This window comes from Camelus dromedarius, chromosome 27, assembly GCF_036321535.1.
Source record: "Camelus dromedarius isolate mCamDro1 chromosome 27, mCamDro1.pat, whole genome shotgun sequence".
Classification (NCBI taxonomy): Eukaryota; Metazoa; Chordata; class Mammalia; order Artiodactyla; family Camelidae; genus Camelus; species Camelus dromedarius.
The window spans coordinates 10,080,656-10,357,150 of NC_087462.1; the positions used below are offsets into that span (position 1 = coordinate 10,080,656).

The window sequence follows — 276,495 nt, forward strand, 5'->3', positions numbered from 1 at the left end:
AGCAAGGTGATCACTCCCATACTGGGGAGAGTCTTGGGAGGTGTATTTACTCAAATTAAGATAAGGTCATACTGGATTAAGATAAGCCCTGCATCTGATGACTGTGTCCTTATAAGATGAGAAGAAGCACAGACATACAGGGGGAAAGCCATGTGGACATGGAGGCAGAGATTAGAGGGATGCCTCTGCAAGCCAAAAGATGCCGAGAATTGCTGGAGCCACCGGAAGCCAGGTGAAAGTCATGGGAGAGTTCTCTCAGAGCCTTCAGAAGAAGCCTGGCCCTAGGCGGGGGTCCATGTAGCTCAGCAATAGTGTGTGCTTAGTATGCACAAGGTCCTTGGTTCAATCCCTCATACCTCCATGAAAAAAAGAAGAAAAGAAGAAGCATAGCCATGCCAACATCTTGACTTCGACTTTGGGCCTCCAGAACTGTGAAAAAATGAATTTCCATTGTTTTAAGCTATAGCATCCTCGGGAAGCTAAAACACCCCTCCAGATCTGGCTTCATTCCCATTCAGAGACCTGGCCCTCTGTGCAGGCTGTTTTGTGGAGACCTTTAGATTTGGACTTAAATGCGGCCATCACAAATTTTAAATCAATTACTGAGGGAAGTGGGAAACAGACCTTCCACTGATGGGTGGTCCTCAGAGCAGAGTCCAAGTTGGAAGTGTGGAGGGGAGACGGGGGCGTGGGCGGGGCTAAAGCCCCACAGTGCAGGCAGAACAAACTGGTTTGGCTGCCCTTTTAGGGACCCAGTCATGTTTTCATGTGTATCAGTGGCTCATCACTTACTCTTGCTGAGTACTATTGCACTGTATAGGGGGACCACAGTTTGTTCATCCATTCACTAACATTCATGTTATTTCCAGCTTTTGGCTATTGCAAATAAAGTTGCTTATGCACATTAGTGTACAAGTGTTTGTGTGAGACACTTTAATTTCCCTTGGGTAAATTCCTAGAAGTGAAATGGCTGGATCCAATGGTAGGTGTATGTTTATTTCAGAAACTGTCAAACCATTTTCCAAGGTGGTCGATTCCCTTTACAGTGTCACGAACAATGTATAAGAGTTCTAATTGCTCCACATCCTTGCAGCGCTTAGTATGGCCTGTCCTTTTAATTTTGGCCACACTAGGGTGTATGTGGTAGGATCTCACTGTGGTATTGATTTATATTTCTCTGATAACTTATGATGTTGAACATCTTTTCTTGTGCTTATTGTCCATCCATGTATTTTTAGCCAAGTGTTTGCTCAAATCTTTTGTCCAAAATTTTAAAAAATTGAAGTATTGTTGATTTACAATGTGTTAGGTTCTGATTGCTTCAAATTTTAATTGGGATATCTTCTTATTATTGTAAGAATCCTTTCTATATTCTGGATGCAAGTTCTTCATTGGTTACAGGCATTGCCAATATTTTCTCCCATGTCTTGCCTCCTCAGTTGCTTAAGACTGCCTTTGAAAGAGCAGAATTGTAGTTCTGTTCTATCAAAAAGTATTCCTTTTTTCCTTTTTCTCTTTTTTGTGGCAAAATATACATAACGTAAAATTTATGATTTTAGCCAATTTCAAGTGTATAGTTCAGTGTCATTAAGTACATTCACATTGTTGTACAATTACCACCATCTAGCTTCAGAACTTTTTAATCATCTGAAACTGAAACTCTATACCCATAAATACTAATTTCCCATTCTCCTCTCCCCTCAGCCCCTAGTAACCACCATTCTACTTTCTTTATCTATGAGTCTGACTATTCTAGGAATCTCATGTAAGTGGAATGATAAATTATTTGTCCTTCTGTGTCTGGCTTATTTCATTTAACATAATATCTTCAAGATTCATTCGTGCTGTAGCAGGAGTCAGAATTTCTTTCCATTAAAAGGCTAATATTCCATTGTATCTATATACACATTTTGTTTATCATTCATCCATCAATCGACATTTGGATTGTTTCAACCTTTTGCCTACTGTGAATAATACTGCTGTGAACACTGGGGTCAAAATATCTGTTCAATATTTGATTTCAATTCATTTGGGTTTATACCTGGATGTGGAAAACTGGATTGTGTGATCATTCTATTTAATTTTTAAATACAGTTTTACATTCCTGTTTTAAATACTGCTTAAGTTTTAAATACTGTTTTACATTCCCACCAAATATTAACACACATAAAGGGAGAGATTAGCAGTAACACGAAAATAGTAGGGGATTTTAACACCCTACTTATATCATTGGACAGGTTATCCAGACAGAAAGTTAATAAGGAAACACTGGCCTTAAATGACACACTAGACTAAATAGACTGGATAGATGTTAGGTAGACAGATAGATAGATAGGACATTCCATCTAAAAGCAGCAGAAGGGGGCATAGCTCAGTAGTAGAGTGCTTGTGTAGCATTTAGGAGGTCCTGGGTTCAATCTCCAGTACATCCATTTAAAAAAAATTAAAAGCAGTAGAATACACATTCTTTCCAAGTGCACATGTAACATTCTCCAGGATAGATCACATGCTAGTCCACAAAGCAAGTTCCAATAAATTTATGAAAATTGAAATCATATCAAGCATCTTTTCTGACCACAATGCTATGAGACTAGAAAGCAATCACAAGGGAAAAAGACTGCAAAAGCCAGAAACGTGGGGGCTAAAAAATATGCTACCAAACAACTAATGGATCACGGAAGAAATCAAAGAAGAAATTTAAAAATACCTGAAGACAAGTGAAACAAAAACACGACAAAAAAATCTATGGGGTCCAGCAAAGGCAGTTCTAAGAAGGAATTTCATAGAGATACAAGTGTACCTCAAGAAACAAGAAAAATCTCAAATAAACAATCTAATCTTATACCTAAAGGAACTAGGAAACAAAAGAACAAACAAAACCTGAAGTTACTAAAGGAAATAAATTGTAAATTCAGAGCAAATATAAGTGAAATAGAGACTTAAAAAAAGAAAGAAAAGATCAATGAAATTAAGAGCTAGTTCTTTGCAAAGATAAGCAAAATTGATAAAACTTTAGCCAGACTCACCAAGAAAAACAGAGAGAGGGCTCAAATCAATAAAATCAGAAACGAAAAAGGAGAAATTACAACCAACACCACAGAAATACAAAGGATGTTAAGATTACTACAAACAACTATACATCAATAAAATGAACAACCTAGAATAAATGGACAAATTCCTAGAAATATACAATCTCCCAAGACTGAACCAGGAAGAAATAGAAAACATCAATAGATCAGTAATGAAACTGCATCAGTAATAATAACAATAACAATAATAATAATAATAAACAAAAGTCCAGTACCAGATGGCTTCATAGGTGAATTCTATCAAACATTTAGAGATGGGTTAACAACTATCCTTCTCAATCTATTCCCAAAAATTGCAGAGGAAAGAACACTCAAACTCACTCCACAAGGCCAGTATCACCTTCATACCAAAAACAGAAAAATAAAATTATAGGCCATCATCACTGATAAACATAGAAGCAAAAATCCTCGACAAAATAATAGCAAACCAAATTCAACAATAAATTTAAAAGATCATACACCATGATTAAGTGGGATTTATCCCAGGGATTCAAGGATGGTTCAACATCCACTAATCAAGCAATGTGATATACCACCTTACCAAATTGAACAATAAAAATCATATTATCATCTCCATAGATGCAGGAAAAGCTTTTGAAAAAATTCAACATCAATTTATGATTTAAAAAAAACACTCTCCACTAAGTGGGTTTAGAGGGAACATACCTCAACATAATAAAAGCCTTATATGATAAACCCACAGCTAACATCATATTCCATGGTGAAAAGCAGAAAGCATTTCCTCTAAGATCAGGAACACAAGGATACCAACCCTTGCCACTTTTACTCAACATAATACTGGAAGTCCTAGCCACAGCAATCACACAAGAGAAAGAAATAAAAGGAATCCAATTTGGAAAGGAAGAAGTAAAAACTGTCACTGTTTGCTGATGACATGATACTTTACATAGGAAATTCTAAATACGCCACCAAAAAATTTCTAGAGCACGTCAATGAATTTGGTAACATTGTAGGATACAAAATTGATATACAGAAATATGTTGCATTTCTATGCACTAATAACAAATTATCTGAAAGAGAAATTAAGAAAACAACCACATTTACCATTACATCAAACAGAATAAAATTCCTAGTAATAAATTTAACTAAGGTGCTAAAATATCTGTACTTGGGAAACTATAAGACACTGATGAAAGACACTGAAGATGACAGTAATAGATGGAAAGATACACCATGTTCATGGAATAAAAGATACTATATTGTTAAAATGACCACACTGCCAAGGCAATCTACAGATTCAGTATAATCCCTATCAAAATGCCAACGGCATTTTTCACAGAACTAAAACAAATACTTCTAAAATTTGCATAAAAACACACAAATCTTCAAATAGCCAAAGCAACCTTGAGAAAGAAGGAGAGAGCTGGAGGTATCCATGCTCCCTGACTTCAGACTGCACTATGAAGCTACAGTAATCAAAACAGTAAAGTACTGGCACAAAAACAGACACATAGGTCAGCTGAGGAGAATAAAGGGCCCAGAAATAAACCCACACATTTATGGTCAATTAATCCAAAAAGGAGGCAAGAATATACAATGGGGGAAATGCAGTCTCTTCAATAAGTGGTGCTGGGAAAACTGGACAGCTACATGTGAAAGTATGAAATTAGAACATTTTCTCGTGCAAAAGTAAATTAAATCAATTAATCAACATACATTAAAGATATAAATGTAAGAGCAGAACCCATAAAACTCCTAGAAGAAAACATAGGCAGAACACTCTTTGACACAAATCATAGCAATTTTTAAAATCTGGCTCCTAAGGCAAAGGGAACAAAAGCAAAAATAAGCAAATGGAGCATAACTGAAGCTTTTGCACAACAAAGGAAAACACTGACAAAACAAAAAGACAACCTACTACATGGGGAGAAATATTTTCAAATGATATGACTGATAAGGGGTTAGCATCCAAAATATATAAACAGCTTATAAAACTCAATATTAAAAAAAAATCAAAAAATGGGCAGAAGACCTGAATAGACATTTTTCCAAAGAAGACATAAGATGGCCCCAAAAGGCACACAAAAAGATGCACAACATAGCTAATCATCAGAGAAACGCAAATCAAAACCACAAGGTATCATCACGTATTTGTCAGAACGGCTATCATCAAAAAGACCACAAATAACAAAAGCTAGTGAGGATGTGGGGAAAAGGGAACCCTTGTACACTGTTGGTAGGAGTGTAAATTGGTGCAGCCACTATGTAAAACAATGTGGAGGTTTCTCAAAAAACTGAAAACAGAATTACCGTTTGATCCAGGAATTCCACTCCTGGATATATATCCTAAGAAAACATAAGCACTAATTCAAAAAGATACATGCACCACGATGGTCATAACAGCATTATTTACAATAGCAAAGATCTGGATGCAACCTAAGTGTCCATCAACAGATGAATGGATAAAGAAGATGTGTGTGTACACACACACACACACACACACACACACACACACACACACACTGGAATATTACTCAGCCATAAAAAAGAATAAAATTTTGCCATTTGCAACAACATGGATAGTCTTGGAAGGTGTTATGTTCAGTGAAATAAGTCAGAAAGAAAAAGGCAAATACTATATGTTATTACTTAAGTGTGGAAACTAAAAAATTAAATGAATGAATATAACAAAACAGCAACAGACTCACAGTTATAGAGAACAAACTATTGGTTACCAGTGGGGAGATGGAATGGGGAGGAGCAAGATAGGGGTAGCGGATTAAGAGGTATAAACTAGTTTGTATAAAATAAATAAGCTGCAAGGACATATTGTACAGCACAGGGAATATAGTCAATATTTTGTAACAACTTTAAATGGAGTATAATCTACAAAAATTTTGAATCACCATGTTGTACACTTAAAAATCAGTATAATATTGTAAATCAACTATACCTCAAAAATGCAATTGATTTTTGAGTGTGATTTGTGTCCCACAAAGTTGTATCCTGCAACTTTGCTGAATTGATTTATTTATTCTAATGGATTTTTATGGAATTTTCAAGGTTTTCTACATATGAGATCATGTCATCTGCCAAAGAGATAATCTTATTTCTTCCTTTCCAATTTGAATGCCTATAATTTCTTCTTCATGCCTTATTGCTTTGGCTAGGTCTTCCAATACTATGTCAAGATAAGTGGCAAAAGCAGACATCCTTGTCTTATCCCTGATCTTAGAGGAGAAGCTTTAAGTCTGACTATTGAGTATGATGTGAGCTATGGGTTTTTCATATATGGCCTTCATTATATCAAGGTAGTTTTCTTCTATTCTTGGTTTGGTGAGTGTTTTTTAACAAAAGTGTGTTAAATTTTGTCAAATGCTATTTTTCTGCATCAACTGAGATAATACTATTTTTTTCCCTTCAGTTTGTTAATGTGGTATATTACATTGATATTTTCATGTTGAACTTTCCTTGTATTCCAGGAATAAATCCTGCTTGATCATGATGTTTAATACTTGTAATGTGTTGCTTAAATCAGTTTGCTAGTATTCTGTTGAGAATTTTTTGCATCAATGTTTGTAAGAGATATTGGTCCGTAGTATTCATTTTTCTATTATGTCTTTGATTGGCTTTGGTATCAGGGTATAGCAATTTGGTGGGGGGTGATGCTTTTTGTGTTCAATCTAAGAAATCTTTGCCTAACCTAAAATCACTAAGGCATTTGCATTTGTTTCCTTCTAGGAGCTATATTGTTTTAAGAGTTAAACTTTTTGTATGAAAAGTGTTCTTTTTATTTCTAATCCCAAGTGAACTACCTTGACATCTTTATCAAAAATCAAGTGGCCAGTACATATGTGGGTTTATTTCCAGACTATTTTGGCCCACTGGTCTGTTTCTCCATCCCAGGGTGTTGCATCTTCAGCATTACTGACATTTAGGGCTGGATCATTCTTTGTGACAAAGACTGTCCTGAGCATTGTACTGGATATTTAGCAGCATCCCTGGCCTTGACTCAGTAGATGCCATGAACACATCCTTCACCCTAGTCTTGACAGCCAGAAATGTCTCCAGACATTGCCCAATATCCCTGAGGGCAAAAATGTTCCTGGATGAGAACCTTTGGTGTATGCTCTATCAGTACCACCCTGTCTTGATTACCACAGCTTTATAGTAAGACCTCCCAACATCAGCAGAGTTCAGGAACTCTGAACCTTTGAATGACGCTGCTCAACCCATGTCCAAGGAAATGGGTCAGTGTGTATGGGGAACACATCGTGGTTCAGAAAAACCATTGAGATTAAAGAAAAAAAATCCAGGTATCCATCTTGAGAACCTAGAATCTAGGATATAATACTTTCAGGAGACAGAAAACTAGGCAGATTTTCTACAGATGATTGTATGGTCTGGTCTCAACTCTTTTTCTTTTCTTATTGCATTGACCAGCACTTCTGCATCAGTATTAAATATAAGCCATGATTGTGAGCAGTGATGTCTCATTCTGGAATATGTTACCTCTTCTATTTCACTATCCAACACAATGCAGATGGTTCCTTTCTAATTCCAATCTTTGATCAGATTAATTCCTTCCTATTTCCCTTTTACTAAGAACTTTTTAAAAGATTGGAAGTAGTTGCTGAATGTTATCTGATGTTTTTTCTCATGGTGAGATGATCATTTGGTATTTTTCTTCTTTCATCTCTTCATTGAGTAAATGAGGCTTTCTGAGGCTGAATTTTTCTTGCCTCCTTGGAATTAAAACTCTGCATGCCCCTGGTATGTTGTCCTTTAAAGTGCAGCTGAATTCAATTTGCTAATATTTTATTTAGCATTTTTGCATGCACCCGGGCTCCTGACCCCTTCCTGGCATCTCCATAGCCTGCAGCTGAGCTGATTCCCACAGTGTACAGGGGAGGGTCTGCTCAGAACATCTGCATGAGTTCAACCGGGTGACTTCCAGCCAGCAGCTCCCCAGATGCCCTCCAAGAACTGCTCCTCCTCCCAATGACGCTGATGCCCACCCTGGCACTCTAGGAAGCGTTCTCACCTTCTGCTCCTCCTCACCCTCTACACACCACACCCATCCTATTGACTTATTCTCCTAAATGGGGGAAGGGGTGGGCCATACAGCTCCCTGCCCCCACTACCCACACACACCCCAGGACCCAAGGCATGTCTCAGTCTCTCTTGCTGATCTTGGCATCTGCAGCTGAGGCCAAGACAGAGGCCCCAGATTCTTGTTTGTTCTGGTGCAGTGGGAGAGTTGTCAAGAAGCCAGACTGGGAAGAAGACAGGACCTGGGACAGGAAGCAGGTAAGTTTCCACTGGCATGGCCCCACCTATCTCTTCCCCAGGTCTACTACTTCTGTTAGCTTCAGGCTCAGCTGGCTCCAGGTTTACCTAAGGCACAGCAGGGCAAGAATGGAGGATCTACCCTTAACCCTGTCCTTTCCAAGGCCAGGTCTCAGACTGAGACTGGGATCTGGGATGCCCGTAAAGCAGTAGCTCCTCAGGAGGCAGCTCACCTGACACCATACTGTCCACCAGTATAGAAACCTGATGAAATTGCTGTGCAGTCTGCTGCCCCTCTCTGGGTCACCCACATCGCTTTCTCCAAATCCTGATCTGACAATGAATCACTCAAAGAACAGGTCAAACTCACAGTAGCCCCAGCAATGCAGAGCCCCCACATCATAAAAAAAAAGAAAAAGAAAAAAGAAAATCTAGAGAGGGAAAGATTTTCTTTCCCTTTTTAAAAAACTGAATACTGGATCACTTTATTGACATTACTCTGAAATTTACTTTTTATCTTCAAGAGTATCACAGAAATGTTTCACAAGCAGTAATGATAAATTTTATTCATCTTTTGATTTTTTTTAAAATTGGCTTCTTTGGTCACCTTTTAACACACAATATTAAGTTTAAAGAGCCAGATTGTTCTGGAAGACTTGTTATGACAATCTGCAACCCCTCACAGCGCTCATGTTTGATGAAATCAAGAAAACAGCACAATCAGGGGAGAAATATGACCCTCTCTCTCACCCACTCCCAGCACCCATTGGCCCCCAGATTCCTTTCATTCAGATTCTGAATCAGCCCCTCTGACTCCCTTCCCAGCACTCCTGACCCCACCACACTCGAGGGATCTAGGATCCACCTCCCACCCTAGCTAACACACCCTCCATAGCTCCCTATTGCCTTGGAACAAAATCCATCTGGCAACATAAAGCCAATCCTGACTCTTTGCTCTTTCTCCTCCTTCCCATCCTCATCCCCACCCTTAGGGGGATGATGAGAACTCTGGGTGTAGAGTCAGGTAGAGTAGGGTTCAAATTCTGACTTTTCTGTTTACTAGCTAAAGTGACTGGGTGGCTCAGTCTCTTGAAGCTTCAGTTTTCCAGTCCATAAAAATGGGTGCATGTTCCAAAGGCAGTGTAAAAGCACTGCCCTTGACAGAAGGCATTGCCAGGCTGGCCACAGGGTCTGAGAGAACCCCAGCCTAGGGTTGCTGGTGGAGGCCCATGTTTGATGTAGGGAAGGAGGCACCAGATTAGCTCCTATCTGGGCAAAGTGAAAACACACTCGAGGTGCGCAAGGACAGCAGAGAGCCCACAGATTGCATCTACTGGGGAGAAGGGTCAACCCCAGAAAGCAAACAGTGACTTTGCGTCTCTAAGGGGGCTGGTCACATGTTAACGCCTGGTCCCCACCCCAGCCCATTTGGTTGCCGACATCCACACGAAGGTGCAGCGAGAGTGTTTGCTGAATTCAGTCGTTGTTCAAACATTTCTTTTCAAGACAAGACGCCTGCAGAGGCTCCTGCCCTTTAGCCGGGGTCAGAGCCCACAGCTGGGGTGGAGGAGGACAGAGGCACACAGCCCGGGCTGCACGTGGCTGGACCCATGGGCTTCTCTCCAGGCCTGTGTCTTGGGGCCAAGAGTCCTGCCGTGAACACAAACCTCCCAGAGCACAGGCATGGACTCAAAATCTCCAAGCCCTCCTCCTAGAAAGGAATGAAGTACCGATAGACACTACAACTTAGATGAACCTTTTTTTTTTTTTTTAATGGAGGTACTGGGAATTGAACCCAGGACCTCACACATGCTAAGCATATACTCTACCACTGAACTATACCCCCACCCCCTCCATGAACCTTTAAACATCATGTTCAGTGAAAGAAGCCAGTCACAAAAGACCACAGAGTGTATGATTCCATTCATATGAATCGTCCAGAACAGGCACATCCATAGAGACAGAAAGTAGATTGGTGGTTGCCAGGGGCTGCAGAAAAGGATACAGGGAGTGACTGCTAATGAGGACCAAGTTTCTTTCGGGGTGATAGAAAGGTTCTAGAATTAGATAGAGGTGGTGGTTGCACTACATTATGACTGTAACATCACTAAATTTTACATTTTAAATGGTAAATTTGATGTCATGTGCATTTCATCTCAAGAAATAAAGGTAAATAAAACAAATTGATTTAAAAAAGAATCACAGCCAGTATTGGAGAACAAATTAGGAGTTCCTCAAAAAATTTAACAGAATCAAAAAATTTTTTCAGTTATTAAAAATAAAGTGACCACCCCTTAAAAAAAGTAAAGTGAAAACCACCTCTTAAAAAATAAAGTGAAAAAGCAAGCAAGCAAGCAAGAAAGCAAGCAAGCAAGCAAGCAAACCCCACCCCTTAAAAAAATTTAACAGAATTATATGATCCAGCAACACATTTCTGGGTTCACGCCCCAAAGAATTGAAAGAAAATATCAAACAGATTTTTGCACATTCATGTTCAAAGCCGCATTATTCAAATAGTCAAAAGATGGAAGCAACCCAACTGTCCACTGACAGATGAATGGATGAAGAAAATGCAATATATATATACAGTGGAATATTATTCACCTTTAAGAAAGGAAGGAGATTCTGACATGATCAAATACCATATGATATCACCTATGTGTGGAATCTAAAAAAAAAAAAAGGAAATAAAGGAGATAAACAAGATGGATGAACTTTGAGTTCTTTATGCTAATTATAATAAGCCAATACCAAAGGACAAATACTGTATGATTCCACTAATATGAGGTCCCTAGAGTATTCAGATTCATAAAGACAAAGTAAAATGGGGTTTGCCAGGGGATGTGGGGAGAAAATGAGGAGTCACTGTTTAATGGGGACAATTTTCAGTTTGAGATGATTAAAAGTATCTGTGGATCGAGGGTGGTGATGGTTTTGCACAACAATGTGAATATACTTAACGTGCCACTGAACTGAACATTGAAAACTAGTTAAAATGATTAATTTTATTTCATGTATATTTTACCCCAACTTAAGATTAAAAGAATCTAGAGTTTTTCAAGTATCAAATTCCTAGAATTTGGGAATTTTAGGGGCAGAAAACTTTCCCTCTGACCACAATCCAGGCTCTGACCATGGCAGACAGCACCAGTTGTCTGCAGCACTCTCTTCCAGTGGCCTGGCCAGAAATGCCAGGAGCTCTGAACAATGCTGGATGTGTCAGGTTATTGGCTCCTTGTAACAAGGGAGACACACACCATGGGAACCTGTGAGCATCTTAGCTAGAGTTTGAGAAGAGGCTTGTTTTTATACTTGGGTTCAAGAGGTGCAGTTTTGCTCTGGACTGGGCACAAAGAGGATGTGGGACAATTCTCTATTTGAGTATCTTGATTTTTATCTAGGAGACAGGAGGAGTGGCTCGAGGCTACATCTAGTAACTGTGAGAAGCGATGGTTGCTCCTGGTAGCCAAGGGGTGTGACTTTTGGCCATATTTTTGGTTTGTACAGTTTTCTTGTTTTGGTCTGTTCAAACATGATTATAAAGATGATAAATATTTTTCTTTTTTAAAACAATTTTTAAATGATTATAGATCACAAGATGTTGCAAAAATAGTAGAGGTTCCATGTACCTACCACCCAGCTACCTCCCATAGTAACATCTTAGGTAATTTTAGTACATTATCCAAACCAGGATTGATGTTGACACAGCACAATTAAGTAGACTTCACCGTGAAATTAACTAGACTTCACACGGTGGTATTCGATTTCAGGCCTCTTGCTTCTTTCTATCTTGTTGCTCACTGAGTGTCCTTGCTTGAAGTTCTGTGACATTGTTGAATAACCAAGCTGGTAGAACCAGATAAACTTCCAGCTGATAGCACTCAGATTGTGTTTTTTCCTCAATCCTTCCTTTTGGCTAAGAACACATGAAGTCAAGTTGTCAGGGCACTAATTTATGATATCTGGCATTTTACCACTGCCAGGATCTTGCTGATCAGGAGGTTGTCCAGAATACATTGTCAGATGGAGTTAACCTCTTCTGCTCTTTTGGTTGCCAGTTGTCTCATTTTGCCAATTACCAGTTGTTGGATCATCTGATGAGACAATTGGCTCCACACTAGAGTTTAAGACTCTGGCCTCTGGATCATCTACAGTGACTAACTGCACCATAGCAACTCCCAGAAAAAAACTATTAGTCCTTATAATAGGCCCTATATTAGCTATCTACTGCTGTGTAACAAATGACCCCAAAGCTTAGCAGTTGAACACTCATCTCATGGTTTCTGTGGGTCAGGAATCTGGGAGTGGCTTAGTAGCTTAGCTGGCACTGACCTTAAAAATAAAACAGCCAGTTATTTTGCCAGCAAAATGGGTTTATTTGGGAATAGCAGAGAACTGCAATTTGGGACAAGCACACTACAGCAAAAACATAGCCAAGTCTGGCAAACAAAGGGGAGGAATGTTACTTTTAGAGAAAAGGAGGAAGTTGCGAGGGGTGGCTTTGAAGGAAAGTCCATTGGAGGAAAGCAAAAGTTCAGGGCAAGGATGGCTTCTGATTGGCTGAGTTATGATGGTTCCCATTGGCTGGACCTATTGCTGGGCAAAAAGAAATCTTCGTTTCTCCTGCTGTGGTAGTAAAGTAGAGAAACTCTCCTGCTGGGAATGCAAGGTAGGTCTTTTCCTGTTGGGGTCTGTAATTGACATCAATTGGTAGCGTATGAGAGCTCCCCCTTTTGGCCTCCATTTTAAATTAAGTTTCCATTATTCAGGGTACTTGTGGCTTATAGTCTCTTTCAAGGCTGCAGCTGAGGTGTTAGCCAGGGCTAGAGTCAGCTCAAGACTCCACTGGGGTTGAAGGATCACTTGCATGCTCATTCACTCCTCATGGCTGCCTCATGACACAGCAGCTATCTTCCACCAGCCCTAGTGATCCAAGAGAACATCCAAGATGGAAGATAGAGTCTTTTTTTTTTTTTTTTTTTTTTGGCTTAAACACATGGATGTATTTTTCTTATGTAACAAAAAGTCCAGAATCCAGAACTAGGAAGCTACAAGTGTCCCTTCACATGCTCCACAATACTATAGACTTTTTCTTTTTTGGCTCCACCATGTTTAGCATGTCCTCTATCCCCAGGCTTTTTGCCTTCTGGTCACAAAATGGGTGCTGTACATCCAGGTATCACATCCACATTCAAGACAAAAAGAATAGAGAAAGGGATGCCAGCTGCATCTCCCTTTTATGGGGATAGAAGCTTTCCTAGAAATCCCTACAGCATAATTCCATACACGGCCACCCTTAACTGCAAAGGAGGCTAGGCATTTGGGGAATAGGAACACATTAAGTTTCATAATCTTTGAAATCTAATCTTGAAAGTGACATCTCATCACTTGTGTTGCATGATATTCATTAAAAGCAAATCAGTAAGTCCAGCCTGCTCCAAAGGGAGGGGATTACACAAAGACATGAATACTGGGGGGTGGGGGATTGCTGGGAACCATCTTGAAAGCTTCCCCTCAGGGGCCCCAAAGCCAGGAGCCTAGATGACCAAATCCAGGCAAAGAAAATATGCCCTAAATTCAGCTGGGGATCAGTTTTAGAGATTCAAGGAGCTTTTTCTTTTTTCTTTCTTTCTTTTTTTTTTTTTTCTGGTCACAGATTGTTCTGCTTGACTTGCAGTTTTATCTTGTGCAGCAGGAAGTGTTTACCAGACTCCCCTGGGCTGGATACAAGGAAATCAACACTGGCAAATGAATTTCAGCAGGTTTGTGGGACTTTCAGAGCAGAAGCTGGACCCCTTAAGAAGCAGTAACATAGAAAAGGAGAGCCTTGGATGGGAACACAAGTATTATTTACAACAGCAGGCATGAGCCAAACATGGCTCTCGTCAGGGGAGAGCTTTTCTGAGCAGGCTGGGTGTCTCTAAGGGGAAAAGACTGATTATTATAGGGAACATAACCCCAACATTTGTTTCCACTGTTGATGGGCTGGGTTTGCTGATAGGGTTGCAATGACCTCAGCAGAAGCCTCTGTTGACCTGAGATTAAGATCTAGTTTTCACAGAATTTGGGATTAAGTAGGTGAGAAAAGTGTACACAGCAGGAGGGGCCTACAGAAGGAAATCTACTGTGTTAATTTCCTGAGCCTGCCGCAACATAATTCCACAACTTTGGTAGCTTAAACCAATAGATATTTATTTGGACTTTCTCAGTTTGAAGTCAAGGTGTTTGTAGGTTGGATTCTTCTGGAGACTCCGAGACAGAAAACTGTTCATGCCTCTTACTTAGCTTCTTGTGGCTACCTGCAATCCTTGGAGTTCTTTGGCTTATAACTGCATCACACCAATCTCTGCCTCAGTCTTCACATGACCTTCTCCCTCTGTGCATCTGTGTCCAAGTTTTCTTTGTCTCTTAAGGACACTGTCATTTCATTAGGGCCCACCTTAATCAAATATGACCTCATTGTAACTTGATTATATCTGCAAAGAGCCTATTTCCAAATAAGGTTGCATTCCCAGGTACCAGGGGTTAGGATTTGAACAGCTAGTTTGGGGAGACGCAATTCAAGCCTCAACATCTACCTTCTAAATTGTTTAAACAAACAGCTATTACATTTTTGTCAGCAGGATCAAGTGGAGAATGAAGATGTACAATCCACTATTATCCAGAGGAGCAGCTCTGGTCTGTGAAACACTCACATTAGAGTTTTATTCTTGCTTAAATGGCAGAAGAAAACTGTAGGAGGTCTCTAGTGCAGGATAAAGATAAGGAAGGGCATATTGAGAAAAATTGTAGCCATTTAATGGAGGCTGTCAACATGCGATAACAGGCAATATGAGTAGGGTGAAAGCAAAGTGAAAAAGGACTGCAATCAGAAAATTAATCCTGTCTTCTTGGGCGGAAGCTGTCTGCAGTGGAAGTCTTCAGCTTGATCCGATGGTTATGGGGGTGGGGAGGGGGGATGGAGGTCAACCTTGAAAATAAAACAGCCACTTAGTTTACTAGCAAAATGAGTTTATGCGGGAATGGCAGAGGAATTGCAGTTCGGTACACGCGAGCTATGGCAAACCACAGGCAAGCCCAGAGAACTAAGAAGAGGAACGTTACTTTATAGAGAAAAATGTGAAGTTGGGAGAGGCTGCTTTGAGGGAAAGTCCATTGGAGGAAAGAGGAGAGTTCAAGGTGGTGACAGTTTCTCATGGGCTGAGTGGTGGTAGTTTCTCATTTGCTGGGCTACTGCTGGGCAAGGAAAAATCTTCCCCCTGCTGGGGTAGTAATCTTCCTGTCCATGTGTGTAAAGGTAAGCTGCAACAGAAGGTATGTGCATGAGAGCTCAGGGCTTCCCAACTCCATTTTAAAGGAGATTTCCCTTTAGTAATTTCCACAGGAACTTGGTCTACCTACTGCAGCTGTAGGTTTCTAGAGTTTTCCAAGAATCCTCAATTTAAGGTCTCCTGATAGAATCCAGTGGTCAGGATGACATAAGTGCTTTTAATTGGGAAACAGATCCTACCGTCAGCACCATAGAGTCTTACTTTTGTGCTAGTTATTCACAAAGCCTGATGAAACCCTTTCCATCCAGACTCAAGGGCAGATTTCCTCCAACGACTTCTTCAGAACACCATCTCTTGAGGTTTCAGATGATGCTGGGATCGCTTATGCGGGCGATGTGGAAAAGCAAGTTGCACGTGACAGCGGTACTGTGTGGGCCTCCTGTGAGTCTCCTGCAGTATTTAGCTACATTAGCCTGTGACAGAGTAGACTTCAAAATTTGGAATGAAAGCATCAAATACATGACAGCCTACTATTTACTCACAATAACTTGCGAGTTCCAGAAGGGTTTGATTTTTACTGTCGGAAAGGCTATCAGGAAGTTTAAACCTTGGAAGATGGAAGGTTCCTGAGACCTTTGCTACTGTGATTGAGTCCAAACTCATTCCACTTGCCACAGGATATGCCAATAAATCAGGAGATGAGTTGTTGGGGGCAAGGAATAATGACTTTATTTGAAAAAACAGCAGACCAAGAAGGTGGGGGACTAATGTCCTAGAGAATCATCTTACCCATGTCAGAATTCAGGCTCCTTTTATACTAAAAAGGGCAGGGGATGTGGTTGGTTGCTGCAAACTTCTTGGTGTTTGAAATCCTTTGGTCTTGCAGCTGTCCACATAGGTCAAGTCATGATGTTCCCAGTAAACGTGCAACAAGACAAATGTTATTGTCTGTTCTGCAATTTTTTCTCTCTATATGAATGGAAAACTGTAATATCCTTAAAGGTCAGAGCCTTGAGGAGGGCTTTTATATTTCAGGCTATAGGCCACATTCTTTTACAAAAGGTGCAGAACCAGCATGACTAAGCACAGGAAACAGAGCACAGGGTTAAAGCTAAAGGAACAGATCTAATATGGAGTCAGATTTGTTCCTCCCTACTACACTATGTTTTGTTTTAGAATTCCATTAGTTGTTGAAGTGACAATATTCCAGGTCCATTGGGCTAAGTGAAATTTATCATGAAATAGATTCCACCTATTTCTTTTTACTTTTCTTAATTTTATTTTTTATTTTTGGGGGGGGAAGAAGTAATTAGGTTTATTTTTTTAATGGAGGTATTGGGGATTGAACCCAGGACCTTGTGCATGCTAGGCATGCACTCTACCACTGAGCTATACCCTCTCTCATCTTTTACTTTTTTAATGTGGTGCCTAGAAAGTTTTAAACTGGATGAGTGGCCCACCATAGTTACTTCTAATGGACAACACAGCTCTGTAAGATCTTCCCAGACTCTGGATAATTCTTTAACAGAGGGAGGCAATTTTGGACTCTCCTTCTTTGGGGAAGGAAGGCGGGTGGCTGGGTTGAGAGTGTCGTGGTGATGGAGAGTGACATGTGAAGGCAGAAGCAGGAATATGTCACAGGAGCTAAGTGCTGAGGGTTTTCTGTCTGAAGCACAGTCTGAAGGCGTGGGGTCCAATAAGTTGAGTGGAGACCCCAGAACCCAATCGCTGAAGTTCCCACAAGTTCTGCTACTGCTGCTTTATTTCTTGTACAAAGTGACAGGCCCTGGCTACCAAATTCAATAAAAGACTGAAATAAACAATGGTGCTGGACTATTCCCATGTGAGAGTCAAGACCCCTAGTGCCTGTGAGAAAGCTCACCTAATGGTTTGGAATTAATTAAAATATGGAGAATTCTAGACAAAGTTTATCAGTCCTTTTGTTCTTGCTTCTATAGGTGAAGGAACAAATATCTGCATTACCTAATGACAATTTCAGGATGGCCAACGGGAGTTGAGGCACAAAAGACATCTTCAGAGTTGCATTATTCTGAATTAGGAGCCTGAATTTGGGAAAGGTAAAACCATGATGGTTGCTGAAGAAAAGATTTATCATACAGACAAGAAGTATTTTCACAGCATAAACAATGGTTATTAGGGACTTAATTTGTTTTCCAAACTAAGAGATCTTTTCCAAAAACAACTTAAGAACGTTTCAAAAAGGATGAGCATTAACAGTTCTGCGAGACAAAAAGCAACATATGCTCACCTTAACATGAAGTAATAGCCATTTTTTCAGAGAAAAAAACACCCAAATTTGAATTTTCCTCATTGTGTACATTATTCATGCAAGAATTTGCAGTGTGGGATTTCATAATATATCTCTATGTGTGTGTATGTCAGCATATGGGGACATATGAAAATACAAATAGATAATAGGGAAGTAGAATTTATCATTGTATCAAGTAAAACTGTGTATGTCACAAAATCTGCCTGCCAGCTTCCATAGCCCACTCTCAATGGGGGCACATCTTCTGGTCATAAATTTTTGTATGACTTCCGGACTGTGAGCCCCAAGAGACCAGAGACTCCATCTATCTTGTTTGCTGCTGTGTTCTCAGCATAGGCACACAGTAGACCCTCAGTACTTATCTGCAAGTGTGAGCATCTAAGAGCTATAGACTATCAGAACGATAGAAGTCAAGAGTCCTCACCGCCCTGTAGCCGGAAGGCGGCAGAAATCACCTTGCAGAAGACTTAGCTTGTTCTGGAACGGTTGACTTGATTTGCTCCTCTCAGTTACGTCAATAGACATAAGAGGCTCCCTGCCCTCAGAAAGGTGTGACAAGCCTGGCTCTTTACCAGTAGAGGCTTAACTAGGTATTGCCTTTGGCACCTCTACACCCCACCCCAACCCCAAAGAATACCAATAAATGTTGGCTGAGATCCTTCCTCTTGGTGACAAATACCATTCCAGGTGCACAGGTTCCATCCTCCAGACATCACAGCCATGGGGTAAACTGAACATAAATAGCTAAACCAGTAAAGCAAGTTGACGCTATGAAGGAAATAAAAAGAGGGGTGGGGGTGGGGCATCAACTACTTGAGGAGGTCAGGGAGGTCTTTCTCAAGAAGGGATATTTGAGCCAAGGCCTGAAGCAAGTGAAGGAGTGGTCCGTGGGAAAAGCTGGGGGTAGAGGAAACACCACCGGCGAATTCTCAGAGGCAGAACTGTGCCTCGCAATAAGGAGAAAGGTCTCTGGTGGGCTGGACCTGAGGGAGAATGGGGAAGAGAAGGGAGATGGGGAGACGGAGAGTCCTGCAGGGCAGTGGGGTGACCCACTTGAGGCTTGAGCAGGGGAGGCACACGATATGACTTGGGCCTTTTGGGAGAATGGACTCAGTGGTCAACTCGTCCCCTCTAATTGCTGCCAAATCCATGACCTGCTTCTCTCCCTATAGCCAGGTCCAGTGGAATCCTTCTCAGAGCCCTAGTACTACCATTTTTACTGATACTGATACTGATAGTGAAGCTCAGTAAATGCAGGAAATCATGTACTGGGAGGGGGGAGGGTGGGTAGCAATCCAGGAGGAGGGGTCGGCGAGGAATTTGAGTCCCTCGATTACACTTTGGTCAAATCCAATTCCTGGTCTCCTTGAGCCTGTTTCCTGACCTGGACAGTGCAGACTGTTTCAATTTCTCTGTCCCTTTCTTCTATTCTATCCCTCTCCAGCTTCGCAGGAGGGAGGCGAAGAATGTGGACTAGGAGAGCGTCTTCAAAGCACAAAGTGATAGTGAAGGGCCTAAGAGGTTTCCTCCAGCAAAGCAGGTCTACAGACCACGCGTGGTTCACGGGTTCTGGCGCGCCCTGGCGGCCAAGCAACTCCTAGCTGACACCGCCAGACCCATGTGTGAAGTCGAGGACGCTGTTTTTCATCCGGACCGTGGCAATCGTGGTAAAGGCAATGGTCTAGCTTGTAGTTTCTACCCTCCTCTCCTGACTCGCTAATATTTGAAGTGAGCGCAGGGATGAAGCTTTATAAAAAATCTGGTTCTTGAAGCGAAAAAAAAAAAGGCTAACACCCTTGCCTGGGATTGGAGGTCAAAGCAGCATTTCCTTTACCAAGATGGCGACGGCGACGAAACGCAATCAGCGCGCGCCGCCGGGGTGCTCAGCGCGCAAGCCCCGCGGTGACGTCACGGATGCGCGACTGGGCCGGCGCTGAAGAAAGGAGGTAGGAGCTGCCGCGGCGCGGGCGGAGCCGGGGGGCGGGGTGCAGGTGGGCTCCGTGGGGCGGCTGGACTTGGGGCCACCCCCCCGGAAGGGCTGGCGATAGGGTTCTCAGAGATGGGGGCACATCAGGCCCCCAGTCTCCAGGGCTTCCCCGAGGACTATGCCCATTTCCCGGATCGGGCGATTGAGACCCAGAGGGACAGAGTAGTGTTTGAGGCTACCTAGCTCTGGCTGTGCCCCTGTACAGCTTACAGGCTTCGGGGTGACAGAACTGGGTCTGGACGTTCCCCGCCTCGTGCAATGAGATCAGGTCTGGGGAGAGGAACGTCGGGGGGGGGGAGCCCATAAGGGATCGCGGGAGGGCTTCCTGGGGGAGGCAGCGTTGAGTTTCATCTTTTATTCTCTTACTTCACATTCAGTCAACCACGTGGATCTTGATTCCCTCTGAAGTAGACCCCCTGCTTAGTCAGAGCTGCTCCTTAGACCCTTGTTTGAGCTTCCTGCTTATGTCTCACCCCTCCAATTCACCTCACCAACCCCAGAGACCTCTGCACCTTCCCATCACCCTGGAATACAAACCCCGTTTTCCCAGCCTGCCTCCCCAGCACTCCTGAGGGTTTGGTCCCACTCCCTTAGACGTCTTTTTTAGATGTCTGCTCCAGGAAGCCCTTTGACAACCTCTCCCCACTCCTCCCAAGATTGGGTCAGAAGCCCCCCTCTGCGCTTTCTCAGTATCTGCATGTTCCCATTACAGTTCTGATCTCTAGTTACCACTCTGTCTCCCAGTCAACCTGGGAATCCCATTCAATCAGCAAGCCCATCAGCACTGCCTTTTCCCCTAGCATCCCACACATACTAGGTGTTCAGCGCATGTTTACTGAATGACAAAGTGTGTGTGTGTGTATGTGTGTGTGTGTGTTTATCAAACAGAGAAGAAGAGCTGCCTGTATTAGTTAGCCTGGGCTGCCTTAACAAAATCTCACAGATTGAGTGGCTTAGACAACAGAAGTTTATTTGTTCACAGTGGTGGAGGCTGGGAAGTCTAAGATCAAGGTGCGAACCAATTTGGTTCCTGGGGCAGGCTCCCTTCCTGACTTATGGATGGTCACCTTCTCACTGTGTCTTCATAGGGTGGAGAGAGAGCAAACTCTGGTATCTTTTTCTCTTCTTATAGGGGCACCAGCTCTACTAGATTAGGGTCCCAACCTTACAACCTCATTTAACCTCCTCACTCGCCCTGTCTCTAAGTACAGTCATATTGAAAGTTAGGGCTTCAACATATAAATTTTGGAGGGATATAAATATTCAGTCCCAGCCTGGAGAGGGGGTCCAAAAAGCCTTGTCAGGCTTTGGGATGGAATTGGGGGATCTTAAGCAACAGGAGGAGGGGATGCTGGGGCAGAGTCCCTGTGACTGGGCAGGGTTTTCACAGGAGGAAGTGACAGGAAAGGGTGTATCAGCTGAGGGCATAGCAAGAGCAAAGACTCAGAGGCTGGAGAGGGAGGTGAGTGGGAAAAGAAGTGAGAAGCTGAGTTTGGACACAGAGTGGGAAGTAAATACTGAGGGAATGCTGGAAATAGATGCTTCTTCATCCATTTGCTCAATACATTTTTTAAGCCCCCTTACTGTGCAGGGCACTGACCAAAGCAATCCCAGCCCTGCCCTCACAGAGCTCCCAGCCTGGTGGGGAAGGTGGACATTTGTCAAATAATCATATAAATTAACATAAGCTAGCAGTCCAAACAAATACCCCCAAAGAAAAGTTTGTGGCCTGAGAGTCAGGGGGTGTTTCATGGAAGGCTTCCTGGAGGGGCAACACCTGAGCCGGGCCCTGAAGATTAGATAGGAATTAACTGGGTAAAAAGAGGAGCAAAGGTGGCAGGCACAGCAACTGCAAAGGCCCTATGGTGGGAAACTGGTTGGTAGGTTTGAAAAAAGGCAAGGAGGCTGGTGTGGCTGCTGTCGAATGAGTGAGGGGGAGATGGAGGGAGATGGGGTGGGGAGTTTCCTTACCTGAAACTTCAACCCCCACCCATTTCTTGGTGCTCTCCTGGGGAATTCTGAAGAGGTTTTCTGTTAGGTACATTGCAGATGCTCAGTAATGAATGTTTGGGGGCAGGGTTAGCTGGAAGCTCAGGATCAGCTGGCATATCTGGTTCTCCTGTGGCATCTCTTCCATCCTGTGTGGGGAGGAACTGAAATCAACCCCACATCTTAGATTAGGAAACTGAGGCTCAGGGGAGCATTTCAGCCATGATTGTGGAGCCAGAACCCAACCCTGAGTCTTCTGGGTCTACTGATCTCCCCTCCTTTGCCTTGCACTGCCCCTTGGGACTCACTCCCCCATGTCAGCCTGGAGGGACTGCTTCTCTGTGCCGAGTGAGGTTCCCCATGGGCCTCTCAAAGTCCTGATCTGCATTGTTGTTCCTTGAGGGGCCCACTGGGACCCTGGGTGGGGCAATGGTTAAGAGGACGAAGTTGGGACTGAGGGTTGTGCCTGTGTGGGAATCTGGGCCCTTCCACTAACACACGGTGTGGCCCCGAGCATGTCACTTACCATCTAAAAGCCTCAGGCTCTTCATCTGTAAAAGTGGGGAGAAAAGTACCTGGCTTTGCTGCTGCTGGGGGATGACATGGTTTAGATTACAACATCAGTCCATCAGCGCTTCAGTTTTTTTTTATTGCCCAGCTCTGAATGACTCCAAACCTCTGGCTCTGCCCACTGCACCATTGTAACTCCTCAGCGTTTGGCTCCCACCCTTGGCCCTCACCAACCCACATGCCAGCCAGATGAAGCTTTGGAACAACCTAAATCCAAATGTGTTCATACCCTGCTCAGAGCTGCCTAACAGTTCCCTGGGGCCCAGAGAATAAAATCCTTGCCCTTCCTCAGCCCATAAGACCCCATCCTATCAGCCTCTTGCCCTCCCACCCTCTTCCCCTCTACTCCCCTCAGCTCACCCACTCTGGCCCCAGTGGCCTCCATGTTTCCCGTAGCCATGGCCTCATTCCTGTCACAGAGTCTTTGCACATCCTATGTCCTCTGCCGAAAAGTCTCAGCACTTCATCCTCACAGGGCGGCTTCCCACCCACCCTTCAGATCATAGCTTGGCTACCACCTGCCAAGGTTGTGAGAATTCATTAAGACACTATGTGTAAAGCTCTTAGCCCAGTGCACACAACCACTGGAAACAAGCTAGTTTGAGAGTTTCCGATGGGGCTCAGAGAGGGGAGCCCCCTTCCCAAAAGTCACACAGCTAGGAAGTTGGGGGGTGTTGCCTAGTTGAGTCAGGATAGCCCCCAGAGCCTCTCCCCTTCATTCCTGGATGCTGGGCCTATTTCTCCAAGGTTCATCAAGGGACTGAACTGAAGATTTTCAGTGGAGGGTGAATGACCCAGGAATGAGGCACATCAGCCCATTTCCCAAATAAGGAAAACTGAGGCCCAGAGAGCTGAAGGCTTGAGCCCTGGACCACACAGTGCTGGTGTCCTCAGTCAGCACTCTGGAGGGGGCACACTTATTAATTTCTTTTCTTCCTTTCCTCACCTGAAAGGCAGGCTTTGGAGGTAAGACTCCCGGCTCAGCCTTATGCAGTTTGGCCAGGTACCTTGACTTCCCCACCTTAGAAAGGGGATAAGGACAGTCCCCGCATTTAAGGCTTTGGGAGCATTCAATTAAGTTGGGCCATATTAAACAGGAGGGTGGCACCTCCCATGTGAGTATATCATTTCCCCAGCGCCTCGGGGGGACTCATGTAGACTAGGTGCCCACTGGACAGCACTTTATGATTGTTGTAACATCTGGTTGTGCCAGCCTGGGCAGGGACCTACTGCAACATGACTTGTAAGAGCCGAAAAGTAGAAACAACCCAAAAGTCTGCCACGACGGACAGAAACAAAATGTGGTCCATCCATACAATGGAATATTATTCAGGCATAAAAAGGAATGAAGCACTGACACATGCGAAAACATGAATGGACCTCGAAAACATGATGCTGAGGGAAAGAAGTCCAGAACAGGCTAATCCACAGAGTCAGAGAGGAGATCAGTGGTTGCCAGGGCTGGGGGAGGGGGCATGGGGAGTGACCACTAATGGGGCTGGTTCTTCTTTTGAGGTGATGGAAATGTTCTGGAACTAGATAGAGGAGATGGTTGCATAGCATTGTGAATGTACTAAGTGCCACTGAAATGTGTGCTTGAAAATGGTTCATTTTGTATTATATGAAATTCATCTCAGTATTTTTTTTTTTGAGAGATTAATAAATCAGAAGTCCTTGTTTTATAGACAGAGCCATTGAGGGCCCAGACAGGTCATGGCTGCACAGATGTAAGTCTAGGGGTGCCAAGGCTGAGTGCCCCCCACTCACTGGTCCCTGCCACCCCTGCCCCTGCAGCTTGCTGAGGGATGCCCAAGAAGTTCCAGGGCGAGAACACCAAGTCGGCAGCGGCCCGGGCACGGAGGGCTGAGGCCAAGGCAGCAGCTGATGCCAAGAAGCAGAAGGAGCTAGAGGATGCCTACTGGAAGGATGAGGACAAACACGTCATGAGGAAGGAACAGCGCAAGGTGGGTGGGCGGGCCCTGGGCTTCCACGCCAGTGGGTGGGGCAGGCAGTCAACAGAGTCGAAGGTGGCGGGAGGCCCCTGGGGCTTTGGCCTGAAGAATGAGTAGCCATTGCCCCTCCCAAGCAGTCCCCACTCCCGTGTGTTTTACATGGAGCTGCAGATGGTTCTTCCCCATTGGGTGGTTTTCTGGGTTCTGTTTAGCCCTCTTTTTGCTGATGGGTGAGTGGGGCCCATAGTCTACACAGCATGCCTGCCCTCTCTGTCTTTCCTTATGTGACAGCTGCTTTAAAAAGATAGTCTCTAGGGAAAAAGCAAATCTGTGTTTATTCAAAACACTAAGAAACAACACACCTCCCCGCCACGTGACACCAAAGGCTTTTCTCATCTGATTCCACAGCTTGAAGGCCACCTCCTTAGTAAATGGGCTCCTGCAGCCAGATTCTTCCTAGCTGCCAGACGTCAGCCTCAGGTGGGGCCGGAATTCATGGCCTCACCCGGAGGTTGGCATTTTTTGTTCCCATTTGTTCCATATTATGCAACTCGGGGACAAGCTCCGGACTCTCTGGCTTCCATTTCAGTTATTTATGAGACTCATTTTTGATGGCTCCAGAATGTTCCACCAGTGTCCTCACCCTTCATCCATCACCAGATGCTGCCAATGGCTAATTGCCCTTTTAAAAAAACCATGAGTGACTTTTTCAAAAAATGTCGCTGAATGTCAAAGTGTAAATAACACTCCTTCCTCAGTCCCGTGTCCTTAGAGACTAATGGCCACATGCTGCATGTCCTTCCTGAGTTACTGGAGCCTTCTGGAATTCATTCATTCATTCCTTCAGCACACTTCTACTAAGCACCTACTGTGTGCTGGGCCAGGGCCTGCCTCCTGCCGCTGAGATAAAGCAGATAATCGGAAAACTAGAAAATAGGGGTTTGTGGAACACAGGAAAGAGCTATGTGGTAGGGAGCAGAGGAATAGGAAGCCAGGAGCTCAGGATGAGCCAGAGTTAACCAAGGAAGGAGGCCGGCAGTGGTGCTCCAGGAGGAGAGAACAGCTAGTGCAAAGGCCCTGAGGCAGGGCCATGTTGAGGGGAGAGTGAGCATGGGCTGTACGTGTACCACGCAGTGGTCAGGGAGCCTCAAGAAGACGTTACTTCTGACCTATGGGGAAACTGAAGCTCAGAGCACAGTGGCCCTACCTGAGGTGCCTGACAATAGAACTGGGAGCCCAGCATCTGTGCCCAAACACCCTTGACCTTTAACACCCCTCCTTTCTTGTCATGCAGGCAGGTTGGAGGTCAGAGGCCCAGTGGGTGTCCTCAGGAACTCCTCTTCTGGGGGCACTCAGTCCTATGAGAGTGTCACACAGAGCAGTTCAGGCAAAGGGACTACCCCTGAGGCATGGAAGGCAAATGGCAAAGTTGCAGGCGGTAGGGGTGGGTGGGTGGGGGTGCCTGTGGTGCAGGGCCTTGTGGGGGTGCTGGGTGGGAGGCAGCAGAATATTCCACGCCTACAGTTGCACTGCCACACTGCACTACAAATGAACCAGAACCTTGCTCTGCTCCTGGAGCAGTGGAGGGACAGTGGCCAAGGGCAAGTCCTACAGGCAAGGTGTCCCCTCATCCAGCTGGCATCAGGACCTTCCTGGGGAGCTAAGGTGGGATCAGTCCCAGCCCCTGTGACACTTGGCTGGGAACACTCCGTGCCTCCCCAAGGTCTCCTGGCCCATAAAGGCAAAATCCCTGCCCCAGCTGGCAAATGGGTCCACCCTCCAGTGACTCCTGTTTCCTTTGGAATCTAGTACAAACCCCTCCCCATGCCCTTGAGGCTCCCCAAGGTCCCACTTCCACCCTCTCCTCCCTCCACTCTTCCCCTCCCCATTCCAAGCACACCAACCTCTGTCATGTTAGGTGATTTCTGCCTCAGGGCCTTTGCACCTGCCACTAAGGACTCTTCTCCCCCAGCTCTCTTTCCAGTTGGCTTCTCCTCTGTCCCAGGTGTCACTTTTCCTTCAAGAGCCATCCACTTGCCTTGGCCAAACTTCCCTGTTGTTCCCATAATCACATAGGATGGGAGCCCCTAGGTAGGCCTATTGTGCTCCCAGCCGTGTTCCCTACGCCCAGCACAGGGTCTGGCACACAGCAGGGCCTCAGTCCACATTGGTTGAGATGAGAACCCAGACCCCATGCTGGTGGAGTGGGGTCCACTCCTGACTCCCTATCCCCCAGGAGGAGAAGGAGAAGCGGCGCCTGGAGCAGCTGGAGCGCAAGAAGGAGACGCAGCGCCTGCTGGAGGAGGAGGATTCAAAGCTCAAGGGCGGCAAGGCCCCCCGGGTGACCGCACCCAACAAGGTCACTCGCGCCCAGATTGAGGAGACTCTCCGCCGAGAACATCAGCACAAGGAAACCCCTGAGCCAGGTGGGGTCTCCACCCAGTCCAGAGTTCCCCTTTTACCTGATAAAGGATAGGCAGTGGGACTGCCGCTGAGCTGAGTCCAGAGCCCCGCCTCCACCCCCCTAGAGAAGCTGCCTGGGCTCTGCAAGGCAAAGGGTGGGTGGGTGGGTGGTGTCCCAGCTGGCCTCACTCTGAGCACAGGTGGCATGGGCACACACGTGTGTACTACTCTGATCTCACCCTGGCTTGTGCTCCCCGGGGTCCCCGCAGCTGATGGGGCCCCATCTTGAGGACAGGAGCCCATGTGAGGCGCCTCCTGTGTGCCGGGCTGCAAGAAAGTTAGAATGCTGGGTGCTGGGTGGGCAGGACTGGCATACCCACAAGGTAGGTCTTGGGAGAGCTTCCCAGCTCAAGTCGTGTTTCTCTCCGCCCCTATCATTCTCTGCCTGCCTGCCTCCCTCTCTCCTCTGCTTCTTCTCCGCGGTGTCTCTCTCATCTCCTTGGAGCTCTGCATCTCTGCTTCTCTCTCTGTTTCTGTGTACGTTTCTGTCACCTGGCCGCCCCGCACTCCAGCCGAGAAACCCAAGAGCCACTTGGAGGTGCCGTTGGAGGAGAACGTGAACCGCCGCCTGCTGGAGGAGGGCAGTTTGGAGGCGCGCACAATCGAGGATGCCATCGCAGTGCTCAGGTAGGTACTAGAGGGCCTAGAGCTTTGGGGTGGGGCTTGGGACCCGGGGCGGGGCTTGAGCCTCTGGGTGGGGCTAGGTCTCTCGGGGCGGGGCGGGCCGCCAGCCAGCCCCACCAACGCCTTTGTCCTCCACCAGCGTGGCGGAGGAGGCGGCTGACCGGCATCCTGAGCGCCGCATGCGGGCGGCCTTCACCGCCTTCGAGGAGGCGCAGCTGCCGCGGCTCAAGCAAGAAAACCCCAACATGCGGCTTTCGCAGCTGAAGCAGCTGCTCAAGAAGGAGTGGCTGCGTTCTCCGGACAACCCCATGAACCAGCGGGCCGTGCCCTTCAACACCCCCAAGTGAGCCTAGAACTGGGGGAGCCGCCCCGCCGGCGGTCAGGGTCACGACCCCGCACGCCCTCCCGCTGGGCCGGCTCTGAGGGTTACAGAGATGTCCGAGGCCGTGGCGCGTGTCCTGGGGGCTAGGTGGGATTATCGGCCACACCTTGCGCTGGAGGGTCCCTGCTCCAGTAACACCCCCATCCCCTTCCGGTGCGCGCCAGAGCCCTGGGACTGAGTGCCCAATAAAGGCGGTCGGTGAGGCAGAGTGTGCACTTGATGTCTATGTGGGAGGGTGGATGGGTGGTGGAGAGAGGAGGTTTGGAATGAGGGGGAATGCATAGGCCACAGCCAGAGAAGGCAAGGGGCCCCAACAGCGCCCTTGTCCTAGCAAGCTAGCCGAGAACTGCGCTGGCTCCTACAGTGCCCACTCCTTGCTGGGCCAGCTGTCCAGCAGGAGACCTGTACTATTATCCTCTGGAAATCTTGCTGGGCTGCTGCAAGGGGGTGGCTCAGAGAGGTTGAGGCACTGGCTGCGGGTCACACAGCACTTCAGAAGTAGAACCAGAGCTGGAAGCGAGTTGCTGGCATCCTGAGATTCTGGTTCAGAGTCAGCAGCCAGGTCACGTACTGTGCTTGGTGTCAGGAAGTGCTGGCTGCTCTGCTGTTATTCCAACATGGGAGGTATCTGGGTCGAGTCCTGGGCAGGCTTCCCGGGGGAGGATTTCTTTAGAGCAGGCAGGCCTTAGTGGGAGATGAGTCAGGTTCCATCGCAGAGGCAGGGCACTGGGCAGGCAAGGGCCTGGATGCTAGGATGGGCAGGTGGATTCAGGCAGGAATGAGTGTCCCATTGAAGGCCACATGTCTGGAAATTGCTGGGTGAGATCTGGACTTGGTTCTGGCTTCCTTGAACTTAGTTGGCTTCAGGGAGTCTGTAGAGAGGAAGGGTAGCTGGGAGGTGGACCCACGTGTCAGGGGCGGGGTCCAAGAATTTACCTGTTCACTGCTATGGCTCCCACCCAAGTGATACCCTCCCTGCACTCATAATGCTGCCCCTGCGCCTCTGGCCCAGATTCTGCCCACTCTCCATGCCCCCTCAGCTCCAGCCCCACCTGTCTCCTTGTTCTCAACTTCTCCAATGCAGCAAGCTTGTTCCTCCTCAGAGCCTATGCCCTGTTGGTTCTTCCTGCCAAGTATGCTATTCTCCCAGGTGTCAAGTCTCAGATGCAGATCCTTACAGATGTCTCCAACTGTGTGGGGTCAGGGCTGGGCCAAAATGGGCCAGGCTCTGTCCAGAGGTAGGGAGGTAAGAGGCTTCATGGAGGGAGGGCCTTGAAGGATGTATAGGAGTTCTCTACACAGCCAAAGGACAGAAGGCTGAAGGAACCACACATGCAAAGGCCTGTTCAAGGGAGGAGGATGCCATTAATAATTGGGTGCAACTGAAGTGCAGCATAGTGGGAGCCTGAAACTGGTAGATGGCATAGGAACTAACCAATGTATATTGAGCACTGGCTTAGCTTGGGGATTCACAGACAAGGACTAGGAAGGACCCCAGGAAGACCCCTTGGAAGTTAAGGAAGTGAGACAGAGGGGAAGGAGCTCTGTATGGGGTGCCAATGAGCAGAGTCCTCACCAGGGAGTCAGGTGACTGGACCAGCTGTGAGAAGCATCCACTGGATGCTAATCCCTGGCATATTACATGCTAGTGTCATTTAACGGAGCCCTGGGGACAGCCCCGTGGTATACTGATCCTCTTTCTAGATGGAAAACTAAGTCACCTGCCTGTGTCACATAGCCAGGAAGCACCCAGAGCTATTGGTGAGCCAGCAGGGGTGGTGGTGGGGCCCAGAATTAGGGGTGGAGGTGTCGGCCAAATAACAGGTGGAGGAGCCCAGATGGCTCCTGACAAATAAGAGGCCTCTGCCTCTTCTGGGAGCCTTAGGCCAGGGCCTTAATAGTTTTGAGCCTGTTTTTTTCCTAAATAAAATAGGACTAAAAACAGTATCTAACTCTAGGCTGTCTTGAGAATCAACGGCATGGTCCCTAGGAAGAGCATATCCTAAAGAAGGGCTTGGCAAAGGAGCCTCCTGCATGGCCACGTTGGGGTATCTATGGCCGGGGATTAGGGAAGGTCGGGGACCAATCGTGATTAACCCGAAGGAAGAAGCCGGCTGAGAGTGCAGAGGCTCAGACGCGAAGCTGAGGAATGGGGCTTGACCCCAGGGCGATGGGGAGCCACAGCGGGTGTGTGAGCAGTGGATAGGAAAAGTATCAGAGGAGCGCGTTGCAAGCTCTGCTGGGGACTTGTATGGGGATGGCTGGTAAACCAGAGAGTGAAGGTAAAACTCAGGACAAGGGCTGAGAGGACCGCCTTCATTTCTCAGACAGAAAGATGACGGTAACAACGATTTTTCGATGGTTTCGTACCAAAGAAAAGCCTCTCCTTTCTTGGCCCCGCCTTCGCGGAATCCCAGGACCGCGCGTGCGCGCAGGCAGTAGGGAATCCCCGGCCTCGCCGCAGTGCGCGGGAGGGGGCGTGAGACGGGAGTTCCGTGAGCTCCTAGCCGTCCCTGCCCGCGTTGCCAGGACGACCAGGCGGGGCCGCGGGGACGCCGGGCGCTCACTGCGCCTGCGCCGGGATCGTCTCGCCGCGCCAGGGCTTTCCCGTCGCGCGCGAATCGGGGAGGGAAAAGCCGCGACCGGCGCGCTTGCGTCGACCCGGCCGGACTCCCCGCCCGGTGGGCCAGGGAATCCTCACCTGCCGCAGTGCGCACTGGGGGCGGGGAGGGGAAACCGGCTCAAACTGGAGTGGGGTTCACTGAGGAGGCGGCGAGGGAGGGAGCGAGTGCAGGGTCTTCCCGAGGTTCCCGCTCCGGTCCTCGCCGTCACCGTGGCAACCGGGCGCGCGAGCCCGCAGTGCGGGGGCGATGGCAATCTCGGGAAAGCCGGGCGTCTCTGCGCCTGCGTGGGGCTCCGCGCCTGCGGCCGGGGTTCCCCTTCGTGCGCCCGGGGGATCCATGGCGAGGGACGGCGTAGGAAGGACTGGAGAGGGTGGGCGCCGGGGAAAGGGGGAGTGAACGCGGAGAGAGGGGCTGTGGGGCAAACGAGGATGGTGGTGAAGAGGGGTGGATGCAGGAGAAGGTAGCGGGAAACGCGAAGGGTGGGGAGGATGGGGAGAGGAATACAAGAGGAGGAGGGGTCGGAGAAGGGGGTAATGAGGAAAAGCATAGAGGGAGGGGGACAACAGAGGAAGGAAAGGAGGAGGAACTTGGGGAGCAGTTAAAGGACATGGACAATATGAAGGGGACAAAGAAGGTTATGAAGGGGACTCGATGGGTTGTAGGGATGCCTGAGGGAGAGGACGGATACCTTTAGGACACCCCTCAACCAGGAAACCGCAGGGCCGGGAAATCCAGGTCTAGGGTTTTCAGATTTAGGAGAGGAATTAAAAAAAAAAAGGACACCCAGTTAACGAATAATTTTTATTGTAAGTATGTCACATCCCGTGCCCTGTGTTTTGCTGGCAGCCCTAATCTTGGGCATCTCCCTTTCCTTGCCCCCCCCCCCCAGCCTGTCCCTGAGCCTTTCTGAAAGCCACTGGGACCTCTCAGATGATGCCTTTGTCTCTCACCTCCCTGGTTCCCCCACAGTCCTACACATGCCATCCCCCTGGGGGTGCCCTCCCATACTATCTTCTGTCCTCCTGGCCTTGAGTGCCACCGTGAGGTGGAGTCCTGGCCAGGCAGTGAAATGGGCAAAGGCGCATACCCACTCCCACCTTCAGGGCACCTCCCCCTCACCTCTCAACCCCTACATCTCCAAATCCTCTGCCATGGACCTGGCCCTGCCCATCATGTCCCTGCTCATCGCAGTCGCCCTCACCTCCTCCCAGAACCTCCAGGGCTCCCTGCTCTCAGCTTGCGACCCAGGGAACTCCTACACTGGATTCCCCCTTAATCTCTGGGTACATAAGCATATAGTAGATGCTCAAAAACATTGAAGGGTAATTTTATGGGGGCAAGCATTAAGGGGGGCGTTTGCTTTTTCAACACAGCTGCATTTTCTATCCCTTAGGGACACACACCCTTTCTGAGACTTTGTACTCTCCAACTAAGCAGTTTTCCTTTTTTCCTCCACTTTGGTTTCAAAAAATATAAGGTAATAAAACATTTAGAGAAAGCTAATAATCTGAAAGGTCAGCCCTTAAGGGCCCCTGGCCCTAGGCTGCCCCCCAGTTTTTCCCTTCTCACTTCTCATGTTTGCTCTTCATATTTATTTGCTGTTGGAACACTCAAACCGTTGGACCTCCAGCCTGGCTTCTGCTCAACAGACTGGAAACTCAGCCCCAAGGATCATTTTTTTCATCAATATGTGTCCTCAGGTGGGGAACATCTGGGCCCTTGGCTGTGTATTTAGATCACTGTCCTAGGCAATGCCCCCGCAGAATCGGATCCTGGATCTTTTATGCCATGTCCTAGTGGTGGCTTCTGGCGCAGCTCACTGGGCAGAGTGTGACGCCATCCCTTTATCTGGAAGTGGGTAGCTCATGGGGAGGTGCTGGGTCAGAGTTGGCCCCCCTCCTCTCTAGGCCCAAGCTGTACCAGGCCCCTCATTTCCCTGGGGAAAGCAGAAGGTGCATAAGTGAACAGACCACTTTCACCAGGGATTGAGGACAGTAAACTACGGTGATGTGCCCAGAGAAGGAAGGACTCTAGGCAGGAGGTGACATTGGACTGGGCTCTGAAAAACAGCAGGAGGTCAAGAGAGGCCGGGAAGGGTGATCCTTGCAGAAGGAACAGCAGCTGCAAAGGCCGTGAGGCTGAACAGGGAGACAGCTGAAAGGCTGTGACAAAGGGACGTAGGGGCCAGACCATGTGGGCCTTTGTTGGGGGAGGGGGCGGCATGAGTCGGTCATCCTCCTGATTCAAGGAGGAAGGTGCCGGTAATGTGGGGCAAGGACATGACTAGTCACATGGGTGAGGACAGAGTTCTGTGGCTGCATCACAGAGAAGGGACTGTGGGGAGATGCTGGGGATACGGTGAACTGCGGGACTGGGAGGGGGCATTCTGGGGGCTCCACAGGGCAACTGTGGGAATTCAAGGTGGGAGACATCCCCCAATGATCCGTGCCCTGTCATCCTTGGCTCTCGACTCGCCCTCGCTCGGCCTTCAGCCTCCCCTCACGGTGGGTTAGGGGGTGGAGTCCCCCCAACGGAGGTGCTGGGTGAGGCCCCTCCTCTGTCTAGTCCTCGCGGTTCCCGCATCCCTCCCCCTCTCTGCCTCCACAATGCAGACCCCGGAGGCCCCCCGCCGCTTTGTTCGCTTTCCCTCCACACATGGTCACGGTCACGCTGGCGGCTCCCTCTGAGTACGGCTTACACACATAATGGAAGTGGGGGAAAGCGGTCCCAGCCGCCCCCTCATCCATCCCCGCGGTCTGCGTCCCCCCGCCCCGCCCGCACCCCGGAATCCCCGCCTCGGGCCCCCGCCCGGGAGCGCATTACCTTTCACGAGATGCTCCCGGCCCGGTTGAGGGGGGAGCAGGTTGGAGGGGGAGGGCTATTTTTAGAATGAATGGAAGAAAAGGGGAAAAAAACAACAAAAAAAAAAGGATGGAGGCTCGTAGCCTTCTAGCTCCCAAGAGGAAACCCCCTTCACTTCAGGCGGAGGCAGAAGGTGGGTGGGGGTTCAGAGACGGGGCGGGCAGGGCAGCGGGGACAGGGGGCGAAGAGGTCGAAGACAGAGGTCTGGGAGGGCGCCACGCTTCCTGGAGGTGAGGAGGAGACAGCAGAACGTAGCCTGCAACCCTACAGACTCCCGAGAGCTGGAGGGACCCGAGAGGTGGGCGCTGTCCAGTCCAGAAACAAGCTCGGAGAGGTGCCTGGGCAAAGCCAAGGTTAGCGGAGGGGCTGAGCCCTAGGCTCAATCCCCCCATCCCCTCGTGACCCAGACCTCGGGAGCCGCATTGTTCTAATTTGGCAGAGTGACCTTCACAAACCTTGCCATCCAGGCCTCTGCCACTCACATTCAGCGGGGTCCCCCAGTCGTGCGGGAAGAGGGCAAATATCACGGCCCAACAATAGCAGAGAAGTTTTCTGTGGTTTGTTTTCTGGCCACCGCAGATCCCCCTCCCTACTGGGACCTTCCAGCAGGGGCAACGTCACCAGCTTCCCCAAACCTCCGGGTTCTCTCTGGATCCCTCAGGCCCTACTCAGGGTATGTGTTGAGAGGAGCTTAATTGCCTTCCTCTGGCTCCCTGGCTTTGCTGCTTCCCCAGATCCTGGAGATCGGCCCCCAGAGTGAGGGGTGCAGCCGTATTCTGTGCTGCTGGGGCCCTGGGCCTGGCCAGGGGCTCCCCCTCTCCGGGTCTCAGTTTCCCCATCTGTAAAATGAGCTCTGGCAAAGGGTCCTCCCGGCTCTTTGAGCATCCTCGAAGATTTGCTGGCACGCCCCTGCGGGGAGGGGGCTTGCGCGAGACCAGTACAGGGATTCCCGCCCCCTCACTTCTAGAGAAGCGTGGCGGGGGAGGGGGTCGTGCTGTGGCTGCCGCCTGCCGCCTCTCCCTCCGCGCAGTCGGCGCCCCCTCCCCGGGCGGCGGGGCGGGGCCCAGAACGACGGGGAGGGGGTCAGCTCTGCGGCGGCGCGCGCACACCCTCCCGGCTCACACGCCCTTGCCCGGCAGTGCACTTGTCTTCGCGCTCGGGCCAGGCGCTGGGCTCCAGCTGCTGCGGCCGACTCTGGCTGGTGAGTAGGCAGTTGAGGGGTGGGTTACCGGGTGGAGGTCTCAGCGGTGTTCCCCTTCTCCTCGGTGGGGGAGTATCGGTCAGGGTTTGCCCGACTCTGGGCATTCAAAGGGGGAGCTGCGGAAGGAAAGGAAACCCCTTCCATCCCTCCTCAACACCAAACCCCGAGTCAGCTTCAGGCACCCCCTCAACCCCTGGAGAAGGGGGCTCCCGCTCCCAGAATTTGAGATGCAGAGATATCCTCCCACCGAGGTGAGGGTGGAGACGTGGAGACCCTCCCGCGCGGCCCTCAGTGTGTAGAGGGGGGAAGCGGACTGGTCCCACTGCCCCCTCCCCTTTATCTCCCCCTCCCCCTCCCAGGCCTTTCTCTCCCAGTGTGTGGCAGGGATTCCCCCGGCTAGCCTTGCTGCTGAGTGGAAGGGAACCCTCCGCCTGCCAGCCTACTGTGCGTTTGAGCTCATGCTCTTTGGAGCTCACGCTCTTCTCTGTTCCCTAGGCATCTTCTCTTACCCCTACCCCCATGACAGGGAGAGAGGCCCAGAGAGGGTTAGCACTTAGCCAAGGTCACCCAGCTGGGCAGGGACCGAACTGGGTTGGTGGCCCACTCACTGGCCCCAGAATCCAGCGGGTGGTGTCAGCTCTAGGGCCCTCTGTTCCCTGCGTTTAACCACAGGTGTGAGGGCCCTTTCAGGGGTCCTGGAACTGGAGGAAGGTTTCTCTCACTCTCCCTAAGTCTCTCTGCCCTGCTAGAGGCCCAGGCAGGACTGAGTGGAGAAGCCCCCCACCTGGCTTGCTCCTCAGCTCCCAGATCTCTCTTGGCCCATAATTCCCCCTCCCAAAGCCTGCCCAAGACCTGGAAGGAAATCCCCAGGGGAGGGGGGAGTGATTCCAGATGGGCAAGCCGAACTCCAGTAGAATAATCTCCACTCTGATTCACCCACCCACTGGTTGACCTTCGACAGTCCTCTTGCCCTCCCAGGACCAGAGTCAGCTCCCAAAGTCTCCCTGGCTGGAACAGGCAGCCCCTGAGCTAGGCAGGTGGCCATAGGCCTCCACCCCAGACCCCTGGTGAAAGAAAGGACAGCTGTGATGTTCACGGCCTGCTGTGTTTTCCCTTTCATCCCATTCTGGGGTCTGGCCATGCTCCCCCACCCCTCTGCACCGTGGGGCTGCCCTGCATCCCCTTTTGCCCTCTCCTCCAGGGCAGGACCTGGGTTCTGTGCTCATATGGGGATTCTGGACAGAGACAGCCCTGTATAGACAGCGAATACCATGAGGGAGCTACAGTCCCCAGGGCAGCTGCAGACAGAGGGAGGATTTGGGGGCAGCCAAGAACAGAGCTGGTCAAGGCAGGGACTCCCGACTCCTATATCCTCATACCAGCCCAGCCCAGCCCACCCAGACCTTCCTGGGGTAAAGGGATTGGTGGGGACCTGGTAGAGGGTGGGGAGGAAGATGGAGAATAGCATGGGGAAAGGCAGATAGAGTCTTCACTATCCAGTGGAAGGAAGGAGACCTCTAGGGAGGGGGCCTGATATGGGGGAAGCTATCAGTGAGGGTTTCCTTAAAAGTTACAAGGTAACCCAGCTTGTCAGAGCTCAGATCACTAAAGACCACTGTAGTCTACAGCTGTCCACACCTCACCCTCTTGGGGCCCTGCCTCCAACCCTACACTCTATCTCTGGTCCTTACAGATTGAGGGGGAAAGAAAGGTGGCCACAGCCCCTGTCAGCCAAGTGGTAACCCAGCAGAACCAAAGGGGACAGGCCCTTTGGTGGTGGCTCATCGAGAAGATCCCTGCACCCCAGGGTGAGTGAATCCCAGCGTCAGGTCACCTTTGGGGATAGGGGTGCCCAAGAGTTGGATAGAAAAACTGGTGACTTAAGAAAAAGGTGCCAACCTTTGAAATAATACTAATAATATAATAATTATTGTTATAATGCTTGTCTATGCTTTCTAGAACCCCCTAGAGAGTCACTATACACTTTCTCTGATCACTGGTGGTGGGGAAACTGCTGAGAGAGACTCAGTGATCCATCCAGGGTCACACAGCCAGAAGAGAGAAGTTGAACCAGATTGGAAGGGCCCTAAGACCCACAGTATCCACCACCTAGATTCCATGGTCTCACTTCCTGGAGATAATCCCTCGGCAGGGGACAGATTTTGCTGCTTCTTTTCTCTTGACCTTCTGGGTGCCGGCAGTGAGCTGCCAGTGCGGGTAGGGAGAGGACAGAGGTGCCAGTCCCAGATGTGTGGGGTCATTTAGTCAATCAACAAAGACTAAGCAGTTACTGTGTGCTAGGCCCTGGGCTGGGCACTGGGAACACAGTGAGGACTGAGGCAGCCCCTGATCCCCCCTTGTGATATGTGATGGGAGGAAAATAAAACAGTGAAGTATTAGAGAATGGGGGGTAGGGGAGGCTCTGTAGTTGGGCAGAGGGGCCTCTCTAGGGAGCTGACCATGAGCTGAGACCTGATGAAGGAGTAGCCAGCCAGGCAAGAGCTGGGAGAACAGCATACCAGGCAGCAGGAACAACATGTGCAAAGGTCCTGGGGCAGAAATGAGCTTGGCATGTGTGAGGAGGCTGGTGTGGCTGAAAAAGAATGAACAAGGGGGAGAGAGGCAGAAGTAAAGGTAGCGAGGTCTGCAGGCAGAGGCTGAGGTGAAGAAGTGGACTGCAGAACAATGGGGAGCCATGGAGGGTGTATGAGCAGTGCAAAGACATAGTCTGATTTGTGATTTTCAAAAACCCCTATTGCTGCCATGGAGAGCTGGGATCATCAGGGTAGGAGCAGAAGTGATAAAAGGCCAGAGGGGAGGCCAAGGAGGCATCTGAGTACTTGGCTGGGCTGGGACCAAGGTAGAGCCTCAGAGATGGAGAAAAGTGGGCAAATTCTGGGACTGAGCTGGGCACAGAGGATGAACTGTTTATGGCCAGGTTTCTGCCTGATGCTAAGGGACCATGGGGAGGAAAGGAGGGATTCACTGTGCCCGGGGAAATCTCAGAAGGCATCCTGGAGTAGGGGTTCTTGCTCTTTGAGCTGGGTCTGGAAGGGTGCATAGGAGTTTGCCAGTGGCCAACTGGAGCCATGCCTAGGATCTAATTATACAGATGCTGTGAGGGCCATGGGGAGCCACTGGGCACTTGTAATTAAGAGCAACATGATCATATTTCAGCAAGGAAAGATTCCTCTGGGGGGCCTGGCAGAGACTGGACTGGATCCTGAGAGTCCAGGAAGCAGCTTTTGAAATGTTCCAGGTTATGATCAGGCCAGTAGCAACTAAGAGTATCCAGTGAGCGATCACAGTATGCCTGGCACGTTTAATGCGGAGTAGCTCCCTGGCCCCTGCCACTGCCTTCCGAGGGCCCTCATTGCCCTGCAGAGGAAACTGAGGCTCAGAGAAGGTTGATGTTTTGTCCATGACCACTGTTTGAGTTTCTGGGGGCGGCCGTAACAAATGACCACAGCCTAAGTGGCTTAAAACAGGAGAAATTTATTGTCACGTTTCTGAGGCCAGCAATCTGAAATCGAGGTGTTGGTGGGGCCATGCTTCCTCTGGAGGCTCTAGGAGAGGTCTTTTCCCCTCTCTGGAAGCTCCAGATGTTCCTTGGCTTGTGGCTGTGGGACTCCAGTCTCTGCCTCTGTCTTCACGTGGCCTTCTGCCCACTCGTGTCTTCACAGTAGTCTGCTTATAAGAACACCAGTCGTTGGATTAGGGCCCACCCTAATCCAGTATGACCTCATCTTAATTTAACTACACCTGCAAAGACCAATAATGTGATCAAATAAGGTTACATGCTCAGGTCCTGGATGGACTCGAATTTGGGGAGGATACTGTTCCAGCTATACCACCATGCAGCAGAGCGCTGTCAAGCCTTTGACCCCAGGGCTTGTGCCAAGGCAGGGGCTACAGGGATGGGGGAAGAGGGTAGCCTGGAGCGAATTTAGAGGTGTGAGGGTCTCTGGGGAGGAAGAGTTAGTCTGGAGCCTTCCAACCTCAGCTTGGGGAGGGAGGGGAAGGGAGGGGAGGGTCTGAAACAGGAATGCCGTTGCCGGCTGAATGAACAAGACAGCCCCAGGGCATGTACCCTGGTGGATGAGGGTGGGGCTTCCAGACCTCGGCTGCTTGTGGGAGCTCCGTGCTTACTCTTATGACAGAGCCGATTCCCTGCCAGTGTGTCAACACCAGTTTCCCACCTCTTCCAGAGTAGAGACTGAGGGCTCAGTGGGCTGCTTATGGGGAGGACCAGAGGTGGGGTGGGGGGGCTGCCACTCGCAGTGGCCTCCTTTCATCTGTGAACCATCTATAAGAGCTAGATGTATCTATTCATTGGTTCAAGGTCTTATCTTGCCTGCTGGCCTGAAATGGTGAGTTTGGGGGATTTTATCTGTCTTCATCACCACAGTCTCTCTGCCTCAGGGTACAAGCCCTGCATACAGGAGGTACTCAATAAATGCTGATAGAATGAATGAAGCTTCTCCAGGTCTCTCAATCCTGGAGAGCCCAGGAACAAGCCCAGCTCCCCCTGGGCCTTCCTGTCAGCTTCCTGCCTGCTAGGGGGCTTAACCCGTCACGGCTTCCACTCTGCTCAGAGTCCACCGGCACACAGCCCTGCCGGTGGGCCCCTGTCCACCTCTGTGACTCACCCTATCTCATTTCCTCCTTCCCTCTAGCCCCCCTGGTCTCTCTTCTCTTCCTCCAACACACCCTTCTCAGTGCCTTTGCCTTCCGTTGGGTGCACCCTTCTGCCCCATGCAGGCCATTGCCTCTGGGTCCTTCAGTTCCTGTGAGGTTCTCCCAGGTCGTCTGCACCCGGATGTACCGCCACTGCCCTGGACTTGGGACCCCACCCTCGGGCCCCTGGGGGAGGGGCTTTGTGTTTAGCTGCCAGCCTCTCCCACACGCAGTCTGTAGGCCATTTCCTGGGGCTTGAGTCCAGAGGGCATCCTAGCTTTTGTTCGTTTGCATGTCCTCAGGTCCCTTCCAAGCAGCTGCGGGCCGATGAGGCTCTGTCTGGAGTGGAGACTCAGGTATTCCCCACCTAGAGCCCCACCTTCATCCACTCCCGATCCCTGTCTGCCACTGCCAGCCTTGTCTGAGCGGAGAGCAGGATCAACTTGGGCAGGAGGCGATCAGCCACCAGACTGACTATCCTAAGTTTGTTTCCTTGAAGAAGGTCCCTGATCCCTCAGGGCAAGTGAGCCCAAAGGGGAAAGAGGGATCTTTCCAGAGGGAGAAGGTAGGTGCGGAGTCTGCAGTGCCTGGTAGGGTGGAGAAGCTAGAAAGGCCTCTGGGGGCTGTGGCTGATGCTTTTGTGAATTTCTGGATGTTTACATGTTGGACTTGAATTTAGAAAGCGTCAGACGCTGCAGGAACCCTGCAGCAGTCTGTGAAGACTGGGGTCAGCCCATAGGTATGGTGAGAATGCTTCTTGTGGGTCAGGGACCCATCCGGGGGCTGGCTCAGGCTGTCAGGGGCCAGGGCATTGAATGCAGTGCAGGGATGTGTGCCAGACCCTGAGGGAGATGATGTGGGTGGCTCCTTCACTGTTGTGCTTTAGAAAGTCCGCAGTGACCCAGGCAATGGAACAGCAAGTGCAAAGGCCCAGAGGTGGGAATGAGCTGAGAAGAGTCAGAGGAGCCCTGGGGAGGGGGACTGGTAACTGGATGGGGGGAAGGAGGAGGGATAGAGCGTGGTTGAGAATGCATCCCTTTTGGGCCCCCACAACCCCACTCGAGTCCCTGTGGACACAGCAGGGCATGGATGGTCCCCAGGCCTCCACTTCCCAACCATCACAGACCTGCACACTGTCACTGCCGCTAGGCCCTCCTCACAATGTCCCCAACAGGCTGAGATAAAGAACAGACTCTCCAGAGGAGGAAACAGGAATCCCACCTGCTGACCTCTGGCCATCACCTAGCTCTGCTCAGCCTCACCACTGTCACTGGCCCACAGGACCACCCCCTGCCCAAGTAGCTGTCCACTCATTCATTCATTCGGTCCAGCTATTTCCTGGACACCACAGAAGAAACAAAACAGATAGCTGCCCTTAGGCCATGATGAGCAATCAGATGTTCCTGACCTGCTCCAAAGCTCAGAGCCAGGAAGAAAACAGATGGGAGGCTGGGAGAGAGATGGGGAGAGCTGCTGCCCCCAGGAGCCCCCAGGCTGGGGAGGACAGAACCAGATTCAGTCACCCGGGTGACAGGGGGACAGGGTGGGGAAAGGGTGAGGCTGAGGTAATGAGGCTGCCTGGGAAAGGAGGAGGTAAGGGTTCCCCACTCCCCCAGTCCCCAAGGCTTCTCTGAGCTGCCGTTAACATTGAATGAATGTTGATCAAGGCTACCCTCAGTGCCAGGGGAAAGGGGTACCATTTGGGCACCCCCCCCCATAGTCTCCTGCTGTCCTGTCATCTTGGCATTGATTTTGGGAGTTAGGACTGGGGGAGGGGCCTAATCTAGGTGGGCTCTTTCCTTCCAAAGAAGGCAGCCTTGCCCCAGGAGGCATCTCCTCTACCCCTGGAAGCCCCCATGCCCAGATCCTAGGCACCTCCACTTGCCAACATCCTGCTCCTCCACTTCAACGGTTCCCCACATGGAACAGACGTTTGATGAGGTGATTTCAAAAGGGAAGTGTCCAGTCACTGCAAAGTTGTCCCCTCAGCAAGTGCGTGGTTTGATCAGACCCCAGGCACGCAAAGGTTGAGAGATGGTTGGAGTTTGGGAAACTGATTTTGGAAAAGGGGTGGTCAGGAGTTCCCAAAGGCTTTCGAGGTCCGGAGTATTCGGTTCTCCAAGGTCCTCTCCATCGAGCGGGGCAAGAGGGCGAGTTTGACAACCAGCCGCACGCTGGGGGGCGAAGGGGGCACCAGAGAATGAGGGATCTTTAAATGGAGGCGGGGCTTGCGGGGTCGCCGGGGGCGGTGCCACCCTGGGCTCGGCCAATCGGCGAGCCGCCGGCGTCGCACCGCCCCCTCCTCTCCCAGCCCGGGCGGGCGCTCGCCCCCCGGCCGGGCCCGTGGACAGGGCGGCCGGGGATGCGCCCGCTGTCGCCGCCCCCGGCCCCAAAGCCCCGGGGCCCCGTGCCCACCTGCTGCCGGCCGCCCCGCCCGCGACCCCGGCTCCGGCCCCCGCCCGGGGGTCCGCGGCCGCTCAGGACCTTCTCTCCTCCAGCCTCGTCCGCCCACCCGAGCCGAGTCCAGCAGGTACGGAATGGGATGGGCAGAGGCACCCAGGGAGGGAGGCGCATCCCAGAGGGAGATGCGGTTTGGGGCAAGAGCCAGAAGGGAGGATTTTCGTGGGGTCTGCAACCTAGGGTACACGGGAATGGGGGAAATGTGTATATGCTCTGCCCGAGTGAGTAAAGGTTCACAGACCCCCATCTCGGAGGGAGTGGGTAGCGGGTTCACTTTGGCAGGCGCAGGGCAGTGAGTCTCCAAACTCCATAGATACAGTGAGGGGAGCTCTCCCGGTGGAGGCAGTGACCCAGGACTGACTTGGGAACGGGAGGAAGGAGACCCTCACCACTGGCCCTGGTATCCAGTCATTACGGGCAGCATGGCAGGGGTTGGAAAACCGGGTCCCCCAGCTCTCCCTGGACAGAGGTTGGGTACCAAGCACAATGCACTGTCCGGACTGTCCTGAAGGGTGGAGCTGCAAATATGAGTGCTGGAGGCTGGGGGTGAGCCAGAGATACTGATGAAGATGGATCACAGTGGAGGGCACTGGTGGAGGCAGCCATGGGGAGGTGGGGAGGGCAGGCTAATTGCCCCCTGCTGGCTACTGGCAGGTTCCTGATCGGTGGTGATGAGGGGAATGCCTAGGGGATCCAGCAGTCAACCAGCGACTCATTGCACCCACTCTGGCAGCCCATGGAGTGGGAGGGCAAATAGATCCTGTCTGCCCTGCAAAGCTAGGGCCCCATGAGTACTGGGGGGTGGGGTGTCTTGGGGTCTTTCTCCACGCTCCACAGGGACACACAACCCACAGCTCACCCACACATCCTGGAAGATTCTGCCATGTGCTGCTCTGGCCATGATTCCTGGGAGGGGTAGGATGAGCATGTCACCCCGAGGGGGCTGTGCCTTGGAGACAGGGGGCACCTGCTCCTGGTCCAGCTCTAAAGAACGGAGCTTGGTGTGGGGTAGTAGCTGGGCTGCGTGCTAAGCATTTTCCATGTGAGATCTCACTCCCTTCTGGCTATGACTCTGCTGGGTGGGCACTGAGACACACTGTTACTGAAGAGGCAGCTGAGGGGGGGAAGTGACCATCCTGTCTGGGATGCCCAAAGGTGCCTCTTAGAAAGCCACTGCAATCAACCCACCATTTGTAAGAGGGCTCACTCTTCGGGGTCTGGCCAATTTCTTTCTCTTCCTGTTGAAAGGGAGAGTTTGGAGGAGCCGACCTCCTTGCTCCCTGCTGCCTGCACACCTTCCTCGGTTCCTCAAGCGCCCTCCTGGGTACCCCCTGCCCCGCTTGGCCCACAGGTTTCTGACAGTATCTCTTAGGATGGTGCAGAAGGCAGGGTTCTACTCACCCCCTACCCCAGCATTCAGGGAACAGAAGTCTTGTGTCTCAAACATGTTAGACAATTTGGACAATTCCAGGGACTCTCAAAACCAAATGCAGGGTGTTTCTTACCTTTTAGGGGAACTCCTTGGAGAACCCAGGGCCCTGACCTAGAAAAACACACCCTTTCATGGACATCTAAACCTTGGCTGGGTTTTCATAGGGGCTCCTGGTTCTTTAGGAATCTCTGAGGGTCCCTGACACCCCAGCTTTAGGCCCAAATTGCAGTAAGCAGGGGAAGGTCTCTTGTCCCCAGGGCCCTCTGGTCCCACCCAGCCTTTAGAAATGGGTTGTCCCATTCTCCTGTGGAATCTGTCTGCACTCTTCTGCAGACCACTCTGTCCTTCCCTTTCCTATGATGTCGTGGGAGGGGTCAGACACACATCATGCCTGTGTCCTGAGCTTTGTGATCCCTCAAGGGCAGGGCCAGGCTGGCTCCCTTTCCAAATGGCTGCTCGTCAAGAGGGACCTGGCCAGATCTGACTACCACCTTCCCCCCCCAGACTACACTTAGTCCCTGCCCTTCCTGGCTGCGTGACTTTGGGCAACTTGCTGAATCTCTCTGAACCTTGTCTCCCATCTGTAAAGTGGGAGTAAGAATGCCGCCTACCTCGCTGAGTGGCGGTAGGGATTAAATGTGACAATTCTGATAAAGGGCTTGGCCTGCAATAAGTGCTAGGTACACATTAACATTATGGGTTCTAGGAAGGCCCTCCACATCTCTGCCTTCCTGGAAGCCACCTGCCGCCGCCTGTCTATGTGTCCGTCCCCTCTGCCTCCTCCCTGCCCGGGCACCTTAGGACGCGGCTGCCAGGCAAGGAGGAGCATGGCAGACATGCGTCCGAATCTGGCCTGTGTGTTGGGCGGCTGAGTCACATCCCCAAATTGCATCTTCATCCGTGCATTTCAGAAGGTCGTTTGCAGCACCCCCACCCCCTCCCAGTCCTGTCTGCCGGGCCACCGCCTCTCCTGCCCATGCTCCCCAAGCCCTGGGCGGGGACCTTCTGCACTTTCCAGAGGGAAGGCAGGAGAGGTGCCTGGGGTGTCCTTGTCTCTTGGGCAAGGGCAGGGTCTGGGGCTGCTGTGTGTGTCCTGGGGGTCAGCTCTCAGCCCCGCCTAGCGCTGACAGCCCTTTAAAGGGGCAGGCAGGGGCTCTAGCCCAGGAGGAGAGTGGCACCTGAGTGTTTGTGAGGATGAAGAGAGAGATCAGGGCCAAGGTCAGCCTTATCAACTGCGATGTACTGGGCCTGCAGGGGACCAGCCATGTAAACTGAAGTGCTGGGCCTACAGGGGACCAGCCCATGTAAATTGTGATGTACTGGGCCTGCAGGAGACCAGCCCATATAAACTGAAGCTCTGGGCCTGCGTAAGGCCAGCTCTTATAAACTGTAAAGTTTTCGGTCACAGGTAGCCACGGCTTGGTTGGTGTGATGGATGGGAGTGGGACATGTTCTAAGACTCATGTTTCTTGTGTTCCTACTGTGTGCTGGCACCAGCATCTGGGGACATATAGTGAGTAGGACAGATCCTGTCTGGGGGGGCGCCAGACCAGGGCACAGGTGGTCCTGCAATGCATGCAAGTGGTGCCCTGGCCAAGGGCACCCATGTCCCGCCTGGCAACATGGCTCATCTTGACTTGTCCTGAATTGACATTTTCTGAGTCTGTCACCCCCAGGAATATGGCTTCAGGGCCAGGGAGGTGTCCTGTCTGTGCACACAGCCACCATTCCTGGGCCTCCAGTACTTTCCTGCCTGGCCTCTTCAAAGGGGACAACACTTGGCCCAAAGCCCACCGCCACCTGGCTTGTTGAGAGAATGTAACAAGGTAGCCTGGTCCAGAAGCTATCTTGTAAGGAGACGGCCCCTTCACCGCATGGTGCCTCAGTTTCCCCATTGGCAAAACTGCCCAAATCCTAGGACCCCCTTCTTGGGAGTATTGTGAGGATTAAAGAGAAAATCTGTGTGAAGAGGATACATGCAAAGGGGGAGGAGAGGTAGTGGGCTGGGGTGGAGTAGGGGGTCTGGCAACTGGGGACCCAGGAGATTGAACTCCAGGCAGCATGTGCATGTCACTGTCTTCAAAGTCCTTGCTTTTGCATGTGATGCCACAGGACATTGCCCTGTGCAGGGGCAGAATCTGAGGATGCAGATCACAGTCTGTTCCTCAGTAGCCGGTTTCCTCTGTGGGATAACTTGAATCTGGCCTGATATTACAGGACCGGGCTGAGCATGTCTCCCAAGGCCCTGTAGAATCAATTCTGAGATCTTAGAGTACAATCCTGGATTGCTGCTTTGGTCCTAGAATCTGTTTGGAGATCACTGAGGGAGCTGAGGGTCTCATACCACAGCCACGGCCCCTAATATGCCCCTCGCTACACTCTGTGACTGTGTAAGTGTGTTCAGGCCTCTGGACAACTCTATGGGAGGAACTGGAGGTTCAGTAGAGTGAAATTAACTTGTCCAAGAGCCTGAAGGTCAGAAGGAGACAAGCCTGGATCAGAACCACCTCCTGACTGCTCACTTACATGGTCTCTAGTCTTCCCAGGCAAATCAGCCAGCAGATTCCATCTTGAGGCATTCAGAAGTGTTTACTGTGTGTCACCTGTGTGCTCAGCATTGTTCTGGGTATTTGGAGACGCAGAAAGTCAGTGGGCACAGGTCTGGCAGGAGAGTGTTCCAGACAGAGGGCTCAGCAGGTGCAAAGGCCCTGAGGCAGGACCAAGCTTGTCGCGGTCTGGTAACGGAGAGGCCAGTGTGGCTGAAAGGGAGTAACTCTGGGGAAAGTGAGAAGGATAAGGAGGCTGGGAGCCAGATCACAGAGGCTTCCAGCCACAATGAAGAGTTGAGTTTCTGTGCAGTGGCAGTGGAGAGGCCTGGGAAGGTTTTGAGCAGGGGAGGGGAACATAGGCCAACTTGACTGTTTCTAGGATGGCCAAGCCACATATTAGCTGCAGTGGGATCATGGCCTCTCCAGCCTCAGAATGTTTTTGGTGGGGGGTGTCCCTAGCCCTCTGGTTAGTTGGCAAGGCCCTGACATGACTGTGTTCCCCATGTACCTGCAGGTCAGCGAGGGAGCCCAGTCGCTGAGCCATGCCGGGCCCCAGGCGGCCGGCAGCAAGCCCAACCCCAGCGCCCACATAGTCATGAACAGCCACAACCACCGTGGCTGCGGGGGACGGCCGCTGGGTGGCGGGCTGGGTGCCCTGGGCCGAGACCCTCTGGACCCTGAGGCCAGCCACCCCCCGCAGCCTCCGAATGGCCCAGGCATCCAGGTGGTGGTGGCCAAGAGTGAGCCAATCCAGCCCTCACCCAGCAGCCCCCAGGGGCAGCCCCAGGACCAGGAGGAGGAGGAAGATGAAGAGGAAGACGAGGCGGGCAGGCAGAGGGCCTCAAGGAAGCCCCCAAGTGTAGGTCACCGCCTGGGCCACCGGCGGGCACTCTTCGAGAAGCGGAAGCGCCTCAGCGACTACGCCCTCATCTTTGGCATGTTCGGCATCGTTGTCATGGTGACGGAGACAGAGCTGTCCTGGGGGGTCTACACCAAGGTATGCATGGCCCTTCCCTGGTCACCCAGGGGAGGCCCTGCTGGGCCCACCTGGCTCCCCGCAGCCCCTTGGGCATGGGGTTGGGGCTACGTTGGCCCTGAGAGGTGGGTAGGGGATGCTGGGGGGACCCTGAAGGTGGGAATACGGGGAGCCTTGAGCCTCCTGCTGTGTCCACACCCTGGGTATGGCAGGGAGGCTGAAGGTGGGGGCAGACGGCTCCAGCCCATTCCCTCTGCCCTGCACCAAGGGGCTGCGTCTTGGCTGAAGGCAGGGAGGGGGCTGCCTCCCAGGTCAGGCCCAGGACAAGGGACCCCCAGAGAAAGGCTGTGCTGAGGAGCGGGAAAGAGCTTTCCCCCTTTAGAGAGCTGGACTACAAGCCTAGAGTGAGATCAGAACCATATTAGCCTGTAAACTGTGAAGTGTCAAGGCCGGAGGAGGCCAGGCCTTATAAACTGTGCAGTGCTGTGCCCACGTGAGGCCAGCCCTTATAAATTGTGGCATGCTGGGCCTTCAAGAGGCCAGGACTTATAAACTGTGAAGTGCTATACCCAGGTGAGGCCAGGCCTTATAAACTGAAGGGCTGGGCCCACCTTACCGTCAGCCCGGGCCAAAGGAGTAAGGACAGGAGCATCACTTCCTTCGTGAAACAACCAGGTAGGGGGTCTGGAGGGCTGCCCGCCCCCCACCCCCAGCGTCTGTCCTGCCCTCTGTTCTCTCTGCCCAGGAGTCCCTATACTCCTTTGCACTCAAATGCCTCATCAGCCTCTCCACCGTCATCCTGCTGGGCCTGGTCGTCCTCTACCATGCCCGGGAGATCCAGGTCAGTGCCAGGTGGGATTGGGGCAGCTCTCCTCCCCACGCCTCAGAGCCCCTCACACCAGCCATCTGAGACCCCAGCCCTTGAAAACTAAGAGGACCAGTAGCCTCTTTATAGGAAAAAAAAAAGATCTCCACAGAGACACACTGTTTAGATGACTCTAAATTTCCTTGTAACGCAAGTCTTTATTTTAATTTTCATTTGATTGTTTGGTAAAGAAGACAGTGAGGGAGCAGGAGGTGGGGGCTAGTTCTGGTGCACATGGGTCGTTTTTGCAGCCGTGGAGTCCAGTGTTTGTAACACCGGGCTCCTTCTCCTATTCCATCCCACCCTGCGTTTGAATGATTGATCACGTGCCAGGGAGTTTGTTCTCCTATTTCAGGGGTTAATAAAGACCAGCTCAGGGCTTGTCAGACAGACGTTACCACAGCAGACTGGCACCAGGACCTGGGAACACCAGAAGGTGTCAGATCTGGCTCCTGACTCTGGCCTTTGAGCCTTGATCTCTGTAATCTGGCAGAAGACAGGTGTACGAAAATCCTACCTGTGTTGCACTGTGTGTGGGCTTACAAGGAGACACCCAAGGTCTGGCACACTGGAGGGGTCCTCAATCTGGCTGGGAGTGGGGGGAGGACAGTGACCCCTGAACTAGAAGGAAGCAGTTCTGAGGTACAGATGGGGACAACATTCTGGCAGTTCCTCTAACAGTTAAACATGAGTTACCATCTGACCCAGCGATCCACTCCTAGTTACACATCCCAGGGAAGCCAAAACCTACATCCACGTAAAAACTTATACACGTATGTTCATAGCAGCATTATTCACAATCGCCAAAAAGTGGAAATAACCCAAACATCCATCAACTGATGATAACTAAAACTTGGTCCATCCATTATTATTATTCAGCCAAACAAAAAAAAAAATGAAGTACTGTGTCATACCACAACTGAGTGACTTAAACAACAGAAATGTATTCTTTCCCAATTCTCCTGGATGTCCAAGATAAGAGGCTGGCAGGGTTGGTTTCTCCTGAGGGCTCTCTTCTTGGCTTACAGATGGCCGTGTTCTCCCTAAGTCCTGACATGGCCTTTGGTGTGTGCACACGCATCCCTAGTGTCTCTTCCTCTTCTTATAAGAACACTGGTCCCCATTCTTATGACCTCATGTAACCTTAATTACCACTTTAAAGGCCCTGTGTCCACATACAGTCATATTAGGGGCTAGGGCTTCAACAGATGAATTTTGAGAGGACACAGTTCAGTCCATAACACTCCGCCTCCTGGCACACTTCCTCAATCCATGTCCTTCTCCCATGCAAAATGCATTCATCCCATCCCAACAGCCCCCAAAGTCTTAACCTATGCCAGCATCAACTCTAAGTCCAGGTCATTTAAATTTCATCTAAATCATTGGATAAAGAAGCTGTGGTAGAGGGGAGGGTATAGCTCAAATGGCAGAGCACATGCTTAGCATACATGAGGTCCTGGGTTCAATCCCCAGTACCTTCTCTTGAATAAATAAATAAATAAACCTAATTATCTCCCCCCCCCAATTTTTTTTTAATTTTTAAATTAAAACAAAACAAAAAAGAAAGAAATGAAAAATAAGTTGTGGCATGTGTGTGTATACACACACACACACTCACACATATATGTACATACATACATATGCATACAATGGGCTATTACTCAGCCATGAAAAAGAATGAAATTTTGTCATTTGCAGCAACATGGATGGACCTAGAGATAATCATACTAGGTGAAGTCAGAGAAAGACAAATATCATATGATATTACTTACATCTGCAATCTAAAAAAATGACACTAATGAACTTACAAAATAGAAAGAAACTCACAGACACAGAAAAAAAACTTATGGTTACCAAAGGGAAAGGGAGTGGGGAGGGATAAATTAGGAGTTGAGATTAGCAGATACACACTACTATATATAAAACAGGTAAACAACAAGGTCTTATTATATAGCACAGGGAACTATATCCAATAGCTTGTAAAAACCTATAATGAAAAAGAATATGGAAAAAGATATATATATATATATATATATAACTGAATCACTATGCTGTGTTCCAGAAACTAACACAACATTGTAAATCCAATATGTCCATAAAATCAATCAAGCAATCAATATTATCTAAATCAGATATGGGTGAGATTCGAGGTATGATTCCTCCTGAGACAAAATTCCCCTCCAGCTGTGAACCAGACAAGTTGTGTGCTTCCAAAAAAACATGGTAGGACAAGCATAGGATAACATTCCTGTTCCAAAAGGGAGAAAGATGAAAGAAGTAAGGGGTGACAGGTCCTAAGCATGTCTCAGGCCCGGCCAGGCAAGTTCCATTAGATTTGAGGGCGGGAGAATGACCCCCCTTGGCTCAGCACTCCTCCACCTTCCAGGCCCTCTGGGGTGGCAGCGTTGGTCCCTTGACCCTGGCCGGTGGCCTCTGTCTTCTTTCACTCAGCATAATGTTTTCAAGGTTCATCCCCGCTGTAGCATGTGTCAGAACTCCTGTTTATGGCTGAGTAATGTTCCATTGTATAGAAGGACCACATTTTATTCATCCATTTATCCATTGATGGACATTTGGGTTCTTTCCACTTTGGGCGACTGTGAACAGTGCTGCTGGGATGATGTGGGTATAAGGATGTGCTTGAACAACTGTTTTCATCCCTTGTGCCTATAATCATAGGAATGGGATGGTTATGTCATTGGCAACTCTGTGACTTTTGGGGAAACACCTGTGCCACGTTTAGTTTGAATTGTGGCTGATGCTGAGAACTAGGGAGTTTTACCTCTGAGGCCATGTGTCTTGAAAAAACGGATGGGGTTTGGGGCGGGGGTCTCACTCCCGGGCCTAACCACGTGTCTGAGACCCATGCCACCCGCCTGCCTGACCTCTGCAGCTGTTCATGGTGGATAACGGGGCAGATGACTGGCGCATTGCAATGACCTGCGAGCGCGTTTTCCTCATCTCCTTGGAACTGGCCGTGTGCGCCATCCACCCGGTGCCCGGCCACTACCGCTTCACGTGGACGGCGCGGCTGGCCTTCACCTACGCGCCGTCGGCGGCTGAGGCCGATGTGGACGTGCTGCTGTCCGTGCCCATGTTCCTGCGTCTCTACCTGCTGGGCCGCGTCATGCTGCTGCACAGCAAGATCTTCACCGACGCCTCTAGCCGCAGCATCGGTGCCCTCAACAAGATTACCTTCAACACACGCTTCGTCATGAAGACACTCATGACCATCTGCCCGGGCACCGTGCTCCTTGTCTTCAGCATCTCCTCCTGGATCATCGCCGCCTGGACCGTGCGGGTCTGCGAGAGGTGCGCCCCTGACCCCCTGACCCCTGACCCCCATGACCCTCATACCCACCCATGACTTTAGTGACCCTGGGACTCCCTCAGCCATCACTCTGTCCTCACATCCCCTGACCCTAGTGACTGCCCCTCTGCCAAGTTCCCGGCCTCAGTGACTCTCATGTGCAACTCCCTCCTCCCTAGGACTCTAGCCCTGTGTCCCCAGTTACCCCCAGCCCCTACCCCGACCCACACCCTCTAGGACCCCATCCGTATCTCCCCTCCCTTTCCCCCAGGGGGGCCCCTCCATGGGCTGGACCTCTAACCTCTGGCCCAGGGTGGTGGAGGCAGCAGGAACAGGGACCCCCCCACCAACCACCTGTTTCCCCCACAATTTAACCTGCTCTCCTTCTCCCCTCTGCCCGCCCCACTGGACTGTAGGGAAAACATGTGAGTCCTACTCTCAGCCGAGCTGTGTGCACAGAGCTGCCAGCTGTCCTGCCCGCCAGGAATTTAAGATCAGCTGCCACCAGGGGAGGGAGCGGGGAAGTGAGGCGGGGGGCCGGGACCAGCCGAGAGCCCACGGGGCTGTGGGGAGAGCCTGTCCCTGTGCAGCCAGGCAGGTGGGTCTTGGGTTGAGCCCGGGCCAGCAGGGAGGCAGGCCACTCTCAGGCCAAATCCCCATGGCATCCCTGGGGTCCTTGTCTCCAAAGTGGGGAGGGGGAGGAAAAGAGCTTAGCTCTGGTGCCTTGTTGGGGCACCTGGCCCCAGGAGGCTTGAACAGCTCCTCCTGAGAGTTAAGTGGGTCTAGGGTGAATGAAAACTGGCCCAGCTTTTAAGACCCCCGTACAGGGCTTGTTCTGAATAGCCCTGGAAGGTGGAGGGCCATCAACCCAACTTATAGATGAGGAAACTGAGGCTTTGGGAGCAGAAAGGCATCCCTGAGGGCCCAATCTCAGTTCCAGGAGAGGGAGGAGTCCCACTGGACTGCTTGTCTGGGAGGGAGGTCTCTCCTGCCTCGTGCCTAGCTGGGGAAGGCCCTAGAGGGGCTGTGGTAGGTGGTGCTGGGACTGGGCTTCCTGGGAGGTCCCTGGGCTGGACTCGCCCCCAGAACCCCAGTCCTCACCCCTTCAAACTCCCCCTCCACGGCCGCTGCCTCAGACTGATGTGGGGCTCATGGGGGTGAGGGAGATCTGTTACCAGGGCTTACTGTCTGAGGATCATGCAGGGGCTCCTCAGACCCCTGATGTGCCCCCTTGCCAACTCCCACAGATCTCAGGACTGGAGCTTGGGAACTGGGAGAGGGTGCCCTTTGTCAAGGCACCCCTGAGGTCCAGGCCAGGTTGTTGCAGGGGTGCCAGGTGAGGGTGGGGAACGGGGCAGGGCCGAGGGGGGGCAGCCAATCCTAAATTCTGAGCCCTGTGACACTGCTTGATGCCCCCTCGCCTTCCTCCTCTGCCCCTGTGGCTCTGTCCCACCCCACCTCCTGCATGTCCCCCACTCCCTGGTTATGGGTGGTCCTGCAGCACCCACCATAGCTCCAGCCAGGCCTGAAGCCTCCCAGCCCGTGGCTGGTGGGTTCCCCTCTCCTCCTGCCTCCTGGGTGGGGGGCCCTGATCCCCTGAGAGGTGGAGGCTGGTGCAGCTTGGGGCTCAGGTGCCTCAATGAAAGATAGGGTTCAGTCCCTGGTCCCCCTCATCCAGCAGACAGCCTGGAATGACACCTGACCTCCTGGTAGGGAAGGAATGCCCAAATCCCAAACCTGCTGGGAAGGCCTCCATCCCTCCTTCTCATGTTTTGGGTTTCCATCTCTTTCCCATCTTGAGCCCCTGATCCCAGCGCTGTCTGCCTGAAACAGCCCTCCCTCCCAGCTCCCCTGCCCTGCCCCTGCAGCCTAGGAGGGAGGGGATTAGCTGGAAAAGGCTCCCTGACCTCCCTGAGCTGGAGGGGCTTTGCGGAAGGAAGGGGCTGGGCTGGAGCAGAACATCAAGCCACCCCCAGACTCAGAAAAGTAATCCCTCAGCCCCCCAGCCTGGGCTGACCATAGGTAGAACCAGCTGTGATCGGGACAAAATCACATCCTTTGCAAGGCCTTGGAGATCTGTCCCCTTGAATAACACAAGTTGAGTCCCAGGCCTCTCCCCAGGGTCAAGCAAGCTGCCCCATCCCGCATGACCCCCAGAAGAACTCCAGGCCTGAGGTTGGGGCCACTGGTACTGCCCTCCAGGTATTGACTTCCCTTCTACTCCCAAGTCCCAGGGTGTGGTCCCCCAGTCTCCTGTCTCCCTGTTGAATCCTCCTCCCTCCTCTCAGCCTTGCTGGCTGGGGAAGTTCTTTCTGGTATCTGACCTGAATCCTCACCTCTACTTCCTGCTGCTTCTGGTGCCCCTGGCCACCCATGTTCGCATCTGTCTGTGTGTCTGTCTTTGGGAGGGGGATCGTGTGCACATGTGTGGACACATGTGGACGCACCCTCACCTGGACCCCTCTCTGCCCCATAACCAGCAGCTTGGGGGTCAGGCGAAAGTAGAAGGTTGAAAGGGATGCTGGGGAGGAGGGTGTGGGTATCTTCAGGAGGACCATGGGGCTGCCCCAGGCGCTAACCATTCATCCACCCCGCCCTACAGCAGCGCCTTGGACACTGAGCCCCCAGAATGAGCAACTTCCTGCAAGGCCCTTCATGCAGCTAAGGGGACCCAGGGCCCTGTCTTCCTGGCGCTGCCCTAGGGGGTATGATGAAGGAAGAGGGACCAGAGTGGACTGACTTGGCCCTCCCTGGCTCCCCCCAGGTACCACGACAAGCAGGAAGTGACCAGCAACTTCCTGGGGGCCATGTGGCTCATCTCCATCACCTTCCTCTCCATCGGTTACGGCGACATGGTGCCCCACACCTACTGCGGGAAGGGCGTGTGCCTGCTCACTGGCATTATGGTAAGAGCAAGGGCCCTTGCACACTCCCCACTGACGAGGAGCTCACCCCGTCTCGAGCTACACCTGCTCAAAGTTCCTCCCTGTGTCAGCCCACCCCTCTGCCACCCTGTTCTTTCCCTCAGATGTGACATGGAATCCACACCTTCAGGTTTCCTGGGGCATCTCCTCTAGGGCTCTTCCAGCCTGAGATACGCAGCGCCTGCTGTGCCTGCCGGGCCAGGTGCTGTGGTCCACTCTGAACCAAGTGGCGTCTTTGCCCCTTTATGCTCCGCAGCCTGCTTAGTTCACAGCCCTTGGATGTGAATGTGCCTTGATGCTTCTGTGCCTCAGTTTCCCCGGCTATAACCAGTGCCCACTTCTGTGCTCGTTGCAAGGACTGAGTCTGTTCATTTATAAGTGCCTAGAACCATGAATGCCTCAGGTACCCCGTCAATAGCCTCTGAGCTAGCCATCATGGGCCAATTCTGCATCCTTGCCTGACTGCCAGGGTGTCTTTAGCACCCCCACGGAGCCCCTTGCATGTGAAGTTTATCTCGTGTGACTCCTTGGGCCCAGGCAGCAACTCATCTTCACTAAAGCCTTCTCAAGTCCATCTGCTTGTGTGAGCAAACTTTGACCTCTGGTGCCTTCTCTTTACCCTGATTTGATCATTAGGTTCCCTGCCCATCCCTTTCTTCTGGAACCTTCTTCCTCTTTAAGCTTCTTTTATCTCCTCCACAAATGCTTTTCTGTGTTTTGGATTGCTATGAATTGTTTGATGCATAGTAGGGAACTCCTCTCCCCAACCCCCAAGTAACACGTTCATTTGTGAAAAACATCAGTGAACACCCACAGGCCTAAAGAAACCAACCTGATTTCCCCAACAGGGTCCACCCCAGACCACTTCCTGAAGTGGGTCCTTCCTTCTCTTGGCAGAGAGATGTTTGTTCTTGAAAAGTACGATGCCGTGCCCACCATGGTTTCCCTTCTGCAGAGGGAGGGACTATCTTTCCGGGGCTCAGCCCAGCCCCCTTCACTGCAGGTAGACCATCCTCCATTGTCACCATCTCCTGAGGTCTATGGCTCTCTCCCTTCTTCACCTCTTGTCCCCTCCTATTTGGATACCACCTGGGGGTGCATGACCGTCTCCTGGCCAAGCTGTCACAGCCCCTCTTTGTTAAAAGGCATTCTGCATATTTGCTTATGTTATTTTGCGAGAATAGAAGGGGAAAAAACTAAAGATTGGCCACAGTCCACTCCCCCTGTCCCCACCCCCATGAATAAAGAAAAACACTCAGATAAGATGATGGCTTTAAACCCAGAAAACCCACAGCAAAACAGAAAAGCCAAGTTCTCTTCTCCTGGATAAACCTCCTTCAGAAAACTGCTTCTGTGGTTAGCCTGCAGCTCATTCCCTGCCCTCAACCCTGGGACGTGCAGGAGTGTTTGCACCCAGGGATGTGTCTTGCTTTTTGCTGTCACCACACAGCCTGGTATCACATGAAGTCATACCTTGGTCTTTTTTAGCGACTCTCTGTTTTTTGTTGTGTTTTTTTCTTCTTTTGAAATAATGTTTTTATTTAAAAAATTTTTTTCCAGCTTTGTTGAGGTATAATTGACAGTTAAAAATTACTCATATTTAAGGTGTGCAACTTGATGATGTGATGTACGTAAACATTGTGAAACAATCACCGCAATCAGGGTAATTAACGTATCCATCAGCCCAGCTAGTTACCGCTTCCTTTCTGTTGTGATAACACTTAAAATCTACCCTCTTAGCAAAATTCAACACACAAGTATTAACTGTAGTCCCACTTTCCGTTTCTAATTCTTTTGTTGTCCCATCCCTCTTCTATCCTTGCCCAAGTGTGTCCCCACCCAGTCACTGCCCATGGACTCACCCCCTTCCAGACACTTATAAAGCACATGTTTGCTCATTCTTGAACTTCAAGGCATCCCAGCATGGCCTCCTCTGAATTTCATGTCTTTTGCTGGACGTGGCATCTGTGCTATTGTGCAGAGTCACTGGCCGATCCTTTTCCAGGCTGCATAGTATTCCACACTGAGGTAGTCTGTTTCTTGGCCCTGGTTGACAGGGTTTTTTTGAATATGGACTTTCAAGTCCTCCCAAGACCCTCATCCTGGCCAGGAATACATGATGGGGTTTCCTCAGGGGGCAACTTTGCATCCACCCCACCCCAGCTGGTCCAACAGTGTCCCCAGCCCTTGCCCACCCTTCCCATAAATGTTTCCTTCCATCAATAAGAAAAACTAGCTACTACCTTGGCCCCCAGGGGCCAAGCCTGGATCTCTTCCTTCCTTCCATCCTACAGGCAGCAGCCGCAGGAGGAACCAGCGGACAGGAGAGTTGCCAGAGAGAGCCTTACAGCCCCCCTCACTGGCCCCCGCCACCTGCTTCCCAGCCACTCCTGCAGCTGATGACACCAGGATGTCCTGGGGTCCCTGGCTCCTAATTCTCATTGACAGAACCTCCCTCTCCCCTCCCTCCTCCTGCGTCACTTTTCGCTGCCCGCTCCCCCCATCCCTATCTCTCAGCCTTGCCCTCCACCTTGGGTCCTCACTCCTGCCCTTCTGTCTTTCAGGCAGCCTCCATGTGGACAAGCAAGTCCTCTCTGGCCTCCTTCCCTAGCCAGTGGAATGGCTGTCACTCAGGGCATACTGGGGAGGGCAGTTGCTAAGAGCAGGGATCCCATCATTAGGGAGACGTCCCTGCCCCTTACTCCCCCACATCCTGGGACCTATACTTTGCCTCTTCCTTCCTGCAAGTGCCCTACCGCAGGCAGCTGGCCTGACCCTTCTTTCTTGCCACCCTTCTGACCCTACCAGCTGAATCCTCCTTACTGGTCAGCAACATGTCAGCTAGGTCTCTGCCCTCATTATCCAGACCCCAAAACCTTGATGGAAATGCTTCCAAATCCTCCCACCTCCGTGGGCATCAGCCCCACATGTTCATGCAGATCCCACATGTTTCTTGTCCCCTTTCCTATCCCCGAGCCTCACTTTCCCCCTCTGCCCAATGGGGATGAGTGGTCCTACCTCCTGGGGATGTTGGGGATCAAATGAACTAATCTGTGGCACAGGCTCCCTGGATGTTTGATGTATATTAAGCAAGTGGGGTTGGCAGTCAATGAACTCAGCAGGTAGGATCTGCCCACCCTATGGGCATGGAGGGTAAACGTTAGGAAGCAATCAGTCAGGCTTCCTGGAGGAGGGAGGGTGTCCTACTTACAACCCAGGACCCGTAGGAGGTGGACCCTGATGTGACCCCTTGCCCTCTAATGCAGGGGGCCGGCTGCACAGCACTCGTGGTCGCCGTGGTGGCCCGGAAATTGGAACTCACCAAGGCAGAGAAACACGTGCACAATTTCATGATGGACACTCAGCTCACCAAGCGGGTAAGGACACCAGCCCGCATCACAGCCACCTCGCTTCCTGATCATCAAAGGCAGACCCTCCCCACCTGACTTCTGCCCATGTCAGGATGCTCATGTGCCCGTGGGCCACCGTGCTGACTGTGCGTGCCCATACTGCGCTGGGCTATGCCACCATGTGGACGTTCATGAGCCATGCAGAAGACATGGCGATGGCCACAGGCGTCCACTTCTGTACTGAGTGGCAGCCCAGCCATGAGCCATTCAGCAAGAGGCAGGGGTTCTGTGACCAGGCAGCCAGGTGCAACTTACAAGCTGTGTGACCTCAGCAGGTCAGCCTCTCTGTGCCTCTGTTTCCCCATGTCTAAAATAAGAGAAATACCAGTGTGTGTCGAGTTCCTGAGTTAACATTTGCAAGGTATATAGAAAGGGTCTGGCCCATGGTGAGTGATGTGTATTAGGCAGAAACACATTTACACACACAGCACAGATGTGGACATGTAAAAATGGCCCTGCCTTACAGTCCCAGGACCCCAGGGGGAATATTCAGGAGTTTCTGGAGGTTTCCAGAAGTGTTCAGAGCCTTCTGTGGTTTTGTGCCCACCCTAAGGAACTGTTCTTTCTCTGGCCTCAGGTAAAAAACGCCGCTGCTAACGTTCTCAGGGAGACGTGGCTCATCTACAAACATACCAGGCTGGTGAAGAAGCCAGACCACGCCCGGGTTCGGAAACACCAGCGTAAGTTCCTCCAAGCCATCCATCAGTAAGTCCAGCACCTTTCCCGCTCGCGTTTCTGTGTCCGCCTGGCGTGGAGGCAGCCATGGCCCCTGCTGGGAGGAGGCCACAGACCAGGCCAGGCATCTCATCATGGCCTCTTCATGGCCATTCCCATGCTGGGTGGTCAGTTGGTGGTGGCTTGCAGCTTCTGTGCTGAGTGGAATGGTGGGGTGGACAGAGGGAGGCAGGTGATGGGCCCAGCACTTGTCCAAGACAATCACCTCTGACAAATCATGCAAACCACCCAACATAAGTGGCAAGGAGCATATTTTATTCTCTGGAATAGCCAAAATGAGTTTCCCCTTGGACATTGAAGTAATGTTCCCTTTTTGCATTGGCTTCCAGGAAGCTCAAAATTAAATTTGTGGCCTGATTCATGTGATCATGTTGGGTAATTAGAAGTGACTTAATTTCCCCTGTTGTCCTTTTGTCCTGAGAATTATTAAATCAAGTGGTCCTCATCCTTGGCTGCTCATTGAGGTCACTGGGGGTGGGGGTAGGGGGGCTGCACTTTTTAAAACCCCATGGGCCATGCCCAGCACCAGTTACAGTAGAGTCTAGGATGCAGCCTGAGTTCAAGCTTAAGTTCCTCAGGTAAGTCCAGTGTGCAGCCAGAGTTGGCAAAGTTTTTCTGTAAAGGACCAGATATTAATTATTTCAGGCTTTGTGGGCCAAAAAGTGTCTGTCACTCTCTACTGAACTCTGCTGTTAAAGCAGGAAGACAGCAAAGATGAATAGGTGTAACTGTGCTCTAATATCATTTTTCAAAAGAAGCAGCTGTCCAGATGTGGCCTATAGACCATAATGCCAATCACTGTCCACTAGAAGTATCATGTGAGCCACGTATAAAATTAAAATTTTCCTAGTAGTCACATTAAAAAAAGTGAAAAGAAATAAGTGAAATTAATTTTAATATATTAATTTACTCTAATATATCAAAATATTATTTTAATATGTGATTAATATAAAATAATTAACAGGATATCTTAGAAAACTTTTTGTACCAAATCTTTGAAGCCTGGCGTGTATTTTACAATTACAGCCTGTTTTTATTCAGACCATCCACATTTCAATGCTTAGTGGCCCCATATAGGATGAATGGGACAGTGCCCAGTCTAGAATTTAAACAGCTCTGAATCCTGTGGGATCAAGCACTCAAATATAAATTACAGCTGAGCCAGATGGTACCTGATTTAAAATAGAAAAAAATATGTTTTTAGGCATTTTTCAGAATGAGCCAATACATTCCCATCTCTTACATCCTGGAAAACCCCATTCTCAATTTGGCTGCCCTAGGTGAGCCAGATAGATCCCTGCCCCAAGACCTCCCAGGCCAGACTCACGGGCTGATGAATCGGGAAGTGAGGTAAACAATGTTAGGATCTGAACTAGTACAACAGGAAGACAACGAAGTCAGCCCTAGGAAACAGAGCTAGAGGCAGCACAGAGGACCCCGGTATGATCCACAGAGCAGGGCAGCTGTTCAGGGGAGATCCCAGCATGTGGCTGGGGTGGCCCAACTCCTGGGGCACCAGAGGGTAAAGGAGTGTGGACATGGAGAGACCAGCCATGGGAGAGAAAGCTCAGCCAGCTGGACTTTAATTTTTTAATTCTGTTTAATCACTTTTGCTTCTTTTTAAAGAACAGATTTATTAAGGTATAATTGGCATACAGTCAAAAGCAGCTCTTTAGTGGGTACAATTTGATCAGTGTTAACATAGATATACACCCACAAAACTATCACTGCAGTTAAGATAATGAACAGATCCATCACCCCAAAAGTCTCCTTGAGCCCCTTGTCATCCTTGTCTTTTAGCTAGAGAGTTTAGTCCATTTGCGTTTATTATGTTTACTGTTATAATTGGGTTACTTTTTCATGATTACAGTCCCTGCTTCACAGGACTGTGGGGTGATCTAAATGGAATCATGTGTGGAAATGCCTGGCATAGTCCCTGGCACGGAGCAAGCACTCAGGCACACATGGCACCCCAAACCTCTGCTTCTTGCCTCTGCTTCCATATTACCTAAAAAGCAGGGCAGGGAACTGGCACCCCACTTACTTGACTTCACTGTGCCGAGGTGTTAGTCTTGTCTCCTCACATGACCCCAAGGCCTTCCTTTTTGACCCTTCAACAGATGTTTACTGACCACTGGGTCCCAATCTGGTCTCTGTCACCTAACTGTGGGGCCTGAGCAAGCAACTCCACTACTCCAAGCTTCATTTTCTTATTTGTAAAGTGGAGACAATAGTAACTTGCCTCTTCTCCACGAGAAGAGCGTGGATTACACACAGCTGGGGTGACCGGACCCTGCCTGCCACACAATATTTTCTGAAAATGAGAACTGGCATTGTTGTTGATAATACCACCCTCTATATGTTCATTTGGTCACTCCACAAACATTTCCGGCACCAGCTTCTGTGTCAGGCATGGGGCACACAGGCATGGCCCTGCACTGGATCTTGCCCCAAGGGATGTCCCAGAAGGTTCTTTGGGGGAAGTGGGAGGGTAGGAGTTGAGGAGAGCCAGGTCTGTGGAGAAAGTATCTGCTTTGGGAGTCACCTGTGTCCCTTTGTTCTGGGGCAACACTGTCTCACTCACCCTCAGGTCCGCCTGTACCCCCTCACCAAAAAGTGACCTTACGAGTACAGCTTATGAAATCAAGCAAGTTTGCGCCAGGGCTTGAAGGGTAGATGAGATTTGGACGAGAAACTGAGAGGTAGGTAGGCATACCAAGGAGTGTCCACAGTTTGGGCAAAGGTAGGGAGGTGGGAATGAGCACAGTGCCAGGGAGACCGGAAGTACCATCTACAGGTATGCGGGAGCCACGGCATCTTCTTGAGCTAGAGAGGCCCCACGATGGGAGCGCTGTATGAACAGCCAATGAAAAGGAAGAAATGGTCTCAGAGAGGACGGATTGAGGGCACACAGCATGGGTTTGAGCAGTGTATGAATTTCTACTGGCCACTTTAACGAAGTACCACAAACTGGGTGGTTTAAAACAGAATTTATGATCTCACTGTTCTGGTGGCCAGAAGTCTGAAATCAGGGTGTCAGCAGGGCCATTCTCCCTCTAAGGCATTAGATCTGTTCAGGCCTCTCTCCTAGCTTTTGGCAGACTCAGGAGCTCCCTGGCTTATAGGAGCATCGCTCCAATCCATCTTCATACGGTGTTCTCCTTATGTGTGTCTGCATCCAAATTTCCCTTTTTTTAAAAAAATAAGGACATCAGTTATCTTAACCTGGTTAAATCTGCAAAGGCCCTATTTCCAAATAAAGCCATGTTCTGAGGTACTAGGGATTAGGACTTCAATGTATCTTTTAGGGGAAGGGGGACACCATTCAACCCATAACAGGAAGGTTCCAGAGATGCCAAGAATGACTTCCACGGGGAAGGTATGTCAATGGCTCCTTGGCAAGCCTCTGCTTCCTCTCCAGGGCACCCCCAGACTTCTGGGACTGGAGGTGTCTGTATCCACCTCCACTTCTCCAGACTGAGGGCCAGGTCCTCCCAGGCATCCTGGCAGCACCCAGCATGGGTGGGCCCCAAGAGGCCTCTCCGAGCATCTATCACATGTGGGCGTGCAGGGGTTCAGTTTGGACCAGTGAGGAGGAGAGTCCTACCTGGAATGGCCTCCCTGGGCTGGTTGAGCTACAGAAGGGATGGAGAGAAGGGGTGAGGACACACACTGGCCAACTCCCCCCACACCCCATAGGCTGCTGTCCAGGGGGCCGAGGCGGCAGAAGCTGAGTGGCAGGTGCTGGTTCAGATCCTGCTGGGATGCCAGTGAGCACTAGCTTTGCCCCTGTGAGCCTTGGTTTCCTCCTTGGGAAATGGTGTAGGCATAGTTTTCTGGACTAAATGCCACCTCCGGGGCCAGGAACTTGGCACAGGGTGGCATACAGTGGAGCTGCCAGGCTGAAGGCAGCTGCAGTTGCTGGGTGGGCGCTGCTGGAGGGAGAGTGCATCCCTGAGGGGTGACCCCACCCCCTCAGAGGCTAGACCTCCTCAAGCAAGGGCAGCAGCCCTTCCGCTGTCCAGGGTCCCAGCCTGGCCCTGGGGTGGTGCATATGGGAAGCGGGAAGGTTTGGGCACATGCCACCCAGCTGTGCTGAGATTAAAATTGCCTTGTGATTTCTCTCTGCTCCGCCGGGTCCTGCCAGAGCTCAGAAGTAAGTCTCTTCCTGGGGGGGGGGGGGGTGAGTGCATGTGGGCACTGTGGGTGGTGGCTGAACCGCCCCCCAGGCCCCACTGCCCCCTGCATGCTAGGAGGGAAGGGGGCTGCAAGGGGGCTGACCTCCAACTTGCCCCTCATCCCCCACTGCATATCTCATTGGGTGCCTCTGGTTGGGGTGGTTGGAGGAAGGACCCATGGCCCCACTGCAGCCTCCATTCAACCCCGTCCACCATCTGTCCCCCAGGCTCCGGAGTGTGAAGATTGAGCAAGGGAAGCTGAATGACCAGACCAATACGCTTGCAGATCTGGCTAAGGTGAGCAGGGCTGGGTGCGGTTGGGGCAGCAGCCTGGGCCAGAAGGGGTTGGTCTGGCCCTCAGAGGAGGATGGTGGGTATTCAGGAAAGGACAGAGCCCATCTCCTGCCACAGAGGGAGGGACAGTGCTGGTGCCCATAGTACAGACAGGTGACACAGGCAAGGGATGCAGGGTGGGCAGGGACCAGCCACCAGGGGATGTTGGCCCTGTCTGTAGAGGTCCACTGCGACCAGAGGCTTTGATGGTTAGAGAGATGCTAGAAATCTACATCTGAGTGTAAAATCTTTACTTTTTAATGTTGGCATCTATTTTATTTTTTAATGAATAGCTAATAAAATCACTTTAATAAGAAGAAGTAATTAGTGGGCTAAATTGATGAAGTGGTATTTTTACATTTAGGAATGTCATCAACACACAAGCTCTAAAATTTAAGAGAAAAACAAACGGCTTTTGCTGTGGATATACATTCAAATTACAGCATCAGGAGAAAGCTTATTTGTATAGCAATTAAACATCTTTCAGGAGATTAAAGTTGATTGCAAAGAGTTCTGTAAGATCAGTTTGTGTTATAAATGGATCTGTTTGTTGGTTCTAATGCCAAGTCCCATCCTATTCCCTGCGTTTTATTCATCTGTTAGAAGGTGTCAACTGACCCAACTCCAGTTAGGCAAGCTCTCAGAATATTTGTCAGACTATCCTAAACTCCCTTCTGACCTTTCATAAATAGTTTATGTGTGAACTTTGCTAATCGGCTCCATCCCTAATCAATTAATCAATCTGAGCCAAATTTAATATTACCTTCAGAAAATGTGAATTCTTCTATTTTACTGCTTAAACTCATCACATTTTGGACTCACCCCCTTATAACTAGCAAGAGAATGCAATGTAATTTGATATTAACCCACATAAACTTAATTTGGAAGAGAACACTACAGAGGAAAAAAAATACTCTAGAACCCCAAAGGAATCATTCAATTGGGAGTAGGAGGAGCATAATCTTAAGAGCATATAGAAATCCTTGGCCAACTAATTTGATGTCAGATGAGATTTACAGCTATGAATACATATAAAATACCCTTGAAAAACTGAGGTACTAGACATTATAGTTTGGATTCTCCATATCACACTTCCTTCATTAATATACGTAATTCAAATTTGAATTTCTAAGTTATTGAAACCTTGTAATCACAGCAGTGTACTCTCAAAAGACATTTAACAAAGGCTTCTTTGAAGTAAGTCTTTCACTGGATTGGATTATAGGGTTTCTAATTTTTTTTAACTTAACGAGGTTAAAATGTTTTTAGGTATTAAATTTTAATGCTTTCCAAGGTTGCTGATTTAATTGGTCTCTCTCCAACAAAAATTAAATGTATATTCTAATGTAAAAAAATTAAACCTCAGAGAGGTCCACAAAGACCCGTCCAAGGGCTGGATGCTACCAGACGTTACTCTCTAGCCCTGGGGACTGAGTGGCCCTGTGAGGCAGGCTGAGGTGAGGATCTGTGGTCCTAGGAGGTGCCCAGAGGCATGTGTTCATCCCCAATGGGGTTGGCCTACCAGTAGCAGGTGGAAGGCACGCCCAGGTGAAGGCGTGGAGGCTGGAAGGGAGAAGCTGAGTGTACAGTGTAGTAAGGAGCTGTGGTATGGAAGGATGACCTGTCTCCCACAGAGCAAGAGGTTGGGGTGCGAGGCCGGGGTGGGGTACCACCCCTTCAGTCCTCCCATCTGGGTTGACGGGCGGTGAGCTGCGGTCGTCTAGGGGTCTGATCTGTGCGGAGCTGGGCCCAGATACGGAACGATGTTCTAGCGCCACCTGGTGGCTAGAGCGGCGTCTGCACCGAGGGCTGTCCCTTCGTGGCGGGCTGCCCCAGCAACTCCCGGCCCCATCTGGACAGTGGCAGAACCAGTCTTTGCTTGCTGGGTTGTGGGGAGCAGTCGAGATGGCAGGGATGCCCCACCACCTGCTGTCACAGTAATTGTGCCTGTCGTGTTCCCCAGTCTGTGACCAGGTCAGATCCTTGGGGTGGTAACCTCTCCCCCCAGGCCCCTATCCCCTCCCTAGTCTAATGCGGGAAGTACAACTGAGCCTCCTCCCCCTCGAGTGTGCCCTGGGGCAGCATTGTCCCAGAATCACGCAAGACCACCCTCTGGCTTAAACGGGCCATGTGGCTGGTTCATCCCCTCATGGGAGTTCTGATCACATCCACTCAGCCTCAGGACCTCCCTTGACCTTCCCTTGGCCTGCTGGCCCTGAGCCTGGCATTCAAGACCTTTCTCTTCTCTCGCCTATTCTCCCACCATTCCCTTCAGCTGCGCTGGGGGATGCCCTCACAGTTGCCCCCCACTTGGGTCTCCTTAGTGAGCCCCCACCCAACCGGAGCTGGTCAGCTGTCTCTCTGTGTGTCCATTGCTCCCTGTCTCTCACTTGGCCTCTCCTCTCTCTCCCACCCTCTCTGTCTGTGGCAGACCCAGAATGTCATGTACGACCTCATGTCCGAGCTGCACGCCCAGCACGAGGAGCTCGAGGCCCGCCTGGCTGCCCTTGAAAGCCGCCTGGATGCGTTGGGCACCTCTCTGCAGGCCTTGCCTGGCCTCATCGCCCAAGCCATACACCCGCCCCCACCAACCCTGCCTCCCCAGCCTGGCCCTGGCCCCCTGGACCAGGTGGCCTGGAGTCCCCCACGCTGGTGGCCACCCGTGGCCCCTTCAGACTGCGGGTGACAGCCCTACCTGCCACCAGACCCCTCAATCTTGGCCATCGTGTGGCCACCACCTCCATGCCACCCAGGAAGCCCTGTACAGTGGCGCCTCTTGGAGTTCAAGGAGCCGAAGCTGAGTTGGGCTGAGTGGACTGGAGCCCGCCCCACCCAGCCCATCTGGGCAGAGGGCACGGGGCAGGGCCAGACGACCAGTTAGGGCAGGGGTGGGCCATTGCCCGCTTCCTCCTTGATTGGAGCTGGGGGAGCCTGGAGCTTCCACTGGCCCCCTGGCCCCCAGTGGGTGCGGAGCAGCCAGGAGAGGGGTCCTTGCCAGTTCCGAATAAAGCAGGACCCCACCCAGTTGCTGCCTGTTATACGTGGCTGGGGGGCACTCAAAATCATAACATGGGTGGTGGACACCTGGCCCAAGATCTCAGACTGGATGTAGAGGGTCCAGTGAGCCCATCCCCATTCTAGCCTGGTAGGCTTCCAGGCCTGAGCTTAGTCAGGGACACCTCCTGGAGGACATCTGCGCCAGTCTTACCTGATACCCATAGAGGGACCGTGCATGGCCCAGCCTGGGCCTGTGGGAGGCAGCAGGTCATCAGGACATCCTTCCAGCTGGCTTTGCTGGAATACCGACTATGGGCCAGGCTCCAGCAGGGCCATGGGTCATTTTCTAGCAGGGGAGGTGACATGATTGAGGAGGGCCATTCAGTCTTCATTGGACACAGGCTGAGCACCCACTGCATACAGACAATGTAATGTAAACAATCATACTGACTCTTCACCAGAACCTGACCAGGGTAGGATGGGGAGACTCAGAGAAGTGAAGCCACCTGCCTGGAGCTACAGAGTGAGGAGGGGTGAGCCAGGATTTAAATGTGGGGGTCCACAGGCCAAAGGGACGAATGGACTGGGTGGAGGGCAGTCCATGGGGAGGGGAGTGATGTGATCCTGGGGTTAGAGAGACCCCTCTAGGGCAGGATGGAGGGGAGGGTTCCAGACATAAGTAGAATCAGAAAGGTCCCTCTAGGCCTTGGGCTTGTGGTGCTTGGCAGATGCTGGGCCCTGGCTAATCTGGATCCCGCTGAGAGCCCAGGCCTTGGCAGCCTGTGATAAGGCCGTGGGCCACCTGGCTGGGGGTGATAGGTTGGGCACAAGAACAAGAAGGGTCTGGGCAGGTGTGGGTGGGCTGTGGTCAGACCTGGGTTCGAGACCCAACTCTGCCACCTCCAGGGGCTCTAGGCTGCCCCTCTGGAATCTTAGTTTCCTCTAATGTAAGATCAAATTCGAGGAACAGGGCACAGTGCTCACCCTTGGGAACACCCAGTCTGATGGAGAGCCACAGTAAACACACAGCAGTCACAAACATAGCGACCAGAGCCCTAAAGAAATAAACAAGTCCAAAGCATGACTCTGAGGAGGTGACATTTGGGCGTGGGGGTGGGGGCTGGAAAAGTAGATCTGGGGAAGGAAGTTTCCAGCCCGAGAACAGCCAGTGCAAAGGCCGAGAAGCAAGACCCGAGCTTTGTGTGTTTCGGAAACAACCAGTTGGTGGCAGGGAGACCAGGGAGGAGGCTAGGGAGGTGCCTGGTCCAAAAGTGCCGGGTAGGGGACAAATGAGACCACAAGACACAGTCGGGTAGGTGGCTGCCTCTGCTCCAGGCCAGCCACATCCGCCCCGGTCCGCCTCTGACTCAACAGAGCCTACCCCAAAAAAGCAAGGCGCGCCCCGCTTTGACGGGTAGCAAAGTCAACCGCGCGGGTACGTCCCTGGAGGCCAGGGCGCGTCACGGGGGCGGAGGCAGAGGACCAGGAAGTCAGCCAACGACGCCCCGGCCCGGGGCCGGCGGCGCCGGCACAAGTTCGCAGAAGCAGGAGAAAGTTCGGCGAGTGCGCCGGGCGCTGCGAGGACGAGGGAGATCTGCAGACGCGCCCCCAGTTGTGCGCCTGGTCGCGCGTGCCGGGCGGACTCGAGCCGGGCGCGTCCTCCACGCCACGCGTCCCGGCCCGCGCCATGCGCCCGGGGGCCGTGCGCAGCTTCGCGCTGGAGCTGGCGCGGGGCCCGGGCGGCGCGTACCGCGGCGGGGAGCGGCTGTGCGGCCGGGTGCTGCTGGAGGCGGCGGCGCCGCTGCGGGTGCGAGCGCTCGAAGTGGCGGCGCGCGGCGGGGCGGCCACGCACTGGCTCGAGGGCCGAAGCGTGGGTGTGAACGCGGTGTCCAGCGACTTCGCAGCCGCGGAGACGTATCTGCGGCGGCGGCAGCTGCTGCTCCGAGGTAAGCCGCTCAGCCCCTACCCCCGAGCCAGGATTCCCAGGGACCATCTGCCCAAGTCTGGGCGCTCCTCTCCAGAGCCAGCGTTTCGACTTAGAGGCTGTGCTGTCGGGTGACCCATCTCAAGAAGTGGGGACCTCCTCCCTAGGGTGTGGACCCTCCTACTGGGACACTCACCCACTTACCCGCTTCCAAAATCCTTTTTGCCAGGAACCACTCCCAGGACCTGGGTGCCCCTCCCTGCAGAGCCGGAACGCCATTGATCTAGAAGCTGTGGGGTGGGGGCCCCCTATGGATTCTGGGGGAATCCCTGGGTGGAGCTGGGAGATCCTCTTCTCTGGACCCAGGATCCCTCGTTAAACCAAGGCCTGGGGTTCCTGATTCCCAAAGAAGGCCCCTGTCAAACGTTCCGCCAGTACCCCTCCCCAGTGTTCACGGAACCAGTTCTTCCCTGGGTTAGGGGTTCTGGTGGTGTTTGCAGATGAAGGGGTGTGAATGCATCCCAGGAAGGAGAAGACTTGGGGTGGGGTCAGGTTGGGAATCTTAGGTCTTAGGCATGTCCCTACCTTGCTCTAAACCTCAGTCCCCTGCCCTCAGGCCATATAGTCAGTCAGGAGCAAAACAGGGGCAAGAGAGAGCAAGTCTATGCCCCAGCACTGTGCAATGTGGCTGAGGAGGATGTTGGCCTCTCTGGCTGCCCTAGCCACCTCCTCTGGGGGAAGGCAGACCCTACTATACCTGTCTGCAAAATGGGCAGAGGGAGGAAGCAGCTCAGACCTGGCTCCCCACCCACAGCCCCCTCTTTTCCAGCACTGCACACACTAGATGCTTTGCTTACAGACTTGCAGCCTTGTCCCAGCAGCCCCCAGGTGTGGGAGCTGTGGCCTGACCAGCTGTGGAAACCAAGGCGTATTGGGCATGGGGTGGGGCAGGAAGGGGCCCTGTAGACACTTCCCTTTCCCTGTGACTCAAGGGAAATTGGGTCTGGTCTCACCCTACTCTCCCTGGTCCCGTTCACTGGTGGGTTCCTTAAGATACTGGCAGCGTGAAGCTTGTGGAGCTGCTTTGTGACCTCCAGTGAGGCCCTGCCCCTCTCTGAGCCTCTGGGGACCCATCTGTGAAATGGACTGAGGGCACTGGCTCAGTATGAGACTCCCTATCCCCCCAGGGTCACTTTATTCTCCACCTCCTCCTGGGATTATGGCCTCCTGTCCTCTTTCTAGGCTCCACTTGGCCCTGGGAGAAGGTCCCAACCCCTCATTTCAGACCCATAGACCCCTCCTCCAGGCAGCCCCCCAGGCTGATCACTCAGTGAACAGCCTCTACCCATCTCTTTAGACCTTCTCTGACCCTTATCACTGGTTGACCGTGTCTGGTTATGGCCGCCGACACGGGGTGTGCTGAGGCCTCTGGGAGGTTCCTGCGTGGCCTGAGCCAGACTCAAAAGGGGTTGGCCAAGTTAGGGAGTGGGTTCGAGCAGCAGTGCATACTGCTGCCACCAGAGGGCGCAGGCGTCCCACAGATCATGAGCAGGCAGCTCCCAACTGTAAGGAAACTAAGGCCCAGAGAGGGGCCATAGCCCCAAAGGCACACCGTAGCACTGGACCCTGGGATGCCATTAGCTTCTCCGGTACTCGGCCCAGTCTGTGAGGGGACGAGCTAGGCCTATAGGGCAAGTAGGAGTTGGAGGAGGCGGGGCGGGGGGAGGGGGGACGATGTTGAAAGATGGGAAAGAAACGACGGGTTGTAGGAGCAACTTGGGTGAAAGCGCTGAGGCGCAGCCGAGTGGCAGTGTGCCGGGAGCGGGTTGCTGATCCAAGAGGCTCTGGGAGGAGTCAAGCTACACAGTGCTTCATGCACAACCCTCTGAGATCGGGACTGATTTTCTTCTGGCTCTACAAACGTGGAAACTCAGACTCCAAGAGACTGTCACTAGCTCGGGTCAGCCAGCTGAGCGGGTTTCGAATCAGAGGAGGGGGCAGCAGGTGCCCTAGTGGAAAGAGGCCGCATCCACTTCTTCCTTCCTCCTCCATTGCACAGAAGGGGAGAAACTGAGGTCCGAGGTAGTCCTAGGCGCTCAGGCTCCGGCCAGGGTCAGACCGTTCCACACTTCTCCAGCTAGGGCTGGTCATGCCTCGAGTCACGTCTGCAAGTGGCGACCGGTTGATGATTAAACCGATGGGTAGAATGCTTTTGCTAGGTGACCTCAGGCTCAGGTCTCGCCTCCAGGCTTCAGTTTTTCCTCTTTACCTAGGGAGTCTGAGATACGTGCTCTTGCCCTCGGTGCTTCCGTTTCACCCCATGGTCAATGAGGGTAGAGGGCAGCCGGCCGAGAGCTGGGGAGTTTGTTATTTTGCTCCATGCCTGGGCGGAGCCACGCCTCTCGCCGCGCCATTGGCGTATTCACTTCCGGGGGCGTGCCCTGCGTCTCGCCCCGCCTCTGCCTGCCGTATAAAGGCAGCGCCGGCGCCAACCGTGAGGAGTCTCCGGCCTGGTTGGTAAATGCGCTTGCGCGCGCCAGGTTGATTCGCGTCCTTAGGCTGTAGCGTACGCACTTCGCGCCGCCAAGTCGCGGGTTCGAAGCCAGGTTCCGGACCCCTAGAGTTCGCTTCCCGGGCGCGATGCTATTTGACAAGGTGAAAGCGTTCGTGGTGCAGCTGGATGGCTCGAGCGCAGGCGCCGATCCGGTGTTCAGCGGCGGCCAGACCGTGGCTGGCCGGGTGCTACTGGAGCTGTCGGGCCCGGCGCGCGTGGGCTCCCTGAAGCTACACGCTCGGGGCCGCGCCCACGTACACTGGACCGAGTCCCGCAGCGCGGGCTCGAGCACCGCGTACACGCAGAGCTACAGCGAGCGCGTGGAGATTGTGAGCCACCGTACCATGCTACTCACGCCAGGTACCGGCGGGGAACCCCTGCACGGCGCACGTGCTGGGCGCTTCGGGATCCCGGCGCAGCCACAGAGCCTCCCTCTTTGCTTCTACCTGCAGACACTGGAGAGATCACAACACTGCCTCCTGGGCGCCATGAGTTCCCATTCAGCTTCCAGCTGCCACCGTAAGTCATATGGGTGCAGGATTGTGGGGGAGTCCCTAAGCTTGCAGCACCCCCTCCCCCAGGTTTGGGACTCCTCTGCTTAGTATCTGGGGACCTCTGAGCTACATGACTTTCTCCCGGAGGGGGCCCCAGGAGTGTCTTGTGTCTCTCATACCCTCAAGTCTTTGGGAATCCCCTGCCGGCTTGTCTCTGAATCTCGCCCCTTGAAGCGCCTTCTTCTCTCCACCCACAGGACGCTAGTGACTTCATTTGAAGGCAAACATGGCAGTGTCCGATACTGCATCAAGGCCACCCTGCACCGGCCCTGGATCCCTGCCTGTCGGACAAGGAAGGTGTTTACTGTTATTGAGCCTGTGGACATCAACACACCTGCTCTGCTGGTGAGTGGTTGCCCTTGAGGAGGTGGGATAGGAGCATCACAGGTAGATCCTGGCTACTTGGTGACTGGTTCCTCACTCCCTTCCCAAAGTGGGGGTCACAGCCAGGCCCTGGCAGGGAGGGAGGCAGACATGGGAATGCCTGTGGAGTCCATTGGAGCCAGGTGTAAATCCCAGCTGCTCCAATTTGCTGTGTGTCTCCGGGTGAGTGTAACGCCCTCTCTGAGCTTCCAAAGTCTCATCTGTGAAATAGGGCACAATCAGAGTTTGCAATAATAATGGTTTACTGAATGCTAGTTACGCACTAAGCGCTTGGCTTGTTAATTTCATTTTAGTTTAATGAGATGGGTCATATGCCTGGACCCATTTTATGAATAGTTGCTAGATTGTTAAAAAGAAACCAGGAAACTAGGCCCTGCCCCAAGTCCTCCTTCAGCGGGGGGAGGGGGGTTGAAAGCTACAGAGGGTCTGTGGTTTGCACAGAGGAACCCGTTTCATGCCCTTTTCCTCCTTTTCCCCCACCCTACCAGGCCCCTCAAGCAGGAGCTCAGGAGAAAATTGCCCGATCCTGGTACAGCAACAGTGGCCTTGTCTCCCTTTCAGCCAAGATCGACCGCAAGGGCTACACGCCAGGTAGCATGGGGGAGGCTGGACTGGGAAGAAAGCCAGTATTGGGGGGTTGCAAGTGGAGAAACTGAGGCCCTGCTGCTTCCCTCCACAGGTGAGGTCATCCCAGTGTTTGCCGAGATCGACAACAGCTCCACGCGCCCAGTGCTGCCTCGGGCGGCTGTGGTCCAGACACAGACCTTCATGGCACGAGGTGCCCGCAAACAGAAACGAGCAGTGGTGGCTAGCCTCTCGGGAGAGCCTGTGGGCCCCGGGCGGCGGGTGCTGTGGCAGGGCCGGGCGCTGCGGATCCCACCTGTGGGTCCTTCTATCCTGCACTGCCGTGTACTACATGTGGACTACGCCCTCAAGGTAGAGTATCCTTGGAGGCCAGGGTGGCTGCATTTGCTCTGTCCCTTAGACTGGGATCCCCCAAGACTGGGGCTGGGACCTCTATCCCCCTGGCCCAGGAAAGTCCTCCTTCTGTAGAAGGAGGGTGCAACCAAGGCTGACTGGGCACCCTCCGTTATGATTCATTCCTCCAGGTCTGTGTAGACATCCCAGGCTCATCCAAGCTGCTCTTGGAACTGCCGCTGGTCATTGGCACCATCCCTCTGCATCCTTTTGGCAGCCGCTCGTCCAGCGTGGGCAGCCATGCCAGCTTCCTGCTGGACTGGGGGCTGGGGGTCCTGCCAGAGCAACCTGAAGGTGAGTTCCCCGTCCTGCTGTGGGTGGGGGGTGGACAGAGAAGTGGCTACCAGGCTGATTATCCCTCCGCCAGCCTCAATGCCTGTAAAAGTGCTCAGTAAGAATTATGTTGGCAGCCATGGGTCCCCCCAGAATCCCAGCCTAAGGGCACACAGCTCCACAGCCTCAGAACTGGCACAAGCTGGCTCCTGGCCATAGTTTCCAATTCTGAGGCTCTCCTCCTTTACCTGCTCACCCACCGTGTCTCTTGATTCCAGCCCCTCCCGAGTACTCAGAGGTGGTGGCCGTGGAGCAGAGCCCCTTCCCACTACTCCAGGACACTGACATGAGTGTTGAAGGCCCCTTCTTTACCTACATCCAAGAGTTCCGCTTCCGCCCTCCACCCTTGTACTCTGAGGTGAGCTTGGGGGTCCACAAAGCCTCTGCGCCTCTCCAGGCCCTGGGAGCTAAGGTGAGGGTGGGAGACACAGATAAATTTTAAATGGTGATGGAGTCCCTATGCCTTCATTCTGGGCCTAAACCCAGCCTGCATCTCTGTCTGATCCTGGGTATCTACCCCTGGCCAAGAGGGGGTGTGGAGATGAGGGCAGGGAGGATTTGAGGGTAGGGAGAGGTGTTTCTGAGCGTCCAGGGTCTCCAGAGACTTAACAGGATCATTTCCTTCAGGAGGATCCAAACCCGCCCTCAGAGGCCATGAGGCCACACTGCAGGACCTGCTGAGGGACCAGTGGAGACTTCAAGGGATGAGGCTGCACATGTGCTTTGAGCCCCTATGGCCATGAGGAGTGGCTGGATTAAGAGCATACCCACCTGAGTGCACTGAAGTTGGGGAAACCGAGTCTCAGAAGTGGGCAGGGCTGTTCCAACATCACACAGAACAGAGGAAGAGCCAATCTGGAATCTGACAAATCTGGACCCGTCCTCATAACGTATCAGATGCCCAGCGTGGGATCCGAGACTGTTCAACCTGTCTGTGCTGACCTGTGAGCAGGGACGGTGTCCCCTAGAAGCCTCTAGTCTGGGAGGAACAGAACCAGACAGAAATACTTCCAGTCCTGTGGGACCAGAGGAAGGGACCCTGATCTGGGAAAGTCCAAAGGGGAAGCAAAGAAGGCTTCCTGGAGGAAAGGGCATTTTAGATGAGGCTTTGGCCTATGAATAAGAGCTCGGCATGCGGGCAGGCAAGAAGGAAAAGTCGAAGAAGGTCAGAGCTGAGTGATGTTTGGAGACTGCCCCCTTCATCTTAGAACTGGGGCTCAGAAAGCAAGTACCTCAATCGAGGCCACACTGCAAGGTCTGGCAGGTGAGAGGGCACAGGAATGAGGCATTCAGGGAAGCAAGTCATTGGAGCTGTGTGGGGCCTGTGGGTGGCAGGGGCAGCAACTCTAGCCTTTGAAACCTTTGAAAGCCAGTGATTCCCAGCCTAGGCTGGGCTGCGCAGGGGCCCCTCCACACACTCCATTGCATACTCCTGGGTACTGCATGGACCAAGAAACCCGGGTTCAGAGTGGGACAGACAAGACCAGCTGTATAACTTGCAAAATGAAGATGTGGGGCCCATTGTTCAAGGATTAAGAATTTCAAGATGGACAGCACAGCATTAAACTAGGCTAGGGGGACAGAGGTCAGCCTGGGGTGACACAGAAGGGCCAGGGTGTTTCTGGACACCCCCCGTGTCCTGGAGGAGCAAAACATGATGGGGCAGAGCCCCCAAGGGCAGAGTCCCAGCCCGGCTGGGGCAGGGCCCCCGCCTGGGACTCTGCATTTCTGACAAGCCTTAAATTGTCCTCTTTTGTACAATTTTTTAAAAATAAAAGCATGGGGGAAGAGACTGGGCTTAGAGTTCTTAGTGTTTTATTTCTCCCCAGGTGCCAAAGAAGCCGGGGCGGCCCTAAACACCACTGTGGGTCAGGATCTCAGACTGAATTCCAGGCTGAGGAGGGGTGAGGGACCCATTGTCCAGAAGGTGACAGTGAGGCCCAGGGGAGACTGAGCGCAGGTTGGAGCCCGAGGCCCTCGCCTCGTGCGGTCACAGAGGCTGGGAGCATGGATGCTGCAGGGCAGGCAGAGGCCTCATCTGTCCTCAGTGAATGAACCTGAAGGGGCTGAGGCTGGGCAGGGGAGTGCCAGATGCAGGAGGATCCTGCCTATCTACAGCATCTGGGCTGTTTTTGTTTTATTGACATTCATTCATATACCATTTGAAAGTGTGCAATTCCTTAGCATTTAGGACAATTACAATTTTGTACAACCATCACCTCTGTCTAGTTCCAGAACATTTTAATCAGCCCCAAAGGTAAATGCTTGACCCAATTGTCATCACTCCCCATTCCCCCTCCCTCAGCCCAAGGCAACCACTAATCTGCTTTCTGTCTTGATTTGCCTGTTCTGGACAGTTCGTGTAGATGGGATCATAGGATAGGCAGCCTTTTGTGTCTGGCTTCTTTCCTTCAGCATGATGTGTTAGGAAATTTAACCATATTGCAGTATGAATCAGTGCCTCATTCCTTTTTATGGCCAAATAATATTCCATTGTGTGGATGAACCACATTTTATTTGTCCGCTCACTACCCCCATTGATGGACATTTGGGTCATTTCCACCTTTTGGCAATTGTGACTTGTGTTCCTCTGGTTATGCATGTCCAAGGATTTGTTTGAATCCTCACTGGGCTCTAAGGTAGCCCCAGTAGCATACAGGTTTTTATTCTCCTGGAGTTGCAGATGGGGAAAGTGAGTCCAAAAGAGTCAGGTGACTCACCCATTTTCTCACAGTAAGGACTGATGAAGCTGCCACTCAAAACTGCCCCTAGAACTCTGTAATCTATATCCCACAGGTAATGTTACACCCACATGACACTCCCTGGCAGCTCAAGTTCCACCCCAGACCTGAGGCCCTGCCCACTGTGGGTGGGGTCAAATTAGACCACCTCTCTGATAGCCCTGGCTGTGCCCACCAGCCTTCCCAGGCAGTGGAAATTAACTGGCAGCTCAGAGTGTCCATGGGCCAGGCCAAAGGGCAGGGATGAGGATTAGGGACCCAGGGGATGGACACTGGGAGATGTGGCTTCAGGCTTTTCTCTCTGTGTGACCATGGGCCTCAGTTTCCCCATCTGAGACTCTGAGACACCCCCTCTCCACAGCCTCAATCTCCCCCCTCCCCAGTTCAAATCTGGGCCCTGATTCCCAGTGTCTCCTGATCTTGGGGTTCACCCAGCTCCCACTGATCTGTCACCAAGCTTGGAGCATGTCAGACTTGGGCTTCCTTGGGGCCCAGCAGAGGGGAGATGTTACCACAGCACAGCCACCTAGACCCCAAAGAAGCAGCCTCAGGAAGGACTGAGTTCCCCATCAACTGGGTTATGGGAAATGCAAGATGCCAGTTTCCAGATCCATGTTCCCAAACTGAGAAGAATCTAAGGTGTTTATTGCAACAGCAGATGTGCATACAGTTCTGTGAAAGTTTCCCCTGGGGAACTTGGGAGGACAAGCCACTTCGTGTCACCAGGAATCCTGCGTCTGCAACTATCTGGAACCTGATCGCTAAAGGAGGCAGATTTTCTGGTTCGGATAAATGACAACCAGGATGGAGCTGGCTCAGGCAGTTCAGAATTTGGGGAACTCGCTAAACATAGAGGCCCATAAGGTGTAGAGGAGGGTGGACAAATATTCTTCTAAGATAAAAGCCCCACTCCTCCTAAGATCTCCCACCTGCCTCTTCCAGCTCCAACTCTATCCCTCCCTGATACTCAAATACTCCAAGCTGGTTCCTACCTCAGGGCCTTTGCACATGTGGTTCCCTCTGCTGAAAGGCTCTCCCTTATGGCTGGCTCCGCTTTACCCACTAGCCTCATCTTTTCAGGGATGCCCCAACCTCAAGTCACCACTTCCCATCACTCCTTCTTCTATCCCCCATCCTATTGTTTCCATAGTCCTCATCAGTCTCTGAAATTCTTACTTAGATATTCACTTGTTTGTCTGAGTCTGAGATCAGGCCTGGGTCAGGGCTGTGTCTCTGGCTCTAGCACACAGCAGGCAAGAGGAGGGGTGACTGAGTAACTGGAGGGGACTCTCCACTTACTCTGATATGAGCAAAGTCTCTGATGGGGGTGAGAGTGTCACTGCCTCTCACTTGTTCCTAGGACCCCCCTAAAATCAAACCTGTCACCCATTCAAAGTCAATGCCATATTGCTCTCTGTCTCTCACTAAGAGTCTCTGCCTCTCTCACCATCTTTGTCTCCCCCATCCCTGCCTCTTGCTCTGTCTCTTTAGCTGTTTCTCTTTCACTGTCTCTCATTGTCTCTGTCTCCCCCCATCTCTGACTTACCATCTCTGCATCTCTGTTTCTCTCACTATCTCTCTGTCTCTGTCTCTCGCTTACCATCTCTCTGGGTTACCACCTCTCTGTTTCTCTCAGTCTTTGACTCCTTCACCGTCTCTGTCTGCTGCCCTGGCCGGGCCAAGCCTAGGGCATGGGGTGACAGGCAGGCCTGGCGCCTGCTGCTTGTTTTCCGCCCTCACTGGCAGCCAGCCCAGCTGGGCTGCTGTTCAGGAATCCTGCAGCCGCCTTGCTCCAGCCACCATGCAAAGCCACCACCAGCCTCTCCTCCCGGCACATTCTGTCCCGAGCAGGGAGTGCTGGGGGTGGGTGGGTTGGGGGATGTGTTCCTGCTGGGCTCCTGTTACAGAACAACTCGTCCTGGTGGCCCTGCTCCCCACCAGCACTGCCCCCTGATGCCTCCCCTCCTTGCTCTGGGCTTAGATCTTCCTGAATGGGGCTCCACTGCTAGCTCAGCCCCACCTCAGGAACTTTGCACCTGTTGTGCCTTCCACCTGGACCTCCCTCTCCCCAGATCTTCCTGGAACCTTCTTCCTTGTAGGCCTCCCTGTCCCGAGCAGAGTGCTTCCTCAGTTCCCCTACCTCTGCTGTGATGCATTTTGCTTCTAGATCTTTCCCCTTCCCAGACTTATATATTTACATGTTGCTAATTTACATGTCTGTTACCCCGAGTGCCCTACTGTATCCACAGTGCTGGGCACATCCATTAGGCACTTGGTGAATATTTTAGAACTGATGTCATTTCCTCTCAAAGCTCAGCTCTGCCCCAGACACCTAGCTCACACATGGAGCTCCCCATCCCCTCAGCCTGCCTGACCTACGCGCCCCCCCTGCCTCCTCCTGAGTGTGCCGCTCCTGCTGCTTCTTGCCCCCCACGATCCCTACACCAGCAGTCTCCCAGCCCACCTGCCTTTGTTCAAGGAGTTCCGGGTACCACCAAATGCACTTCTTTTTCCAGCAAGGGGCTGGGTCTGTCTTTTAAGCCCACTGGACTCTACACACAGGGACAGCCACGATGCACAAACATGTGCAGGGACCCAGAAACAGGCCAGTGAACTCGGGCACACACAACTGAGAAACTAACACAGACCCACATGACCGCTAACACCTGTCCAAACAGGTACAACAGTAATGACCGTGAACCCCTCCAGCGCTGGGCACCCACGGCCCTGGTTGAGAGTTTGTGGGGTGTCCACGTTTGGAGTCCACCAACTCTGAGGAGGAACATTTATGAGGTCTTTACAGGTGGAGACAGAACATGGGATTTGAACCCACACCAGAGCGTACACAAGTCCAGTCCACATGTGCCTCTGCCCTGGCTTCCCCCACCTGGGAGTCATCCCCTACCTTGTTTTTGATGTTCAGGGAAGGCTAGGAAAGTCCCCAGAAAGCATCAGGCTGGGCAAGGGGCCCAGGAGGAAGTGGTGACTCAGCTGGTGGCCATCAGTGCATGCCACGCTGGGCTGCCCCAACTCGGGAGGATTCACAGAGAACAAGAAAGGATGGGGGACTGATGCATGGTAAACAGGGCCTCTGAACAGGGATGGGGGTGTGTGCCTCGATGGGCCATCTGCGTGCCAACATCTCAGCCATGCTGAGCCCAATTCACAGACGGGGAAACTGAGGCAAAGAGAACAGATGACTTGCCCAAAGACTCCCAGACAGAATGAGGCAGACAGGGAACCCCTAAGTCCTTGGTAAAAGGGTCTTGGCGGAATCTACTCTCCCTGCCCACCTTTCAGTGGACAAAAAAAACAAAACAAAACAAAAAAAAACAGGTCCACTTACTGCCTCCAGATGTGGACCGTAATCAGGTCTTGGCCAATGAGAGCTTTTTTCATCACCACAGACTCAGGGATTGGTTTAGGGACGGACACGTGACTTTGGCTGGGGCAATCACTGTGAGAGTCAGGGGACACCCTGAAGGTAATGATAAGGGACCATCTTTGCCACCATGCCAAGGACGGCAGAATAAGGTCCCAAGGGCATTATGATGGAATCCACAAACACCCCAGCCCCATGGAGTCGGGGTGGGGCCAGAGGGAAGGATGAGGGCTGGAGGGTTCAGGGAGGGCTTCCAAGAGAAGACATTGGTGTTGGGGTTTTGATGGATGAAGAAGAGTTCACTAAGGAGCTAGAGATCGCATTCCAAGCAGAGGGAACAGCCGGTGCCACAGCAGGCAAGAGAGAGTTGAATGTGTCCTCAGCCATCCTGGTGGGACAGATGGGGACAGAGGGGACAGATGCAGATGTGTTTGTTTATTTGCTCCTGGGCTGTATCCTTCCCCTCCACAACCGCCAGAGGGTGAGACCAGGTCTGCTTTGTTGACTGACACATCATTAATGTTTGTGACCTAGGTGGCCCTCATTTGGGGACACAGAGGGATGGGATGGGTAAGGTGGGTGGTAAATGGGGGGATTGGATTCATGGGGCGGGAGAGTCTGGGCTGCATGGCAGTGGTCCCAGGAGCCAGGAGGAGCTGGGCCACAGTCCAGGCAGAAGGAGGTGATTCCCCATCTGTGAACTCTGAACCCCAAGAATGGTGCTCCAGAGGGAGGCAGGTTAGAGCTCAGGGTCTGGACTTCAGGCACCACCTCTTCCTTCTTTGTGTGACCTTGGCGGCAGCGCTTCTCTGAACCTCAGTTTCCCCATCTGGAGCCTGACCTCACTGTCAGAAAGGGTAAGTTCTGGGCACAGAGGGGGTGCAGGGTCTGTGGGGCTGGATAGGGGTTGGGGTGCCGAGGCAGTGGGGGAGGGGTTGGGTCTGTTGAGAACATTCCATTAGCAGTTCCCAGCCTCTTTGAAAACAGGAAGCCAGCTCTCAAGGGAGCCCCCAGCAGCGCTTCCTGAGCCTCCTCGTGACGCACACTGGAGGGTGTGCACACACACATGTATGTTTGCAGGAGGCCTGGAAATAGGTGGAACCGCCAGTGTGTGCCTACATGTTTGTGTGTCCGTCTTGTCTGTGAAGTTGCCCAGAGGTGTGTGCATACACCTTATATATACTCGAATGTGGTACACATCTCCCGTCAATACGGGAAGCAGATACAGGCTGACTGGTGCATTTGTGAGTCCGGGTCTAGGTGTTAGACATGGGTGTCTGTCAGCAGTGGACGTTGGTGTATGTTGGCAAGAGCTAGCTTGTGCTAGAGTGTACTGGCTTGTGCAGGCTTGTGCTGATACGGGCTGGCATGTGCTGATATGTGCTGGCAGATAGGAGCTGTGTGGAGTTCCCTAGACCTCTGAATCCCCAGGTAAGCCCTGATTCAGCTGCCAATGATTACTCTGGATTCCATCTCTTCCCTGTTCCCAACCCACCATGGTCCTCCTGCTCCCTAAGGCCCTGCATAGCCTCTGTGGCTGCTCCGCCCTCCTTTCCTTCTGTCTGCCCTTCACATATCAGCCCCTGGCCCACCTGCCTCCTTGTTGTTTCTGGAGGCTCCCAAATATGATCCTACCTCAGGATCTTTGCACTTGCTATGCAAAACATAGCCAGGCCGCCTGACTGGTCTTCCCTCTCCATCCCTCAGGACCCAGGATACTGGCGTTGGGTGCATCACCCCTCTCCTCCTTCTCAACTGTCTCCCTGTCCTTCCCCAAGTCCTGACCACAGGCCCCAGCTTTGACCACTTTCCTTGGCATCCTAGGGTGAGTGGCCTCCCTCTGTAAGCCTCAGTTTATTCTCCTGTAAACTGGGGCCAATCTTGGTGTGGCCTCATTCAGCCAGAGTCACCCAGAAAGTGGAAAAGCCTGAATTCAAACCTGAGCTGGCCTAATCTCAGAGGCTCTGTCCTTGCCCATATTCAGTGGAAGAAACACCTGAAGGTCATGGACAGTCTAAGGTCACTCAACCACAGGGGCCAGATGGGGCCAAACTGGGGCCTACTGCATGTCACATCTCTGGGATGCCTTTTTCTTGCTGGCAAACTTCTACTCATCCTCCAAAACCCCATCTCCAATACCCACTTTCTCCGACCCAGGTCTGACCTCATGGGCTGAAGGCATTTGTGTCCCCTCTAGACAGGCCAGGGCTGAGGCCTCTCAGGAGCCTAGCATCACCCAGGCAGGTACATGGGACCATGTTTCTCACATGCTGAATTCTTGGAGTTGGCCCAGGTCCCCCTCCCATGCCTGATTCCCAGGAGGTACTGCCTACTGCCTTATCACCCTCAGGATCTGCCAAGCTCTATAGTTTAGAAGGGCAGGCAATACACCAGAAATTGACACAATGTAAGTGACTATACCTCAATGAAAGAAAGAAAGAAAGAAAGAAAGAAAGAAAGAAAGAAAGAAAGAAAGAAAGAAAGAAAGAAAGAAAGAAAGAAAGAAAGAAAGAAAGAAAGAAAGAAAGAAAGGAAAGAGAGAAAGAGAGAGAGAAAGAGAGAGAGAAAGAGAGAGAGAAAGAGAGAGAGAAAGAAAGAGAGAAAGAAAGAGAAAGAAAAAGAAAGAAAGAATGAATGAAAGAAAGAAAGAAAGGAAGAAAGAAAGAAAGAAAGAAAGGAAGGAAGGAAGGAAGGAAGGAAGGAAGGAAGAAAGGAAGAAAGGAAGAAAGACAAGCAAGACATTTCCATTCCACCCAGAGGCCCATGTGCTCTGGAAACTCCCCTGCCCAGGCCTTCAGCCCCTCTAGTCTTGCCCTCACATCAGTTCCACACCAACTGATTCATCTGTGAAATAGACCAAAGATATTCCAAGGCCCAGCCAGTGCTATGGGGATTTCTTGCTGGTGTCTCAATGTCCCAGCCCCAGGGAAGCCATGAGAACTTGAAACAAGGCTCATATCCCAACACTTACACACCCTCCCCTAAGCCCACAAGGTCCCCTGCAGCCTGGCCTCCACAGCCTCCATCACAACAGGTTCAGTCCCACCTCAGGGCCTTTATACTGGCTGTTCCTTCTACCCGGCTAGCCCTTCCCTCACTCCTCACAAGGCCCTCATCTTCTCCTCCAGGTCTAAGTTCAAACATCCCCATTCTCAGAGGCCCCTCAGCCTCCCTGACCTAAGCTGCCCTGCCTCATTCTCTCTCTCAGCCCTTCCCTTGCACTTCTGAAAATTCACAATTACAATGTATTGATGGGTTCGGTCATCCTCCACCTTCCCTCTGTAATGGGAGCTCGCAGAGGGCAGGGCTGCAGCACCCAGTGAGTGTCCAATGAACAGGCAATAACAAAGGAGACTGCGGGAACCCAGAGCACATCCCCCTAAGGGAGAGTCTCTGGCCTCACCCCCGGCCTCCAGATCCTTGCTGCCTCCCTCCCACAATCTGCTTGGTGTTTGAGGTGTGGGGGTGGGGGGAGCAGAATTGAAACCCTACCCATCACAATCCAGAGCATCTTTCCCTTCCAGACTCCAGGCCTACACAGGTCCTTATTTTGGCATTTCAGCCCATAGCATGGATGGGATATCCAAGGTCAGGAGAGGTTCCGTTGATCATGCCCCTCCTTTACTCACACTCTGGCCACAGCTTCCCATCACCCTACAGAGGAAGTCCAGCTCCTCCACTCAGGTTCAAGGTCCTTCCCAAGTGTGTCAAGATCCTTCTTTTATCCTTTGCCTAATTCTCAGTCACCCTTTGGGTCTCTCTTGGTTGCATTTCCCAGGATTGACTGTTGAGACAATCTCAGGAAACATTAACTGCTGTCAGAGACCATAGTCACTAGACCAAGCATGTCAGCACATCAGGCTGAATGTGACTCTTAAAGTCAGGGGACTCACTACATGATATATGAACATCGTGGACCATTGAACTCATTGTTTGCACAATATATGAACATCATGGACCACTGACTACTAACAGGATACTAAGCATAGTATACGGAGCAGGGACTGCCTGAGAGCTTAGGTCGGGAGGTGACAAACCTTTTCTATTAGTATCCAGTTTATAAATATTCTCAGCTCTGTGGTCCATGCTGTGTTTGTTGCAACTAGTCAACTCAGCTCACTTGAAAGCAGCTGCAAACAATACTCAAATGAGTGAGCATGACTGTAACCCAATAAAATTTTATTTGTGGACACTGAAATTTAAATTTCATACAGTTCTTCTTCTTCTTTTTTTTTTTTTTTTGAATGGAGGTACTGAGCATGCAGGACCTTCTGCACGCTAAGCGTGTGCTGTACCACTGAGCTATACTCACCCCCAACACTGAATTTCATATAATTCTCATGTGTCACAAAATCATCTTCTTTCGATGCATCTTCAATCATTGAAAAGTGTGGAAGCCATTTCTAGATCTGGCCAGAGCTGTTTGTCAACCCCTGTGGGTAACAAAGTATCAGGATTCGTTGTTTATAAAGTAACAGAACTACGTTTAAAATGCTTCCAGGTCGCCAGCTAAGAAATCTTAGGGCAAGTTGATGACTGACAGTGTCTAACTATTGACAAGTAACAGGTTAGGACTCGATATTTATGACGTTTCAGAACCAAGGAAGTGTGGATGGCTAACAGGGTGACAGGACCTGGGTTTAAGCTGGACGCAGCCACTGGCCCCAGCACGGCAATCACCAGATGGGGCGCTGCTGCCTATTCTCAGAACACTGTTTACCAAGTATCCAATGACAGGGGCCGGTGGCAGGGTATCGAGTCACAGGGCAGTCACACCGAGACTTGGGCACTGTGACAACTCTAGACACCAGCTGTTTATAGTGACATGAGACCGGCTATTTACAGGAGACCATCCGCCCTGCTTCCGGATGCCAGAATCCGGACGGTGGGATGGGCTCCTCCTGTTTACAGAGGGCCCTGGTTCTGGGGACCTTTCTCCTGTAGCTGCCTCCAGCACCAGGAGTGAGGGTGCTCCCAGTCCAGGCGAGGTGTGGCTTTTGCTCACTCAAAGGACCCAGTGCTCAGTCTGGGCTCTTTGGTGAGGGCAGGAATTGAGCACTGAGGGCATTGGGTCCCGTGGTCCCACTTGGATTCTCTCTCGACACATCACTTAAGCTCTCTGGGCCTCTGCTTCCCTATATGTGAAAAAGGCACAAGGATGGAACAGGGTGGCCAAAACAAATACAGGACACCCAGTTAACTCTGAATTTCAGATAAACAATAAAATTTTTCTTTTAGTATAAATATAGACCACACAACATTTGGGGATATACTAAAAAAAAAAATGTATTGCCCTGGGTGCCATGATGTTTATTTGCCAAATCTGGTCCCACTTTGATGAAGCCTCCCCTACAGAAGGTTGTGAAGATCCAGAGGGAATTCCAGACCAGGCACAGAGGAAGTCCTTGGTGTGTGGTACCACTGACATTCACCGTCTTTCTCTCCCAGGAGCTCATGCGCATGCGCCTTGAGTAAGGGCTGATGATTGACTCATAAATGCACCATCTGTCTCTGAGGACCAGGGCCTGAGTGATAAGAATTGCATCATTATTCAAGAGTCTCACTAGAACATCAGCAAGAGCTCCGGACCACAGCGGTCCCATAGGAGGGCAGGGGGTCCTAGATTTTTTCATTTATAGTGTGTTCCCAGCAACCAGAATCTGGCCCAGTGCCCTGCAAGGCTCTGTAAAGAGTTATTGAGTGAATGGAAAAATGGGATTCAATAAGTAGTTACTGAATTCAGTAACTGATCCCACAACTCTTTATTGAATACTTACTGTATGCCAGGCACCTCAATCCTTGCCTGCCCAGGGTTCTCCATCAACAAAGGAGATGGATATTAACACAGCCATCACCATAAGTGCCAACTGGCAACTTGGACAAGACCTGCCAAAGGAGATCCCCGGTGCTAGAAGTCTAGGAGGGCTTCCTGGAGGACCTGATGGAAACCTGGATGGGGAGATATAAACAGAGGACAGAGAGTTCCAGGCAGAGGGCACAGCATGTGCAAAGGTTCTGGGATGGCAGGGAACATGATGGTTTCAAGGGCTGTTTTCATGCCACTCCCAGCTCCTCTTGACAATTTTCCAGCTCCAGAAGCAAGGCTGGCTAGGCTAAGTTTAGGATGACCAGGGTTGCATGGCAAGTTGGGCAGGACGTTGTGTCCTGAATCGCCCACAGAGGGAAGGATGAAAGCCTCAGCCCAACCTCAGCCCTGGCGGGAGCAAGACAAACATCACCCAACATCGCCTCTGCCCTGGAATTTCCACAATCGCCTGCCTCCCAGGTACACCCTCCTCTCCCACAAGGCCCTGGCCATCTCAGGAGACACGCACAGGGGGAATGGGACACAGCCATAGGCTGCTGGATGGGGTCAGGAGGCAGAGAGAAGAGCTTCAAGATGCCCAGCTGGGAAGTCTCAGGGCCAAGAATGAGGGCTTGGGTGGCAACAAGAACAACCACCGTAATAGCACCACTAACCCCGGTGAGCGCCCAGCCAGGCCTTGCTGGGAGAGACCTCATTTAATAGCCACAAAAGCCCCACCAGGAAAGTAAATTGGTGCAGCCACTATAGAGGTTCCTTTAAAAAAAGCTAAAAACAGAGCTACCATATGATCCAGCAATCCCGTTCCTGGGCATATATCTGGAAAAGACAAAAATCGAATTTGAAAAGATGCATGCACCCCAATGTTCACAGCAGCTCTATTTACAATAGCCAAAAGTTGGAAACAACCCAAGTGCCCACCAACAGACAATTGGTTTAAGACCATGTGGTATATATATACAATGGAATATTACTTAGCCATTAAAAAGAATGAAATGTTGCCATTTGTGGCAACATGGATGGACTTAGAGAATATTATACTCAGCGAAGTAAGTCAGACAGAGAAAGACAAATATCCTATGATATCACTTATATGTGGAATCTAAAAAATGATGCAGATGAATTTATTTATAAAACAGAAACAGACTCACAGACATAGAAAACAAAATTTTGGTTACCAAAGAGGAAAGGAGGGGGTATAAATTAGGAGTTTGGATTAACATACACACACTACTATATATGAAATAGATAAACAACAAGGACCCACTGTATAGCATGGGGGACTATACTCAGTATCTTGTAATAACCTATGATTGAAAATACTCTGAATATATATACATGTATATAACTGAGTCACTTTATTTTTTTAAACTTTTTTAAACTGAGTTATAGTCATTTTACAATGTTGTGTGAGTTACTTTATTGTACACCTGAAACTAACATAATATTGTAGATCACCTATACTTCAATAAAACAAAAAAAAGCCCACCAGGCTGGTTCCATAAGTATCCCCATTTTACAGACAGGGAAACAGACTCTGGAGGAAGAAGCTGCTGGCCAAGGACTTGTGGTGACCCCAGGATGCAGTCTTAGTCAGTTTCAGTTTCTATGACAACAATACCAGAGAGGGTTGGGGTACAGCTCAGTGGTAGAACATGTGCTTAGCATGCACAAGGTCCTGGATTCAATCCCCAGTACCTCCATTAATATCTATCTATCTATCTATCTATCTATCTATCTATCTATCTATCTATCTGTCTGTCTATCTATCTACTTATCTATAGATAATACATATTATTAATATATATGGATATTAACATATATATTAATATCTCAAATGTTGGGGAGCTTAAACAGATATTTATTTCTCAAAGTTCTGAAGGCTGGGAAGTCCCAGATCAAGGTGCCAACAGATGTGGAGTCTGGTGAGAACTCCTGGTTTGGAGACAGCTGTCTTCTTGCTGCGTCCTCACAGGGTGGAGAGAAGAAAGAGGAAGTGGGTTCTCCCACGTCTCTTCTAATCCTATCATGGGGGCTCCACCCTTATGAGCTGATCACATCCCAAAGGCCCCATCACCCAATACCATCATATTGGGGATCAGGATTTTAATTTATGAATCTGGGGGGGGACGCATACATTCAGTCTATAGCAACTCTACCTTCCCTCTTTTTTTAGGGGGGAAGCAATTAGATTTATTTTTTTTAAATGGTGGTATTGGGGATTGAACTCAAGGCCTCATGCATGCTAAGCATTTGCTCTACCACTGAGCTATACCCTCCCTCCACATTTGTATTTTAAGTTGTGTCAATATTAACATGATATACACAAAGCATTCGTGAAAGATATGTGAGTGTACCATTATCTAAACACAGGAAGGAGGTCAAAGATCAGTCCATTTAGAAATGGAGGTATTTTGGCTGTTACAGTTGCACAGAGATGTTGCCTGAGTTTCCACGTCTGTACTATAGAGGTAAGGACCCCCTCGCTGGGGGGGCTGTTGCGGGGACCAAGTAGATTGGAGGTGATGTGGTAGGTACTGTCAGGTAGGATAAATAAATCCTGGGTTGGATTTAGTATCTTTTGCCCTCTCTGCTGCTGTTTTGTTTTACGCTGATGAAGGTCAACATAAAGAATAGATGGCACATCTCACCGTTGTCCAAATACTCGGGTTGCTAATCTACAGGGCAGGAGCCTTCCCTGCGTGGCCTGGGCCACCCCAGTGGAGCAGCAGCACTGTCCCAGCCACGCCCCAGTGCACAGATGCCCCTTGACAAGGTCCAGTCTTGGGGCTGCTTCTATTCTAGAACAATCTTGGGGAGAGTGAGGAGCCCGGGCCAGTATCCTGAGACTCTAGAGTCCTCGAGTCACTGAGAAGTTGGACTCAGGGTGACCAATGGGGGAGCTCATGGCCTGCTAAGGGGACCTAGAGGGCTGCTTTGGGGACCCAGCCATGTGGCCCCCAGAGTAGGGGGATTAATAGGTTCAGAGCAAGGTGGCCAGACCTGGGCTGGGCCCAGTGGGTGAAATTTTGACCTCCTTTGAAAGTTCAGCCCATCAACTATTCACTGGAGGTTCACCAATAGCTTGTGCCCCTCAGACTGGAGGCCCAGCAGTAGGTGCAGGGGTTGCAGGGAAGTCAGACAGTGGACTGGATACACCTGTGAGACAGACAGACAGACATTGGGAGACGAGGGAGACAGAGGGAGACAGAGAGAGACAAGCAGAGAGGCAGAGAGAGATAGTGAGAGACAGGGAGAGAGACACACACACAGATAGGGAGAGACAGGGAGACAGAGACAGCAAGATCGGAGAGAGAGAGACAGAGAAAGAGAAACAGAGAGAGAAAAAGTAGGGGAGAGAGACAAGCAGAGGGATATAGACACAGAGAGAGAGAGATGGAGAGAGAGACAGGGAGACAACAGCAGAGATGGGGGCTGGGGAGGCATAGAAAGCAAGAGCCATTAGTCCTACCCCTCAGGTCTGCCCTGTGGACCCCTCCCTGGCCTGAGACTGGTGCCCTTTTGACATACAGATGGAGAAACCAAGATCCCAAGCTCCCAACCAGCAGCTCCAAGGCTATGACAGTGGTTGGGACCCTCAGGTTGGAGAGATGCTGGAAGGACCCTGAAGGCTGGAGGCCAACAGATGAAAGGGACTCAAGTTTCTGGTGGGTCTCAGGGGCGATTTTGGTTTTGGAACCGAGTTTGTCCTGTAAGAAAAATTCTGCATCTCAGGTGAGGAGCCTGACCTTGGGATTAGCCCTAACCTAATAAGGTCGAGGGGGAAGGGGTGTCGTGGACACAGGGTGAGAGCAGCAGGGTCACTGTGAATCTGGGGATGGCCCACGGGTCACTGTGTGTTCTTGACTGCAGGGTGTGTTTGAAATTTTTCCATGACACAGAGCATTTTTAAATGACCTCTGGGCTCTTGAGGCTGATCCCAGGCCTGATGTCCAAGACTGAGGGAAATCTCAGCTCTTCCTGGAGATTGGCCCAGGGGCACCAGAGTGGGGGATGCTGAGAAAACTTTGGGAATGGCCCAGGCCTGAGAAAGAGGTGCCAGGCAGCCTCGAGTGGGTGGCTGGGAATTCTGCTCCTAGCATCCCCACTCCCCCAACACCCACACTGCCCCCTACCCCACCATCGCCATGTGCACACCCCCACACCCATGGGCAGAATGACCCGAGCAGTGACTGCCCCTCCTCACCCCTGAGGGAGGGGGCACATCTAATACACAGAGTGACCTCCCCTCCCATGGGCCACCTCCCTGGGAGATGCTGGGGAAAAGCTGGGGCTGGGGGAGTGAGGGGAAGTGAGAAGTGATGGCCTGAGGTTTTAGGGGACCTGGGGACTCATCTCATTACTGGAGATTCAGGGACTGGGGTTGGCCTTATCTTTGATGTTCCTGAGGAAATGGACTGGGATCAAAATGACTAGATCTAGAGAAACCTGTCATTTCACCAGGAAAAAAAATCTCTCTAAACCATGGCTTCCACCAGGAGTGAGAATATGAGGACGGATAAGTCAGGAGCTTAAAATGGGCTTGACACACATCTCCAAACAGGCAGGATCTATAATGGAATATTACTCAGCCATAAAAAAGAATGAAACAATGCCATTTGCAGCAATGTAGATGGACCTAGAGATTATCATACTAAGTGAAGTAAGTAGAGAAAGACAAATATCATTTGATATCACTTATATGTGGCATCTGAAAAAGTGATACAAATGTATTTATTTACAAGACAGAGACAGATTCACAGACATAGAAAAGAAACTCGTGGTTACCAAAGGGAAAGCAGGGGGAGGATAAATTAGGAGTTTGGAATTAGCAGATATAAACTACTATACAAAAAATAGATAAACAACAAGATCCTACTCTATAGCACAGGAAACTATATTCAATACCTTGTAATAACCTATAATGAAAAAGAATATAAAAAAATATATGTATAACTAAATCACTATGCTGCACATCAGAAACTAACACAATAGTGTAAATCAACTATATTTCAACTAAAAAAAAAATCTGAAGCATAAAAAAATGCAGTGGTGAATGGAAGATCTGGTGAAAGGACCCTGCATCAGAAAAGAGGAATAAATGAAGGAAATGGTGCTCTGAACCCTTCAGGGAAACAAAAACAGCTGTATTAAGAGATAAGAAGGAAGCAACGGGGACGGTGGATGTATCATATTCTTGGACAGGGAGGCTGAGGCTCAAAAGACACTGATTCCCTCTGAAGTTTTAACACAACTCCAATCAAAGTCAAAACAGAGTTCTTCCCCCAGAACTTGATGATTCAAATTTTTATCTGGAAAAGCAGAAGGTTGCAAATAGCCAGGATGCTTCTGCAGAAGAACAGGGCAGTGTGACCTGTCCTACCAGATGCTGGAACCCATTACAAAGCCTGTAATTGAACCAGAGGGATGTTGGCACAGGAGAGACACATTGATCAACTCACAGACACCCAATGCAGGTTAGGAATTTTGCTCCAAGTTGGAGAAGGTCTGTCCCAGCAGTAGAAAGGGGAGACTATCTTATAAAGGATCTGGAAAGTGAGAATCCATGTTAAAAACAATTAAATTATTAAACTGGATTCCCACATCACACAAAACTCAAGCCCATGTGGGTGAAGGGGTTATGTGCAAAAAAAAAAAAAAATATATATATATATATATATATATATATATATATATATATATATATATTTATATATACACAATAACAAACTAGGGGAAGACACAGACATAGTAAACAAATTTATGGTTACTGGAGGGAAGGAGGGTGGGAAGGGATAAACTGAGAGTTCAAGATTTGCAGATACACACTACTATACATAAAATAAGCAATAAGTTTTCTTCTGTATAGCACAGGGAACTATATTCAATATCTTGTAGTAATCTATAATGAAAAAAATATGAAAACAAATATGTGTATATATATGCATAATTGAAACATTATGCTGTAAACCAGAAATCGATGCATTATAAACTGACTATATATTTCAATTTAAAAAAAATTGAAAAGAAAAACAAACTAGGGAAAGATATCTGCAATATACTTGACTAACAGAGGAATAGTATCAAACATATATAAAGAAACCCTATAACTCCATGAAGAGGACAAAGACGGGGCATCATTATTTGGGATGGGAGGAAGTGTGGGAGTTTCCCGGGGCTACCAAAACAAAGTACCATGAACTGGGTTGCTTAAAACATCAAAAATGTATTCTCTCACAGTTCTGGAAGCCAAAAGTCTGAGATCAAGGTGCTGGTAGGGTTGGTTCCTTCTGGAGGCTCTGAGGGAGAATCTGTCCCATGCCTCTCTCCTGGCTTCTGGTAGCTGCCTACAACCCTTAGCATGTCTTGGCTTACAGCAGTCTCTGCTTCTGTCTTCACGTGGCCATCTCCTCTGTCTCACATCTCATCCTTTTTCTTATCTTATTGGAACACTCATCATTGGATTTGGGACTCATCCTAATCCAGGATGAGCTCATCTTGAGATCCTTACCTTAATTCCATCCCATTCACAGGTTTCAGGTGGACACGTGTTTTGGAGGGTAATCATTCAGCCCACTATAGGGGAGACCCTTGATCCTAAGATCATAACCTAATAAACAGAACAGTCATCAGCCTGAGGTTCAAAAGCCACATTCCTAATGCTGGAATTCTTGTTCCTTTCTGTGTCCACTGCTCCTGGCAAGGACCTAGCACACAGCAGACTGGAGGTGATTCCGGAGCAGAGAAGTGAGTAAATCTAGGCTCCAGCTGGCTGGAGTTTAAGTCCTAGCCCTTCAGATCAGTGACTTGACCTCTCTGTGCCTCAGTTCTCTGGTGGAGGCAGAGACTGGAGTGATTTGACTACAAACCAAGGAACAACCAAGGGTCGCCAGCTGCCACCAGAAGCCAAAAGAGTATATTTTTGTTGTATTAAGCACCAGGATTACCGTCATCTGTTATAGCATTCCCTGGAAACTCATGCAGTGCCTCATAGGACTGCTGGGATGATTCAGTGAGTAAATACCTGACACGATCTGGTATGCACTTAATATAAGTTCCCTGGGAGAATAAAATGTGCTAAAGCACAAAGCATAAAGCATGAATTAAGCATTGGCTGTTGATTGAATGAGTGATGGAAGCTAACAGTGAGGAGGGCTCAGTGCAATCTCAGACCCCGGACCCCTAACTCTCCCGTGGCCCGGGGGCGCCCTGCCTCCCCAGCCAGCACGTTGTGTCCAGCCTTTTCCTCTTAAGCACAGACACCGTCCAGAAGGCAGCAACAGGCGGTTGGAGCCGGACGCTATTTGCAAATCAAAACCGGGCCTGCGGCCTTAGTCACCCACTTGTGAAACCAGCGCTGCTGCTTCCGCCCTCTGAGAAAGTCCCCCAGTGACGTGACGCCACGCGGGGGAAGGACAGGGAATGTGGAGGGGGCTGAAGGCTGTTCCTGGGGGATCTCGGGGAGTGCCAGTGCCTCTGTGCTTCAGTTTCCCCATCTGCAAGTGGGCACATGGAATGTGTGCCGGGGGTGGGGGTGGGGGTGCGGGTGGAGATTTCAGGCTCCCAGCAGGGCACATTGGACTTGGGGATGCTGAGTGAATGACTCAGGTTCTCCATCTGAGACTCTCTGAGCCTCAGGTTCTCCATCTGTGAACTAGTGAGAAACACACAGCCACCAGAGTGACCGCATGTGGTCATGTCCTTCCCTTGGGAGACATAAATCAAGTCCTATCATCCGCCTAGACATCCTCCCAGGGTGCTGCACTGTTTCTAAGTTGGAGACCATCACCCTCCCCACAGTCCCTAAGGCCCCATGGGGTCCAGCGCTGGTGCCCTCCCCCCATCATCTCCCTCCACTACCTCCTGGCAAACAAGCTCATTCCCAAGTTGGAGCTCTTGTTTCTGCCTGGAACCTTCTCACCCACACCTCCTGCTCTCTCCCTTGGCTCATTCTGGCCCTGGGCCCCAGTGCTACCTCTTCCAGGAGGGCCTCTGTGACTACATATTGGGAAAGACCCTTCCTCTGTCACATCTGGTTGTGTGTCCCACATTATCTGTACTGTCCATCTCCCTCCTGGCCCCCAGATCATGAGTGCCACAAGGGCAGGGATGTCTCAATTATCCCCAGCTATGTCCCCAGACACCGAGCCCAGGGCCTGGCACACAGTAGGCATCTGATAAATGATTCACAATCAGTGTGATTATTTGTGAGCTCATTGATTTGACCCTGCTGTGAACAAAATCTAGACTCCTGATGGTAGGAGAGGAAGAAAGGGCATGTGGGCAGGAGTGGACTTTGAGCTGAGACCTGAAGGAGGCAGGGGAAACATCTGGGTGTCTTGGGGCAAGCTGGTCTCTGGTGGAGGCACAGCTTGTGCAAAGTCCCTGAGGCAGGAAAGTGGCGGACTTGTTGAAGGCACTTTCAGGAGGCCAATGTGGTCTGAGCAGGGTTAAGAGGGGAAAGTGGGAGCAGCAAGGCCAGCCTGGCCTTGTGGCCCCAAGGAAGACTTTGGCCTTGACTTTCCTTGACCAGGGAGGTCAGCTTTCTCCTGATGAAACTAATCTCCTTCTATCTTTCTTTGATTTTCTCTAATTTCAATCCTTGTCAGAGGGAGGAGGCTCACCACTCACAGTTAAAATTAGGCTTGACCTAGCTTCACACAGCTTCATTTACTCCCACAACAGCCCCAAGACCAGGGCATCATCCCTGTTTTACAGATGGGAAAACTGAGGCTCTGAGAGATGAAGCGGTCATTCAGGTCAATGAGTGGCAGAGGCAAGATGTGAACGCTGGACGTTGGGCACCAGAGCCACATCCTGCCTGGGGGGAGGGACACACATCATCAAATGTTCCACCCTGGAATGTATTGTTCAGTCCCTGGCTTTAGATGCAGGCAGGGGTGGAAGCCCCCCAGGGGTGTGCTAAAAATTCCAGTTTCGATGTTTCTGGCTTTAGTTTCTGTGGTTCTAGGATGCAGGTATATCTCGTGTTTGTTCACTCGCTTGTTCACTCATTCCTAGCTACCTTCAGGTGCCTGCCTTGTGTGGAGAGATGTCCAACTTAGGGGGTTCTGGGCCCAATATAGATACCTCCAGCTTCATAGAGTCAAGACTGGGCCAGAGGAAGGTACTCAGAACTGGGGATCCCTAGAGGTTTGGAGGCAGTTTGTGAGGGGTGGGGTGTTTCCTGAAGAAAGGACCCTCAGCCTGAGAAGCCCAGAAATTTCCTCCCTGCCCCCCTTACCATGATGAAAGTGAGGAGAGGGAGGGGACACTGCGGGGCTTCCCAACCCCAGAGACTCCCTGGGACTGAGGCCTCGCCTCAGACCCCACCCTCGGGTCCCCATTCCCAGCTGGCACCAGGCAGCTGCCAATGCCACTGGGACACAGCCTGGGCCACCCGCCAAACCTGCCCTTGGGAAACTAGCTCTGGGAGGTGAGGGTGTCTCCGCCCAGCTTGTCTGGGTGGAACCATGTGCAGTGACCATTTATGGGGCCAGCCTTCGGGGGTGGGGTGCGGGGGTAGGTTGGAGGGCAGCCTGAGAGCCACAGAGCCTGGTAGTTGGACCAGGGTGACCAGTGATGGCACTGAAGCTGGGGGCTCTGGACAAGACTCTGCATGATACAGGCCTTAGTTTCCCCATCAAAATACACCACAGCCAGGAAAAAAAAAGCAAACACACAAAAATACACAAAAAGAAAAAAAGAGAGGAAAAACAAACAAAAAAGAAAGAAAAACAAATTGGAGCGCAAGGACCTACTGTATATAGCTCAGGGAACTATATTCAATTTCCTGTAATGAGCTGTAATGGAAAAGAATCTGAAAATATATGTATATGTGTATGTATATACATAACTGAATCGCTTTGCTGTACACCTGAAACTAACATTGTAAATCAACTACACTTCGATTGAAAAAAGAAGAATTTTTTGAAAAATCAGAGCTGATTTTTCAAAAAATCAGCTGTGTCTATGGGTTTTGAGCTGCTGAGTTTCAGGGTTAGAGAGGGATTCTTATGTGGTTTGGGTCTTCTGGGCAGCAGGTGAGTCCCCTAGGTCGCCTGGAGCTGGACCCTGAGGACATAAAAGGGGCACTTGGGGGAGATTAGGATCTTGGCTTGTTACAGGAAAATCTGGACTTTAAGACACTGGCCAGGCCTGAGCTGACCCGGCTGACACAGACCTAGTCTAGGAGATCTGGAGCAGAGTTGAGGGAGAGTCAGAAGCAGTGAGAGACAGAGAGATAGGGTGAGACAGAAAGATAGGGAGAGAAATGAGACAGACACGTCAAGTGTGGTAGGGAGGGGCAGAGAAAGAAAGAGGCGTGGGATGGACAGAAATAGACAGGGAGACACGAGACAGAAGAGAAAGAGAGGGAAACAGGATAGAAGGAGAGGCAGAGAGACAAAAGAGATGCAGGGGCCAATCAGAGAGACATAGCTCCACACAACCTAGCAGATCCTGGGGAGCTGGGAATGCAAGAGCAGCGGGAGGAGCCCCTCCTGGAACAAATGTCTGCGTGCTCTTGAGCAAAATGAGACATCAGTGTTATTGAAGATGTTGTTAGGGACACAGCTCCCTAAGGTGGGAGACTCCGGAGCCAGAAACCCTATTCGCGTCTCACAGCCCCCCAGGAGAGTTAACTACCCCCATTCCACCGATAGGGAGACTGAGGCTGGAGAGCCCCAGGCTGCACAGCTAGCTGGAGGCAAAGCCAGGAGACATTTGTGCACCGACTCTGTGACACGCATCCGTCCAGCCCCCCACCGAAAGGCACACCACGGCTGGTGGAGGAGAAACCTGCCCCTCCTCCCGCGCCAGCCTGTCCCTATCCCCATCCCCGTCCCAGCCCGCCCGCCCGCCCGCAGAGTGTTTTTCTTCTCTCCTCCTGGGCGTTTGGTTTCTGCAGGAACCGCCATGCCCGCAGGCGGTTCCCGCCGGGCAGGGTCAGCCGAGGGCGGGGACGGGAGCCAGAAGCAGCTCCGGGCCCGGGTGGGGAGAGCTCGGGGCGCGACCTCCGCCATCCTCCCAACACAGGGAACAGGCAGGGTCCCGCCCGCCCCCTCCGTATCTTGGTTCCCCCACCTGGAAAGTGGGACCCTGCGTGCTCGCGGTCCCCACGCGTGGCCACCGGCGGCGCGAGGAGGAGGGGGCGCGTCGCTCGGTGTGGCCAAGGGGCGGTCGCCTCCGGGCGGGGTTTCCCGCGTCCCTGCCAAGGTTCCGAGCGCTCTGTTATTAAACATTGATGGCAGCTGCCGGGTGCCTGCCCGAAGAGGCCTCCCAGTGCGGGGACAGGGTAGGACGCAGATGTCCAGACCGAGTTGGTGGAGTAAGGGGGTGGGTCAGGGCCAGCCAGGGGGAGAGGCTGGTGACAGGGAGGATGGGGAGAGATTCCTGCAACAGAGGACATCAAAGACAAGGAGAACTCTTAGATATGACACCCAAAGCACAAGCAAGTAAAGGAAAATACATAAATTGGGCTGCATCAAATTCAAAACTTTTCTTTGACAAAGGACACTTAGAAGGAAAAGACGACCCACCGAATGCGAGAAAATATTTACAAATTACACAGCTGACAAGCGATTAATATCCAGAATATATAAAGAACTCTCACAATTGATTAATAAACAGATAAATAACTCAATGGAATATGAACCAAGGATTTGGATGAACATTTCTCCCAAGATGTACTAATGGCCCATAAACACATGAAAAGATGCTCGACATTATTAGTCATCAGGGAAAGGCAAATCAAGCCATAGTGAGGTACCACCTCACACCCACTAGGATGGTTAGACTCAAAAAAAAAAATGGGGGGGTGAATAGCAGGTGTTGATGAGGATATAGGGAAATTGGAGTCCTCACACACTGTTGATGGGAATGTAAATTGTGTAGGCAATTTGGAAAACAATTTGGAAAACAAGTTTCTCTATAATTTAAACATGGAATTACAGTATGACCAAACAATTCTACTCCTAGTTATATACCAAGAGAATTGAAAACAGGTGTTCACACCAAAGCTTGTACACATTGTACACAGTGTTCATAGCAGTAGTAGTCACAATCGCCTAAAGATGGAAACAACCCAACTGTCCATTAACAGATGAATGGATAAACAAAACGTGGTCCATCCATACAATGGAAGACTACTCAGCTCTGATATGTGCTACAACATGGATGAACCTCAAAAACATCATGCATTATACACCAGAGACTGACACATTGTAAACTGACTATACTTCAATTAAAAAAAAAAGCAACATAATGCTGAGTGTCTTTCATAAAAGGCCACATATATGATTCTACTTATATGAAATGTCCAGAACAGGCCAATCCACAGACAGAAAGCAGATTAGTGGTTGCCAGGGGCTGAGGGAGAGGGATGGGGAGGGCCTGCTCCTGGGAACTGGGTTCCTTTTGGGATGATGGAAGTGTTCTGGAACAAGATAGTAAACAACATTGTGGTTGCACAACATTGTGAGTGAACTAAATGCCATTGAATTGTTCACTTTAAAAGGGTGAATGTGGTGGGGAGGGTATAGCTCAGTGGTAAAGCACATGCTTAGCATGCACAAAGTCCTGGGTTCAGTCCCCAGTAACTCCATTAAAATAAATAAATAAATAAACCTAATTATCTTCCACTTCATCCCCCTCCAAAACCCAATAAATAAATAAACAATTTTTTTTAAAAAACAGCAGGTTAGATGATACAGAAGAATGAATAAGCAATCTGGAAGACAGAATAGTAGAAATCACCCAATTAGAACAGCAAAAAGAAAAAAAAAAGGTGAATAGTATGGTATGTGAATATATCTTAAAAAAAAAAAAGGAGGAGTGGGCAAAGGTGCACAGTTAAGGGAAGGGCATTTTACTTCAAGCCAAGGGCCTGGCAACTGCAGGGCACAGGCCAGGCCAGGGCTGTTCTGTGTCATCTCCTGTGGCCATGGTCCCCAGAGGCCCCTGATACTCCAACCCTATCCCAGTTCAAGGGAAGAGGTGGGGATGACATCTCTTTCTGACCAAACTACCCAGAGGCTGCTGCAGAGACAGAAGAGGGAGGTATCTAGGGAGGTAAACTGAGGCAGCCTGTCTCCCTGATGGAGACACGCATCCTGACTCATGGTAGGAACCACAGTGTAAGAGAGAGTCAGACCAAGGGAGAAAGAGACAGAGGAGAGGAGGTGAGAAAGAGCGCAAGGGTTCTGGAGAAGCCACCTTACCCATTTTACAGACTGGAATACTGAGGCCAGCTAGGCTTAACCAGGGCTGAACCACAGCAGGGAGAATCTATGAACAATTCACAAGTCAGGTCTCCTGGAGAAGGTGTGGAGAAAAGGGAACCCCATCTGTGGGAATGTAATTTGGTGCAGCCACTGTGAAAAACAAAATTAAAAATGGAGTTACCATATGATCCAGCAATCCCACTCCTGGGCAGGTACCCAGAGGAAACTTTAATTCAAAAAGATACATGCACCCCAATGTTCGTAACAGCACTATTTACAATAACCAAGACATGGAAGCAACCTAAATGTCCATAAACAGATGACTGGATAAAGAACTTGTGATATATTGATACAGTGGAATACTACTCAGCCATAAAAAAGAATGAAAGAATGCCATTCACAGCAACATGGATGGACTTGGAGATCATCATACTAAATGAAGTAAGCCTGAAAGAAAAAGAAAAATATCATATGATATTACTTATATGTAGAATCTAAAAAAATCACACAAGTGAACTTATTTACAAAACAAACAGGCTCACAGGCATAGAAAACAAACTTAAGGTTACCAGGGGGGGGATGGGGGTGGGGAGGGATAAATTGGGAGTTCAGGATTTGCAGATACTAACTACTGTATATAAAATAGATAAACAACACAGGGAACTATATTCAATACCTTGTAATAGCCAATAATGGAAAAGAATATGAAAAGGACATACATATATACATATAAATACACACATATACATATATATGTATAACTAAATCACTATGCTGTACACAGATATTAAGACAACAGTGTAAATTGACTATAATTTTTTAAAAAGTCAAGTTTCTAACTCTCCTGCTCCAGAACTTCCACTTCCATCTCCCACCAGCCCAAGAACAAAACTCCTAGATTCTCAAGCCCCTGTGGGCTGTGTCCTCTATCCCTCCTCACCTACTCCCCACCGACCACATCTGCCACAGGACTTTTGCTCTTGCTGTTCTGGTCTTTATTCACCATCTTGGCCCTCATACCACCTCTTCCAGGAAGCCCTCCCTCACTCCTGTTTTTCATACTGTCATTTGTCACTCTCCCAGGTTTATTATAATTCTCTTTGTGGTGATTAGATTAGCATCTGCCTTCCTCACCCAACCAGAAGCACCTCATGGCTGGACCGATTCTGACCTGCGTGGGACAGGAATAGGTATGGAGTAGGTGCTCAACATTGATTTCCTGAATCAATGAATGACTGAAGCTGTGAAAAGGGGTCTACCACAGTCTTGATTCCTGGAGCAACTGGAAGGATCTGAGAGATCAACACTCAGAGGAGCCCCAGAATAATAAGTTCATAGCAGGTGCTCAATAAACACTGGGACAGGGCTCTGCTAAGCAGGGTTGCCCAACCCACTGAGCATTCAGACCAATGCCCTGAACCCTTTCCTATTATACAGATGGGCAAGTAGAGGCCCAGAAAGGAACCTCCTGTGGGTCATTTTCCAACAGCCAAAACAGACTTCAAGTGGCTTTAAAAAAAAAAAAAGAGAACCAGTGTGGCGAGCTTCAGGCTTGGCTGGATCCAGAAACTAAGATGCCAACTTTCTGTGCGTCTGTTCGCTCTGTAAGCTTCTCTTCCAGGCATGCTCAGCCTTCCCTGGGTAGAAGCAAGGTGCCATTTCCCCCATTCATTTTAGCAAGAATTTCTGGTGGTGGTTAATAAAAATCAAATTCCTACTCCTTGGACCCAGGGTGCTGTGCCTGTGGATAAATTTGCCAACTCGAAGGGCCACTAACTGGGTCCTGTGCTGCTGGTGGACCCAAGACTCTTAACGGCCAGCACGGGGCCATTTAGCTCCTTAGAGGCTCCATTGTGCATGTGTGCGTGGGATTCTGGACTGGAGGTGGGTAGCTCTGAGCCCCTGGGGTCAGGTCACTGTGATCTTTCTCATGAGATCACTGACCCAGCATCCTCTTCTTTCTATCCATTTGGCCCTGCCACTGTCCAGGCCTCCCCTTCGGGCTGGAGCCCAGGCCTAAGGAATGAGGAGGCCTGATCCTTAAGGGAGGGCTTATCTGGTGGAGGGCAAGGCTTGAGCAAGAGCTGAGAGGTGGCAAATCCAAGGGAGGGAGCATGCGCAGAACAGTGAGCAGCCACGGAAGCAGGAGCTCTGGGGGCCAAGTCTTCTTTCCCGATCTAGACACATAGGTGGGAAAACTGAGGCCCCCAAAGGGGAGGGGCCTGAACCTCTAGCTTCCCGGCTCTACCAACCACACCTCCCTCACCCAGAGGCCTCATCACTTTTTGCCGCACAATTGAGTGGTTCTAGGTTTTAATCTCCACCGCGCACCCTCGCCGGCATTTAAAACCGGAAAAGTCTGTTTTTCAAACTCCGCGGCAGGCGGGAGGGGGCTGGGCGGACTGGGCCAGGTAGACACGCGCCGCTGCTGCCACCTGGTGGCCATGGCAGGGAATCCGAACAAGGGGTGGTCTGGCGGGGAGGGTACCGGAGGCAGGCGGATTCAGGGTGTGTATGGTGTATGAGGGGCACGGATTCTGCTGCGGGGCTTTGGGTGTTAGGACGAGGGAAGAACCCCAGGTCCTTGCCTGAGCCCTGGGCGGAGGGGCGGGGCTAGGGAGACAACCAAGTCTCCTGCTGTGAGGGGATTCAACCCCAGTCCCAGTCGGAGCTATGTCCACTCCCCCAGCCCTGCCTCCCAGTCCTAACTTTGCAGAGTTCCGAGTGATCATGTAGTTCTGTCTCCCACAGATTGGATGTTTTGGGGGCACCCAGAGAGAGAGCTTAATAAATGTGTGTGCAATGAATGAATGAATTCTCAGGCTCCTAATGGGGAATTTTGAGCAGGCCATTCAGGCTTCAGTCAGGGGAAAGACACTATTTATTAACCTTTAGACACACTTCCACCCTCAGCAGCTCTGTGAGGTCAACATTATTATCATCCCAATTTTACAGGGGAGGAAACTGAGGCCAGAGAGGAGCCATCGCCTCTCTCAGAATGCTTAAAGCCTCATTCTTTTCCCCACACCTAGATCCTCTAAGTCTGGAGAACCTGCAGTGTAGCAGGGAACTCTGCACCCAGATTCCCCATCCAATGCTTCTGGGACAGGATGCCCAGCCCAAAACCCTGGAATCAGCCTGAGCCCCTTTGGGCCCCCCAGTCTATCCCACCTCAAGAGGCCAATGACAGCGTCTTGCCCCAGAGATGTCAGGCTCTGGCATGGGATAGCAGTTACCATTTCATTTCATGACGGTTTCTAGGGTTCCCACCACAGGACATGTGGCAACAGGGGCTGGATTGAGTGTTCGTCGGGGGCAGTGGCCCCAGAGTCCAGGGAGTGGGGATGGGGTCCAAGTCACTCCATCTGGGTTTGACTCCTACCCATGCTATGTGGCCACAGGCGAGCCACTTGCCCTCTGTGAGCCTCACTGAGGCTCAGAGAAATAGGTAAATAGGACAGCCATGTACCTCCAGGAGGTTATGGGAATTCAGAGCATCACTCAAGTGTCTGGATGGAACAGGCTGACTACGTAATAAGCACTTAATAACCAGCCGTCGTGATTGCGATCATCAGTCTTCCTCTCTGTAAGACCTCCTCTCTGTTTCTCCTTGGGAACCAAACCTGGGGGTCTGCCTTAGGTCTCTCAGGAGCAGTGAGAGTCCAGCCACCTGGGCAGGGCTGCCCTCCAGACCATCCTGCTGGCCAGGCCCCAGAGCCCCAGCCTTGGGGCATCTTTGCACTTGTCTCCTGTCCTCCAAGGGCAGCTCCAGGTCCAGGTCCAGCTCAGGGGCACCCAGAGGCAGCTCTGTCTTCTCCTTGAGAGGCTCGGGTATGTTCAGGTCAGCCCCTTCACCTTTGTCCCAGGACATGTTCACCACCAGGGCCTCTTGAGGGGACACCTCCTCCGGAAAGTCTGCCAGGCTAATCCACTGCCAAACCTGGAGAGAGAGGGTGGGGTCAAGGCTGGGGGGGGGGGGGCCCTATTCCTCATCCACACAAGGATGGAGAGGACCAGGTCCCTTCTGGCTAAATCCTCTACAATCCTGAGACCAATTCAAGGATCAATTGGAAGGGCCTCCCATTTCTTTTTGGAAAATTGCCTCTGGCCTTCTCATAGTTGATGTGGTTGGGCAAGGCAGCAGCCCAACACCGGCTCTAGCAATGGGCAATTGATCCTGGCTCAGCCAATCAGAGCACTCCAGCCCCCTGGTTCTAGTGATAGACTCAGGGATGGGCATGTGACCCAAGCTGGGCCAATCAGTCATGGCCCTGAGAATTTTGCTCCAGTTAATGGAAAAAATGGATACCCTGCTTCCATGGGTAGAAGGCTGAGCCTGCCTGGGAGAGAAGCCTGCAGGGAGGATAGCATCACAGAGAAATGGAATCCTAGTTCCTGGATTCAGCCATGCCTGAAGTCCACCACTGTGGGATTTTTTTTTTCCCCCCAGTCAGGTTCTTTTGTGGAGGTCACTCTGAGTTCTGTTTTGGCTACTAGGAAATGACCCACAGGAGGTTCCCCTTTGGATTTCTGTTTGTCTGTCTATAAAATAGAACAAGTTTTTGGAGTCCTTTGCACCAATGGGATATTGGTGCATCAGAATAAAATGAGTTAATGCATGGCCATTACTCTTTAGAGCCCTGGTCCAGGATCCAATAAACAGGACCTGGAATAGAAAAGGAGCCCTTACCTGCTTCCCCTGGCTGCCAGAGAACTCAACAGCGGTGCTGGCACAAGGTGTGGGCAGGGGTGGGCACAGGTGCCTTATCACCCTGAGGAGGGAAGAGAACCGGTCAATGCTTCTGTGTGTTCTTATTTTTTAATTGTTCTGACTTTTTTTTTTCCATCTCCATTAGGTTATAAGGGGGATGAGGATGTGGATTAGGGGACAGGAATTTGGGAGTCTTACAGACCTGGGTTCAAATCCCAGCTCTGTTCCTACTGCTGGATGCCCTGGGCCGAAGTATCTGGCCCTCAGTTTCCTCATCTCTAAAGTAGACATAAAAACCTACTTGGTGTGAGCAGTTGTCACTATTTTTACTTTAACTATGATGGAGCATCTCGGGAGAGAGGTTGCAAGTTACCTGTTCAAGCCGAGGTACCCAAAGACTCCCAGAAGAAGGATGCTCACGAAGCTCCCCAAAGATGCAAGGAGGATGGACAAGTCAGGAAACTCAGAAACCTGGACTTCTGGGGGCAGAAGAGCTTGAGCTGAGGAGGGAGCTGAGAGGGGTGAGCCCTCCATCAACTCACTGCTGACTGCACCACAGGTCCCTCTGTGCCTCAGTTTCTTTCTTTGTGAAGTGGGAGGCCAGGGGCCCCACCAGCCCTGTGACTTCCAGGTAAAGCCCTGGCACACAGCAAGTTCTCAGGACACTGTAGCTCCAAGCACCTGAACGCTGGGCCCAGGTGGTTGCTCCCCTGGACCCAGACCAGCCCAATGCACGCTAAGTCTGACTCACTGGTTCTCCTGGGACCAGATTTCACTGCAAGGACAAAAGGCAGGGACTGTGCCAGAAACAGGGATCATTTGGTCTCCAAATCTCTCACTGCCACACACCCCAAGACAAAAGAGCCCACCTCCTTACCTTTGTAATGAGAGAAATTCATTCATTCATTTGCTCAATAAATAGCACCCCCTGCTCACTCCCTCTCCCCAGGATCCCCATGGCTGGGGGAGGCAGAGCCCAGACAGAAACTTCCACCTAATCCCAAAGTGTCAGGCCAGGTAGGAGGGGCAGTCACAGTTGGGGCAGGGAGAGGCTGCCCAGGGGGAAGCCTGGAAGGCCTCCTGGAGGAGAGAGCTTTTGAGGTGAGTTTTGAAGGATCAGTAAGAGTTTGACAAGGGGACCACAACATTCCAGGCAGAGAAGACTGCAAGGGCAAGGCCGTGCGAGTGTGAGAGAAGGTTCATGAGGGGAAGCTGCAGCTGAGGGGCAGGAGCAGGTCAGGCTGGGGCTTTCTCCTGAAGGGGATGCATGGGGAGGCCCTGAGGGATGGAGGGCCAAGCGGGACTGCTTGCAGACACTTGGGATGGGGCAGTGCATGCTGGGTAAATACACTCACCGATGCTGAAGCGCTGTGGCTGGCTCCAGACGCCCTGCCACCTCACTGTGTCTGCTCGAACCTGCGCCGTGTAGGCCGCACCAGCCCGCAGGCCTTGGAGGGTGACTTGAGTCTCTGTGGGTTTAACCAGCAGCTCTGCGGGAGGGAAGCAGCTGTGGGTCCCTGTACCCCCTTGACTCTGGACTCCACTCTGAGGGTGGAGATGGTGGCTCACTGATGTTTTGCTGAAAACGCTTCCCTAAATGTACGCATTCACTTCAAGCTTATATGGAAAAATAGTCTTCATCAAACTATTCAGAGAATGATGCTGTTTTCCTCAAATTCTGACCAGGTCGCCCTTCACTCACTCCTCACCCACTCCTTTCCAGCCACATCTGTCTTCTCCTCAGCGCCCTAAAGGCACCAGGCTCAGTCCCTGAACCTCAGGGTCTTTACACTGGCTGTTCCCCCTGCCTGGGTCATCCTTTCCCCAGATAACTACATGGTTTCCTCCTTCACTTCCTTCCCATCTTTCGGGTCAAGATCAGGGTTAACTTTGTCTCAGTTGTTCCCCCTGTGTCCCCAGCACCTCAGCACACAGTAGGACCTCAGCAAGTCTTTGTGACATTGGATGACTTTAAAATAGAAAGCACCTCATAAAAATTCTTAAAATGAGAAGATAGTGGTTGGTTCCTAGACCCAGAAATACATATTCTTTGTAAATTTTCCATAGGAATATTCTTCCAAGGAAATTTTGGGGGTTAAAAAAGAGTAAGATAATGCCATTTGCAGCAACATCTGGATGTACCTGGAGATCGTCATTCTAAGTGAAGTAAGCCAGAAAGAGAAAGAAAAATACCACATAATATCACTCATCTGTGGAATCTTAAAAAAAAAAAAAAAGGAACACAAATGAACTTTTTTACAAAACAGAAACAGACTCACAGACATAGAAAACAAACTTATGGTTAACAGCAGGGAGAGAGGGTGGGAAGAGATAAATTGGGAGTTTGAGATTTGCAGATACTAACTACTATATATAAAATAGATAAACAACAAGTTTCTTCTGTAGAGCACAGGGAACTCTATTCAATATCTTGTAGTAACCTATAATGAAAAATAACATGAAAAGGAATATATGTATGTATATGTATGACTGAAACATTAGGCTGTACACCAGAAATTGACACAACATTGTAACTGACTAGACTTCAATTGAAAAAAAAGGAAAGAAATTTCAGGGGAGTTGGTCAATTTGGCTGAATGAGCATTTGGTACATTCATCTTCAGCAGTTTGACTTTTGGCAAATTGATTTCAGCTGAGCCACGCTGAATAAGTGACTGACTCCCACTTGGCCTAATTTACCCCCTCTAAACAACATAGGGTGACCAAGCGGATGGCAGGATGTCTATGTCTGATGCCAGAGTGGCATCTTCCCCCACCCAGCATTCATGTGCCAGGCACCTGGAGGGAAGGTGGTACATGAACCCTGTTGCTGCAGAAGGTGGGTGGGCCAGTCTGTATCGGAAAGACTGTGTTATCCTGTGGGGAGGATGAGGCCCCCAGTGTGTGAATTGACAGGAGGTTCCAGCCCTGGTGAGACCTATCCTGTACATCCTCATTTGTTTCCCTCTGACGGAGCAGGAAGGGGTCCCTAACTGAGCTCAAATTCAAGCTTGTTCAATCTTTGGGCAGGTGAATCCCTCTCTGAGCCTCAGTCTCCCCATCTGTGGAATGGAGACAGTCATCCCCGCTCCATGGGAGTTGCCATATCGAGGGGCAATCAAGACCCTTGAGTCCAACTCTGTTGTTTTATAGGTGGGCAAACCAAGGCCCAGAGAGGTACAGTGAAGCTCCCAGGGTCACACAGCAAGGCAGAACTCAAGTCCAGACCCCTTCTTCCCCCAGCCAGACCTGTGCTGCCTCACCTACCAGATACTTGGCTGCTGTCTTCATCCTGGTAGCGCACAACGTACCCCGTCAGGACGCCAGGGCAGGTGCTCAGCAGAGATGGCGTCCAGCCCACAGACACTGAATCCTGGCTGAGTTTCTTCACCAATACATGCTGTGGGCTCCCGGCCCCTGAGGCTGCAAGTAACACCGTTGCCACAGTCAACTCCAAGTGCACTGGCTGAGCACTTTCTGTCTGCCCAGCCCGGTACAGTCCAGAGATCCAGATAACCTTGGCCACAGAGTCAAGTAGGCCTAGATTCAAATCCCGGCTCCACCACTCTTGGTATCGTCACTTCCCTTCTCTGAGCTTCAGTTTTCTTATCTATAAAATGGCACAATGCCTCTTGGAGTGTCTTAGGAGTCAACTGAGCTGACTTCTATGTGCCAGCTAACAGGCAGTAGGTGCCTCTAAATGGTATTCCCCCCTCCTGACTCCTAAGGATACTGCCAAGTCCCCTGGGGAGACCACCCAGCAGGTTTGGGCCACTCACCATTACCCCCAAAGTGGTAGGTGGACAAGACTGTAGACCACGAGGTGGGCTTCTCTGGGTGTGCAGAGGCAAAGATGGTGATGCGGTAACACACCTTCTGCCCCATGGCCCCAGATGTTTGGCTCCAACTGTGAGTTGCTGGAAGGATTAACAAGGGCCAGGCCAGTAAATAGATTTTATCTCCCTCTTCACTCATACCATCTGCCAGGAACTCCTAGAGCACTCCTACTCATGCTTCAAAGCCCTTGTACCTATGTCCCCTCCTCCAGGATTCCTTCTGTATGCCCTCTCCAACCCATCCCAATCCTCTCTAGCCCATCCCAATCCTCTCCAGCCCAGCCCCTGCTCCATGGTGCAGGGGGTGTCTGTATCCAGCTCTCTCTCCCTGGCTGGGAGCTCTTTGAGGGTCAGGCTACAACTGAGGCTTCCTGGGGCCCCAGCCAGGATCAGGGCAGGACGTGGGAGAGTGAGAGGCTGCCTGGGCCATTTGGCACCATCCCCGCATTCCCTCCAAAGGCCTTATTAATTTGCCACCAGCATCTTGCCACCAGCTGTCTTCCCTGGCACAGGTGAATGTTTAATAAACACCCTTAGATGTGAGACTCATTATTTACCAGGGTGCAATCTGCCCAGGGCTGAGCCCTGACTCTCCAGGATCCTGGCAGGAGGCTCTAGACCTGCACAGCTGGGAGGAGCTGAGTCTTGGCCTGTCCCCACCTCTCTGTGACCTTGAGCAAGTGACAAGACCTCTCCAGGCCTCAGCCACCCCAGATGGATGATGCTTGTAGGTTTGAGCTGACCAGGAGCACTAATGGAGGATGCAGGGGCAGAGGCAGGGCAGCCGATGTTACGGTACCCATTCCAGCAGGGTCCCCGTCCTGAGGTGCCGTCAAGGTGCAGGTGACAAGGCTCTTGTCCTGGCCCTGGGGCTGCCACTCAATGCAGTACGTCATGCCCTGGGCCCGGGCTGGCCAATGCATGGTGGTCCCATTGGCTCCATCACTGATATTCAGAGCCCCTGGTTCTGGAAGGAGACAAGGGAGGCACATCAGGACAGCTACTCAAGGCTCCTATAGCTCCTATCCCACCCTCTCGCCAAGCTCTAACCCCACAGGGCGGGAAGTGCCTGTATCTCATTCTGTCTCCCTACACTGGGGGCTGCCGTGTTGGGGGCTGGGCACAAAGGCGACAGTAAGGGCTGTATGAATGAATAGAGTCCTCCCCCAGCCTGACTGGTTTCCCTGCCAGGAAGATGCCTGGCCACCCACCACCCGCCTCACCCAGCAGTGGGTGGCTGTGGTGTGGGACGGGACTCCCGGCCTGACCAGTACTCGGAGACCCAGGACACATTCCCTTAGTCTCCTGGGCTCATCTGTCCCACTCCCTACAGCAAAGGTATCTGCAGCAATCTGAGGGGTGGTACAGATTCCAGTTCTGGGGACAACAACTATCATTTACTGAGTTCCAACTGTATGCTCTGGGCCAATGCCAAGCATCTTATATGCACCACTTTCCTACGAAGTGGGACCATGATCTGCCAAATAATATCAAAACTGAGGCTCAAAGAGAGAGAGCCACCAGCCCAAGGTCACACAGTGAGGCCATGCCCCAAACCAGACCAGGAGCTGACAGACCCACCACTGTGCCACCCTGGCAAGTGCCTTCATCTCTCTGAGCCTCAGTTGTCTCATCTGTGAAACAGGCATCCTCCTAACATTCTGCCATCGCAGGGTGGCTGGGTGCTCAGCAGAGCCAGGACTAGGGTAAAGCGAGTGGGGCATTTATGTCAGGTGTGAAATTTAAGGATGTGCCAAAGAACTCAGTCATCAAGATAAACACTGTTTCAGGGATGGGAGAGGGTGTAGCTCAGTGGCAGAGCACACGCTTAGCATGCACAAGGTCCAAATAAATAAGTAAATAAATAAACCTAATTACCTCCCCACAAAACAAAAAACAAAAATGATTTAAGCTATATTTCTTTGATTTTTAAAAGTGAGTGTTAAGGCTTTAAAAAAAGATAAACACTGTTTTTTAAAAAATATTTTATTTGTTTATGTTTTGGGGGAGGTAATTAGGTTTATTTATTTACTTATTTATTTTAATGGAGGTACTGGGGATTGAACTCAGGACCTTGTGCATGCTAGGTGTATACTCTACCACTGAGCTATACCCTCCCCCCGATAAACACTGTCTTGATGCAATATTTTTAAAAATTTGAAATGAACGTAAAAATATGCACTGAGTACTAATCATGGTTGCCAAACAATGGACACAGCTGAAACATCCATCCGTGGATAAACCAATACACAAAATGTGGTCCAGCCACATAATGGAATGTTACTCAGCCATAAAAAGGAGCGAAGCCCTGACATATGCTACAACGTAGGTAAACCTTGAAGACATTATGCTGAGTGAAAGAAGCCAGGCACAAAAGGCCACGTAGTATATGACCAATGAAATGTCCAGAACAGGCAAATCCACAGAGACAGAAAACAGATTAGTGGTTGCCAAGGGCTGGGGGAGAGAGGATGGGAGTAACTGCTCATGGGGACAGGGTTTCCTTTCTGGGTAATGGAAATGTTTCAGAGCGATAAAGGTGCTGGTTGTGCAACATTGTGAATGTACTTAATGTACCGAATTGTATACCCTGAAAAGATTAATTTTGATATGTAAATTTTACCTCAATAAAATATGTGTATATACATACATATAAATCTTGATTTTTTAAATTTTACATTTATTTTTAATCGAGGTAACATTGGTTTTATAACATTATACAAGTTTAATGTGTACAACATTGTATATATGTTTTGTTTTTTGGTGGAGGTACTGGGGATTGAACCCAGGACCTCGTGCATGCTGAGCTACATTCTACCACTGAGCTATACCCTCCCCTCGACATTATTTTTCTACTTCAGCATACCCCACAGTGTGCTCACCACCAAAAATTTACCATCTGACAGTTGATCCCCTTTACCTGTTTCACCCCCTCTACTCCTTCCCCTCTGGTAACCACTACTCTGTTCTCTGTATCTCCATGTTCATTTTGGCTTTTCCATTTTGTTTGTTTGTTTGGTTGGTTGGTTGGTTTTTATATTCCACATATGAGTGAATTCTACAGTATTTGTCTTTCTCCATCTGACTTTATTTTACTTAGCATAATATCCTCAAGGTCTATCCACGTGGTTGCAAATGGTAAAATTTCATTCTTTTTTATGGCTGAGTAGTATTCCATGGTCAACATTCACAACCTCTTTTGTTTAATCCATCCATCCACTGATGGGCACTTAAGTTGTTTCCATTTCTTGGCTATTGTGAACAATGTTGCAATGAACATAGGGGTGCATATATCTTCTCCAATAACGTTTTCATTTTCTTTGCATAAATACCCAGAAATGGAATTGTTGGATCATATGGTCATTCAATTCTTAATTTTTGGAGGAATCTTCATACTGTTTTCATAGTGGCTGCGCCAATTTATATTCCTGCCAACAGTGTATGAGGGTTCCCTTTTCTCCACGTGCTCGCCATTTTTTTCCATTATATATAAATATTTGCCTATATTTAATATATGTCTAGACATACATACAATGAGCAAAATGTAGATTTTAAATGAAGATAGGATCCACCCTATACTTGCATGACCTTACCTCACTCTCCATACCTTGATCCTGGCCTTGGTCACCATAAAACTTTATTTAAAAAAACAAGTGGTGGGCCTGGGTTGTGGTTTGCCAGTGAGAATTTTGTTCTTAAATATTGCATTATAACACTGCATTTTGAGGACTGATTTTGACACCCTCCTAAATTAGACACCCCCTTAAAATTTTGTGCCTTGCTTGCCTCACCCCAGTCTAGCTGAGGCTCAGAGTACATGCTCAGCTCCGAGGGGCCCTCCCGCTGCCCTCCCCAGCCAGAGGCACCTGAGTGGGTGTAGGCAGGAATGTGCCATGTCTGGTTGGGGCTGAAGCCAAAGCGATTCCGGGCAACGACAGCCAGGTCATAGGCAGCGCCCGAGAGGATGAGCTTTTTCCTCAGGCGCAGAATCCTCGTAGCCTTGGCCTTACATGGGCAGGACAGCATGTGCAGGTGGACATGGTAGGTCACCTCCACACCAGAGTCGGGCCCGAGGCAGCCTTCTGGAAGATCAAGCTGGGGCAGCTGTAAGGGTGAGAGATGGCTTGTGGGGACCAGAACACACTCGTTGTCCCCATGGGCTGACATCAGGATGCAGACTGTGAACACAGACGCATCCACGGGCCACAGTTGATGACACGTACAGAAAATTTAGAAAACAATAAATCACATTGCTGGCAAGGCAGCTGGGAAACTGACATGTTCACTGCTCATTGGTTTGAGGGGGTATATAATTTGGCAAAAGCCGCTGAAAGCTGGTAGGGGGAAATGGTTCCATCTTTGGACTCAGTTAACTCAAGCCTGGACATTTTTCCTAAGAAAAAGGAATTCAAATTACAGGAAACCTAAAAAGAGAAGGAGCTTCACCAGAGCTTTATTGTGACAGCCCATTGATGACATGGCTGAATTAATTATGGTGAAGCCAGGGGTTGAAATATTTGGTGATTTTGCCCCTGATGCAGGCAGGAGATTTTCCCTCTGTGCCTCAATTTCCTCCTCTGCATAATGTCTTAATTCAACTGTACATAATGAGCTGTTTGAGGGACTTCAAAGAAATCATCTCCCATCCAGACCAACAGAGTTGACCCCTTCCTAGTCTTCCTTCCAGCTTCCACCTGAGCCCTAACATGGTCTGCTCCCCACTGGTGGCCACCAGACAGAGCCGGTGAACACCTGAGTCCTGCCATATTCCTCCTCTGCTCACACACCTTCCATAGCTCCCCATTACCTTCAGACTTCAACCCACAGTCCTCCTGGTCCCTACCATCTCCATAGCTCATCTCCTTTCTTTTATGCACTCCCACTCCAGCCTTGTATTTCCTTCTTGCTGTCTTCAGGCCACCCCACAGCCCTGCAATGGTCCCGTTACCTGCTCATGCAAGGTCACCTGCCTTCTCCCATCTGGGCGAAGCTGCTCCACTGAGAAACTCACCTCAGCCTGTGGAGGGGTTTCTGCAATGAGATAGCAAGACGGTGACACTGTGGATGGTGCCCTTGCTCACAACCTTCTGGGTGGGGACCTAAGCCCCTTGTCCTTTCCTCCCATGAAACACAGGATTCCTTGGGTTACTAAATAGTTTCCAAAATCTGCAAACATAGAGATCCATTCCATAACAGTGTGAATATACTTAAGGCAATTTGCTAAAAATGGTTAAGATGGTAAATTTTATGTTATGTGTTTTTTCACAATTTAAAAAAAAAATCTGAAAACAACTGTTAGAGTTGTTTCCCAGCAGATACGCACTTGGGTGGGGAAGAGGAAGTCCCAACTCACAGGGTGGGGGTGCGAATGTTGACAGTTACCACGTCGCTCCCCCCCCACCCCCACCCCAGGGCCGCATCTCCACTCTGGAGCTGCCTAGGCTCCAGCTTCCCGTGTTATTGGGGGAAATCGGTCTTCAAGACACAGCCACTTGCACCTGTCAACCTCTTGCTCGACTTTCAAAGAACAAAACCCACCACACTAATTGGAAGGAGAGAAAGACTGAGAAACATTTTCTTTTTAGATGACGTATTTGCCACATCTTCCAAAGTGAAGCTCACTCACTGCCCTGCCACCTTGCACTGATTTTCCCTAATTTCTCCTGCAGCCTTATTTCTAACACCCATCACCTTATTGCTAACCCTTGCTGCCTTGTTTCTAATATCACTGCCGTCTTTCTGATGCCTGTCTCCTTGCCTATGTCCCAGGGTGCTCTCACCAGGGGGGATGCACACGGGGCTGCTCCAGCTGCTCCAGGGACCTCCTGGGATCCCTGGCCCCAGCCGCCTCCGCAGCTGAAATTCCTGCACTGCGTCCATCTCCAGGGGGCAGAGGCATGACTCTGGGGAGAAGCAGATCAAACATCAGGCTGAGGGGTTGTCCCACACCTGGGAGTGCCCAGGGCTTGGCATCGATCACGTAGCCATCATGCACTTATTGAGCACCAACTTGCACATGCACGTATTGAATGCCAACTGTGAACTTATCGAGTATCAATGGTGTACATGCCCCTATTGAGAGCCAAGTGTGTGCTGGGCCCTAGGGACACAGTAGAAACTGACCAGGTCCTGTGCTCTTGGCTTCGAGGATGACCCACTTCTACTGCCTGAGATTTGAGTCTCAGCAAGGCCACCCCCTGGGATGTGACCTTTGTCCAATGGCTTCTCAACCCCAAGCTTTTGTTTCCTCACCTGTGAAATGGGAATAATCCAATAGAACTACAGGGAGGTGCCAACAAGCCTACAAAGAATTTAGCACTGCACCTAGCACACAGTGGTGCTCAACTCATGCTAAGTTGCTGCAGCTGTCGTTGTCACTATTGTTCTCACCGAAGCCAGTGTCATCCTGATGTCCACAGTCACCCTAAAATGAGAGCATATTTATATGTGTTTTACATTTGGGTGTGGAAAATATTACCTCTTTTGAAATTTTCAGCAATTATTTTGCTAAATGCAACCCTGGATGGGATCTGAGAACAGAAAGAGGACATTCTTGGAAGGACAGGTGATATCTAAATAAACTCTGGAGTTTAGTTCATAGCAATAGACCAGTGACAGACAAACTCGGGGAAGTAAACTCAGGGAAGCTGGGTGAAGGCTCCACAGGAGGCCTCTACACTTCTTTGTAACTTTTCTGAAAATCTCAGATTATTCCAAAATAAAAGGTGTTTCTTAAAAATCATTTTAGGAGGAAAAATTATTATTTTATAATTTCCAAAAAAAAATTTTAAGAGACAAAAATTATCTGTCTGTGGTGTTGGGGGTCAGGAAATTCAAGTTTAGGACCCAGCTGGCCCCACACTCCCCGTGTGACTCTGAGAGGTCCCTGGACATCTTGAGCCTCAGTTTTCCTATCTGTAAAAGGGGCTGAGAGAGTCCACTACAGAGTGTGCTTACGGGGCTGGAAATAAAACATCAAGAGATGCCCCTTTCCATTGGGGGTCCCATGTTACCTGCCTCTGACTGATCTGAACCCATTCACCTAATGGGGAAACTGAGGCTCGGGGAGGGGTATGACATTTGGAGGGAAGATGGGGCCAAAGCTGAGAGCTGAGGCAGCTCCCTGGCCTCAAGATGCTCCCAGTCTGAGGAGGGAGGAGACACCACAATTCAGAAGCCGGAAGTCTCTGTCTCTTCCAAACCAGGGGCTCCTTAGGGACTAGGTCGGGAAGAAGAGAGAATAACTGAAGCTGTTAGTCTGTTGGCGTTTTTTTCCTTTTTTTTTTTTTTTTATTGGAAGTACTGGGATTGAACCCAGGACCTTGAGCATGCTAAGCACACACACACTCTACCACTAAGCTATACCCTCCCCCTGAGAGTAACTGAAGATGAATGAAGGTCCCGAGAAGACATGCAGACAGGTAGATGAATGGTGCTCCAATCACCAGCAAAATGCAAATTGAAACCATGCTAAGCTCTCACCTCACACCTGCTAGAATGGCTAACATGGAAAAAACAAGAGATAACCATTGTTGATGAGGATGTGGAGAAAGGGGAACCCTGTGCCCTGTTGGTGGGAATGTAAATTGATGTAGCCACTATGGAAAACAGCGCGGAAGTTCCTCAAAATATTAAAAATAGAACCAACGTAGGATCCAACAATTACACGTTGTTTTTTTTTTTCCTTTAGTGAGAATTTTACTATATTTTTTGAGGATAAGGATGCCCTCCTGAGGGTAATGGGGAGCCAGGGAGGGTGTGTGAGCAAGGGAGGTCACAATCAGATCTGCATGTCAGAGAGCCTGCAGGGGCTAGACCTGGGACATGAGTGGAGGCCAGGTGGGAGGGGTGACAGATATAGAGATAGTGAAACTGATTGGAGGGTGAAAGTACTCTGTGCCTTGTGTACACCCCTGATCTGGGGAGCAAACTCACCAACTTCCATGGGCTGCCAGGTGTTCGGTGCCGGAACTGCACCTCGGCACCATCCTGACGGGCTGGGGTCTCCCACTCCATGCGCAGCTGCCCTGCTGACTTGGACACCTTGATGTCTCCTAGGGGAGGGTCGTATTTAACTGGAAGCAGAGATGGGGGTTGGGAAGGGGAAGACACCATGCATGTGAGTTGTTGGTCCCCAAAACTCCAGAAAATCTGCCTATAATCTTCCTGGCCCAGAGTAGCCCACCAAGACCCTGAGATGTGAATCAGGGACACCCCTGCAAATCCTATCTAAGCCTGGGGTTCTATGAGTCAAAGAGTCAAGATTTATATACAGGATCCTGCTGGTAAAGCTATCAGTAAAATGTTGATACTCGGCAGGAGGGTATAGCTCAGTGGTAGAGTGCATGCTTAACATGCATAAGGTCCTAGATTCAATTCCCAGTATTTCCATTAAATAAATAGATAAATATAAACCTAATTCCTTCCCCCAAAAAATAAAACTTAAAAAAATATTAATACTGATTTCTGGCAAGGCTGTTGTGAGACAGGCACTTTTATAAATTGCTGATAAGAGGGTAATTAACTGATTCTATTTTTCTGGAGGACTATTAGGGAAATCTTATTAACTTTTTAAACCTACTTCAAGGAGCCTGACCTAAGGAGAGACATTGATCATTCTTTCCGCATCCTGATCATACGGTGCCTGATTCTACCCCAGGGCCTTTGCACTTGCTGTGCTTGCTGCCTGTATACACCTCTCCACCTTTATTCCTGCTGGATCTTTTTTTTCCTTCAGGGCTCAATTTGCACTGGAGACCTCCCTGACCTCCCAGCACTATCTCATCATGTGAGAATGATCATGCCTTGTCCATCACCCTCCTTGAATTTGGGCTCCATGAAGGTAGGGACAGGGCTGGGATTAGGGTGAGGTGAGTGAAATAAGGTTGTACAAATACAAGGTTGGCTCCTCTGTTTAAAATTCTGATATTTTGTTCATCATGGGTTTTTTTGCGTTAATATTCATTTTTTAAATATGGTATTAAGATACTGTTTATATTGACAACTGAGATTTTTGACACCCCCTGAAAATTTTGTGGCCAAAGAGGGTGTCTCATTCACCTACCCTAGTCCCAGTCCTGGACTGTGACCTGTGTTGGCCTTGCCCATGTCCCCCTGTGACTGGGCATGGCACACAAGGAGATGCTAAGTGTATGCTGTTGATTCACAAAAACAGATTTCAAAGACCCAACAGGGTCTTGGCATCAAAGAGAAACCTGAAGTTACCTAAATGTCCAGCAGTAAGGGATCAGTAAGGGGACCATGAAAGACTCTGCCAAGTTACCCAGCAGTGTTGGATGTGAAAATGGCTGACATTATCAAGTCCCTTGCCAGGGGCCCAGAATTCCCCCAGGTCTAGGCTTGGGAACCAGAGGCTTCTCTGGGTGAGGAAGGGGTCACGGGGAGGAGGAGAACAGGGTGCTGACCTGAGCTGTAGAGCTTCAGGGTAACCTTGGGGGACTTCTCCGTCCGGTTGGCGGCCCGGGATTCCACCCAGAGCGTGACAGCATAGAGAACAGATATGCCATCCTGGTCAGAGAACTGCAGCTTGGTGGCCGAGCCTGCGGCAAAGTAGCAACAGCGCCCAGGCCTAAGGCTGTGGGAAGGGGGGTGTTAGTGCTGAGTCTGAGGTCCTAAATGGACCCCAGAACATCTCAGCGGCCACAGGAGACAATGTGCGTCACATCCCAGCATCCTTTTCTGCCCCTTTTACTCCCCCTCTCAGCCTGGGAATAAGGGGTTTGGAGGACCCAAGAATCTCCCAGCAGAGGCTGCCACAGAGGGAAGGAAAAAATGGATAGATGGATGAATGAATAGACAGATGGACCAATAAATGAGAAGATGAGGATGAAGTAAGGACTAGTGGGATCCTAACTGCCACCCAAATGGATGCCCATCCACACTGACCCCCACAACACAGATCTCCAACTCTCCCTTCCAACATAAGAAACTGAAGCCCAAGGGTCAAAGGCCCTGCCAAGGTCACATATCTAAGAGAAGGGCCACAGAGTCCGGATCCTTACCAGCACCTCAGGAAATGGCTGACCCCAGTTGTGGGGCCCTCATACTCCCAGGAGCATTCATAACCAGCGCTGCTGAATGTCCGGTAGCAGGTCAGGTCCCTGGGGCCTGAAGCTGAGCCTGGAGAAAATCCTGGAGGTTTGAGAACAGAGTAGAGTTGGGTTTGGGGCTCCCACACACAGACACACTCCGGAGAGGAATCTTTGTAACATTTATGTAATCTGGTGTCACCTCAGCTTAAACATGCTGTGGCTTCCAGCACCTTCCTGTGCCCTTCTCGTTTGTCTCCTGTTTCCTTCCCTGCTCCTCCTGCTCCAGCCATACCAGGCTTCTCACGGGTCCTCAGCCACACCAGTCTCACTCTTACCTCAGGACCTTTGCATGTGCTCTGCCTGGAACACCCTTCCCCCAGATCTTTCTTTCTTGCTTGCTTTCTTGCTTTTGCTCTCTCTCTCTCTCTTTCATTCTTTCTTTTTTGTTTTTTCCCCAGATCTTGACATTCCTGTTTCTCCTTTAGTATCATCTCCTCAACCACTAGCCAACCTGAACTAGCTCCTTCCCTCACATGCTGCTCTGTTTTGTCATAGCACACCACTGTATGCACTACATGCATTTGTTTGCCTGTTGTCCACCTCTTGTACTAGACTGGGACCCCAGGAGGACAGTCCAGCTCATAGCTGATTCCTTCATGTCTAGAACTGTGTCTGCACCTAGTAAGCACTTGGTAAATATTTCTTGAACAAAAGAAATGAAATGCTCGCCTAGATGCAGACACCAGTCCTGTGACCCTCTGAGGGAGGAGACAAGGCTTACACAGATCTGAATTTGGTGAGGACAAGCGATCAAACTGTCAGGTTGGGGCTCCCAAGACCCCAGGTGGCTGAACTGAGTATTTGACTGGGCAGGGAGCTGCGGGAGGGGCTGCAAGGGATGGGTCAGTCAGAGCCCAGCACAATGCCTCCCTCCCATGATGGGGAACTGCCCCAGACCTGAGTCTGCATCTGGATATGGCGGATCCTGAAAACAGCACCCACTGGTACTGCAAGCTTCAGCTGCAAAGACAATGAAAAGATAATGACATTCCTCGCCTTTCACTGCATGGGGAGAGGCGCTTGCCCAGTGACCATCCATGCACCAGCCCACTTTCCCATCTAGGTACCCACTCACCCGTCCATTCATCCATCCACACTTCTATTCATGCATGTATGCGTGCATCTACCCAGTCCTTCCAACAATCCATCCATCCACCTTTCCACTCACCCACCCACCCATCATCCATCCATCCATTTACCCATCCACTCAACTATCCATTCATCCTTTCATTCATCCATCCACCCACCCATCCATCCACCCACTCATTCACTCACCTATCCACTTCTCAGGCTGCTCCTCTAAAGCAATCTGGAATCCTCTTTCTCCCTCCCCTTCACTGGTCTCCAGCTCTACCTGACCTCTGAAAACCCTGAAACCTTGCTGATCCCCAGTTTATAGAGAGGGAAACAGGCACAGAGAAGCAATGAAGTTGCCCAAGATCATGCAACAGCAGAGCTGGGATTAGGGTCCAAAGCCAGTCATCCTCAGGGGACTGGGCCCCTTCCCATTCCAGTCCACAAGATGGAGAGAGAGCATATATATTACATAAGCTAGATACATAATACTATATTGTGTGTATCTAATATGTATACACTTGCTCCTTATCCCTTCCTTTGCTATTTCTCACTGAACTCTGGAAGTGGGAAAGATTCAAAGGTTCAGCCCACTCCATGAAAGACAAAATCAAGACCAGAGGGGAGATGCCCAAATCTCATCCCTATGATTACAGATCTCACATTTGACAGAGGGCAAGAGTGAGGTACAGAGATACAGAACCAACCCTGGAACTGGGGTCCACAGCCCTACACACACACATACACACAGCCCCCTCCCCAGCAAGAAGAGCTGAAGTGCCAGGATAGAGGACTCACCACCCTGCCTGGGGAGCAGGAGGAAAAGGAGGGGGATCAGTCTGGCTACTTGTTGCCCCATTGGGTCCATGCAGAGATTCTGTGCTGCCGGCGAGGCCCCAGCCACCCCGTCCTCACCCAGGAACACGTTGAAGCTGAGCAAGAAAGAAGACTAAAAAGATTAAAGAAAAAAAAAAAGAGTTAGGCGTCATCGCCCCTCCCAGTGCAAGTCAAAGTGAAAGAGAAACCCAGGAAGTCAGCTTGGTGGTGGTGGCCTCATCCAGGCTGCAAATCCACCCGGGGGGCCAGTGGGACCCTGAGCTCCGGGCCTGGGTGGGGTGGGGGCGGGTCCTGCTCTGCTGGCCCCAGACCCAAATGGGACACTGAGTGCGAGCCCCATGAGTGGCTTGGGGCTCTGTGCTGTTGGCCAGGCCTCAATCTTTTATGGCCCACTTCTGAGACTCAGGAGCTGCACGGGAGGCCAGGCTCTTTGAACGTCTGAGTTCACTCTCGCAACAGACCATTATGAAGTGCTTGCTGTATACTGGGTTCCTCCCAAAATGTCCACCTCCCCATTTCCCAAACTCCAGCCCGAGGGCACCCTGGGTCCCAGCTCCTGAGGAATGTACTTTGTTGCTTCCTTTGGACCCAACTGAGTTTTTTCTCTGTGTCTGTTTCTCAGAGGTGGGTGGGTAGGTGGGAGGGTCTCATTTTCTGATCCTCTCTCCCCACTGTCAACAAAGCCCCAAAATGTCTATGGAGAAGATCTGAGTCATGCTACAGAGTGGATGGACCCCAGAAACATCAGGCTGAGTGGAAGAAGCCAGACACAGCAGCCCCCATGTTCTATGATTCTTAGTATATGAAATGTCCAGACCAGGCAAATCCATAGAGACAGAAGGTAGATTAGCGGTTGCCAGGGCCTGAGGGAGTGGGATGGGGAGTGACGGCTTATGGGGCTATGGTTGCCTTTTGAGGGTGATGGAAATGCTCTGGAACTAGAGAGAGGTGATGGTTGTACCACATACTGAATGTTCTAAATGCCACTGAATGCCTACTTTTAAACGGTTAATTTTGTGTTATGTGATTTTCACCTAAAAAAAAAAAATGTTCACAGAGCCCAGGTAGACAAGAAGCAGGGTAAGTATGTCTCCTGAGGAAAAGCATCTGAGGAAACTGACCAATGTGGGAGACGGGGCAGGGGGAGGAAGTCCCTCCTCTGAGAGCTGGTCCTCAGGGGCAGCCAGGATGGCCAGGGTCAGGCGCCCAGCAGGCCATGAAGTCAGAGCCACGAGAACAAAGAGGCAGTGTTCCAGGCCTGGCACAGTGGGGACGGGGACCCTGTGACCTTGCACAGAGCAGCCTTCACCAGCAGCAGGGCCTAGGCCAGGCCAAGGGGCGGTGTGGGTTTGAGGCTGGGGGAGGAGCAGAGACAGAGAGAGGCAGAGACACAAAAAAGAAGAGAAACAAAGAAAGATGGAAGGGATTGTTGGAGATGTGCAAACCTATGACCTGCCGCATCGCGATGATCCTGAGACCCCTTACCCTAGGTGCCCCATTTTACAGATACAGAAACTGACCCCAGGAACACCCAGACCACTCAGGGCCCAGGGCAGGGGTGAAGATGTGGATTCAAACCCTGAGACAGAGCTTCTCACAGTGGGGCTGAACTTTGCACCTTTGGGAGTAAGGGCCATGCCCCCAGGCTTCCTCCAAACTTCCACCTCCATCAAAGTTGGCCCTCCCAGGCCTCAGCTTCCCCATCTGCAGAATGGGCTGTAGTGAGGATAAGAGGGATTATGCCCATCAGGCAGCCAGTACAATTAGTCACTGTTTTGGTGTCGCTAGTGGCCTCTGCTTTGTCACACCTCTTCCCTGTCCCTCCAAAGTTAGAGCAGCCACTGGAAAAACATCAAGGAGGGTGGGGCAGAGCTGACCGGATGCTCCCTGCTCTTTGGGGTCAGGGGCTGGTGGCAAGGAGGGAGACAGAAGCTAGAGGGGCTCTGAGGGGGACCAGAGAAGGCTGCCCAGAGAAGCCTTTGAGCTGGCTTTCTTGAACTGGCTTTGTAGAATTAAAAGGAATTCCTGGCAGAGGTCACAGCAGAGGCAAAAGTTCAGTGGACATGCTTCGGTGAACACCAAGATGAACATGGTGAGTCTGGGGCTCCATGGGAGAGATAAAGATAGTGGGGTGGACCAGTGCCTTGAGTGCTGGGCTGAAGGGCTGGACTTTTTCCCAAGGGCACTGGGGAACCATGGCAGGTGCATGAGCAGGATTCTAGCCAGATGTGAGGTGGTGGTGCAAGTCTTACTGAGGTCATAGCCCGAGGCTCACCCTGATGTTTACACAGCCCACCTTCTGTCAAATCTCTCTTGGCCTGCCTGCTGCCTACTCCAAGATGTCCTCTCAGCTGCCCCAGAAGCACAGCTGGAATATGTCCCCAGGGCTGTCCCACTTTCAGATGCCTCACAAACTGGGGGGAAGGGGAGGCAGGAAGGATAGGGTTATAGGCCCCCCTCCCCAGGAAATGGTAACAGAGAAACCACAGAACTTCCCCACTCCCTCAGCTTCCACCTTCTGAGAAGGGGTGGGGCGCGACCTTCAGCCCAAGAAGGGTTGAGTATCCCTCCATGTGGTCAAGAGACCCTGATGCCCGTGAGGGGCATCTAAGGAAGATTTTGAAGGATGAGTAGGAGTTGGCAAGGAGAAAAATCCATTGGTTCATTTAACAAATACATTTATAGGCATCATTAACTAACAAGAGTATTTTTCATTCACTCAACCAGGACTTTCTTATGCCTCCAGAGGATGATTTGAGGATGTTTTAAAGAATATATAATGGTGATCATTTAAGGTATAGAAATATTGAATCGATATATTGTGCACCTGGACTAAATAGTGTTGTTGGCCAAATACAATTCAGTTTAAAAAAGAATACATAGGTTACCAAGAAAAGAATTCATTTATTCATGCAACAATCACACTCCCTGATGTCCCTCATAGAGACATTTGAGGAGGGTTTTCATGGATGTGTAGAAGATCACAAGAAAAGAAAAATCTATTTGTTCATTCAGTAAATGTTCTCCGATGCTTCTTAAAGAAAATTTTGAAGGATAGATGTTCATCATGGGAAAATTGCATTCATTCATTCATTCATTTATTCAGTCAATAAATGTTCCCCATTGCCCATTGAAGAGGTCTTTGGGGAAGGAGTTCAGTGTAGGAGTTCTCCAGTTGGATCATAGGCATTAGAGCTCTCTCTGGTGGTTCCCCCTCCAACATCTCCCAGCCACCTCTGGTACAGGGAAACTCTCTTTCCCTAGGGTTCCAGCCAAAGTCCCAGGGAAGACTCTGATTGGCAGAGCTTGAGTCACAGCTCCATCTTGAACCAATCCCCGTGGCTGAAATGGATGAAAGACTCTAGGTCACATGTCCGCCCCAGCCTGGACTACAGTAGAATATTTAGGCAGGACTAGCCAGAGACAGAAAGTTGGCCATTATAAGGTGTGAGCTTACCATCACCTGGGGAATGCAAGCTCCAATTGAAGTCCACTTAGTGTAAGTTTGTGAGATAAAACACAGGATGCCCAGTTGAATTAGAAATTCAGATAAATTACACATAGCTTTTTAGCATATCTTTTTCCCATTTATTGGGCAGGATATATACTGAAAAGGTATTCACTGTTTACCTGAAGTTAAATTTAACCAAGTGTCTGTATTAGTTTGGTAGGGCTGCCATAACAAAGGATCACAGAATGAGCAGTTTCAACAACAGAAATTTATTTCCTTATAGTTCTGGAGGCTAGAAGTCGAAGATCAAGGTGTCAGCGGGTTTGCTTTCTTCCAGCATCTCTCTCCACGTCTTGAAGATGGCATCTTCTCTTTGTGTCTGTCTGTGGTCCTCCCTCCTACATGTGTGCATACTAATCTCCTCTTCTTATAATGACATCAGTCATATTGGATTAGGATCCACCCATAAAATCTCGTTTTACTTTAATACTTCTTCAACGGCCTGAAATCCAAAAACAATCACATTCTGAAGTCCTGAGGGTGAGGATTTCAACTTACGAATTTTGAGAGAACACAGTTCGGCCCATAACAGTGGCTGCTTTGGAAAGCAGTGTATTCGTTTTTTTAAAAAAATTAAAACGAAGGGTTACAATAGGATTCAGGAATTCCACTCATATGTATATACCCAAGAGACCTGACAGTATACGTCCACACAAAAACTTGTACATCAATGTTCACAGCAGCACTGTTCGCAATAGCCAAAAAGTGGAAAAACTCAAATGTCCATTAATGGATGAATGTCTATCAATGCAATGAAATATTATTCAGCCATAAAAAGGAATGAACTAGGGGCATTTGCTGTAAAGTGGATAAATGTTGAAAACATCATGCTGTATGATGAAACCAGACATAAAAGACTACATATATGATTCCACTGATGTGAAATGTCCAAAACAGTCAAATCCATAGAGACAGAAGGCAGATTAGTGGTTACCAGGGGCTGGGGAGGGAGAATGGGGAGTGGCTGTTCATCAGTCCAGGCTTTCTTTTAGGGGTGATGAAAGTGTTCTGGAACTAGATAGTAGTGATGATTGCACAACTCTGTGAATATGCTTAAAAGCCACAGAATTGTATATATTAAAAAGGTGAATTTTATGGTAGGTGAATTACACATCAATTTCAAAATGCATATGATTAAAACAAGTTTTGCCTTGGAGTCCTGTATTTTTGTGTGCTCAATCTGGCCACCATAATAACTTGCTAAGATCCTTCAGTACTTTTTCAGCGATTAGCAGGAGACCCTACTTAGGGTCCCCTCCAACCTGAGAACGTGCATGCTCAGGTTGAACAGTGGGGTAACCCAAGGAACTTGCAGCAGCACAGACAGTGGGGTCCTAGTGAAAGTGAGAATGTGAGTGCCATCTTGGTACTTTGGGCTTTTCCCAGCCTTTGTTTCCCTTCTGCAAAGTCAAGCTGAACAATTATCATCAGATACCTGTGAAAGGAAGTCCTCATGAGGCACTAAGCTGGGTGCCCAGTTGGCACTCAGCAAAAGGAGCCATCCTCGTAAAAGAAACTGATAATTATAGTGGCTGCCTATTCTTGCAAATAAAGTTTTATTGAAACAAGGGCCAGGATTAGTGGGAGGCAAGGTAGTGCAAGAACAGAGTCTGATACTGTCTTTGCTTAAAATGTTGATGTATAGTTCATCACGCATTTTTGCATTAGTTTTGACTCTTTAAACTATTGTATTAAAATATTATGTACCTTGATTACTGATTTATTGTGGGCCCTTCTTTAATTTTGCATGGAGGTGAGTGCCTCACTGGCCTCACCCTTGTTGTGTATCGGGGGCACATTAACTTCTCTGAGCCTCAGTTTCTTCATTTGCAAAATGGGGGTGATAACTTTCCCTTGCTTCTCGGAAGAGTCACTGAAAAATGTTTACTTCTAGGCTCCAGGGTGGGGCGGGGCCTGCAAGGGCGGAGCAGGCCCGCCCAAAGGGGGCGGGCCCGTCGAGACCGGCTTCGGGAGAGGGCGTGGTCAAGACTCGTCAGCTGACCGGCTTGGCCAATGGCGTGGGGTGGCGGGGCCTGGCAGGCTGAGGCGGGGCCGGGGGCGGGCCGGTGGCGAGGACCAGCGGGCCATGGACGAGCCGAGCCTCCTGCGGCGCCGTGGGCTCCAGGTGAGGGTCCTGCGCGGGCGGGCGAAGGGCACGGGCGGGATGGACCTGGCCTGGGGGCCTGGGGCGGTGCTTTAGCGGGCCAAGGGAAACTGAGGCGAAGGACTGGGAGCGCTCCGGAGTCTCCCTCTTGTCCCCTGGCTTCTCAAAGTGCTTTTCGCCTGGTGGGAAGAGGGTATGCCCATTAGACATATGGAGAAACTGAGGCTGTAAGCGCTAGCGTGGGAGGAGGCTGAGGGTTTTGCCCTCTCCACCAGCAGCTCTAATATGAGCAACAACAGCCTTTGAACGCACACCATATGTTCATTGTTATATTAATCCTTTTGCTAGTGATATGTTGCATTAATCCTTTTACTAGTGATATATTAATACTAATTACTGTGCATTAATACCTGCCTAGTGCCTTCGCAGCGCCACGACACCCCTGCCTCAGCTCGCTCCTAAGGCAAGCTAGGGAGGTTGGAGCTGTCCAGGCGCCCATTCTTCAAATAAGGAAACTGAAGCTCCAGTTTAGAGAAAAGTCGCTAACCCGAGGTCGTCCAGCAGGGATTCAGTTCACCGCTCTTAACCAGCTTTCTGGTGCACAAACCACTACCAACTGGTTGTGGGGCTTGGGGGTGGGATGGTGGGAGGCTCTCTTCCTTCTTGGGACCTCAGTTTCCCCATTCACTATAAGGGCACTTTTCTGACCTCTGGCTCTGGGTTTGTGTTCAGGAGGCAGTGCCACCAGGAGAGAAGAACATAGGTGTGAGGGTTAGCAGAGGCTAATATTCGAACCCATGTGATCCCAGGTGGTAACTCCTTTGATCTCTCTGGGCCTCAGTTTCCCCATCTGTGCAATGGGAATTCAGACAATCTAGCTGTTTCCCTCTGGGGCTTAGACCACACCTTTAAGAAGCCACCAGTTGCTAATGGAGGGAACCTGGGATTCATCATTTACCCAACAAACATTTATTGCCTGCTGTGTGTCCTACTCTGAGGAAGTGGGTTTGGGGGGAGTTTCACTCTCTGGAACCCTCCTGGATTCCCTAGTCTGTTGCGGGAAACTAACGCCTGAGCAGCAGTGACCCTGCGGAGTGGTCAGCGGCAATGGGGCACATTCAAGCATCCCTGGAGAAGGCACCTGAACCAACGGTTGCTGGGTGGCTTTGAGACAGAGGAGGCAGCCGTGGATGGCAGGGCAGAGGGTAGATGTTTGGGGAAATGAAAGAGGCTGAGGAAAGCTAGATCCTAGAAAGAATAGGGGTGGGGAGGTGGGCTAGGCTGTCAGGGGTGTGGGGGAAGGCCAGCCTTGAACCTGGGCTGCAGAACTGGGAAGTTGTCCAAAGGTGAATGGAGCCCTGTGTGTTTGGGTTGGGAGTCGGGGGGGTGCAGGTAGAGCTGCAAGGCAGAGACCCACCAGGGCTTGCAGTGGGGCCAGAGGGCAGAAGGGGAGGGGCTGATGCCAAAGGCAGGAGTAGGGAGCCTGCGCATAGAGGAGGGCTGCAGCAGGACTGTTGAGCCGTGGGGTGTTGTGGGGAAACTGGCCCCTCCCGGAGCCCCAGATAGACTCCAGCCCCGCCCGCGGCCTCTTAAAATAGAGAAACTGCCTTCGGGTAGGCGAATGGGGGTGCAGCTGACGTCAGAAAGTGGGGGCCTGTTTCATGGGGAGAAGGCACCCATTCCCTGATAACAAGTCCCATGTTACAAAAGGGGAAACTGAGGCTCATAGAATCATAGCCACTGTCCAGATGTTAGTGCATAGGTGACAGTTAGGATTTGAACCCAGGCAGGTCTGGCTCTCCCTTCAGACCAACCCCAAACTGGCAGGCTTCCATCCAAGGAGGCAGAGAGACAAGGAGGGAGTGCCCAGATGAGTGAGGGCACAGCACATGCAAATGCCCAGAGGTAGGCAACCATATGTGTTTATGGGGAAACTAGAAGCCATTTCTTAGCTCTAGAGCTGGGGGTGTGAGAGGAGACCATCTGCTTCCAGGGCTTCCAGCTCCAATTTTGAAGAGGTTAGACTTTCTCCCTAGGGTGATTGGGAGCTATGGAATGTGATTGGGAGCTATGGAATATGCTTGAGCAGGAGAGGATGCGCCTGATCTGAGGGCTTTGAAAGACTTGAAAAACTCCTCTGGAGCAGGTTGGGGCCAGAAAGGGGACCAGAAGCCAGCAAGACGCCTAGAGTAAAAGACCAAGTAGGAGACAATGAAAATACTTTTTAAAATAACAGAAGTATAAATAACTGCTCACATTAAGGGGCAAATGCTAAGCACTGTACATGCATTTTAATTCTCTAACAGCCCAAGAGATTATTAGCTTCATTTTTCAAAGGGAGAAACTGAGGCTGAGAGGGAAAGTAACAACCAAAAGTCAGAGAGCTGGAATTCTAACTGGTCTGGCGCATGAGGGTGCAAAGATGCTGAGGGCTTCAGTTTGGGGCATCAGCCACACACATACTCCTTTAACTGGAGCCCCAATGCGCCCCTGGCCAAACAGGTGGCAGCCTGCTGGTCGGAGCCAATTAGGTATCCTGGAAGCTGATCCTTGCCATAGGTCAAAGAGTGGACTCAGAAAAGCTTGAGAAAGCTAGGGGACTTGAGTCAGGTGCTGATTGGCCCGCTGAGACAATAGCTGGGGTTATCCTGACCAATCTGATTGTGGTATGCATGGCCTGTGGTTGGCTGAGTACTAGAAGGTTGTAAACAGGACCTGGCTTGGCCCGTGGGCCACCAGTTTGTGTTGACCCTGGGTAAGGGGAAGTGGTGGAGACTGTCCCTTCCTGGTTGGGGTTAAGCTCAGTCTTCTGTGTAGCATTTGTAGGTGCCAGTTAAAATAAGCTGTTATTACTACAACTGCTACCAGTATTATTTTATCATTATTTTCATCATCATGCACTTGGACATTTGTTTCACAAATGACAGAATTTTAAAATACCAGATCCCCAAACAGAGCATCCAAGTTCAGAGAAAGTGGCCAGGACTTTGTCTCTACTGCTGATGGGGAGGCTCTCTGGAAGGTCCATTCTGCATCCTCATGGCCCATTTCCAACTATTCTCCTCCTCCAGGAAGCCCTCTGGCTGGTGCCATGTGGTCCCTGCTGACTTCTCTCTCTCTTCATTCCAGCTGCCAATTTCCCATGAGGCTTAGTGCCCACCAGGCTGAGTTCCACCTCCACCCTACTGTTTCCCACTAGCCCACTGGCCCAAGCTGAAGCCCCACTCCAGGAAGCCTTTTGGCTCCCTGCCCCCTCAAGCTTCTTCTCTTCCTCAGGGTCCCCTACAATGCCTCCAGTATGCGGGTGTCCATGCCCTGCCCTGCTCCTCCAGACTGGGGGTTCCTTGAAGTGGAGCTGAGGCTTCTAGTGAGGAGGCAGCATCACTACGCCCAACCAAGCACAGAAGAGGATGCCATAAATATTATATTTAAAGGGCGGTTCCAGGGGGTCGGACCCCCACCCCCACCCCATTTCTAGGCAGGAACTACTCCCTGAGGAACAGCCGGCAAAGAGGGGGCTGAAGGCGGAAGCAGATGGTGCAGGGAGCGGAGGGTCCGGGGGTGGTGCCAGGAGAGTTCCATGTGAGCCCAGCTTTTCACTGAGCCTTTGCAGGGGGCTGCTGACTTTCCCTCACCTCTCTGCCACTTCACATCTTTTTGTGAAATAAATTAAAAATTGTGGTTAAATTGGTGGTTATTAACCTCACAAAATCATTGGCTTGGCTCCGATTCATCAAAGCCTCCCCCAGCGCCAGGCCCTGAGCCTGCTACTTGATTCCTCCCAGGGCCCTATGTAACTGGGTCATTTTCCAAACGAGAAAATTGAGGCACAGAGGGGTGAAGTTGTTTGGTTAGGGGGATCACTCAACCCAGACAGGAGGAGTCAGACTGGGAACTCAGAACTGTCAGGGCTTTGGAAGGAAATGACTGGGATGATGTGTATGATGCAGGTGCATAGGTGCAAAAGGTACCCCTGAGTTCAGACCCCAGCTCCTCGCTGTTTCGCGGGTTAGTAGGGGGAGGAGGAAGCTGGCATAAGATCTCATAACAATTGGAGAAGACCAAAGGAGACCCTAATGGTGGTGGTAGTGGTTTCTGGGTCTATGACTGCTTGCCCTGAATGATGCTGAGCTCTCCGTCCCTGGAGGTATTCAAACAAACAAGGAGACCTCCGGGTCGCAGGTCAGCCTCCTCCCACCTTGAACGTCTCTGACTCGGGTTTCTGAACTCAAAGTAGCTGGAGTCCAGTCTCGGGGCGACGCTCCACCCGCTGCAGATCCTCCTCTTCCCCTGCCTGGAGACCCTGTCAACCCCTCCCAGCCCTGTCATCCTGCGCCCAGCAGCTTCCGGCCCCCTCCAGTTGGCTGCGGGGGCTGATGACGTCATTGGTTGCCATGACAAACGCCCAGCTCTGGATGTGGGCAGCCCTGAGCCCACCGCGGTAAAAATAGTCGTGTGTCCTCGACAAGACCGCCCTGGCGTGTGTTTGTGTGTGTGTATGTGTGTAGAGGAGCAAGTGTCCAGAGACCTGGATTCCAGGCCCCACCTCCGCCAAGAGATGAGGCAGTCCTCTGCGCCTCAGTTTCCCCGCCTATAAAAAGGCCCCTGCTCCTGGTGCGTAATAGTGGCTCAGTAAATGTGAGTAAAATTTAGCAAGTATTGCGATAGTCTGCGCAGGCCCTTGCTGAACTCAACAATTACACAACAACAACACCACACAACAACAACAATAATCATTTCGAATCACTTTTACCCCAGAACTCTCTTTACATTATCTCCAAATTACAGATGGGAAAACCAAAGCACGGGGAGTACCAGTCACTTGCTCAAAGTCCCACAGCCAGAAAGGAACAGATAATAGATCTGAACCCAGGTCCGACTGTCCTCGTATTCTAAACTTGTACTACACAGCCTTTTGAAAATTAAAAAACCCTCTTGGGCAAGCCATATTTGAGGGTGGACTCTGGGGTCACAGTGGACCCTTAGCACAGGGCTCTCTGCCCTATATATGGAGAAGACATAAAGGGTTGGTGCAGATCAGCTTGCTGAGCTCTAAAAGAGTCTTCAATAGGGAGTCACCGGTCAATGGCCCCATCCCCTACTGGTACCCAGGACCCAAACCTGCCTAGATTGTGCAGAAGGTGAGCAGGAAATGGCTTTCAGATCTGGGAGGGGACAGGGTAAGGATGACTCAGGAATCTCCCTTTCTTCAACAGGTTATTAGTATTTAGCCACTTTTGACATACATCTTTGTAAATGTAACTCTTTTTTTTTTAAACAATGAAGTTATTTTTAATATAAGTAGGGGAGTTGAGCAGGGAGGTGGTTGGGAGTCTGAGGGCTTCCTAGAGGAAGGATGCTTGAGTTGAGACCTGAGGGATGAGTTTCAATTAACAAGCACCAGAAGGGAGGGAAAGTGGTTCTGGCAAAGGATACAGGTGGTGCAAAGGCCCTGAGGCAGGGCTGTGTCCAGTGTGTGGGGTGAGCAGAAAACAGGCATTGGTTGAAACCCAGGGTGAGCAAGGGGCCAAATGGAGATGAAGAGGGCCAGGAATGTGAAGGGCCTGTCTCCTTGGAAATGACCCCTATTTTCTTCTCATTTCAGAAGGAGCTGAGCCTACCGCGCCGGGGACGTGGGTGAGTTCACCTGGGGCCAGTGGGCTGGGTGGGGCCCTATGATTCTAGGCATAGAAATTTCAGCAGCAGCCTCCAAATTCTGAATTTATTTAATAATGACTACAAAGCTTCTCACCTTGATTCTGCCCCCAGTGTTTGCAAAGTACTTTACATGCACACCACTGGCTGGGAGGTGAAGTATAAACCATACCAGTTTGCAAATGAGGAAACTGAAGTGCAAAAGAGTTGCATCACTGGCTCAAAGGCATCCAACCTGGAAGGGTAACTTCCAGAGTTCAGACTATAGAATTCCAACCAAGCATCCTGGAACCAGCTTGCATGCCTCCCATGACAGGAAGCTCACTCTCTTTCAAGGAACACCGGTAGAAAATCATACCCTTCAGTGTCACATTAATGTTGTTGAAGGTTGGCATTTTTGGATCCGCAAAGCTCAAAGAACATTTGTTCAGTGCCTTCGCCACTTGACAGATGGGGAAACCAAAGCCTAGGAGGAGGAGGAGTTTGCCCTGTGCTGGTGTTCTGGGGGAGTGTGAGTGCAGACACTCCCTCTTTGGGGGCTGCGTTTGCCTGAGTTGGGGGTGGGAATTCCCTTGAGCCTCAGTGAAATCACTCACTCAACAAACTTTTTTTTGAGGGCCTACTATGTGCTGGTTCCTGTTCCAGGCACAGGGGACATGGAGACAAATCAATGCTGGACCCTGCCCGCAGTGCTCTCACTCTCCTGGGTGAGATGTGATGTTACACAGGGGAGAAATTAAACAGCGAGACAGAGAGGGCTGGGAGGTGGCTTTACCCTGAAGATATGGGGCCTCTTAGAAGAGGTGACATTTAAGCCTAGATGTGAAAGAGAAAGAAGAGGCCAAGGGGAAAGTCTAGGGGGAACAGCATTCCAGGCAGAGAGAACAGCATGGGCAAAAGTCCTGAGGTATAAACCAGCTTGGCATTGGAAGAACAGCATGGCGATGGGAGTCGCTGGGGTAATGTGAACATAGGGGATGTGGAGGGAGAGGAGAAGTAGGAGGTCCTGGGGGTTGGATGAGAGTTTGAAATCTTATGGGGAGGATGGGGTCAGAATGGTCCCCACGCCCAGACCATCTCCTCTTGTAGGGCTGGGGGTAGTGCAGCTTGAGGGCCCCAGTAGGGGCTGGGTTTGAACATTGCCGGGAAGGCAGGCACTGTCCCCAGCCTTTGCCCAGGTTAGGGGCGGGATGGTGGACGGTCAATCAGTCAGAAATATGGAGGGCAAAGTCCCAGGCCACAGAGTAGGACCAGGACAAAGACTCCTAAGGGTTGCCTACTCTTTGCCACTGGCGGTGTGCCTGACTGGGTCCAACCAGGATTTAAAAGAGGCCGTGGACAGACACAGACAACCCCAAACCTTGGGGACCTGGGTTGAGCAAGGAGGATGGGGACTGGGGCTCCAGGGGTCGATGTATAGGGGCCGCTTCGCGGAGGAGGACTGGTGGGTCTGAAGTCAGATATGAATGAGGGGGACGAGGCTCCTAGTAAAGGAACCCAGGGAAGCAAAGGCCTGGAGGCGTGGTCGGGACCTCTAGTGTGCGCCGAGATGCTGATACCCATCACGGGCGGCGGGGAACGCAAAGCTGAGAGGCTGCGGGTGAGTAGATAGGGCCGGGGTGCGCTCAGTTCCGGGGTCCGAGAGACCCCCCCGGGGGCGGGGCTAGGGCGGAGGCCCGGCCAGGCCGGGAGGGGGCGGGGCCCGTCGATGGAGCAATAAAGCCGGCATAGAAGGTAGTGACCGCCCTTCCTCTCGGAAGGCTCGGGGACTCGAGACGCGGCACACAGGGCGTCCCTCCCCGGGAGGGGTTAACACCCACGACCTGCGTCCTGGGTAACCCGACCTTTCTTGCCGGGCTGGGCTTGCGCGCAGGTGCGGGACTCCGAGCCCCGCCTCGAGGCGGGGAGAGTCCGCCCCCCGCGCCCTCGGCGGCCCAGCCCCCTCTCCGCGCCTGCCGCGCCTGCCAGGCGTGCGGTCCTGGCGTCCGCGTCTGTCTGTCCGTCTGCTTGCGCCACAATCAGGGTTTGGGGGCCACGAAGGGGGCATCGGTACCTGGTTGCTTAAACGCGGCCCCGGCCTCGGCATGAAGTCCCGCAGGGACAAGCTGCACATCCCGGCGCTGACCCTCGAGTGAGTGCTTGGCCCGGGAAGGGGAGAGTTGGGGAGGGGGAAGAGGGGCAGGCTGACAACCACCCTTCTTCCGTGTCTCCGTTCAAGTCACCCCGAGTCGCACCGCCGCCTCCGGGGAGTCCTCCCGGGTCATCGATTTGGCCCCGCCCTCGCGGCCTGCGCGAGACCCAGAATCCCCAGCCTTGGGCCCCTTCTCCGAGGAAACCACAGCCTTGGTCCCGTCTCCAGATTCTTCGGCCACACGCAGGGGCCGCTGCCAGGTTCACCGTCCCTGGCCTCTTTCTTTGCAGTCTGTCTCCAAGCAGCCAGAGCCCGTCCTTGCTGAGCCCCAGCAGCCCCTGCAGCCCCTGCAGCCCTTCGCTGGGCCTGCACCCCTGGAGGTAAGTGACAGCGCGTGGGGGCGGGGCACGGACATTGCCCTGGCACCCCCAGAGACTTGGAAGCCACCCAGACCCAGCTCCCTCCACAAGGTAGTGTGGGTTGGTGACATCACCACTTTGGGCCTCAGTTTACTTCTCCATAAAATGGCACTGTGATCCACACTAGAACCACAATGGGAAAATTCCATATTCAGACATAGCCAGCAGGTCTCCCTTCTGACAGATGGCCAGGGCGAGGCCAGAACTTGAGCTGTTGCCCAAGGACTTCCTCGAGACAGGTGCTGGATTCCCAGCCTTCTCAGAACCCTGCTGAATTGGCCTGGCCGCTTGGGCTCTGAACCAGGTCAGCTGGCCGGAAAGCTCCTCCCTCTGAATGTACACACACAACACACACACACACCCAAGACTGAGAATTCACCATTAGAGCCCCATGCACTAAACTTAACCAGGCAAAGTGGTGTAGAGAAAAAGGACCAACTTGACTGAGCACCAGCTCTGTCCCCAGTGCCTTCTGTCCCCTCTGCATCCCTGGGAGAGAAGCACCCTTCCTGACCCCCTTTTCCCCACGGAGGAAACTGAGGCTCAGAGAGGAGACACTAGTTCTTCTGGTTCAGTATGTCTAGGGGCCAAGTGTGAGGGCCAGCTTTGTGATCAGAGTCTTTTGAGGGTTTGAGCCACCCTCTGTGACTGGCAGATCTCAGGGTCTTGTCCCTGTATGGAGGGAATATCAGGGTTATAGTGGGCCCCTCACACAGCTCAGGCAGAAGTTCAGGGAAGAGACAGATATACAGGTCAGTGATGTCTAGAATTTGATGGCCCATCAACCATTTACACCTTAGTATGAATGAGCTGCTCAGACTCTTCCCACAGGCCTTTAATGGGGAGAAGAGAGAACGATTTGAAGCCCCCACTGGCTGCTGGGCAAAAGGCAGATAACTTCATTAAGTAGGCATTTATTGTGTGCCAGGTGCTAAGGGCACAGCTGTGAACAAGAACATAGGCCCTCCCTCAGGAGGCTCTCAGTATACTCTCATGAAGTAGGCAATGGACAAGTAAACAGACTAATGAGATACATTCAGACAGGGACCTCATTAATGTAGTGCGTGAGCCAAGGCCTGGGCTGAGCTAGGAAAGAGAGGCACCAAGCAGCAGAAACTGCACATGCAAAGGTCCTGAGGCAGGACCGAGGTTTTTAAAGCCTCTGTGGCTGCCTTGGGGGAAGAAAGATCTGCTGGGGACGGGGGACAGGAATAGAGGTGGCAGAGGCAGGGAGGTGGTTAGGGAAACATCTGGGTAGGAAATGGTGGACCATGGACCAGGCTGGGGCATCCAGTGAGAAGCAGAGACTGCTGTCGTCCGCATTTAGCAGAGGAGAAAACTATGGCATAGAACCTCAGAGTATGTTGTTCAGGGGCACCCTGGGAGAAGCGTCAGTCCAGATCTGACTCTGAGTCCCTGGCCTCAACCCCAGGTGAGGACAGGATGAGGGGAGGGGCCTATTGAGAGCAGATAAGCCAGTTTTACCAGGAGGAAATGGGAGGTGAGTTTGAAGCTCTAGCTCAGTCGGCTGGCTCCCTTACATGCCACCAGGGGGCAGCAGAACCACATTGCCTTGGGCCAGGCAAGGAGATGGGTCCCTGCCTTCCCTGCTCAAAGCACCTTAGAATTAAACCGTCATTTGTCCCCTCAGCCTCTAAGGACCTGTGAGTCCAGCCCCTGTGACCCCCACCCCCACCTCCTCCCCATCTACCTCGCCAATGCTCACCCAACTCTAGCTATGTGGCTTCTTGGACTGCCGAAATATAAGCTGGTCCAGCCTTAGGGCCTTTGCACTTGCTGGCCCTTCTGCCTAGAGCTCCATTTTCTCCATTTACTTCTTTATTCATTTGTCAAGTCTCCAAGCCATCAGATAGGAAGCTTTTCCTGACCAACCTTCCCTGCCCCTGCCCCACCTTAAGGGCCCCCAAGCCCTAGTTCCATCCATTATGCGTATCCGTTTCCCTCATCCCAACCACCTCTGAGTGTGATTTCCATGTTTTCTTATGTGATTATAGGGGTTTTTTTTCCACCAGAGGTTTGGGAGCCCTTTGATGGCCTGACTTGGATCTGTCCTGGTCATCCTAGATCCTCAGGCAGGGCCTGGTATACAGCAGGTGCTCAGTTAATGCTTGTGGCAAAGACAAATGGGAAGCAGCTGGGCTCTCCCTGTGGTGGTAGCAGGGAAGAGGTTGAAGAGAAGGTTATGAGTTGGGCCCAGATGGACAAGGAGGCAACAAAGAGGCTATTCTAGGCAGGAACAGCATTGTCAGAGGAGTGTTCCCTCTGGGGCCTTGGACGCCAAGGACAGGAAGAATTTGGATTTTTCTACTCATGCTACTGAAAGCTACACAAGGTACAGGGCTTGGAGGGACGGGGACAGCTCATGACAGGTAGGAAGGGCTGGGGTGGTCAGACCAAGCTGGGTCAGAGGGTGAGGGTCTGTATGTCCACTTGGGGCTTTGCTATTTACACAGTTTACACAGATCAAGAAGATAGAGGCAAAGTCCAAGGCACAGATGGAATTAGGATCTCAGCTCTGGGAAAGAGGTTCACCGAGGAGTAGGATCTTGCTGGAAAATGAGGAGCCATGGAGGGTGTGTGAGCAGGGGTGGGGCATGATCTGGTGGGCAGTGGGCTGGTGCCAAAGGTCAGTAGTTCAGCCAGTCTCTCATGGGAGGTCTTTGCCATGGCCACAGGCCCCCTGGATTGCCAGCTGTAGCCCTGTTCTGCAGAGGAGGAAACTAAGGCCAGATGGGCGTGGGAGAAGCAGCTGCTGGGGATGCCAGTGCAGTGGGCATAATGTGGGGCCTGTAGGCGGTGCAGGCTGGGGATGAGGGGCAGCTCCTTGACTGTGTGCAGAAGTGTCTCTGGCCCACATTTTGGGGGGAGCTTGTGGGCACAGCATGTCAGCATATGGTGACACGAGACCATGGCTTCATCCCCAGTTGGGTCCCCAGACCTATGGGACTTCAAATTCCTCCCACGCTGAACATCTGAGGACCACATCTGATCCTGAAACAGGGTCTGTCCTTTGGCCTCAGAATAAGTCCAGAATTCACCTACTTTACTCTGCAGCTGCACCCTGGTCCAGGACTCAGTATCCCCCTCTTAGACCCTGGGACAGCCCCTCACTAGCCTCCTGTCACCTCTATTCCTGCCCCAACAGCTCTTGTTCCCCATGGCAGACGTCAGGGGGTGTTTTACAGACATAGTCCAGATCACACCCTTCCCCTGCTCACACATCCTCCATGGCTCCCTATTGCTCCTACAGTAAAAATGCACTCCTCCCTCCAGCCCATAAGGCCCACATGGTCCATCTTGCTGGCATCTTCCCCTCAGTCTTCCCTAAGGGCCTTTGCATGAGCTATGCTCACTGGCCCAGGACTCTCTATCTCCATGGCTGGCTCCTCTTCCTTCTCAGTTCCTCAGCTGGCTGCAGTATCCTCCTGGCTAAAGTTGTCCTTTGCTGGTGAGCAGGGAAGGTTCTTTTCCTTCCTCCACTTCAGTGTTTGAAATTAACCTGTTTGTTTGTTTCCTATTTACTCTCTGCCTCCCCTGACGGACTGGGGACCCCTGAGAGCAGGGATTATTTGTGGCCTGCCTCCCCAGGGTTCCATAAGAGAGCAGGCACACAGTAAATGCTCAATCAATGTTTGTTGAGTGAATGAATGGCCAGACATGAGTATTTGAGCCCCAGTCTGGGGGACCTGGAGAGCAGGCCTGGGGAGACACTCAGTAGGTATCTAGGCCACAGCGGGTGGGGGGCATCTGAGTGGGACACTGGGCTTGGAGGGAGCAGGGTGGGGAGTCTGAGAGAAACTTGAGAAGCAAAATCAGTGGCAAGATGGATGGGTGAAGTTAGCGTTACTTGTGCAGCAGCACCCCTACATGTCTCAGTTATCTTTTCTCAGGTGTGGAGTCTGGGGTCCAGGTCAATCCTGGACCAGTCAGTTCCCAAAGTGTCATGTGGCCTGTGAAGGGTCCACCCTCAGGGTGACACTGTCCCTGACTTCCCCAGGCTGTCATGAAAGGAGGAAGCACTAATTCACTGTCTACTGCATGAGACATTCCTCCTTCCATAGTGAAGATGAACGGTACCCCCAGCTCTGTACCAGGCACTTTCTGTGCCTCTGATTTTACTCCATTTTCACAAGGGGACATGGGTAGATGGGGAAACAGAAGCCTGAAAGTTTGTCTAATGCTAACGTTTATCCAACGTTTACCAGGCACTCTTGGAGTCATAGCCTTACAACTTAATTGTGTAGTCATCATCCACTTCTTGGGCAGGAGTTCAGGTGAAGGAGGCTAGTGAGGGACTGTAACAGCCCCGTTTTCCTCCCATTTTACAGTTGAGAATACTGGGGCTTCAGAAGTTACATCAAGCATCTGATTCCTGATAGTGGCCAGGCTGATGGCCTTTCCCCATCGCACAGAGCTTACCAGGTGCCCTGACTCAGTTTGTTAAAAACACCCTCTGTGCCAGTCCAGTGTTGGAAGATGCTGGGACCCCAAGGATCCAAGCCGGGGGAAGACAGAGCTGGATAGGTGCAAGAGAAGTCTTCCTGGAGGAGGGGACGCTGAATTTTGCCAGGCAGGAAAGGCATTCCAAGGAGTGGAGCCGGCGTGGGCGCACGGTAGCATGAGCGGGGCCAGACCGCTGGATGGGTCTTGAGTGCCGCACTCAGAAGGGGTTCGCACCGAAGGGGCACAGGGGGCGTGATCGGATTTACATTTTGAGGAAAGAGAGCCAAGTTCCAGGACCCAACATCAAAGTGCCGCCAACGCCCCGCCCCCGCCGCCCGCAATCCTGGCAACGCGCCGCCCCGCCGCCCGCGGCCTTGGCAACGTCCCGCCTCTCCGCCCGCGGCTATGGCAACGCCTCGCCCACTCGCCAGCACGCGGGTCCGCCGGCCTTGCTTCCGCGTCGCTCGCCCCTCCCCTCCAGGCCAGGCCCCGCCCCCGCTCTGCCCTGAGCCGGGTTCCCGGCCTCGCTCCCAGGCGCGCGCTTCCTCCTCGACCACGTACCCCTAGCACCACGGCGCGCACCATCTCCTCCGCCCCTCACCGCGAGCCTCCCACCGTGGTGATCCCACCGTGAAGGTTCGCGCCCCGCCGCCGCTGGTTGCGCCCCCGCGCCTCTCGGGCCTCTGGCGGCGGCGGCGGCACAAAGAGAAGCAGCATGTCCGACCCCAGCTACTGGACGGCGGTGGCAGCTCCTGGCCACCGGAGCCGCCTGGCCAAGGGCGCGCTGCTGCAGCGCTCCAAGAGGTAGGGGGCTCCGCGCGGGCAAAGGCGCGGCGGCCGATCAAACAGACACGAGTTGCCAGAAGTGCGTCTCGGCAGCGTGGCGAGAGCCACTGTGCGCGGCGGTAGGAGGAAGTGGGAGGATGCTTTGGTATCCAGGTATCCTCTGGGGTCCCAGGCAGCTTCCTTCCACCCCTCGTTACACCCGGACTAGGGTGTCTGTCCGCCGGGGTCGCAGCTCGGATGGTGACAGAGGCAGCAGGGAGTTGGGACTGAATCAGGATTCGAACGTGGGTCTGTCCTCTGGACAGACCTGGGAAGGAGCTTCTTGGAAAAACTGAGGCTGTTCAGCCCGTGGGGCTCAGTCAGCGGAAACGCTGGTTCAGAAACAAATATTTGCTGCTGGAGGCTGGTGTGTATGTCGGGTGTCAGGGGGGAAAATCATGGTGTTTCCACCCAGAGCAAAGTGGAATCTCAGTTTCCCCTTCTGAAAAGCAGAGACACTAAAAGAGGACTGTGGGCTCTACTAGACCTGCGTTCAAATTCCAACTCAGCCACTGCCAGGCTGTGTGATCTCAGACAGTTCCTTAACTTCTCTGTGCTTGGTTGTCTCATCAGTGCTTGGTTGGGGGGAGTGGAACACCAGAGGGGAGCACAGGCAAAGACTGGGTGGTGGGACCAGCTGCCGAAGGACCTTGAATGCCTAGACTCTTCTCCCAGATCCTGGGGAGCCACAGAAGGCTCATGGACACCTTGGGGGTCAGGTTCAGCAAACTGGCCTCAGGCCCCTCTTTTCTGACATAATTATCACTCTCTGTTGTACTACGAAGTTGCATTGAAAAACTAAACAGCTTCTCAGAGTCCTGGGCCTTCTCGAGGGAGAGCTGAGCAAATAGTTGTTGCTCAGTAGATGTTCAGGAAGTGAACAGTTGATGCCCTGTTCCCCTTTGAGACCTCAAACTTGGCTGTTTTCAAGAAGGCCCTGCCTGAGAACAAGAGAGAGATGGCCAAGTGTTTTTCCCAAATGCCTTTGGAAGTGGAAAGTGATGCAGCAGGGTGCAGCATGGGGGTGAGGAACCAGGTGAAGGGCTGGAAGAGGATATGGGCTGTTGGGCGTGTGTTGTCTGTGTGTGTTGGGGGTGTTGACAGGAAGTTTTGCAGGAATCTGTGGGTTTCGCTTTTGCTTCTGCACCTCAGACTAGAGGGCCATCTCTGTGGCTGTTGACATCTGTGGCCTCAGTTTCCCAGGCTAGGAAATGGGTGCAGCTGGTCTCTTCCTCCTCCGGGCTCATTGGTATTGGCAAATGTAGATGATTTAATTTGCCAGAGAGGCATTGCCTGCTCTTCCATCGGGCACCAGGCCCTGTGAGCATGGTCGGGAGAAAGATGACAGCATATATACCCGCCATAATTTACCCAGTCCCAGGCCCAAGGCTGAGCACTGCATATGGGTTTTGTCAAATCTTCCGAGTGCTTTGCAGTGTACAGATGGGGAAACCGAGGCTCAGAGAGGGCAGCTACACATGGAGCCGTGGAAAGGCTGAACCCCTCCTCCTGCACGTCTTGTCTCCTGAGTTGGTTACTGATCCGTTCTCCCCTTGGCCTGCGATGTGCCTTCTGCCTGGGACACCAGTCCTGGCCCTGTGAGGCCTCAAGGTTTCATCTCTCCCTCTCTGCGCAGCTCTCTCCCGCCAAGGCTGGGCTGCGTTGGTGGCTCGGGGTGTGTGGGCTGATGCACTTGTCTAACAAGCAGAGCTGTTGCCGGGCGACTGCTGGGGGATGCGGTGGGGGGGGGGACTGTGTCGCTCCCAACTTCCCTCTGCCAGGGCGGGGGCTGGGGCCGGGGCACAGGTGGGAGAGCCTAGGCAAGGTGGGGGGTGGGGAGAACTGGCTGGGGGAGAGCCTGGGCCAAGGGTCTGGCAGCCAGGAGGGAGCTAGGTTGGAGGAGGGGAAATGTGTGGGCAGAAGTTCGGCAGAACAACAACAGGACCCAACTGTGCAAGATGCTGACTTCGAGGTTTCTAAGGGTCAGATTGGCGTTTTAAGGGGATCTCGAGGCAGGAGTTTGCCAAGAGATTGGAGCAGTGGCCCTAGGAAAAGGTGCAAAGAATGGAGTGGAGGGGGAGTCTGCCTCAAGGGCTCCGGGGTTCTCTCTCCCCTCCACCTTATTTGCCAGTGCAGTGGCCACAATGTGGACAAGGTGGTGAGGTTGGGATTGCAAATACAGAAGCCTGAAAAATTGGGCCAGGGGTTCCTGGGCTGAGCTCAGGGCCTTGGATGGGGTCTCCCTGGGGAGCAGGGAGGGAGTCGTCATGCCCGGCTTCCTGTCCTGCCCCAATGCTGGTGCACATGTGCTCCCAGTTGGGCACATGGTCCTCTGAGCCAGGAGGACTGGGCCTGACCTTGTCCCCACCTTCCCCGACAGCTGCCGCAGTGGGAACCGCAAGAGCCTGGTGGTAGGAACACCCTCACCGACCCTTTCCCGGCCACTGTCGCCACTGTCAGTCCCAACGGGTGAGCATGGGGGCAAGCGGGCAGTCGAGGTGTCCTGTCTCCACCCCCACTGACTCAGTTTCCCCCACCTCCTTCTCAGCAGGCAGCAGCCCCCTGGATAGTCCTCGGAACTTCTCAGCTGTATCTGCTGTCAACTTCCCTTTCGCCCGGAGGTGAGTGGTCCCTGCCTTTGGGGATGGTGTTGGCATGATGGGCAAGGGGACAGGTGAGGGCATGCGCTTGGTGGCTAGACCTGCCTCCTCATTAGCCTTTTCCCTTCCCCTGGCCTCTGTCCTGTGTCGGTCTCTCCCTCTGACTCCCACCCCTGGCACACGCACGGCCTCCTGCAGCCACATCCCGCGTACAGACAGGTAATTTCTGTGAGCCCTCAGGGAGGAGGAGGGGGTGGCATGGCCCAGTCCAAGAATCATTCATTCACTAAAAGTTATTGATTCACTTAACCAGAGCTGATGGAGGACCTGTTGTGTGCCAGGCCTTTAAATGTCACTTATTCACTCAACAATGTTTATTTGGTGCCTGCTGGGTGGCATGCCCTATGCTGGGGGCTGAGGAATTGGAGGATGGACTTTGGCCCTCAGGGAATCCTCAGTCTGGCAGGGGTGGCTAGTGTGTACCCTAGCTGCTGCGACTCAGAGAAGAGCTTTGTTAGGGAACATCCTGGCAGTTGGCATTAGGGAGGACTTCCTGGAGGAGGCATCTGAAGAACAAGAAGAAAACACTTGGTTGCTTACCCTGTAATCCTGTTCTCAGCCTTTTCAGAAGGTCCTTCCTCCAACTGGCCACAATCTGCCAGCCGTAGTTGTCTGCCCTTGGTCCCCACAGACCCCAGGGGCTGTGCCTTCCTTCTAACTTATTCTTCTCTCCAGGGCTGATGGCAGAAGATGGTCCCTTGCATCCCTCCCGTCTTCTGGCTATGGAACCAACACGCCCAGCTCCACTGTCTCGGTACCCATAGTCCTACCTTGGCGGGCAGACGGGAGTGCCAGGTTGGGGGTGGGGGAAACATGTCTCAGGATTTTTTAAGGTGTTGAATAATTGTTCAGTCAGCAAACATCCTGGCTGCCCCCCTGTGCCCCATTCTGGGCAGTGTGGGGGCCCCTGAAAGGACCCAGCCTTGGCCCAAGGAGCTCCCAGTCTGGGGTACACAGATATTCTCATCTTTGTATGGTCAGGGAGGGCCTGGCCAGAGGAGGTCTTAGGGCTGCCAAGAAATCAGGTAGCGAAGGCTTCCTGGAGGAGGGGGCATCAAAGCTGGAGTTTTGAGGGATGCATAGGTACCAGGCAGGAGAGTTACCATGTGATGACTAGCAGACAGGCTGGGCCTTGAGGGATAGTGTCAGGATCCTGGCTGTGGTGCTGAGCATGAACCCATGGCCCTGATACCCCCTTCTGCCAGTCGAGCTCATCCTCCCGGGAGCGCCTCCACCAGCTTCCTTTCCAACCGACACCGGACGAACTCTGCTTCCTGTCCAAGCATTTCCGCAGCTCAGACAGCATGGCTGATGAGGAGGGTGGCCACCGCTCACCGCGCCTTCGCCCCCGCTCCCGCAGCCTCAGGTGGGCCTCGACCTCTGACCCCAGCCCCAGCCCCTCCCTGGGCTGGCTCCTCCTCCACCCCTGGTCCTGACCCTGCCTGAGCCTGGCCCCTGGCCCGTGGCCCTTAGTCCTGGCTCAGCTGCCCTGTCCTGAGCTGTGTTTTGGGTCCCCTGTCATGAGCCACTTGTTCCCCCTCTTCAGCCCTGGACGCACAACAGGGACCTTCGACAATGAGATCGTCATGATGAATCATGTGTACCGGGAGAGATTCCCCAAGGTGGGCAGCACCTGGTGGCTGGACCAGCTCCAAATCCCCTCCGCATTGCTGTTCCCTCCATGACACGCTCTGTCCTCCTGGCTGTGTGCCCCCCAATCTGTCCATTTCTGGTTTCCCCTTTTGTCTCATCTCTCTCTCTGTCTCATCCCTCCCCCTCCACCCCCTTTGTGTACATATTTCATTCCCTCCAATCCTCGGACCCCATCATCACATTTCCTCCCTCTCCCCGACAGTCTCTCTTGCCCCAATCTGTGCATGTCACTCCCTAGCCCTGCCCAGTGACCAGGTCACCCCCTCTCCCCACTTCCCAGGCCACAGCACAGATGGAGGGCCGTCTACAGGAGTTCTTGGCCACCTTCTCGCCCGGCGCCCGGCTGGCACTGGCCGATGGCGTCCTGGGCTTCATACACCACCAAATCATCGAGCTGGCCCGTGACTGCCTGGCCAAGTCTGGAGAGGCGCTTGTCACCTCCCGCTACTTCCTGGAGATGCAGGAGAAGCTGGAGAGGCTGCTGCAGGATGTGTGTGGTGGGAGTTAGGGGTCCTCAGGCAGGGCAGGGTGGGACCAAGGTCCTGTGGGTGACACAACCACCCATCTGCCCCCAGGCCCATGAGCGCTCAGACAGTGAGGAAGTTGGCTTCATTGTCCAGCTCGTCAGGAAGCTGCTGATCATCATCTCGCGGCCAGCGAGGCTCCTCGAGTGCCTGGTGAGTCTCTTGGCCCATAGCCGGGTGTAGGGTCCTGGCAGGGCTGAGACTAGGCTCCCAGCGGTCCTGCCGAGATACAAGAGACCCCATCATGTAGAGTTTTAAGAAGAACACAGGGTGCCTGCAGGCAGAGGGGGCTTCTCAGAGAAGGCGCCAGGAGCTAAGATCTTGGGGACAAGTTGGAGCTGCCAGTGAGGGTGCTCTAGACAGAGGGCGTGGCCTGTGTAGAGGCCTGTGGGTAGGCCCAGGCCTCGGCTGACCAGTCCCTCTGCACCCCCAGGAGTTTGACCCTGAGGAGTTTTACCACCTGCTGGAGGCTGCTGAGGGCCAGGCCCGCGAGGGCCAGGGCATCAAGACGGACCTGCCACAGTACATCATTGAGCAGCTGGGCCTGACAAAGGACCCTCTCCAGGGTGAGCTGGGGTGGGACTGGGACAGAAAGAGGAAACTACGGCAAGTCTAGGGTGGAGCTGGGAGTCCGACCCACACCCATCTGACTCCAGAGCCACCACACCATCCGTCCTCTGTCTGCAGCCCTGTCCTCGGCCACCTGCAGGGTACATTGTGGGGACAGTACCCAGGATGTCGGGGTAAGGCAGCCACAGGTTGGACCCCTTAACCTGCCAGGCTCTTGGAGCCTCAGTGTCCTCAAATGCTAAGTCAAGATGGGCCAGGGGGCCAGGGGGCTACCGTTAGCAATGGATTCACATTGTCCTGTGAATTCACCAAGCACTTTGCCAGTTTCACCTGACTGTGGCCCAGGAAGTGGGACAGAGTCAGACAGGGCAACCTGTGAGCATGACCAGGGCAGTCAAGGAGTCCCCCAAACAGCCAGGACAAGGGAGCATCTGAGACGTGGTGCCAGGGGAGCATTGAACTTGGACCTGGCCTGGTCTGGGAGTGGGCAGGGAAGCTTTGGGAAGAGATGATGTTCACGTTGGGGCCTGGAGGACAGAGCAGTGACCAGGTGTAGATTTGGGGAAGAGAGAAGGTGAATCAGGCAGGGGGAATGGTGAAGGCAAAGGTCCTCGGGTAGGACTGTGCCTGGCATTGTTGCAAGAGCAGAGAGGAAGGAGGGGAGCTGGGGGAAGGTGGCAGGGTCAAGAGGGCCAAGCTACAGTGGCCGGTGTCCGCTGAGCATTGTTGCTGTATCAAGCCAGGGTCTGTTCTGCCTTTGTCCCCTTTAAAGCTGGAAAGACCAAGGCTCCAGGCAGGTGAGGTTGAGCTGAGGTTCAGACCCAGATGTGCCAGAGGCCAGATCGCCCATAGACTGGCTGTATGGCCACAGCCGTCCTCCTGTCTGTCTGATGAAGATGACGCAGGTGGCACTGTGGATGGGCCCAGGGAGGTCAGAGGAAGCAGGAAGTGGCTAGGCAGGCAGGTGGCAGCTGGGACTGTGGGGGCAGATCATACACCCAGCACTGCACGGAGTGGGTTGCCACGGAGAGTGGGAGAGGCTACATTTGAACCCAGCCTCCCTCACCCTGAGGCTCCACTGCCCTGCCCCGCCCTGCCCGCCCCCCCCCACGCCTTGCTCTGTTGCTCTGTGACCATTAATCACTGTCTTCATTGCCACCATCACTGCTGACATTCACCCACCGCTCAAGGCTGCCCCTGTGCTAAGCCCTGGGGCTGGAAAATAAGGTGGATCCTCCCAGCCTTGCCCTGAGCTTAGGAAAATGTTAAGAGTCATTACCCAGAGGGCCCACATCACAGGCCCAAGGCTCAGAGCCAGGGTTCAAAAAAAGCTGAGCAGGTGGAGCCTGGGCTTCCCACTGGCTCTTCTAGAAGTTTCCTCAGTCATTGCTCAGTTCAGCTTCCTGGGTTTGACCGAGATCTACACGCAATAGGGGCTCAATGACAGTATCTTGGGAGCTGGTCAGGGGAGGCACCACTTCTCCAGCCCAGGATAAGCCCCGGAAGGAACCCTCCGGGTGATGGAGAGGCAGGACTCAGAAACCCCATTCGAGGATCCTCCCTCATCTTACAGAGATGGTGCCTCTGAGTCACCTCGATGACAGTGGAGGACAGCCTCCAGCACCAGAGTCCCCAGAGGTAAGTCACAGAGCTTTGGCGACCCCACTTGTCTTACTCTTTTGACCAGCTGGCCACGGAGGGGCTGGGTTTGCTGTTTGCTGAGGTTTTGCATGTAGTAGGTGCTTAATAAATGCCTGTGCCTTTGTGGGGAAGGTGGGGGCAAGTGAGATTGCCCTGCCATGCAGGTTGGACAGGGCAGAGTTGGAGGGGGCTAAGGAAAGGGGAGTTTTGAAGGATGTGTAGGAGTTTTCTGGATGGTGGGCATGTATGTCTTGAGCAAGAGCTCAGAAACTCCGAAGCTGAGTTTGTGAAGTTTGCACAGGGGAGGAAGTAACATCAGGTGCCAGGACCAGTGGCTGGGACTTGGGGCGGGAGGAACCCAGCCTTCTCTGTGGTGGGGCAGGATCCTAATTCCCTCTTGCCCCGCAGAGTCGTGCCCTGGTCGGCCCTTCACGGAGGAAGCCATGTGAGAGCGACTTTGAGACTATCAAGCTCATTAGCAATGGGGCCTATGGGTGAGTCCTTGGGTGCCCTATAGACCCATTTCTCAGATACGCATGGGGATGGCTGAAGCCCACTAGGCCCCTGAGTGTGCAGACAGGGAAACTGAGGCCCACAGAGGGAAGTGGAGAGGCAACACAGCCAGGGTGTGGCCTTGGAAGGGCTTGGCCTTGATCTCGGTCCTTCCTTGCCCCAGGTCTAGGGGATTCTAGGAATTTGGGGGCTGATCAAGGAAAAAGATGGCCAAGTAATGACAGTAACATGCAGCGAGCATGATTTAAGTGCCACTTGGACAGGTTTGTGGCAGGGGGGAGTCCCTCACAGCTTAAGACCATCCCAAGGGGGCTCAGAGGTGGCTTACGTGTGTCCAGGTGGCATAGCTTAGCAGCACAGTGGGGAGTCTCTGGGTCAGAGAGTGCTGTAGGGCAGGAGCAGCTTGGGGTCTTTATAGCCAGGGTGCACAAAGCCAGCAGGCTCTAAATGGCTAAAAATCTGCTTATCTGAGCTATATTTAAAGCAATTTGAGTTTGTGCCAGTGGGCTTTTGAGCTTACGGTCTCAGTCGGCTGTAAAGAAATTAACAATCTACGGGCCATCTGTGGCTCTTTATATGACACCATGAAGGGTGGCTTAAACCCATGGGGTGGGTGCTTTGGGAGAAAGGCCAGGTAAGGAGAATGGGTGTTCTGTGTGGAAGGCACAGCAGGTGGGATTCTGGGCCCAGGTCAGTCCAGTGCCTACCAGGGCCTGGATCTCCGGCCTCAGGGAGCCTGGTCCTCCCCACCCCGCTACAGCGCTGTCTACCTGGTGCGGCACCGGGACACAAGGCAGCGCTTCGCCATTAAGAAGATCAACAAGCAGAACCTGATCCTGCGCAACCAGATCCAGCAGGTCTTCGTGGAGCGTGACATCCTCACCTTTGCCGAGAATCCTTTTGTGGTCAGCATGTTCTGCTCATTCGAGACCCGGCGCCACCTGTGCATGGTCATGGAGTATGTGGAAGGTGCGGTTACTGGGGCTTGTATGCCTCCAGCAATGGGGAGCTCACCCCTTATCTGGGCGACTGTCCCTCCTGTGACCAAGCTGAGGTCTACTCTGTCCTCCATGGGGTCCCAGCCTGCCTTGGGGACCCTCTGTCTGTGGCGGGGAGTTGGGTCCAGGGGGTGCCAAAGAGGAGTGTGAGGGCAGGACCCTAGGGAATAGGGGTGGGATGGACAGCCTAGGCGGGGAGACTGGCGGGCAGAGGCCTGGAGGCTAGAGTAAGAGCAGAGAAGGGAGGGCGGCATGGGTGGGAGGGGCCAGGATGGTTAGAGGCCAGGGTAAGGAATTGTGGGATCAGGATTGCAGTTCAGTTCAGGAAAGAACAGGGCCTTCAGGTAAGGGCAGGGACGTGCATTTACCAAGGTGCTTCCAGGCAAAGAGAGGGAGTGTACACTTAGGAGGCACCTACTGTGTAAGGGACTGTGCACTTACAGAGCTGTTGCCCAGCCAGGGGAAAGTCAGAAGGCAGGGTCTGCTGCCCTCCTCCCCGTCCCAGTTCCCCATCTCGATTGAGGACAGACCGGGGATGCTTTGCAAGAGATAGGGAAGTCATGTAGGCACAATTCTGGGCACGGCTATAGAGCCGAGGGCCTCTGCCAGCATGTTTGCCCCTCTGCAGGCGGCGACTGTGCCACGCTCCTCAAAAACATGGGCCCGCTGCCTGTGGATATGGCCCGCATGTACTTCGCTGAGACAGTGCTGGCACTCGAGTATCTGCACAACTATGGCATTGTGCACCGGGACCTCAAGCCTGACAAGTGAGTGGTCCTGGGGCTTCAAGGGGTGGGGCCTCTGAGCGGGCCTGGGGCTACTCATGAGCCCTGCCATCTGGATCCTGCTGACATCCTGGAACCCCTGTGGTAGGAAGCCAGGGATCCTGGCAACATTGAGCAGGTATCCTCCTGGTGTGTACAGAGGAGAGCAAGTACTTAATAGGCACCTGCTGTGTGCAAGGGAAGGGCAGTGCACTTAGGGAGATTCTGCCAGGCAAAGAAAGAGAGGGTGCTCAAACTAAGCAGGGAAGGGACCATGCACTCACAGAGCTACTGCCGCACCAGGGGAGTGAACGTGCACTTATGAGGCACCAGCTGTATACAAAGAGCAGTGACATGCAATTTGTAAGATCTTATGTGTGAAGAAAGGAACTGTGCATGTCTTGAGCACCTGCTGTGTATGAGTGCAGGGAGGAAAGGAAGAGAACGTGTTTTATTTCATTTTTTTCTTTTTTTTCCCTTAACAGAGGCACTGGGGATTGAACCCAGGACCTCATGCATGCCAAGCTTGCGCTCTGCCACTGAGCTATACCCCCACCCCCAAAAACATGTTTATTGAGCATCTTGGGGGTATTTATTTTGTTCTAGCATCTGGTAAGCACGTACTGAGTGCCAGGTCCTCTGTGGGTGACTGGGAAACACAAGTGTGAGTGAATAATCCCTCGTGCTTTGTAATTTTCAAAGCATTCTTCCCTGCATTAATTGAGCACCTAGTGTCTACAGAGGAAAGGGCTGCTCTTACATCAAGTACCCTCTGGGTACCAGGCAAGAAGTTTTGAGTTTCTCAGGTAACTGCTGTGTGGGGATGTAGAAGTAGCCTTAAGAAGCCTGCATGTATTCAGGCTTCAGGTTTCATCTTGAGTCTGCGAGTGGCTGAGAAAACAAAGCGAATGTATTTGGCACTTGCTATATACGTGAGTCTGTGCTAGCCATTTTAAGGAACCCAAACAGTGGTATAATTAACTCCTCACACTCCAATGACCCTTTTGGGTTTATAAAGCACATTTTTTAGCTGGCATGTATTTATTGGGCACCAGCTGTATAAAGGTGATCAGAACAGCAGTTGTTAGGAAATGACTGTGGGTCAGGCCCTGAACACTTCAACTGCCTTTTTAGAATTTTTTATTTTGGGGTCAGCATGCATTGAGCACCTACTGTGTGCCAGGGACAGGGGAAGTACTTCCAAAGGAAGTACTTGCTATGTGGGGATGTGAACATAAGGCTTAAGAGCCCTGCATGTTTTCAGGGAGTCTTGTAGTTTGCAAGTGGCCAAGTAAACAAAGCAAATGCACAGTTGGCACCTGCTGTATATCTGGGCCTCTGTGCTCGACATTCTAAGGCTGCTCTGTGCCCATCAGGCCGCTGTGGGATTGATCATCCTAGAGTAGGGTCTTCCAAGTGTTTCAGGTCCAATCCCAAGGCAGGACCTGCCCCTCCCACGCTCATCAGCAAAACGGGGTGGGAAGGTGCCTGGCACCAGGGGCTTCAGGGAGGGACAAATGCACACAGTAGGTGCTTGAGAAAAAAGATTTTTTCCTTTTCACGTCGGAAAATTTCAGATACAACCCAAGTCAGGACAAGGTATATTAGTTTGCTAAGGCTGCCCTAACAAAGCCCCACAGACCGGGAGGCTGAAACAGCAGAAATTTATTCTCACAGCTCTGGAGGTGGCAGGGAAGGATCTGTCCAGGCCTCTCTCTTGGCTTCTGGTAGTTCTTTGGCTGTGGCCAGGATAACTCTCATCTTTTTCTTTTCTTGCAGTTTTTTAACTAAATTGTAGTTGATTTACAGCACTAGTTTCAGGTAGCTCTCATCTTTACACCTCATTCCCCCGTGTGCATGTCTGTGTCCAAATTTCCCCTTTTTCACAAGGACACTGGTCACATTGGATTAGGGACCACTGTCCTCCAGTATGACCATATCTCAACTATTCACATCTTCAATGACCCTATCTCCAAATAAGGTCATATTTGTAATTCCTGGGGGTTAGGACCTATGAATTTGGGGGTACATAATTCAGACCACAACAGAAGAAGTATACCATGCCCCACCTCCATTCCCCACATCCTTATTCAGATCCCACAGGCCAGTCCTATTTCCTCCTCACCCTCTCCGTCCTCCACACTGGATGATGTGAAGCAAATCCCAGGCATCATGTCATTTTCTTTGTGAGAAGGAAACAGTTTTAAATACCAAATATAGTCAGCATTCAAGAAATCAACATTTTTTTTTAGACAGGGACTTGCCCCTTGGAGTTCAAGAAACACTGGTTGTCTTGGCAGATGGTGGCTCCAGGCCTGCTGCACGGCCTTGGTTTGAAGGTGTCGGTTGGCTCACCTGGTAGCTATACCAAAATGCTTTTTCCACTAGTGTACGCAATAGTTGCTCAAGAAACATCCCTATTTGAGATACACAGTAGGTGCCCCCCAAAAATGGTTCATCAGAGAGCCTGGATACACACAGTGAATTCTCCAGAAATTTACTTTTTAAATGGCAGAGGTACCCAGGAGGTGCCTGAAAAATGTGACTTTATAAAGATGGGGCATATCATTTTATCACTGAAAACATTTACATACTTAAGTTTGCAGGAAAACTTGAACAACAGCATACGTGGTAGGTATGCAGGTTTTTAAAACTCGTGAGATGCGCAGACATTTCTGTACACAGCAGGTGCTGAAGATATGTTCATTTTTCAATGGGGGAGATGAATAGTTGCTTGTAAAGTATTTAGTTTGTTAAAATAATGGACACGGAGGGCAGGGTATAGCTCAAGCAGTAGAGCGCATGCTTAGCATGCATGAGGTCCTGGGTTCAATCCCCAGTATCTCCTCTAAGAATAAATGAACAAATAAACCTAATTACCTGCCCCCACCAAAAAAAATTAAAAAATAAAATAAAATGATGGACACGTGTACAAAAGTATGCTCTAGATCCCTCAGGAGGTGTTCAGATGTTTTAATGCCCAGTGGGCATTAGAAGCTGTGATTCTCAGGAAATTTATTTTATTTTATTTTATCTAAAAAAAATTTGGGAGAGTGATTAGATTTGTTTGTTTGTTTGTTTGTTTGTTTTAATGGAGGTCCTGGGGGTTGAACCCAGGACCTCATGCTTGCTGAGCATGCACTCTACTGCTGAGCTATGCCCTCCCCCCAGGAAATTTCTTTTTGCACAGTGGCATATACAGTTGGTGCTCAACAGCCACACCAGACGTACCCAGTAGGCGCACTGAGATGTTTGCCAAATTTGTAATAACTGCCCAAGACCCACTGGTTCTTTCAGCAATGTGATCGTGCACAGGAAGTGCTTTTCAATCCAAGGAGGGGTCAGGCCACCTCAGGTGGAACCAAGTTCTGGGAGTGGGGGCAGGGGGCGGCAGGAGCAGCCAGGCACCGCGGGCCCCCCAGCCCTGAACCCACCACCTGCCTACCCACAGCCTGCTCATCACCTCGCTCGGCCACATCAAGCTGACTGACTTCGGCCTGTCCAAGATCGGGCTCATGAGCATGGCCACCAACCTCTACGAGGGCCACATCGAGAAGGACACTCGGGAGTTTGTGGACAAGCAGGTGTGTGGACGGGCAGGGTACAGGGCTGCCTCCCTCTGCCTGGGGCCTGACCCTGGGACAGGGGGGGACTTTGCAGCAAAAAGGAGAAAATGAACTCCCCATCATTCTACCCAACCTTTCTTCCCTGGCTGGGAGCTATCCTCAGTTTCCCTGTCCCACCTGGCCCAGGTATGTGGGACGCCTGAATACATCGCCCCTGAGGTGATCTTCCGCCAGGGCTACGGGAAGCCAGTGGACTGGTGGGCCATGGGCGTCGTCCTCTATGAATTCCTGGTGGGCTGTGTGCCATTCTTCGGAGATACCCCTGAGGAACTCTTTGGCCAGGTGGTCAGTGGTGCGTTCCCCCTGCCCCCCATGGTGCCAGGTTTAAGTCTTAGTCCCCCTGGGGCTCTGGACAGCCATTCCCCATTCCCCTACCCTTACTGGGGAGAGGAGCAGCCCCTTGTGTGGATTGGGTGCCTATGGCATGCCCAGCCCCAGCTAGGCCCTGGAGATACAGCCAAGAGCAAGACAGACAGTAAGGGAGATAAACAAGCAAATTATGGAGCAGACAGAGGCAAAAAGAATGCCAAGGAGGAAAAGCAGCAGGAAGAAGGAGGGGGTGGGGTGGCAGGTGGAGGGGGGATGATGCTATATTCAACAGAGTCACAGAGCCCTACTGGAGCAAAGGGAAGCCACAGAGATGGAAGGTGCTCTGGGCAGAGGGCACAGCCAGAACAAAGGCTATGAAGGACCAAGCCTGGTATGTTGGAGGAGCAGAGTTGGCTGATGGCTTGGAGCACAGTGAGTGAGGGGAGGTGCTCAGAAGGGCTATTCCTGCTCCCTCACTCCCTCACTCCTCTCAACTTAGATGAGATCATGTGGCCTGAGGGGGATGAAGCCCTTCCAGCTGATGCCCAGGACCTTATCACCAGGCTGCTCCGACAGAGCCCACTGGACCGTCTAGGCACTGGTATGTAGGTGTGGGTGGGGCCCAAGTGGGTGGGATGGGGGCTGGGGTAAACAAGAGCTCTATTTGAGAGGCTGCATAGAGGAGGGGTCTTGGAACTGAGATTTTGAAGGATGCATAGGAGCTCGCCAGGAACTAGTACAAGACTTGGAAGGAACAGCAGGTAGCTGGGTGTAGTACAGACAAGGGGCACTGAGGCTGTGCATGTAAGCTTGCCAGGTCACCATGTTCTGAGGTCTCCAAAGGCCCAGCCCAGTGGATCCCACTGTCTAAGTTTCCCAGCCACTTCAGTAGTGATTAAGGGACTATTTGATACTCATGCAGCCACCCAATTATGTAGCCACTATAGATCATGTTCAAGATCAAGCTTGGCCACTGGAGAGGACTGTGAGGGCTGAGGTTGGGCAACAGGATACCTTCATGCAGTCACCTCTGCTCCAAGGGGTAGAAACGTGTGGAAAAGGCCCCGGAAAGGAAGCCCTCCTAAGGCTCGGGTTTCTCCAGGTGGTGGGATCCCAGTATCTAGCAGAGGGAAGAGCAGGGCCTGGGTTCTAGCCCTAGCTTGGTCCCTCCCTGGGCTCTTAAACGATGGCTGGTCTCCCCTCCCATCTTTCAGTCCTGTGTTGGCCAAGGTCGGGTTCCTAATTGGCCCAGGAGGGAGCGGGGGGTGGGGACTGGTAGGACTCAGCCCAGCATGTCTGCAGGTGGCACCCACGAAGTGAAGCAGCACCCCTTCTTCCGGACACTGGACTGGGCAGGGCTTCTGCGACACAAGGCTGAGTTCGTGCCACAGCTTGAGGCTGAGGATGACACCAGTTACTTTGACAGTAAGCCGGGGTCCTATAGGTGGGCTCTGCTGTCCCATAATCCCCCAGGCGGTGAGGGGGCATCTGCCAGGGTCTCCACCCAAGCTTGGCGCCTCTCCCTGGGCCTGGAGCTTCCGACTTCCTGAGCTTTCCAAGATGCTGGGGCATGTCTGCTGGCTGCCCCCTGGCTAGGATCTCCTATGCATCTGGGTTCAGGAGGCTGCAGCACCCCCTCGGGTTGCAGGAGGGGAAACCAAGGCACTGAGTGTGGCAGACCCTTGCTTTGGGTCAGGAGGCTAAACCAGGCATGGAGCCTTGCCTGTTATATAGGAGGGTGGGGTCTCTTGCTCAGCTTTGGTGGAGGGGGTGAGCACTTCAGGTGGGCTCAGACAGATATCTATCTCCCTGGGGCTCTGGCTGAACACAGAGTAAACGCCCTCAGCTTCCAGGGCCTCCTCCAGAACTTGATGAGTGATCTGTGGCATGACAGAGGTCATCTCTGAGCATCTGTTTCCTTTTCTGTAAAATGGGGAACATCCTTTATGTTTGAGATGCACAATTTTACCTGATTCTGGGTGACCCATCTCAAGGGTAAGGAAACTGAGGCTCAGACCCAAGAATTCCCATCCACAGCCCCACAGCTTTTAGGGACACAACTGGGATTTGTTCCCAGATACTAACTCTGCCACCCAAGCCTCCTCTGGTCCTTAAACATACCAGGCATGGTCCCACCTCAATGCCTTTGCCCTGACGGCACCTCCCTACCGGGGATGCTCTCCCAACCTCACCTGACAGCCCTTGTGGCCACCTCCGGGCATCAGGTGGGCTGCACAAGCCTTTCCCTCCCGCAGCACGCTCGGAACGTTACCACCACCTGGGCTCAGAGGATGATGAGACCAATGATGAGGAGTCATCCACGGAGATACCCCAGTTCTCGTCCTGTTCCCATCGGTTCAGCAAGGTGGGCCTGGGGCCCTGTGTGTAGCCAGTGCCCAGGAAGCACGGCAAGATGTTTGTTTTGTTTTGACTTTTTTTATTGTACTAAAATACGCATAGCATAAAGTATACTATTTTAGCCATTTTAAACTGTACAATTCAGTGACATTTAGCACATTGACAGTGTTGGGCAACTATCACCTCTATCTACTTCCGGAACACTTCCGTCACCCCAAAGGGAAACCATGTACCCATCTGGAGTCACTCCTCATTTTTTCCTCCCCCACCCCTGGCAACCATTAACCTGCTTTCTGACTGTCTGCATTTACCTGTTGCGGACATTTCACATACGTAAGCTCATACACTATGTGTGCTCTGGTGTCTGGCTCCTTAAGTCTGATCCCCGTGGTTGCATGTATGAGGCTTCATTCCTCGTTATGACTGAGTAATAGCCCGTTGTATAGTAAACCACATTTTGTTTATCCACTCATCAGCTGATGGACACGGGGGTTGCTTCCACATGGGGGCAATCATGAATAGACCTACTATGCTGCGTGTTATCTTCCAGCCTCATTAGCGTAACTTAAGTTCCTTCCTTTGGTGTATAATTTGGTCAAAAACCCTGTACTGTTTGTGGGCCTGGGCCCCAGGCAGGAAATGCCATTTGTGACCCACTTGGTAGCCAGGCGCCTCTGAGCCTCAGTGTCTTCACCTGTACAGTGGGCTAAAGACTCTATGTCTTTTTCATTTCTTTTTTTAATTAATTTTTTTGTGGGTAATTAGGTTCATTTTTATTTGTTTGTTTGTTTATTTAATGGAGGTACTGGGGATTGAACCCAGGACCTCCTACGTGCTAAGCACACACTCTACCACTGAGCTATACCCTCCCCTCTTAAAGGCTCTCTGTCTTTAGAGATGTGGTGAGTAAGGATTTAAGGAAGTGACTCAGGGAAGTGTTGGATATACAGGAAGCACTCAACTAAGCTGTCCCCCATGGGTGCGGTTGTTGTTACTGTTCTTTTTCATTGCTTCCCAGGTCTACAGCAGCTCTGAGTTCCTGGCCGCCCAGCCCACTCCAGCCTTCGCTGAACGGAGCTTCAGTGAGGACCGGGAGGAAGGGTGGGAGCGCAGCAGCGAGGGGGAGTATGGGCGCCGGCTGAGCACCGAGGTCCGGTAGGTGGGCTGGGGAGTATAAGCAGATCCAGTTTCCAAACTGCTAGGAGGTGGAGCCACAAAAAAAAAAAAAAAAGTCTAACATTGGAAAGAGTTTCCCAGTGGCACAGTAGAAAAGGGTCAAACATATTGGCCAGCCTGTCAGACCCCTGTCAACCTGGCCCCTATCATCACTCCCTTTGGCTTTGCATTCTTAACCACACCAAACATAAAGCATCCACATACCATCCCACTGCTAGGCTTTTGCTTGCATGGTTTCCTCTGCCCTGAACACCTTTTGCTAACAAACTCTCGTTCACCTTTCAAAGTCCAGACTCAGCAGAAATAATCCATGTCTGCTAGAGAATGCGGGTTGGAAACTGGGTTTTAAAAGATGAATAGGAGTCTCCAGGCAGACACAGAGGACTAAGCAGGGAGAGGGAACTCACCTTATGTTTACAAATTACCTCTGACTCTAGGCTGAGAGTTAAGATGTGGCCACTAGAGAAGACTGGGTATCCTGGGGTGAGGGCGTCTGGCAAGTGTGACTCAGGCTCTTCCCTACTGCAGGCTAAGGTCGTGGACGTCCTCTGGTTCCTCCTGCCACTCATCCTCTTCCCAGCCTGAACGAGGCCCTAGCCCATCTCTCCTGGGCACCATCAGCCTGGACACGATGCCCAAGTTTGCCTTCTCATCAGAGGACGAGGGAGCTGGCCCAACTGCTGTGGGCCCCAAAAGGCCCGTCTTCATTCTAGGGGAGCCTGACCCACCCCCAGCAGCCACCCCAGTGGCGCCAAAGCCCTCAAGCCTTTCTGGTAGGTGGAGTCCAGGGTGGGCAGGGTAATGTCATGGCAAGTTTCCCACAGAAAGGGCTATTTGAGATGAGTCTTGAAGGATGAGTAGTTCTCCAGAAAGACCATTCACTTGTCTAACAAATGCCTCAGGCTTCAGCTGGGCTCCCAGGAAGCCCTGTCTAGCAGGGAGAGAGGAATTGAACTGGGGAGCTCAGAGAGTGGGAGTTAGTCATCTGACTGGGGTGAGGGGAAGGCTTCTTGGAGGATGGAACTTGAGGAGCGGAGCTTCCCAGGAAGGGGAGTGCAAGAAGGGTGTAGGAAGAGGGAACCCTCTGAACAAAGGCCACTGTGTATACACTGACTGGGGAGGAAGGAGCTTTGCCTCCTGAGGGCAGAGGGGCCAAGCAGTGAGATGAGGGAGGCCAGGCTGACCCCCTGACCCTGCTGACCCCCTAGCTGACACAGCTGCCCTCAGCCACGCGCGACTACGAAGTAACAGCACTGGTGCACGACACTCCACGCCGCGGGCCCTGGATGCCGGCCGGGGCCGACGCCCGGGGGGCCCAAGAGACTCAGCCCCTGAGAAATCCAGGGCCTCCCCCAGTGGGGGCCGCGTGCCCAAGTCAGCCTCGGTGTCCGCACTGTCACTCATCATCACGGCCGGTAACGCCTACGGCCAGCCTGTCTTTGCTTGTCTGTCCACATCCATTTTAACCATGGGGCGGGGTCTGTTTTGGCCAGCAGGAGCTGGAGGGCATCCCTCCAGGTGATGTGGGGGCTGTTGTTTGGGGCTGAGCCCCAGGAGAGGGGAAGCAGCTGGGGGACTGGCATTCCCACAGTGGGCACTGCATGTGCAAAGGCCCAGAGGCAGTGGGACTGTGTTTGGGGCGTTAGAGCAGTAACAGAGCAGCCAGAAGGATCAGTGTGGGGGGAGGAGAAGCTGCCTTCTGAGGGGCCCGATAAGGGAGTGACCCCTCCCTGAACCTCGTCCCTACAGATGACGGCAGCGGCGGCCCCCTCATGAGCCCCCTGTCCCCACGCTCACTGTCCTCGAACCCATCGTCCCGAGACTCCTCTCCAAGCCGAGACCCTTCCCCTGTGTGTGGCAGCCTGCGGCCCCCCATTGTCATCCACAGCTCAGGCAAGAAGTACGGCTTCAGCCTGCGGGCAATCCGTGTCTACATGGGTGACAGTGACGTCTACACCGTGCACCATGTCGTGTGGGTGAGTTGGCCTCGGGATGGGCGGGAACAGCTGGACGTGGCAGAGCCCTTTCAGAGCTGCAGCTTGTAGTCTTGGAAAGTAAGCCCATGAGGTTTAGGGGCCCAGAGCAGGGACTGGTGCCACCTGGGTCTTTGTGGTCCCTGTCAGTTACAGGGAGGAGACCCCAAGGGGGCAGGAAGCTCCTACACAGTGGGTGTGCTGTCCTCCCTCCCTCAGCCCAGGGCCTGTCCCATCCCTGTGGGTCACTCTCTAAACAGCCCTAGGATCTGGGATGCTAGGCAGTGTGACAGGCAGCAGCTTGCTGGGGTCCCATAGCTTACTCAGCCAGGCTGGGTGGGATCTCTGGCTATGGGGTTTAGGCCACTAATCCCTGCCATCTACCCCAACTCCAACCCCTAGAGTGTGGAGGAGGGAAGCCCCGCCCAGGAAGCGGGCCTGCGAGCTGGGGACCTCATCACCCACATCAACGGGGAGTCGGTCCTGGGGCTGGTGCACATGGATGTTGTGGAGCTGCTGCTGAAGGTACAGCCCCCTCCCCCTCCCCCACCCACCCCCAGGGCTCCCAGACCCTCCAACCCCATCTATCTGCAGGGTCCCCAGATCTCCCCTCACTGCCTACCCTTTGGGCTGCTCCTGTGACCTGCCATCCCCACCCATTGACCTCAGCTCCTGATTCTGCATGGTTCTCCCCTCCAACCACACATTCCACTTTCTGTCCCAGCTCCAGGCTTTGCATGCGCCCTCCCTTCTGCTTCCTTCTTTAGCCCTCTGACATCACCTCTCAGAGCCACTCCTCCAGGAAGCCCTTCCTGCCCCTTGGGTGCCCGCTTCTGGCCCTCCCTCTGGCCAACCCTGACCCTGTGGGCTAGGGGTATCCAGGACATCTTTGCCTTTCTCACACTGAGGGTCCCCGAAGGCTGAAGTCTAGAGGAGGGGAGGTGGGCACCAGTGAGGAGGCAGGCCCCAGGTTGGATAGCTCCTAGGACCAGTGGGTGGGTGATGGCTCCCTGGATGTATGGACAGATGGTGGACATGCATCTTTGGCCCAATGGTTGGTGGGGTCATGAGGTGAAAAGTGCGTGGATAAGATCTGGGGCTTTGACGGATGAGTAGATGGGAACAGGGGTGGGTGGATGACTTATTGGATGGGAGGCACACAGGCAACCCTTTGCCATCCCACTTGCAGAGTGGCAACAAGATCACCCTTCGGACCACAGCCCTGGAGAACACCTCCATCAAGGTGGGCCCTGCACGGAAGAATGTGACCAAAGGCCGCATGGCGCGCAGGAGCAAGCGGAGCCGAAGGCGGGAGACGCAGGACCGGTGAGTGGTGGGCTAGCTGCCAGAGAGGCTTGAGGGAGGACCCGTGGTGTACTTAGGTGACCAGAGCTGCTAGGGGCAGGGGTGCTGAAGCATCTGGCTTTCTAACCCCTAGGCGGAAGTCCCTCTTCAAAAAGATCTCAAAACAGTCGTCTGTGCTACACACCAGCCGCAGCTTCTCCTCCGGCCTCCACCACTCCCTATCGTCTAGCGAGAGCCTCCCGGGCTCACCCACCCACAGCCTCTCTCCCAGCCCCACCACACCCTGCCGCAGTCCAGCTCCTGATGCCCCAGCAGGTGGGTGCATCCCCAGGGCTACCCTGGGAAGAAGGGCTGCTCAGGCCTGCAGTGGTCAGCCCAGGGAGGGAGCGAGCAGAGTTGGGAGGATGGAGTGATGTGATGTATGACACAAGGCGGCCAGAAGGGCCTTTCCAGTTGCCTTGAGTCTAAGAGGCAGCCTAGGGTGGTCAGATACAAGTTGAGGGCAGGGAAGGTGTGCCCAGCAGAAGTAATATCGTGAGCAGAGGGGATCTAGACAGGAGAGATGTAAAAGCCAGGGAGAAGCTAGGGAGGGAGGATGGGGGACGGAGCAAGCCAAAGAGCTGGGCTTAAATTGGGGGTCAGTAGGGAGCCATCAAGAGTGTGTGAGCCAGAGTGGGCATGGAAAGATTATTCTGGATCAGGAAAGGATGATGACTTGGCCCAATCCTGAGGACCCTTAGTTTCTGTGAGAGACAGCTAGAGACAGACACTTCTAGCCTCACTGGGTTAGCAATAGGCTAGAGAGAGGAACAGGCTGGAACAATCCAGAGGACAGACAGGGAAGGCCTCCTGAAGGACAGCCACAGAGCTACTTGTCCAGAAAGCCCTCCCTGCCTCCTGGGGATCCCCAATTGCTGTCTCTTCCTCTGGCCTACCCTGACCTCATGGGGCTGAGAACATCTATGCCATCTTTGCCTTCCTCAGACCAGGAGTCCTCTGGGGCTGAGGCGTAGGGGTGGGGAGTGGGCACAGGCAGAGGCAGGGCCCTTGTTGGATAACTTCTAGAACCAGTAGGTGGACGGCTCACTGGTGGATGGATGGTTGGTGGATGGGTACCTTTGGCCCAATGATTTGGTGGGTCATTAGGTGAAAAATGGGTGAATAGGAGCTAGGGCTTTGATGAATGAGTAGGAGGTCACCAGATCTAAGCCAAAGGAACAACCTGTGCAAACAAAGGGAAAACCAGGAATGATGGGTGGCCACAGGGAACAATGTGGGCTTTGGCAGTCAGTCCCAGGGCCCCTTCTCAAGGCTGGGACATTGAGGCTGGTGGCCCTGACCCTCACCTGTCACCCCCACAGACACGGCGTCCCCACCCAGTGCATCCCCAAGCTCCAGCAGCCCTGCATCTCCAGCTGCCGCTGGCCACACCCGCCCCAGCTCCCTGCATGGCTTGGCCGCCAAGCTTGGACCACCTCGCCCCAAAACTGGTCGCCGCAAGTCCACCAGCAGCATCCCGCCCTCCCCACTGGCCTGCCCGCCTGTGCCTGCACCCCCACCCCGCTCACCTTCACCTCTGCCAGGGCACCCACCTGCACCTGCCCGGTCCCCGAGGTTGCGCCGGGGCCAGTCGGCTGACAAGCTGGGTACAAGTGAGAGGCTGGACGGGGAGCTGGGGCGCCGTAGCCGTGGGCCGGACTCCGAGCTGGTGGTCATGCGGCGGCTGCATCTATCTGAGCGCCGAGACTCCTTCAAGAAGCAGGAGGCCGTGCAGGAGGTGAGCTTTGACGAGCCACCTGAGGAGGCCACTGGGCCACCCCCTTTGGTGCCTCAGATCGCTGTGGAGGGTGCTGAGGCCATGCCAGGAGCCCTTGGACCCGCTGGGAAAGACTAACCCCTCCTATGTGGCCTCTCCCTGGCCTGGAAGTCAAGCATTTTTGCAGAATGTTTTTTCCATAAATTGACACCTGGATAGAGACTGAGCCAACAGCCTATGACACCTGGAAGATGAGAAGCCATGGAGGTTCTTACCAGGTGTAGACAGTGCCTCCCTCGTGTTCTGGAGTCGATCAGTCAGGGAGCCATAGGGGCAGGAGTGGGAGACTAGGGTGGCATTGTAAATAGCAGCAAATCCCTGCAACTAATTTATTACTTTTTATAAGCGATAGCCAGAGTGAGCTGCCACTGTTGAGGCGGCTGCCCAGGCCCTGCCCCATGTACCTGGGACCCATTTGCAGACCCTGCCCCCTGGGCTGAGAAGGAAGCACTTTGAAAAATCACGTGTGTTCATGTTTTCTGGTTTTTCTGTACTTTTAAAGTCTTTTTGTGTTACTTGATCCCATCCCTGACTCCAGACCCACTGATTCAAAGGGACACAGCCAAGCTTACCTGTCCAGGCCCAGTTTGGATTGGAGGGTCCATAAACAATACCCTCCACCACAAAACGAAGTAATCCTGATGATGGACTGCATTCTGAAGGCTACTTTCCACATCATAGCCTCTATGTAGGCCAGCCTTGCTAGTGTCTGCCTCCAGTCCTATAGGCTTGGGGTGTGTGGGAACTGGGGCTTTGATGTATGAATAGAAGTTCACCAGATCTAGACAGAGGGGTTGCCCTCTTCACAGGCAGACATTGATGCCCTGGAGGCAGAGGCCTCAAAGGTGCCGCCAGGGTAAATTGCCACCCTGGACAAGATTTTTTGTGTGTTTGATACACACCCGGGTGAGCCCTTACCCATGATGTGTCTAAAAATACCCCCTGGGGATTCCCTCCATGTGCCAGAGCCTTGCTAGGATGAAATTCGAGTGAGAAAAATCCAACTAGGGGGCCAAGTTTGAACCTTGGCTTCACTGTTTGGCTCTGGGAACATGGCTTCCCTACTCTGTGCCTCAGTTTCCTTGTGTTTACAAAACTAATACCAGTAACTATTTATTAAGCACCTGTATGCCAAGTGCTTTTACTTGTGGCTTCTCCCTCAGCCAGCTTTGAAAAGGCTAGAGGTGGTGTTGTCATCCCCATTTTACAGACAAATAACTAAGGCCTAGCAAAGGGTGGAGACTTGTCCTGTGATTGCCTGGTAAAAGTCACACAGCCAGGCCCTGTCCTGGGCATTGTTATCAAGGGAGCTTGAATGGAGAATCTGATGTCAGATACAGCAGACTCCAGCTCTAGCTCTCTCCCCTGTAACGCTGTGTGACCCACTGGGCATCTGTGAGCCTCCATTTCCCATTTGGAGGTGGCAAGCAAGATCAGCATGCCCCACATGGTGAGGGCACTTTCCAGGCACTGCAGACCGCTCTGCATTCCTTCTGAAGACACCTGCCCAGCACTGCCTGGTGTTGGAGCTAGACCAAGGCTGTGCATGACTTGCTCCCACCTCCTATCCTGGAGCTGACAGTGAATAAAAGCTCACATTTACAAAGAAGAGTTCCAATGTCTGGATTTGTGAGGGGCCAAGAAAAGGGGAAGGGATCAGTGAGTGAGGTGCGGGCAGGATGAAAACAGACCCTTGGCTCAAAGTCACCTGAGATGGGATTTGAAGGCTGCTGGAAGTACACTACTGAGATTTTTCCTGGTGCCTTCTCCGATCCTGGCTTCCACCTGCCCTCTCTGGGAGTACCCATCACAGGCTAAAAGCTTCATCTAGACACCAATCTGGGGCCCTGAAGCTGTGTTAATAAATAAATAAGCCATCTTTCTGACCTTTTAAATTTTTTTAAACATTAGAAAGTATTTTTAATTTTTTTACTTTATGTACTTCTTACACTGGTCTTTTCTTGGCCTGTGCCCTAAAATTCCCCCCACCCCCTTCCGAACCCAGCGTAGCCTGAGCGCATTCGGTTACTTCCTGAGTGCTCCAAAGGGTCGGAACCCTTTGGCCACACCCCCTGTTTCCGAGTGTCTTCGGTCATTTCCGGAAACAGTCGTCTGCATCTGGGCCCCCGCTATTACTCCCTGCCAGCCCGAGTTCAGCTGTTTCCGGATGCTCTGGGCTAGCATAGAAACCCCGGCTTTCAACCCCGGCTCCTTCTCGGCCTTCAGTTTGTTTCCTGAAAAGCTCATCTGTCTGTGGCGAGCCCATTCCCCACAACTCCGCCGCCTTCAATTCCTTGAGTTCGGGGCCGCTCACCCGCCCTCTGGAGCCGTCCGTGCTTCGGCAGTTTCCGGAAGTTGGTGGTCACCTCTGGATCTAAGTTCCCAGGGTCTCATTTGGGACCAACCACACTTGGTTCTATCACAAAGTCTCAGGGCCCAGCCTCTGTTCTGCTAGTCCGGCTGGAACGCGCTCGGCCATTTCCGGAACCTCTCGGACGTCTCAGCCCAGCCGAGTCTAGCCGAGCCCAGCCGAGCCTAGCCGAGCCCAGCCTCGAGATCACTCATATGACCCGATTGCGCTCGGTTGTTTCCGGAAATGATCGATTATCTCGGGGCACCGTCCCCCTTTACCCTCCAGTCCCGCGGGAGTATACTCGGCTCTTTCCGGAAACACTCGGTTGTCCCCAGGCTCCGCCTCGGCCTCGCTTCACCCGCTCGGCCCGAGTACGCTCGGCAGTTTCCGCCGGGGGCGGGCCCGACCGTTCGGAACCGCGGCAGCGGCGGCGGAGGCGGGGATCCCGCGGCTGCGGCGACGGCGTCCGTGGTATAGCCACGGGTCGGGCTCCGCTCTGCGTGACGGTGGCCTCGACCAGGTAAGTCCGGGCTGGTCCGCGTGGCAGGTGGGGCTGGGGGTGCACTCAAATGCGGGGCGCCCAGGCAAAGTGTGGGGCCACGGTGGAAGCCAGAATGCGAGCCGGGCTGCATCGGGCCCCGCGGGAAAGGGGGCCGCAGGGAGCAGGAGGCCTCGGGCTCGACCTGGCTGCAGTGCAATCTGCCCCGGACGATGGTGGCGGAACGGGGACCCTAGGCAGAAATAAGGGGTTGGAGCCGCGGCCCTGAATTGAGGGAGGCCCTGCCGGGAGTGGGGCATCGAGCAGTAATGAGGGGCGCCCAGGCATTGTGTGGGGCATAGTGGGGTGCAAGACAGCAAAGGGTCGACTCTACTTCCGTCCCCTTGGATGGGCTAGGGATTCACGCAGGCCCGAGTGCGCGTCTGCACACGCGTGAGCGCACAGGCCCTGCGTCCAGCCACTGAGCCCCCAGCCAGGCCTGGCCCTTCCACGCAGCCTCTTGGATTCGGGGAGCGCTGGCTCCCCGGCGCGCACACCGGGGCGTGTGCAGACGTGTGCACGCCGGGATGCGGAGGCGGGCAGGCAAGCGGATTCAGGCGGTTTCCTGGACGTCCCCTCACTGGGCCTCAGTTTCCCCATCTGCGGAGTAAGGGTATGGGGGCCAAGGAGCGGGTGAGTTGCAGCGCCCTGGAATGTGGAGCTTCTGCTCTGGTTTGGACACCTCTAGTGGCTTCCCGTGGTCGGAGATAAAGCCTGAGCCTCTGCCTGGCACTCGAGGCCCAGCATGGGCTTCGGCTTTCTTAAAGCTACCTGGAACTCTTGGCAAGCATTTCTTGCTGTCAAGCCTTTGCATGTACTATTTTTCCTCTGGCCAGTGCCCACTCCCGTCCCCTGTGAGGACCCGCCCTCTAGAAAAGCACCATCCCCCCACCCCAAAACCTCTCAGAAGAACTGAACCTACAGGGCTAAGATTGGGAGTGTGTCTGTGCTGGGCTGTGTCTCCCTGAGACTGGGGACTTCTAGGGGGTGATCATTGCTCTGAATCTGGCAGCCTCCCCCTTAGCAGCTGCAATGACCTCCTCCCATCTACCCTTTCCTGGCTCCATGTCTACCCTGGGGCTAAGGTCTTCTTGGCCTCCTACCAACCCCCTTCATTTTTGAGTACCTACTCTTGGCCCCAAGCTGAGCCCTGGACACCACTCGCTGCCACCTATTGCTCCATTCCCTCCTTCCCTGCAGAGATCAGAGATCCATTTATTTGGACTCACCTCTAGGCCTTTGCTTGTGCTGGGGCCTCTGCCTGGACCTCCTCTCCCACACTGTTTGGCCCCTGCTGCCTCCTTCTGTGCTCACCTGGCCTGATGTCTCTCCAGGGCTCCCACAGCACCCTGAGCATCCCCCATCACGCACTACCTGCTCTGGGTATGACTATCTGGCCACATGCCTGCTGCCTCCTCTCATCCGCCCTGGGCTTTGTAAAGTTGGGCAGATCTGAGTTTTTGAGTCCTGGCTTCCTAACAAGGAAGTGGTCCAACAAAGACCTCCCTGCTCAGAGCCTTAGTTTCCCGCAGGGGCAATGAAGAGCTTGTTTCCTGAGCATGCAGTATGCCTGAAGTAGGTTCTTGGGAGCTCTGCTCCCAACAGCCTCAAAGGAGTGCTGTTATTGCACCCATTTTACAGCTGGGGAAACTGGGGCCCAGAGAGGGACAGGAACTGGCCCAAGTTTACCTAGTGAGTCCAGGGATTTGAACCTGGGATTTGGCCAGGTTCTCTCAGGTGGAGGTGACAGGAGTCCAAACTAGCTAATGCTGCCCTGCCCCTCTCCCCCTAGGTCAGCATCCCGAGCCGAGCATGGTGACAGCCTGTGCCCCCGGCCCCCTCGCCTGGCGCAGCTGGAAGAGCCGCCAGCCTCGGGAGCCGATGGGCCCCCACGTGAGGGAGTGAGCAGTCTGGCCCAACCCTACAGATTGAGGGGGGACGCAGCGGCTGAGCGACCCGAGATCACGCTGCCGACCCCCTCCCACCAGTTGAATGGTGGACCAAGCAACGAGTGACCCTTGTCAGGGTCACGGAGTAATGGTGGGAAGCAAGGTGTAAGCATCCCCTGTGGTCACCTGTAACTTCTTGGTGGAAATAGAGGTCTGAGTCCCCAAGCCGACCCAGTGGACCCTCCTGGCTCCTGATCCAGCTGATGGGGCCACTGAGGCCCCAAGCAGCCACCTGACTATCAAGACCCCACCTTGCCCAGCCATGGCTGGGGCTGAGGGCTTCCAATACCGTGCTCTGTACCCATTCCGCCGGGAACGGCCAGAGGACCTGGAGCTGCTGCCAGGTGATGTCCTTGTGGTGAGCCGGGCGGCCCTACAGGCACTGGGCGTGGCTGAGGGCAGCGAGCGTTGCCCACAGAGTGTGGGCTGGATGCCTGGCCTCAACGAGCGTACACGGCAGCGCGGCGACTTCCCTGGCACCTACGTTGAGTTCCTGGGGCCTGTGGCCCTGGCCCGGCCTGGCCCTCGCCCACGTGGCCCCCGCCCGCTGCCCGCCAGGCCCCGAGATGGGCCCCCTGAGCCAGGTGAGCAACAGGTAGGGACCCTGGGAGGGGTGGGGGAAGTAGGGAGTGCTCTCAGATCCTCAGTTTCCTCTTCTTTCCAGTGAGGCAATGGTGCGTCTTCCAGGAGAGGAGGAATAAGGACATTTGGTCAGTCGACAAGGGTCGATTACACTGCTGTCAAAGGCTGGGTGCAACTAGGCACACGGTGGTGGACACAAGGCCTGGCCCTGCCCTCATGGGGCTGCTGGTTCAAGAAGTGACAATGTGATTAGGTGATGACAGAGGCTATGAGGCAGGAGTCTCTCAGGAGAGCTGGGGGTGAAGGGCTCCAAGCAGCAGGCACAAAGGCCAGAAGGTGGGAATGTAATGGCAGGTTCAGGGAACAAGCAACAGGACCTCAAGGACTTCATGGGATTCATTTCGAAGATAATGGAGAGTGTTCAGTAGGATTCAGAGGCTCAATTTAGCTTCATTTTCTGATTTGCAGACAGATTCCCCTGAGGAACCCCCTTTGTTACCCTGATTTTCCAGTTTCCAAGATGAAGGGAGCCAAAAAGCCCAAAGAAGGTGGGATATTCAGTCGAGGCCATGCAGCACAGAGGCATGTGAGGCCCCTACATCCCTCCCAAGGAGGCCCTTGGCCATCCCAACTTCCAAAGACTGTGCCCAGAGTGGAGAACTGAGGGTGCTGAGCATATGCTGAAATTATTGTATGCTGGGCAGGGTGTGTGGGTTCCAACCAGGGACACCGAGGCTCAGGTTGTGGGGAGGAGGCTGATGAGTGTTGAGCACACAGTGTAATCTGCTCTAACCCTCACAGCATCCCGGGGAGGCCCTGTGTACAGATGGGGAAACCAAGACAAAAGGCGGGTTAGTTGAACCACTTACTCAGAGGCAGTCACCCGTTGAAGGCCAAAGCCCTGGGAGGCACCTTGCCTCACCCAATGGCCTGCATGGTCTTGTGCCAGAGGGACACCGAGGCCCAAAGAGGATCAGGCTAGAGTCCCACAGCATGGGGCAGAATGGCGGGGTACAGAGTCAGTGTGGTGCTGGCTTGGGCTTTGCAGCATCTGGTGTCTCCAGGGCCCGGGGTCTGCGTCCCGCCTCAGCCTGGAGGAGCAGGAGGCGGCCCCATCCGGGCTTCCAGCCAGAATCTGCCTCTCCCCCTGGTAACAGCCGCCTCCCTCCTCTGCCTGGCCTGGGTCCAGCCACCACACACATCCCCACTACCGGCAGCCACCTAGCCCCGCCCTCCAAATCTTGCAGGACTGTGACACTAGCTGGGTCCAGCCCCCTCCAGGCCTCAGTTTCCTCATCTGGAAATGGTGGGGACTGGTCCTTTTGTGCACTCACGCCTCGCCTCTCTGGGATACTGGGACCACTGGGCAACACACTACAGCTGCCTGCCTTCCCTCCTCAGCTCCATGTGGGTCAGCTCAAACCCTAATGTCATCCAGGCCCTGACCTGGCTGTGTACCCAGGGGGAGGTTGCTCTCTCCCTGAGCCTCAGTTCCTCATCCAGAAAGTGGGGGTGACACCTACTCTGATGGGACCCCCCTCCCTGTTTTACAAACTGGTCACAGGCAAATTTCAGAGTTGAGTTCTGAAATCCCCCACTCCAGCTGGAATGTCGCCCACCTCCTCTCCCCTTGTTTGCTCATTTTTTTTTCTTTTTTTTTTCCCCCTGGCATTTTTGATGCAGCTGGGCCTTTATTCAGCTTGAGGTGCCACCTGGCCCATCACTCAGGGAGGCCCCGCAGGCCCCAGCTTGCCCCTGCTATGTGCCAGGGCGTCCCCGCCAAGGGCCAAAGCTGCATCACATGGTGGCTGTGCAGGCAGAGCACACCTGAACACAAAAGACCGGGTGGAGCAGAACATGGACTGGGAGGGAGCTGGACCGGGAAGGGGGTTCAGCATTTTTAAAAGAGAAGGAGATTATCTATATATATAAAATAAGCAAAAGAACTTAAAAAAAATGGAGAAATGTCCTTGGAATAAGGTGTTCTGACCCAGATAGGGTATTTATTTTCCTTTTATTCTTTTCAGTCACTTTGTTGTTCCCACTGAGAGAGATGATGCCATTAGCCAGCTTCTCAGTTGAGGAAACTGAGGCACAGAGAGGGTGGGTTCTGTGCCTGAGGTTGCACAGCAAGCAATGGCAGAGCTTGAAACCTGCTGCATGAGTGTCCTGTAGCTGCTGTAACAAACTATCACAAATCGGCAGCTTCAAACAAGAGCTTATTCTCTCATGGTTCTGGAGGCCCAAAGTCCAACATCAAGGTGTGGGCAGGGCTGCTCTCCCTCCAGAGGCTCTAGGGGAGGATCCTTTCCTGCTTCTTCCAGGTTCTCGGGGCTCCAAGTGTACCTTGGCTTTAGGGCCCTAATCCAGGATGATCTCATCTCAAAATCCTTCCCTCAGTTTTATCTCCAAAGACCCTATTTCCAAGTAAGGTCATACTCACAGGTACCAAGGACTAGGAAGTGGACATAGCATTCGGTGGGACACTAATCAACCAACTAACTATACCTGGTCTCTGAAGTGTGAACTGATTTTTTTTTTAATGGAATTGAACCCAGGACCTCTTGCACACTAAGCACACTCTCTACCACTGAGCTATTACATACCCACCCCCTGCCCCGCTGTGTGAACTAATATTTTAACCCAGAAAATTGTTTCGCACCTACTCGGCCCTCCCAGCCGCACCAGCCAGGCCTTTTGTCTCTCCCAGGGTGGTGGTCCAGATGCCAGCCACTTCCCTGAGCTGAGCCCTGCCTGAAGCCACCCAAACTGAGATGCAGCAGGCCAAGAGGGGCTGGGGTTCCGCTGGGGTTCCTGCCAACATTCTGTCCCCTCCTGCCAGGCCTCACACTCCCTGACCTACCCGAGCAGTTCTCCCCACCTGATGTGGCGCCCCCTATCCTGGTGAAGCTTGTGGAGGCCATTGATCGGACAGGTGAGCCTCTGCCTGGCTGCAGCCCAGATTCTGCTTGCTTATCTCTGGTAATGGGCAACTCATCCCCTTCACCAGGCAGCTGGGCTCATTCTGAATAGGAAGATGAGTCTGGATGCTCTGGGTCTCCATGTTGAATTGGAGGGGTAATTCCCAGGGGAATATGGACACCAGACCCCTGTCATTGCATGTACTGTGTCCTCTGCCACCGTCTCCCTCCTCTCCTGCTTTTATATCTGGGATGTTAAGTAGCCACCCCAGACCCCCCATGGGGTCGGGGGTGGAGGGGCAGGGGAGCATTTGAGAGCTGGTCTTGCCACCTGGGGTGGAGCTGACCTACTTCATCCCCTTCTCCTCAGGGCTAGACAGCTACAGACCTGAGCCACCTGCCGCACGCACAGGTGAGGGGAAGCTTCAGTGGGTGAGAGTGGGTGAGAAACCTGCCCTGGACCGATGTGTTCCCCGTGCATCCCTAGACTGGTCCCTAAGTGACATGGAGCAGTGGGACGCGGCAACCCTGTCAGATGGCGTGAAGGGCTTCCTGCTAGCGCTGCCCTCTCCCCTTGTGACACCTGAGGCCGCGGCCGAAGCACATCGAGCCCTGCGGGGTGAGCCTGGCGGTAACCCCGGGTTGAGGAGGGCACTGGGGTGTGGGTGCCAGCCCCTGCTCACCCTGCCCTGGCCATCTGTCCACAGAGGCCGCAGGGCCCGTGGGGCCAGTGCTGGAGCCCCCGACGCTGCCACTGCACCACGCGCTCACGCTGCGCTTCCTGCTCCAGCATCTGGGCCGGGTGGCCCGGCGCGCCGCAGCGCCGGGCCCCGTGGTGCGTGCCCTGGGCGCCACCTTCGGGCCGCTGCTGCTGCGTGCGCCACCGCCCTCGCCGCCACCAGGGGGCGCGCCCGACGGGTGAGAGGCTATTGCGGGGGGCGGGGCTTTATATTCTAAAATGGGCAGGGCTGAGCTGGAGCAAAAAGGGGTGGGGCTTTAAATCGAGGAAGTGCTGGAGAAACCGCCAGGTAGAGGGGCTCGATAATGAGAAAGCAGTGTGGTCCAGGGCCCAGGGGGGAAGAAGCCAGAGCCATTGTGATGGAGGGGCTAGGAAAGAACAAGGGGTGGGATCTGAGCTCCAAGAAGACTCTAGCAGGGCTTAGGACAAGGCGATGGGGCCTAGATCTGAGAGCAGGTATGTGGGTGCTGTCTGTACCTGACTTCGACTTCTTCAACCCCACACGCTAGATTCTTGTTGTTTGTCATATGAGCATTTATTGAGCGCTTACTGCAGATACATGAACAGCAGGTGGTCTCCCACACCTGCCTGTGTCATTTACTATTAGCCGCCCGCCACCCCCCACTGCATGCTTTCGCATATACCCGCCCCTCTCCAGGCATGCAAGTGCGCCTGTGCAGGGCCATGTGCACACCGGGGCCCCTACCCAGCGCTCACTGCATTCTCCTTCCCCCTAGGACTGAGCCCATCCCCGACTTCCCTGCTCTGCTGGTGGAGAAATTGCTTCAGGAACATCTGGAGGAGCAGGAGGTTGCGCCCCCAGGTGATCTCCCACCCCCTTGTGTTAGTTCTTATTGTTGAGGACCAGGATTGCTGATGGGGCCTGCCAGTTTCATCAGGCTCGGTTGCAGTGGGAGCTGGCCATTATATACAGTTGTTGCTCAATGTGCATTTGTTTTCCTGTCCCCCAGCACTGCCGCCTAAACCCCCCAAGGCAAAGCCGGCCTCCACAGGCCTGGCCAATGGGGGGAACCCGCCCTCCCTGCAGGATGCTGAATGGTACTGGGGTGACATCTCCAGGTAGGGTTGTGGGGCAGAGCCATGTGGTGGGCAGGGCCTGAAGGGCGGGGTCTCCGAATGGGCAGCCCCAATCCTGGCTGTTTCCACAGGGAGGAGGTAAACGAGAAACTCCGGGACACACCTGATGGTACCTTTCTGGTCCGAGATGCATCCAGCAAGATCCAGGGGGAGTACACGCTGACCCTTAGGTGGGGACCTGTCCTTTCGTGGGGATTAGCGGTGAGAAGTGGGAGGGGGCACACCCAGGTCAGATGACCAGGGATTGCATGGGCAGTGGGATGTGTGTGGGATCTGGGGGCTTCAGTGGGCACTGACGTCCCCTCTCACCCACCCCTAGGAAAGGCGGGAACAACAAGCTGATCAAGGTCTTCCACCGAGACGGTCACTACGGCTTCTCAGAGCCGCTCACCTTCTGCTCTGTCGTGGACCTCATCACCCACTACCGCCATGAGTCACTGGCCCAGTACAATGCCAAGCTGGACACTCGGCTCCTCTACCCAGTGTCCAAGTACCAGCAGGTCCGGGGTGGGGATGGGAGCTGGGGGCCAGGGTCTGGGGGTGCTTGGTTGGCCCTGATCCAACCGGGGATCCCCAGGACCAGATTGTCAAGGAGGACAGCGTGGAAGCAGTGGGCGCCCAGCTTAAAGTCTATCACCAGCAGTACCAAGACAAGAGCCGCGAGTACGACCAGCTCTATGAGGAGTACACACGCACCTCCCAGGTACCGTGGGCCTGCGCACCCCCAGGCACAGAGGGGCTCTTAGCCCCACGGACTGCCCTAAAAACATAGAAATAAACGTATATGGTTCTTAAAAAACAAATAAATAAATGAGAAGCCTCCCGGGAGCAGCTGAGCCTGGGAGATGTCTTGGTTAAGCCTTTGGGCTTCAGTTTCCCCATTTGTAAACTGGAACCGTGAGGTCTTAATTATTTCTCTGTCCCCTTCAACCTGGACGTTATTCAAAATGACGACAACAACTTGACAAAGAGTTGTCTAAGTCAAAGGGTCAGGAGATCATGGGAAAGAACAGTGTCTTTTAAAAGAGGTGAGAGGGGAGGTTTTATCACTCACAGACTGTGTTAATAGACTTCTTTTGTAAGCTGAGATACAACATATGCAGATTGAACATCCTGTCTAAGCAGGGAGTTTCTCAGTCTCCCCTGTAGTCCTTGAGCAGTTTCTTTCTCAGCCCCTCTCAGTGATGGGTCACCTGAGTTTCTGAGTGGACAAGACACCCATCTGGGATTGGTTAGAAACATCATGATCTTGGAAATGGCTTAGGCCTCATGAGCCTCAGTTTCCCCATTAATAGTTCTGACTTGGGGAGGGGGTCTAGCTTAGTGGTAGTGCATGTGCTTGGCTTGCACAAGTTCCTGGGTTCCATCCCCAGTACCTCCATTCAAAAAAAAAAAGTAAGTTCTGACTTTGTAGGAGGCTCTTGGCAGGTTCTATGAGACAATGCACGGAAAGCGCTCAGTCAGTGCAGCATCTCTTCTGAGAAGAAGCCCCATGCATTGTAGCAACTAGACTTAACATTAACTCTCAGCAGTGCTAACAGACTTAGGTGTTTGTAAGGTGCCCAAAGGAGGATCTAAAGGAAGAGTAGGTGTGGGGAGCATGAGGTTTGAAGGCTGAATAGGAATTCCTTCACTGTAGCAGTAGTTGATGGAATGATGTGCCTGGTGGAGGAGGTACTTAAGCAATCTCCATATCAGCACTGGAATCGGCCTTTACCCCCAGGAGGAACTCATGAGGAATCCTAGGGGGTGCTAAGATTTACCCCCTCCTGCAGGAACTGCAGATGAAGCGCACAGCCATCGAGGCCTTCAATGAGACCATCAAGATCTTTGAAGAGCAGGGCCAGACGCAAGAGAAGTGCAGCAAGGAGTATCTGGAGCGCTTCCGGCGTGAGGGCAATGAGAAGGAGATGCAGAGGTGAGTCTGTCTCCTCTGCCCTGCCCTAGCCCATCCTGCTCTGCCACAGTGCAAGTGGGGAAAGAAAGGAGAGTGGGCAGCCTGGGTTCCAGGAGGTGAGAGGGTCAGTGGAAATGGGCTTTGAAGGATGAATAGGAGTTCGCCAGAGACATCAGGGAAACAGTGTATGCGAAGGCTAAGGGACTGGGAGCTGTCTGAGGCCTCTGAGCCACTCCTCCCTCCTCTACAGGATCCTGCTGAACTCCGAGCGGCTCAAGTCTCGCATTGCTGAGATCCACGAGAGCCGCACAAAGCTGGAGCAGGAGCTACGGGTGCAGGCCTCTGACAACCGAGAGATCGACAAGCGCATGAACAGCCTCAAGCCAGACCTCATGCAGCTGCGCAAGATCCGAGACCAGTACCTTGTGTGAGTGCCCGGCTCTGTGCTTGCCCATGGGTCCCCCATTAGCACTGGGACACCTGAAGTAGCCCTGCCTAGCCCCCTAGCCTCCTCATCTGTTCGCAAGTCCTTTCCCTCTTGATCAGGTCCCTCCCGGCCCTCTCAGAAGGGCTCCCTGTGTGGCAGCCTCAGCCTCAGTTGTGGATGGGAGTACTGCTCCTATGGGGCTGGGTCATTGGGAGCCTCAGACAGGATCCACTCCATGAATGCTGACTGCACAATCTGGCCTGTGTTGGGGCTGCAGGAGCCCCAGCTTGAGCCCAAAATCCTGCCTCTGCCTGCTGACCCGCTAAGGACTTCATCAAGGGCTTCCCCCTCCCACCCGGGCCTTCGAAGCTTGTGTGCCTCCTCTGTGTGCTGAGCACCATGCAGGCGTTAGCTCACTTTGGCCTCTCAAAGTCTTTTATAAAGTTTCCCCTTTACAGGCAGAGAAAATGAGGTGCTGAACAGACAGCATGTAACCCTAGAACTAAGCCTCTGGTAGTGATAAGACCTGGCCGGGATGGCACATTCCAGGGACTTGAAAAGTGTTAACAGAAACATAATAAATAGGGCGAGTTCCCTGACAGAGCCTGGGGAGCCCTCATGGGTTCAAGGTGTCCTTGACCAAGCCAAGACTGACCCCTCGTAGCAACTAGGGGTATCACACCCAGAATTTGCACTTAGTCCTTGCCTCCAGCCAGACTGGCCTGGCCCACGGTGGGCTCACCCTGCCTGTGCTGCAGCCTCCATTCCCCTACCAGCGGAGCAGCACAAGCCCACCTTTCCTCTTCCCTGCAGGTGGCTCACTCAGAAAGGTGCCCGGCAGAAGAAAATCAACGAATGGTTGGGAATCAAAAACGAGACTGAGGAGTGAGTGATCACCTGGAGGGGGGTTTCCCAGAGGAGGGGCCATTTTTGGTGGGTTTTGCAGAATGAATAGGAGTTCACCAGGGTGGGAGAATTGTCCAGGTGGCAGGGGGACCTTGGAGGCTAGCCAGGTAAGTGACCAGGGCACCTCCCTGCCTCCCCAACAGCCAGTACTCACTGATGGAAGATGAGGATGACCTTCCCCACCATGAGGAACGCACGTGGTATGTAGGCAAGATCAACCGCACACAAGCTGAGGAAATGCTGAGTGGCAAGCGGGATGGCACCTTCCTCATCCGTGAGAGCAGCCAGCGCGGCTGCTACGCCTGCTCCGTGGTGTGAGTGGCAGGGGAGCCAAGAATGGGCTGAGGGGGTGGGGAACCCAAGCATTCCTTCCAAGATCTCTCATTAAGCACCAGCTGTTTGCTAGGCCTTGGGAAGACAGCCAGGAAGAAGCCCTGGATCCTTGGGAGCAGGGGAGAGAGCTGGGACAGTATCAGAGCGGGGAGATGGTAGGGTCTAGACTAAGTCAGTGCCCAAGAAATAGGGAAATCTGGGTCCCAGGCAGGGACTACCTGACAGGAGCAGCACGACTGAGCTGGGAGAGCCTGGTGGAGGCCTATCTGACCCACCCCTTTGCCCATGCCCACAGGGTGGATGGTGACACCAAACACTGCGTTATCTACCGCACAGCCACGGGCTTCGGCTTTGCAGAGCCCTATAACTTGTACGGGTCGCTGAAGGAGCTGGTGCTGCACTACCAGCATGCCTCACTGGTGCAGCACAACGACGCGCTCACCGTCACGCTCGCCCATCCCGTGCGCGCCCCAGGCCCCGGGCCCCCACCTGCCGCCCGCTGACGGCTGAGCAAGAGCAAGAGACCTGTCCCGGAGCTGAGCTGCCCCCAAGCTGGAGGCTGGGCTAGCGACGGCATCCCAGGTCTCCATCTTTCTGAATCTGTCTCTTCTTTCTTGGGTTTTCTCTGTATCTCTTCCTGTCTGTTTTTCTCTCCATCTCTCTTTCTCAGAGCCTCTCTCCATTTCCCCTTGTCACCCTTTGTCACTTTCTAGCGCCATCTGTCTGTCTGTTCTTTCTCTCTTGGTCTCTGTCCCTCTGTGTATCTGTGCTGGGGGGTCCTGCCTCCCCTACTCCATACTCTCCTTCCCCTGCCTCCTTACAGAGGCACTGCCCTGCCTACGGCTCTGGCCACCCACGACCCTGTGCCCTGCCCCCCACAGGCTCCTGGGGTCCCCAAAGCCCCACCTGGCTGCACCTGCCATGTTTACAGAGGCCCCCAGGCTGCGTGGCCCCAGCCTGGGTTCCCCGATTTTTAAGCCATAGACCTGGGGTCAGGGCAGGAAGGAACTTCGCTCAGCCACTTCCAAGAACCTCAGCCGTGACATCTGGGGCCAGGCGGGACCTGCCCCACAGACCCCAACTTCTCCTTCAAACCCTGAAGTGAAACCTGACACTGGGTTATCCCCACAATGGGGCTGCTGCCAAGAAGTGACCCCCAAAAAGGAAAATAATTAAAAATAAACTCATGAGCTGACCCCAGGCTTCCCAGGAATCGAGGCCCCAGCACATCCGGGGCGGCCAACACGCAGCACTGCCCACAGCACCTCCACTTGACACAGACTCAAGGCTTCTCGATCATGTTGGGTTCTGATTTTATTTTTCCTTAATTGTATGTAAAGCCCTTTTTTCTCTCCTCTTTTGGGACAAGAGCCCTGGTTTTCTACGCTACCACGGAACACCCCCCCGCCACCTCCTGCCTGCCTGGCTAGGCTGGTAGGCAGGTTTTGTATGGTACGTTGATACTGATATGGATATAAAACATTGAACATGGTGGAGGCTTCTGTTTTTGGTGACAGGCTTCTCTTTGGCTCTGGGTTGCCAAGTGGGGACCTACAACTCGTGCCTCCTCCCCACCTCCACACCCCCACCATAGTTTAGATGCTCTTGACCAGAGAAGTTGAGAGACCTGCCCGAGGTCACAGCAGAGAGGCTGAGACCCCAAGCCCTGCGCCCTACCCTGGCTTGCTCAGGGGACCTCAGACCCTGGACCAGCTAATCACTGGTCCCTGGGCTTGAGTTTTGGCACTCAGCCACCAGCCCTGCACTCCAAAAGACACTCCCCTCTGATGTGCAGCTTCCTTGTTGTCAGGCAGGGTCACTAGTCACAGCCCTTCCCATGCCACCCACATGGGTCACCCATATCCTTGATGCCCCCAGTGCCAGCCCCTCCCTGCTGACCTTCCACTGAGCCTCTCTCCATGCCTGCTCCTGACACTCATTCTGCGATGTCCCAGGCGACAGAGCTGGGTCTTCAGGGTGTCTTTGACCTGGACTCAAGTTCACCCCCACCCCAAGGGCTGTCCCTCAGCCCTCCTCTCCCACACCCCCAGGGCTGGGAACCTTCTCTCCTTCCCCCTCCTTATTACAGCACCTGGCAGGACCCAACAACCCTGAAGCAGCCCCTGGGTGGATGAGAACCAGGCTGCCCCTGACCCATCTCCCACTGGGCTCTCAGAGGGACAGGAATTGCCTCCTTGGCCTCAGAGATCCCATCCTTACCCGCTGTGTGGCCAGTCAGGAGGCATCCCCTAAATAACTCCAGCCCAGACTCTACCCTCACTGTGGTCCGCACCCTCGACATGGGTGGACACGGGGTAAAGCTCACTCACCTCAGTCCCATAAGCCCAGCAAGGCAGAACCTGGGAGCAGAAGAAAATAGCACACGCAGCCTCTAGCCAGTCCCCACACTCAACCGTGTTTCCTCGGAAACGTCACCTCCCCTCTCTGAGCCTCAGTTTCCTCTTACCAAGCTAGGTCAAGAGTTGCTACTCCTGCCCCGAGTGGATGTCTCAGGATTCTATGATAAAATGGGTAAGGTTGTTTTTGGATTTGTCCATTAGAGCTGGTGCTTAATAACTACTGGGAAAATTGTGGCAATGATATTTATTGTCATTTCTTCTGTACAGTCCAGCACAGGATGGAGCACACACTAAACTAACAAAGCTGTGTGGCTTAGTCTCGCAGAGGCTTCATAAAGGACATGAGTTTTGCGAAGGGCTCAAAAGGCTGGGATGGGGGATTGTCCAGCCATGGGGACTTCAGGGGAACCCCAGCTTCCCAACCTGTTACTATGAACGTGGCTACGCAGTCTAGAACTGGCGGGAGATACAAGCTGTGGAGCTGAGGACTGGGCTGTTTTCTGGGCCAGGAATGGGTGTTTCTTCCTGCCAGATCTGGTCATAAGTCACGCCTGGCATTTAAGGCCCTGCAAAGTCTGATCAGCTCAGTTACTCCCTCAACACCTCCAGTCTCCAAGCCTTCATCCAGGCTATTCTCTCTGGGTGTAGTATCAACACCTTCCCAGGCTCACAAACCCAGCTGTCCCACCCCTGATCCCAATCTGGGGCAACCCTCCCTCTACCTCTGAGCCCTCCAGGCTTGCTTTATTCCCTCAGCCTCACTTCCCCTATTTTACAGAAGGGGAAGTTGAGGCTTCATCACTTGAGGTACCCAGCATTCCCGGGCAAACCTGGGTCTGGCTGATTCCTGTGGGTTTGAGTCCAACATGGCCAATCCGCAACCCCCACCCCATATACAGGCTTCAGAGAGTGATAGCTCCAACCTGGATTCTCTCCTGCGAGGGAACTCACTGTGAGAGCAGCAATGCCCCCCTTCTCAAGCCTTGGATGGTGGAAAGAAGGAACAGCTAATTTCTTCTCCCTCCACCCACAGCCAGAGGTGGGGGTCCAAGTGAAGCGAGGCGCCGCTCCCTGAGCTGGCTTCTGCTTTCTGGTCCAGCTGCAGCCAAGTCTGAGTCAGCCCCACGGGACCTGGACTTTGCTGGTGGATCTAGAGTGTTGGGGCTGGGGAGCCTGAGGAGGGGAGGGGCTGAAAGTTGGGGATGAGGGAGGGCCTGGGCCACGCTCGGGGGAGGGGGCCTGGGCTGCACAGCCCCTGCCCACTCCTAGGCAAGTGATGGCCCCCCTCCACCCCACCCCATCCCAGCACTGGGTGGGGAGGTGGGGTCCCTGGGCTGGGCCAGGGGCCTGGATCACCCTGGCTACCCCTAGAGGGATCCGTGGGGCCATAGAGACCCTCCTATCTCCCAGTCTCTCTGTGACTCTGTCTCTAAGCCCCCACCTCATCTCTGTTCAAGGTGCCTGAGCCCCAGCCTCACGTGACTGGGCGGGGCTGATCGTGGGGAAGGGTTGGGGGGATCGAAGGGCAGCCCGTTGTCCAGGAGATCAGAGGCCCAGCACCTGGCAGGGGTGCGGGTGGGGGTCGGGTTGGAAAGAGACTCGGAGAAGAAGAGATACCCAGAGACGCGGCCCGGCCTCCGAGGGGCGTGGGCCCCAGGAGGCGGGTCCGGCCTGGGGGCTGGGCCATCGCCGGGTTAAAGGCGGCTCCTTCCCCGCGGCCGCTGCTCCCGGCGTCGCACGTTTGTCCCCGCTGTGATGGCCTCGTTGCCTCTCCTGCCCTTCCTGCGTCTGCTGCTGCTGCTGCGTCTGCTGCTGCTGCTGCTGGAGGGCCCCTCGGCGGCGCGGGCGTCCCTGCTGGGAACACTCCCAGAGGGGGCGGCCCCCTGCAAGGTAGGGACGGCGATGCGGCGGGCGGGCCAACGGGACCGGCGCCCAGGCGACAGGCCGGCGGCTCCTCCTCTCTCCCCGGGCTTCTCCAGGGAAGACCAGGGTCCAGAGGGGACGCTAACCTGGGTCGGTGCCGACCCCATCCACTTCAATCCTGACACTGTGGCCACACTCCTTTCCCTTTCGCTTCCCCATCTGGAGTCTGAGTCGCTCGGCCGTAACCCGGATTTCCCCGCTGCCCCTCCACCCAGGGTGCATTGAGCACCTACTGTGTACATCTGGAGCGGAAATCAGTCTCTTCTTTCATGCCAGGGGAAGCCCAGACAAGCTAAGCCTGCCTATGGCTACCCGCTCTCACTAGGTGCTGCTTACTGGGTGCCTTTCGGCCCGGGAAGAGCTCGCGTGTTTCTGGTGCGGAGTAAGCAGATGCCCCGAAGGCTGAGCGACTTGCTCACAGACACCGCCGCCCGCCACCCCTCAGCTGTAGCCGGAAGTCAGCACCTATTAGGTGCCGCCTCTGCAGTAGCCTTGGGAGGAGTTCAGTGGGCCCGCTGAGGGGAAGACTAAATAAGGAGTCAGCGGGGGTGTAGGACCTTGCTCAGCTCAGGGCCAAGTCTCTAGGGATGAAGTGGCAACAAGTGAGCGTGCATTGGCGGTATGCACCACAGAAGGCAGGATTGACAGCAGTGACCAGAAATGTGCATGACTTGAATTCTTACCTCCTGCTGTCCCCCTGGGTGAAAAGTTTCAGCTCACCCAGATGGAAGCAAGACTCGTGTACACATTAACTACCTACTGTTTGCAAATCTTGTCACATCCATTTTGCAGACAGGCTGAGATGTAGGAAGATTTAGAGACGTAGTAAATCCTCAGAGTCAGAATTCCACCTGGCAAGGTCTGGAAGGAGTGGGAGACGGAGCACCTACTGTTTGCAGCTCCCTTTCTGCAAGAGAACCAAGCAGGGCTGCCTTTGATTTATACCCCTTCCTCCCGCCCAGGCTGGTGAGCTATGCCTGAGAGCGCCCCTGGGGAAGTCAGACCCACCACCTGTCAATGTGAGCCTCTATTATGAGTCGCTGTGTCCCGGCTGCCGATATTTTCTGGTCCGAGAGCTTTTCCCAACGTGGCTGTTGGTCCAGGAGATCCTCAATGTCACGTTGGTGCCCTATGGAAACGCTCAGGTACGTGGGCACTGGGGAAACTGAGGCACGTGGCCAGGGGAGGAGGGCAGGGGAAGGAGGTGGGCTGCCAGCACTCATCCCACTGCCTTTCAGGAACGAAACATCAGTGGCAAGTGGGAGTTCACATGTCAACACGGGGAGCAGGAATGCAAGCTTAACAAGGTGGAGGTGAGCAGCCCCAGAGTTCCCGGGTGGGGAGCACTGAGGCTGGGAAAACTGTCCATGATAAGGAAGGTGAAAGCGAGGCTCAGAAGGGATTGGGACCAGCACTGTCCTCTGCCTGTCTGCCCTCATGTCATCATGTCTTCATTTTTCCACTTTGTTAGTGGACACCCGTGATTATTCCCAGAGTGGTCTCAGGGTGCTCTGGGCCCCCCTCACATCCTTGCCTGCCTGCCCCCACCCCTAGGCCTGCCTGTTGGACCAGCTAGAGAGGAACGTGGCCTTCCTAACCATTGTCTGCCTTGAGGAAATGGATGACATGGAGAAAAATCTGAAGCCGGTGAGCAGTGCCCCCTCACTCAGCTTGGGTTGCAGGGCCCTGACCTCCCTGCATCCAGACAGACCCAGGTTCAAGTCTTTACCTTGACGGTCACTCTCTGTGCAGCCCTGAGAAATTGGCTTCCCCTCTCATAGCCTCAATCTCTGAATCGAGAGAATGAAGATCTTCTGGGGACATGGGTAGATCAGGGAGGGCTTCCTGGACAAGGTGTCTCTGAGCTGGGCTTGGATGAACAGGAATGAGCAGGGACATAGATGATGATCCTTCTCTGTGGGAGTGACAGGACAGGACCTCTCTCCCTGGAGGATTATGAAAAGGAACTCCCAGACGAATGACTCATCTGCCCCAATTGTTTATTCATTCATCAAACATCTGGGCCACCCAAGAGACCTGGGCCATCCTGAGACACCCCTAGCCCTGCACAGTCATAGTGGGGCTGGGGGAGTACAAAGGAGGAAGAAAGGTGTTTCTGGCAGAGAGAACAGCATGTATGGAAGCTCTGAGGAAAGTGAAACACTGTAGGGATCAGGGGCTGTGGGTCTGGTCTTATGGAAGACAGGAGCAACCTGAGCCCCTGCCCTGGGGGCTTCCACTTAGGCATGTATTAAGCACCTACTACTTGTGGGCATTGCTGCATCCCTGTGAACCCAACTGTCCCCCGTTGCCAGTGAGGAAACAGAAGCTTGGCTTGGCCGGGTTGGGGGAGCAGTGCTGGTTGCGGGACCGTTGGGGAGATAACAGGGAGGAAGCTGAGGCAATGCCCCAGCTGACCAGGTCCCCCTCTGCCCTCAGTGCCTGCAGATCTATGCTCCAAAGGTGTCCCCGGACACCATCATGGAGTGCGCAATGGGGGACCGTGGCATGCAGCTCTTACACATCAACGCCCAGCTGACAGACGCTCTGCAACCACCCCACGAATATGTGCCCTGGGTCGTCGTCAATGGGGTAAGAACTCTTGCAGCCCTCAGGTCAGCCCCCAGGCAGATGGGTGTGCCCACTGATGTGGGAGGATGGACTGATGTGCCCACTGATCTGGGAGGCAAGAGGCAGGGGCCAGACTTGGGGCCATTTGCAGCCCCTTCTGGACCAAGCACGGATTGGTTGAGGCGGGTGGGACTTATGACCTCCTGTCTTGCTTGTGTAGAAACCCATGAAAAAGCAGGGTCAGCTTTTACGCCTCGTTTGTCAGTTGTACCAGGTAAGCTGTATGGGGACCAGAGGGATTCAGCCAGTGGGGGTAGGGTCTCCTATCAGGACCCCAATTCATGGCCATCTCCTCCAGGGCGAGAAGCCGGATGTCTGCCAAATCATGACCAGTTCCCACAAGGAAGTCTGTTTCAAGTGACGGCCAGTGCCCCGGGAGGGGGCTGATGTAGGAAGAGAAGGATCCCATCTGCCCTCGTTTTCTGATCTCCAACTCTCAGCAACCACTACTCATCATCTGGATAACTTCTACACATTCCATTAATCCGGGACTCAAAATTCTGCCCCTAGATCAAGAATCTTGCCCTACTGAGAATGGTGCTACATTGAAACTTGTTCAATAAACACTTCTGGATGTTGTGATTCATTTGCTAAGGCAGCAGATCCCCTTCTTCTGGATTTGCACAATGTTGGGACCCCTGAGAAGACCCCTGTCCAGGGGATGCAGAGCCAGATGGACATCCCTAGTCCCATGGCGGGCAGCAATGGGCCAGATGGAGAGGCACCAGGGCTAGAGAAGTCCAGAGGAAGAGTGAAGGTCCTGCATTGGGAAAATGGACATTGGGGCTGGGGTTTTGAAGAGTGACTAAAAGTTCATTAGGCAGAAAATGTATTCATTAATTCAAAAAACATCCCTAGCTACCCCTTTTTGCTGACCCTACTCTGGGTGTTATGGGTTAAGCTAAAGAATGGTAACTGGGGCCAGGCAAGACCAGAGGATGCGGCAGGAACCTTGTCCCGGGAATTTGAAAGAATGTGTTCACTAAGGGGGTATCATAGTGTTCCAGGAAAGGGCATAAGTGTGCAGAGATTCAGATGGCAGCAAAATTTGGACCTAGAATGCCAGGCTTAGGCGCCTGAGAACAACAGGGCATGTTACAGGATAATTTTCAAAGAAAGGAAAAATCATGATTCTCATACTGATGTAAAATGAATACTTGTTAAAGATTTTATTGAATTCATGATTAATGAAAGAAACTGGTCAGATGTTCAAAGAAGATACAGGTTTATAGATCAGAAATATTGAAATGATTGTGCAAAACTGCCTTTTTCACAGGGGCAGGGGAAGAAAGAGTTCTTTTTTTTCCCACCCAGCTTGATAATGTTTTCCTAATTCTAATACAGTTGACCCTTGAACAGCATAGGTTTGAACTGCGTGGGTCCACTTATACCTGGATTTTTTTTTCTCACTAAATACCTACCACAGTTCTATGTGATCAGCGGTTGATGTGTGTAGCGAGAACACTGAAGATGTATTTGCTTAGCAACTTACAAGTATACAATAAAGAACTATTAACAAAAGTCACTCTGCAGTATTCAGGTCATCCTCAGGACTTATTCTTCTTACAATGAAAGTTTGTACCCTTTGACCAATATCTCCCCATCCCCTACCCAAGCCCCTGGCAATCACCGTTGTTCTGTTCCTATGAGTTTGACCATTTTAGGTTCCACATACAAGAGAAATCACACAGTATTTGTCTTTCTCTGTCTGGCTAATTTCACTTAGCATGACGCCCTCCACTTTCATCCACGTTGCCACAAGTAGCCAGATTTCCTTCTCTTTTTTTTTTTTATGGCTGAATAATATTTGAGTTGTCCCTTTCATTAAAAATAATCTCAAAGAAAGATCTTCCTTGGCTGGTCTCTTGGGATTTGCTCTGATTACACAGGTGCAGCAGGCGTTCAGTTTGCTTTACTAGAAGTTTCCATAAGGAATCTCAAACTTCAAATCTAAAAACCTCTATCATTTGCTAACTCGAGGTGAGAACTCGAGTTTCACTTGCAGTATCTCTGCCTTTTGGTGAATTTTTCTCTTCTTTGATGTTCCCAAATTATTGCAAGGATCTTGATTGGCCAGATTTGACCTGTAAGGCTGACCCTGCAAGCCAGGGACAAGCCAGTTTTCCTGTGAGGGTTTTGTAAGCACTGGCTCCTAAAAGCCCAACTTGCTTTCTTGAAATTGGCTGATGAAATCTGTATAAGGAGATGGTCTCTCTTTCAGGAGGTGAAGTGTTAATTCCGCCACCTCAGCCCAATCCTGAGAGTGGACTGGATTTTGGAACTCAACTCCAAAGAGTAGGGAAAGTGAAAAATGCTAACTTGACAGTGGAGTAGAGACACATGGCAGACTTCCCCCTAACCACGTGAGCCAGGTGAGTCAGCGGGGTAAGTCATGTGCATATCACATGCCCACATATGATGCAGAAATGGTAGCAGAAGTAAAACCTTCCTCCACCTTCTAGGATCCGCAGCTGAGACTGACACACAAGACAGATTCACAGGGAAAAAGCATACTAAATGTATTTACATGTCCATGGGGGTCTTTGCAAGAAAAAGGAAGCCCCCAAGACTTGTTATTTATGAGGCTGTACAGTGTGTCAATTGCAGGAAAGCAACTAAAATACATGGGGAGACTAAAAGAAGATGAGTTATTTCAACAAGACGTGTTTGTACAGATTTCTCTCAGCCTTGATTTCCTGTCTCTGGTGTTAAGAGCGTTTCTTCCTCCTAGTACTGGGAGGGCACCTTTCCCATGGGAATTTCATCTCCTGCTTTCAGGAAGAAAAAGGAAGATCCAAGAGCCTTTAACTCAAAGCAATCAATCTGCCAGAGCAGCATATTTCGGGGTGGTATGTTCTGAACTCCTTCAATGGAAACAAACAAAATCACAGGTCTAGATAACAAAATCTGTTCCTCCTGGTGGGCACAAAATTCTTAATGGATCCTCCATTGTTTTTCAGCCAGAAACCAGTAATCCATTGATAGATATTGCCAAATGGTCAGCCCATGAAGCTAAATACCCAGTCCCTGATGCCACCAAGCCAGTGACATTAGCCATCATAAAAGCACCAAAAACAAGGCATGCATTTATAGAAAAGAAAACAAAAATGAGAAAAATAGAGAACTAGCAAAATTCTCTCATCCCTTTGGAGGTGCCAGGGCTTCAGCCACCGTTAAGTGCACTTCTCTGTTGACAAAGTTTACCTGACTCTGTTCCATGAATCATAATTTGACTCCCCACTCACCCACCTTTTTAACCATTTTGGAAGTTTTCAACCAAAATGCAGTAAAATCTAGAGCCTGGAATACCAGTGAGGTATTTGACAGCAATAGGAAATGTTGAAGGACAATTCTCCCAAAAAAAGGTAAAATCATGACTCTCATACAGATATAAAAATGATCATGTGTTAAAAATTATTGTTAACTTGTTATTAATAAAAGGAACTGGTCAGGTGTTAAAAACCACTTCAAAGGAGATCCAAACAACAGACAAAATAGGAACAGCAAAATGAATGTACAAATGAAGGCAAAAAAATTGGGGGGAGCGGCTCTCCACTTGGTAGAATTCATTTGCATGTCTATAGGCAAGAATTATTTTTCGCTGTTATCCGTTATTACCACTGAGTTTATAAAATATCTCCCATAGAGTCAAAATCAGAAAACCCTAAAGGGTGTCCTCTAACACAGGGCAAAAAGAATTTTTAAAGGCCATATTGTTAATAGTTTCATTTTTGCAGACCAATCTTTGTTGCAACTACTCACTGTCGTGAGAGCAGAAAATAAATAAATGGGCATGGCTACGTTCTAGTATAGCTTTATTTATAGACTAGGAAATTTGAATTTCACATAACTTTCACATGTCCCAGAGTATTATTTTGATTTTTTTTTCCTCGACCAATTGAAAAATGTAAGAAACATGCTTAGCTCTTGAGCCTCATCAATACAGGAGATGACAGGTTTTGGCCCCTAGGCTATAGTTTGCGACACCCTGTTCCTGTAGGTAGTGCATAGGTTTCCGTTGCAACTCACATTTTCCCCTACAGGAGATAAAATGGGGATATAATTGTTCCTGCAGCAGTACAAATTTGCTGTAAAATGTCTTAATGCACGTAATGTGCCCAGAACAGTGCCTAAAGTTTGAATTATTATTCCTCTGGAACTAAGGTCAGACGACCAGCTATAGTCAGGACCAAGGTCAACGTCTAGACAAGAATCCCGGTGGCCTGCGCTCGCAGCAGAACTGTAGCTCCGCCTCCACTTTCCTCAGTCTTTGAGGGATTGGACCTCCGCCCCGGTAGCTGTCATAGCCACAGGTCCGAACTCTTTCTCGGGAATTCCGGGAGAATCTGCATAACTGGAGGGCAACTAGACAGGCGAACTCGGTAACTAAGATTGGCCATCTCAACGTGAGAGGCAGGGCGACAGTCAGTGATTTGCCAGCTAGTCTGCGAGGGCCTCCGATTGGCCAGTGCACTACTGGGCTGAATATGGCGAAGGTTACCCATAGGCCAGAGCATAAAGGGGCGGGACAACGAGAGTCGAAGTCAGTAATTGGCATGCTCGCTGTGGCGCGAAGCCTATTTGTGATTGGTCCGTAAGGCGCAGAAGGCGGTGTAAGGCTTCGTTCAGCGATTGGCCTGGGAAGGGATACCGGCCTTTTATTGGCTAATGCCTCTCGGGGCGGGTATAGTGAAGCAGAGAGCGGTTAGCGATTGACTGGCGCTGCTTGGAGAGGGCGTGCAAATCGCGCAAACAGCGTGCGATTGGCTAACACGGCGCGGGATGGGCACCCCCGCTGCTGCGGTGACGCGCGATTGGTCGGCATGGGCGGGGCGGCCCGGTGCGCCGGTTCCTGGGTCCCGTTCGCGATGGCGTCCAGAGGCTGGCGCTGGGTGCGCGGCCTATGGGCCGCGGGACAGCCCCTGTTCCAAGGCCGTGCGCTGCTCGTGACAAATACGCTGGGCTGCGGCGCTCTCATGGCAACCGGAGATGGCGTGCGCCAGTCCTGGGAGATCCGCGCCCGGACGGGCCAGAAGTTCGACCCGCGGCGCTCAGGTGAGGGGCTGGTGCTGCTGGCCTTTGACTCCACAGGATCTTTGGCCCCGACCTGTTTCGGAGACCCGTGAACTGGACCCTCGCGCCCTGACCCTTGACCCATGGCCTCAGTCCCTGGCAAGACCCTTGACCTCCGCGTTCACCCTAGGTAGCCCATCTCCGGGTCTCCGTCCCCTCCCCACCGGGGTCTTCATTCCCTCCAAGATGTAAGGTTTCTGTCCACTCCTATCCTGGGGATCAGGTCCTTACCCACCACCTCGTCTGCTTCCCTCCTGCACTGAGAGACCTAGCCTTGAGCACGGGATGCTGCATCCGGGGCTGTTAAGGGCGCAGCATCTGGCCCCAGCCAGCCTGGAGTCGCGCCCTGGCCCCATACTTCCCTACCCGCTGTGCCTTTGTTTCCTATTCTGGAAAATGGGGCGATGGTAGAACCCTCTGACAGGGTGGTGAAGGAATGAGACAAGAAGATGCAAAAACAGCCCTTGGAACACTGTCTGGCGGTGGGACTAATAATGGAATATTACACGGTTGGGCTCTGGAAGCGAATGAAGCTAACCCGGTCTTAGCCAGGAAGGGAGCGGATTGGGGGATTTGCTGGCCTGACGAGCCCCCGGCCCCCGACTCTTGGATTGCCCACAGTGAGCATGTTTGCAGTGGGCTGCAGCATGGGCCCCTTCCTGCACTACTGGTACCTCTGGCTGGACCACCTGCTCCCTGCATCCGGCTTCCGTGGCCTCCCAAACGTCCTCAGGAAGGTTCTCATCGACCAACTGGTGGCCTCTCCCACACTGGGTGTCTGGTACTTCTTGGGTAAGGAGCCACGTGAGCTTGTGCTTTGCCCCTTATAGGTCAGGAGGGGTAGAGCCAGCTTTGTATTAAGAAGGAATCAAAAATGCACCTCCTGTGTGGGTGGCCCTGGACAGGAGGCTGGGTTACAGTGGTAATAGGACAGACCCAGTGGAGGCAGGTGTGAATGGCAGACTCACAGACAATGGTGCTAAGTGTAGGAAGAGTGAAGACTGATGGGGCTGCCATGGACAGTGGTTGGGAGGGCTTCCCAAAGGAGAGGACACTCTGCTGAGACTTGAAGAAGGAACCAGCAGGCAGGTGGAACAGCACGTGCAAAGGCCCTAAGGCTGAAGGGAAAGGAGCTGAAACTGGGGTTGAAGGGGTACAGTCATTCCAGCCTTTGGCTCTGGAGACTCGCCCATTCCTTGCCCCCCAGAGTCAATTTCCTTATTTGTAAAGGACTGGTAATAAAACAGCCTCTGCCTTGGGAAAGGTGTGTTTCCATACCTCAGGGTACGTGTTTATTCATAACCCACCTCCCTCCCTCACTGGGACCTAGTTATTCTGCTGTTTACCCATACCAGCCACTCTCTGTGTGCCCTTCCCACTGCAGGGCTTTTAAATGTCCTAGTCCCTCTGCTTGGGACACCCTGTCCCTCAGGGGCCCCACCCTACCCTCTCTAGTACTCCCCATCCTCTGACACTCTCATTTCTTGGTTTCCTTCCTAGGCATTGGCTGCCTGGAGGGCCAGACCCTAGGTGAGAGCTGCCAGGAGCTGCGAGATAAGTTCTGGGAATTCTACAAGGTGGGCATGCCTGCCCAGGTCCCGCCTATTCCTTCATTCTCCACCCCCTTGCATCTGTCCCACCTCTCCCTTTCACAGGCACCCCCTTTCAAGGCCCCACCCCTCACAGCCACCTGACCCCACCAGATCCCTCCTGACCCCGCCTCTCACTACATTTCACCCCTCCCCATAGGCTGACTGGTGCGTGTGGCCTGCTGCGCAGCTGGTGAATTTCCTCTTCGTGCCCCCCCAGTTCCGAGTCACCTACATCAACGGCCTGACACTGGGCTGGGACACGTACCTCTCCTATCTGAAATACCGGGTGAGCACAGTGGGCAGACCAAGCACCCAGGGGACTCCTGGGGGGCCACATGTGTGAGCCCCAAACAGCTGTACAGCTACCCTCCAGGATGAGGGCCTGTGACAACCTGCACCCTATGGTGGGTGGGCAGGGAGCTGATGACCAGTATGGTGAAAACCAAGCCCACCTCTGCTGTCTGATGTGACCTTAGCCAGGTCCCTGCTGCATCTGTCCAGCGAGGGTAACTCCAGCCCCAACGGGTGGAGGGTTCTGTGAGGAGGAGCCCTGAGGGATGAACGGGGCTTGTAACCAGACCCTCTTGTGTGGACAGATCCCAGGCTCCCAGACACATCCAGGCTGCGTGGCCCTGGGTACCATGCAGACTGAGCTGCCTCGTGCTCCAGCAGGATGCCAGACAGGACAAGACTGATCCTCAGCTGACCAGCTGCCTTGGGCTGGAAGGGGAACATGCTCCTGGGCCAAGTTCTAGCCCCACCCTGATACCTGGACATCTGGTTGGGCTGCCCCCTCCAAGCCCACTGCCAGGCTTCACTTTGGGGAAACGAACAAACAATGAAGATGGACAGTCATCCCTCAGCCCTTCTAGGGGAGCCTTAGTGACTGGCAACAGATGTTCCATCCTCAGCCCTGGACCCCAGCCAGCCAGCCAGTCCCAAGCCCTTAACACTACTGTGGGCTGGGCTCTGGGACCAAGGTGGAGACATTGCCCATACCCTAGGAGCACGGCCAGTAGTCGGCCCCCAAAATCTGGAGCCTCAGATAGGGCTGGGCAACCTCCTGTCCCATCCTCTGGTCATGGGCTGTGGAGATTCCATTAAATTCTCTCTGAAATTGACAGTCTTGTGGATGGCCAAAGCCCGCACTGGCATGCTGGCACTCAGAGGGACACTGTGTCATCCATTCGCTTTATTGGGGGTATGTAGTGTTGTCATATCTCCCAGGGGAATGAGGGGCATGTCTGACACTCATGATGTCAGAATAGGTCTTGTAGGGGGTGTCCCAGGGTGGTGAGTACCCACAGCAGTCCCCTTTCCAAAAAAAGGTACAACCATGAGGCCAGTAGCCAGGCAGGCCATTTCCCGGCTCTCACCCACCCCGTGGTTCACTCTGAGACTCCTGCAGCCACCTTGGCCCACTGTGTCACAACTAAGGGGCTGGCAGGCCTGGCTACCTCCCATTACTCGATCAGCCTGCCCTGGGGTGTCATCTGGCCCCTCTCCAAAACTGATACCTGTTGATGGGGGTGAATTTATAAAAAGGTGGGGTCTGGGGAGAAGAGTGAGCGGTGAGTTCACAGGGCCACAACACGCCACTGCAGAGCGGGAACAGGGCTGTATGTACAGGGTGGGGCGCAGAGTGGGTGGGGCGCCCGAGCCCCTGGGGGACATCTCCAATAAATAAATAAATAGCTACGATAATAAATAGGGTGATGGGCTAAATTGCGGCAGGGGACTCGCACCCATGGCGAGTAGGGGGCCTGGCTCAGGCCCAGGGGGGTGGATAGGGGGCGGGGCCAGGATGGGGCGGGGCAGTTCTCAGCAGGCGCAGTCCTGGTGTGGGGGCGCCTGCTGGTCGGTGAGCTGTGGTCCCTGCTTGGCGCCCGTGACTGCGGGATCGGCCGTGTCTAGAGACTCGGACATCTTTTCGCAGATGACATCCACCAGGCGCTCAAAGGTCTGCTTGACATTAATGTTGTCCTTGGCGCTTGCCTCAAAGAACTCGAATCCTGTGGTGGTGAAAGGGAAGGGTGAGGACCGTGGTCTCCCCACTCCCAGAGACACTCTAAGGGCAGGCAACACCTGGAGATTCCCAGCACCAACTGCATGATGTTAAAACCACTGACAGGTCCCGTGGGGAAGCAACACTGGACTGAGTCAGCCTTTATATCCTGCCCCTCTTTCTTCACCCTAAAACTCCTCATTATCCCCAGAGCCCTAGCAAGACTTACTTCCCTGCTCCCACCATCCAGCCTAGCCCCATTCACTGGTCCTGGCGGCATCTGACACTCAGGTCCAGCCATGCCTTCCCCTGCTCACACACCTTCCATGGCTCCCTACTGCCCTCCGAATAGTCAGGCTTCTCAGCTTGTGGTTCAGGCCCTACACAGTCAGCCACATTTCCTCCAAATGATCCTCACGTTCCAGTCACATGAAACTATTTCCAAAACACACAAGATCTTCCCCACATCTGGTTTTTGCCCATGCCATTTCTTCTGTCTGAAAGACCACCCTTTCTTCAAGTACCAGATCCAATGTCCCACTTCTAGGAAGCCTTACTACACCACGCAGAGCCTGGCTCCTCCAAGAACTCCCCAGCCCAGGTCCCTCCCTTTATCTCACAAAGCTGGAAGCTCAGGGGCCTAGCAACACCCACCACGAAGCTGGGCAGTAAGGGTATCAGAATAAATGAGTCACTTTTCCTGCAGAGTGAACTCCTAAGCATCCATCAACACCCACCTAAAACAGCTCCTGGATCAAGGCCAGTTTGCAGAAAGTGTGAATTGCCTGCCTTGGAATCCAGGCTCCACCCTGGCTTTGCTATGAGAACTTGGGTATGTTTCCTCCCCTTTCAGGGCTTGTGTTCCTTTCCTAGCTTATACGTAGGTGTCCAGTCCCACCGGGCACTCACCGAGGTGGTCAGCCAGCTGCCTGCCGCGTTCCGACGACACCACCCGCTCATCCTCCATGTCACACTTGTTCCCCACCAGCAGCACCTGGGCATTGTCCCACGAGTAGGTCTTGATCTGAGTTGACCTGGAGGAGGCCATGACATAGGCAGGTTAGGGCTTGGAGAATCTGAGCTTCACCCCCTTCTCCCCTATCTCCCCCTCGCTCACCCCACCTTCCCATTTATTCCTTAGGGAGGCAGGCTCTGTCCCTCCTCGCTGCCTTTGTCCTGCCAGGAACATTTTCCTCTCTGCACGTATCTGCTCCAGCAGTTCACTGATCCTGGGAGTCCTTTCAAGCAGCCTTTCCCACCCTTCCCAGATCCATCCCCCTCAAGATTTCTCCCTCCTCAACAAATACAAACGTTTTCTTAAAAATATATCATTACTCTGGGCAGAAATTTAAATGTTATATTCTCTATCCTATGCAAACTGTCTTTATATTTTCTGTCCCTCCCAGACTTTTTTTTCCTTACATGTTTACAGTTTCGTTTTTCCACCTGAAATATTTTTTCCCACTACTTTGAGCTGGTACCACACTGTTTTAATGATTATAAATTGGTAGCAGTCTGGGACCCCAACATTATTATTTAGGTTTCAGCTAAGAGACTGGGGCTCCCTCATCTCGGCCTGCACCCCAGGCCTTGCACCAAGCCTGGCTCAGAAGACCATCCAAGGGCAGGTGGGGGCATGCTCACCAGTCCTGCACCGCATTGAAGGACTCCTCATTGGTGATGTCGTACATGAGGATGAAGCCCATGGCGCCCCGGTAGTAGGCTGTCGTGATGGTTCGATACCGCTCTTGCCCCGCTGTGTCCTGGGGAAGAAAAAACAGGGAGTCAGAGAGGACACACACGGAAACTCCTCAATGGAAATGAACTCAGATTGTCTAGTCCAGCCAGCCTTGAGGCCCCAAGGAGTGGGGGCTTGCCCAGAGGCACAGTAGGTCAGGGAGAATGAACCGACTGCCTGCACCATGAATGTGGTACTCAGTCATCCTAAGGTAACTATAGGATCATTCCTGCATTCATTCAATACGTGTCCCAGGCACTGACCTGTCCTGGGTACTGGGGACCCAACTGTTAAAAAAATGGACCAAAATCACTGCCCTTGTGGAACTGATAGCCCAGGGCAGGAAACAGACAAATAAACACATGAAAAGGAAGAAAATGTATGCTATGTTGGAGGGGTAGGACTGAGGAGAAAAATAAAGCCAAACAAGGATGGGCAGCATGCACTGGGGTACCGTTTTAAAACTTGAAGGATGAAGGAGGGAGCCATGTGGGGATCAGGGGAAGGACAATCCAGGCAGGACACAGCCTGGGCAGAGGCCCTGAAGTAGGACTGCGTCCGGTGCCTTTGAGGAACAACGAGGAAGCTTGAGATGGGGTATCAGCTTGGCCGGGGGAGGGGTGTAGGTTTTACCTGGAGTGAGGTGGGAGCTGTGGGAGCACTGTGAGCAGAGAAGGGGATTTAGCAGGTTCCCTCAGGTAGGAAGGTGTTGAGGGAGGTGGCCAGAAGACCCTGGGGGAGGAGCCTGCTTCTGTCCCAGGGAATGAGGTTGAGGGTCAAGCTCCATCCGAAACCTCATATAGAACTACATAGAAGAACTTGAAGATGGGAAAACTGAGGCACCAAGCAAATGATGCATCCAAATGATGTCAGGGCTAGGAGAGGACCCAGCTTTTGCTCCTTCTCCACCCCTGGAGAGCACTAATTAGGTACTGAGGGGAGAATGGGGGCACTTTCCTCTGTGTCTCTAGCCCCTGGTACACAGGGTACACAGTAAGCACCTGATAAATGCCCAGTGTGTAATGAATTAATCTAGACAGGAGAGAGACAGGCAAAGCTGGGGCTGCTATTCTGGAGAGGGAGAGCTATGGAGCCAGGAGCCCCCCAGCTGGACCCACCCAGATCTGCAGCTTGATCCTCTTATCGTTCCGGTAGATGGTCTTGACCTTGAAGTCTATGCCTACAGTGCTGACAAAGGCAGGCGTGAAGGAGTCGTCTGCATAGCGGAAGAGGAAGGACGTCTTGCCCACGCTGCTATTTCCAATGATGAGGATCTTGAACATGTAGTCGAAGTTCTGATCAGAGGATTCCTTCTGCCCATAGCGCGAGTCTGTGGCGGATGCCATCTGGGGGTGTGGGGTATAGGCCAATATGAGAAGTCTCCCTCCATCCCCAAACGCCCAAGCCCAGGCACAGGATGGGGAGAATTTTAGAGTTCCCAGACAGGGACTAGTGTGCAGAGATTACACTTACCCATCAGGAGCCCCAGCACTAATGATGGGGCCCATGGCAGAGGGCGGGCCGTGACCTTGAAAAGCTAGAGGTTTCAGGGGAGGACCTCCAGAGGGAAGGGCATGGAGACACCCCTGCAGCCCCCTCCAGCAGGCCTGCTCCCGAGGTCTGGCTGTAACCTAAGCCCTACAGCTGTGCCAGGAGGGGTGACTGGCCGGCCCCACCCCCCATCATTCATGTTCCTCGGAACTCAGCCTCGCGGGCGCACGTGCACACGCGGGTATGGTACTGCAGGGACGCGTGTCAGCAGTCCTCCTCCCAGACTCCCAGGCTGGGAGAGATCAGGCTGAAACAGGTTCATCACGTGATAAGAGCAGGGCGTGCACAAGCTCACGTGCACACAGCAGGGCACACACTCATCCATACACACTTGTGCATATATGAACATCGAACACAGTGCACAGGGTAGAGAGGCAGACAGCTGTCTGCACACCGATATGCATATACAAATGTGCAAACCCACTCATGAGCACTGAGTCCTCCACCCATGCAGCCGAGTACACGTCACCTACACGAGCTCCCATCTCGGTGCATGTATGCACATGGCTGTGCACGCACACGCACAGTCCACGCTTCTCCCTCCACACGCATGCAGCACTTACAAACTTGGGTAGGGACCCCTAAGGGGTCACACGAACATACCCTGGTACACAAGCAAGAGTACGCAGACTCGCCTGCACAGGCGGGCGCGCACACGCGTGTGCACACCACGCGCACGCGCACGCACGGAGCCTCCCGCGCGCACAGCTTCCCGCAAGGCATTTGCCTCCCCTCCCCCAACGCCGCAGAGCGAGGGGTTGGGGGTTGGGGTGGGGGTGAGGATCCAGCAGGCAGTGGGAGATAGGACCCTACCCTTCCCCAGGCCCGCGACCGCCGCTTCCTTTCCCCCATTTAAAGCCCGCTAACCTCGTCCCCGATCCCAGCCAGACCATCAGTCAAATGAAGGTTATGTAGGTGCTCCGAGCAGAAACGCACCGGGCCGCCAGGGAGCTCACCTTGCCCTGCACTGGTGAGGTGACGACCCTAGCGACGGCGACTTTTTTGGCAGCGGTGGTTATCTGGCCCCCAGTGCGCCGATGTGGGGCTGCGCGGCAGCGGAGGCAGCGGCAGCAGCAGCTCAGGCCCCTGCAGTCCGCGGTGACGTCCTGCAAAGATAGGGGCGGGGCCTCACATGCAGATACGACCGTGACGCAATTCTGGGGCGGGGCCACGCACGGAGCTAAGGCCCTGGTTGTCCGCGGAGCCTGAGGGGCGGGGCTCCCACGCAGATTGACGCGAGAATTGGGCGGGGCCCAGCGAGCGCATCCAGTAACAAGCGGAAGCGGTGCAGGGGGGGGTGGAATCGCCTGCCGGCTCCGCCTCTCTCCAGCGTTAGGGAGGCGGGGCTGCGCGGCGCCTTCTCACTGGCTTAAGCGCTCGAGCGATGGGCTGAGTAGCCAATCAAAGCTTGCCACTCCCTCCCCCTGTCCAATGGTGGTTCCCGAAAGATTGAAGGGCCGAGACCTTGGCAGAGCCTGGGTCTTCTGGGGGCGTTACCGTTCCCCGCCCCGCTCACCCCAGGTTAGAGACTCAAGAGTTTCCTGGCCCAGTCCAGGGTGTTGTGACTTCTCGTTAAATACCCCCTATTCCCAGAAAATAGGAAGAGGTCCGAGAAGATGCTCCATGTCTCCTATTTATTGGGTTCAAAATAAATACCCTTACCCATCAATTTCCAGAAAAGAAGGGAGGGGCTGACGGACGCTCCGGGAACCCCTCTTCTTTCTGAGTCCCATTTTCCATATAAAAATTCGAAGAAATGGTGGAAGTAGGGCAGAGAAACGGCCTGTCCCCGAAATTCACAAAGCCTCCAGTAAAAAAAAAAAAAAAAAAAAACCAGGAAACAGAGAGGGTACGAGCGAGGCTCAAAGACTCAACAACAAAGACGCAGGATGGGAGATGCATTACTCCTCCCTGGTTACTGAGTTAAAAGACGGGAACGGAGAGCCCTCCCTCCTCCATCCTGGTGAAACAAGACTCAGAGATGGGGATTTTGGGGTCTAAGATGCTCCATCTTTCCCCCACCCAAATCTTGATATGAGAAAATCAGAATGGGGTGGGGGGCGGTGGAATAACGAGACCCTGTCCTCCATTCTAGGCCCCTGAGCCCCCAACTCCGGTCCTCACACCCGGCAAGTGGCGTATGGCCCCAGGAAAATTCTGATCTCCCTGATTGCTCCTCAGGAGACGAGGGGCGGGACTTGTCCTGTTTATAAAAAGCTCGCCAGCTGCAGAGGTGCCGAGAGACCAGAATAACTTCGCGCCCGGAGGCTGCCTCCCACCCCCGCCCCCAGCGCCCCGGAAGTGCGGAGACTTCCCTCCCGCTCTCCTTGCATTTGGGAAATCTATTTTTTTCTAAGGGTAACATTTTTTTTCCTCTCCCTCACTCGGACTATAAAAGCATCATAAACCCACTGCGGAGAACTGGGAAAACTCAGAAAATCATAATACATAAATATAAGTCCACCTCCAATCTCTTCCCCCATCCCCCCCGCCACGGGAAGACCAGCAGTCGAGTTCCCGCTTCGGGGTTGGGGTGGGGGGCCTCCAGGCGCGACCCGGGTGGAAGTGAGGGCGTGCGAGGCCGCTAGGCTCCAGGCTCCCCGACCTCCCAAATGCATGCTTTGGACTTTGTACATGGATGGATTTCCCGTAGGGTAAAAGACCACAACAACATGCACCAGTTTCTGCACAAAGGAGTTTGTATTTTAAAATAAAAATAATGGAAGACCTTTATTGTTAAGAATCAGCATAAGGCTCTGGAATTAGGGGTGGTTGACTTGGGGGGAGGTCTCCTGTGTGGCAAGGGAAATAAAACCAAACACTCCCAGATCCCACCCCACTACCTCCCCATCTTTCTCTTCCAAGATTCCAGATACAATCTTGCCTCAGGGCCTTTGCACCTGCTGTTTCCTCTGCCTGAGCTGTTCCCCAGCTCTCCCTGTGCCTGGCTCTTTCATCCCCTTCAGGTCTCCAATCAACACCACCTCCCTCCAGAAGTTCTGATTTCACCCTGTCACCTCCTATCGTGTCACCATATTTCTCCTTCCTAACACATCCCCCCATCAGAAATGATCATGCTGACTTACTTATCCAATAGCCAGCTGTGGGCTCTGAGGGGCAGGGATCAGCATCCCCAGCACCTGCATCTGTGGACACAGTAAGTGCCCTGTGATGGTATGACATGAGTGAATGAATAAGTGATTGGAGGGAGGGTGACTTTCGCCAAAGAGATTAGGGAAGACCTCTCTGAGGAACTGACATTTGAGCAGGAACCGGAAGGAGGAGAAGGAGCTGACCACCAGGAGAAGCGGGGAAACAGAGCTCCAGACAGAGGGAACAGCAAGTGCAAAGGCCCTGAGGCTGGAACTCACTAAACAAGCTCTAGGGACAGCCCCTCTCCAACTCTGTAAGGAAGGGGGCCAGGCAACAGTTTCTCCCTCAACAGAAGGCAAACTGAGGCCCTAGGAGTCACCCTAGGTCACAAGGGCTGAAAGTTTCCAGGGACCCTGAAGACCCTCTCCTACCTTCCTCTTTGGGTCAAGGATGGGCCACAAAGGTAAGGACTATGTCCCTCAGGAAGGACCCTAAACAAGAAAATGGGGCACTTGGAGAATGTGAGTGATTTCTTCTTACTCACCCCTTCTGTGGGCCTCAGTTTCTACATCTGTGAAATGGAAAGAAGAAAGAGTTGATACCTCAGAGCTCAGTGCCCAGCTCAGGACACAGTTTCCTCAAATGTGACCCATTGTTACAATTCTGTGATCCTCACAAAGAGCCCATTTTACATTTTATCCATGAAATGACAAAAGCTCAGGGAGGTTAAGTCTACCTCTGAAGATCACAGCCTGGAGAGGATGGTAGACATGAAACAAAGAATCCCAAAGAACTTCCACAAGTGCCAGCCTGGGTTGGAAGGTGGAGGGTCAGGAAGGACTTCCTGGAGGAGGGGATGCTGAGGTGAGACCCAAAGGGTGAGGATGAGTGAAAGGATATGTATTCCAGGTGGTGGGTACAGCATGTGCAAAGGGCCTGAGGTGGGACTGTGCTTGGAGTGTTAAAAGCCAGCATAGGGTAGAGTGCAGTCAGTAAAGGAGAGAGGCAAGAATGCCTGTGGCCCAAATCGAAGGAGAACAGAAGAACGTTTTTATGAATGGGTGGAGAAAAAATGGTGAAAAGCTGAAAGATGATCAATGGTTGAAGTACAGCAGAATTTTGTTTTCTTCTGGTTCCATTATTATGTTTCCATTATTTCCAAATTCTCTGTGGGAAACATGTAGTACCTGCAAGTAAAGGGGGAAGGATAAAAAATTATAAATAAAAATTCCATAAATCTCTGCCTTGTGAAAGACTGGAAGGAAATGCACCAAGTTATAATCCAGATGACCTTTAATTCTCCCTCTGTGGAATCTGATCATTAATTGTAATGATGATGAATGATCAATGGAATGGAATTATTAATGGAATTATTTAGGAATGAAGCCTGCTGTTCTTGAAGCCAGGGGTTGTGATGACTTGTGTCGTGTATAAATCCTCAGACATGCAGAGAGGGAGGCTGGGGGCGCGGGGAGGGAGGCTGGGGGTGGGGGATCCTGAGTCCTCCGGAAGTGGGAATTGAACCTGAGACTTGAGCACAGAGCCGCCTCATTTTCTTGGGATGAGCTGGGCCAAGCCGGCCGGAGAGGGACTTCCAGCAAGGCAAGGAGGACGTCCGAATTCGTCCCACGTCCCCTCTGCGCCTCCCGCCGCAAGGGGGCGCCACTGGCTAATGTCTGGGGCCCAGCTGCATGGCCTTGAGACCTCAGGCAACCGGACCTCTCTGCTCCTGTTTCCCCATCCGTGAAATGGCATAGTACTAATTTGGGGTAATAGTTTATTTAACCTCAGAGAATCCCCCACATTTCTAAGATATTTCAGGGAGGTCACAGACACCACCCTCCAATCAAAGTTTACCCAAGTATTAGGATCTGGCCGTAGAGGGGAAAGAAGGGGCTTCCTTTTCCCTATGGGGAGATTGGGACAGCCTCAATCAGGAGATGGAGAGAACTTCCATGGGGGAGAATTCTGTGCTTCTGTTGCTGTTCTAGAAGAGGAAGAACGTGTGAAGGAATCAGCAGGGGGTCCTGGGGCCAGGGAGAACCAGGATCCTTAGACCTGAAGACAGAAACTATGGCGACTTAAAGCAACAGTCAGTCAGTGCACAAGCAGTGACAAGCTGAGTCAGTCTTCAGAGACAATCCCTGACACAGAGCCCTCTCTTTCTTGGCCCCCTACCGCCCTCCACCAGAGTTCCAGAGCCCAAATTGGGTCTGGACAAAGATTTGGTGGTGGAAATTCCCCCATTCAAGTTCTTGTTCTCTTGCAATGAGCTGCCTGGCAGATGAAGGGGAGGCGTCTCGGGGAGGGGGCATCTCCTTGGGGCTGATTCCCCACCCTCTTTTGCAGGCACATAACAGGCACACAATGGGTATCCAGAAAATATCTGTAAAGAATGAAACAATAAAGTGATGGAAGTGGCTCTAGTGACCACTGGAGAAGATGGACAAGGGGCCTGGCAGACAACCCTTTTCTATACCAGTGGTGGAAATCCAGGTGGGAGAACTCAAGGGCCCTGGAAGAGGCTGCCTCCAGTCCAGCTCCTTGGAGAGCTCTCTCAGCCAAGCCCAGGGTCAGAGTGGACCCCACTAGGTGCCTCCAATTCAGCCCTAAGAACTGCCTATTACTGAAAGCTTGGTTGTCTCCCTCAATGGGTGGGAAAGGCAAAGCGGGGGCCACCTGGGACTTATTCCTGGGAAAGTCCACCCACCCACCAGGAGCCATTAGGTGCCCAAAGGCTCAGCCATCATATTGCCCTCATGGTCCATGCAGGGCTTGCCCATGGTCCTCTGGTTGTCCAGATGTAGGGCCCCAGGGTCTGGGCTGGCCTCAGAGGACAGGAGCTCAATGTCAGGTGTCTCCGAGGCCTCCTCAATCAATGCTCCCTCTTCCTCTTCCTCCTCTTCTTCTGCCTCCTCCAGAGTCAGCTGAAACTGGAATCTGTCAGGGCCACTCTGCTTGGGGCTGGTGGGGTCCACAGGACTGCAGTGGATCTTGCTCTGGTACCACTCACGGTTGTCTTCCAGAGTGTCCAGCAGGTCCTGTGCATCTGGGTGTACCAAGTCAGCCCATGTCTCCCACAATGGGTGGGCGATGTAGTCAATGAAACCCACCTGTGGGGTGATACAGAGTTGGGGGGTAGAGGTTGCTGTGTGGTAAGTTACTGTGGAACCTAGACCTAGTCCAGCCTCCAAGCATTTGCCCAGGTTGTTCCCTCTTCCTGGAATGCTATTTCCCAACTCCTACTCATCCTTCAAAACCCTCTTCAAAAAACCCCTCCTCTAGGAAGCCTCCCCCTGCCCCTTCTGGTCTCCCTCAATCCCTAAGTCTTTCTTTCACCTCAGCCCTGACTCTTCAGTGTTGGATGTATGTGCCCCCCCAGACTGGGAGCCCCTTTAGGATCTTCCATGTCACCCAGAATAGACATTTCCAAACTCCACAAGTGATCATCCCTCTTCCTGCAACCTAGAGGGAATGCGTCCCAAGCCTGACTGCACAGTCCAGTGCAGACCCTTAGGCCACATCCCCTCCTTTTCCAGCAAGGGGTCAAGCCAGGACTCTTGGGGTCAGCTCAGCCACTCCTTCCCCTCCTCTCTCCCCAGTGCCCACCAGCTTGAGTCAGTTACTCTTAGACCTGGGACTTCTCCACCGAGGCTGTGTGCTTATCACACATGGGGCTGATGTCCAGGCCTGATTCGCGCTCACGGTCACCCTGCTGGAAGAACTCGGCCATGATGCGATCTGTCCACTGGCGGTACAGCGGTAGCGGCTTGGTGGGGTTACTGAGGTCGGCACAGTGCACCAGGCTCTGCAAGACCTGGTGAGACCATGGCTCGGGAGGACTCAAGCCAGGCCACCCCCAGGCCTGGTACCCACCCCCCAGAGGCTGGTGCCATGGACACACCCATCTTATAGGTGGGGAAACTGAGGCCCAGGAGGGGAAGGAATAGCTAAGGCACAGGCATGTGACTGTAGGTGCCTCCATTTCTTCAAGTTGGGCACACAGTCAGCTCTTCATAAATGTGGCTAAATGAGAACAGTGGAAACCAAAGCCCCAGGGCTGGCCAAGCCACCCACCTGAATGCGGTCAGAGTAGTTGTCTAGCAGCAGGACTCCAAGGCTCGTCACCTTCTTGGTCTCCACCATGGTCTTGAGGTCGGCCAGAAGATTCATGTGTTTGGACATGTCCGTGGCCAGCACCTGGGGGCCGGCAAGCAAGGATGACAGGTATGAGGATAGCGCCTGCTCCATTTCACCCACCCCACCTCCCGTATGCCCCACCCACTTGGACCCTCAGCCCTCTGAGCCTCAGCATCCTCATCTGTCAAATGGGGGGATATAAAGAGATTCACTGCAAACCTAGCTAACAAGAGAGGCTGAGTCAACAGTCCCTTCTCCAAGGTTGTTGGGCTTTGTAGGGTGCATCCCACATGTGGGACAGGGAGATTAAACCTGGGGGCTGAGGTCAGATGTGCCTGAGGGTGGCAGAGAGGACCAGCAGATGACACAGCCAGTGCAAAGGCCCTGAGGCTGAATGAGCTGAGGCACATAGAGGAGACAGTTGTGGCTGGAACAGGTGAGTGCAGGAGTGACAGAGGGTGATGAAGTGGGGAGGGCCTCAGGGAGGAGTAGGGAATATAACCAGAGGGCCATGGGGGATATATCCACAGATGGATTTGAAGCAATGAGGAACCTGATTTGGTGCTCTCCAAGCCTCCCTGTGGTGGGAGGGTTGTTTTCAGTCATTGGGAGGGAAGTTCAGCCATGAGCACAGCTATTTTAAAATCACTTATCTGGACCCACCCGGACCCAGCCCAGGAATGACCCACATGGCAGTCCATAGGCTTCTTTGAGAATCAGACAGAAGTCTGAAAACTTCTCCCCAAACTTCTCATCTGGCCCAAATGATGCTCCCTCTCAGGATGCCCACCTCCCAAAGCCCCAGCTCTACCTCATCAAAGTTCCTCTTCACTTGGAGCCTGGGTTTCCTCTGAGCCCTCCCCACATACTCTTCCCTCTGCTGGGAATGCTCCTCCCTGCCCCTTGGCCCTCTGACCCTGCAGGCCCCAGCTTCAGTGCTCCCTCCTGGGGAAGGCCTCCCCAACCTTGAGTACCTTCCCCCGTTACAGCTCTAGCTACAGGTCCTCCATCATAGCTCTGCCTGTGGGTCCCCCACCACAGTTCCCACCTAAATGTCTGTCTCCCCTGCAGACTGTGAGTGTCATAAAAGCCAGAACTCTAATGGTCATTGGCACAGGGCAAACACACAATAGGTGTTCAATACATGCTTGCTAAATACATGAATGAGGCACAAGACCCCAAAACCTATTGATGTCTCCCAAGTTGAAAAATATCAAATGGACAGATTTAAGCATGTGAAAAGTTGCACCAGAAACAGTTTCCACATTGTTTGTACGTGAATCATGTCCAGGTCCTGATTAGCCTAACCAAGGGCCTAGTCACTCAGGGTTTGGACAGTCACTGCCCCATTTTACCGACCAGGAAGCTCAGACTCAGAATGGGGACATGTCATGGTCCAACTGAACCCCCAGCCAAACCAAGATTGTCCCACCCCATCCATCGCTGTGATCTCACAATGTCAATGACAATCCTGCGCAGACTCAGCCGCTGCTTGATGCTGAGGTTCTGGAAGATGTCACAGTTCTCTGCCTGTAGCAGCTTGAAGCCCACAGCCAGGTGGTGGTTCTCCAGCACAGAGGCATCATTGTACATAAGTGCAAGCTCTGAGTCTATGGGGGAGGTGGAGTACCTCAAGACCTGCCTGCCCAACCCACGCCACCCAAAGGCAGGTTTTGTGAATTCTTGGTAAACTCCTATTCATGCACTGAAACCCCAATTCTAATGCCCCCTCCTCCAGGAAGCCTTCTAAGACCCTGTCTCTCCCCATGGCCCTACCCTGATTCTGCAGGGCTGAGGGCATCTGTGTTCAGCTCTACCTCAAGACTGATGACTCCCTGGGGACTTGGCATGGCAGGAGACAGTGCACACTGAGTGCTGGTTGAATGAACTACTGAATCTTTGTCTTATTAAACTCTGGGATCTTCAAGAGAGAGGGCTCCACTCTCATCCTCAACTCTCTAGGGACGTGTATGTGGTGTCTAATAATTGCTTTTTGACTGAGTTTTTCAGACACCCCAAAGGACCCTAAACTTCAAAATTTCAGTGGGCCCATATCAGCTCTGCCACATTTGTTATTCTCTCATTTATTGAGTGTCTACTGCATATCTGGATCTGTTTCAAGCACTTAAGGGAGGGAAGATTGTGGCAGCCATTCACAAGCAGGGAGACTCAGAGCAGGGATGGGGCCACCTAAGATCACTTGACAAAGCCCTGCCCCCTAACTCACTGGTGTTAATGAGAAACTGATTGGAGACACCAGGATGGTCCACATCATGGATGGCGCTGGCGAAGATGGCAGCCAAGACTTCCAGATCTGTGAACACGGCCTGAGTGGGCAAGGGGCATAAGAGGTGAGAGGTAGGCTCCTGGCACCCTGCACCCACCAGGGTTGACTGCAGCCATTGGGCCCTACCTCAAGTGCAGGTGTGGCCAGCAGCACATGTGTGGACTGCGCCACATCAGCAGCATGTAGGCTGTTGTGGTAGGCCACATCGCTGTGGTAGTGACCTTCCAGCATCAGTAGGTAGGTGACAAGCGTGTCTGCTGGGATCTGAAATGTCTTGAGCAGGTCCCGTTCCTGGTCCATCACAGGGCCCCAGTCAGGGCCTTGGCCTTTGGGCAGCAGCACAAACTATTCCTTTGTCTTCTCTTTTTCTGAATCCCTATCCATCTTTCAAATGCCCCCTCTTCTAGGATGCCCTCTCTACTCTCCCTCTAACTCCCTTGGTCTCTCTCCTTCCCCTCTGGCTCATCCCTGACCTGCAATTGTTCCCTCCAGACTGGATCTCTTCAGGCCTGGCCCAAGGCGGAGGCTTGTTGACAATCAGCAATGAACTTTTAAACCTAGTGAACTCCTATTCATCCTTCAATGTCCTGCTCAAATAACCCCATTCAGGGATGTTAGGGAGGATTTGAAGAATATATGTCCCCTGAGTTCCTGAGGTAGGAAGGAATGAAGGAAACACAAGGGTATTAGAAGCCAAGGGCAGGGGAGGTACCTGAAAGATGCTGAAGATGATGGCTGTGAGAGGTCGGTTCCCACTTAGCTCTGCCACCTTGAACACATCAAGGCCCCACTTGTTGGTGTCTTCCAGCTCCTAAAATGTGAAAGACTGGAGCTTAACTCCAGCCCAGCTTCCCCAAACTCTGGAGCCTTGACCCCCAGCCCCAGGTCCCAGGTCCTACATTGAGCCCCACTTTGCCAGTATACAGATGGGCAAACTGAGTCCCAAGATAGGGCATCCACTCAGAGCCAGGACTCAAACCTGGGACTCAGCATTCCCATTGGAAACCCACCTTGGCCAGTTGCCCCTCCCGGTCAGTCTGGACCCCAAAGCGTGGGACTGTGGCTGCAGGAAGGCTGGTACTGTGCGGGAGCCCACGCAGTCCACTGATCTGGGACATAGGTCTCCGGGGCTCCGTGGAGGTCGCCCTGGACAACTCCACCTCAGTCTCCTGGTCTGTAGGCAGGGCAGGGTAGGGCTCAGAGAAGCCGATTCACCTGCTAGGGTTGGCCTGCTTGGCCTTAGGTACCACATTTTGCCAAGCCTTGAGATCAACCTATTTTCTTGTTAGCTGTATCAAAGTAATCTCAGAGTGAACTCCTGTCTGCCCTGTAGCTACCCTTCTCGTTCATTGCTGACCTTAGTAAGCCCTTTTACTGGACATGGCCCCTGGGCACCTGGAGCTCAGTATTTTTCCCCAAACAGCTGAATATCCTTTCCATCTCCCAAGCTGGAGACCCAGATATGTGGTTCCCTCCATTTTCTCCTTGGTGAAATTCTACTCATGCTTCAAAACCCTAGCTTTAATGTTTCCCTCCTCCTGGAATTTCCTCTTGTTCCTCCCTCTGGTCCAGCCCTGATTCATGGGGCTGGAGGTGTCTGTGTCTGGGTCTGTCTTCCTCAGTTGAGGTCTGTAGTAGAAATCTTTCTTTCTCTTCCCTCTTCCTACTTCTATAATGTGGTCTAGGTAGTGACCCACCATAGCTCACCCAGGAAGGTTCGGGATATGTACTCGGACACCTGGTTCCCGGAGCGGCTGGTTTCAGACAGGTGAGTCAACTCCCGGTTCAGCATCCGCTTGAACTGCAGGAGAAAGTGAGGACAGTGAGGATGGGACTGTGAACAGAGGCAAAGGATCTCAGGTATCTGGCCCTCTTTACCTTGTTGGAGGCCATCTCCCCCACGGAGTGCCGTGTCTGCAGTGTCTCCAGCTGATCCAGACACCAATCCAGCTCATCCAATGTCTCCAAAGCCAGCTTCTGCCCAGTGTCCTCTGGGGGTCAAGCTGGTCAGGGGCCTGCCCCATCCCCACTCGGGAACCCAGAACCCCTTCTGCCTCCATATCTGCATCTGGAGCCCAGAGCCCTTCCCAGTGAGGCTACTCAGGACCCCAGGATCTCCCCATCCCCAAGGGTGTTGAAGCTGGTGGTTACAATTAGCATAGCCTAAGGATTCATGGGCTGGGAGGTCACCATAATGAGGAAGTTCACAGCTGTCCCACAGCGGGAGAAGATAGGAGCAGGCGCAGTACCTGTTGGTGGAGGGGGCTGACTGCCAGATGGAGTATTCCCGACGCATCCCTGCCTGCAGTAAACACAGTCGGCTCAGGGGTGGCCTGCTCACCCATATGGCCCCGCCCCCAACTTCTCCAGGCCCCGCCCTGCCCAGCCTTCCCCGTGACTTGCCAGCCTCGCCCTTTCCAGCCATGCTCCGCCCCTGACCACTTTGTCTTTCATCCCGCCCCTCTCCACCAGGCCCTTCCCTTCTCTTCCACAGGCCCTGCCCTTCCCCCTGTCGGCCCCGCCTCTCTCGGCCAGGCCCCGCCCCCCGCCCCCCGCGTACTTGGCTGCCCCGCGGCCTTGCAGGTGCGCAAGGACCGCAACGTTGCTCCGAACCGTCCGCAGACTGGCCAGGACCTATAGGGAGCGGGGTGGTCAGCTTTGGAAAGGAGGGGTTGGCTCTGACTGCTTGGCTCACGAGAGAAGCAAGATGTGGGTACCCACCTGGGCAAAGGGTGTCACAATCATGTCTTCTCCGTGTCTGTGGGGAGACAGGACATGGAATGGCGGTCAGGAGGAGCCCTCCACACATTCCTATCTTCCAGCTTTTACCTACAATATGCCCTCAGCTGAATGAGTCCTATCGTCATGACTCCTCCTTTGGATGTCCTCCTAGTAGTTCCTGGGCTCTCCTCACCCGACTCTTCTCTGAAAGCCGCCACAGCCCCTCTGACCAATCACAGATGGGGAATTTGAGTCCCAGGGGCAACAGGAGTCTTAGAGGCAGGAAATTACGGCTACCAGGAAGCTCAAATCAAGGTGTTTGTTCAGTTGCTGTTAATTGGCCTTAATATTTTTGGATTGCCACCCAACCCCAGCCTGAAGTCAGGCACAAAGGATCACCCCATATCATTCTCGGCATGCTGGACTGAGTAAGTGAGCTGCCTGACAAACTCCTACATAAACGTCAAAGCCCAGCTCAAATGATCACTTGAAGGAGGTGTGCTGAATGGAGAAACAAAGGGAAAAAAGGTCATACGAGGAGGTGTTATCCCACCAGCCTCAGACTCACAGGTCGCTAGCCACGGAGGAGTTCCGGGACATGGTCTTGGATGAGAGTTCGTAGTCACTGTCTGAACGGTAGAGAAAGGACTCCCTCCTCTGGCTGTGCTGGGCAGGGGCTTGGATGACTCGGCCAAGGCCAGACCCCGCCTGAGGGTCCAGGGCGCTTCTCCCACACGAGAGTCCATTTTCCAGGTCAAAACTGAAGGCAAAGGAGGCATAGTCAGAGACGAGGGTCCTGGCATGCGAGTGGTGAGCCATGGCCCATACCCGTTCTGTCATATCCTCCCTGGGGCCATGCAGTGGGCTGGGCAGGAGTAGCCTCGAGCTTGTCTACCTGTCCCACAGTGACACCCCCTGTCTGGGATGCCACGCCCCTCATGCCTCCATCTCGCCTCTGTATCTCAAAGCCTCTTCCACTGGGGCTAACCTAGACTCAAGGACATGAGATTCAGATCTGTCCCCAAGTGGCTGTGTGACCATGGGTAGGTCTCAGCATTTCTGTGGACATCAACCACCCTGTTTCTAGTGTGGGTGTGGTAGACTTCACCCCTGAGGGGGCTTTTAGGGGGTTACAACCAGGCACCTGAGGAGGACAATTGGGTGCCCTTTTACTGAGGAATAAACTGATCGCTTCTCGGCCTTTTGGCTAAGATCAAGTGTAGGAATAAACTGAGGTCTAGGTTGCACAGTAAGTTCATTGGGACTGGAAATGACTTCCTGGGCTTTCCTCTCTGGAGGGGACTTGGGTCCTGCCTAGATCCGTCACACTCCAAGGCTCCCCACAGCCAGCAGAGGCCACGCCCCCAGGCAGCTTTGGCTCCGCCCTGGACCACCTGTCCCCTCCCTCAGCTCCAAGCCCCAACCCTTGGCCGACATGGCCCCGCCCCAATCTCGTCAACCACATCCCCGTCTCGCTTAACCCTAGCCTTAGCTCCCCATATCCTCTGCTTTATTTTCGGCCCAAAAGCTCTGCCTGTTCTCTTCCACCTCCGAGCCTTTGCACAGGGTGTGCCCTCTGCCCAGAGCACCGTCATCCCTACAACGCCCTCTGTTCCAGACAATCCCCAATCCCTCCTCCCATCTCTCAGCCCAGAATCTCCCTCCAGCCACACCCTGATGGGGAAAGAAGACCCACCCTAGTTCTCTAGGGGGACCTTCTAGTCAGAGGTCAGAGAAACAGTGGCAGGAAGCGTGGGAGGAGGGAGTTAATGACCAGGGAGAGAGGCTGCAGATGGGTCACAGGCTTTTGAGAAGGGAGCAGGCAGGAGAGGCAGGGACAGGAAGACCCCAGGGGCCGCCCTAAGTCGCGAGACTCCTGGTCAAGGGCCGATGTCCACTTGGTTCCCAGTAAGATCACCCTACCCGGGTCCACTGGCGGGGATCGGCGCCTGCCGGAAGACTCCGAACAAGGGATTCGGCTCAGACCCGGGGTGGAGTTGGGGAATTCGGCAGGATTCTGCCCTGCTCGATCAAGTACGCCTGGGTTTGACTAAGTTGGGTCTGATCACACAGGGTTGGGCCTCGTCCGGCTGAGTTCGATCGGTGAGTTCAGCAAGATTCGGCTACATCCAACCGCGCTCGGGTAGGTTCGGATACGTTCGGGTGTGTTCGGCTATGTCTGGCCGCTCTAGGTTTCCGAGCAAGTCGCGGAGGTGGGGGGATGGTCCTCGGGCTGGATCGGGCACATTCGACTTAGTCCGGCCTCACTCGGGTGAGTTCCGGAATGTTCGGGTATGTCCGGCGGCTCTCGGTCTGTTCAGGCCCGGTGGCTCCTAGAGAATCCCCTACAGCCAACGAGTCCCAGCTCCCGCTTAGTGACGTCACCATGAGGGGCGGGGCTTCTTAGTGCTTCTCAAGCCTTGGAGTGGGCGCGTGACTGGTGGAGAGACGCTCTTGGGGGCAGGCTAACCGAGGTGAATACTCTAAACCAGTGATCGGAGGGGGAGGCTTGCGGGTGACTACTTCCTACCCCTCCCTTGCCTCCTCAAAGGTTCTGGGAAGGCGCACCTATGGATAAATAGGGAAACTGAGGCTGGGAGAGGCCACAGGGTGCTGGGTTCGAATCCAAGTAGCGAGAGCGGAGAGTTAAGGTCTGGGCCAAGGTTTTCTCGCCCCGGGGGAAGCTGTTTTTCTTTCTGCTCTAAACTTAGCCTAGATCGGCCGGGTCAGGCGGTGGTTCCATGACGCGGGTGGCCAGGAGGAGGTCGCTCGGACTGTGGGAACGGCGCTTATGTCCTTCTGTTAGACAGGTAAACTGAGGCACAGGAGCCTCGGAGAGACCCGCCCTCCTCCAGCCCCACTCCCTCGACGTCCTCCACGTACCTGTGCTCACTCCCAAGCCCTCGGCAGGGACCCCTCTTCACAGGCGTCTGGTACCCAGAGGGCCCTCTCCTGGGCACTGGAACCCACTCCCAGCCTGAAATAGTGCCATCAGGGACCACAGTCACGGCTGCCTCCCTCCCTCCACCAGCTGTCACTGTCTGTGTGACCTTGGAGAAGGGACCTTTAGTCTCTGAGCCGCCAGGTGCCAAATTATCAAGTGTGTACAAAAGCGGTACGAATCAATAGCAAGGAACCAGACCCAGTCGGCGCCCACCAGCCCCCACCTCCAAACCCCAGCCTCACCCTCGAGACCCACGAAGTTACAATCGCTTCCTGAGGGCCGGAATTCGAACCCAGAGAAGTGGAACGAGTTCTTGGAGGACGCAACCAAGAAGTCAGCTCTCAGCCGGGGATATGCAAGGAGCCCTCTTACACCACAAATACCCTGTCTGGAAGGCCCCCATCAAACCACGTCTTCCTCCACGGACACCGAGGGCTTACTATGAGGCCACCAGGCCATCTCGTTGCTGGCGCCGGGACGGATGGTGGGGGCAGACCAAGGGAAGGAGTGACCTTCCCCCCTCCACTGCCAAGAGGCTCAACTTGCCTGCCCTGGGTCAACGAGGGTCAGGAGGAGACGTGAGCCTCAGCCCGTGCTGCTCCTGGCCACACAGCTGGAAAGGAACAGCGGCTGGTTCCCTGGGCATATATCCAAGCGGAGGGTGGAGGGAAACAGATGAAGAGAGACAGTCACCAACTCTAAGAGTCAGAGATAGGGCAGGGGGAGAGAGATACCGAGAAAGCGCGGAGGAGCAGAGGGTTTATACCCTGACCCCCAACCTGGCTCCAGCTGTCCCTGACTCTGCCTTTCCCACCTCCAGCCCGGCGGTTCCGATGACCCCTGCGAGGCCCACTGTCTCGCCTCACCACAGCGGATGGGCCACCGTGAAGCGCCGCTGCAGGCGGATGCTCTGGTTCACCAGGAGCTTCCTGAAGAGCCCGGGGGAGCCGCGCGGGGAGCACCGGGGGGAGCTGGGCCCAGGGGCCGGGGCGGGCGCAGGGGGCCCCTGCATCGCCAAGACCGCGTGGAGGCTGGAGGCTGGACTCAGGGCGGACTGCGCGGGACCTTTTCTGGACAGCCACGGGGGCGGGGCCCGGCGGGGAGAGGGCAGAAGGCGCACCAGTCCCGCCTCGCCGCCGTTGGACCGCTCAGGGACGCCCCCGCTAGGACAAATGGGGAAACTGAGGCAATGGGCTAGCCTCGATTCTCTGCTCCCACTCTTTATGGGGCCCAGAAACCACTTCCCTCTGTCAGCATATCCCCTATTACTACGGCTTGCTCATCTGATAACTGGGCTGAAAAGTGATATACGGAAGTTAGAAAAGGAAGTGCCCTCCGCTACAAGGGAGTCACCGTGGCACAGAGCTTGTGGAGGGGCTGCCCAGATCCTACACAGTTGCTTGCAATCCCCCTCTATCCATTTTCCAGATGGAGAAACTGAGGCCTGAGCCACCAAGGGGCTGCCTAGAAACTACAAAACCTTCATCCTTTACCAGATGGGGAAACTGAGGCTTGGAGAAAGGTGGTGGCAGATGCAAGTCTTCATGGCAGGGCAGCTCCCCCTCTCTCAGTCTCCCTCCACAAGTCCCCACGTGGCCCCCGACCTGCTCTGACATTCCCCAGGTCCTGTCTCTGGATCCCTTCTCCTGTCCTGCTGTCTCCACCGGACAAACATCCGCACTCCACTCCCGCCAGGCCTTCCGTCCTGTGAAGCTTCACCTGCCACCCCACCCCCACCCCAGGAAGGACCCCTGGAAAGGGAAGTCTTGTTTCTGGTGTCTAGGGGTTCAGGGATCTGTACCAGGTGGCCTACAATTGGAATGCTGGTGTCAGGTGGTCCTGCCTCATTTTTCAAAAAGGGAAGCCAAGTCTTGAAGAACATCACATTTGGAGGTAGGATCCAGGACACTCACATCTCAGGCAGAAGCAACCAAAGCCCAGGGTGGGTGGGCCTCCCATCTGAGACCACACAGAAGCTGTGGGCCCGAGTGTCCTGCTGTGGAATGACAACCCCCTGTTTGGGCCTTACCCCAGGGGACTGCACCAGTTTTGGGGTCCTCAGACAAATGCCACCCACATTTCTGGCAATCCTAAGGTGACATGAAATACCATTTTGGGGGATAGGGGCTTCAATGGGAGACCCTAAGGCACCGCAGGGAGGAGACTCTGACCCTCTGTGACATCTCAAGCACACTATGGTCCTCGTTGTATAGATGAGAAAACAGAGGCCCAGAGAAGGGTCACACTGGGGCCCAGGAAGACAGAGAGTCTCAAGGGTCTGGCTGGGAACCCCCTTCTGTCCCCACAGCCCTGCAACCGGACACCTGGTGGGAATCAGACTGTCCCCAAGACAAAAATACCATCTGTAGCTGCTGTGGCTGGACCTAATTATAGCTGGTCCCCAAGGGATAGAGGCCGCCAGGACGGGCCTGGTGGAGAGACTGGGGCTGGGTCCAAGGAACCTTGACACCACCCCAGCCCCATGGGAGAGGCTCACAATGCTCTCATGTCCCCAAGGAGAAACTGAGGCACAGAGAGATTCAATCCCTCTCCTGAATTCACAAACATAAAACAGAAGGTTAAGACTAAATATATGATATATGTATAACTGAATCGCTTTGCTGTACACCTGAAAATAACATTGTAAATTGGCTACACTTCGATAAAAAATTAGGATTAGAAAAAAAAGACTAGCAAAACAAAAAGACATCCTACAGAATGGGAGAAAATATTTGCAAATGATGCAATTGACAAGGGCTTAATTTCCAGGATATATAAACAGCTCATACAGCTTAATAACAAAAAAACCCCACAACCTAATCAAAAATGGACAGAGGACCTAAACAAGCAATTCTCCAATGAAGACATACAAATGGCCAGAAGGCACATAAAAAAATGTTCAATAGCACTAATTATGAGGAAAATACAAATGAAAATTACAATGAGGTGTTACTTCACACCAGTCAGAATGGTCATCATTAAAAAGTCCACAAATGATAAATGCTGGAGAGGATGTGGAGAAAAGGGGACTCTCTTACCCTGCTGACAGGAATGTAATTTGGTGCAGCCATTATGGAAAACAGTACGGAGATGCCTCAAAAAATTAAAAATAGACTTGCCATATGATCCAGCAATCCCACTCCTGGGCATATATCCAGAGGAAACTCTAACTTGAAAAGATACATGCTCCCCAATGTTCATAGCAGCACTATTTACAATAGCCAAGACATGGAAACAACCTAAATGTCCATTGACAGATGATTGGATGAAGAAGTTGTGGCATATTTATACAATGGAATACTACTCAGCCATAAAAAAAGAAATAAAATAATGCCATTTGCAGCAGCATTGATGGACCTGGAGATCATCATTCTAAGTGAAGTAAGCCAGAAAGAAAGAAAAATACCATATGATATCACTCATATGTGGAATCTAAAAAAGAAAGAATGAAATGAACTTATTTACAAAAGAGAAACAGACTCACAGACATAGAAGACAAACTTGTGGTTACCAGTGGGGAAAGTGAGTGAGAAGAGACAAACTGGGAGTTCAGAATTTGCAGATACTAACTACTATATATATGTATATATATATATATATATATATATATATATATATATATATATATATATATATATATATATATATATACACACACACACAGTATGTATATACAAACACATGGATACAAACTGAGCCCTTCCTGCTCTCCTAGTGCTGAGCCAAAATCTGTGCATGTAAAAACCTTTTGATTTTTGGAACAACTCTATAAAGTGGGGACTGTCATTCCCATTTTTTGTATGGGGAAACTGAGGCACAGAGAGGTGTATTCATTGCCTGAGATCACACAGGCACTAGTGGGAGGGCTGGGGTCATTCAAGCCTAGGCTGCCAGGTTCCCCAGCCTGTGCCGTCTCCCACTTAATGCTTAGCTGGCTCCATCCCCTCTGCAGTCCCAGACACTACTCTGACATTAATGTTTTATCAATAGTTTTAATATTAATGTTTCATTAAAAGATTCAACTTTAAATATTTTATAACCAGTTTTAACAGTAATGCATTGTTAATAATAGCTTTTTGGATGGAGAAACTGAGCCACAGAGTCAAGACTCAGCATTCAAAGCCTGGCCTGCCTGACCCTGGGAGGCCTCAAGCTTCACCCAGAAAGGAGCAGAGGATAAAGAAGGGGTTGACATGATTTTGTCTCATCCTGACTTTGTCCCTGCATGCTGTGTGATCTGAGGAGGTGCCCAACAGTCTCTAGGGCCCTTAGCACATCAATATCTCTCAATTCCCCCCTTTTCAGCCTCTCTTCCCCGGGCAAGCACCTGTCTCCTCCACTATCAGGTGGCCCCAGTGAGACAGGAGGTGTGTGCTATTATGCCCATTTTACAGACAAGTATACTGGGATCTGGAGAGGAGAGATGACTTGCCTAAGTCCTTGTGAAGAATCTTGATAGAGAGAGGAGGCTGGAGGCTGAGTCCCAGATGAAGATTCTCACATGTGCCAAATCTCACCCTTCTCTGCTCCAGGTCCTCCTTTGGCTCCCCATTGCCCTCACTTCTGAATCCACACCTCCCTGGAGGACCTGAGTGGCCTGACCCCTGCTTGCCTCCCCATCCCCCTCTTCTTGGCTCACTCTGCTCCAGCCTCATCACCCCCACCCAACTCCTTGTTTTTTTGAAGTAGCCAGGGTCATCCCACCCCATGCCCTTGCCTGAATGCTCTTCCCCTGCTGACTCTTTGTCTTTTGGTTCACAGCTGGAGTATAATCCCCTCCAGGAAGCCCTCCCTGACCAGCTGAGTAAATATCCTTAGAGCACCCTCCTTTCACTGGTACAATTTCACATTTACTGTCATGATTATTTGATCTATGTCTGCCTCACCCTACAGCCCCTTAAGGGCATGACCAGGTCTGCCTTGCTTCCAGCTGTGCCCTCAGTGCCCAGCACTCAGTAGATGCTCAATAAATGCTTTTGCAATAAATATAGAGCCTCCCCCTCCACCTTTCAACTACATTGATCTGTGTTCAGCTCCTCATACACCCTGATCCTCTTGAGTCTGAGGCTTTCAACATTTTATTCCTTCTGCTTGGCATACCCTTCCCTGCACTCCTCCCGGCTGACTTCATCCTTCAGGCTAAGCTTAAATATCATTTCTTCCAAGCAGTCCTTCCTCACCCTCTATCCCCAGATGCTGGCTCAGAACTTCCTCTGGGCTCCATGGCACACAGATCTCTCGCCATCACAGCACAGATCATTCTGTGTTGTCTCCAGCTGGTATGAGTCTGTCTCCACCATTACCCTATGAGCACCTACTTGCCCTTGGGCTGTGTCCCCAGCACAGGGCCTGACACACAATAGGTGTTAAATAAATGCTTGCTGAACAAGATGCTCAGATCCTCCCAGACTCACGTGATCTGCCTAGGGTGGTGGGGAAGACAGCCATATCTGGTGACTATGCTCTGGCACAGAAAGTTCACAACAAAATGCAGAAAGTATGAGTTTGTGTTTGCATCTCACTGATGACACTGAGGCTCAGGGAAGCACCACCACTTGCTTGGGAGTGTTTAGTACATTGGCTTCGAACCTAGTTTCCCCAAGAGCTGAGCCTCTCCCACCACATCTGCATATATATGCACAGGCAGGACACATACACACAGACATGCTCACAGGGACACAATCCACCACTCCTGCCTTCCAGAGCCACTTGGCTCTCCCCCCAGATGGGCCCAAACCCAGTCTTTGTTTGTTCTTTCTTGAAGATGGAAAATCATGAGTCACCAGGAGAGAGGGCAGGAGGAACTGAGGGGTGGGGGCAAGGGGCCTGCTGGGTCACCTGGGAAAACTCCAACCCTTCTGGGCTGTGGGGCCCATCTGTCCCGGACACCAACAGGGCTGCTGGAGGGCCAGGCTGGGGGCATTAAGCTAGGCTTGTTGATTAAGTAAGAAGCCAGTGGCCATGGTAGGTCCGTGGACCGGGGCAGGAAAAAAATACAGAGAGGAATGTGACTCACCCAAGTTCACCCAGCCTGCCCTCAAACCCTGGGTTCTAAGTCTGGTTTGATTTAGCTCCCCCTCCAATCCAAGGAGGGCCTGGGACTCCTGGACTTGCTCCTCTGCCACACTGAGGACCCTCTGTTCCCTCAAATGCCCCTGTTTCTCTGTGTTTTTCTTCTGTCTTTGTCTTATTCTGCCCCACTCCCCCAGTTTATATGAAACAGGAGCAGCCCGTCTCCCATCACTACTCCCCTCTTTTCCATCCCATTCTTTCTTATGTGGAAGAAACATTCTGTGCTCAGGGTCCCCAAGAGGCTTTCCTTCTGGCAGCAGGAAACACGTGTGTGTGTGTGTGTGTGTGTGTGTGTGTGTGGCAGGAGAGGCTACAGAGGAGGCTCCTCCCCACAGCAGAGCAGACAGCCGGCCCTGGCCTCCTCATTTACCCAACCCAAGCTCCCCTCAAATGCTCTCAGTGGTCACAAACTCCACAAACATCCAAGGACACTCCAGGGTCTGGAGGACCCTTGGGCAACCAACTGGGACAGAGCATGGACAGTCACTTCCAGCCACCCACATGGGCACCACAAGATGAAATATGCAAGCAGGTACATAACTGGTATACACACATCCCATCACCCACAGAGACACAGCTGTGGACTCATACAATAGATTAGAGCGCACACGGGGTCGCAATTGCTCATACTCACACACACATTCAGATGCAACCGCACCTGGGCACACCCGGTCACACAGCCCCACAAGCAAGCAAACTACCCACCCCCAGCTCCACCCTGCATTAAAAACAGCTTTTCCTCCAAAGCTCTGGCTTCAGCCAAGCAGTAGAGACCTCCGCCCCTGGAGAAGCAGGGACCCTCCGCAACTCCCATCAGGCCCTGCGCGCCCCTCCCACACACCGCGGGAGGGCCCTGCCCACGCCCACCTACCGCCTGTGGAAGGAGGTGGGCCAGGAGAGCTGCGACTTCTCCAGCCCGGGCCGTGGGCTCCGGTCCCGCTCCCTGCAACCCACAGACTTGTCCGGGTCTGAGTGGAAGCGCTGCTGGATACAGATGGGGCGCTGGGGCTGCCGCCACAGGTGCTTTGGGGGCTTGACTATTCCTTGGCGGCTGCGAGCGCGGTTCAGCTCGCGGGATGCCTCTACCCCTTCTTGGACTCCCGGAGTCTCCATGCGCCAGAGCCGTGGAGCAGGCAGAGAGCAGGGAGTGGGAGCGGTCCTCGGTAGCAAGGAGTGTCTGAGCCCGGATGGGGCCAGAGCCGGGGTTGGAGGCGACAGCGAGGAGCTGTCCGCGCCGGAGGTGCTGAGGCGGGAGAAGGTAGAAATAGGTGCTCAAGGTGGGGCTGACCCTGAGGAGCTGTCCGTGCTGAGATGGAGCTGAAGGATAGATAGCAGGGAAAGAAGAACTTTGGGGTGGGCGTTGGAGACAGGGGCTGGGGCGACCCCCAGCGCCAAGAATGGTCTGCCGTCCCTTCCAGTGCTGAACGAAATAGGGTCAAGACATGGACTTGGAGTGAAGACAGAAACTGTCCTCCTGGTTGCTGCAGAATGGAGAGCAGGGAAAGGGTCTCGGGAGACCCCCAGAACCAAGGCACTGACTCTACTCCTGATGATGAAAGGGAAGGGCGTAGTAAATTCAGGGGCTCCGGGTGGTTGAGACAGAAAGGAGCTGTCCGCGACTTGTCGGTGCTGAAGGCCGGCCCAGAGACAGACAAGGGTTCAGGAGTGACCCCAGACCAGTGCGCCGTCCACCTAGGAGGTGCTGAAAGCTGAGTAGGGATGAGTCCTTAACCTTCCCCCGTGACTGTAGCAAAGAGGAGTCTGGAAGCAGAATCCAGGGCTTTGGTCTTCAGAAGTAGGCACAGATAGCAGTCTCTCTGCTCAGGAAGATAGGCTCAGCGGTTTAGCCCCAGATGGGGTCTCTTTGGGATCTTAAAACTCCCATCCACGCAGGGCAGGGATCCGAGAAAGTTCGAGAAAAGGGGAGGGCTGTGGTAGGGCCCTCCCATGCCTGGGGTAGGCACACAGAAGCCTGTCAGGGTTGCCGACAGTGGGGGTGGGTAGAGAGGGACACTCTTTTATAGCCACACAGACGCCCAGACCCTCAGAGGAAATAGCAGGATCTCACTTGCCTTGTGACGCCCTGGGCCCCACCTCACAGCCACAATTCCTGCTCTCAACTCCCAGGCCTGCCCCTCCCTTCCCTAGTTCTAGAAGCTCAAGGCCCTGCCCACCAGGCATTCTAATCTCAGGGGTAATTTCCTGGCAAATGGAGGGAGAGAACATTTTCTACCACAGTTAACAGAAGTAGACATGGACAAGAGCAGGGCTGAGTGCGTGGGTGTGGGCTGGGGCAGGGAGGTATTTGGGGCCACTTGCTGCAGCAGACTTGGGGCAGAAAGAGCCATAATATTTTCAGAGGGCTCAGAAGTATATCTCAAGGATATTTCCCATGAAGATTGTCTATCCTCTACATGAGTTGTGTCCCCAGGTTGGAAATGGAAAATACTTGGGCCAGCGAGTCAGACAAATTGAACTCAAGCCCCAGTACTATCACGTCTTGCTGAGTGATGCAAAACAAGTGATTCCTCTCTGCCCATTACATTCATGGCTCAGTCCCTGCCCTCCAAAGCTGACAGTGGGAGACATGTTGGTCAAGTGATGGGGGATATGAGTACTGCCAATGGCTAGCTGTCACTTCGCCTCCCCAAACCTGTTTTCTACTCTGGAAAATTGGGGTAATGATAGTGTTCCCACCTCTTGACACTGCCGCAAGGATGAAAAGGGATGTCACAAGTGAAGGATCAAAGACCAGGAGCTGTCCACCAGTCCCCACCCTCTCTTACCCTCTGCTGGTATCCACCAATGCCTGGTGTGTCTACTTCATAAATAACTTCTGAATCTGCCTACTTCTCTCCAGCCCATGGCTCCCACCCTGGCCCAGGCACCACAATCTCCTACCCAGGACTGTCCCAGCCTTTTCATTGGGCTCCTGCTATTTCTACCCCTGCTCCTGACAGTCCTCCCTACAGCAGCCACACGAAATTTTTTTAAATGCCAATCTGATCAACTTCCTCCATTGAAAACCCACCCATGGCTTCCCATTACACTCCATGAGGTCTTGTGTGGTCAAGCCATTGACCATCTCCCCAGGGTCTCCTCCCACCTTCCAGCCACACTGATCTATGTTCAACTTCTCATGCACCTGATCCTGAGACCAGGACTTTTCATGTTCTGTTTTTTTCTAATTGACGTACATTTCCTTGTGCTCCTCCTGGCTGAGTTCTCTTCATCCTTTAGGCTAGATTTAGATGTCAGCTCTTCCAAGCAGTCCTTCCTCACCCCCTAGCCTCCAAGGGTGGGTCAGAAGACTCCTCTAGAGATCTCTCCAGATGTTATGAGTCTACTTCTGCCATCAGCCTGTGAACACCTGCTTGCCCATGGCTGTGTCCCCAGTACAGGGCCTGGCACACAGTAGGTGCTTAATAAATGTTTTCTGAATAAGTTAAAGAAAGGTAGAAGAGGTACTCTCCCTCTCCTGGGACTGGCCCCCTTCATGCCCATCTGTTTTCTCACCTGCCTGGGTCCAGGGCGTGGCTTTGCTCTGTCCCTCGAGCTTCGATGGTGAACACAACACAGGCACTGGGCTCCACCTCTCCAGTGGTCCCAAGGCGGCTTGACAGTGGTGGCAGCAATGGGGTCCCTGAGAAGCATCTCCGAATGACGCAACTTCCAAGGGGGCTCATGGGAGACAAGCCAGAATCCACTGACTTCAGGACTGCCTGGGGAGACAACAGCAAAACATGAGCAAGTTCCCAGTCATGGGGTCTCTCTGGGACCCTGGGGACTATGTGGCTCTGAGATACCCTTACCCAGATTCCTGAACTGACCCAGAGAGCTCAGTCCTACTTTCTCTCAGAATGAATTTCCTTCTCTGAACCTCAGTTTCTTCATCTATGAAATAGGGATGTGGATCTCAACCTTGCAGGATATAAATAGTTCCTGGCTCACAGTAAACATTGCAAAAATATTTATCAATCAATTATTTCACAGTATGTTCATTATTTATTACATTATATCAGATATACCACTGTTTATAATAATATGAACTGTAATTTTATTCTATCATATTATACTATTTATTAAAATATAAAGATGAGGCATGAAGTAAGTAAACGAGCAAATAATGAGGGTACCAATAGCTTATTTCTTGCATACTCACTCCACATAGGTGCTGTTCTGACGATCCTTCGTGGATTAGCTCACAAGGGCATGATGACGCCATTTGATACAATTATTCTCATTGTACAAACAAGAAAACTGAGGCTCAGAGGTTAAGTAATTTGCCCAAGGTTGTAGCTAGTAAGTAAATGGTGGAGATGGAATTCTGGATTCTGAGATTTAGTGCCTCACTTCTGGAAGGAAGGACCGAATAGGGAAAATTCAGTGAGCTGGTGATTGCAAGCATGCTCTGGGTAAACACCTGAGACGTTTAAAAATCAAACAGAACCAAGATGAACTGATGAGTTAGGGGTGTGAGCTCTCCAGCCCAACAGATAGGGGTTCAATCCATGCCATGTGATCTAGGGCAAGCATGCCTCAGTTTCCCTATCTGTGAACTGGTGATTAAATTGATACAGATCCTGTGGGGTTGATGATAGAAAGATCAAGGAATATGTGCCAGTCGCAGGCTGGGAGCTGTCCCCAGTGCTGACTCTAGGAAGTGGCAATGAAGCCAGAACCCACCGCCATAGGGGTAGGAGTGTAGGCCAAAGGAACAAATGGGGATGTGGGAGAGGTGGAGCTCAGAGCCAGCCTTCTCCCGCTCTGCCCCTGCACCTCACAACTGAGTCTGTCTCCACCATCAGACTCAATATGCAGATGGAGAAACTGAGGTCCAAGACCACAAGGGTAATCAGGGCTAAAGCCAGGGCAAGGAGCGTATGGAAGAAGGTGAGAGAAGGGGACATCAGTTGAACCTCTTCTATGTTCGTTTCCTCTCTTTGAGGTGGGTTCTTTTATTCCTGCTTCACAGAGGAGGATATCAAAGCTCGGGGAGGATACAACTTGCTTAGGGTCACACTGCTGGGGGCCACTCAATCCCCCTCTCCCCTCCCCTCAACTCTTTGCATAGATCTGATCCTTCTAGGACCCAGGACACCTAGCTGTTCCCACATACATATACCATTTGAGCAATACTGTCACCACCCTCTACCAGGGGTACCTGAATTCTAAGGCAGAAATGCAAGTGTTCCACACTAGGCCTCCCCAGGGAGGATTTCTGGCAGCTGGGAGGATATGCAGGGATAACTGAGGGTGGGATGTGTGGAGGCAGTGGGTTTCTTCCAGAACAGGAAGCCCACTGAGATGTCACCTGCCTGTTTTCTTCTGGAGAAAACTGAGTTCCAAATGGGAAAGCCATATGCCCACATTTATATGAATTCATTTACTCATTCAACAAATATGAAAAGACAGTCCACATAGTGCTAGAAAGAAAATTAAACTGTGTAAGGGCATGGAAAGTGATTGGAGGAGGGGCCAATCATGTTGCACAGGCGTGGTTATGGGCCTTGCTGAGGAGACGACTTTGAGCAGGAAAGAGCTAGGGAAATAGCTTACCAGGCAGAGAAGGCAGCATGTGCAAAGGCCCTGGGGTGGGAACAAGCTGGTAGGTTAGATGAACATGGAGGGGAGGATAGAGTGGAGTGTGGTGATATGAGTTGGTGAGGACTTGATGTTGGGTCTCAGAGTATGGGTGATGAGTTAGGGGTTTGTTCTGGGAGTGCACTGAGGGCTTTCAAGGGATGCAATTTCCTTTATGATTTTAAGAAGCTTTCTGTGTCTGCACCAGAGAGTGAGGAACATTGACGGCAGCATAGAGGCTGGGGCATTTGGGTGGGCTATGGGCTATGAGTGGATTTGGGACATATTTCAGAGGCTGAGAGACAAGCCATGGCCAAGGGGTGTTCACAGGGATTAAAGGGAAACTCGTGATCATGATGGGCGACTAGTCACATAGTTCTCTGGGTGGGTGGGACCACCATTACCTTGGATGAGGAAGATTTGAAACAAAGCACCAAAAGGGTAGGGTATAGCTCAGTGGTAGAGTATGTGCTTAGCATGCAAGAGGTCCTGGGTTCAATCTCCAGAACCTCCATTAAAAAAAATAAGTAAACCTAATTACCTCCCCTAACCTCCCAAAAAAGAGAGGAAGCACTAAGATCTGGGTGAGCAACACATGATCCCCTGGGGGAGCCAGAGGAAGCAGCTTGGTCTGGGCTTGTGGGGGATCTGGCTGGCATGGAACAGACAAGACAGGCCCTTTGGGGAGCGGTTGACAGCACCTGCCATGGGTTAGGTAATGGGTTCTTCAGCAAGCCCAGACTCCCAGGATCCAGTCCAGCTGCTCCATTCCCATCTGGAGTGAGGGTAGGGTAAAGACAAGGGGCTCTCAGAGCTGCAGGCAGGGGAAAGGAGTGTCCTCTGGGCCTCTCAGCTGCAGTGTTAATCAACCTGCCACTCCAGACTAATTGCAGTGAGGCTGGAGTGGGGATGAGGTGGAAGGCCTGTCGGGAAGCTGGGGAGGGTGGAGGGGGGAGGCCCTGGGTGAGGAAGGGATTTCAGGGAGACTGAGAAGCTGTCTTATTTACTTTTAAAAAAATTTTTTGGTCCAACGTTTTTTCTTTTACTTTTTATTTTATTTACTTTTATTTGGGGAGGGGGTAATTAGGGGTTTATTTATTTATTTATTTAAATGGAGGTACTGGGGATTGAACCCATGACCACATGCGTGCCAAGCATACACTCTACCACTGAGCTATATATACCCTCCCCCAAGAAGCTGTCCTTTGATTTCCCATCTCTCCTTTCCCTGAAATCCTGCTATGTGTTAGCTCTGGCTGTGACACCAAGTCCTGCCTCTAAGACAAACCCTAAATCTGTCCCTTGTCTGCTCCTAATCCTCCCGTGGCTTCCAGCACCCCTAGATCACAATCCACACCCCTCATTGCAGCCTAGGCTCCACGTGCCCCAGTCTCTGCCTTCCACTGCCTCTCACCTTCCTCCATCTCTCCTCATTCAACCTGCCCCAGGCTCACCAGCTTTGTCTTCGTCTAGCTGCTCCTTAAACCTGCCTCAGGACCTTAGCACAAGCTGTGCCCTCAGCAGGGAATGCCCTTCCCCCAGTTCTCCCCATGACTGGCTGCTTATATTCATCCATTCTTCAACTCAAATGGCACCGCCTTAGAGAAGCCCTTCCTGCCCAGCCTGGACAGCCTCACTCACTGACCCACCCCCACATATTATCCTTTCTCTTGGTTTAACATCTGTCTGCCAGCCTATGAGCCTCCACATCCTCCAGGCCCAGTGCTGGACCCAGCACAGAGTAGGTGCTCCATGTACAAATGGAAAGATTGATGCTGTAAATTGAGTGTTTTGGGGAGTGTCGGGGGTCCCCACTTTGCAGAAGAGGAAGGTGCAGCTTGGGGAGGGAGCAAGATGCTGGGGTTCACTGGGGATATCTGATCACCTACCATGTTAAAGAGGTGGGCCAGGGAGTGTCTGGGAGTGGGGAGCAGTTAGGGGCTCAGCTCAAGCACAGGGGTTCAAGTCACAGACAAGCGTCCTGAAGGTTCAGGTTCAAACCTCGCTCAGCCACTTACCTTGAGGGAGGGTGAGCTTCTCTGTGCCTCAGTTTCCTTATCCACAAACTGGGGCTATCCTTATCTTTCTCCTCCTCCAGCAGACAGCTAGGGCTTGGAGTTAATGCATGTGGGACATTGCCTGCTGCCAGGGACCAGCTCATCCTCACTTCTCTTGGCCACATAATTTTAGCCCATTTTTTCATATGAGCATCTAGAGTTCCAGAGAGGTTACCAGCCACTCAGGCATCAGTGATCAGCCTGGGATTCAGCTCCTGCCTGGTTCTCCGCTCACTACCTTCTTTTTCTCCTGCCTCAGTTTCCCAGAATGGGGCCACTGGCCCGGCCTCGAATGTCTGGCCTTACACCCTCCCTGCCCTGGGCTGAGAGCACCCAGGCCCCTTTTCTTGGGCAACCAAAAACCTTGCATCCAGACCCAAGCAGTCCCTGCTGCCCCTGCCCCCACCGCTGGTCCCCTTGCTCCCCAGAGCAATGGCTGCAGCCCTGGGCTAGATACTCGAATGGAGACTCAGCCTCTTGTGGCTTCTCTGGGCTTCAGTTTCCCCACCTGGAAGTGGGTCCCCAGGCAGCTCTGGGTGTTTCCAAGTACTGGATCCCCTCATCCATGGCCTGGACAAAACAACCCCACTTCAGCCACCCCCACTCCCCACTGCTCACCTGACTTAGCGGGAAGGAGAGCTCTGTTTTGTTGCGCCTTATGGCAGCATGAGGTGGCTCTGAACCTGGGGAGATGGACGTGAGACCTCCAGGCTCCGGGATCCCCTCTATGCACCTGTGAGACCCTCCTAGACAGACAGCCCACTCCCACATCCCGCACCCTCTTCTGGGGCCCGCAGGCCCTCTATCGAGGTAGCCTGGGCCAGACCACAGGCACCAGTGTGGGACTTCCATCCAGGGGCAGCAGGCCTGGTCCTCCCACACAATCCCCAAGTCCCCTCCCTACTCCCTGCCAGAGTCAGCAGCCTTGGAGCATTAGGACCCTCAGGAAGAAGTCCCCTGGCCCCGGGAGTCCCGTGGAGGATCCATTCAGCTTCCAGCCCAGCTCTGGAGGGTTCAGGGACCCCAGACCAACCCTTGAGAACCCTCAAAACTCACAAAAGCTCTGTGAGGCCTGGGTAGACCCAAAGCTCACTGCCACCATTGAGTGCTGCCTGAGTCCTGTGACCTCGCAGGGGCAGGGGAGGGGCGGACTAAGCCTGCCTAAGAGGTGGCCCAGGGTCCCCGCCCCAGTGAGCCCCTTAACTAGATGAGTGCCAGGCCTGAGCAGGACACACCCACATACTACCTTTGGGGCCAAGCCAGGAGGTGGCGGGCAGAGTGACTGGGAGGGTGTGAGGCTGTCACTAAGACAGTGTGAGAGAGAGAGTGGCCAGGAGCATGACCAAGTGTGATTGTGGTGGGTTTGGGAGGGGAATCCAGTGCAGAGGGTGTTAAGTTTAATTGTTCCTATGTTTGCTTATGAGAGAGGGAGGGAGATGAAAACATGGAGGGCCAGAGAGAGAAGAGGAAAGAGTTAGAGAGAGAGAGAGAAACAGAGGGAGGGGCAGCTTTGAGGTAAACACGGGAGGATTTTACGAGCTTGGGGTCTGGGACCAGGGCTTCACAGCAGAGCCTGGGAGGTGTGGCCTCGGGAGTTTGAGGATGGCCTTTGGGGGTCTCTAGAGGCTCCCAGAAAGTTGCCCACCATGCTCTGCCGCCCCAGGCAGATCTATGACCCTCTTTGGTCTTCTGGTCAATACTCCCTCCACAAACAGTGGGGGACTGGAGCTGCAGCAGGAACCAGGGGGACCCCATCAGGAGAGGCTGTGGGGTGAGGGGGGCTGTGGGCAGGGCAAAGAGGTTTCTGTATTACTGCTGCCTCCCAAGCTGCCAAAAGTTAATGTTTCACCAGACCCGCTGCCTGCTGGGGAGGCCATGCTGTCCCCTCTGCCCCCAAGAATCATTAGAGCATGACCCTTCCCTGGGCAGGCTTCACCTAGAAGTGCTGGATGACCTTGACCCCCAGACTTTCTGACCACCAATTTCACTATGGGGTAAACCCAGCCCTGAGGGGACAGCTCCAGGCCTGAGTCATGGCCAAGGTGCACGGCTGAGACCCAGCCTGGAGCCTCAGTCTCCCAATCTGCTAGAGAAGCCTAGAAGGTCCAGTGGGGGGGGGGGGCGTTAGAAGGAAGATCCCACAGACCCCACCCAACTCCCCAGAGTGCCTAGCCCCAGGCCTGCCCCTTCTTGAACTCAGCTTTCTCTCTTGAACAATGGGAGAGGAGAGAGTAGGCTTCCAGGCTCAGATCCTGGGAAATGGGACTGAGACAATGGGGATTGGGGAGGGGGAGCATTTTGACTCCCTGCTCTCTGCATGCTGCCAGCCCTTTCCAGCCTCCAAGCCTTTGAGCAGGCTATTCGTGACTCCTGTAGAGCCGCTCCCCGTGTTGATCTGCCCTCCTAAAGATCTGAAGGAAGATCAGCCAGATTCTGGCACATGCTGGCTAGAAACTCCCTCATGGTTTTATCCTATTTTCTATGGAAATGGTGGATTTTTACTGAGCAGTGGGACCTCAGCTATCACCTGGTGCACAAGCGCTTAACCAGGAAGTCAGCTGAGGAACTGCACCTGCGTGAGCCCACCACTTTGCTGTCTGGCCCCACCAACAGGAGCGCACAGCAGCCCCAGCTGGGCCTGCTTTTCCCATTGCCATGGTCGAAGATGGCCACTGAACTGCCCAAGAACACATTGCCATCTTCCCCAGAGTTCTGGCTGAAACTTACACTCTTTCCCATAGCCCACCTGGTGCCCCATGGACCCCTCCCTCACTTGGCTCTGGTCCTGCTCACCTCTTTGTTGTTTTTCCAAACACCCCAAGTTTTTCCTACCACAGGGCCTTTGCATTTGCTGCGCCTGCTGCCTGGGACATCTTCCCTGGTTTCCCCAGGGTGGCTCCTTCTCCCCTTTCAAGTTTAGGCACAAATATCACCTTACAGAGAGACCTCCCTACCTTCTCAGCAAACCTGGACACATGGGCCCCTGGGATCCAGCCACAACCCCGATCTGTGACTTTGCGACCCCCAGCGACATCTGAAATTATGTCATTTGATCCCCTGGCTGTTGTCTGTCTCCTCCTTGAGACTGTTGGCCCCACAAGGTAGGAGAAGTGGTCCCCATTGTGACCCCAGCACATAGTAGGCACTCAAAAACGTTTGTCAAATGAATCAATGACTCAGGATGCCACAGAGGAACAGTAGGGGCTTTATTCCCACAAGCCTTGCCCCTCTCCAGATGCCCCAGCTCCATCCAAGCCCCCTCTCTCTCAGCCTCCTGAGGATCACTTCAGTGGGTGATGGGCAAAGGATGACCTTCAGTGGACAGTCTCCTGAAGGAGGAATGCAGACAAGAGGGTGTTCAGGCACCAGTGGGCTTTGCAGCAGGGTCTTGCCCTGCTTGGGAGGGCAACCCCCCACCAGCCCATCATTCCCCCCACCATGGATACCTCATCCATCCTCTGGAACTCAGACATGTCTTTGTGGCAGCACTTCACGGCCATTACCACAGACCCGATGAGCAAAATAGACACCAGCAGACACACGGCCACCACCACACCTGGGTTTCTGTGTAACTTGGGGGCCCCAGTGTCACCTGGAGCTGAGGGGAGGAGCCCTGAGTCAGCCCTGGACCCCACCCCTCCTAAAGCTGAGCCACCCACCAGGGTCCAGGGCCTTTTAAGTCCCTTCTCAGGAAGCTGTGCTTACTTCCCTCTCCAGTCACTGCTGTAACCACTTTCAAGCACATTTTTATCCTTTTGCTTTTGCTTTTGTTTTTTTCTTTCTTACTTTCTTTTCCTTTCTCTTTTGAATATATTGTCTACAAGAAATTCATTTTCTTCAGTGTGTTTCTGATGCCATTATTGGCCACTCTTAGGAGCTCTTGCAAATTGGGAGAAAAAAAAATCCAACCTGAAACTCTGTTCCCAATGACCTTCTGGGATACATCCAAAATTGGACACTTTGTGAAGATGACTTATATCCTGTGTCTTTAAGCAAAATGTCATTATGCTTCCTATTTGCACTCTGCTTGTAATGTTTTAGAGAAAACATACTATTTTGAAAGCCAATTTTTCCAGACCCCCTGAAAATGCTTGGCCTCTATTAGACCCCTGGGGCCCCATGTGATCACACCCTGCAACTTCCCCACCATCACTGCCCCTCACTAGTAACCCACTAGCCCCATTCCAGCTACCTCACTCTTCCTCAAATGCACCCAGCTCAGTTCTCCCTCAGGGCCTTTGCACTTGCTGTGCTTGCTGCCTGGGCTGTTCTCCCCCTAGGTACCTGCATGGCTCCCTCCTTTACCTCCTTCAAACCAAGACCTCTGCTGAATAGTCTTTTAAAATTTCAAATCCTTTGCACTCACATTCTGATTCCCTAATCTTGCTCTATTTTGTTCTTTTATAAACAAGTATATAATTTACTTATACCGTCTCCCAACATAACTAGGTCCCACAGGACCTGACACATTCTACGTGCTTCATAAACGTGCATGGAAAGAAAAAGGCTTGAAGAGGTTTAGGTGATGCTGGGTTGGGGCGTCAGGGGGTGGGAAGAGGCCCTTCCCAGCATATTCTTAGGACTATGTCTCCCCCTGGTGGCCAATCTCAGAGCTGCAGCCTGGTACCAACAACCATCCCTTCTCACCTGCCCAAATGTTCCAATACTCACTCACCAAGGCCAGAGGCCACGGATGTCCCATCAGCGGTGGCTGAGGACATGGAGAAAGGCCCCGTGCTGGAGCTGGGGTAAGTAGGACTCGAATGCAGGGTGAAGGAGGTGAAACTCAGGGGGCTGGAGTTGGGAGTGGGGGGGAGCTCTGAACTGGGGGAGCCAGAGCTGGGGTGGGTAATTGTCTCTGACTGTAGTAGGGTGGGTGGGATGGTGGAGGTTGCCCATGAACTTGAGGGGCTGTGGGAGGTTGTGGAATCTGCCTCTGAACTAAGGGTGCTAGGGTGGTTGGTGGAGCCTGTCTCTGGGCTCCATTTCAAGGGGCGGGTTGTCACTAAACTGGAGGAGCTGTGGCTGGAGGAGGAAATCAGAGGTTCATGAGTTGAGTTCGTGGCCTCCGGGGCTGTAACACCTGGAAGGAAGATACCATCAGGGTGCAGGGAGCAGATGATTAGGAATGAGGGTGTGCAACTCTGGCCCCAACCCCCCTCTGGATGCCTCTTCCCCCATTATGCCGGATAATCAACACCCACTGTTTAAGGAGAGTTGGAGGACTTAGTGCACCATGTCGGTGCTCAGAAACTGAGGTGCCCTGTCTGAAGTTCCTTATCTGAAGTCCCACAGTCAGGGTTCCAGTCCAGGTTGGACCCTCCCTGCCCCCTCCTCTTGCTTCAGGGCTCTAGAAGCCCTCTGGATATAGGGAACAGTTGCAACCCAGGCAACATGTTGGACAGCTCTTTTAAACCTTCTGGGACTCAGTTTCCTTGTCTGTAAAATGGACATCACAGGAAGTCAGAGTCTCTGAGAGTTCACACAGGTCTGGCACATAATAATGTTGGGTGGCACAGATCCACATCTGAGCATCCAGGGAGGATCCACCCTTATCTTCTTCCCCAGGTACCTGGAAGGTCCCCCATGGCTAAACTCAGAGTTTTCATGGGAGCACAGAGCTCTAGGGCTCTAGGAACAGTCAGCAGATCAAGGCTCTGGAACCCCCACTCCCTTGCTCCAGCTGCTCCTTAGTCCCTACTCCATCCTAGACACCAAGCCCAGGGGCCAGGTTGAGGGTGAGTAAAGATTTCATGGGCCATCTCCCGCAATTACTTCCTTCCCAGTTCCAGGCTGCTGGACACCTCAGCTACTTGCAAATTTATTCATCAACCACTCCTTGCCCCACCCCTACCCACTCCGCCCTGGGTCAATCTTTGTGCTTCCTCCCCTGCCTCACCCCAAGCAGCAGAAATGCGGAAATAATACCCAGCACTGGCCCCAGGACAGGGCTGGGTCCACATGTAGACCCCTATTTCTCTGTCCAGTTTCCCAGGCCCTTTGGGAATAACAGATGAATCTAGAAGAGGGATGGTGGGGGTGGGTGGAGTGTATAGCTCACCGGTAGAGGTCCTGGGTTCAATCCCCACTACTGCTATTAAAAAACTTAAAAATAAACCTGATCCTCCCCTGAAAAAAAGGAGGCATGGTGCGCTGGCCTGACCTCACCCCCATTTTATAGATGGGGAGCTGAGGCTCAGAATAGTAGAGGGTCTGGTCCCAGGTGACTGGGAGGTGGGAAGAGGGCCTCTCAGAGACCTCCAAAGAGTCAAGGACTAAGAGTCCAGCCTCCCCAAACTTCCTCTTACCATCATTTGAGGAGGAATCCAGATGACAAGAGGTTTCTGCTGAAATGAAGAGGACTCAGGGGCCACAGTGGATCCCAAGCCAAACCAGAACTCTGGGGAGCTGAACTTTTAAAGGAACTGAAGAAAACTAGTGGGCCTGGAAAGAGGAGGTGGTGGAGGACGCAAACTCTGCTGAGTGCCTGCTGGAGAGCTGACCAGAAGGTAAAATGGGGCTGTTTCTGTGCACTTGGCCAGGAGTTTGCTTTGCCCAGAGACTCCCAGACCAGGAAGCTGGCATGAGCCAAGTCAACTGGTTCTAATCTGGGTCCAGCAACAGGCTGGGAGATCTCAGCTCAGTGCCTAAGCTATGAAATGGGGATAAACATGGTGCCTTCTGAGCGAAATCCTTGTCCGCTGTAAAAGTCTCAGGCATGGTGGCCTCCACTCTAATATTCCAGGTTTGGGGCTGGGACATGGATCAGAGAGAATGATGACTTAGTGGGATGGAAGGGCTGGGGAGTGGATGCAGCAAGTTCAACTCTTCTCCACACTGGGAACCGTCTTATGGGGGAGCAGAAAGAAATTCAGTCAGGCATCTGAACTTCTCCTGGGAGTCATAGATGCTCAGTGACCAGGAAGTGAGCTCTTCTCCCCACCTCCCCACTTCATGGTGCTGGAGTCCTCACCCTTCTCCCTTTGGGGGCTGGCTAAGAGAAACTGAGGTTTGAAACAGAATTTCAAACTGGGTATGAGGCTGTCACCAGCCTCTCACTGGCTCAGGTCATGCCAGGGTTCATTGAACAGGCAGCCTCAGCAGGGCTGGGGTCAGGGGTGGAGGGGGGTGGTGCTCCAGCAGTTCCCATGACCTCCCCACCTTGCTTCTGGGAGAAGGAGCAACCCTTTTTGGGCAGGAGGGGGAGGCTGGCCCATCAGCGCGGCCTGAGGTAGGAGTCCAGACGACAGGTGTGTGGCTAGGCCATATGCTCAGCTTCCTGGAAGCCGTGGCTCTTTCTTTCCTGTTCTTACCTGTAGAGGTGACAGTGTGAGGACTGAGAGTCGTACTAGTTTTCGGCGGCAGCAGCAATACCAAAGCCAGCAGCAGAAGCGGTGGCGGCAGCTGGGAGCCAGCCATTCCGGCGTGGGGAGTGGGGACGGCGCGCTCTGTACAGGTGTGTGGCCGGGTGACTGCTCTTTACACGTGCGCGCCCCCTGCTGGCGGCTTGCGGGGCTACTCGGGGAGAAGCGGAGGCGGGGCCTCAGGACGCAGGGCCTCTGGGGGGCGCTACTGTTCACCAGGGATGACATTTCTGAGCCCCCCTCCACCTGGACCCCACCCCCCACTTCTAACAAACCCGTCTGGTTTACGACCCTGAGGCTTTACACTCTGCTTGTCCCCTGCCCCTTCTATTTCCCGTTCTCCCCTGGAGCCCCCACCACTCCATGGCCTCCTCCATAGCTGCCCCAAACCCATGCTGTCACCCCCTCTGCTCCTCCTCTTGGCCAGGCTGTCCCCTCCGGGTGCCCCCAAACCTCCTCCCTACATCTCTGCCCTGTCCCTGACCCCACCGGCTGGGGATGTCTGTGTCCGTCTCTCTCTCACCCAGACGGCAGCTCATTGGGGGTGGGTGCAGCATCCCGAATCAGGAGACCTCTAGCATTTCCCAAATGAGGCACCCATGCATGCACCTGTTGGGTTTTCTATGGCCAAGAGACTCATGGTGGTCCTTGTAGGCCAGGTCCCCAGATACTGGCTTCTGGAGTACCCTGGGGGTGGCTTCCATCTGGAACTGACTGGACGCTGCCCCATTAGCCATGGATGGACACGATGGGACATGTGAGGCCACGCTGGCAGCCATGACCTCTGGGAAAGGCTTAGGGTTCCCACCCTAGCAATAGACCCCAGGTGCCAACAGCATGGTTGGAAGTTGGGAGGCCCCTCCTGTCCAGGATGTTCCAGATTTCCCTAATTTCCCCCCACATCATGCCCAAGATGCCCCCATAAGCACAACTGGACCAAGACGCAGGCTGTGGAGGGCTTTATTCATTAGATACAGAGAGCCACACGGCCCCTCCCCTGGTGTCCCCCGATTAGGAAGCCAAGGTCCTAGATGCCAGGCCACTGCGTGTGTCGCGAGTTGTCCCACATCGCCGATCCCAAAAGTGCATCCGTGGTGAGGGAGGCCCGGGTGGAGTGGCCGCGCCAGGTGGCTTGAAGCGTCTTGGCTGCTAGCTGTTGCTGCTTCAGCCGGCGGCGTACAGTGAAGCCCCTCCAGGCGGACTGGATGGCCGTGGCCGCCTTGTTCGGGGGATGGGGTTGGCGGGGGCTCCGAGGTGTTGACTGGGTAATGCAGCTCCGAGGCGTGACAGCCTGGACCGCAGCACCCCGGCCCATGCCATGCACCACTCTCGTGGGCAGGGTGTGGCCACACATGTGGCACGTGCGGGGGCTGGATCCCACAAGCATCACCACGCTGGGTGGGCTCCCCAGCCCGGAGCTCAGTGACCGGCAGAGGGTACAGTCATGTGGCTGGCAGGACTGGAAGCAGCGGTGGTCAGATGTAGACCTGGCCCTGGCGCCCACCTCCGCCCACATGCTTGGGAGCAGCATTTGCTGAGCATGACTCCGGCGGGTGCAGAAGCCTCGCCATGCAGCCTGGATTATTGTGACAGCCCTGCAGAGCCGGGCCAGGTCCCGCCGCACACAGTAGCCACGCCAGGCAGCCTGGATGATGATGGCCCACTGGTGCCAAATCTTGATGGTACGGCGCACCAGGTAGCCTCGTGTACATGCCTGGATAATGACCACGGCGTGGATGATTATCTTCTCCACAGCCTGCACTGACGCCACCAGCTCCCCTGGCTGTCTGGGATCCACTGCCACTTTGCTGCCCATGGCATCCCATGGCACAGCGTCCCTGGGTGGCTCCCACGTACCACAAGGGGCCACGGTGCTGTTCCTGCGCCCAACCGCTACACTGGGGACGACGGAGTTCCACGCTTGGCCACCAGATACGCCAGCGTCCTTAGGGCCCTGGAGTACAGTGGGAGTCAGGGAGGCCCTGTGACTGTCTACAGGAGCCACAGAGCTATGGGAGTCCTGAGATCTCAGCAGCAACTTCTGGTTAAAAAGGGGTCGCAGGGAACCACTCGGTGAAGACTCATAGCCCAGAGACACCCTCCGAGCCCCCAGGTTCAGCCTAGGGATGGCCGTGCGGATGATTGGCATTATGGCCACCGGTGCGCCTATGGAATTTTTAAGAACTTCCTGTGAGGACTTGGAGGCATCCTCCTGCACCTGATGGGAGGGCACAATCTTTGCCACAGAATTTTCTGGCCTCTGTGGGACAGGGATACCATGCATGGACCTGTAGGATTTTCTATGGCTAAGATACCTGTGGCCATTCTGAATCAGGTCCCCAGACACTGGCTTCCAGAGTGCGCTGGGGATGGCTTCCTTCTGGAACCCACGGGGCGCTACCCCTCTAGCCAGGGGTGGATGAAGTGGCACATGTGAGGACACGCTGGTGGCCCCTGACCTCCGAGAAGTGCTTGGGGTCCCCATCCCAGCCACAGACCCTGGGTGCAAACTGGCCAGCTTGGGTGACCTTGAGACTACAGCAGAAGCCATCATCCCACGGGAGTGGCTCCGGGGCACGTGAGCCACTGAGGGGCTCCGGGGCACAACGTGAGGCACCGATGCCTGCTGATGAACACCAGGGACCCTGCTGGCAGCCACAGAGTGAGAACTGTGGGCCCCCCAACTGGTTGCTGTCTTCTGCTGCAGGGCTGGGGTGCCACCACTGGCGATGGAGTTCTTGGCAAAACTCAGAGACTGGGGAGGGACAGAGGCCATGCCACTGGCCATAGACTTAGCTTGGCTTGGAGCCACCTCCTTCAACAGCGGCCTCTGGCCTTTGGGAAGAGTCTCGTCCTCTGGAGGGAAGTCATGGCCATAGTCGATGTCAGTTGCCAGGGGACTATGGTACATCCACGGGGTTGCCTCAAGTACCTCAGACCCCCTTCTGGATATGGACTCCTGGGGCAGAACCTTGTCCACGTCCTCTGGCTTCATCCCTGTCTGTCTGCCTATGGTCTCAAATGGCATCATCCCAAGAGCCTGGCTCAACTCTGAGGCTTTTTGCAGAACCGTGGGCACTTGGTGCACTCCCTTGGCTGTGCCATTAGCTTCCAAGGTCTGGGGATGAACTTGAGCCAGGCCAGTGGCATGGGATGCTTGGAAAGAGGCTGTAGAACCTTCCCCTGACAGGATTCCATGATATGGACGGGGGGTGATCCCAATCAGCAGGGACCCGTGGGGAAGGCCCTGGGCCATGCTTCTGACAGTGGAGGGTGGACCAGCTGCACTAGCCATGGACCCCAGAACCAGGCTCTGATTCATAGATGATGGGGCCACACTAGAGGCCACAGGACCAGGTGGGATACCTGGGCCCACCCCACTTGCTGCTGAACCTAGGAGCAGGTTTGGAACAGTTAGACTGGCTGAGGGTCTTACAGAGAGACCTTGCCTCTTCCCACCAGCACCAGAGGCTGCAATCGGACTAGGGGACACCCCAGTCACCACGGAACTTGGAGACAGCGTTCTGGCCATGCCATTGGCCACAGACCCTGGAGGGAAGCCCTGGCCCATGCCACCGATCACAGGCCCTGGAGGGAGGCCCTGGCCCATGCCACAGATCACAGACCCTGGAGGGGGGCCCTGGCCCATGCCACCGATCACAGGCCCTGGAGGGAGGCCCTGGCCCATGCCACAGATCACAGACCCTGGAGGGGGGCCCTGGCCCATGCCACCGATCACAGGCCCTGGAGGGGGGCCCTGGCCCATGCCACAGATCACAGACCCTGGAGGGGGGCCCTGGCCCATGCCACAGATCACAGACCCTGGAGGGGGGCCCTGGCCCATGCCACAGATCACAGACCCTGGAGGGGGGCCCTGGCCCATGCCACCGATCACAGGCCCTGGAGGGGGGCCCTGGCCCATGCCACAGATCACAGACCCTGGAGGGGGGCCCTGGCCCATGCCACAGATCACAGACCCTGGAGGGGGGCCCTGGCCCATGCCACCGATCACAGGCCCTGGAGGGAGGCCCTGGCCCATGCCACCGATCACAGGCCCTGGAGGGAGGCCCTGACCCATGCCACCGATCACAGGCCCTGGAGGGGGGCCCTGGCCTATGCCACTGATCACAGGCCCTGGAGGGGGGCCCTGGCCTATGCCACTGATCACAGGCCCTGGAGGGGGGCCCTGGCCTATGCCACTGATCACAGGCCCTGGAGGGGGGCCCTGGCCTATGCCACTGATCACAGGCCCTGGAGGGAGGTCCTGGCCCATGCTGCTGATCACAGACCCTGGAAGGAGGGTCTGAACCACACCATTGATCATATAACCTGGTGGAAGGCTGGGGGCCACACAGGTCACCATGGACCCTGGAGGAAGGCTCTGGCCCACGCCCCTGATCACGGACCCTGGGGGAGGGCTAGGGGCCATGCCCTCAGCCATAGAACCTGGGGCCACAGCCGTGGAAATCCTACCGGCTACAGAACCTGGCACCACACCTCTGGTTATGCCCATCCCAGGCTGCTGACTGCCACCGTGTGCTTGTTGATAACTGGATGTGGAGATTGTGGACACAGAAGGACACTGGTGGTCCAAAGGTATTGGGAGACTACCTTTGGTCTGAGATATACTGGGACTCACACTGCTCAGGGAAAACTTGGACAAACTCATATCCAGTCCACTGGGCACTGAAGCCTGAGAAAAGCCAGGGCGCACCCCTGAGACTGGTTGATGAATCAAAGGGGCACTGGCCAGTGAGGCCCGGGATGTGAGGGGAGCCACGCCCCTGGCCCCTTGAGATTGTCTTGGGCCCATACCAGTTGCCACACTTCTCCGGCACATACTCCTGCTCATGCCAGGAGACATAGGTACTCGAGACATACTAAGAAACATGCCAGCCGCCAGAGTCCCCTGAGACACACCCGGGAGCGTGCCAGCAGCCATGGTGCCCTGGGACATGCTTGCAGCCATACCCTGGAACAGAATCCCCTGAGATATGCTGGTTCCCTGGCCCAGACAAGAGTCCCCTCCACTGGTAATAGATGCCTGGTAGAGATTTGGAGCTGAAACTGTGACAGCAGACTGTTCAGTTATGCTTGGGCGCCTTCCACCAATACTGTGTGGCTGATAAAACCCAAGGGATATCTCGCTGAACTCAGGGGCCTGGGGATTTGAGGCCACCCCACTAACCATCAGAGGATCTTGACATGGGTCCACCCTAGTAGACATGGTTGGCTGGCTCAGACCCTGGCCCAAGCCATTAGTCAGTGATGGATACGGTGTACAGGAGGTGACTTCAATGGCAAATGATGAATGACGCAGAGTGGGAGCCACTGCGTTCACCCTTGATGATGGTAGATTTGAACCCACCCTAGGGGCCCAACTTGGCTGACTGAGTGCACAACCCGCACCGCTGGTCACAGATGGCTGGGCCTGGCTGGGGGGCCCCCTACTGGTCAAAGATGGCTGGCTTAGGCTGGGGGCCACCACACAAGCCATAGAAGGCTGGCCTAAGCTAGGAGCCACCCCACCAGCAAAGGATGGCTGGGCTAGACAGGGGGTCATCCCAATGGTCAAATATGGCTGGCCTAGGCTAGGGGTGACCCCAATGGTCATAGATGACTGGGCCAGACTGGGGGCCACCCCACCAACCCTAGATGTCTGGCCTAGGTTGGGGACAACCCCCCCAGTCATAAATGTCTGTGCTAAGCTGGGGGCCACCCCACCAGGCACAGATGGCTGGGCTAGGCTGGGGGTCATCCCATCTCTCATGGATGGCTGGACTGTGCTTGGAGTTACACCAGCGGCCATTGATGGTTGACCTAGGCTAAGGTCCACTCTACTGGTCATATGTGGCTGGGCTAGGCTGGGAGTTATCTCACTGGTCATAGCTGGATGGGCAAGGCTGGGGGCTACTCTACTGATCATAGATGTCTGGCCTAGGCTGGAGGCAATCCCACCAGCTACAGGTGGCTGGGCTAGGCTGGGGGTCACCCCACTGGTTAGAGATGGCTGGTCTAGGCTGGGGGTCACCCCACCGGTCATAGATGGCTGGTCTAGGCTGGGAGTCACCCCACCGGTCATAAATGGCTGGGCTAGGCTGGGAGTCACCCCACCGGTCATAAATGGCTGGTCTAGGCTGGGGGTCACCCCACCGGTCACAGATAGCTGGGCTAGGCTAGGGGTCACCCAACTGGTTGCAGGTGGCTGAGCTCGGCTGGGAGTGACTCCACCGGTCATAGATGGCTGGGCTAGGCTGGGGGTCACCCCATTGGTCACGGATAGCTGGGTTAGGCTAGGGGTCACCTCACCGGTCGTAGGTGGCTGGGCTAGGCTGGGAGTGACCCCACTGGTCATAGATGGCTGGGCTAGGCTGGGGGTCACCCCACCAGTCACAGATAGCTGGGACAGGCTGGGGGTCACCCCACCAGTCGCAGGTGGCTGGGCTAGGCTGGGGGTCACCTCATTGGTCACAGATAGCTGGGTTAGGCTAGGGGTCACCTCACCAGTCGTAGGTGGCTGGGCTAGGCTGGGAGTGACCCCACTGGTCGTAGATGGCTGGGTTAGGGTGGGGGTCACCCCACCAGTCACAAGTGGCTGGGCTAGGCTGGGGGTCACCCCACTGGTCACAGGTGGCTGGGCTAGGCTGGGGGTCACCCCACTGGTCACAGATAGCTGGGGTAGGCTAGGGGTCACCCCACTGGTTGCAGATGGCTGGGCTTGGCTGGGAGTGACCCCACCGGTCACAGATGTCTGAGCTAGGCTGGGGGTCACTCCACCAGTCACAGGTGGCTGGGCTAGGCTGGGGGCCACCCCACTGGTCACAGGTGGCTGGGCTAGGCTGAGGGCGACCCCACCAGCCATCAATGGCTGGGCAAAGCTGGGTGCCACCTCATCAGTCATTGATAGCTGAGGTAGGCTGGGGGCCACTTCACATATCACAGGTGGCTGGCCTAGGCTAATGGCCACCCCACTGACCCTACATGGCTGGGCTAGGCAGAGGTCCACCCTATTGGTTTTAGATGGTACACCTAGGGTGGGAGTCATCTTACTGGCCATAGAGAGCTCAGATAGGCTGGGGATGACCCTACTGGCCATAGAAGGCTGGCTTGGGTTTGGGGCCACCTTACTGGCTATTGTGGGTTGTGATAGGCATGGTGTTAACCTACTGGCCACAGATGACCACTGATATGCAGTAGGGACATTATTAAAAGACAGACTTCTTGTCAACCCAGCCTTATAGGGTTTCTGGGACAAGCTCTCCCTCAGATCCATGGAGCTTTGGCCTGAGGACATATTTCCCTCATCCCAGTCATCTGAGCCCCAGTGGACACTCAAGGTCATGCGACTGGACACTGAGCTGTGATGCAGAATGGGGATCAGCTCTGAGGCTCCAGAGGACTGGTCGTGGAGGTTTAGGGTCACGTGCCCAACACCTGCTCTCTCAATCTCTTCCATATTTCCAGGTCCCTGGGATTTATCCCCGGCCTCTCCAGAGAGGAGAGCATCTTGATGAAAGTCCTTGTCCAAACTGGCTTCCCAGGACTCCCCTTCCACCAGGTCTACAGTGGTCAAGCTGGCCACAGACATGGTGGAAAGGCTGAGTGAACTGCAACTACACAGTGAGCTCTGGGAATTGCTCACATTGGGGCCGTAGCCTGTGGAGCCCTGGGAGAAGCTCCTGGCCAGGTCACTGTCTGAACCCTGTGGTAAACTAGCCACCAGTTCCTTGAGTATATGGTTAGTCACCAGCTCCTGTGGGCAGCATCCACTGGAAATGGTCCCCCGTGTTTGATTCTTCTCTTGCCTGGAGATGGCTACACGGGGAAGGGTCAGTGCCAACCTCTTGCCTGGGGAGGCTTGGAAAACACTGGGATCAACCTGAGTCTTGAGTGCCCAGTGATGACCAGGGGCCATGGAATCAGGCCGAAGACCTGGGGTTATGACACAGGCCTTGGGCGCCTGTGGTTGGATTAGGGGCACCTTGGTCACCGTGGTGGCATGCGGTGGACTTGGGGTTACCTTGTTGGTCATCTCCCTAGTGCCCATGGAGGCCCGTCTATGATTGGGGGACTGAGTCCTCTGCAGGATCTCCTTGGGGACCATGGATGGCTGTTGGGGACCCTTGGCCACTGAAGATCGACACATACCAGGGGGCACCCTGCCAACCCCTGAGGGCTGACACCAGCAAGCAGACCCCCCAGAAGTGGCAGCACACTGGTGGGAGTGGGTGGCCCTCCTACCACCTGTAGTTCTGGGAAGCTTGTCTGGTGCCACCCTGCCCTCCCTCGACGACGCCCATGGACGTGGGGCCACCGTGCTGACCTCAGGTGGATTGTGGGAACTCGGGGTCATGCCACCACCGGCCAATGATGGCCGGCTAGTGCTAGGGCCCACACCATTGGCAGTGAGCGGCTGCCAAAGACTGCAGGGAGGATGCTGGTGGGGTGACTTGGGCAAATTGGAGTCAATGTCACTCAACACGGGGTTGAGATCTGATGCCAATTTACTGGCCCCTGGGTGCAGGCACACATTCTCCTCGTTCACCCCAGAGCTTAGGTTTAAGGAGTCCCTGCTAGGCCCCATCTCCCATGACAGAGTGGGGTCCAGGGCAGCGAGCAGGAAATACTGATGAATGGTGGTGACCACCTTACCAATCAATAAGGCTCCCACAGAGACCACTGATGAGCAGGGTGACCCCACGAGCATGGCCCCATCCCCCATCTCTCCCAAGAGCCCAGAGGGCCAGTTGGTGACAAAGCCCTCCCACGCCCCACCCCAAGGAAACCTGACCTTGCCAGGCTGTAGTCTCATGGAGCCCAGGGTGGGCCCCCAGGCAGCCGACGGGCTCCCCCTGTAGTCCACCTCCACTGGGGTCGGCATCACCGTCATCCTGCTTCCCGCTGTTTTCGAGGCAGCCTTGGGAAGGACAACTCCAGACCTCAAGGCTGCCTGAGACAAAGACTGGCTCAGAACAGCGCCCAGCTCCCCCTGACACAGGGCCTGGTTGAAGGTGGCCCTCTCCTCCTCCGTCAGGGCCTTGCTGAGCACATCCGCCAGTCGGCCTTGAATGGCCTTAGTGAGTTCCGCCCGCAGCTCACCCTGGGACAAGGCGCGGGACAGGGTGGTGCCCAGCTCGCCCCAGGACAGCGCCTTCACCAGTGCCGTGCCCAGGATGCCCTGGGGCAGGGCCTTGGCCATTGTGGCTCCCAAGACTTCTTTGGACAGGGCCTGGTTCAGGGCCGCCCTCACTTCCCCTTGGGAGAGGGCTTTCGCCAGCAGGGCACGGAGGTCCTCCTGGGAGCCCAGCACGGCGGCTAGCTCAGCACATAGGGAGGCCAGCTGGGAGGCTGCCAGCTCCTCCTGGCATGGCGGGGCCGAGCTGGTCATTGACGGCTGGGCCCGGGTGGCCCCGCTGTCCCCCCAGGATTCGACGTTGCACGTGGTGTGCCCAGCAGATGCCAGCAGAGGCACCAGCACGTTCTGGGTCTCAGAGACCCCCTGGCATGGGCCCTGGGTGGCCTTGGCCTGCACATGGCTATGGGACGGGAGCTGGGTCAGTCTGTCCTCTGGCTTGGCTCGGGGCAGAGTGCCCAGGGCACTGATGTGCTGGCAGGGCTGGGTGGAAGCTTTGAACCCAATCAGGAGTGGCTGGGACTGGGTCTTGCTGCTGAGCTCGGCAGCCTGGTGGGCTGCATGGAGGCACTTGGCTGTTTCTGTGACCAGCTGGGCCTGGGACTGCGCCTTAGTCAGCCCTGCGGGCAGATGGGCTTGGGACTGGATCTTTATCGCTCCTGTGACCAGCTGTGCCTGGGACTGAGCTTTGGTCAGCTTGGTGGGCAGGTGGGCCTGGGACTGCACCTTGGACAGACACGTGGCTAGATGTGGCTGGGCTGGGGCTGCAGTCAGCTCAGCAGGTGACGGTGGATACCCCTGGGATGGGGCTTTGGTCAGCTTGGTAGACAGATATGCCTGGGACAGGGGCTTGGACAGACACGTGCCCAAGTGGGCCTGGGGCAGAGCCCTGGTCAGCTCAGCGAGCAGATGTCTCTGGGATGAGATGGTGGTTGAACATGGGCCTGGCTGTGCCGGAGGCGAAACTCTGTCGGGACACGTGTCCAGCTGTGCCTGGGGCACCACAGCTGTTTCTACAGGCGCATACACCCGGGATTGGATCTTCATGATATCGGCCCTCAGGTGGGCCTGCTTGTTCCTGTCCTCAGCCACTTTTGCCCAGGACAAAGCCCCAGGCATTTCCATGGCGACACTGGTATCAAACACGGTTTCCATTTTCACTTGTTTCTGGGAGAAGGCCTTGATTTTCTCACCTTCCAAAGGAGGCTTGGCTGGAACCTTGGGAGCCCCAGCCCCCAGATGTGACGGGGAGAAATATTTCGCCTTTCCCTCAGTCAAATATGAGCGGGACGAGACTTTGACCACCCCTGCTGCCTGCCTGGTGTTCCCCACAGCCTTGGTCTTTGGCCCACTTAGACAGGTGTGGGATGAGGTGTCAGGAATTCCTGCTGCTGCCGCTGCTGAAAGTGAAGGTTTCGGATTTTCAGCTGCTGCTGGAGGGGGCAGGCATAGGGTCCTGAGGATGGTGGCTACTGAGCGTAACTGTGCCGGGGTCTTAGTTATCATGGCTGCCAGGCGTGTCTGGGGAGGAGCCTTGGTCACCGAGCCTCCTTGGAGCATCTGATGAGATGGGGTCTTGGCCATCGTGGCTGCCTGACATGTCTGCAATTGGGTCTTGGTCATCGTAGCTGCCGGGCGCATCTGGGGTGAGGTCTTGGCCATCATCGGCACCATGCACGTCTGGGGCGGGGTCTTGGTCATGGTGGCTGTGGGGCGTGTCTGGGGTGGGGACTTGATCATTGAGGCCAACAGGCATAACTGGGGTGGGATCTTGGTCATCATGGCTGCTGGGCGTGTCTGAGGTGAAGTGTTAGTCACTGAGGCTGTTGGCCGCATCTGGACTGGGGTCTTGGTCATTGGGGTTACTGGGCATGGCTGGGGTGGGGTCTTGGTTATTGTTATTGCAGGTGCTGGGCACGGCTGGGATTGGATCTTGTTCATCATGGCTGCCAGGCACGACTGGAGTGGGGTCTTGGTCATCATGGCTGGTGGGTACGTCTGGGGTGGAGTCTTAGTCACTGGGGCTGCCGGGTACACTTGGGGTGGGGTCTTGGTTATTGTTACCATTGGTGCCGGGCATGGCTGGGGTGGGATCTTGTTCATCATGGCCGCCAGGCATGACTGGAGTGGGGTCTTGGTCACTGTGGCTGCCGGGTATGTCTGGGCTGGGGTCTTGGTCACTGGAGCTGCCAGGTGTACCTGGAGTGGGGTCTTGGTTATTGTTACCATGGGCACTGGGCAAGGCTGGAGTGGGGTCTTGGTTATCCTGGCTGCTGGGTACATCTGAAGCGGGGTCTTGGTGACTGTTATGGTGGGCACTGGCTGGGGTGGGGTCTTGGTTATCACAGATGTTGGGCCTGTCTGGGGTGGGGCTTTGAAGACCTCTGCTTCCATGTGGGCCTGAGTCTGGGTCTTGAGCTGTCCATGTACTGCCTGGGCATACCTTCCGGACAGTGGTGGCCCTGTGGCTCCTGCCTTGTTGGCTCTGCCAGTTACTGGCTTGGTCTTTGTTGTGTCGCCTTCTACATGGACAACGCAGGAACTTCTGACAGTTCCTGTCAGCAGGCATGGGTGGCACTTTGCCTCTAGACTCACTGGACATGGAAGTTTGATGGCGACAGCTTGATGTGGCAGGAAGGTGACACTGGGGCCTCCAACGGCACATGTAGCCTGCACACCAGGCTGTGACATGCCCTGGGACTGTAGCAGGGCCAGCTGTTCGGTGTAAGTGGCCAGGCTGTCAGAGGATGGGAACTGAGTCTCCTTGCTCAGCATGATGGGTGGGGCCAGAAGGGATTTGCCCTCTTCTGGATGCTGGAACCGCACCTGCTGGGGTGGGTGGTAAGGAATGTCCCTCTCCTCCATTTTCACTCTTTTCTCCACCGTCTTGCCAGATCGGAGGAGGCGCCTGGTGTTGAAGCGTCGCCAGGCCTCCTGGATGGCCTTGGCCGCCATCATCTGAGAGATCAGCTTCTGCCGGAGCCGGTAGCCCCTCCAGTTGGCCTGGATGAGGGTGGCTGCGCGGGAAAGCATCATGTCCATCTCGTCCACCAGGACATTCTTGAAGGCCTGGCTCTCGACCACAGCCCGGAGGTGTGGGATATGGCGAGCCACCGTCTTGTCCTTGTCAGGCTGTTGCAGGAGGGTCTCCTTGGATGCAGGTGGCTGGTGCTGGGGCTGTGGACGTGGTGTCCCCACTTTGTCTTGGAGATTGGGGATGGGCTGGTAGGAGCTCTTCCCACTGGGTGACATCTGTAGCTGTGGACACAGCGTCCCCGCTTTGTCTTGAAGATTAGGGATGGGCTGGTGGGAGCTCTGCCCACTGGGTGGCACCTGTAGCTGTGTTGCTTGCTGCATTGTCTTGGTTCCTAGGCGGGTCAGCTCTGCCTGTGGAAGGTGGCAGGGAGGCAGTCAGGGAGTAGGGCCAGCAGACACAAGGTCTCCTGCCTGGGGTATGTGCTCACTCTTGGACCTATTTCTTCTTGTTCCTGGCACCTTGCAGTCTTCCTCCTCTCTTTTGCAGGCCCTCTCTCTCCTGGCCACATGCCCAGGTGGCCTTTGGTCCCTATATCTCCCCATCATCCTGTAGCTACTTCGACACTAGCATGCAGTGCACATTCTCGCCTGAATGGCCAACCACCTACCAGCTTTTCAATCTTCCTCTGTATCTGGAGCATACTGTGAGTACAGAATTGATCACACTGTTTTGGAAATATCTTGTTTGTGTGTATATGTGCACATTGTGCGCGTGTGTGTGCGTGGTGTTATTATTTGCCTTTCCCATTGACTGTGAATTCCTAGAAGGCAGGAACCAAATCTGAGTCATTTCTCTGTCCCCATCTCAGTCACAAGACCTGGCTCCAGGCTGTGAACAGGTGGATAGTGGCTGGGTGGCTACCTTGACTAATATATGAGTGGGTGAGAGATTGAAAGTTGGATGGATAGATGGGCAGGACTAGATACTGAGTGGATAAATCAGTGGATGAATGAATGTTGGATGCGTTGGAAGGATGGATGAAGGGTTGGATCAAAAATGGATGAGTAAAGGAAGTTGATGGCTGAACTGATGAACAGATCAGTAAATAAGGAAATGGACCCATAGATGGATGGATAAATGGATGGATGAGTGGGTAAACAAATAAATGGGATGGATGTGTAGTTGGGTGCATGGATGGATAAATGGATAGACGGATGGAGGAATGGATGGATGGATAGATGAGTAGATAGATAAATGGATGGATGGGTGCGTGGAGGCATAAATGGATAGATGGAGGGAGGATAGGTGAGTGGGTGGACAGGTGGATGAAATCTGAGTAGATAAATGAGTGTGTGAATGAAGAAAGATGAAGGAATTGGTAAAGAGATAAATGAATAGGAGGTGGATTGATGAACAGCTGGGTGAATCAGTGAATGGATAGTGGATAACTGATAGATGATGGATAGATCAACGGCAGATGGAAGGATGGGTAGAAAGATGGATGAGGGGATGACTGGCTTTCAGAAGGACCTTGGTGCAGAGAGAGTTCAGACACTGTCAAGCAGCCCTGATATATAATCTGGAGCATAACACATTTATTTTGCAGAAGTTTTCCCCCTTCCGGCTGGACCAACTAGACTTCATACCTTGGAGGGTCATAGAGTTGGAAGAGGAGCAGGAGGAGAAGGTGCAATCTCAGAAGCCAGCTTGCAAGAGGAAGCAGCTTTCAGCCCTTCATCCCACGCAATGTGCAGCAACACTGCCCTGGGCTGGCTCTGTCCCCAAGAACAATGTGAGAAGAGATGTTAAAAGCTAAAAAACCTAAATTCTCTAACAAAACAAGAATCTTTATTTTTTTTTTTTGCAAAGCTTATGCATTCAGAGGTAAAACTAGAGAAATACCAGTCAGGCCATAGGGTGGGGTAAAGCCATCGTCAAAAATGAACACTTCTGCTACAACTGTCAGTGCATCTACTCTACATGCATGTCTTTGGGTTAAAAAAAAAAGACTTTAAGTTTACAAAGATGAAGGTGCAAGGACGTTTATTCCAGTGTTATTTTGTACCTAAAAACAAAACAACTGGAAATAACCAAAAAGGTGATTGCTAAGGGGTCAATTACAAGTGCATAAAGAACGGTGTTTAAGGATGTTCATTGCTGCATTGTTTAGAAGAGTCAAAACTGAAACAACCCAAATGCTTATTAACAGGAGATGTCTGAAATTAATCAGTAGAATAATCAGTAGAACATTCATACAGTGGTGTGCTATCCAGCCATTAGAAATGGTATCCAGATACACAAGAATGGCTAAAATTTAAGAGATGAACATGTTACAACCACTTGGGGAAACTAATGATAATCTTGAAGATTACTCATCAATCCCACCCTGACGAATAGACTCAAGAGGTCCAAGTGTTTATATTCATCCCAAACCAGAAACGATCCAATTGCCCATCAACAGAATAGTGAATAAATCAGCTGTATATTCATCAATGTATTAATATAAATAAATAGAAATATTGACTTATTTATAAATCAATGACCCACGAGGTCAACAGTATGAATACATCTCACATTGTTTTGAGCGAAAGAAGCTGGACATAAAAGAGGATAAACTGGTTATTCCAATTATAGGCCATTTAAAAGGAAACAGAAGGAGTGGGGAGGGTATAGCTCAAGTGGTAGAGTGCATGCTTGGCATGCACAAGGTCCTGGGTTCAGTCCCCAGAACCTCCATTAAGGGGGAAAAAAAGATAGTCACATGATTTTTCAAAAAGGACACCCAAAGCATTTTATCAAATCCAATAGCTATTTCTAATAAACATTTTTAATACATAGATAGGATAGTGCCTAAAAATGGTAAGCCTAATCACAAAACCACAGCAAATGTCATTTTAAATGATGAAATACTGAAGTCATTTCTATTAAAGGAAGGAGCAAGATGTTACCCACTTCATCATTTTTGGTGGTCACAGCAAAATCAAGGTGACAAAGACTTGAGTGACCAGTGTAAATGTTTGAAAAGGAGGAGCGCTTAGCAAGAATTGCCACCCTAGAAGACCCAAGAGATTCTAGTTTAAAAATATGTCTGTCTGTCTGTCTGTCTGTCTATCAATCTGTCTGTCTATCTATCTATCTATCTATCTATCTATCATGTATCCTATCTTTGCTAAGGCACATGGCTACATACAAAAACCAACAGCTCTTCTGTATTGAGACAAACCCATCTGGAAATGAAAACGAGAAGAAAATACCATTCATAGTAATGTCCAAAACCGTACAATTCATAGGAACAAATATTACATAAAAGCCAAAAGGGTTATATGAAAGCCAGGAAAAGAGAAACCAGATTGCAAGAGATGGGATGAAGGAATAGGAGCCCTTGACACATAAGCCAAGTAGCCAGTAAGGCGATTTTGAGTAAATCCCTCTGAGCCTCAGTTTCCCGACGTCTTAACTTGAACTAAGCCCACTTTCCCACGCTCCCAAGAAGATGTGATAGGCTCTCCAGGCTGGGCCCCCAAGGCAGACAAACCCACCATCAGGCCTTTTGGAGCCCCTAGCACCTCTGCTCTGAGGGGCTGCGGAGCTGACCCACCTCTCAGAGCCACCTGCAGGGCCTGGGAGGACTCCAAGGGTACTCAGCTCCAGGGGAGAATGACCAGATTGCCATGTACCCACCCCCACCAAACTCACCACCAGCCTCACTCACCTGCCCTTGAAGCTGAACCCACCAGCCCGAATGGCCAGCCTTGGGGCCCTGGTGCCACAGTGGCTTTGTGACTCACAGCCAGGTTCCAGCCAATCCCTACCAGCTCCTGGGGGGAGGGGAGGTTCTAGAAGGTAGACTCAGTGGGGAGGGGGAGGAGCAGGAGCCAGGTCAGGGCTAAGGAGTATGGTCGTTACTACATATGGCCTGCCCATCCTGAGCAGAAAGTTAGGGCTCTGAGCACATAGGGGACCCCAAAATCTTCCCCTCCATGTGCCTGGAGGTGGCCTCCGTTTCCCATCCCTTGGGCATTTGCTGGGACCTGATCTGGGCCTGAGGACACAAACAACTCAAATAATTTAGGGATGTGAAACTTCTAGGAAGGAACCAAAGAGGGGGTGGGATAGGCTGAGCCCCACAGGGAGAGAAAGAGTTGGGAGAGCTGTGGGAAGGGAGTCCCAAGTGGTGGGCAGAGCATATGCAAAGGCCTTGAGTGAAAACTAGCTGGGCATGTTTAGGGAACCTGAAGGAGGCTAATGCCATTGGAGGCAAGGGAGAAGAGGGCAGAGAAGGAGGACTGTATAGGAGCTTCAGAGAGGAATACAGGAGTTTAGATTTTGTTGAGAGGGAGCCAGGAAGCTATGAGAGGGTTTAAAGCAAAGGAGGCCCAGGATCTTGTGCTCTGACTTATGTCCTAAAAGGCCAGGCAGGTGTTTGTGTCCAGCTCTGAGGATAGGGGCTCCTTAGGGTAGCACCCAACCCAAGGCCCCCTGCGATCCCCCAACAGCCCGGCAAAAGTGGGCACTGACCTTGAGTCACAGTCCTGGAAGGGGAAGTGAGGCCACGGTCCCCAGTCACATCCTGGGCCTGGGCCAAGGCCTGGGGTGAATCACTGCTGGCCGGGCCAGGGCTGACACACACTTTGGCCTCAGCTCAGCAGGGTCCTGCCAAAGCCACACAGCCTGGCCCAGAGGCCTCTGCCTGGCCTCCCTGGGGAGCCACTGAAGCAAGAGGCCAACAGGGATGTCCAGCCTCCCTCTGCAAAGATTCCCTAAGTCTTCTCCACCCTGTGCTTGTGGCTTTGGGCAAAACCAGGGACATGGCTGTTGGACAGAACTTCTGTCCTTTGTTTCAGCGGTGACTAGGACGGTTCCCATCTTAATATATAAGATATATTTAGTCTTTGTCCCTGGTTCTTGCCACAGAGCTCCTAAAACTTTAGTAATCTCTGGAATGATAAGTGTCTTTTGTATGCTAATAGAGGGCTGGGGCCCTTAGATAGCTTCAGAACCAGGACTGGTCACCAAAAAAAAAGATTCTAACTTTCAGCCCCACCTCCTGTGAGGGTACAGGATAGATATTGAGTTAATCACCAAAGGCCAGTAACTTAATCGATCCTGCCTAAGCATTGGTGAACACACAGGGATGCTGGGAGGGTGATGTGTGCAGAGAGGGCATGGAAGCTCCCCGCACCTCCCTGATACATTGTCTATGCATCTCTTCCACCTGGCTGTTCCTGAGTTATATTCTTTATAAGAAACTGGAAATAGTAGTACAGTGCTTTCCTGGGCTCTGGGAGATGTTCTAGCAAATTACTGAACTTGAGGAGGGAGTTGTGGAAACCATCAAGTTTACAGAAGTACAGGTGGCAATCTGGGACACGTGACCTGCGTCTGCAGGGGGGGTGGACTTGAGGGACTGAACCCTTCACCTGTGTTGTCTGTGCTAACTCCAGGTAGATCGTGTCAGAATTGAATTGTAGGATATCCAGTTGGTGTCTGGAGTTGGAAGAACTGGTTGATGTGGGGGAAAAAAACACCCACACGTTTGGTGTCAGAAATGCTGTGGGTAAAAACATTTTGGGGGTATCCCAGTAGATCTCGAAAACTCCTTGGGCCTCCCCCTCTCTATAGATTGGGGGCTGTAGAGAGCACCCCTGAGTACTGTTTCATTGTTGTTCATACCGAGTCCTTAAACTTCTGACCTGGGACATGTTATCTGGACACATGAAACACATCCTTTTCACAGCACAGGAGGTAAAAACCACAGTGAGGAGGGGACTTGGCTGAGGTTATGGTAGCCAACTGGCACCCAAGCTGGGATTCAGTCTCCTGAAGAGCTCTGCCCTCCAGAAAACATGGTCTCCTCCATGTCAAGACACCCCCATCAGCCCCCTTCTCACTCCAGGCCCCTTTCCTGACACATCTGCCTGAAGGTGGTACAAGAGGTCACAGGGTTAAAAACCAAACCCTAAGGCAGCTCTTGAAGCCTTGAAGAAAAGTTGGCAGTCAGCGTGACCCAGAGGAAGAGGGAACATGTGGGTTGGTGGGGCCCTACTCTCTTGATGGCAGCGGGACTGTGTTCCTTCTCTGCACCTGATTCATCTGTAAAACAGGCACAATTTGCCCACCTTCCCTAGCAGGGTTGGGTACAAGATCAGTGTTCAAAATTCACTTGCCCTGCATCCTTGGCCATCAATGTTTATGTCCCCCTGGGCCCCAAGAGAGGTAGAAGCCTAAGATCCAGGGTTTTTTGCCTCCACAACAGCAAAGGCCAGAGCAGGCAGGGGAAAAGGGTAGCCTGGCAGTCAAGGCTCTAGAGGTGAGAAACCCAAGGTCTCAGTATCCCTGCAGAGTCTCCTAGAAAAGCTGTCTGACCTCAAGCCAGTCACTCAACCTCTCTGAACTTCAGTGTTTTCAAAATGAGAGAATAGGATGTTGCGGAGCAGAGTTTCAGGGAGTACTTGAAAAATCCTGGATTTCAAGTCAGTGCCCTAAGAGGGAGGTCCCACAGAACCTAACTACACCTCTAGTCCTGGAATCCTGACTGGCTGGGTTAGATCCTACCTGTGTCAATCTTCCTTCTGGTCCTGAGACTCAGGCTCCCCATCACAAGAACAATAATAAAAGCTTACCTTGAGGACCACCTGTAAACCAAGTACTGCTCAGTAAACAAACTCTCTTAATCCTCACAACTTTTGGGGACAAATTTCTGATTGTTCTGCCCCTTTTACAGACAGGCAAACAGAAGCCCAGAAAGTTTAGATTTCTGCCTTTTCCGTCGTGCCTTGGGCTGGAGCTGTCCCCTTTCCCTCCTGCAGTCCCCCCTCCGCAAAGGCGACAAACGCAGACTGGTTCCAAACGCTGGCTGGAAACCCCAATGTCCCCCGCCCAACACGGAAGAGTCGGCCCCGCGCCCAGGCGCGCCTAGATGGCGCTCGCTGCGCGCCAGATGTGCAGACCTTTCCAGGACGCCGGTTCCCTCCTCTGACCAGGGGCGGAGGCAAACGGGGAAGGAAACCCGGCCAGGCCCCGCCCGGCCCGTCAGGCCCTGGCGGGGGAAGAAGGAGGCGGAGAGCCGAGCTGGCGTAACGAGACTTTACTGAAAACAGAACACCGGGCGAACCAAGGATTACAAACAGGAATGTGGACTCGTAGCAAAACAAAACAAAAAACAAAACAGAAGAAAAAGGGCGGGAGGAGGGGGTAGCAAGAGCGAGGAAAGGGGAGGAGGGAGTTTTTTTTTTTCTTCTTCCCATTTCTTTAAAAAACCAACACAAGAAAACACACACACACACACACAACCAACGTTTGTTCCCAAGTAGAAACATAAATAGGGCAGAATCGAACACTCTGTTCTCTCTTCCAAAGTCCAAAAAAAAAAAAAGTAAAAGAAAAGGAAACGCAGGGCTTGAGGCTGCGCCCCCTCGGAGCCCCCTTCCACGGTGGTGTGTACAAAGGGGCGGCCAGGACGCGCGGATTTGTGCAACACGGGGTGGCCGCGCGCCGGAGACAGAGGCAGCGCGAGGGCGGGGGACGGGGGGTCATGCGCTCACCCCCGGGAGCAGGGGGTCCAGCTTGTCGAGTCTGAGGCGCCCTCTCCGAGTCCTGGCACCCTCCGGGGGGGGGCCCCGGGGCCGCGCCCTCTCTGAGTCCTAGGCGCCCAGGCCCCCCCACCGCAAGCCCGCCTCTCAGGGAGGGGGCCGCGCATGCGCCCCGCGCGCGGGCTCAGTACGCGGGCACCTGGTGCTGGGGCAGCAGCTGGCAGCCGCTGTTGACGTGGCTGAGGACCTTCTGCTTGAGCTGCGCCACCTGCTCGCGCAGCAGGCTCGCCGTGGACGCCAGCTCCGTGTTCTGGCTCTTGAGCGTCTTCACTTTTTCCTCGAGGCGCGAGATGCGCTCCAGCTTGCGCTTGCGGCACTTGGAGGCAGCGATGCGGTTGCGCAGCCGCTTGCGCTCCGCCTTAATGCGCTCCTGCGTGTCCATGTCAATAGGCGACAGCGGCGGGCTCTCGCCGAAGCTTGGCACGTCGGGCACCGTCTGCGGCTCATCCTTGAGCGCGGCCAGGCGTGGCGGCCCCAGCGCGCCTGGGGGCGGCGGGAAGGGCACAGGTTCCGCGGCGAAAGCGACAGTCGCAGCGCCCCCCGCACCTCCGGTACCGCCCGCGTAGCTGCTCAGGTTCGCGTAGACGGGAGCCTCGGGCGTGGCCGCCGCTGGGGCCAGCTCGCTGGGAGGTGCAGCGCCCGCAGCAGTGCCCGAGGGTCCCCCGGCGGCGGCGGCACCGGAGGCCGCGCCCGCGCCCAGCTGGTTTTGCTTGTGCAAGTCCTCCAGGGCCTTGACGAAGCCCTCGGCGAACTCCTGCTCCTCACTGGCCGCCACCTTGGGGTAAAGGAACTGCGTGCTCGTCGGCGTGGTAGTGACCAGCCCGTTGGACTGGATGATGAGGCGCTCGAGCTCAGGCGAGGCGAGCTTGAGCAGCCCCAGGTCCGGCGAGGCAAGCAGGCCGTCGGGGGGCGCCGCGCCCGGGGCGCCGTCGGTGCGCAAGGGGGCCGGGGGCGGCGCAGCCGTCGGTTTGAGTGCCGCTGCCACCTGCTCACTTAGGCTCAGCGTCAGCGCGTCCTTCTTCATCATGCTGCCGGCCGCCGCCGTCGGGGGCGCCCCGGGAAACAGGCGACCCGGGGACGCGAAGCTGCCACCGCCGCCACTGCTACTGCCGCCGCCGCCGCCCAGGCCGCTCAGCGCCTCATCGCCGTAGAAGGGTGTTTCCATCCTCCGCCTCCCCCGCCGCGCCGGCTCGGGGGGGGAGTGGCCGCGGCCACCCGGGGGGCCCGCGCCCCCCCGTCCGCTCGGCCCTGCGCCCGCCCCGGCCGCGGCCGCTGCGCCCGGCCCTCCGCTGGCGGCGGCTCCTGCGCCGCGTAACCCTCGCGCCCCCTTATAGCCTCGGCCGGGCGCGATGAGCTCACTGCCCCCGCTCGCCATTGGGCACGGATGACGTCGGTCATTTGCATGGTGGGGCGGGGCCAAGTCACTGACGCCCCCTTCAACCCCCACCGACTGCCGTTGTCCCGGTGACGCGCAGTAAACGGCACAACAGCGCGCTGCCTTGTGGGTTGACGTCATGGGGGCGGGCCGCGCGCCGGGGCCGGTCACTCCGCCCCAAGAGCGCTATGTACGACCAATGCCCCCAGAGCCGCCTCCCGCCGCCAAGCACGTCCCGGGTGGCGTGATGGGCCCGGCCACCAGGCGCCCGCCTGCCCCGAGGCTCCGCCCAGCGTCCGCGCGTGGGGCCCCGGCCGGGCAGGGGCGGGGGCGGTGCCGTCCTCCGGGGACCAGAGGGGGATGGGGCCCCGGATGGATAAATAACTCCCTGGCGCCTCCCACTCCACTAAGCTTGTGTCTCCCTTAGCGCGCGTCTCACTAGGCTTTGTGCAGGCTAGGGTCGACTGAGAGGCTTGAGGGAGCTGTGCCCGGTTGCTCGCCTGGGGTGTGGGCTAGGTTTTTCTCCACCTCACCCCCACCAGCATCCCAATCCCCGGTGGTGTGTTTGCCCCAGAAAGGCCAGGGGAGGGAACAGTAGGGCTGCCAGAAGTTGCTAGAAGCGCTTTGGCCTGATACTTTTCACTGGGTGGGGTCTAAAGCGCAGAGTCCAACTTCCTGACTTTACTGACGGGAAATTGAGGCTCTGCGAGGTGGAGTGACCTGTGCCCGGGGCCAGGAGCATGGACCTGTCCATTCCCCTGGGCTGGGCGGCCGCTTACGTTTTAACTCTGTATCTCCTAGGCCCTGCCATGGATCCCCCGGTGACTTCTGGACCGGGCTATTAAGGCAGGAATCCCAGCTGGTAATTATTACCTGTTTATTACTATTAGGTCAGGCTTAATTGGCCTCCATAAAGGCTGGCTGGGGATGAGCTATGAGGGAAGTGGGAGGAGACCTTCCCTACACTCCCAAGAGATCCTTGGAACATCTAAACCTGACCTACCGCCCTTGCACACAATCCCTCTGTGGCTCACACCACATTCAAGATGGAGCTCAGTCCTCAGCCAGTTGGTGACCGCCTTCTTCTGGTGCTCCTCCTCTAACCTTTTACCCTCATCCTCTTTTTAGTTTTGTCTTCCCAACTCATTGCTGCCTCAGGGCCCTGACAGATGCTATGCTTTCAGCCTGGTGCTCCCTTCCCCCAGTGCTAACTTGTGTCCTGCGGCCCCTCCCACTCACCTTGTTTCCGTTATATCCTTAGAACCATCCAGAATGATAGGATGGACCATAAGTCCCTGGAGAGCTGGGATCTTACCCATCTTGGGCCTCACCTGGTGTTGCCCCCTAACTGGGCTGTGGAGCAAGAAGGCCATGAGGGAGGGTGTCACCATGAACAAGAGGCCTGGCCTGGCAGGCAGAGGGTGAAGGGTATGCATGTGTGTCTATGTACATAAATGTCTGTGCCCAAGTGTGTCTGTTCATGTGTGGGTCAGTGTACCCAAGTGTGTTCACACATAGGGTGGGTGTCTGTGCTGGTGTAGATTTGTGTACCTGTGTATGTGTAAGTATCTATCTACATGTGCATATGTATGTATCTGTGTGTTTATAAACATGTGGGTCTCTGTGCCATCCAGACCTGTCTTCTTGGGTCCCTGCCTGATGGCAGGGGATGTAACCCCCAACCTGTAGCCAGCCCTGCTCTGGGACCCCTTCTGGGCCTGGGCATTGAGGCTCAATTGGAACAGATGGGGCCATGGTTCTCTCCAAGGCAGGAAGGTGAGTGGGTGGACTAGGGAGACTCCACCCTAACCTTGAACCTTATCATTAATAGGTAGGTGAATGGTCTGGTAAGCTGTGGGCAGGGCCAGCCTGAGCTGAGAGGTTGACCAGCAGACAGACTTTGGGAAATGGAAGCACAGGAAAGCCAAGGCTTGTTACCTCTCTGAGTCTGTTTATGGACAATTTGAATAAATAGTAAGGGCTCAGTAATGTTTTCTATAATTGTGTTGCTTTATTAATTTTTGGCCAGACTTAACTGCAGTTCTTTGGTTTGGAGCTCCCTCAGCCTGGAGTGCCCTTCCTTAGCCTCCTGACAAACTCCTGTTCGTCCTTCCAAACCCACCTCCAGTGTTCCCTCCTCCAGGAAGCCCTCCTTAACCATGCCTCCAGGGACTCCCCCAGACCCCCTCTGGCTGAGCTCTGTCCACTATCTGTCTGGTTCTCTCTGCCCCAGGCAGGGGAAGGAGAGTCCTTGGGGCTGCGTGAGGAGGACCTATCTTGGCCTCTAAGTGTGGAGTGCTGTCCTGGCAGCCTCTGCCATCCTTACTCTTCAAAGCCTACCCCTCTCAGACTACTCTGCTGTGCACTTGCTGTTCCCTGTGACCCAATGAATGCCCTTCCTCATCCTCTCCTTCCTCCCTCTGGGACATCCCAGTCCTGCTCCTCCATTTGGACCAGCCCTGACCCTGCAGAACTGAGAGGCAGCTGTGTCCAGCTCAGTCCTCCCAGACTGGGGACTCCTCAAGCTGGTCAAGGGGGGCCCAAAATTCATCAACCAGCCCCATGCAATGAACTAGGAATAATTCCCATGCATTCATTCATTCCACATACGTTGATTGAGCACCTACTGTGGGCCTAGTGGTAGGGACACACATGAATGACACAAACACCCACACCCTCTAAGTACACAGGGTGAAGGAAGAACCTGACAAGCACAGCTTCAAGGAGAATGAAAGGTACCTCCTTCATGGAGAATTAAGGGGGGAAGTGTTTTAGAGTTGGGTAATCTGGGAGGGGCACCCGAGGAGGTGATGCTGAATAAAGGAGGAGCTGGAGTAAATCATGAGATAATAGAAGGGCACAGGGTCCCAGTGAAAACAGCAAGTGCAAAGGCCCAGGGTCAAAAACCAGCTGGCTACATTGATGGAGGGTAGAGAGGCAAGTGGGACTGGATTCACTGAGCCAGGCGGAGAGAAGGAAGGCAAGGGTAGCAGTGGAGGTATCTCCGTGGAAACCTAGGTGGTGTTTGTCTTAATGGCAGTGGAAGTGGCAGATGGGATTGAGGGAGGAGATGGTAATTAGGGCTAGGTCAGCAGTCATTTTTGCCTTTATTCTCCCTGCAGTTCCCCAACTCTTGGGACATCCCACTTCCCAGAGAGGGTGTGCCACCTGCCCTGGGTCATACAGCCTAGGCCTGAAGAGAACTCAGTCCCATTCCCACCCCTGCCTTCCAAATGGAGGCTGAGCCTGATGCCCGGCGCCAGTGTTCAAATCTCCGCGGTTCTGGCTTCTCCCCAGCATGAAAAGATTTGCTTTCTTGTGTAAAGCAGCCTGCAATTTGGTTTAATGTTTAGCCTTTATTTGAAGACCTAGAGACTAAAATCTACTTGATAAAATGTAAAGGCCCAAAGAAAAAGAGCTAAGCAGGAAGCAGAAAGGCGTGAAAGCAGCGTGGTCCTGGGGCAGAGGGCCTGGCCAGGAATGGTCCGCTGGCGCTCAGGACACTGGAGGGGCTGGGTAGGGCTTGTGGGGACAGTCCCAGGGTGCTTAGGACCCATGGGCTGGTGGAGGTGGGGCTTGCTGGGGCAGCCCGCCCGCCGGCAGGACCCCCTGGGGCGGCCGGGGGAAGGGCGCTGGCCGCGGGTTGGGGGCGCGTCTGGCCCCGGCGCATTCCTGAGGATCAGGTTACTGGCGCAGGCGGCGGCCCCTCCCCTCACCTTCTGCCCAGCTTCCGCCCTTGCCTGGAGCAGGAACCCCAGTCACCTCCCCTGTCCGGTGCAGGTGTTTGTCCAGCGCTGGGAGGGAACCCAGCCTCTGCCCTCTGGGCTGGCATCGGGTCTGTCTAGTCTCACGAAACCACTTTACAGACCAGGAAACAGATACCTTCAGCACCAGATTAACACCTGGCAGAGTCTGCTTTATGATCCGTGGCCCTGTTGATGCTCCCGGAAGTTATGATGTCCCACAGGTCCAAGAGAGACGCTGGGACCAATCGTCCCGAGTGAGCCGTGGAGGGCGATCGCGCAAGGAGAAAACAACTTTGCCTACCACCCTGCCTCCCTCCCCCCAAGACAAGCAGGGCCCCTGCATTCATCCAGGGTACATTTAATGTACACTTGCTGTATACCCAGGCCCAGGGTAGGCCCTTTTTATAGGCCGACGTTGGATACAGAAGATTTGGGGGTCAGACGGTGGGTCATTTGATTTCACTAGACCAACTTAAGAAGTTGATTTGTTTTTCCTTTACTTTTGGCCAACCTCCAGTCCCATCATTCATCCATTCCACCACCCTCTATTGAGCACCTGCTGTGTGCCCAGGCCTGTGAGCTGGGTGAGGGTTTTGGGCCATCTCTCATCACCTCTGAACTGACATGACTTATGGGAAGTAACCACCAGAATATAGAAACCCACTTTAGGTCAATGTCACAATTTTTCCTTTCAGTCGACCCCTTTTCTGTTTTTACTTCAGTAAATATATTTCAAAAGGGAAGCTTCCAGTCACCACCAGGAATGGAAAACCAGTTTTATAGAAGGAAACCAAAAAACGATGAAATAAGAGCAAAACCCAGGCATTCCCTCCTCAGGGACACTCTGGGCCAGTCCTGGACGGTGAATGTTCCAGTATCCACAAAGCATTAAAGGCCCCCAGCCAAGCCAAGAAGAATGGGGCATGTGCACACAGGTGGCAGGAGGGGCCACGGGAACCCATACCACTTTCCCGTCTCCGAGGGCCCCAGCACACAGTAGGAGCTCAGTAATGTGCACAGCCTTGGTGATGAGTACCTACTATGTAGTACCTACTATGTGTGGGGTTTGCCTTCATCAGCCCAGATCCCCAAGGCTCGGGGAGATACTGGCCCATTTTGGGGAACAGATGGAGGCAGGGGTGGCAGACAGCTTCCTCATGGAGATGGGACCCCAGGGGCCTCTCTGGGGAGGCTTCAGGTTGGCTACGTGAAAGCTCTTACTTCTGCCTCAAGACTTTGGGATTGTCCCCATCCACGGTACTGTGGGCCCCTGACGTCCTTCCCAGGCTGCCTGGGATTGGGGAATGGGGGATGTGTAAATCAATGGATACATTAAATAACTAAACGAATAAATGGATGCTGGAATGGATGAGTTAGTGAAGTAATGAGCAGATGCTTCCACAATGTCAAGATGGGAACCCCACTCTCAACACTGTTCCTTAAAAGCCTCGCAGCAGCATGGGAGGAAAGAATACTCGTCTTCATTTTTCGCGTGGACAAACTAAGGCTCTGAACAAAGCATGGCTCCAATCTCTGGAGGGCAGGCTGGAATCCAGGTGAATCTCTACAGGCAGACTCGGGTGGGGCGGGGTAAAGGGAGGTGGGTTGGTGCAGACAGGAGATGGGGCTGGACTTCTGGCCTTCGGGGAGCTTTGTGGGCCAGCACCCGGTCGGCAGCCCTACGGGGTCTAGGCCCGTGTAGGGGAGCAGAAGGAATAGGGGTGAGGCAGGCTGCGGAGGGAGCAAGGAGGAGGCAGACCGGATGGGGAGAAACAAGAGGAGTCCGAGCCTGTTTGGAAGAGGCCCCAAGGAAGGAGCAAATCTGAGGGGCCCCGGTACGCGACACATATAAATGCCAGTCCTGCCCCTCTCGGGCGTGGGGGCAGGGAGACCCACTCTGAACCTGAGGCCGCTCCTAGGTACTCTCCTGCCTGTCGCCTCCCACCCTTACCCCTGCCCCCGCCGCCGCCTCTCCTCGGGAGGAAGTGGTGAGGATGCGGGGGAGGGCCCCCCCATTCTCACTTCCCCTGGGGCAGGGGAGGGCCTGCAAGGTCCCCGCCTCCGCCGTAAGAATCGCCCCCCCCAACAGGGGTGGGGGCTGGGGAGCCGCAAGACTTGGGGCTCGGCCAGGGCTGCACAGCCCCGCTCTGGGTGACCCCTAAATTCTCTGGGCTTCGACGGTTCTCATCTTAAAAATAGGGGTAAGAAAGTCGACCTTGAAGCAGTAAATTGCTGGTTGAGAGGACCTCGCCCCGGGTCTCCGGCCCGGGGCGGGGAGACCGATCCGGACAAGGACACGCCCAGCCCTGGAGGGGTCAGGGTCGGGCCGGAGGGAGGGGTGTCGCAGTAAACAGGGACTTGGATTGGGGAGGGAGGCGCATTCCAGGCTCTGGTAAAAGCTTGGAGACTGATCGGGGCCTCCCGCCTTTCCTGGCGGCTGGGTCTGCCCAGGACATGTCCTACGTCGGTCCCCGCAGCCTGGCCTCTTCTGTGACGGGGGTGGAGAGGAGAAATGTTATTGGGGGTCTCAGTGGGCCGGCGGCAGCGCAAGAGTTAACCCTGCGCAGCGGCCTGACTCTGTGGCTAGGGGGGCCGGTGGCGTCAACACCGACGTCAAGGCGAGGCGGAGCGGCGTGGAGACTGATGCTTCGGCCTCCCGGCCCGCGCCCCACGTCGCGCCGGAGACCGTGGGTGTGGTGGTGGGGAGGGTCCGCCTTCCAGTTTCCTTGACGCTACGCAAAGATGGGGAAACTGAGGCATAGGAAGGGGCATGGCCTACCTAGAACACCCCAAGGCCTCTGGGCTCCAGGTCACGGCCCCTCGGACCCAGCCTCCCCGGCTTCCCCGACCCACACCGTCGCCCCCTCCTACGGGCAGAGACCGCCCCTGGGGTGGCCTGTCTGGGACTAACTGGTGTTCTCTTTTTTCTCTCCAGCACGCAGACAAAACTCCTAAATAAATGTCCTAGTTAGTCGCCACCTCTACATGGGCCTCAGTTTCTTCTACCGGACTCTGGGGAGAGAGCTGACCTTTACTGCGGGCGCTGGGCTCGGCCTTCGGGAGGGGGTTGGGAGGGGATTCCCATCCCCAGTGTCGGGGAAGGGAACCGAGAGCCCGGAGGTACGAGTTGGGGACACTAGCCAGGCGGGATTCGAATCCCCCGGCTGGCTCCCCGCCCCTCTCTTTACCTCCAGCCCCTACTCGTCCTTCTCCCTTCATTTCTGCTCCTCCCCTCCACTTCTCCCCCGCCTCCCCACCACCACCAACTCCTACCCCCCTCCCAACTCCTCCCCTCCTCCCAGCCAGGCTAGTCTGCCCGCGGGGCCGCTAATTAAATGCAGGGCTGGGGGGAAGGGGACGGCACGCGGTTAACCCCTTCCCGGCCTGGCCCCGGAGTGCAGACTGGAGCAGGGGAGAGGAAATTGACACTGCCTAACTCCCCTCCTCCCAGGACTTCATGGCCTAGGATCAGCCCATTTGATGAATGGGTAGATCGAGGCTAAGGGGCCTGTCCCCAGGTTCTGCGCAAGGCCGGATTCATCAGGGCCTCCTAATAGGGGGGCTGGAGGGGAGAAATAATGGGAGGGGAAAGGGAATTAGAGTGCCTGCGAGATAAACAAAGGGAGAAAGGCTGAGATGGAGGAAGAGATAGCCTGAGGGAGGGAGGGAAAGTCTGGTGGAGCAGGACTGGGACAGCTAGAGAACGGAGAGAAACAAGGTGGGAAGAGAAACCAGCTGGAGAAGACAGGAGACAACAGGGAAATAGGAAGAGACACATGATTGTTTTTAAATCAAGCCCCATTTTTCACTAAGATCCACAGGTCTTGGCTGGGGACTGGAACCAATCTTCTGTCTCTGGCATGAAGAGAAGATGACCCTATAAATCTGCACAAAGAAAGCAGAGTGACTATCCCCTAGGGCAGCACAGTTGGGGCCAGCGGGGACACAGTGGCCCTGGGGATGTTCAGTATGTGAGTTATTAGGGGACTCACAGGCTATCTTGGGAGCTGGAGGCCCCAACAGTCCAGGAGGACAACGGGGAGGGATCTCTGGTGGTGGCTCCTGGCCCTGGCCTGGCTCACCCACTACTCACTGACCTCTGACAGGACTTTGTGGCCTGAACTGAAGGTCAACCCTGCCCAGGTAGCTGTAGGTCACTCCCAAGTCCCCACCCTGCCCATGCAGCTCTGAGTCATGTGGAGAGGATCCAGACACCCATATTTCCCTGCCTGGCTCCCCCATCTCTTGGCACACTGGCTACTGCCATTATTGAGCTGTGTTAAACTGAGGCTGAGCAGGACCCACATTCTTAAGGTGGCAATAACTGAAAAAAGAAAAGTAATATAATATCAGGCAGTGACAAGAGCTATGAAGACCTCTCAGAAGGGGAGTGGAGAGTACAGAGACCTTGACACCTGCAGACAAAGGGAATACCCTGAGGGTGCACCAGGGAAGGATGTTCCTGAAAGCTGGATTGGCATATGCAAAGGCCCTGAGGTAGGAATGCAAAATGTATTGGAAGAGAATCATGGAAGAGGCCTGGAGTGGGGGTGAGGAAAGGGGAGATGGGAGAAGGTCAGGGTGTGGGAGATCACAAGATTATCTATTTTGTCAGCAGTTGCAGTTGGGGGTAGTTGGAGTCCTTGCTAGCCCAAGTAGATCCCATGACTACCTTCCCTGCCTCCATTTCCCCACCAGTGCCATGTTCCAGGGGATGAAGGGGAGGTTCAGGGGGCATAGGAGCTGCCCAGGGTCATAGGGACCCATCTTCTTCTTTCTGTGAGTGCCACCCTGGCCTCCTCACACCCTCTGTGGCACACTGATTCAGCTCATCTCCCAGTTACTCCTCAGCTCTCTGACCACTGCTGCCATCCTGCCACCCAACCTTTGCCCATGATGTCCCTCACCAGGGCCAACCTCACGAGACACTCTCCAGCCCCCCTCCCAAACAGAGCCCAGAGATCCTCGGACAACTGGCTCTCCAACCCCACTGGGCCCTTCACTCAACCTCCTCACCCCAGGTTTGGCTGCAAGCTCTGCAGGGATAGGGTGGCTCAGGAGACAAGCTGACGGAAATGGGAGAAGGTGGGCATCAGGGTCCTTGAGCTCTGCCCACAGTCTGGATAAAAATAGCTGCCCCCTCTGCCCCTGCCCCCTGTGAGGAGGCGGCAGTGAAGGTGGCTGCAGTAATGGGGGATGTGCCCGGAGGAGCATCCGGCAGGGCCCGAGTTGCCAAGGCAACGCTGACTCAGAGGCAGAGGCAGGTAGCAGCATCTGGTACCCGCCGGGGCCAGGCCGCCTCTGCACTCACGGCACCCTGCCCAACCCCCTTCCTGTAGCCTCCACTTCACGCTATTCATCTTCTGAGACTTGAGAGAAGTGGGTGAGGTCCCAGGGCAGCTGTATAAATTCCTCCACTGACTCCCATCCAATCACCTGCTGGAAGGTGGGAGACGATGTTCACACTGCACTGACCTGGGTATCATGTCTTCCTCCCTCCCTCTGCCCTGTCCATTTGTCTGTCTGTCCATCCATCCATCCACCATCTGTCCATCCCTCTGTTCATCCACCCAACATTTATGGACCACCCTCTGTGTGTCCACATTGTTTTCAGCACAAAGCCGTTACCTCCTGCCCATGAAGTCAGGGTATCACAGAGGGGTCTGGGCTGGGAGGAAGCAGGCGAAAGACCCCTAGCCACTTGGGCCCAGCCCTCCAGATGCCAAAGCTCCTTCTCTCCCTCCTGCTCCCAGTCTCTCCTCCTCTCTCTTCCTGCATCTGTTTCAGTCTCTCTCCCTCTCCCTCTCTCTCTCCCTCTCTCTCTCTCTCTCTCTCTCTCTCTCTCTCTCTCTCTCTCTCTCTCTCTCTCTCTCTCTCTCTCTCTCTCTCTCTAACTCACAGTACCGCCCAAACCCTTCTGCACATCCCTCAGGCTCCTGAAGCTGCGCCCACCACCTACCTCCCTCCTCACTTATTCCACTCCAACCACATCAGCCTCTGCATTTTTCCTCTAACACACTAGCTCATTCCCACCTCAGGGCCTTTGCACATGCTGCTCTCCCTGCCTGGAAGATCCTTAGGGTCTTCACTGAGTATCTACATTGTTTAATTCTTGGTTGCCTTATTATCTCTCTATCCCCATCTCCAGAGAATATAGACCCAAGAGATAACCTGTGGTTCCTTCGGTGGCCTGCCTGTCGGTGCCTTCATTTCCCCAACTGTGAAATGGGCAAATGGGTGTGTTGTTCACAGTTGACCTTGTAGTCGGGCGATGGGTATTAAGTGCTTAGAACTGTACCTGACACAGAGTAAACGCTCAACAAACAGTTCAGATGTCCATGAAGGATAAACAAAATGTGATTCATCCTCCAATAGACTATTATTTAGCCAAGGAAAGGAATGAGGTACTGATACACACTACAACTTGTATGAACCTTAAAAATACTATGCTGAGTGAAAGAAGCCAGACCCAAAAGACCACGTAGTGTGTGATCCCATTTATATAAAATGCCCAGAATAGGCAAGTCCACAGAGACAGAAAGCAGATTAGTAGTTGCCAGTGACTGAGGAAGGGGGAATGGGTATGGAGTTTCTTTTCGAGATGATTGTGAATGTACTAAATCTCACTGACTTGCTCACTTTAAAATGGTAGATTTTACATTAGAAAATGTTACCTTAATTTTTTTAAAGGACATTAGGTAAAAACTAAGGAAATCTGAATAAAGAGTGGGCTTTAGTCAATAAGAGTCAACTTGCTGCATCTTCAAGACACTCAGCACTCATCTTTCCCAGGGCCTTTGCACCAGCTGTTCCCTCTAGCTGGAGGCTTCAGGGGACTGAGAAGCTGGATCAGACCCCGGTGGGCCAAGCAACAGCCTGACTCCAATTGCTCCTTCCACCTTCCTGCAGCCACCAGAAAGGTCAAGGGGCTTGGTGATTAGGATGGAGTGCGCCTGGGAGGCTGAGTGGTTGGGATGACATCAAGGATATTTGGGTACCTTGGAGGGGAAAGTCTGCTCCCCTTGGGGAGGAAAAGGACCTGCAACCTATGTGGGGTCCGAAAGCAAGTGGGCAGTGGAGGCAATGGAATTCAGTCCAGCTAGGGCCCCTGTCCTAGGGGCCTGCTTCTGGCAGCCTCATGAGCACTAATGGTAAGAACCATTTTCTAATTTTTAAGGAAAACTGCTGACTAATGAAGATCTCCCTGGACAATGTTGCTGCGCCCTGGCCTCCCCCTCCAGGAACCAAGACTTCTGGGGGTTGTGGAAAGGCTTTGCCCTTCCAGAGAGTTCTGGGGAAACTCATCTGAGTCTCTCCATGGCAACAGAGAGGAAGGGAGGGAGGCCACCTCGCCACCCTCCACATGGACTTGGGCATTTGGGGACATCCCACTGCCCTGCTTGCCAGGGATGCCTAACATGCTGGAGGGGTGCAGTGTGGAAGGACAGGCCCCTGGGGTAATTCCAAGGACTGTTTTCAAAGGAACAGAGAAGGGAATGAGGGAGGGGAAGATGCATGAGGTTGTGCCAAGTATTTTTAGGCGCTGAATGCAGCCCTGAAATATTTCCACGGCCACTCCCGGGAGTGAGCTGGGTGACTATTTCGGTGCCTGATTCCAGTGGAGGCGGGGTCGGGGTGAGTCACCGCAGGGTGGCTGGGCCCAAACCAGGAGGGGGCTCTCAGGGCAGGACCTGGGGCCTGTAAGGTGACCATTCACTGATCTGGGCCAGGCATTGGATGCCAGCCTCCAGGGAACAGAAAACAGTGGCCTGGCCACTGCCTGCTGTGTGGCACTGCCACTCGGGTCCCCCCAAACAGTGAACCAATCACTCGGACCCCATGGCTTATGGAGATAAAGAAGGCCCCAGGTGAGGTTTCAGACACTCCATAGGTGCTGGGTAAAGCACCTTTCCTAGGTGTTTTCAAACATATGTGGTGCATTGGCTGTATGCATACTGACCCTCTGGCCTTCATGTCGTCCTCCCAACAACCCCTGTAAGGTGGAGTCCCCTGTTATTCCGGCTGACCAGCGAGGAAACTGAGGCACAGTGGGGTTAAATTTGCTAGCACTCTCTGTGCTTCGAACCCTGTCCCTCAGCTGAGGCTGGGGAGTAAATTTTAGAGCAGGTGCCGACTTCATCTGCCTCCCGCTTCCCCTTCCGGCCCCCACTCCTGATTCTACACCTGACACAATGGAACTGAGAGAAGGTAAATGGATCCTCCATGTTCAAGGAGATGACGGAAGGAGGAGCTCTGAGAAGGCTCTGGAGCTGTGTGTCCTGGGGTGGGTTACTCACCCTCTCTGTGTCTGCAGGTGGGAGCTGCCTGGCACGTGCCAGGCTATTGTTAGGATCACACATGCCCCTGGGTCTGATGGCCCTCTCTGCCCTCCCCTGGCCAGCCACAAAAGCTCAAAGGCTTTGCATTTGCTGTTGTTCCCTGCTCTGTTCCCGAGGCCAGTGGCTTCTCGTCCTTCAGGGAATTGGTTTGACCATGTTCTCCTTCTGCTCTGTGGAAAGGTCCCATCCCAGCCTCCTGAACTTCCTGCAGAACAACAAGCCTGTCTGCCTGGGCCCTCATGGCACCCCTGCCCCTTCTCTCACCTCAGCAGCCTCTAGCTTGGGCTGAGCCCCCAGCACTGCCTCCTGTCTCTTGGCTTCCAACCTTGCCTTAGTCTGTTCCAGAATCTTCTGTGGCTTACCATCTAACTCAGGGCCTGCACCCACCCCATTTCCTGTCTCCTCGCTTTGTTCCTGTCACTACTCTGCACAGGGCCTTTGCACAAGACATTTCCCTGTCAGGAACTCTCTTCCCCCAGATGACTGGCTCCCTTGCTTCCCTCAAGCCCTTTTCTCAAATGTCACCCCCTAGCTTGCCCAGACCAACTCTCTTCCCCATCCTTGGTTTCTTCTCCGAATTTATGCATTCAGCTTGTTTTTTGCCAGATCACCACTGCAGAAGCTAAGGGCCACCATAGTGGGGGTTCTCTGCCTCATTCACAACTGAGTCTCCAGTGCCTGGGATGGGGTTGTGGCCCCAGTTCCTCCATGCCTCCCACCGGCCTTCTGCTCCCATTGTGGTGGGTAGCTTCTCCCAGTGAGGTCATCTGAGTGGACATCAGATCATCTTCAGTACCCCTCAGGGGTCAAGTAGCTCTTTGTCCACAGAGGGACATCAGAGGACACCAAGTCACGTGCTGAGCCACTAGGGACACGCATGTTGCAGATGCCAGGACGTGTGGACCCCAGGGTCCAGCTGGATGGGTGGGGAGGACAACTGCCATCAAGCCCACCTGGAGGAGGTGAAAGGCGGCAGGCTCAGGGTAGAGCTGCTCCATGGAGCTGCTCTTAGAGGCCCAGTGGAGGAGGAATCAGTGCGGAGGTGTGTGCAGGCAGAGATGACACAGGAAAGCAATAGACTCCCTCCCACCCAGTACCACGTTGTGGGGCTGCTTGAGGCTGCTGGCTGCAGCAAAGTCTCTGAAATGGACTCTTGGTCCCAGGTTGAGGCAGCAGGGCCACCCAGGCTGGCCCAGTGGAGCTGGCCCCAGGCTGAGTCACACCTGGGCATATGAGCCGCCTTAACCAGCCAGGAACAGGAGCAAACTCCAAGGGGAGGAGGCCCAGGCCTAGAGAACCACCTAAACTTAAGGAAGCCAGCACTAGTCAGCTGATGGGGGTGCCAGTTCCTGAGGACAGACCCCCAGAAGGGCAGAAAGCTCGAGGCCATGGTGTAGGAACTAGGCCAATGCTTTTGGTTTCTCTTCTTGTTGAGGGGCTGAGGCCAGTTTCTTGAAATTAAGGAAGACTGGAAAACGGGGATGTCCCGACACCCAGCTCAGGCGGACGGCGCCTTCCGGATGCCCATGGGCAGCTAAGAGGCCAGAGCTGGGGAGGTGGCTCACGTCACCAGCGGGCAAGCAGGGGACTGGGCCACGAGCCAAGCCGGGACTGCCCGGCTGGAAAGGTCAGGGCCGGCAGGCGCGGCTGGCGGCGCGGGCGGGAAGCCGCGATTACGCACGCGGGGAATGCGCCGGAGATCCGAGACGGCGCGTCGGGGACCCAAGACCCTGAGCTGCGAAGTGACCCTAGGGACTGTCTGTACACATTCTTGGTCCAGAGCTAAGTAAGGGAAGAAAAACCAAACCGCGAAGCGGGGGTGGGGGTGGGGTGGGGCTTTTAAAGGGCTTCGCATTCGCAGCCGCAGCAGCCCAGGACACCCACCCAGAGCCGCCCGCCCCCGGATTTCATCAAAGCCTCACCAGATGACCCGCGGCAGGGAGGAAACCCAGCCCCGGAGACCATTATGAGATTATGCGTCCAGGGCGATGGGGGAGGGGGCTGTGAAAGCTGCCCTCTCCCTCCCCAGCGGCCCTTGTCTCCTTGTTCATTCAGGCCTGTCAGCAGGGCCCCTGCACAGCCCATCCTGCCAGGGGCCACTGCCCACATCTCTGATGACGATGTGGGTTCTCAGGGCCCAGGTCACACACTCAGACCCCATACCCCCATCCCTCACCTTTGTTAAAGTGTCTCTTTGTCACTAGACAAGGATTCAGGCAGCAGCACGTCCCTGGAGGGGGGCCACAGGGAAGAAGCAATGATTGGGGGTGGGGAACTACATTCTTCACATAGGATTGGAAGGAGAAATCTTAAATTCAGAGATCTCTGAGATAACTAGGCCAGGACTTTGCAGGTCTGCTAAGTGGAGCTCTACAGGCCCCACCAACTTTTCTTCCCATCGCTCCTCACACCTGGTCTCAGGATGGTGACAAGTAGCACCCACATCCACAGGAACTGGCCTCCCAGCACCGGGCCGTCCCTGCGGTTCCGAGGAGAATCAGTTAGCAGACGATATCACTGGAAGCATTTTTTTTAATTTTATTTTTTGAGTTTTATTGTTATTGAAGTATAGTTGACTTACAATGTTGTGTAACGTAGTGTTTTTTTGCAGGGGGAAGATAATTAGATTCATTTATTTTAATGGCAGTACTGGGGATTGAACCCACGACCTTGTGCATGCTCCATATGCACTTTACCACTGAGCTATACCTTCCCCCATCACTGGAAGCATTTTGTACAAGCGCTGGCTCAGCCTCTCAGGCAAATCACTGAGATGTGGACAGGTGGTTCCCTGACTTGGAGAGGAGGTAAAAGGTTCACGAAAACCTCCCTCACTTGTTCCTAGAGGCAGCTGCCCGTCACAGCCTCTCTCTTGGTGAACTCTGGTGTGAATGGTGCTTGCGAAACAGGGACGGAGGGCAGAACCTTGGTGGCAAAGCCAGGCCATGTGGGTGTCACGCTGGCTCCCGCCCAGGACTTCCCTCCCCCACCTCCACACGGCTCCCACTCTCTCCCCCACTGCCCAGGCACCAGTCTTGCTTTTCAACTTTCGTAAGAGGACATTGAGGGACATTGCAACCTGTGCCCCGGTGAAATGCTTCCCCTTAGTGAGAGGCCACAGCCTGCAAAAGGAAATTTCTTTCATGGGTCTGTGATTTCCTGAGAACACACAAGATGAACCCAACGGTTCAAAGGAATTATGGATTTGCCATTTGTAGTTGTATTTGTTTTTATTTCTGTAACACAAAGAGGGAGAGAGGAGGCGAAGGGACAGGGCCCAGCGTCACCCTGGGACAGCTTCTGAGGCATCCATTAGTCCGGATTTGTTTTGCAAAGGCAATTTCAGGGTCCGTGTTTCAGGAAACTCTCCAGGCTGTCAATCTCAGTGCAAACAGCTTAAAATGAAAAACCTCCCATCTGTTCGCCACACGGGGGTCTAACACAAAATGCAAAACAAACCTGTTTGGAAAAATGCCGGCCCTGAAAACAAGAGCGCGGGCTTTAAGGATGCATTAAACACAGGATCTTCCAGGAATCAAGTTGGCTGTGACTTCACCAAACCAGAAGCACAGAATAACATTTCCAACTGTAGAACTGCTGGCTTAAAAAAAAAAAAAAGAGGAGGCTCACAAGATGACAGGCAAGGGGTCCTCCCCCGACACCTGCCTCTTCTTTTTGTTCTGAATTGACTCATGAACTGGAGAGTAGAAAAGCAGCCTCGGGGGTGGGAGCAGATGCTCGGTGGTGGCGGTGGCGGTGGTGGTGGCAGAGGCAGCTCAGCCTCTGCGGAACGGAGGGTGGCTCACTGTTTGCCTGCCTGTCTGCCCGGCTTCTTTTCTGGCTGACCTCTGCCAGTGCCTGGGATCCCGCCTCGGCCCCGGCCGCCAAACACACCTGTGGGACAGAGGAAAGGGGCTGCAGCGGAGCTGGGCTGGGAGGCCCCACAGTGGACTGGGAACAGGGATGGGAACCCTTGGACTATGGCCAAGTCATCAAACCCCTCTGAGCCTCAGCTTCCACCTCTGTAAAGTGGGGGCAGTGACAGTATCTCCAAAGAGGAGGGCAGGCTGAAAACCTGAGGTGGAGGGGCAGGGCATAGGTAGTGCTCCAGAACATTCTCAGTGTGACAAGGGACAAGACCAGGCCTCCCAGGGGAGCCAGAGATACCAGAGAGGACAGAGGTTGGCACCAAGTCACATTGGGGCTAGGGGCAGGCGTCCTGGGAAGAGGGCGGGGGGCTAAGATGGTGGGTGGTCACTGGAAGGACAAAGCCAGAAGGGCTTCCAGGAGGAGGACGGAACAACGCTAGGACAAGGGCTGGACTCAGTCCAGGGGTGAGGCAATGATCCCCAGCTGTGAGGCTGGCGACTGCACCAGGCGACCCAGGCCTCCCTGGCTCTAGCACTGCCCATGTCTGTCCCAGGAGAGAAATGACTGGGGGGTCTCCTGTGTATCCAGCCTGGAGAGGGGAAGGGGAGCCTCCTGAGCTCCGACCTCTGCAGCCAGCGGTGGGGCTATTTCCAAAAGACATTTTACATGGAGCACGTGGCAGTGCTGCTGGAAGGAAGCAAGTAGTTGAGGATCGGGTGTGCCCCTGCCCAAGGAGGTCCCAGAAGGATCAGGGTAGCATGGGGACACAGAAATGTACACACAGCCCCCTTCTGCCACAAATATGCAGTGGGGGGCCCTTTGGGGACAGAAGCCAATGCTGGCAGGGTCTGCCTAACCTCATCTCTCACAGGGCAAGACCAGCGTCGCCAAGGGGAGCCTGGCCACTTGGGGGCTCCTGCGAGATTTCCACCTGCTGGTGAGGGCCCCATGGCCTGTGTTCAGAGCAGCCCCAGCAAGCCACTCTCCCCAACCTCCCAGCTCCTTCGGGCAGCTTATTGAACACTGGTGGCCCCCAGTGAAGAGCCCAGCCCTCAGGACAGGTCGTGAAACCCCCAAGGGCCCTGCTCACACCCAGGCCTTGGCTACCCTCCACCTGGAATGCCCTTCTGCCCTCTTTCCTCTGGTTCCTCACATGTCACTGACCAACACGTGAGCCTTGGCTCAGGGCTGGCTGCTGTGTCCTTCCTGGCACACAGGAGGCCCCTCCAGATGGAAGAGACAAAACCAGGTCCCTCTAAGAACAAGAGCTGGGCGGGAGAGGTGGGGAGGGGTGGGATCTGCAGATGGCCTCTGGGCTCAGGCCACAGCTGATTGCACAAGTCAGCTTTTAAATTTTATGCCAGATTTATAATCTCAGGGTGGTGTGGGTGGGAATCTATCAAAAAGGCATGATATGATGCCAGCTTTGTATAAGGAGTCACAGCAGGGAAGGGTCCCACACTGGCCCTGAACCAGGGGTCCTCAGCAGCAGCCTGATGAGGCAGGCACCATGGAACCCTCTCTGCAGAGCGGAAACTGAGCCTCCTCGGGGAGATGCCCAGAGCACCTGCCAGGAAACAGAGGCAGGGCTCGAGTCCCGCTGGGTTAGTCTGGGCTGGACCTGGAGTTAAGGAGCATCAAGAGCCACTGCAGGAGGGCCCCAGTGGGCGGGGGAGTCAGCACTGACCACCAGGACTCAGCCAGGCTCCCAACAGCATCAGCCGTTCCACACAGGAGCACCCCGTGAGTCATGAGCCCTCAGCTTTATGTAGGAGGGGCTCAGAGCCAGGCCTGGGGCACCGTGACGGCACCAGCCAAGAATGTCAACACTGGGCTGGGACAGACACCACGTGCTGCTCTCACCCCACAGTGGGGAGGCCCTGGCAGCTTCAGGTGGCCAGCCTGCTAGGGGAGAAGGGGGGAGAGGGGAGCCTACCTCGCCCGGCACCCCCCATGCCACGGCCCTTCTGCTGCTTCTGCTGCTGCAGGCCACCTCGGCCACGGCCCTTGGCCACCACCTCCTCCTTGACCATGTCGATGATCTCATCAGGGATGCGCAGGTACTTGATGGTGCTGCCGCGGATGTAGCACTCAGGCATCCGCCAGAATTTGTCTCCATCCTGCACGAGAAGGGAGGTGTCTGATCTGGGGAAGAGGGGCTGTCCCCGCAGAATGGATGCAGACAGCACGGGCAGCATCTGTCCCCTCAGGCCGCCTGTGCCGGGCACCACCTTCTCAGGCTGCAAAGTTCTTGTCCTGGACATGACATGAGAAGGGTCCCCCTCCAGCAGGATCTCTCCAGACCCTGGACAGCCCTTCCAACATGAGGAGGGTGGGGTGGGGCCACGTGAGAAGGCCTCTGTGTCCTCAGCCTGCCCTCGGGTGTGGGATGCAGCCCGAAGCCCAAAGACGGGTGAGTCTGTCCCACATGCCAGGTGCTGCCACAGCCTAGCTCCTTCCACCTCCTGCCCCCAGCTTCCCAGAACTCATCTTCTGGAACCCTCTCTACATGTCCTGACTCATTCCTTCACCCAAGTATCTCCTGACAGGGTCTGAGCTGGGCAGGGGACACCCGCGAGCAGGATGGAGACTCTGCCTGACAGGTGAAGAGGGCTAGGAGAGGGGTGGGGAGGCAGGTCTGGCGCCAGCCAGGGGCTGCTCCAGTGATGCCAGTTTTCAGGGGAGCTAATGGAGGCTAGAGACAAGGGGGCTTGTAACGTTGCAGACTCTAGGGCAACGCCAACCCTGCTGTTCATAGGAAGAATGCCCCGCCCCCTCCACCATACACCCTGTGACCAGCACAAGGCCTTCCCCACTGCCAGCCTCCTCCTGCTGCCCTTGGGCAGGAGACCAGGGCTTCTTCCATCAGATGAGCTCTTCAGCCCCACCCCTGCTGCCCCAAGCCAGAAGCCAGGGCAGTGCTCTCCCCCACCCCCACACGCCCCTATAAATCAGACCAAGACATCTCCCTGCTTAGATCCCAATCAGGACCCTGTCAGCCCAAGGATGAGATCCAAACTCCTCAGCGTGGCTCCAGAGGGCCCAAGATCCAGCCCCACCCTGGCTGCCCTCTCTCAGCACTCAATCTGCCTTCCAGTTGGAATTTTCGGGAACACACACAGTGGGCTTCTGGCCCCCAGCACTCTGCACACGCTGTTCCCACCTTTTCGTTGTCTGATTAACTCTAGCCATCAACAGGCTTTGCTTCCAGCCTCCTCAAAATCCCCAGTCCTCCTGCCTGACACTTGTCAGCGGTGCCTGGGTCGGTCCGGCCCAGCCCAGTGGAGGCACTAGGCAGGGACAAAGGGAATGTTTGAAGACCAACTCTTCCCAGGAACACACATAAGAGCCCCCAACCCATAGAGGAAACCCAAGAGGCCTCAGAGCATTCCTTCCCAGAAAGGGGAGTTGAGGGGCCAAGTCCCTGGGGATCCAAAGTACAGCCAGACAGAAACAAAGATTCTGTGGAAGCTTAGGGCTGGGACTGGGCGCTCAGGGCTCAACTTTCCCTCAGCTAAGGACAGGCCAAGCCCAGCACACTCCCAGGAGGAACACAGCTTCTTCTGCTTTTCATGGGGGCAGCTAAATGCCTCTCAACCCTTGCTCTTCTGTGGTTTCTCAGCCCGCTGCCCAAGGGAGGGAGGGGCTGCCACTACCTGTTTACAGATGAGGACGCCCCTGGCCTGAGTGAGATCGTACCTCACACCAGCCTCTCCTCCCAACCACTGGGTCACAGAGTGGGGGGAGCCACATGTCCAGACTCAGCTGGCCATGGAGGCTGGACTGACCTTGCTCTGAGACCCAGTGACTGGTTCTAGATCCTAGGCCTATGGGCTGTGTGCAGGAAGACATGCACTCAGCTGGACACTGCAGCCACACTGGAAACAGACACCTGCCACCAGGAGTTCGGTCACAAGAAGCAGGTCACAGAGCTGAGCAGGTGCGGGGAGGGGGTCATGCCCTCCCGGAGACCGGAATCCAGGTGAAAGGAAAGCTCTAGCAGAACCCAGTGCAGGTTAGTGGGAGGGAGTCCAGCCTTCACCACCGTCCTCATCCTCGGCACTCTGTGGATCACCCCAACGCGGGGAAGGCCTCTGACCTTGGGTGACATTCTCCCCAGCCCTGGCCCTGTACTTCCTGGTTTCAGGTCTGAGGAGGTAAACAAGCCACCAGGTGGACTGGACATCCCAGGGCCATGCCACCACGGCCTGAATGGTGGGCAATGCCCACAGCCAGGACCAAAGGCAGCAGAGGCTGACAAGGAGAGGTGGGCCCAGAGACCACCCCCTCCTTGTAGAGCAGGTATTTACAGCCAGAAGTACCCCAAGGCCTAAGTCCCTCAGGGTCAGGTTCAGAGTCCAGGGCACTAGAGACTTGGAGCCTTGTCCGTCTGTTCCCTCCACATCCTGCCCAGTCCCTCGGGCCCCGCCCGCCATGAGGAGTCAACCACAGCAGGATGACCTACAGTATAGGCTGCAGTATGCCCCGTCCCACTCCTCCCACGGGGCCCAAGGAGGGGCCTTCACCCCACTTGGAAGTGAGAATGCTGAGGCTCAGTAAGCCCCAGGTCCAAGTGCACATTCCCAGCCACACTTCCCCCACTTTTGGTGCTCACCATACCGGTGCTGTCCTTGGGCCCCCAGGCAGCGGGCGCAAACTCGGGGCACAGGGGACTCACCCTGGATGTGCAGATCACCTCCCGCAAGTTGATGTTCATCCAGTTGTCACAGCTCACCAGGTGCCCGTTGTATGTCTCCCCGTTTTTGAGCTCCACCAACTGGAGAGAAGTGGGTTCCACGTTAGTCTTGGGCCCCAAGGAAGGTAGAGCCTTAAGCCTAAGAGTGGGTCTTTCTCACTGGGCCCCATTCAGACACATCCTCGGCTCTTCTCAGGACCCAGTGGCCACAGCATATAGTGCCCCAACCCTCTTCAGTGATGACCTAGTCTTAGAAGCAATGTGCTCTGCTTTCTCTATACGCTTTGCTGGGCACTACAATGAAGCCACTTTTTTTTCCTCTTGGTGGGAAAAAAAAAAAAAAACCTACAAATCTTTAAAGGAACGAGTAAGGTTAGGGTAACAGGGTGGCCAGGGGCCAGGAGGCGTCCCAGGGGGCAGGTGCCCAGTGATGGCATATGCCTGAGCATTGATGGTCTCGAAACACTGTTTTTCATTGCAATAATTACTCGTCTATTTTGATGTGTTTGGGGAAAAGCACGTAATTCTGAAAACATGCTATTGCTGGGAAGGGAAAAGGGTGAGATTTAAAAAAGAATCAATTCAGTTCTCTGCCCAAGAGAAATGAAGAAACACATCCATGGAAAAATGTATACACGGATGTTCATGGCAGCCAAAATATTCACAAATAGCCAAAAAGTGGAAACAACCCAAATGTCCACCACATCACCAATGGACAAATGGATAAATATAACGTGGTGTGTCCATACAATGGAGTATCATCCAGCCTTAAGGAATGAAGCCCCAACACACGCTACAACATGGACAAACCTCAAAAACATCACGCTGATTGAAAGAAGCCAGACATGAAAGGCCACACAGTATATGATCCCACTTACAGGAAATGTCTAGAACAGGCAAATCCAGAGACAGAAAGCAGATGAGTGGTTGCCAAGGGCTGAGGGGGCAGGGGGCAGTGAGAGCAACTGCTAAGGGAGACGGGGTTGCCTTTTGGGGTGACGGGATTGCTCTGGAACTGCACAGAAGTGGTGGTGGCACATGGCACAACGTAGGAGATGGACTGAATGCTCCCAAATTGTACTCTTTTAAAAGGTTGAATTGTATGGTATGTGAATAATATCTGAATCCAAAAACAGAAGACCACAAAACCTATTGACAGACCCCACACTGGGTCACGAAGGACAAAAGCAGTTTAGGGAATATGTGTTGCACGAGCACATCCATGTTTTAAAAAAATCATTCACATTTACTAGATAAAAAACAAGGTCCTATTGTGTAGCAAAGCAAACTATATTCATTACCTTGAAACAACCTATAATGAAAAACAATATATGGGGGGAGGGTATAGCTCTAGTGGTAGAGCGTGAGCTTAGCAGGCATGAGGTCCTAGGTTCAATCCCCAATACCTCCTCTAAGAGTAAATAAACAAACCTAATTACCTCCCCCTACCAAAAATAAATAAAACACATAAAAATAAAAAATATATATATGTGTAATTGAATCACTCAGCTGAACAGTAGAAACTAACATAACATTGTAAATCAATTATACTTTCATAATAAATAAATAAGATTTTTTTAAAAAATCATTCACATTTACATACACATTAAGTCTGGACATGTATGTATCAAAGAATTAGTTAAATAACTGGGAAGTAAATGAAGAGGGGCTTCTGCTTTCTAGGTCTCTCTAGTATTCGATTTTTTTTTCTAATTAAAAACTTTTGGGGGGGTGCAATTAGGTTTATTTATTTATTTATTTATTTCAAGGAGGTACTGGGGATTGAACCCAGGACCTCAAGCATGCTAGGCATGTACTCTACCACTGAGCTATACCATCCCCTAACTATTTGACATTTTAAATAAGCATGTATTACTTTGAGCAGCAGCAGCAATGATACAGGTCCTGAGATGTGTGGGAGAGGGAAGAGGTCAAACCACTGTTTCATGGACAGGTAGAAAGCAGGTTTGGCTGGAGGCACCTCACCCTTTGCCCAGTGTCCCTGACCCTGAGCTGAGGCTGGAAGCCACTGAAACTTGCCATCCCAGACCTGCACGTACTCACCATTGGGTGATTCTGAGCTGTTTTCAGCAGTGACAAGGGAAGCTGAAAGGCAGACAAAAGCACATGACTGGTCTGTTTCATCAGGGCTGTGGAGCCCCCCGCTCTGGGCATGCCTGGAGCTTCAGTGTCCACAAATCTGCCAGCTCATCACAGCACTGGGGGTGCAGAAGTGTTCATCCCTCCATAGAAACACATCCTAACTGCCCAACCCCAGGACATATACCTGCCTCCCAGTTTAGGACAGAAAAGTCTCAGAAACCACTTCCCCTACCCCTGCCATCTCAGAGGCAGCTGCCCTCTGGGCTTGATGCTGACCATTCTGGGCATTTCTTTGTGGCTCATGCTGTATACACCTACACCTCCGACAGGACCAGGCGTAGCCCTCCAAGCTTATCAATAGCATCAAAGCACACAGGTCCTGCTGCTACTTGCGTCTTTTAGCTCAACTGATGCTTCTGAGACGTATCCATGTTAATACACACAGCTCTAGCTAGGCCTTTCATTTTCAGCATCACTGATGGTTATCATCACACCCACTTTACGGATGGGGCTACTGCGGCTTCGAGACTGAGGAACTTGCCCAACCGAAAGCTAGTGAGAGACAGAGCTTCGCTGGACCCCATCTGCCAGGAGCCAGCTCCTGCCGAGCCCACGCCTCAGAAGGCAGCCCCGACAGAACCAAGAGTGATTCGGCCAGGTGTATTTGGGAGTTAACTCGATCTGAGGAGGCCACATCTGAGCTGGGTGTTCATGGAGAGGAATTCACCAGATGAGAGGAAGAAACATTTCAGGAAAAAAGTCTGTGATTACTGCAATGATAGCAGATAAAGGATGGAATTTAAAAACTCATCTGGGTAAGGTGAACTTTCAAGAGAGTTCTTTTTCCATCTTTACTAAATTTCTTTTTTATAACAAACATAACTGGGGAAAAAATCAGCTCTTTTCATTTTGGGAACACAAATCATGACCTATACACTGGGGCCTGCCTCTGGGTCTCTAGAAGGGGCACTCAAGTGGCAGTGCTGGGGTCCAGGGTCCGGTGACAGCCTATCCAGTACAGCCAGGTGAAGGTTCTAGACCAAGAGCCCCACAAGACAAGACAAGACACTGCTTCAGAGAGGACCATACCTTGCCCTAGCAATTTGGAATTCTAAGTTGGCCTGACCCCCAGGAGCTCTTTGTGGGGAGTTTCAGGCCGCCCTCACGTTCCCAACAGGGGGCAGCTTCTTCTCCAACTGGTGGGAACCAGAGGCCTCTCTGCGAGGAGGCCACAAATGGCCCTCAATGCCCAGAGGATGGCTCTCTATGGAAGGGCTTGGTGTGTGTTGGAGGGGAAATCCCACATCCCATGGGCCTTCCCTGAGAAGAGCCACCCAGGGGCGGGAGGGCGGGGGGAGATCCAGTGGCGACAGGAAGCCAGGCCCAAGCCCACTTCCTGCACTGGCTTCCTGGAAGGGCAAGATAAGGAGGAAGGGGCCACGTGGAAAGAGATGGCTGCTCTGAGAAGGGTGGGTGGGTAGGCAGGCCAACTGGGGTCCCAACATGGCCAACCTGCAGCTCCTGCCCTCACCTCTGGAATGCACCTGTGTGATGCTGCCTGGGCGCAGCGAGCCGTGGAGGAAGAACAGGAGGCTCAGAAGGGCTTGCAGGAGCCACACACCCAGGTGGCACTTTACTATGGAGAAGCCTTGCGCTTTCCTGGGCAAGCCTGTTTTCTTGTGTCCCCAGTGGGTACCTGGACTGGGGAGATGAGACACCTGGGTCCTCCTCCCAGATCACCAGAGAGCGGACAGAACCAGGTTAGCCCTGGAAGGGGAGAGTGAAGATGGACTCAGTGCTGAGAGGTGGAGGGAGGGTCGGAGCAGTACAGCCAAGGCCCCTCTAGATGAGGCACCAGCGGCGAGAGCAGGAGGGACCTACTCAGGGATGTAGCAAGGTCCCGGTAAACCTGGGGAAAGCAGGCTGATGCCTGTCAGCAGGGGACCCAGAGATGGCCTTTCATGGCATATGCAGCTTTTATGCCAATTTCTCTCTGGCTCTGACCCTATCCCAGCTACTGGAGGACCCACAGCCTCCTCAGCTGCTGCTGGCAGTGTTCCCTCCAAGTACCGCTGCGATGCAGATGGGACCAGCACCTGCTCACAACTGTCCTCCTGTGCACCCACTCCCTAGGTAGGCAGCAAAGCCAGGCCTGATGCGCCTCCAGCAAACTGGCCTGCTCTGTTCCTCACACACCCCACCTGCTGCTGCTGGCCAACCTTTGTTCCTCAGTTCCCTCTGCCTGGGGTACCCTTCCTCTGGCTGGTAGATCCGCCTACAGCCAGGCCCTCATTATAACCCCATCTAGGGAACAAGGTTTCCACCTGGGCCACCCTCTGCTGTTTCTATTATAGGCCGTAACCAGTCTCTAATTAACTTGTTTATTTATTATGTCTCCCTAGCTAGACTGGAAACGCCAAGCCTCCTGCTAGACTGGAAAATTCAGAGGGTGTGGACTTTGTCCAGTGCCAAACACCGGGCCAGGCACATGAGAGGGATTCAGTAAATATTTGCTGACCAAATACAGCACATACCACCTAAGGACACACTTAGGGCAGGGGGATACTTGCCCAACCCCACAGACAAGCAGAGGCTCAGATTAGGGGGAGGTGGCATTGGGATAGCCCTCCAAGACTGCAATGGCCTGGAGCAGTGGCCACGTCTTGCCATCCTCTACATCCTTGTCCCAGAACTATGCTGGAGACAGAGGCAAGGGGAAGGGGAGGATCCTGGTGAAACAGAAAGCCAGGGAGCGGGAAGCGAAAGACAGAGGAAGGTGCCAGGGAGACAGAAGAGGGTTGAACACCCAGTTCAGGGGGAGACAGGGCCACCTGGAGCTGGGAAGGTCACAAAAAAGCTTCAGGAATGCAAGTTCCTTTCTCAGAATGTCTGGTGTCTGGCCCTCAGGTCCAGACCAATACAGGACTAGACCTAATGGTGCCCTAAGGCTCCCGATTCAGGAAGCTGTTACTCAGATCTCCACTTCTGGCCCTGTCCCGACCACAGGGAACAGGCGGTGTGTCATGCCTTGTCCATGCCTGAAAACTCTTCAGAAGATGGCAACAGACTGGATGAATGAATCTGTACTTCACAAAGGCATGGTTCTAAGATCTGGGAATATACCAGGGATAAAAAACAAAGATCCTGTTTCCATGGAGCTTAACAGAGATGGATTCTTCCAGCTCTACCCATTCCCTCAACCAAGTCTACCCTCCAGCAGAGAGGAATCTGCTCCCTTCTCTCCATCTCTACATCGACTAGAAGGATTTAGTGTGAGCCCTCATCACGGGCTCTGAGAAATGTGCAGCAACCATCTCAGAGCGACTCAGGTGTTGATGGGCCAGCCACTCTCCCAGGAGGTTCCCAGTTCTAAAGTCCTCTGGATGGACCTCCATTTCCCTGTCGTACACTGAAGGCCCAGGCACGCTCTGACTTACATCCACAACTTTCACAACTTGTGAGCAGCATGGCCCTGGGGAGGAGGCTTCCTGTCAGGTCCTCGATTGATTTTTATTTCTGTGAACTGGGATGAGCTTAGTCCATCCTTGGCTCAAAATGCCCCCCACCCCCCGGAATGACATGCCATGTGACCCAGGGAGAAGCAAATCCTTTCTTAGGTCTATTTTTCAGTCTGAAAAGTGGCACAGGAGGCTGTGCGGTTAGTATCCTAAGGGCCTTACAAGCCATGAAATTCTTCAAATTGGCTTAATTTGAGAACGCAGACCTGTCTCCTACTTCTGGCACTCCAGCTTTCCTAACTATTAGGTTAGACTGGATAGAATGCACTCGGAACCATTTCCTTGCCCGAAAACTGCTGCATTCACCGTGCCCTTCGATGGGTTCCCGTCCTCTCTGGCCTCAGTTTCTCCATACGCAAAATGGGTACGGTGAGGCTAGGCCGCTATACTATGATAACACGTTCGTCCAATCCCAAATTCCCCTGACAACATCGTGCTGGGTGTTCTGAGAAAAGCCCCTACCCTCTTCAGTCTCAGTTTCCCCCACCTCGGGCCGGGGGCAGAACTCGAGGCCCCGATTGCACGATCCCTCCGGGTTATCCCTGCCCCAGCACCCGCCCCGAAGGCCCTCGACAGCCGGCTCCCTCGTTCCCCTGCCCTCACCATGGTGTCGGCGGGGACCGGGCTCGCCGGCCACTTCCGCCGCCGCCGTCGCCGATCACCTTCCCGCCGGTAGCCGCCCCGCTGCGCGCCACAAGCCTGAAATGGAGTGGCAGTGACGCAAGCCAGTCAGCGCGGGACTCATGAGATGGACAACCAATCCAAGCAAAGCAGGGCGGGACCTATTAAGCCCGAGGGGTGGGGCAGGCCGTGTTCCCACCGGAGAAATAAGGGACAGAATCGTAAAGTGCCGCTGTGAGAGCTGCAAAAGGGGGTGGAGCAACGTGCGCCGGCGCAGGAGGCCTTGTGGGTAAGGGCGCATGCGCAAGTGAAACCCTAGGCTGATCGCGGAGGCTCCACCGGGTGGACAAATTCGGTTATTGCCGTCAGTTTCCAAATGGAGGAACGAAAACTCCGTGGTTATTGAGATGTGCGTAATGTCTCCCTTCGGGCTCTTACTCTGCTGATTTTCATTATTGTAGTTGACCGTTATCTAAGGCACGTCTTTTGGTAGATTGGAATCTCGGCTGTGCCCCTCAGCCTCTGTTTGCCTCCCTGTAAAATGGGCGTAATAAGTGTCTGCTCTAGAAGGTTTCAGTGAGGACTAAATGAATCAAGCCATGTAAAAGCACATAGAACATCATTTAGCACATACTGAGCACTTGATACACAGGCATGCAACAAATATTTCTCGAGCACCTACTATGTGCCTGTTCCTGGAAACACAGAAGTGAATAACCGTACAAAACTCCTAGCCCTTCTGAGGCTGAGCAATAGGTGTCCTCCTCTAGTGACCACCCTTCACTA

At 53.0% G+C, this 276,495-nt stretch overlaps 14 protein-coding genes and 2 long non-coding RNA genes across 52 annotated transcripts; 7 read left to right on the forward strand and 9 right to left on the reverse strand.

Annotated features, from left to right (window-relative positions):
* Nucleotides 1-19,757: 19,757 nt before the first annotated feature.
* Nucleotides 19,758-28,073, forward strand: CCDC124 (coiled-coil domain containing 124). Of its 2 annotated transcripts, none has more exons than XM_010995109.3 (5): nt 19,758-19,846; nt 24,241-24,410; nt 26,635-26,824; nt 27,374-27,488; nt 27,625-28,073. In XM_010995109.3, the coding sequence occupies exons 2-5, from the start codon at nt 24,252-24,254 to the stop codon at nt 27,830-27,832; spliced, it is 672 nt and encodes a 223-aa protein (XP_010993411.1). In that variant the 5' UTR covers nt 19,758-19,846; nt 24,241-24,251; the 3' UTR covers nt 27,833-28,073. The 2 variants fall into 2 exon arrangements, with proteins under 2 accessions (XP_010993411.1, XP_010993412.1); XM_010995110.3 differs by lacking the exon at nt 19,758-19,846 and adding an exon at nt 23,400-23,449.
* Nucleotides 28,074-36,305: 8,232 nt separating this feature from the next.
* On the forward strand, nt 36,306-66,840 carry KCNN1 (potassium calcium-activated channel subfamily N member 1). 3 transcript variants are annotated; one of them, XM_064480003.1, is made up of 9 exons: nt 36,306-36,362; nt 46,187-46,669; nt 47,394-47,489; nt 50,407-50,825; nt 53,588-53,729; nt 57,014-57,124; nt 57,735-57,862; nt 62,298-62,367; nt 64,835-66,840. In XM_064480003.1, the coding sequence occupies exons 2-9, from the start codon at nt 46,268-46,270 to the stop codon at nt 65,087-65,089; spliced, it is 1,623 nt and encodes a 540-aa protein (XP_064336073.1). In that variant the 5' UTR covers nt 36,306-36,362; nt 46,187-46,267; the 3' UTR covers nt 65,090-66,840. The 3 variants fall into 3 exon arrangements, 2 of the variants coding, with proteins under 2 accessions (XP_064336073.1, XP_031293468.1); XR_004131932.2 differs by lacking the exon at nt 36,306-36,362 and adding an exon at nt 41,682-41,761 and having other exon boundaries at nt 57,735-57,837; nt 64,835-64,969; XM_031437608.2 differs by lacking the exon at nt 36,306-36,362 and adding an exon at nt 41,682-41,761.
* Nucleotides 66,841-66,964: 124 nt separating this feature from the next.
* Nucleotides 66,965-73,919, forward strand: ARRDC2 (arrestin domain containing 2). 3 transcript variants are annotated; one of them, XM_064480005.1, is made up of 9 exons: nt 67,250-67,346; nt 67,554-70,238; nt 70,331-70,397; nt 70,630-70,777; nt 71,305-71,407; nt 71,496-71,752; nt 71,926-72,088; nt 72,346-72,485; nt 72,755-73,919. In XM_064480005.1, exons 2-9 carry the CDS (start codon nt 69,965-69,967, stop codon nt 72,806-72,808), a joined length of 1,206 nt encoding a protein of 401 aa, XP_064336075.1. In that variant the 5' UTR covers nt 67,250-67,346; nt 67,554-69,964; the 3' UTR covers nt 72,809-73,919. The 3 variants fall into 3 exon arrangements, with proteins under 3 accessions (XP_031293470.2, XP_064336075.1, XP_064336074.1); XM_031437610.2 differs by lacking the exon at nt 67,554-70,238 and having other exon boundaries at nt 66,965-67,346; XM_064480004.1 differs by lacking the exon at nt 67,250-67,346 and having other exon boundaries at nt 67,368-70,238.
* A 26,241-nt stretch (nt 73,920-100,160) lies between these two features.
* On the reverse strand, nt 100,161-117,959 carry IL12RB1 (interleukin 12 receptor subunit beta 1). 4 transcript variants are annotated; one of them, XM_064480006.1, is made up of 16 exons: nt 117,829-117,959; nt 116,854-116,916; nt 115,867-115,996; nt 115,270-115,439; nt 113,780-113,919; nt 112,235-112,268; nt 111,625-111,747; nt 110,793-110,875; nt 109,711-109,948; nt 106,644-106,811; nt 105,788-105,925; nt 105,276-105,431; nt 103,364-103,477; nt 102,382-102,487; nt 101,988-102,069; nt 100,161-101,237 (listed from the first exon to the last, which is right to left on the reverse strand). In XM_064480006.1, exons 1-16 carry the CDS (start codon nt 117,896-117,898, stop codon nt 100,869-100,871), a joined length of 2,184 nt encoding a protein of 727 aa, XP_064336076.1. In that variant the 5' UTR covers nt 117,899-117,959; the 3' UTR covers nt 100,161-100,868. The 4 variants fall into 4 exon arrangements, 3 of the variants coding, with proteins under 3 accessions (XP_064336076.1, XP_031293504.1, XP_064336077.1); XM_031437644.2 differs by having other exon boundaries at nt 103,364-103,498; XM_064480007.1 differs by lacking the exon at nt 111,625-111,747 and having other exon boundaries at nt 103,364-103,498.
* Nucleotides 117,960-121,566: 3,607 nt separating this feature from the next.
* LOC135319472 (uncharacterized) lies at nt 121,567-131,312 on the reverse strand. The gene is made up of 2 exons (XR_010378093.1): nt 131,191-131,312; nt 121,567-121,820 (listed from the first exon to the last, which is right to left on the reverse strand). It is a non-coding gene; the product is annotated as an uncharacterized LOC135319472 (long non-coding RNA).
* Nucleotides 123,438-160,757, forward strand: MAST3 (microtubule associated serine/threonine kinase 3). Of its 26 annotated transcripts, none has more exons than XM_064480014.1 (30): nt 123,438-123,503; nt 129,088-129,119; nt 131,559-131,648; nt 139,357-139,445; nt 139,525-139,597; nt 139,775-139,795; nt 140,312-140,390; nt 140,842-141,002; nt 141,183-141,258; nt 141,570-141,779; nt 141,865-141,966; nt 142,247-142,379; nt 142,470-142,556; nt 143,957-144,021; nt 144,433-144,518; nt 145,298-145,506; nt 146,164-146,302; nt 149,751-149,883; nt 150,052-150,217; nt 150,734-150,835; nt 151,537-151,659; nt 152,490-152,599; nt 153,611-153,747; nt 154,297-154,541; nt 154,977-155,183; nt 155,518-155,744; nt 156,144-156,266; nt 156,931-157,067; nt 157,180-157,361; nt 158,408-160,757. In XM_064480014.1, the coding sequence occupies exons 1-30, from the start codon at nt 123,465-123,467 to the stop codon at nt 158,938-158,940; spliced, it is 4,116 nt and encodes a 1,371-aa protein (XP_064336084.1). In that variant the 5' UTR covers nt 123,438-123,464; the 3' UTR covers nt 158,941-160,757. The 26 variants fall into 26 exon arrangements, with proteins under 26 accessions (XP_064336084.1, XP_064336085.1, XP_031293471.1 ...); XM_064480015.1 differs by having other exon boundaries at nt 139,528-139,597; XM_031437611.2 differs by lacking the exon at nt 142,470-142,556.
* An 854-nt stretch (nt 160,758-161,611) lies between these two features.
* Nucleotides 161,612-174,097, forward strand: PIK3R2 (phosphoinositide-3-kinase regulatory subunit 2). Of its 2 annotated transcripts, XM_031437629.2 has the most exons (17): nt 161,662-161,735; nt 162,210-162,386; nt 163,546-164,286; nt 167,127-167,219; nt 167,576-167,617; nt 167,693-167,824; nt 167,913-168,123; nt 168,682-168,767; nt 168,916-169,024; nt 169,114-169,212; nt 169,362-169,542; nt 169,620-169,745; nt 170,818-170,960; nt 171,190-171,366; nt 172,180-172,251; nt 172,416-172,586; nt 172,901-174,097. In XM_031437629.2, exons 3-17 carry the CDS (start codon nt 163,965-163,967, stop codon nt 173,106-173,108), a joined length of 2,172 nt encoding a protein of 723 aa, XP_031293489.1. In that variant the 5' UTR covers nt 161,662-161,735; nt 162,210-162,386; nt 163,546-163,964; the 3' UTR covers nt 173,109-174,097. The 2 variants fall into 2 exon arrangements, with proteins under 2 accessions (XP_031293488.1, XP_031293489.1); XM_031437628.2 differs by lacking the exon at nt 162,210-162,386 and having other exon boundaries at nt 161,612-161,735.
* A 2,423-nt stretch (nt 174,098-176,520) lies between these two features.
* Nucleotides 176,521-180,105, forward strand: IFI30 (IFI30 lysosomal thiol reductase). Of its 2 annotated transcripts, XM_031437637.2 has the most exons (7): nt 176,527-176,855; nt 177,851-178,033; nt 178,127-178,201; nt 178,443-178,535; nt 179,328-179,480; nt 179,680-179,733; nt 179,818-180,105. In XM_031437637.2, the coding sequence occupies exons 1-7, from the start codon at nt 176,721-176,723 to the stop codon at nt 179,878-179,880; spliced, it is 756 nt and encodes a 251-aa protein (XP_031293497.1). In that variant the 5' UTR covers nt 176,527-176,720; the 3' UTR covers nt 179,881-180,105. The 2 variants fall into 2 exon arrangements, with proteins under 2 accessions (XP_031293498.1, XP_031293497.1); XM_031437638.2 differs by lacking the exon at nt 179,680-179,733 and having other exon boundaries at nt 176,521-176,855.
* A 4,224-nt stretch (nt 180,106-184,329) lies between these two features.
* On the forward strand, nt 184,330-187,305 carry MPV17L2 (MPV17 mitochondrial inner membrane protein like 2). Its single transcript, XM_010995124.3, has 5 exons — nt 184,330-184,574; nt 185,214-185,384; nt 186,093-186,169; nt 186,342-186,470; nt 186,781-187,305. Exons 1-5 carry the CDS (start codon nt 184,343-184,345, stop codon nt 186,877-186,879), a joined length of 708 nt encoding a protein of 235 aa, XP_010993426.1. The 5' UTR covers nt 184,330-184,342; the 3' UTR covers nt 186,880-187,305.
* A 51-nt stretch (nt 187,306-187,356) lies between these two features.
* On the reverse strand, nt 187,357-192,593 carry RAB3A (RAB3A, member RAS oncogene family). The gene is made up of 5 exons (XM_010995123.3): nt 192,435-192,593; nt 191,046-191,273; nt 189,834-189,952; nt 189,099-189,223; nt 187,357-188,196 (listed from the first exon to the last, which is right to left on the reverse strand). The coding sequence occupies exons 2-5, from the start codon at nt 191,271-191,273 to the stop codon at nt 188,006-188,008; spliced, it is 663 nt and encodes a 220-aa protein (XP_010993425.1). The 5' UTR covers nt 192,435-192,593; the 3' UTR covers nt 187,357-188,005.
* Nucleotides 192,594-194,206: 1,613 nt separating this feature from the next.
* PDE4C (phosphodiesterase 4C) lies at nt 194,207-207,690 on the reverse strand. Of its 2 annotated transcripts, none has more exons than XM_031437631.2 (15): nt 207,530-207,690; nt 204,288-204,479; nt 203,720-203,756; nt 203,559-203,632; nt 203,248-203,300; nt 202,877-202,989; nt 202,706-202,799; nt 202,009-202,172; nt 201,711-201,809; nt 201,125-201,289; nt 200,939-201,038; nt 200,167-200,321; nt 198,649-198,771; nt 198,206-198,388; nt 194,207-197,684 (listed from the first exon to the last, which is right to left on the reverse strand). In XM_031437631.2, exons 1-15 carry the CDS (start codon nt 207,673-207,675, stop codon nt 197,295-197,297), a joined length of 2,088 nt encoding a protein of 695 aa, XP_031293491.1. In that variant the 5' UTR covers nt 207,676-207,690; the 3' UTR covers nt 194,207-197,294. The 2 variants fall into 2 exon arrangements, with proteins under 2 accessions (XP_031293491.1, XP_031293494.1); XM_031437634.2 differs by lacking the exon at nt 207,530-207,690 and adding an exon at nt 205,643-206,289.
* A 12,677-nt stretch (nt 207,691-220,367) lies between these two features.
* On the reverse strand, nt 220,368-221,490 carry LOC135319471 (uncharacterized). Its single transcript, XR_010378092.1, has 3 exons — nt 221,432-221,490; nt 220,994-221,058; nt 220,368-220,529 (listed from the first exon to the last, which is right to left on the reverse strand). It is a non-coding gene; the product is annotated as an uncharacterized LOC135319471 (long non-coding RNA).
* A 2,070-nt stretch (nt 221,491-223,560) lies between these two features.
* Nucleotides 223,561-227,857, reverse strand: CIST1 (colon, intestine and stomach enriched 1). Its single transcript, XM_031437639.2, has 4 exons — nt 227,689-227,857; nt 225,051-225,458; nt 223,822-223,973; nt 223,561-223,704 (listed from the first exon to the last, which is right to left on the reverse strand). Exons 1-4 carry the CDS (start codon nt 227,792-227,794, stop codon nt 223,690-223,692), a joined length of 681 nt encoding a protein of 226 aa, XP_031293499.1. The 5' UTR covers nt 227,795-227,857; the 3' UTR covers nt 223,561-223,689.
* Nucleotides 227,858-228,689: 832 nt separating this feature from the next.
* IQCN (IQ motif containing N) lies at nt 228,690-246,789 on the reverse strand. The gene is made up of 2 exons (XM_064480008.1): nt 241,496-246,789; nt 228,690-240,259 (listed from the first exon to the last, which is right to left on the reverse strand). The coding sequence occupies exon 2, from the start codon at nt 240,227-240,229 to the stop codon at nt 228,767-228,769; it is 11,463 nt and encodes a 3,820-aa protein (XP_064336078.1). The 5' UTR covers nt 240,230-240,259; nt 241,496-246,789; the 3' UTR covers nt 228,690-228,766.
* A 132-nt stretch (nt 246,790-246,921) lies between these two features.
* On the reverse strand, nt 246,922-248,738 carry JUND (JunD proto-oncogene, AP-1 transcription factor subunit). Its single transcript, XM_010995127.3, has one exon. The coding sequence runs from the start codon at nt 248,604-248,606 to the stop codon at nt 247,566-247,568; it is 1,041 nt and encodes a 346-aa protein (XP_010993429.3). The 5' UTR covers nt 248,607-248,738; the 3' UTR covers nt 246,922-247,565.
* A 15,374-nt stretch (nt 248,739-264,112) lies between these two features.
* LSM4 (LSM4 homolog, U6 small nuclear RNA and mRNA degradation associated) lies at nt 264,113-275,843 on the reverse strand. Its single transcript, XM_031437643.2, has 5 exons — nt 275,692-275,843; nt 271,532-271,573; nt 269,450-269,548; nt 266,708-266,891; nt 264,113-264,795 (listed from the first exon to the last, which is right to left on the reverse strand). The coding sequence occupies exons 1-5, from the start codon at nt 275,692-275,694 to the stop codon at nt 264,704-264,706; spliced, it is 420 nt and encodes a 139-aa protein (XP_031293503.1). The 5' UTR covers nt 275,695-275,843; the 3' UTR covers nt 264,113-264,703.
* Nucleotides 275,844-276,495: the final 652 nt, after the last annotated feature.

Bases quoted from the DNA above. Each gene is read 5' to 3' on its own strand.
- RAB3A (XM_010995123.3), bottom strand. From the start codon at position 191,273: ATGGCATCCGCCACAGACTCGCGCTATGGGCAGAAGGAATCCTCTGAT. The intron at 189,224-189,833 runs GTGAGCATGCCC...GGCCTCCTCCAG, and splicing joins TTCAATGCGGTGCAGGACTG to GTCAACTCAGATCAAGACCT. The intron at 188,197-189,098 runs GTGAGTGCCCGG...TCACCACCACAG, and splicing joins GCAGCTGGCTGACCACCTCG to GATTCGAGTTCTTTGAGGCA.
- IL12RB1 (XM_031437644.2), bottom strand. From the start codon at position 117,898: ATGGACCCAATGGGGCAACAAGTAGCCAGACTGATCCCCCTCCTTTTC. The intron at 113,920-115,269 runs GTCAGCACCCTG...CTCTGCTTCCAG, and splicing joins CCTGAAGCTCTACAGCTCAG to TTAAATACGACCCTCCCCTA. The intron at 106,812-109,710 runs GTGCCTCTGGCT...GTCTCCTTCCAG, and splicing joins TCCTGCCTACACCCACTCAG to AACCAGGGGCTCTGAATATC.
- JUND (XM_010995127.3), bottom strand. From the start codon at position 248,606: ATGGAAACACCCTTCTACGGCGATGAGGCGCTGAGCGGCCTGGGCGGC.
- IQCN (XM_064480008.1), bottom strand. From the start codon at position 240,229: ATGCAGCAAGCAACACAGCTACAGGTGCCACCCAGTGGGCAGAGCTCC.
- ARRDC2 (XM_064480005.1), top strand. From the start codon at position 69,965: ATGCTATTTGACAAGGTGAAAGCGTTCGTGGTGCAGCTGGATGGCTCG. The intron at 70,398-70,629 runs GTAAGTCATATG...CTCCACCCACAG, and splicing joins TTCAGCTTCCAGCTGCCACC to GACGCTAGTGACTTCATTTG. The intron at 70,778-71,304 runs GTGAGTGGTTGC...CCACCCTACCAG, and splicing joins TCAACACACCTGCTCTGCTG to GCCCCTCAAGCAGGAGCTCA.
- IFI30 (XM_031437637.2), top strand. From the start codon at position 176,721: ATGGCCTCGTTGCCTCTCCTGCCCTTCCTGCGTCTGCTGCTGCTGCTG. The intron at 178,034-178,126 runs GTACGTGGGCAC...ACTGCCTTTCAG, and splicing joins TGCCCTATGGAAACGCTCAG to GAACGAAACATCAGTGGCAA. The intron at 178,202-178,442 runs GTGAGCAGCCCC...CCCCACCCCTAG, and splicing joins GCAAGCTTAACAAGGTGGAG to GCCTGCCTGTTGGACCAGCT.
- CCDC124 (XM_010995109.3), top strand. From the start codon at position 24,252: ATGCCCAAGAAGTTCCAGGGCGAGAACACCAAGTCGGCAGCGGCCCGG. The intron at 26,825-27,373 runs GTGGGGTCTCCA...CCCGCACTCCAG, and splicing joins CAAGGAAACCCCTGAGCCAG to CCGAGAAACCCAAGAGCCAC. The intron at 27,489-27,624 runs GTAGGTACTAGA...GTCCTCCACCAG, and splicing joins GATGCCATCGCAGTGCTCAG to CGTGGCGGAGGAGGCGGCTG.
- PIK3R2 (XM_031437628.2), top strand. From the start codon at position 163,965: ATGGCTGGGGCTGAGGGCTTCCAATACCGTGCTCTGTACCCATTCCGC. The intron at 168,124-168,681 runs GTGAGAGGCTAT...CCTTCCCCCTAG, and splicing joins CCAGGGGGCGCGCCCGACGG to GACTGAGCCCATCCCCGACT. The intron at 169,025-169,113 runs GTAGGGTTGTGG...CTGTTTCCACAG, and splicing joins TACTGGGGTGACATCTCCAG to GGAGGAGGTAAACGAGAAAC.
- PDE4C (XM_031437631.2), bottom strand. From the start codon at position 207,675: ATGCAGGGGCCCCCTGCGCCCGCCCCGGCCCCTGGGCCCAGCTCCCCC. The intron at 202,800-202,876 runs GTAAAGAGGGCC...TTTCTCCTGCAG, and splicing joins GGGAGATGGCCTCCAACAAG to TTCAAGCGGATGCTGAACCG. The intron at 200,322-200,938 runs GTGAGTTAGGGG...CCTCCCCCATAG, and splicing joins TCAGTTTCTCATTAACACCA to ACTCAGAGCTTGCACTTATG.
- CIST1 (XM_031437639.2), bottom strand. From the start codon at position 227,794: ATGGCTGGCTCCCAGCTGCCGCCACCGCTTCTGCTGCTGGCTTTGGTA. The intron at 225,459-227,688 runs GTAAGAACAGGA...TCTTCCTTCCAG, and splicing joins TCACACTGTCACCTCTACAG to GTGTTACAGCCCCGGAGGCC. The intron at 223,974-225,050 runs GTGAGTGAGTAT...TCCTCCCCTCAG, and splicing joins ATCCGTGGCCTCTGGCCTTG to CTCCAGGTGACACTGGGGCC.
- MAST3 (XM_064480009.1), top strand. From the start codon at position 138,379: ATGGGTTTTGTCAAATCTTCCGAGTGCTTTGCAGTGTACAGATGGGGA. The intron at 140,391-140,841 runs GTACCCATAGTC...CCCTTCTGCCAG, and splicing joins CGCCCAGCTCCACTGTCTCG to TCGAGCTCATCCTCCCGGGA. The intron at 146,303-149,750 runs GTGAGTGGTCCT...GCCTACCCACAG, and splicing joins CGGGACCTCAAGCCTGACAA to CCTGCTCATCACCTCGCTCG.
- LSM4 (XM_031437643.2), bottom strand. The intron at 266,892-269,449 runs GTGAGTCCCCTG...CTTCTCGTGCAG, and splicing joins AGGTGATCTGCACATCCAGG to GATGGAGACAAATTCTGGCG. The intron at 264,796-266,707 runs GTAGGCTCCCCT...TCTGTCCCACAG, and splicing joins CATGGGGGGTGCCGGGCGAG to GTGTGTTTGGCGGCCGGGGC.
- MPV17L2 (XM_010995124.3), top strand. From the start codon at position 184,343: ATGGGCGGGGCGGCCCGGTGCGCCGGTTCCTGGGTCCCGTTCGCGATG. The intron at 184,575-185,213 runs GTGAGGGGCTGG...GATTGCCCACAG, and splicing joins GTTCGACCCGCGGCGCTCAG to TGAGCATGTTTGCAGTGGGC. The intron at 185,385-186,092 runs GTAAGGAGCCAC...TTTCCTTCCTAG, and splicing joins GGGTGTCTGGTACTTCTTGG to GCATTGGCTGCCTGGAGGGC.
- KCNN1 (XM_064480003.1), top strand. From the start codon at position 46,268: ATGAACAGCCACAACCACCGTGGCTGCGGGGGACGGCCGCTGGGTGGC. The intron at 47,490-50,406 runs GTCAGTGCCAGG...TGACCTCTGCAG, and splicing joins ACCATGCCCGGGAGATCCAG to CTGTTCATGGTGGATAACGG. The intron at 62,368-64,834 runs GTGAGCAGGGCT...TGTCTGTGGCAG, and splicing joins CGCTTGCAGATCTGGCTAAG to ACCCAGAATGTCATGTACGA.